The following is a 262,956-nucleotide window of genomic DNA, read 5'->3' on the forward strand; positions in this document are numbered from 1 at the left end:
GAAACATCTCTGTGGCTTGCAGCTTTTTCCGTCTATCAGCGCTGTCCATGGTCCTGAAAAAAACAGCTAAGCGTCGGCTCAATGCTATCAGTGATGTGTGGATCACAGTCATATGCGGTTAATCCATCTGTCCTTATATTAAAAGTATTGTATTCTGATTAATAGCATATGAGCTGTGACATAGGGTGACAGTCATGATCTAGATGTAGAAGTAAAAGGGAGAAGAAGATGGTGTCAGCAGCCACTTTATTCCTGATGTTAAACTGTATGAGGAAGCTTTGGAGGAATTTCCAAATCAAACTGGATGAACCTCCTGAGAATCTCTGAGAGATCCCAGTGACCTTAAAGATAATAATGACGAATGTCAGTTTCATTATGCATTTATAATTCATTTCATTTGTTCCGCTGTTTAACCCAGTATTGCTTCTACACATAACTATTAACAGTAATGAAACAGCACTGTAATTGAGCTTCCAGATCAGTGACGTCCTCTGCTTCTAGTTATTATGTGTAGCACAGATGTAAAACCTCACACAGGCACCACTTTGACACCAGTGTTTCATAAAGTTCAGTTTTTAGCCTTGAAATGCAAATACCATAAGCAATGCTGTTTCTGTACAATCTATAGTTTTTCCTTGCTGGAGTACTACCTAAAATTCGATTTAAAATATAGATGCAAATTCCTAAAATCAATAAATGGATTAAAAAAATATATATCTGCTGCTATCCAGTTGATACTGTACTTTATTTAATTAATTAGAGCAAACCCGTCGACACACAGATTGACTGGAGAATCGAGAGCCTCATCTTTGGGCTCAGCTCTCTCTTCAGCACAGCCGAGTGGCGCAGAGTCTGCATCCCAGCGGACCCTGCCCTGATCCGTCTGTTAATCTCCCGCTCCATTTTTTCCCCTCACTTGTGAACAAGACTATAACCGTTGTGGGACAGAATTAGAAAATAGCACAAATTGGAAATACTCCAATATAGTATATATAGAAACATAGTACAAGTAGGCTACCAGTCCAGTGTGTACGATGTAGTGGGAGCTTGGGGTGTGGTTGCAGATGGCAACACCCCTCACCTGACCCCTTCCTGAGGGGACTAAGAACCCCCCCCCCAGAAACATGAGCAGTCCTCTCTAGACCCAGTGTTTGATTTGTCCACTCTTGGCTACTGTAGAAACATTGCAGACTGTGGAAGAAGACCCTCTTCCTCTGTAAATATATAAATGCTCATTCTAAGATAATTTTCAGATGACTATTAAAAACATAGAGTGTACATAAGCGCTAATGAAATTATGAATAATATGTTAATATGTATATGGTCTTCTTTAGTCTTCTGCATACTGTCAGAAGGTCCTGAATGATTATTTCCTTCCGGGATGCTCCTAGCGGCTTCCAGTTGATTAAACAGTCTTTCATCATACATCCCAGGAGCTGTTGGAATAGACTCACTCTTTCTCTGTCCTCCTCCTCACTGACAAGATGTTTCACTCTGTGTAGGAGGCTCCTCACCGCTCCTCCTTCATGTTCTGAGTGGTGGTTAGAGTGAAATTTTTTAATGCCGCCCCCACAGAAGTGACCAGTTGTTATCATGCTACACCTGAGCCAGCGGAGAGTACATGTGGAGCCAGCTTTATTCCTGCTTTAGGTCAAGGAATTTTCAGAAATATTATAAAGATTATTTTGTTGTACAGTGGAATGAGGAAATGTTTTAGGGCCCCACTGTGCTTTTCATTACAAAGCGGATGATCAACAGGTGGGTTCAGCTGCTGCTCTGAATCAAGTGACTGGACCAAAGCTCAAATAACAATTCATTCATTCATTTCAAACTAATATTGAGCACTAAATCAGCACTTTGAGGAGCACTATTTAACATTTTGATTGCATATGTTTGATGGCGCCACTTAAGCTAATTCAGAAGTGTGTACTTTTCATAATAATGAGGGGTATAATCTAGAGGGAAACAAACCATACTGTAAATTACAGGTTTTCTAACAGAGGAATGATATAAATATTATTTTAGGAACCTACGCCAACGACTACAAAAAAATGATGTTTGCAACAAACATTTATATATTGACATTTGTATTGATGTTTTCTGCCTGGAAAGACAATAAACATATATCAAACAAATAACATTCATTTTAAATGATTATTTTATTTCTCCATCTACATGTGAGTGTGAACATGACATATGAAATAGATCTCATTAATAATTGCCTGTTGTCAAAACAAAATTTTGGTGCATTGACAAAAAGATGTACTGACTTTTAATATTAGTTGTGTTCCTTTGGATATTATTACAGTATGTACTTTTTAATATATACTTATACAGAGACTGGTGAAGAGAGATTGGTTCAGATCATGCTTAGAATGATTAATAACTACATAGGAATTATATTTTCTCGACTGATTCACCTTTTTGTCATTTCCTTCTGCATGACACATCAGTGTTATTTCTAAAATATAAATTATGCTTTGATGATTTCATGAGGATATATATTTCAAAACTTGAACACATTAACTGATTTAGCAGTTGTCAAAGTAGTGTGATTCTTAGATAAAATAGCTTATTCCTGTTATGAAATATTTGTAGTCTTGATTGAACAAAAAAAAAACAAAAATATGACTGATAAGGTGGTCCATGACTGCATACAGGCTGTCGCTGCTGTTGTTTGGGTTATTAAGAGAACCCAGAACCCCTTACCCAATAAGAATGTGTTTTCTGATCTGGTGCTGCTATCAGCAAATCAACATCCAAGAAGCATATGGCCAAAAAGATTCACATTGATCTCTGATCAATCATCTCTGATTGATATGCAGAAAAGTATTTGGTTAAGGTTATAGAATCATCAAGGTCCAAGTTAAACTATGTGTCCTTCAAGAGTCCTGCATGGGCAAACACCAGGATATCAGAGCAAATTGTTGTAGCTGGCATGCTAAAACGCTAGCTAAATAATGCCAACACTTATCAGTCACGAAAGCCCTCCAAACTGGCTGTATGTCCAACTGTCAGTTAAGAGACAGCTGAAGGCTGATGTTCAGACAGCCCAAATGACTGAATACAATGCTGGTGCTGCATTTTCCCACAAACCATGAACAAGTTGCTTTTCTACATTTATTTCATATGTATAACATTAACATTTCTACAGTACATCTCATATTATGTTCATAGTGTTCACGACCAGTTCAATCACTCATCAAATGCAGTTATTTTAGTGATTTTTTTTTTTTTTTTTTTTTTTTTTTGTGGCACAAAAACAAAAACCGGTATTTCAAGGCAAACAACTATCTTTTCCTAATCCGAACCAAATGTTTTTAAACGCACTCTTGTCACAACATAAAATTGAAAACTGAAGGTTCAATAAATCAAACTTAGACTCAGGCTCGACAAATGGACCCAAAGTCAGGAAAGAAAAAAAAATCATCAATCAAAGTTCATTAACTCAGTTGACAAAGTAATATTATTTCTGTTAAGTTCACATCTTCTGTAGCAGAATTATGACCCTGACATGATATCTTTGAAAGATATTAATCTGTGCAGAAACTGGTTTTCAGTATGACATTTGATGTACTACATTCATTCAAAAAATGAAGATTGCATTCTTCTCAGCATTGTAACTAATTAAATACATATATAAGACTTTTTTATAACTTGGTTTCTGACTTAATATACTTTTAGGTTTGCAGAGTTTCCTCTTTAAGGCAGGGCTAGTCATCCCCAAAATTCATGTCCACATGCACTGCATTAAGTTTCCTCCTTGTACATATTCCACCCACTTTCCTTCCTCTTTGTTCGGTTGCTTCTCATTTTAATGGCCCTGGTTTCATGCCAATTGTGTTAATTTCCTCAATATGTAAATTTTGTTAATGTGAACCCCCCCCCCCCCCTTTGACTGGCAAAACTGTTGTGAGTTAATGAACCTTTTGTAATTACCATTGCTATAGCAACAGCGGTACCTGGGCCTGGATGATATTGCATGCAGTCTGTTTTCGCAGTCAGCAGACACAGGCTACCAAAGCCGATTAAAAACGTCTCATAATGCAGGGACATTGCCTTGGAGCGCAAATAGGTAGGAGCACAATGCATCGTTAGCCTCTGAAAAACGAAACACTAATGCCATTAAGCCCGCAGAATGCAGCATTACAACAGGCCTGGTATTTTCACTTTAGCTTTTCATTAGATCCTGTTGTCTGGAGCCGCTTGGCCTAATGAAATCAACAATGAGCCAAATCAAGACTTGACAATTTGATTCTGAATAATACAAGAATCGCATAACACCTCACAATTACTGAATTGAATGTGAGACATGAAAATGAGAAATGGAGAAATGATGGCCTGATTAACCCCATATTGAGAGATGAAATTAAATGAGGAAATCAGAGAAGTGAATGAGTGATGATGATTTTCACTGAGGTCGCAGTCTACACATTGTATTGACTATTACAAGTATGTATTATCTGTTTTGATAATGGTATACAAAGCCTTTCCAGTGTCGTAGTGTTAGTTTGAATCATAAATTTAAAAAAAAGGATCACAGCAGGCATGGATTTACCTTAAAACTCCAGAAAGCTTATTACAGTAGTGGAAACGAGAAGTGAACTTCACATCATAATTATAAACAATTATCCTCATGGTTTTAAAATTACGTTTTATCACGCAGAATGTCAAGAATCAATGATTAACCTCTACTGTGATGCCAACGTGCACAAGAAATCATTAAAGAGCTAATTAAAATGGAATGATATGAATGAATGCTTCAGAACAGCACTATGGTAACACTGTTTTCTCAACTGCAGTTATTATCATATAGGCATAACATAACCCTGAAATACGCAGCCTTATATCTATATAAGATAACATCCTAATAATCCTTTCGTGATGGGCTAAATGGGCTGGTTTTACACTGATGTGACTCTTCGGTAGTGCTCCATGTGCTACACCACACCTTCTTTTGACCAATCTAGTTAAACAGATTTTACAAATATATATCGTTTCTTACATCCTTCCCTAAACCAAAGCTTTTCAGCTGACAGTTAAACCGTTTTTTTTTTTTCCAGTCCTCGAAAACACGCATCATATTTCATTTGGAGGAAACAGGTCTCAGTGTGCCAGCTCTTCGATTTCTCTTTGTGAACCACAGAGGGAGGCACAGCGAAAGCCCAGCGGATGACAGCCCATCACAGAGTTAGATTCAGCGTCAGCCGGGCAACACTTTCCCACTGACATTAATTGCAGGTGACAGGGCTAAGTGCAAGGCTCCACACAATGACAATGATGACTCTGGAGGAAATTCTTCATGGTGTCCCCTTCGTCTGCTGTGACAGGAGTGATTATGCAGACTAGGAACTTGTCAAGACCACATTATCAGGCCTTGACTGACTCAGGAGACCTAATATTTGACAAAAGACAAAATGCAAACATAATCAGAAACCTCTCATTTTTTTCACTCTAGTGATTGAATTTAGAAATTCTGTTATTATTATTATTATTATTCAGTTGGACCAAAATTTCCATCTCTGTTTTTAGAGCAATTATATGGTAACTATTATGGTCTTTAAGATTAACCACTCAGTGTACTGAATCAAAGCCTCATATGGCCTCACATAGCTGCTTTCGTGTCTGTAGACTCGTTGTCTTGTTAAATAACAAACATTAGGCATCAGTCATACAAACCTTAGTTTGTCTGTAGTCTTGTACTGCTAGAGTAGACCATCATGAGGATTAATACGGGCCTGTAGGACTAACCCACTATGCATTTTAATCTTTGTTTCCGTCACTACAGGAGGATCACACATCGAGGTTAAGACGAGGTTTACTGATCACAGGGTTTTTGGGACAGAAATCTTTTTTTTAAAAAAAGCCATTAAAGCCATTTTGGACCTGCTAACAAGTAATTCAATAAATCTTTAAACATGTTGCTCATTGCATTCTCTGATCCACTCCACAAATACACCCTCCACACACCTCACTCCCAACCTCTAGTCTTTTCCCTCTGTGCTTTTTTCAGCACCTTAAGGTGCCATCTGCAAAGCTGTAATGGCTGTTTTAATGGTCCCGAGATAAGTGCTGTGAACTCGTTGAGTGTAATCACCTTAGAAATTTCCCTTGGAATCATTTCACATATTTGCAGCATTCCCATTACTCTATAATTTATGCCCTTAGTAAGTTCAGCACTTAGATTATGGGACACTAACACTGAAACTCAGGGTAATAACAATAAATTTGATGAAGTGATGAAAACTCACATAGAATTCAAAATTTTCATTAAAATAAATTCAGGTCAAGCCTTCCAGAAGGAAAACAGTTAAGTAATTAATTCTAAAAATAGCACCCGGTGCTGCTTGTAAATGAAAGGGCACAGATGCTGAGATCCGTAGGCCAAGATCAGAAATGTTTTCTTTCTATAGGTGTTGAAAAATTCACGTTTTGAAAAAAATGTTTGAAAAACAAAAAAAAGTAAATGGGCATGACCACCAGATGCAGAGCAGATCATAATACAGTATGTAGCACCAATCAGACTCCTTCTTTTCAGACTCATAACACAGTCAAATCTACAATCCCAGCCCTGGAAAACTTGGGACAGTACTGTGAAAAACATAAATAAATCAGGATGTGATCATTTACCAATCACTTTTGAAATATATTCTTTTAAAACAGCACAAAGACGACATATTCAATGTTTTATATCATCTGAGTCATTGATAAATGTATGCTTATTGTTAATTTGACACAAGCAACACAGTTTCAAACAGGTTGGAAAAGGAGCAACAGAAAACTGGCAAAGTTGCGTACCGCTCAGAAAACATGGAGCATTCCACAGGTTAACAGGTTCATTGGGAACAGCTAATAAATGCTTTCAAAACAGAAACTTTTTTTAACATAATGATTATTGATAACATTTCTGAGTAGTCCAATTTATTATTTTGAATTACCAAAGGTCCCCGGAGGGCTGCGAGGAACTCCAACCCTCCTAACCATCACCAGTTTAACTAAGCAAGAAATATGAGATCTCAGTTGTAAACAAATCTACAGATCATCCACATAATCCCTTTGTGTGAGGGTCAAACTTTCTGCACTTCATGGTAAGTCAGTCTGGAAATCATAACAGTGGTTAGTTATGTACTTTTTTTCTTTAAGTTTATTGTTCACGTGGGCTTTCTCATTCATAAAAGTAATTGGCTGTTTTATCATCCAACTCCACATGTTCTTTCCCAGGTACGTTTCTTTTTAGTGTCGGTCCTATGTTTCTTTGGTGAGTCAAGTGTTATTACAACAGGTAGGAGGATAGGAATCATGAGAAAAAGTAAGAAGAAAGCTGGGCATATCGCACAGTGGGCAGCAGCCTGGAGTCAGAGCTACAGTAAGTGTAAGCAAAGGATGGACGAGTGGTCTCAGTTGTGAGGTAGCTAAGTGCAAAGTCGTTCAGACTGTCATACAAGCAACAAATTTTACATGTTCAACTTCAGCCTGCTTAGTAACACATCAAGATTAGCCAAATGAAATACAGCAACCATTTTTCTAGAAGGCCACCAAATTATGGTTACTACTTACAATCAAAACAAAATATAGTCATAATTAAGGGATCAGGTACTGTGTTTTCTCAAACCCACAACTGGGTTTGCAAGTTGGTTTCATTCATAATTTTTGGAAGGTTTAAAGCATTTAATGTCTTAACTTGCTTAATATCTTATGTGATGTTTCAGTTTTCATGGTAAGTAGGCATCTAGATGCATCACTGTGCGCTTATTGAGCCTTAGATATGAAGTAATTGGGCTTTAACAACAATTGTTATGGATGCACCACACTGCAATTCTCTGCTTAATCATACAGAGGAACTGAAGAAGTGCTGATTCAAGACATCCTGTTTGTTAACTTTCATCAAATTTAGACTTGTGACCAAACAGGAGCCTGCATCTGATCTTTGCTGAACATCCTTATGATGTGATGAGCTTCTAGTTCAGACATTTGTGTCATTCATTTGCCTGGAGGAGATGACATTTTGGCTCATCAATCCCAACTACTCAGGTCAAGTCTGCAAACTTGAATATTATTGGATCATTACTCTCACCAACAAATTTGTTTTGTCATTTCATTTTATTCATTGTTTGTTCTTTTATTGTTCATTGAGCTTATACCAAAATTAGTCCCTCCCTGTTGTACGAAGCCACCATACAAGCAGGATGATATTTTAATTCCAGGGCCACAACTTCTCCTCCACTGACATTGATCAACATTCTTCCATCAAATAGGTCCATCAGTTACTTCAATAACTCCAGGGATTGGACAGGATTCAGTATGATCGGTAAGGCATTCCTTTCTTTGAATTGAGGAACATTTTGACCTTGTTGTTCTGCACAATGTAAACTGGTAAATGTTTACTATTTTCCTTCTTGTTCAGTTGAAGAGGAGAAAGAAACCATGTGTACAAATGTGTTTGCCCCTTGGATGAAGGTTCTCCAGTATCAGCCTTATTCCAGAAAGTAGGTTAATAAACAATCGAAGAACAAGCGTTAATCGTTTTATCAGCACTTTTTAGTAAGGAATTCAGGTGGGTTCATGCATTAAACTGTCTTGCATCTAGCCAGACCATTCATCCAGTGTCAGTCGAGTCCTGTGTGATCTGCACACTGTCCGAATGACTGACATCCTGTCAGTTCAGGTGCAGACATCTAACTGACATGGGGACTAATTAGATATCATCTGGTACACATAGCTGTATTATTTTACAGAAGCTGACACTGAACTTCATGCTGCGTTTCACAGCAGTGACATCACCAGTGTGTCCTGGTAAAGCATGACATTCACTCACACAGTAGAATTGCCACTACAGGCTGAGTGTCAAGTGACCAGAGTTATTTATTATCAAACCATTCTCTGTGAGATCCTATGCAAAATCTGGTGTGTGTATCAAAAAGTGAACAATTCAGCCATCCAATTTGCTCTTAGCTGCCCCACTGAAGCACATGCCTGGGAAATGAAGATGGGCCATCATCAATGGGGCAATGACAGTGATACAACTGACAGAACCAGTAAAAATTCACCAGAACATTACACATCCAGCAGTAAAACCAGCCGGTACTGTATTGCACATGTAAACCCTATTTCAAAGGGCTCTTTGACCATGAAAGGTCCCAGAAATGCAGCATAGTCTTCATGCAGTGAACAGGCCTACTGGTGCAAGAAAATAAACGGAAATATCGTTGATAAACATTCAATAGTACTCCTATTGAATCACGGAGAAATGGGAACAAATTCATAGTTAATCCTTTTGAGCAATGAGATCAAAACATTGTACAACTTAAAATACCACTTTCTAGCATGTCATGTCTAATGTCAGTGTTTGTATTTATATCATGTATGCCTCTTTATTCCAGCATTAATTCATCATACCACATAATATCATGTACTATTTTGCAAAAGTACTCAAAAGTAAGTTATTATATTTCTCAACATTATTATATTTGATGACTTCAGTACACGGCAGAGCACATGCAAAGACTGAATTAATCAGTAAAATTAATAAACAGAATATTGCAGTCACACATTTTTCTATTAGTGTACATGTCTACTGATGTATTATATTGTCTGTCTTCTGAAACTGTAGTACATATGACAATGAAGAACTCTCTACTACCATAGAGATAGTTTGGTAGGAACATCATAAGGTGCATAGCCCACTGCACAACATTGAATTGAATTAAAAATTGTAAAGTTCATTTTTTTAATTTTTATTTATTTGTTTATTTTTTTGTTTTGCTGTGACCCCGAAAAATATTCTACTATATTAACAACAGATAACACTGAGAGGGCAGAGAGGGTGATAAATAGTGTATCATCAAATGTGTTAGGACTCAGTCAAGGGTCTACTCTCTCATACTCATGTTCATTATCCTGTTCTTTGAATTTGTTTTATCATATGAACACCCGTACGAATGTCGTGTGTGTACAGTATTTGGGTATAAAAGCAGGACAGAACATTGGGCACAGTTCTGTCCGCTGAGCAGCCTAATAGTTTTGTTTTGAATGTTCAAGCATGATTGCCTTTTGAAATGATGAATAATGCGATGAAGCCAAAACATGCGGCCCATTGAAAAGATGGGTTTCTGCATGCAAACAGGCTGCTGTGCAGAGACAGGCTGGGGATTTCAGCGACACAATGTCAGGATGATGCTCAATTACATGCCATGATAATTTATTTTTTGTTTAATCATGAAGTCTCATTCAAATGTTTTGTTTTTTTTTGTTTGTTTTTGTTTTTTTTTTTAGTAACCAGACAACACCAATGACAAAGCACTGATGTTAATGGAAGAAAACAAACAATACATTAGTCCATGAGTCTAAAGGTTCAAGGACTAACATTAGTAAGCAGAATGTTAAACAGTTTATTTGTCGTGAGCTGCTGATGAAGACAGATGCACTGAAAACCTAAAAAAATAGTAGACTTTGAGTCCAAGTTTTAAAAATCTTCAGTGCTAAATTTAAAATAATATAAAAATAAAAACAGCAAAAATGAACAGATTAGAACGGAACAACAATAAAAGTTCATACTTCAACATCATGCTTTGAAGCTGGAAAAGCTTCCACTGTTCTCGGAAGAGGGACAGTCTGGGACAGTCAAGTTCTTCCACACCAAACTCATCCAACCATAGAGCTTTGGGACACAGTCATGCTGGAACAGAAGAGGGCCTTTCCCTGTTGCTACAAAGTTGGAAGCATAGCATTGTCCAAAATGTCTTGGTATGCCAAAGCACACACACACAAACAGAGAGAGTGAGACAGTCTCTGGTTTTTCCATTGCTTGGCCATCTTCATCCACCTTCGTCCATTTCATTTTCTTGCAACTGAAGATTAGTCAAGAGCAGCCTCAGGTCCCGGCTTGGCACACATGGCTCCCATCCTGGTTCTCTTTCCTCTCAAGGTTATACAGCTGGTCTGGTCTGGTCTGGTCTGCTGTGTTTTTTTCTATCACAGGTATAATAAAGTCAAAAATAAAATAACAGATTAACAAAAATGTAGCAAGTTTAGAGAGACAACCTGCTTCTGCGTTTGCATGTGCTGCCATTGCCGTGAACGACCTATTATTTATTTTGTTATTACCTATCTATTGCTTATACCCTGGTTGTTGTGCTTTAAAAGTTAATGATCAAAAATTCAAATCACTTCTGAAATATCAAGGAAGTCGATACAACATTGCTGTGGGACTGCTATCTTTTTTCATCCATCAAAAACATGGCGGTTGCATTCTGAATCAAGATCAGAAAAGTCCAACACATACTTGACTTTCTCCACAGAAACCTAGATACAGATTATTACCAAAAAACCCACAAAACATCATTGTATTAATTAATTGAATTAATATTTATGTTTGTGGTAAAGTGAATTAATTTTGCCCGTAGAACAGAAAGCACTTATGTCCTGACAGGGTGGAAAGCTAGCAAATTCTGAATTCTATATTCAGATATTTTTCATAAAACTAAAATAAAACTAACAGTTAAACTATTGTGATGGAAAAGAAACAGACTAACTGACATTTGCATTTATAGGGTTTGCTCAACACCTGCCTCTAATAAGCCACTTATTCACTCTTTCTTTTGTTTTTGTTTGCGTATGATGGAAAAATTAGTTCCTGTCCGTCAAATCCCACACAGCTGTCACAACCAATGAAGGAGTCCATTTGTTTCTAGACATTACCACACTGTGCATTTACACCAATAACAGGACACAGGGCAAGGTAGGCCAAAAATCAATGAAGATTGGATACAGTCCAGTTCCTGCCTCAATTCCCCTATTATTTGGAAATTCATGCTGGTAGGAGGAAGGGCCTCACCTCCATAACTCAGTAATGTCTGAGTTCCAAATATGGTTCAATTTACAGGTGTTCAAACTTGTTATCAAAGGAAACAAAAAGAAAAATGAGTGAATATGCATTTTTTACTCAAGTATGTGCAGTCTGCATGTCACAGCATCACAGTACTGTAGAGTGGGACTTCCCAAATGAAAAAAAATAAAAAAATACACATTTAATGTATATATATATATTAAATGTGTATATATATATTAATAGCGAACTAAATGTGTATTTAGTTTATATTTAAATACACATTTAGTTTTGACCTTCCAGTAAGTGCACAAATGCTCTACCTCCTGAACCGCTGCTGTAACTTCACCTTAAACTTTTACTTAAATTGTGGAGTAAAAAGTACAGCTACATTTCCCTATGAAAGTGCTCTTAAGAGTTCTATTCCCTAAGTACCTTAAAATTACTTATAGAAGTCAAGTAAGTGTTAGTAAATGTAGAGGGGATTGCTGTGTAATGTAAGTATGAGTGCATAGGTGCCTTAGTGGTTAAGACATTTCCATTTTTTGTTTTCCCATTGCATATGTTTTTATTTCATTTTTTTTTTAAAATTTGTAATCCTTGCAAATTGACACATGTGTTGTGTACATATGATAACAGTTTTTAATTGGTTGGTAACTGTAATGAAGGTCTTCGTCATTACTAATGTTCCCAGTATTTCTTCTCATTTTGTGGTATTGGTAGTTTGGACTGAATGTGGAAGAAATGAGACAGGAAATAAAAGCTTAAAATGTTATATTGTGATTGTGGTAGGTATTAAGGGATGTGGCAGGTGCTTCTCAGCTGGCTAAAAGAGTCCCTGGAAAAAATGAACACCAATTTAAGGTTCTGGGAGATACCACATGGTTAACGGTGGGGGGGGGTGACAGTGTAGTCTATGTTTTTTTTTATAGGTTTCTGTCACTTTATTGCACTGTATAATACAAACCGAGAGCTGGATGTGGGTGACAAATATAGGGGATATGTATTTTAATCTGTTTGGATATTATTGTGATGTTTGATGTTGATGGGGAGGGGTACGTTTCCCTGGATTTGGTAGTGGCTCAGGGCCGAATCAGTGGCAGACTATAAAAGGCTGCCAGTTTTTAGTAAGTTTAGTTTAGTTTGTGTGGTCCACAGTGTTTGTTTGTTGTTCTGCTGGTGTGTCTTCTTTGTGGGTGAAATAAACACCTGGTTGGTCTGCACTGTTTTTAAGTCCATCCACTACATGGCCATCCTAATAGTAACAACAAACTTTTTTAAAATTTTAATATTTTGCTGGCCCATCACCTTTCTGACCAGCACCTCAGAAACAGCTCCACGGTGAATAAATTGCTTGTTATGCATATGTAACTGTATTCATAGATACATTCAGAATTGTATTTTCAAGTGTAGAGTTAAAGTTGAAAAGGTAGGCTGGAAAAGCTGATAGTATTCCACACTTGATAGGACTTTATTGACTGTGGAAATGACCAGGGCTGACTGGTTTGTATTTAGCTGCTGCACAGTATTGATAGCAAAATGTAAATGAAAGATGCAACCCTCGATGACGTTGTGATACTTGTAAAGCCTTTGTAAAGAAATGTTGACGTGAAATTTTGATTTACAAGTGAAGATGCAGACTCCTGGAGAATGATGCAATTGTGTTTAAGGGTGTTTCATTGGAACTGGCTAAGCGTGAGAGAGAAAAGACAGGGAGGGAATGAAATGTGCACACACACACAACACAAACATTCACCTCAAACCAAAAAAAAAGAAGACAGTCCTGTTGGATGTCAGCTCTGGAGAAAGGTAACTTTTGTATTTGATGTGTACAAAAAGAGAACAACAAAAATAATTCTTGGGCTGGTTACATGGGTCTGGAAATCCACATTGTTGGTGCAGGACTAAGGACTTGTCCATATGTTTGAGATGTCACAGATCTAAATTTAATCCGAATCTAGAACCACCTGAGCTGTCCTGGTGCCCTTATGCTGTAAGAAAAACATAACCTTGTATTTAACTATCTGTCTTGAACTGATTTTAATAAAGGACATCTTTCTGTCTTGAATCAGTCTTTTTTAAAAGTTGTTTAAATTTGCAGGTCCTGATCCAAGTTCAAAAACATTATCTAAAAAAATATTTCCAAAAATGGCAGGGCAAGAACTATCCCCACAGTTTGGTGCACATAGGGCTAAATAAGTACTGGGACTGAATTTGGCTGTGACTGGTGGAAGAATGCAGATTGAGAAAGAGCTCAGTAGAAGTTCAATCGAGTAAAGATTTGCTAAAATTTGTCATTTGTTTTCTAATCTGTCATTATTCTGTCACCAGAAAACTCATCGAATTCATTAATTAGTTGGATTTCTGTTATGTAACAAGCTATTAGACATTTTCAGAGTTCTATTCCAAAATGCATTTTGTAACTGGATTTTTCTTGGAGACCCAAAACTCAACATATACATGATATAATCCAATAAAATACTGATTACTGGTTATTCTAGAAAAAAAGGAATGCAATACATCTATATTTAAAGCTAAAGGAAAAAAAATGATTAAATGATAAAAGAAGTTTCTACTTGTCATGTTATACCATGCACTATATTTTCTGTTTTTTAACTTGCTATGGTTATGTTGCATCCACATAAGATCAAATTTGTGCTGACCTTGACAGTTTTTAGTTTGCAGTGTGTTATTTAATAATATGACATATGATGTGTATTCTTATGAATCGTATTTGATGTGGGTGAAGGTTTGGAAATACCCCTTATTCTCCGAGAACCTCATCTGTCTGTGTTGACCCTGCAGAGTCACCTTGGACATAACAAATGATTCAGACAGCTCACAGTGACGGCACAGACGCAGCTGATGCCATGTGAAGCCTGTCACAGGTCACTTCTTGAAAGATCTTTCTCAGATTTTCTGTATGAGGCAAACATGGATCTGTGGCTTTGGACCAGTGGAAGAAATCAAATGAAGCAGAAAATTCATGGCTCAGATCTCTGCAGTGGCTTTACAAACATGAGTGATGATGCATTGATCATGATAGCTTTGCATGCTTGAGAATAATATGTTAATGTCAATTAATGATGTTAGCACTAACATTCTTAAAATCAAAATGTTAATATTCTCATATTTAGCAGGTAACATTTAACATACTGTGTTCACCATTTTGGTTTAGTCTGTCAGTATACTAAGATCAGCTAATTATCACAAAACACAAGGAATGCGATAGCTGGTTCAGAGCGGTATTTAATAATGCAGTATGTGTGTTTAGATTAGCCCTATCTGATGGGTGTCCTGCTGTTTTATTAAACTTTTAACAGTACCAGGGAGTATGGTCTTACAGTTACACTTCCTGGAAGCAGGTGTGCAAAGGCGTTTTCAAAATCATGTAACACTTCCTGTAGAAAGGTATTTTTCTACTGAGTGCAAAGCTACACCACCATCATCACAGCATCACATCATCAAATTTGCTGATGACACAACTGTGTTACTGTCTCATCAGCAAAAACGACGAGTCAGCTTCCAGAATGGAGGTGCAACGTCTAACAGGGCAAAGTCAAAAACCTGTCCCTGAACAGCAGCAAAAACAAAGAGGTGGTTGTGGACTTCAGAAGAGCACAGAATGACCACTCTGCACTGAACATCGACGGCTCCACGGCAGAGACTGTTGGGAGCACTAAATTCCTTAGTGTCCACCTGGCGGAGAACCTCACCTAGAACCTCAACATGTTTAATCTTATACACTATGTACACTACACTTGTACACTATATAGTCTTAATGCGCTGTGTATAGTCCTTGTGAGTCATGCATAGTCTGGGTTGTTGGCACTATGTACAGTTATGTACAGGTTGTATTTAATCTCTTTTGTAGTGTTAGTGTAGCACCTGGTCCCTGGAGGAACTTTCGTTTCACTGTTCAGTGCACTACTGTAAACAGCTGAAGTGACAATAAAGAACCACTTGACTTGGCTTAATTCATTTGATGTCTGCAACATTTCTCAAAGCGTCACAGAATTTATACAAAAAAAGATCAATAAGAAAAAAATCAAGCAAACAGAAACAAGAACTCTAAGAGGCAGACAGTCAGAGGACTCAGATGAATCTTTGGATGTTGAAGGAGAGAAGATATACTGTGAGACAGGAGGTAGACCACAGTGGTAGCAGTCACACAACTCACCTTAAGACTCAAAATACTATGTGAGAACACTTCCTAACCCACAGTCAGAAGTCATCTAATTGCTAATCTATAATCCTTTTAATACGGTTTTGCCTTTTTCTGATTGATCCTTTTCCAACCGGAACAGCATCACCGGGGGCTACATTAATCCTGTTACTGAAAGCCTAGAGTGTAGCTCTAGAAATCCAAATAGCTCTTTTACCCTTGTCACCCGTACTCCCCACCCATTGGATCCCTTGTTATTGTCTGTAATTGATAACCCCATCAAGATGAGACAAAAGGAACAAATCTTTCCTTTTTATGGAGCAATATGTACTGTAGTCTCATTTCACTGCATGTGAGGCTAAATGTGATAAGGGCATACCAAAAATTATTTGGCTGCCAGTATTTCAAAAGGATATAACAATATACACCTGTAATAGGTAATTTGGGAAAAGCATTAATTATGTAAGATGAGATACCCTTATTTCATTCCATTACGTTTGAGAAAAGGTGTTGATGTTTCCAGAACAAGGCAACTCACACAGAAAACATCTTGATGGATAAACAGAACTGCAGCTAAGAGGAAAATTATGTATTTTTGATTTTGGGGTGAACCTTCCTTGTACTATAAAGACACAGCCACAATCAGTAAGGGTCTGACAATCCATTAATCCGGATCAACGTGATCAGTGTAGTGAAAATGAAAACACTGATCAATGTCATCATCTTTAAGATATGTCTTTATTTCAAAATGAATTCCTTGGTGAAAGTCAGTGAACCCTGACCTTCGCACCTCTACATAATTTCTTGTTTTGTTAATTATACGTCACAATGTGCAGTTGTTCTGATTGTCTCAGATGGGAAGATTTGTCTGCACTAGAGGTACTTTAAAGTCTGGTGTGTCTCATCTTAAGGGGTACCTTCTATGTTTGGATTTGGAGTCACACAGGGACATGACAAGAGACCAGACTTGCTTGTGGAAAACCAACACAGTATTAACTCTCTGGTTCTATACTGGAAGTGTTGTCTCTTTCACCTATGCAAAAGCCCAGCTACCAGCTGACTGACTGTGATAAAGACATAGAAACAAAATTGCACTCCCAACACTCCCTATCTGCCTAATAATTTTCATCAACGTCAGTTCAATCAAGAGTTCAATCAATATGGATGATAGAGTTAAACAGTTCAAATCTGTCTACAATAAATAACAATAACCTTTAACACAGGAAATAGTCTCTGTCCCATCTGTCACCAGATAGTCTGTGTCTGTCACCTTTAATACTTCTGCAATCAGTGCAGCCACAAAGGTAAAGGCATGTTTTATGTCAACATCAATAAATCAATAGCAAATTGGGTTTTGGAACATGACTGTCATTAACAAATTAGACCATCAGATCATTTGCAGTTTTCACAGGCTGCTATATTACAGTTTATGGCACAGCACCTTCAAAAAAAATTATGAAGTGGCACAAATTTTGAGTGCAAGCACAGCTTTAAGGACAATTTAAGTGAAAAAGGGCAAGTGAGAGGGGATACAGATTCTGCCACCTTTCTTGTCTATTTCACTAATCACATAAAAGCACTGCAGCATTTGGTCTGTCAGTCAGATTTTAAATAGTACATTGTCATCTTCGATGCAAGCTCCTACAAATAATCAGCAAAATTCTCCAATGTCCTGCCATCTTCTCAATTAAGGGATTCCAGTCTGACTCTGAAATACATTTATATTACATTTAACAGCAACATTCATATGTGGCGTATAATGTGTAGGATGTAGAAGATGAGAAGAGCAGCGTGGAGGATGAGCATGTGATGTGATATGTTTCATTTTGATGCGGAACGAGATGAGTAAGTGTTCAACCCATAGTATACAGAATGAGAAAGTGGACCTACAAGTAGAGGATCGAGGACCACCTTGACCCAGCTCCAGCCACCAACAGCCAAGCACTCATCATCCAGGCTGCTGATGTGAAACATGCACTCTATAAAATCAACACACGGTAAGCAACTGGCCCAGATGTTGTCCCAGGGCGGGTCCTCAGAGACTGTTCCGCAGAGTTAGGTGACACGTTTACAAGCTTCTTTAACCTTTCTCTGTCGCAGTGCACTGTCCCCACCTGCCTGAAGACGTCCACAGTAGTGCCAGTCCCTAAGCAGACTGCCATAACATCTCTCAATGACTACAGGCTCGTGGCGCTCACACCTGTAATCGTGAAGTGCCTGGAGAGACTGGTTTTGCAACACATCAAGGCTGCTCTGCCTCCCACCCTGGACCCCCCCCCCCATATGCATGGCTGCTGTTTGTGGATTACAGCTCTGCATTTAACACCATCTTACCCAGCAGACTGTTCTCCAAGATGTACGACCTGGGTGTACAGCACAACATCTGCCTGTAGATAAAGGATTTCCTGACAAACCGGTCACAGTCAAGGGTGGGCCTGCACCTCTCCTAGATTTCAGAAAGAAACAAGAGGTCCATGCACCACTGCATATTAACAGGAAATAGTGTAGAGGGTGCCCAGCTTCAAATTCCTCGGCACACACATTTCAGAGGACCTCTCACGGACGACAAACATCACAGCACTGTGCACAAAAGGCACAAAAGCTGCCGTACTTTCTGAGAACATTCAGGAAGGTAAACCTATCGCAACAATTTTTAGTATTGATGCTCTATTGGGAGTGTCCTCACACACTGCATCCTGGTGTGGTATGGTAGCTGCTCTGCAGCTGACAAAAAACATCCCTGCAGAGAATCATAAAGACTGCACAGAACATCATAAACCAATAGCTACCCGCTCTGGATGACATATTCACCTCCCATTGTCTGCAAAAGACACACATCCTGAAAGACGCATCCCACCCTGCCCATAACCTGTTCCAGCTGTTACCCTTCAGAAAACACTACAGATCTATCCAAACATGCACCACGAGATTTATGAACATCACCATGCTAAACTCCGAGCTGAAAGTACAGCTAGTTAATGTGCAATCATTTAATGTATGAATAATTTCTATGAGCACTGTTTATCATTATGGACAATTTAGTTTTTGGTGTTATGTTGGCAATGGGTGTATGGTTAAAATGTTTGGATGTAGAATGTGTGTTTGTATGAATAAAATGAGGGCATCTATTTAGTTGTTAATTTATTTTATAGCATTTTTTAATTTATTGAGCTTGAGTGCATCTTCTTATCCTATCTTATCTTAAGAGGTGCAGAGGTTAAGTACTAAATCACACACAATCTTCCCTTGGGTGACTGGGGTTTGTTGGGGTTTGGGGGGGGGTTATGTCCTGTGTGAAGCTAAATGTCTCCTGACCAAATAGTTTTTGTGCCTTCCATTGTCTTCGTAGTTATTGTATATGTTCCCCCAACTGCTAATGTTAAAGTGGTACTTTGTAAACTCTATGGGGCTATGAGCAAACTCTGGAATGCTCACCCTGATGGACTGTTTAATGTCGCCGGAATTTTCAGTCATGCAAATCTCAAATGAGTGCTCCCTAAATTTCATCAGCATGTGGGCTTTGCAACGAGAGGGGTGAACCATGTTTACACAAACATCCTTGGCGTGTATCGTGCGGTTATGTTATGATATGCTAATTGCAACATGCACACTAGACGTGCCCAACTGGTTCTGAAGTAGATGAAAACCTGACCTGCAGGAGCCGTCTCTTCAGGACTGTTTTGAGCACACTGACTGGCACATGTTCAGGGAGGCTGCAACCAATGATGACTCCACTGACTTGAAGGATTCAGTGACCAACTACATCAGCAAATGCACTGATAACGTGACTGTCTCCAAGACCATCACCACATTCCCTAACCGGAAGCTGTGGATGACTGTGAAGACCAGAGACTCAGTCATCAAAGACAGGGACAGGACAGCCCTAAGAACAGCAAGTGCCAAACTGTCCATCACAGAGGCAAAACTGACATATGCCCAAAGAATCCACAGCCACTTCCAGGACAGTGGCAACACTCAGCACATGTGGCACAGCAACCAGGCCATCACTGACTACAGGACGACTCTACCTGCCAGTGACTGTGATGCCTCCCTTCTGCATGTGCTGAACCACTCCTGTGCACAGTTTTTAGGCACAGAACAACATGGCAGCAAGGTAGACCACCCATCCTCCCTGTGCCCAGGTGTCCGGTCTTTCACCAGCTGATGTGAGGAAAGTTCTCTGCAGAGTTAATTCCTGAAAGGCTGCTGGGCCAGACAACATTCATGGTAGAGTGCTCAGGACATGTGCGGACCAGCTAGCAGTCTTCACTGACATCTTCAACATCTCCCTGAGCAGCGCGATGTTTCCCACATTCTGCAACTACCATCATCCCTGTTCCAAAGAAGCCTCCAGTGTCCTGCCTCAGTGACTACCATCTCATTGCACTCACACCCACCATCATGAAATGCTTTGAGAGGCTTGTCATGACCCTGCTGCAGTTCATGTATCATCCCAGCTGCTCCACAGACGATGCCATCGCCACCACCAATCTGACCTCAGGCATTCTGGATCCGGGGCTGCTGCTATTTATATGTGTGCATTTGAGCCGAGAATCTTTACAAAATTTCGTTATGCTCACATAATGACAGTAAAGACTCTTGAATCTTGAATCTCGAATCTTGAATCTCCACATCACATCACATCATCACGTTTGCTGATGACACAGCTGTAGTGGGTCTCAGCAATAACGATGAGTCAGCTTATAGAATGGAGGCGAAACTGCTAATAGCCTGGTGCAGAGCCAACAACCTGTCTCTTAATGTACACAAAACCAAACAATCAGTTGTTGACTTCATAAGAGATACTGGTGACCATGCTCTGCTGGCCACTGACAGATCCTTTGTGGAGACCATCAAGAGCACCAAGTCCCTTGGTGTTTACCTGGTGAAGAACGTTACCTGGTCCTTCAACACCAGCTCCATCACCCGAAAAGTCCATCAGTGTCTCTACTTTCTGAGAAGGATGAAGGAAGCTTATCTTCCCATTCTGACCACTTTTTACAGAGGGACTGTCAAGAGTGTCCTGAGAGCTGCATCACTGCCTGGTTTGGGAATTGCACTGTCCTGTACCGCAACTCCCTGGAGCAGATGGTGAGGACAGCTAAGAGGATCATCAGAGTCTCTCTTTCGTCCATCACAGACATTTACCCCACACACTGCATCCACAACGCCAAAAGTATTGTAGATGACACCACACACCCCTCACCCTCCTGCCATATTGCATACATATCCTGTATTTATTGTCTAGATTCTATTGCGCTGTAGTCCTTTTCATTCCACCGTCATATTTAACTTTATGTATTTTTAATTATTGTTATATTCACTATGTGTACTCTATTCATGAAGCAGCATGTAGCACACTCGAGGAACATTGTTCGATTGCTGTATGCACTACAGGAATGTCAAAGTCAAATACACGGAGGGCCAAAAAATCAAATTTCCTACAAGCCGAGGGCCGGACTAATTCAATGTTTATTAAAACATATTAAAATGATTGCAACAGGCACACAGACAAAAACGAACTTCCTTCAAAGAACTGTACACAATATTTTCGTATCGCACTTTTCAAGGGAAAAATGTTTTCAACAGGCAAATTGCAAAAAAGTAAATGTCCTTCAAAAACAGAATATCAAGATAAATGCATAAATGAAATTGCATGCATTAAAAAACTGAACATGCATTATTGTGCTGCTCTATGATCCTACCAATCAAATGAATAAATAAATTAAATAAAATAAAATACAAAAATATGGCAAACAGACAAAACAATACTCGTCTTGTGAAAAAAAATGTAAAATTATAACTGAATTAAAAACTGAAAATACGTTAATGCTCTGTGATGCTCACTCTGTAAATGGCCGCGCTGATTTTGCGACTTCTTCAGCCACAATAAAACTGGCCTTGACAGCAGCCTTGCAGTGTGGTTTGGCTTTTGTGAACAGAGCGTGCCGGGGCTTAAGACCTCATTTTAATTCTTCCACCCTCTGTAGCCTTTGTTCCGTGTCCATATTCTTGTCTTTGTCTGTGTGTTTATTGGAGGCTTCATGGTGCCTTCTGAGATTATACTCCTTCATTACAGCCACACTTTCTCCACACAGAAGCCATTTTTGTCAGGGCGGGGGTGGGAGGGGGGGGTATCTGAAAGTTGACATCTGCTGACTCTCTGACTGACTTCTAATAAATAATAATGAAGTCGACTCCCGCTTGCTGAGCGGCAGTGAGCTCACGGGCTACCTTTGCATTGTGGGAAATGTAGTGTAGGTGCGTGCAAAACAGCAGGGCCAGTTCTAATAGTAATTAAATATCATCCCGGGGGCCGTAGATAATTCATTCACGGGCTGGATCCGGGCCCCGGGCCTTGACTTTGACACGTGTGCACTACACTTGTAATGACAAAACTCCTTGACCTTGACGTTGCTAGAGTAAGTACGGTTTCCATACTATATTCATACCACAGTATTACTATCTTTACATAAGGGTAACAGTCTTAAAAATTTATAATGATCCACCGATGCTTATAACTGATCCATGTGTAATATTTAAATAACTCAAGTCAAGCATTTCCATTTCAAGTTAGTGCTGTATTTTTTTATTTAAATGTCACTTCTGCTGCTGATATGGCTGCAGGCAGAGTACTTTATAGTGAGCGAAGAGTGCAGCATCATTTATCTTTTTATGGGCTTAGCAGATAATGAACTTAGTTTTAACTTAATAGTATTTCACTACAAGTGTGGGGGAAAAAAAAACAAAAACGCCTTCTTTCTTAAGTATCTCTGTGACACATGTGTTTAATCCCCTATTACAAGACACTTAAGCCTGACCCCTGAGGTCATACTGATGTGTGGAGAAAGTGACCTGCCCTGAATTCGACTCTATTAACCCCCAGTCAATACAGCCTGGAATTTCTGCCAGTACTGAGTATATCAGCCAGAAAGTTTCTAAAGAGGAGCAGTTTACAGTAGGTATGACAGAAACTGTGCTTAAATAAAGGAGAGGAGGAGGAGAAATGGAAAAGGTCAAAAAGATAAGACCTGGAAGGGATATGGCAAAGAGGGGTGTGTACTTCAGCAGGTAATTAGTTCTCCTAGATTAAAATGCTACATATTTCATCAGACATTTACCTAGGCCCTAAGGCAGTGCTCTTTTAGACACAATCAGTATTAATTAAATTGTTTTCCATAGTGTTATTGAACTTTTAATAAGTATAACAAACACCCATTGAGAGGCCCTTATAGCTGTCTTGAAAGCTTTTGAGTCCCCTGGGAAATCTGTATCATTAAATATGAGGGTAACCTTTATCTCTGTGTCATTTCAGACTCACTGATGTAGGTCTAATGGAATTTGGGAATGAGAGTGGGAGGGGGTTATAAGTTTGATAAAGTTTGCCAAGATGCATTAATTCAGGTGATCCACACTGATGTGAACCTATTATATGGTCATCATATGTTAAATAATGATTATGTCAAAACATAATAGGTACTTAAAGGTGTTCAGCAGTAGGGATGTCAGTGATCATCCTCATGTTTTATCAGGCAAAAGCCATAAAAAAAGGATTCCACTGTACAAATTGATGTTCAAGAATGATGTTCAGAACCTTGGATTCCTTGGAACCCAAAGATCCCAGAATGTCTGAGCCTGAGCTTTGGACAATGTATAAAAACATTAGACAAAAGTAGACCGTGTAATGTTGAGTTTGTACGATCAGATACAGACAGTTAAAAGACACTTTTAAAATACTTCCTAATAAGGTTTAAGAATAAATATTTTCCGATCCCTTCAGTTCTACAGAGATTTTTTATTTTTTATTTATTTTGCCTCTTCTAGCTCATTGTTTTGGTTTCTAATACTCAAACTTCACTCTCATCACTGTTGTTTCTAGCAACTTTCAGCTAAAAACTTTGATAAATACACTATACACTACCTGTGTTGTGGTTCTGCACACAAACATGTGGACTCTGCTCAGAGCCAAAGTCGTTGAAAGCAATCAGTCGTTTACTTGGCATGAATTTCAAGGTTCAGAGTTAGGCAACAGAGGATCAGTCAGTGAGAGCAAACAAAGCAGGCAAAGGGCAAGCAGGCAGAACTGGGAACAAGGAGGCATGAGACAGGACCGAAGGCTGGAACAGGAAGAATGGGTCATACAGTAGTCACATGTGGTGGTGAGTGAAGGCATCAGGTGACTGGGAATGATGGGAACATATTGAGGGCAACTACAGGGCATGTGAGGCAGGCAACTGAAATGATAAGAGGTTAATGACTTGAAAAAACAAAACAAAGAACAAAAAAAATAGCGCAAAAATGATTATACAGAGGGAGGTGTGACAACCTGCTCTGCAGAAAACAGCAAACAGACACAGTTAGAGACTAGACGGTAAACAGAGACGAGTATTTAGCAGCTAAAAAGACAGATGTTTTTCTCTGATGTTGACAAAGACCAAAACAGATCTACAACGTGGTGTCTGTGGTCAACAACCTGGTTTCACCAAGTGATGTATGAATAACTCACCAATTTTTTTCAGCATTGTATCACAATTCATATTTTTGCTTTTTGCATATTATTTAATTCCATTTGCATCAAACTTGTTTTTGGTGAGAATGTCATAGACAATGTCGTGAAGTCTGAGAAGACTGGTATTCATGTCTCATGTGAAACCTAAAGTCAACGATGACCTTGTTATACTCACTTCCATAATTTAACTTAACATTGTTAACTTACGTCATGTGCATAACATAAGTTACATCACCTTTGTAATGTAAGTAAACTTATTTTAACCCAAAATATGATCTTTTGTCCAACCAAATAGTGTTGATGAATAAACCAAACCAAACTGCTACCACATGTTTTTGGTTACCATGATGATGAAGAAGGTCATGTGACTATGATAATAAAAGTCACATGAACATGTGAAATGTTCTTAAAAGTAACGTGGTATTTGTCTGTCATACCAGAAATCAGGTCAGTTGTCAAGATCAAGTAAGTTGACTGTGTGAAATCCAGCAGTGGTTGAGCCAGAGACACATTAGGGCTCTGTCTAAAGTTGCATTAATGGCCTTTAAGTTAATGAATGAAGCCATTAGTTACTTATAACTAATGTACAGAGTGAGTTATTAGAATTTTTTTTAGTATTTGCAATGTAAATATTTGCCATAATTATTTGTGTCTCCCAGAGACACCAAGGCAAGAACATCAACAATTTTCTTTTACAACTAAAAACGGTTACTTTAATCATATATTCAATGAAATTTCCTCGCACTGATTTGTGATAATTCTGACATGACCGATGAATAAATATTGAGTACAATGACCATGGTTGTAGTTGTAGGATCTTATTTAAAAAAGGTGATGACATACACATACTTCATTTCCCAAAACAATTCATAAATATTAATAATGGCTGACCTTGCACATCCATGAACCAGTAGGGGATTCTAGGGGAAAGTATCATGAGATAACATTTGATAACATTTGATTTTCTTAGTTTCTAGTGAAACTAAGAAAATCATGCTGGAATTTTCACAGGCATGGCCAGGGAGCAGCAAGATTTGAAAATTATGAATATGCTAAGTTATGCCTGTGACTCTTGATTCTACACCAGTGTTTTTCTATATAGTCTTTAAAAATCTGTGAAGCTGAGACAGACTCGGTCATGCTGACAAATTATCTATCACTGCCATTTAAAAACATCTCCATGGAATGTTACCTGCAGCGTCCAATTATTTGATGGTACAAAATATCCCTTTCATACAATTCACAAAATGCCAGAAAGTAGAAATAAAAAGTTTAGTTCGGTTTACTTTTGCCCTTTATAAATGTCATGCAAATCCTTGTGTCATATTGTTGCTCATTCACAGTTTGCTAAAATTCAGTGAGTAACACATTCTGCCAAAGAAAGAAGATGGACAAGCTCCTGCTGAGGACAAATATGACAGATGCAGAGGGAAACACAGATAACTACAGATAATTTGTCTATATTAGACCTGAAAGCTGCCAGAATTTTAAAGGCAACTGGATTACTAATCCAGTGTTACTTTTTCACGGAGGGAAGAGACCTTCAGGGACCTCTATGAAACTACTTCTAAGAACCTTTTCACCTTTTCCAACAATGTCAGTCAGGAATGGAAATTAGAAAAAAGAAAATTTGAGTTATTGTGTTAATATTTCCTGTAATCATATTTGGTATTTGTGGCTTAGTCTAGCGCTGCTGATCCAGTTTTCTGGAATCATTGTTACCTTTCTGGTATTTCTGTTAGTGGAGTTTCTCGAAAAACAATAAAGGAAGCCTGGAGAGCAAACATTTTAATGAAGTAAACATCTTGTAAGACCTAAGATGAACCTTTCCTTGCCACTTAGAATTCCATGTGGATTATCCAAAACTTTGCAGGAAGCGACATGCAACAGTTTGGAGAGAAGTTGTAATGGCCAGTGTCTTAATTGTGCAGATTTAGAAGTGATTAATGAAAACTAATATTTCATGGCAATTAAAATGATTAAAGCTGGAGGGCTTTTGCTGTTAGTTTGAATTGCTGAAGGAATGAGGTGGCAACAAAGCTCAGAAGTAAATTGCATTAGTAAGTTGCGGAGAACTGTATTAAAATGCAAATGTACAGCTGTTAATAGTTCTTCAAAAACCAATAATCCCCCACAGTCAGTCATGTGTCAAAATGGTTAATGGAAAAATATCCCAGAGGCACGGAGGGTCCTTTTTCCATTCCACTTTTGATTAAAGCAGAAATTCTGTTTGGGGAAAAGTGTGGTTTAGGTCAGGACGGGATTGGCAAAGATGGCTTAATGTGGGCAGGATCCCAAACTCATTGTTCTGATGGCCTGATTTCACAGATATGTCTTCTCATGGGAAGAACCCTTATCATGAACAAGAGGATGCCAGGCTGCATATCAGATCTGCAGTTATTACAGGCATTCATCATACTGCTGAGTGGGACACAACCTATGCAGGGAAATATTGACATGCTGCTGAAAGGAGAAGGGGGTTGGAATGTTCCATTGCTAAATACATGCTGTTTCTCTTAAGTATAGTTGGTGATCTTAAATTCACATGAATGAAATGTCCTAAACCAGCACAGATTAGGATTACTAAAAAGGTCAATAACATAATCACTATAGAGTGGGTCAGACTTACTTCATAGCAGATGACATGCAAATATGAAGTAAGTATATGCAAGTATATGACCTGCAAAATGAATGGCATAGCCTTTAGCTTCAGTACTTTGTGCTTGGTGTTAGCATGCTAAACTGGCAAATAAAGCTTATTTGCTAAAAATCATCATGAAATAAGATTGTGAACATGCTAGCATGTTGCCATGAGCCTTTTGCTGGTGTACAGCATTGCAGAGCTGCTAACATGGCTGTACACTCAGAGCATTGTTACCATGCTGGATTGGTGGAATATAGGATTACTGAAGGGTTGGTGCAAAAGAGGGGTCATGTACTCATTAATTTGTCATCACTTGTCTCTGAATGTTATGTAATAATCTGATCTTATAATTTATATGTTTTTCCAGTTTGTTTATACAGATTCATGGGTTTTATTGTGTTATTGTATTATTCTGTTCTGTAAAGCAGTGTTCCTCTGCACGTGGGCTCAGTTTCAAAAATCTTTTTTTAAAGTAATTATGAACTATTAGCGTATGATAAACAGAATATAGGCATATAGCCTCATGGTAATGCTAACATGACGTTTAATCGTGCCACAAGCCTACCATGTTAGTAGTATACAGATTCCTCTAACAAAATATATTTACTTAAGAAAGAAGTGCACTTCTGAGGAAATGCACAAAAGAAAAACAGAGCCTGACTCACTGGAAGTCTGCCTTACAGCAGCAGCACCACTACCCAGTACATCAAAGAGAGAGGTACTGGCCAGAGCCAACAGGTAGTCAACTTCTAGTATTGTGTTTTGTCTCCCATTGCCAAGTGAAACTGAGTCATTATGCAGCACATGTGCTTTTAGCAAACATAGACTGAAACTGAGTAAGAGAACATTTATTCATTAGTCCTGGTGAGTCCTGTAATAACTACCACTTGAACCTCATGAGGCTTGTTGCATATGGGATTTTATAAGACCCATGTCCTGAAATATTACTATATTTCTTAACATCTTGTCACCATCACAAGTTGAACATTAAAGCTCATGCAATCACAATTTGTAAGAAAGCTGTTGATGTGATGCGTGCTGATGATGTGCAGCTTGTTGTAATCAAAGCTTGGATGATACCTTCAGTGTCATATTTGATTTTTTTCCACAAGACCTTTATCAGTTATAGCAATTTAGGCTTGTGCTCCAAAATGTAATAAACACTGTACTGGGCTAAAGTGTGGGTGTCTTGATGGCTGTGATTGTAAATGGGGTTCAGAGAGACCATTCTAGTGCCTTTTGACAATACAGATTTTTCAGGGGGAGTAACCATGAATTGTGTTTATTTGCATAATCAGCTAAGTCCATGTTACTTACCACCTTAAAGGAGGATTTCACTGCATTTTATTTGGATTTTCAACCAGTGCTGATGGCAAATGTATTGAACTGAAGAAACAGATTTCACAGTGCAAAAAAAACCAACAAAAAAACAAAAAAAACCCACACACACACAAAACTGACATTTTCTGAATTTTCTGGCTTGCACAGCTGTTACTGCAGCACCTACATTTACTAGGATACACTGTGAACAAGCTCCTGATATTCAATCCCCATGTACAAAGTGGAGGTGGAGGTTTCACATGTGGTTCATTGTACAAGAAGGTGTTTGAAATGATTGACCTCATTGCCAGTAAGAAGAATAAGAACAGAAGAAGAGGACAGAGAAGACATTATTTCATCGTTTCATATTGGACAAAAATAACATAAATTAAATAACAAGCATTCCATCAACAAGAAATTATTATGCATTATGATGCAAATCATGCATTATTGTATGGTCCCTGAATGCGACAACTACAAACTAACTATAAAGGAGGGAATAAACCAGATACCAACAGATATTAAAAGGTGCAATGAAATGTCTCAGATCTTATAATTCAAAACAAATGTTGTCTCATGACACTTTCCAATTAGAGCAGGTTTGGCCTATGCTCTTTAATTAAATTTTGTAGTACAGAGAACCCAACATTTCCCCGTGAACATGCACTTGGCAACAGTGGAGAGGAAAAACTGCCTTTTAGAAGGCAGCAACCTCGGCGCAGACCCCGGCTCAAGATGGGCGGCCACAGAGATGCGTAACAACAGCAATAATACCAGAAGTATTGGAACTGTGGATAATGATAATGACGAAGTATACAGAAGGTACTGTGGTGAATATGATAACAATAGTAGTAACAATAACAATGGTAGAAGCTGTACAAGGTAGAAATTATAGAGTAAAATAAATTACTGAACATTAGTAATTGCAGTAGGTTTCAAGCAGAATTGCAGCAGGAGGTTCAACTATGATCCATGGGAACCTGCGAGATGAGAAAGCACAAGGACTCCAGGGAAGAAGCTGAGTTAGTGATATGCATTAATGGGACATGAATGTGTGCAGAAGGAGAGAGAGGGTGGAAGAGAGAGCTCAGTGGGAGGACCCCCGGCAGTGTAAGTCTATGATAGCATAACTAGGGGCCAGCCTCGGCCAGCCCTAACTATAAGCTTTATCAAAAAGGAAAGTTTTCAGTCTAGTCTTAAATGTACAGACGGTGTCTGCCTCCTGGACCGAAGCCGGAAGATGGTTAAATAGTAGAGAAAACATAAGGCTCTGGTGTGATTTTAGGGAACTATCAACTCTTTAAATATGATGGTGCCAGGCTGTTCATGACTTTATATGTGAAGAGAAGGATTTTAAACTCTATCCTAGATTGAACAGACAGCCAACAAAGAGAAGCCAGTACAGGAGAAACATGATCTCTAATGCTGGTTCTTGTGAGTAATCGTGAAGCAGCATTCTGGGTTAGCTGGAGAATCTTTAGAGACAACCTGATAGAAGGGAGTTACAATAATCCAGCCTGGAAGTCATGAATGGCAGCAGAACGTTCTCCACGGCGTCTCCAGACCCTGTCACGTCTGTCACGTGCTCAGTGTGAACCTGCTTTCATCTGTGAAGACCACAGGGTGCCAGGGGCGAATGTGTCAATCTTGGTGTTCTCTGGCACATGCCAAACGTCCTGCACGGTGTTGGGCTGTAAGCACAACCCTCATCTGTGGACATCGGGCCCTCATACCCCCTCATGGAGTCTGTTTCTGACCGTTTGAGCAGACACATGCACATTTGTGGCCTGCTGGAGGTCATTTTGCAGAGCTCTGGCAGTGCTCCTGTTCCTCTTTGCACAAAGGCGGAGGTAGCAGTCCTGCTGCTGGGTTGTTGCCCTCCTACGGCCTCCTCCACGTCTCCTGATGTACTGGCCTGTCTCCTGGTAGCGCCTCTATGCTCTGGACGCTACGCTGACAGACACAGCAAACCTTCTAGCCACAGCTCGCATTGATGTGCCATCCTGGATGAGCTGCACTACCTGAGCCACTTGTGTTGGTTGTAGACTCTGTCTCATGCTACCACTAGAGTGAAAGCACCGCCAGCATTCAAAAGTGACCAAAACATCAGCCAGAAAGCATGGCAACTGAGAAGTGGACGGTGGTCACCACCTGCAGAACCACTCCTTTATTGGGGGTGTCTTGCTAATTGCCTATAATTTCCACCTGTTGTCTATTCCATTTGCACAACAGCATGTGAAACTGATTGTCAATCAGTGTTGCTTCCTAAGTGGACAGTTTGATTTCACAGAAGTGTGATTGACTTGGAGTTACATTGTGTTGTTTAAGTGTTACCTTTAGGTTTTTTTTGTAGTTTGGATGAGCGGAGAAAGCTGTGCAGCCATACTGGAGGCCACGCAAATAGTCCATTCTGGACTGACACATTTTGAAAGGGAACTATCAATCAATCCATCCATCCATCCAACAACAAGTGTAGTAGCATAACTTTTTGTGAAACCTTAAACTTTCATATGGTAATACAAATCTCAGATACAAATTTATTTTTTATGTTGAATGCATCTGTGGGATCACATCTACTTTTAAATGCTTTATTAATTAGATGGTAAAGTATTTTTACTATCACAGTATTTTTCATCTATAACAACAACTCTGCTAGCAAAACCACACATTATATCCTTCATTTTTTTGCACTCTATTCTGTTCTTGTGAGCTGCCATGACAAGTGAATTTCCCCTCTGTGAGGTCAATAGAGTTCATCTTATCTTACCATTTCATTCATAGTTTCATTCATAGTGGCTTGTGAGCGGAGGGTTGCCGATTCGATTCCTGGCAGGAAACATTTGGGTGCGGTGGAGTGATTGCTCAATGCTCCCCTGCTCTATTAGTCATCTGATGTGCCCTTGAGCAAGGCACTCAACCCCCCTGATTGCATGGCAGCCCACTGCTCCTGTGTGTTTCACTGCATGTTGCATGTGTGTGTTTCAATCAGTGATGGGTTAAATACAGAGAAAGAATTTCGGTATGTAAAAAATACACTGACAAAATAAAGCCTCAAGTTTTTTTAATATATAGGTCTGCACAGGAATCCAGTAAGAGCATTTCCTCACCTCATTATCGTAAGGTTAAATATATTTTCATGTTTGTGTTCATATAGAATTAGTTTTTTTAACATGTTTTTCCTCTACACTGATGGTATTTAGCTATGTACAAAATCCCTACTGGCTTGTTAAAAATGAGCATTGAGGGCAAACTTTTGGAGGCAGCTCCTTAATGAGGAGAGCTATAAAAGGACTCTGCGGACCGTCAATGAACACACAAACCTGGCATCCACTTTAATTACTGATAAGTTGTGAGCCAGCTAAAGGCAGCGGATTTCCCTCCCCCAGAGGCCCTAATCTGTTTAAATCCGACTGCTGATCCTAACTGCCGAGTCAGAGGATTCAATGGCAGGTGCCACTGTGAAGTCCCAGAACAGACGCTATCAATCTCGCATCCCAATCTCCACATCTCCTAGGGACTGAAATACAAGTTCACCTCCATGTGTTCAACTTTCTGGCATGCTCGATTATTGGTAGATCTGCTCCATCACACATGGTGCAAAATCAGAAGAAGATCCAAGAAGTAATTATAGCCAGGAATGGAGCTTATGTGTTCCATGTCCCTTGTAATGTGAAGGCAATGTGATGCTTTTCACGGACTGTTTACATAGACTTTGTTTGAAGCAAATGAGAAATATGAAGGCTGTGTAATTTGTCATAACACATACTAAGTATTAAATCAGTTATTTTCTCAACCTCACTAAATAACAGAATTTTATATCATGGTGAAATAAATCAAACCAATGAAGATAACAAGTTCACTGCACAGCTGAAATAGTTTTAAAAAGCAATGTCATATAATTCATCACCAAGCCACACCAATATCATTCATAACCACAGTGATTGCAGAAAGAGTGCTATGCATAGCAGGCTCACAGCAGAGTTTATAGTAAGAAATATCTCAAGTTGACAATCAATGATTGACTCTAGAATTTTGCCTGTTTGGTATTGCCTGTATTGATCTTTGTTGTTTGGATCACCATCTTCTTCCCAATGCAACAGCACCACATGAGTAATTTTTAAATCAAAAAATTAAAGGAAAAGGGAAGAGGGATTCTAATGGTCTTCACTCACAAAACTCTTCAAATCCATGGTTTGAAGAGCCTCAGAAACTAAGCCAGGAGAGACAGCATCTAGAATAAACAGAAAGACATGGTATCAAGTAGAAATGAAGTCAAGATTCTTAGAAATTGTCAGCGTTAGAAGTGAAGGGTTCTCAAAATGTGGCCAGCTTCTGCAAAATGACTGTGAAAAGCAGAACAGATTTATTAATCATAAACAGATCTACAGATCTAATTATCACAAGTTAAATGATCATCAATCTGGACATAGGTTTAAAGACGTTTCAAAACATGAGTAAGGTTGATAATTGAGGGGAAAGCAAAGGATTAGATTCATTTTTCACTCTACGCATTTTTAAATTCTTCTCATCTTAACAAACGTTTGTGATGAAGTCATTTTTACGCATGTGTCCCTTATACATGCAGTATTGCAGTGATCACTATGAATTAGTGAAAACTTAAATCAAAGCCCCACTTGTAGTGATTTTGTCAGTAAACCAAGCAAGGACTTTCCCAAAACTATTATTTAAGAGTTAGCATTCTGAGAGAGTAATTCAGCCAAAGAATAGGTCCAGCATCTTCTAAAGGAGGCCTATAAATTCCATTTATAACAAAGGGACTGTCGGACCCACAGCTTATCTTAAGTAGTATGTGTTGGTGTAGGCAAGTCCTTCTCCAGAGGGCTGATAAGAAACCTTCTTCAATCATAGCCATAAAGTACACTAGAATATGCTTCTGAGATGGCAAACATTTCAATCAGGCTATAAATAGATCTAAATATAAATAAGTTATGTGGTGACAAAATCTTTATTCTTATTTGATCACCAATGCCTAGTTTTGCACTTCTATCTGTGTTTCGTGAACAGTGTGCGTTCATTCCAAGTGAGCAAATGTTTTAGTCTGTGATGGTGGTGCTAGTGTGATATCTGGAGGCACTGAAGGTTATATATTTAACCATGAAAGGAAAACTGTGGCTTATTACAATTTGAGTTTTATTTCATGGCTCTGGCTATCAGTAGTTTTGGTCATAACCAAAAGAAATTATGGATAAAGTTATGAAAATAATACCAAAGCTGATATCATAGTTTTTCCTTAAGTGTATAAAGAGAAAATGTTTCCAACCTCCTGGTTATAGCTGTAAGTTTCTTTTGTCTGTCAGTTTTAGGGGCACTTGTTGGTTTCAGGTACAAATTAAACTGAACAAGGATGACAGCATCCATGTACAGCATCATACACCTTGCTCAGGGTTCATCTTCATCTCGTAAAGACAAAAACGGTGAACTCCAGGTAATCACTTATGGATTAAGTCATCTCAGCTGTGGTGTCTTGACACTTTCACCTACAGCATCATCTCAGCAGAGTTTTAGATAATGGATGGATCATCTCAGCTCAGCTGTTTGACACGGGGATAGTGTATTAGGGACAGTATAGATTTTCTGACACTATGTGCTGACATCCAACCCTGTATTCCAAAAGTAACAATTACATTCATATTGGATGTGTCAATAGTGCACAATTTACATTCAGTGCCAATGTATTTAATAAATATTGCAAAAGAGTGTTAAAAACCTTTGCCAAGCACCCAGTATTAATGTTCTTGTCTGCCAGGTGCAGTGTTCAAAGCATGGGGATCTCAGACCCCACCAAGGACATTACAAATCAAACTGATTGGTGCTACATCTGCTGTTGTGGATACCAGTGCCAGCTGTAATTCTACAAGTCATACAGTTCATATAGGCAAAATAATACATTACGAATTCTGAAAACAAAAAAAGAAATCTCGTGAAAAAACTGAGGAATGAAACAGGAATGACAAGATTAATCAATCAGTCTTCTTAACCCTACCCAAATGTTTTTTGTGCCTAAACCTAACTAGACCTTGAGCAAAGTGTTGTCTCAACATAAAGCTGAAAACTAAAATGTAAAGAAATGTGATGTTTAAACATGTCATTGTTTTACAGGAATGTACGAGGCCAACATTTAATCTGGCATTTTGGTTGTGTAACCATCTACAACCTAGTACAGTTACTCTGTTATAATTCAGCGTATTGAGACTGCCTTCTGACATGTATAGTCATATGTAAACTGACTTCAACAAATCATCGCTGACTCATTATTAGAGCAAGACTCACAGAAAGAACGCACAAAAACCAACATTCAATTGATAAAATTTACTGTATTCTTTAATTCATATGTACATCTCCAACCCCTGGCTTCCCCCCAATAAAGAAACTTTCAATTAATACTTTAATATATTTAGTCAGTTTTACAGCTTCTGTACAGGATTGCTGTTTTCATGAAATTCACATCTAGGGCAGCAACATTGTTTTCTTTTTTAGAGGAACCAACAACAAGCATAAATGGAGTGAACAAAAGGATTTTTTGGGAGTAGGGTCAAAACACACAGCTCATGGGGGGAATGTACAGAAGCAGCGCAGTTTGGATAAACTATGTACAATACAAACCATTCATACAAATTAGGCTCTAAGATATAGAATTCAATACATTACATTTGATATATTAAGTGACAATGAGCAAGCCCCATTCCCCACGAACAACCCACTGATCAGTCAGTCAGGTGACCAGTCATTCAATCAGAATCAGAATGAACCGATCACCCCACAAACTCAACATCTAGCTGCACTAGCAGGAACACTTTGACTCCAGCTGAAGATAGACAGTGTCACGGTACCTGACTGTGTCAACACACTTTCTCCCCTAACTGAAAATCACCTGAAGGAGAAGCCTATTCATTTCCAGCCTACCCCTACATAGATAGGTACCAACCTTAGACTTCTAAAAGCATCAAACCCACATTTGAATGTTCACTGTCCTCTTCAGCTGCCTTTTAAGTTTTGTAAAAACATCTGAGGATTTTATTGTTTTATTCTTTTAAATGAGGAGTTAATTTTGTTTTTCAGTTATGCAGGACAAACTGCAGAGCATAAATAGCACAGCAGGGGCAAACAGTCCATATTCTAGTCCAGAGAGTTAAAGCATTGACTATGAGATATGCTAAAAGAGGAAAACAAAATTAACACCTATTTTGAAAAGTGTGAACTAAACATTATGCAAACAACAAAGGGTAGAGTTTAATAGTGACAACAATCCCAAAAGGACAAATAAGCCCCTGCTATCTCCACAATTTTGAGCAGGGACAAAACATAACTCAGGAACAAAATTCTACATGATAAAATCTTAGTAATCACAGAGTTTTTCATGTCATTTTTAAGCATATCACTATCCTATACACCAACTTTTTAACAGTTAAAAGAAACTGCTCTCTCTGCAATATTCAGAACATCAAATTGGACAAAAAGTTGAAATGGCTGACACTCTGGAATGGACATGTTTAGGGACAGTACGTTTAACATACACTTTTCTCTGGTATGGGTAGAAGCCCCAGTCTGTGCTCCACTCGTCCAATTTTCCATATGTGAGTGTAGGGAACATCAGCCAGAAGGGAAATAGGGAGTGTCACTGTGGTAGTTGTAGTCTGGGCACACCTTCTGCACCAGTTTGTAGTCGGTGCTGTAGAAGGAAATGAAGATGCAGATGACTTTGAAAGGTTTGGAGCAGAGCCAGGAGACATGGCTCTGGGTCTGCTCCTGGTAGCAGGTCTTGGATGGGTCGAAGTTGCAAAGCGTGTTCTTGGCACCCTTCTCCACCTTCTCATACTCTATGCGGCAGTTGAAGGATTTTGAGTCCTTGGCATCAATGACAGACTGCTGTGCTGCCACATCGAACTCTACTATCTTGGTTGGAGGGACCAAACTCACGGACACGTTCCCCTGGCCTGTGGAGTTGTGGCGGAAGTAGACACTGAAGGTGCCATTGCCGTGATCCACAATCTTACCGGTGATCAGCAGGTTGAGCTTGACTGTCTTGATGTTAGAGTGGAAGTCTCCCCAGCCAAACATCTTCTTGAACTTTCCTGTCTTGACCATTGGCCGCCGTTTAGCCCGCGGCCGCGAGTCCTGCAAGTCTGTGGAGTTCCTCAGCCAGTCCCACAGATCCTGCTCAGAGTATGGCTCTGGAGTGTCATAGCGAAGGTCCAAGGCTGTGCTATTCTCTTTACCATGTAGAGTCTGTGACAGCAGCCTACTGATGGACATATCTTTACTGCTTTCTGTCCATATATGCTTTAGTGTGGATTTGGGGCTTCCAGACTTGACAACGTCTGACTTTGAGGCATGGACATTCATAACCTGTTGAAGAAAAGAAAATAAAACATCTGTCAGCTGATGTGTTTAATGTCCTTGGCCCATATTGTCATCATCTAAACATTTATGGGTTATTTATAAATTGTTTGCATTGTTAACCTGTTAGGCCTCATTTACACAAATCAGACATTGTGGTGAAAACGGCAGTCTTTGCAATCCTTTTTTAGAGGTAAAGCATTTAGGCAGTAGGCAGGCAGAAAAATTGAAACGAACTCAACTTTTGGAGACCAACTTTATGGAAGAACGATTAATCAGTCACATAACCTAGTGAGCAGACAGACCAATTTGCTTGAGTTCCTATTATGTTGTTGTGTGAGGTACCAAACAACATCAAACTTCCTGAAAACTGCACAGGAAGGGGAGCAGGATACCCAGTTGCAGTGAGGCCTTAGTCTGCAGTAAGTTTAGTTTCTGGACAAAAGTAAAATCGTTTTAAGGATTTTTTCCCATCAAAACTCAATGTACATCCATGAGCCCATACAAATGTTTTGAATTAATCAAATGTTGTAAAAATAATATGGGATATGGATATGGAAAACAAAGTTAACCAAAATATGTAATAATGAATAAATATTTTCTTCAGAGCAACCTGGAATGATCCAGGTTTAGCCATTCAGAACATATGAAACTTGTTAACAACTGCTTGTAATGATAGGCTTAAAAATGTGAACAGAACACTGAGAAATGTCTATCATATTGTTGTTGTATGTAGTTCAGAACTGATGTTGCACTACCAGTTTTAACATTTCTACTGGAAGTGTGAAGTTTGGTTTTTTAGGAGTGAAGGTTCATTGAGATTAAAAACTTCAAGAGAGTCCTGACCAAGAGAGGCAGCAGCACTGGTGAGGGAAATATAACAAAATATGCATCTTTAAAAGACTTCATGGTAGTTTTCTGTTTTCCTGTTCATAAATTTATGTTCCCATTGCCACTAGTTTCACTGTACTTTTATTAAAGAATTGAGGAATTTCAAGGATGGGAGTGTAGCAAATGTCTCAGTTTAAGGCTCTTAAAAACCTGAGCTGTCCCCACCAGTGCAAGAACATACTTCTGTACTGGATGAAATCATGCGTCATGAGATATTACTTATCTATATAATTCAGGAAATATTGACTTTTAAAGTGAAGCATGCAGTTTTCTACAAAATTGACCAATCAAATGTATTCTGTTGGGGGTTAGAGATAATCAATCTTTGCTGCAAGCCTCAATTTCAAATCATGATAGCAGGCAGCTCCAAATTGGGAATTATAGAGCAGCAAGCCGAACAAGAAAGGGAACAGAGAAACATATTGTTGCAGTCTCCTCCTTCCGTCAAAAAAAGGAGTATACGCCGGCTCACACAGATAAATGCAGTGGACGTTCAGCGGCTAAAGACCAGACTATTAACTAAAGAGTGGTCCTTGAATTGATGATTGATGAACCCAAGGGTTTTCACTAGTTAGCGCCGATGAGTGGAATTACACTCTTACAGGCTCCCAGTGGAGGTATGTGACATTGATTGCCTGATTTCTACTGTAAGATGTGACAGCAGATCCATCTTGCTGAGGTTTTTGCATTTTGTAGGTTGCCCCAAGGATCAATACTTGGAAAATAAGGTTTCGCTACCAATCAGTTGGTCCTTCGAATTGAATTGCCTCACGGCATATATTTCAACACCACAGGGACATACAGACAGCTTTACACATACTGTTACTTTATAGACAATACCTGTACTGTAACATGTGTCACAAACTGGATAGCAGAATAAAAATGAAGATATGATTCTGAGGGGACTCTGAGTTTGCAGTAAAACTTGAAAAGAAGATTGGATAACAGTGATTGTACTCTTGGCCAAAATCCTAATTCTGTTTTACAAAAGATAGAAGGAAGGATGGAGGTTTGCTTTATCAAAAGAAAAGTCCATTATTTGTTGTATTTTTGAGATTTTTCTATTATTCTGTAGCTTCCCAGATCCTAATTTATTCAAATCCCAACTTTGAGCCCCATCTCATTTCTAGGGCATCACATATTGCCATTTTACCATGTCCCTCATCTCATCCAGACCCATTTACCCTTAAACATCTATCATCCACACACAGTGGGCAGAATAAACTTGTGAATAACATTGTGCTTTAGTAGAATCTCACAAAGCCATTGGAAAGGGTGTGGAATTATTCTTATAATACGTATCTTGTCTGTCTATGATACTTACATCACACACACGCATGTTAGCAAACACTTGTGAGTCTCATTAGCAACACTGGTAACTTTGTCAATATGAACTATGACGAGTTCATTTACATCAATTAAAAAAGTAACAAGAAGTAAACAAATGAAAATGTCACTCAGTGCTTTTCAGTACTGATATGCCAGTAATTAGTCATTTCAATTTAACAACAGCTCTTAAAACACGCACACACACACAGACACACACACACACAAGAACCACAGTGAGTGACTGCCAGAGTTTACACATGACTACTGGATCTACAGAGAGAGTCAGTCTGCTGCATTACAGTCTGGTATATGTACAAGTAAACAGTGCCTTCGCGGCTAAGCTCTTGACAGACAAGTGCAACACCTGAAGCCATGATGACTGTACACATCAAAGATGAGAAAAGCAGTAACATCAAACTGCTTTTAAGACAGAACAATTCACAATACACTATAGAACGTCTTTAGTTTATAATGATGAAAACTAACAATTTTCACTTAAATGTGACTAAAACTGATATTCATAGTCAAATGCCAAAATTTTACTAGCAAAAACGTATCGCTGCTGACCACCAAACATTTGATTTCACAGGTAAATGAAAAAAAATAACTTCATAGCAAGTACGGAATGTCAAATAATAAACTGACCAACTCTGGGGGAATGTGTTCTACAGTTGAAACTATTTACATACACTTAAGAAAAAAACACAAAAACTTTTTTTCTTTAGTGTCATACATTAAATCAGACTAAACTTTTTCTGTTGTAGATCAATAACTATTAACATATTTTTTGCATTTGTTAAATGTCAGAATCGATCAAGGGAGAATTTTTATGTATATATTTATCACTTTCATCAGAAGTCAGTCAGAAGTATACATAAACTAAGTTTATTGTGTCTTTAAACAAAACCCCAGATGATTTCATTCTGAGCTTCTGATAGGTTAATTGATTCCATTTGAGTTAACTGGTGCACACTTGTGGATGCATATAAAGGCACACCTCAAACACAGAGCCTCTTTCTTTGACATCATGGGAAAATCAAGAGAAATCAACCAAGAAATCAGGAAAAGAATTGTCGACCTCCACAAGTGTGGCTCATTCTTAGGTGCAATTTCCAAATGCCTGAAGATCCCACGATCATCCATTCAGAAATTAATACGCCAGTATAAAAAACATGGGAATGTACAACCATCATACCTCTCAGGAAGGAGACGGATTCTGAGTCCCAGAAAGGAATGTTTTTTGGTGCGAAAGGTGTGAATCAACCCCAGGACAACAGCAAAAGACCTTGTGAAGATGCTGGCTAAAGCTGGTAAGACAGTGTCATTATCCACAGTGAAACGAGTCCTGTACCACCATGAACTGAAAGGTTACTCAGGGAGGAGAAAGCCATTACTTTAAAACCAGCATAAAATAACAGACTACAGTTTGCAACTGCACATAGGGACAAAAATCTTAATTTTTGGAGACATGCCCTGTGGTCTGACGAAGCAAAAATTGAACTGTTCGGCCATAATGATAAACGGTATATTTGGAGGAAAAAGGGCGAAGCTTTGAAGTATGGGGGTGGTAATATAATTTTGTGGGGCTGCTTTGCTGCAGAAGGGACTGGTGCACTTCACAAAACAGATGGCATCATGAGAAAAGAAAATTATGTGGTTATACTGAAGCAACATCTGAAGACATCAGCCAGGAAGTTAAAGCTTGGGCGCAAATGGGTCTTCCAAAGGATCAATGACCCAAAACATACCTCCAAATTAGTTACAAAGTGGCTTAAGGACAGCAATGTCAAGGTATTGGAGTGGCCATCACAAAGCCCTGATCTCAATCCCATAGAAAATTTGTGGGCGGCACTGAAAAGGCATGTGTGAGCAAGAAGGCCCACAAACCTGACCCAGTTCCACCAATTCTGTCAGGAGGAATGGGCCAAAATTCCAGCAAACTATTGTGAGAAGCTTGTGGAAGGATACCTGAAACATTTGGACCAAGTGAAACAGTTTTGGGGCAATTCTACCAAATACTAAGGAAGTGTATGTAAATTTTTGACTGATGAAAGTAATTTAAAAAAATAAAACTCTCCCTCGCTCGATTCTGCGATTCTGACATTTAACAAATGCAAAAAATATGTTAATATTTATTGATCTAAAACAGAAAAAGTTTACTCTGATTTAATGTTTGACAGTAAAGAAAAAAAAGTTTTTGTTTTTTTTCTTAAGTATATGTAAATATCTGGTTTCAACTGTATATTATACATAAAGAAAATCAGAAGGGAAGAAACAAACAAAACTGACTGAACTTAGCAGCTCACTCGGTGGAGCTGAAGAGGGTCTCAGGAGATCTATCTTTAGCCTGAAGGGTTAAACACAGAGAGCACTTGGATGTGTGAGGCAGACACACTCAGCAATCATTTCCTATTCAAACAGGTGAGGTGGCCTTCTTACACTGAAGTATGCCCTAGGTTGGTGGAGGTTGGTGAGGATTACATTGGAATGGATTTATGATAATGCGCCTGCTTATGGAAAGGATCTGGAAAATTTCCTTTTCCCACAGTGGCATTAAAAAAGTGAACTAAAAACAAGACATGGCTCTTGAGATGCAGTCACTGTAAGAGACTTCTTTTTTTCTTCTAATCCTCATGGAAATTCAGTCCTTGCACTTATAGTCAGCTACCGAATTAAAATCTATGATACAGTCCAGTAACACAGCAGCATCAGACCTTCATTTATGTCATCTTAACCAGCAATGGAAGACAATTTCAAATAACTACTAAAGTAAATGTAGCAATGTGGCACTATAACAATAATCCACTGCAAGTACATCTTCATTCAAAATTTTACCAGTGTTACATTACTGGGCATTGATATTATTACTGATGGATTTTTATATTGAAGCCAGTGGAGAGAGAGTTAATTTTAACAAATTTATATACTGTGTAATTTATTTTACTTTATGGGAAGAGCGTGGTCGACACCTGCTCTCTTTGGAAAGTGTAATAAATGTTTTGCTGTTTGGAAAGAAATAACTTATATAATATATAAATATATGTGTGTGTAGAGGAATAAAAGGTACAATGTTTGCTTCTAAAATGAAATGAAATTGAAGTTTAGCATGAAATAAAAATACTCTGAAAAACAAGTAGTTAGGTACAGCAGGGCCATATTACCTGGGCATTTATTTAACAAAATAAATTCTGTCTCTGTCGTTTAGGAAAAATACAGACCTGGACTGCGCAGTATACTTACCCCTTTCTGGTTTTTATTTGGATTCAATGGTGCATATTGCCAAACAAAATTTGTATTGAAGCAGATTACCACAAAGAAATGGCCTCAAAGACAACCAAGGGTCCTTGCGGCTGCGTATTTTTAAAACAGATGGACACAGTCATTTCAGCAAATATTACACAAACCGTGACTAATGGTGCATTTGTTGGAGGATATTTTAAGTGGCATGTTAATTCGCAATTTGGTGATCTGGTGAGAATTTACAGCGTCAGGACAGTATTTATTAGCCTGATAATCAATGCCATTTTATTTTGCCACATTCATTCATTCTGACATTGTTATTGTTATGTCTATGCCCATTTGTCCGATTCATGGATTTAGCTAGTTGGCTATGTAGGTAGTTGTTATTCTCATTCTTGCTATCATAATCACCATAGTACCTTCTGTATACTTCATTGTCATTATCATTATCTGCAGTTCCAATATTTCTGGTATTATTGCTGCTGCTATGCATCTCTGCTTGTGTGTTCCTTCTCTCACGCCCCACCCCCTCACCCTCGCTCTCTTTGTCTATCTCTCTCTCTCTCTCTCTCTCTCTCTCTCAACCCAACCGGTCAAGGCAGATGGCCGCCCATCTTGAGCCGGGGTCTGCTCCGAGGTTTCTGCCTTCTAAAAGGCAGTTTTTCCTCTCCACTGTCGCCAAGTGCTTGCTCAAGGGGGAATGTTGGGTTCTCTGTATTACAGTTTAATTAAAGAGTTTGGTCTAGACCTGCTCTAATTGGAAAGTGTCATGAGATAACTTTTGTTGTGAATTGGTGCTATATAAATAAACTGCATTGAACTGAATTGAATTGAATTCTTGAATTTCAAGAATTTCCCTTCAGGGATAAATAAAGGAATTCTGATTCTGATTCTGATTCTGAATTCTTAATACTGCTCGCAAAGCTCTCATTGGTTCATTTTTTTTGTATAACAACCAGAAATAGCATGAATAAGCATGACAACAGATCTTGAATAAACTGAAGAGTTTGTGATGGTAGTAGAATACATTCTTTATTGTTTGTACATGTGACAGAGGCAGGGATCAGAAATATAGCATACTGCATGGCTTACCTAATGTTTCATTCAGTTTTAATAAGCTTTTCATGGTCCACTCAGGCAGATAAAACATTCTCTAAATTACTTGTTTGTAGAATATCTATTCTTGTTTTGTCCGTCATAGTCTAAATAAATTGGGTCAAGGATGTTCCCTTGGGAATTTACATCCATCCCTCTCCGAAGATACTGATATTGATATGCTAATGCTTAAAAATGTTACACCACTGAAGAGCTAGACCGTCTTCATCACATAACTGTAGTAATGTCATATGATTGCCACTGAGCATAAATGTGCAGTTTATGGCTGTTCATTTTTGGTCATTGTTTGTCTTTACCTGTAGGTGGGCTATGCGGTGCATACAGACATGTTTATCTGTGCAGTTTTCAGGTTCAGGCATCATCCAGCATGTTTTGGGCTGAGGGCCAGTGCATTTGCTGGATCCTGAAGCTGCCAGCTGTAGTACGTTCACCTGAGGGAACGGTGCATCTGGTAAACATGGCTGGTACCATGGCCAGCACAGGTCTCACAGTTACCTGACTACCAGCCAGACAGCCATTTGGTTGCCCCCAGGCAAGGAAGACTGCTGGGCAAGACAAGCAGCGCAATCTCTGTCTGTACTATTCAGTCCAAATCTGAACTCTTTACTAAAGTGTCAGCACATGCTGCAGCGCACTGTGGAATTGTAAATTGCTTGACTACTCTCAAAAGTTTTATTGGGGTCTGTGTCGCTCATGTTTTTACCTTCAAGCAACAGAAATATACCAGTTTTCATTAAAATAAATAAACCTTTTTGATATGACATATCATTTCCCAAACTTTCACAAACATTTCAGCCTTTGCTGTGTGTGTGACTTCATTACATACCTCTACTTTCCTCTGTCACACCCTCTTTTCTTTCCATATTACTGACCTTCTGACCTCAGCTTTAGTATGAAACAGTTTCAAGCTGTCGTTTCCAGTCACAGGCCATTTGCTTCAGTGTGTGTGCATATGTGTGTCAGAGCATGATGTAAGCTGTCTGATGACTGTCTGGGATTTATACTCATCATAATGGTAAAGTCAGGCTAGATTTCATCAGGCAATATAAGTAAGTATAGCATGGGTTAAGAACATCATTCCACAAGTTTCCAGTTATACAGCTCCTTAACCCTAGAACACTAACGTTAAAATTAGTAACACCATCACTAACGTTGGGTATATTTTACCCGATATAATATCTCGGATAAAATACAGTTTATCACACCAGCGTTCATCATGCCATATAGGACACACAGTGGCCACCTCTTGGTTTTTCTTTCACAGCTGTACTGAGCACACATTTGGTCGAAAGTATCAACACATCCCTTCATTTGGTTGTAAAATTCGATCACTTCAAAATTGTGTGGGTGAAAATCACCCGACGTTAGTGTTCTAGGGTTAATATAGGTCCTTATCATTTTAGTGTCATTAACATTCACCAGTGTCCTAGCACTCACTGCAGCCTTTTGACATCCCTCTTTTCCTGTTGCTTGTATTATTCTGTTATGTAATAAAACTAGTATATAATCAATCAATCAATCAATATTTCCTGAATGAGATGTCAATCCATCATTTAAAGGAGTAGTCCACAGGATTAGCTTTGAACTTCTATAACATTGTCAGGCTCATGCCAGAATGCTTAAAAATTATTTGAAATAAGTGTGAGAAAAGAGTGAAGTTTTGGCTTGATCATTTAGAGTAGTTTGGAATTCAGTGCCTTGAGGATAGGGTAAGTACAATTTTAAGGTTGAGATTACTTGAGACTACACAACTACATTTTAAAAGTCAATATTGTATTGTTCCTTGAGATTATGTTAATTAGCACTTACCTCTACTGGTACATTTGCAGTCATTAACTGCTTCTTTTTGACTAACATATGCTTATACATCTGTATTACTTCGGACGTATACTATCCTTTTCAAAACCAAGAAATCAACATTAGTTCCAGAGATGTAGTGTAGTTATGGGGATATGTCAGCTTTCCCTTAACAATGATATATCTGAATATGTAAAGCTTATAGAGAGTGAAAGAGAGACTGGTGAATGCAAATTCTATACTAAATTTTATTTCTTTACATCAGAATACACTGAGCAGCCGTAACATTATGAAGACCTGCCTAATATCAAGTAAGTCTCCCTTTTACCACCAAATAGCCTTGACCCGTCAAGGCATGGACCCCACTAGACTTCTGAAGGTATGCTGTGGTATCTGGCACAAAGCAGTCAGTAGCAGATCCTTTACGTCCTGTAAGTTGTGAGGTGAGCCTCCATGGATTGGACTTATTTTATCAGCACATCCCACAGATGCTTGGCTAGATTGAGATCAACACCTCAAAACTCGTTGTTGTGTTCCTCAAACCATTTTCAACCATTGTGCATTATCCTGCTGAAAGAGGCCACTGCTATAAGGGAATACCTTGGTGTACTTGGTCAGCAACAATGTTTAACTAAGTGGTACATGTCAAAGTAACATCCACATTAATGCCAGTACCCAAGGTTTCCCAACAGAACACTGACCAAAGCATCGCACTGCCTCTGCCTTCTTGCCTTCTTCCCATAGTGAATCCTGATGTCAGGTCTTCCCCAGGGAAGTGACATGCATGCACCTGGTCATCCAGAAAGAAAACATGATTGATCAGACCAGGACACCTTCTTCCATTGCTCTGAGGTCTACTTCTGATGGTTTCATGCCTATTGTAAGCACTGTTGGGGTTGGACGAGGGTGAGCATGGACACCCTGACCAGTCAGGGGCTACACAGCTGCATACGCAACAAACTGCAATGTGCAGTGTGTTCTGACACCTGTCTTTAAGAAAAAGCATTAACCTCTTCAGCAGTTTGAGGTACAGCAGTTCTTCTGTTGGATCGAAAAACACCGGCCAGCATTCACTCTCCACCTGCATCAGTGAACCCATGAATACTGTTGCCGCTTCATCGGTTTTCCTTCCTCTGACCACTTTTGGGAGGTCCTGACCACAGCAAACTGGGAACATCTCCAAGAGTTGCAGTTTTGGAGATGTTTTGACCCAGCTGACTGGCCATCACAATTTTGTCAAGTCGCTCAAATCATTCTGCTTGCCCATTTTTTTCTGCCTCCAACCCATCAACTTCAAGTACAAAATGTTCACTTGTTGCCTAATATATCCGACCTAGTGCCAGGTGCCATTGTAACAATATAATCAATGTTATTCGCTTCACATGTTAGTTTTCATAATGTTATGGTTGATCAGTGTATAAGTATGTTATTAAGTAATATTGTATAATATAATATTTGTTTTGAAAGGACTTACTGACTGAAAACAAAAAAATGAAACAGTACAAAACAATATCGATTGAACTGTGGAAATAAACACCAATCAAAGGTTACAGTTCAAGACTTCAGCCAAAATATGAGCTTAAGTTCCAGCCCCAGAGCAGAAAACACCAACAAATATAGTGATACAGTATTTGTCAGCTTTCTTGCAAGTCCAGTTTCCCCATAGACCCCCATTATAAAAAAAATAACTGTGACATTGTAAACTGTCACGTTACTCTCTTCTTTATGAATGTTTAAATGGCTGTATTTTCAGACTATATTTGCTTTCCAAGATGTGTGACGTCATCTCATGTAAATCAATGTAAATTTTCTAGGACAAGGGGCTTGGCTCAGAAAAACAACAAGGGCAAATGCAAGGGGCCACCTAAGGACACGATCCCCCTCTGGCTTCCCAGCTGCCAAAAACAGGCTGTTTTCTGATACATGTTGGAACCACGGACAACTAGAAAATGCTGTTAAATCCAAGTTCCATCTCCAAGAACTCCTTATGCCTCATTTGGATCCTTATAACAAAATTCATTTACACAGATTTTCTCTGTGGTGCTCTAAACTGTGCTCTTCTGAGAAGAATTTCTAGGAGTACTTTCATTTGTTCTTGTAATTAACTTGTCACTTTTTACTGAACATGCAGGTATTATTGATGTGTCTGTGTTATTGCCATCAGCTGAAGACTGGGGAAATAAATCAAATCACAACACTTGCACTGCAATCCATGTTGTATTGTGAGTTCTATGGTAATTTTCACCTCAGTGATTGAAGAGGCAAATGGCCTGAGAGGGCAGATTGTATTAATTCATTCTGTACTGTAGTTGTTACCAATAACAGAAACTTGAGGAACATATGACCACAATATGCAACTATGGTTGTTAATTCTAGCTATATGACAAGCAAAAAACAAAGTCAAACAGGATCAAAACCCAGGAAGAGAATGAGTGGGCTAACTTCAATTGTCAAATAAGACCGAAGACAAAAGATCTGAGATGAGATGAGCCACAGAATGTCTCTCCCTTTCGAAAATTTCCAATCATCATACTCATGCTGAGGGAGCTGCAAAGCAGGGCTGGAATAAAATGCTGGTCTGAGCACAATGTGGTGTGTGAAAGAAGACTCATGAAAGCTCCAGAGAATGAAAACAGAAAGGATGGAAGAGAAAGAGGAAAATTTGAGGGTGCTAGCTTAACAATATAGGAAGAGGAGTACTAAGAAGGAGTGACCCTGAACACACGGACAATTAACCTTCAGTTCAGCACAACGTAAGAGAAAACTGAGCCCTCACAGGCTGTACACTGATAAGTGAACATTGTATAAAAGCCCGTATGGATGTTCATTTTACAGGGTGAGCCATCCCCATGTACTCACATACACTGTCCCACTTTGGGAGTTGTACAATAATCATTGATTGTACAGCTACTTTTTTTGTTTCAGCTGGTGGCAAGTAAAATGTTAAATTCAACAACCTTTTTAACTTGATAACTAACATGCACAAATCAGAGCAAATCGAGCAAACGTGTTTTATCTTGAAGATAAATGAAGTTGATTTCTTACAAAGAGTATTTGGTTTGGCATGATGTTATCAGACCGCATAGTTTTTACAGTACACATACACAGCAATTTGATTATTGCAAGTCTGTAAGTTAAAAATGCCACAAAACAGCATAAACCATAGAAGAAAAATACTGTAATTTTAATTCAAGCTTTAACACTGCGGTTTGTAGTTGGTTGGACGTGTGGACATGTGGACCTTGTGATAACCATACGAACACTTGTGTACATTGTGGATTTCACAATGATACATAACAAGATGAAATGGTGTCCAAACAGTTGTGTTTGTGGTTGTTTATCAAATATTAACAAACAACTATCCATAAGGTAATACTAACACATTAAAGAATGGTACAGAAGAGTTAGCATCTTCACAAGTTCTAACTCCAGTCCCTCCCTCACCCATACAAGCATTCAGCATTTGAACTGATTAGAGATCAGATAAATGCTTCAACAGTTTGATGAATCTTTTATTTGAGCATATGTGTAAAAAATGTTCAAGCATTTTTTTTCCCTTGTTGCTTTAATGTGTAGTGTAATCTTAGCCGAATTTTAGCTGCAGTTATTAAAAGAACAGAAGCATCTATCCATCCATTTTCTATACCACTTATCTCTGCAGGATTGAAGGGGGGTTGGGGCGAGCGGTGGTGTACACCGTGGACTGGTTGTCAGTTAACTGCAGGGATAACATACAAAACCGACAATCACACACCACACACACACACCTAAGGAGTACCCCCAGAAAATCCCTTGCAGGAACAGGGAGAACATGCAAACTCTACACAGAAGGGCCCCAACCCAGACTTGAACCTGGAGTTCTCTTGCTGTGAGGCGACAGTGCTAACCACTGTACCAACATGCCACCTAGAACTGAAGAAACATAGTAATGATACATAAAGAAAATCAGACACTGAGCAACTATTTCCAAAGCCTGCATATAAGCTGCTGACATCAGATCTGATCTGTTTTTTTTCTTTACTACTCACTACTTACTGTATCTGTTTGAAATGATCCCCTATTCTGTCCAAACGAAATCTAACCACACCATCTTCTCTCACCAATTCAACCACCTGCACAGTCTTATATAGGGGGGTCTAACCCCTTTTCTGTTGTTTGTCTCAAGCTCTCACAACCTCCCCCCAACCCTCTTTTCTTCTTTGTTCTCCTCTCTTGTAAGGTTCACCAGCAGTCAGCTTCACCTCTATAGAGTAGTTCTCGTTCCCCGCCAGCCACCCCACACAGATCCTGCACATCTTCCCTTGCATGGGTTCCACCTGGTGCTCCAGTTTCTTCCACCATCGAAGAATTTACACTTGTACACACTTCTGTATATTCTGCTATAGAAGCCCGCGGGGATGATGAGCAGATATGCTCATCGAGACATTCTCCCATCCTGAGTCTCAATCCCTGGGTTCCTTAGCACAGCTCCACCCTCAGGCTCCCAATCACTCCCATGACTCTCATCTCCCCCTTTCATCCCTTCCCCTTGACCCTATTCATATCTTTGAACACAATCTTCATCCTTCCATCCCAAATCTTTGGTTATTCTTTCAGACTGCAATACTGCGTCGTCTTTGTTACCGAATTAAAGGCCAAATCAATGTAAAATGATAAGGCTGGCAGTGGAAACAGTGACACTGTCTGTATGGACACATACGATCTGCCAGCTCAGTTTTACTCCTGTCACGTCATGTGAGCTTTGACAGCTGATGCTGATGCAAACTGATGCTAGAGGGGTAAATAAAGAATATTAGTTTGGAGCTTTTATGGGCAATGACCAAGTTAGGAGTGAAAACATTGAAGCCACAGCAGTTCAGGGAGGTAGTCACAACATACAGCCCATGGGGGGCGGTGTGCCTCAAGTGTGAGCAATGTGGAGTACTAGACAACATTATATATTTTTCAACTCTTTTGTCTAAAGGGAAGCACTGCATGACTTTAAGTGGGACAGAGCAAATAAGTACTGCTATAATGGAGAATACAGACTGTGAGCAGAATCAGCTGATATTATAATCAAGGAGTGTACTCACTCAAAAAAAAAAAAAGTTTCTTTTAAGGGTTTTTCATTTTATTTTATAATACTGTTGCATGTAACAGCCTTAAGTACAGTAAGCATGTTGACAGAACTTTGTCAGCAGGAGAAAGCAGACATACACTGACAGACACACACATATAAGCTACAGGCAATAAGCACAGACACAGAAAGAAAAAAAAGTTCATTGGAATTGTTTTTTTGTTGTTGTTGTTGTTGTTGTTTGTTTGTTTGTTTCAAATTTGGTTCAGATCTGTGGTTGCATGTCAGTATAGTCCTCCGACTGTTGACACTCCAGTGCTTATCTAAAGCTTACACCCTTAGCCTGTTGTGTATGGTTTTGCACAACAATTGGAGTGTGTTAACACCGCTAAATATAGAAGTACTATTGCACATTATAAAGTGTACTGCATACAAGTGGCCCTGCATCATTTCCAGGTTTTGAGAGTATGATTATGTAGTGTGTTTGCATTTGGAAGATGTGTTTGCAAAGTGCACTAAGAAGCCATAAAGCAGAACTTAAAAAAAAAACATATGAAATATGAAAAAATACTTTATGGCGGGCTGCCCAATATTCTACATGTGTTGCAGACTCTGTGGTTAACACAGCTATCCTTTGATGTGTTTTCTGCTCAGCTACATTGAGCTGTACATTCAGACATGACTAATGCATTCAGAGGCTGCTCTCAGTCCCTGTGTTCACATCCCATAAAGTGTTTCTCAGACAGAATAAGCCATGAAACACAGCCACTAACAGCTATCAACACCCACACCACACCATGAATTAAACTACTGGTGCTTGGCGTCGCATTGCTGCTAAGTGCTGCTGGAATATCACACTTTGCCCTTCTATTGAGCTGCCTAAACAGACTGTTAGGCACATCATTAGAGCAGACTTTCTTGCTCTGCGTGTGTGCAAATGTGTAGACTGTGCATATGTGTGTGATCTATTTGCACATCAGTCGCATCCAAACTCAGTAGGTGATTTGTTAATTGTTACCAGCAGGGATCCTGTTAAAGAACATTTCCTCAAGCAAGGGTCAGGAACATCATCATATCTAACTTGGGTCCTGATTCAGTGTGAGTTAAAGTATTTGATTTTCTGTACCCTCAGTTCAGATTTGATTGGGTGTGTCTCTTCAAAAGATGCTCTGTGCTTTGTCTAGTAGTGGTGCTTTACATTGCTGATTTTAATAATGGCCACTTCTCAGATATGAGACAAACTAGTTTTGAACCAGAATATAAGTCTGGCCATTCTTGATTAAAAGCAGTGTTTATCTTTTTTAGAGCCCACCATGCGAAATGACCTTTCTCTGACTCACTTACTGCTGCCTCTCATCTCATCTCTCCCTGTACATGTATCTTGTATCTCACTGAATCTCGTCATAATGCTTATCGGAATACACACATTTAATTGGCTTCGATTAGCATCACTTGAAATGGTGTTCAATGCATGCAACTCGTCTGTGAGTTTCCTGGGCAGCTAGAGCCATAAAAGCGAGAAATGCTGTGCCAGTTGAAACAGAAACACTGTGTAGTGTAGAATGTTTAAATTCTCAATAGTTTGTCGGTTATTGGTCTGGGTGGGACAGTATTTGGGTCCGGACTCAGGATTAGGGTGAGGCTGACATATTTAGGGTTTTAGCAATGAGGCCTTACATCTGAAAATACTATCACTCCTATGTGTTCAGTTAATTTAATGGACTTCTCCTGATAAGATTATGAGATACCTTGTTATATATATGAAAAGGTGTATTATAGAAACATCTGTAGAGATTTGTTCAAGATGGCACAAGATCTCTGAACGTGTTCGATAAATTTCATCTTGATCTGTGCATTAGATTTAAAATCACATGTTCAGCTGGACATTGATGAACTGTAGGTGAATTGCAGAAATTATGCAGAAGTTTAACCTAATGCTATTTATAACCTTGGATTTTATGAAGCAGCTTGTAGTATGCCAGACAGCGGAAAGAATAGCACAATTTTTAGCATTTTATTTTGTTTTATCTTTGAGTATGAAATAGATCCAATGTATAGTGTCTGGAAAAATTCCCAAAATGTTACAAAAAGTTAGTGTTCAAGGCTTATATATGCTTGTTTTGCTAGCAATCCCTCAATGCAGTGTATCACATTCGAATATTTTGCTACACCTTGATTCGGGGTAGAAGAATACTTTTTCATGAGACAGGTTCGTAGAAGGATGAGGACAAGTTGCAAACAAACTCTTACACCTTGAGTCAAAATTATTTTGCCAAAAAGCTATTAGCATGGTCAACAGTCGACTCTCTCTGCATGACGCTCTGACAACACCGGGCAGCTCCTTCAGAGGCAGGCTGCTTCACCCCAAGTGTGTGAAGGAGAGTTACCGCGGGTGCTTCCTCCCTGCTGCTGTAAGACTGTACAACTCTGGCAGGCCGCCCTTTTTTTTCTTTAAAAAAGGGCGTAAATTTCCATGTTTATTTTTTTCTTTATATATCTTTTTCTACTTGACCTACCTGCACATTTATTTTTGCTATCCTCGTGCTGCTGTAACAATGTGAATTTCCCCAGAGCGGGAAAGCCTATTTTATCTTATGTGCACACGCATGATTACAGGTATAATTTTAATTTTAGAACTTTTTAATAATATAACAATCAAATGTAATTTCTCTCAGTAATTACTTATTGGCCTCTAATAGTGTGCAATGGTGTCAGTATGTGCAGAGAACCTGACCTCTTACTTCCTTATTCAGGCTGTTTGTGGGCCTTTGTGCAGCACTGGGTAGCCCCCTGCCAGTATCAGTGTAAGGTTGGGACTGTATAAATGTAGCAACCAGGATAGAGCTGTCTCAGTTTTTCCATGGCCTCTCTTCTCTGCTCTCTCTGTCACAAAACGTGACAGACAGAGAAAACAGGGAGTAAATTCCATTTCTAAAACAAACTGTGTTGTATACTCTTGGTTCGCATCTGATGTGTGCATTCCAATAAAACCTAAAAAAAAAAAAATTAAAAATTGTTCTCTCACTCTCATTGTCTTTGAGTTTACAAGTGGAGTTGAGATTCTTGCAGGAAAATTCCAAAGCTAATATGTCTCGAGGTACCATAAATCAAAGCCGGCTTTATTTTGTCAGCACGCAGATGGCCCAAATGCACAACTCACCTCAATTAAGACCTGAGGACGGGAGCTAAAAGGGAAAAGTGTTTGGAGAGGAAAGAGGGCACCTGTTCGCCTGTCATATCCACAGCTCTTCTGATCAGCGGCTCGGAGCTTCCCCCTGAGCTGCTTCAATGCTGAATTAATGATGGCAAACAAAGCCAAAGCCTCCTCACAGCCCCTTTGTGAGTTCATTCTCTTTCCACTTTGGTCCCTCTCAACTAATCTTCAGTGTCACACTTAATGAGATTTTCAGTTTGTAAAGTAAGTGGAGCAATAACTCCCCCAGCACATGCCTCCATTGCCATTCCCGTCATCGCCTCGACTGCTTTTAAGCAAACCACTTCTGCACCTTCTGTCTATTCCTCCTCTCAGTAAAGGATGCATTGTGAAGGATTATTACTTAGACAAATCTCATTGAATTATTCACACTGCAAACACGCTGCTTAAAGTACAGTATGCATGAAATGTGCGCTGTTATTTGCTTCATTATTCATAATGAGCTGTTTCTGCAGCTTCTCTAGTCATGAAGAATAACAAACATCATGAAAATAAGATAAATATGCATATCAACATTAGCTGAATTAAATAGAAATTAACTGTTAATTCTGTTGCCATCTGCAAAGGCTGCTTTATTTTATGTAATTAGTGTTTTGATTAGCGTGGTGTTGAATATAATCTCTCAGGATACTGAGCGGATCTAATAGAGAGCAAGTCATTAACATTTTGACTTCTGTGCATAGAGATGTTAACCTTGACTAGATCCTGTGGTTCCCCACTAGCTGTTTTGAAATTGTATTTTCTATCTGATCGTTAGTGTCTGAGGACAGGAGTACCAGGTCTCCGCTTTGTGCATGGTCTTGAGATAATTGTTCCATTGTCTTCGATTTGTGTCTTGTCAAAAGTAGGACACCAAAACAAAGATGGTTCACCAGAGAGAGACATAAAACTTAGAAGTGCGCAAATGTGCTCACCAACAACTTCAAAACCCTTCCCTTAGTGAGCTACTTGTTGTTGTTTGTGTTTTTTGAGTCTCAAAACAACACATGTTGGATGCCGAACCTGAAGATCATTTTCAACAAAGCAGGAAGCGAATAGAGCAGAGCACAGTTTAAGCTAATATTTGTTACTTCTGAGCTTCTCAATAAGCTAGTATTAGACCGTTTTTGGGGAATTCCCCTCACATAAGAGTTTGTTTTGGTTCCCGAGTTAGTCTGCTGCTGTACACACACACACACACACACACATACAGAGCATGTTGTTCAAACACTTTGCTGATGGATTAGCATAATTATTTTGATTTCAAATTTAGCATTAGTGTAACTTGGAAGTCGCCTCCTCACTCAACACATGCTCTTCACTAAATAAGACATATGAAGCTGGGCATCGTTAAGCTGATTGACAGCGGGCGGTCCAAACCACACCCCCTACGTTTATTCAAATAAACATACAAATCTCTGCAGCCTCCATTGCATGGACTCATTCAAAGGTTTAAAAAGCAGTGTGACTCATACATGTATATGGTGAAAGGAGCAAGTACAAGTTCACAAAATTCATGTCAATGGAGCTGAGCGAAAGTCTTCTTTTGCACGTCTTTGTTTTTTCCTTCTTTCTCTTTTCGATCCTCGGTCTTCCCCATCTCACTTTCTGCATCTTCCAATCACAATGTGCCACGTTACTCCTTCAGCCAATCACTTGCCAACTGTCAAAATTTAAAAGTAAGTTCTCTGTCTCTGATGTCATTCAGCTGTCATTTCAGCTTCCTGTTGTGCGCCAACACACCTCGACCCCTTCGCCACCTTTTCCATGGATGCCCGGCTTCGATCAAATCCTCCTACCGCTACAAGGTCTTTCTCATGAGTCATCGTTGCTCCTCACCATCACCACCACCAGTGTCAGAGCTCTGGGGGGGTGTGGGTTGTGGAGTCTCCTTCATCTGGAAGCACTTCGCTCATCAGATGTTTTTCTGTGGTGTTCTACTTCCTGCTGGGGTCTAAGTGCCAAAGATCAGTTCTCATTTTCAATAAATTCATTATATTCACTTATCTCTTTCTCCTTTCCTCATTATTAGTCTCTCCTGATTGAATTCTGTACAATTTCTATACCGCAAATTTAGATTTTATCCATAGAAGCATAATATTCAATAAATCTGCAGAGAGGGGCGTGGTGCAGTGGCTGCCAAGCAAGAGAACACAGACCACTTTAATCAAACGGCCATCAAACTGGTTCATTTAGGCGTCTGAGACAAAACTAGGTATTTTAAGTCAAAACATAATCTTTTCCAAACCAAGTAGCAAGTGTTTGTAGAGCCTAAGAATATTAGGACCGTAAGTACAGCAGTTGTCACAACATAAAATTGAAAACTGAAGCTTAAAAAGGTTTCACTATATCAAATGTAAAGTAAACATTAAAATAAATGTCATTTTTATTACATATACTTGAGCATATTATAGATAGACAGATAGATAGTTTACAGGGATGATGTTTTATAGGGGTGTGCCTCCTCCACATCCTCTGCGTCAAACCCCAGACTGTTCAGTCCCTGGGACATGCAAAATACATATTCAGCAATATGATGGAGACCAGTCTGGTGCTTTATTTGATTTTCTCTTATACACATAATGAAGTTTGTTCTTCTCACAAGAGTAGAGCTGAACTGAGGGTTTGCTGGAGCTGACCTGGGGTCTGTGTGAGGCTGGGGAGTAACAGCACTCAGGTGAAGAGAGAGAGCCACCGGAGTGCAGACACCTCTTATTACTATGCAGAGCTGTTCCCTGAAATCAAATTACACCTATAATCCAATGAACCACCATTTTTACTTCCACTGACACCAGAGGAGACCATCTCAAAGCTATGACAAGATGTAATCAATATGATATAAGAGCTGAGGGCATAAATAACTCAGCTGAGACAAAAAGATGTAGTTACAGCCTCACTCTAGCTCTTTCTATTGGCTGCCTGTAATTGCATTTTAGCAATGATTTTCAGTTCGCTACTGTCTGTCACTGATTTTCAGGTCATGGGGTGACATTAAAGAGGAAGTGGGGGTAGTATGCATGTTTAAATGTACAATCACTGAATCAGAACATGAACAGAGAACAGTGGTTCTCATGAAAAGTGGTTAATAGTCATATTAACTTGAAATGAATGCATATGTCCCTCTGTGTCTGTTGGATGTATAAGTAGGCAACTGTTTGCTCACGGGTTTACTGCAAAATTTTATAATGTGTCAGTTTTGTATTAAAGCTTGTTAAATTGACCCCAAGTGGCCAAAGTATCACTTAATGCAGCTGAAGCAACTGCTTTTCTCCATTCATTTTTTACCCATTGAAAGGAAAAGCTTGCAGAAAATAAGCTACTTTTTAATTTTTCTGTTATTTTTGATAAAAGACCAGATCCAAAAATGCCTCACATAGGGATACACTATATGTACTGTGTGTACTGTGTGTACTATGTGTATTTTTTTTCAGCTGAAACCATAATTACCAGTTCCTCATGGCCGATAGAGATGCATTAGACTATCAGAGTGTGAAGATGCTGAGCTTATTAAGTCAAGGAAAGTAATTTGGCTTCATATTATTGGCTCTATCTATCAGCTATTCATTATTGGCTGATATGCGAAAAAATATAAATTTCCCATTATCACGCTGATCATTTATCTGTTCAATATATATCTGCATCCCTCATTTCAGAATTTCAAAAATCAATCAAAATCAAATGTGCTCTCTTCCAAAGAAAAGGTCTCAGACTTTAAGTTCTTTAACCTCAGCTGCCTCAGAATTACGCTCTGTTTAAAAGAGTGCCTCTGCACAAAAGAAAGCTACAAGGTTGTGGTAAAGTGACTGTGCTGGAAATGGGATACCACAAACAAATCAAGAAACGCTAGCAGCAGAAATCATTAAAACTCTGTTTGGAGGATTCCCACAGAGCAATATGTAGCACTGGGACGCCATTCACCTGAACAAGCTAGCAAAAGTCAAAAACAGATGATGAACAGTTACATTGCTTTCCAAAAGAGATTTAAGGGAACTGTTTTTTTATATACCCCTCACCATGAATTAATCAGTGCATTTAATTCAGTTCAATGCAGTTTATTTATAAAGCGCAAATTCACAACAAAAGTTATCTCATGACACTTTCCAGTTAGAGCAGGTCTAGACCAAACTCTTTAATTAAACTGTAATACAGAGAACCCAACATTCCCCCTTGAGCAAGCACTTGGCGACAGTGGTGAGGAAAAACTGCCTTTTAGAAGGCAGAAACCTCGGAGCAGACCCCGGCTCAAGATGGGCGGCCATCTGCCTTGACTGGTTGGGTTGAGAGAAAGAGATAGACAGAACAAGGAGAGAGAGAGGGATGGGGGGGCGTGCGAGAAGGAGCACACAAGCAGAGATGCATAGCAGCAGTAATAACACCAGAAATATTGGAACTGTAGATAATGATAATGACAATGAAGTATACAGAAGGTACTATGGTGATTATGATAGCAATAATGGTAACAACAATAATGGTAGCAGCTCATTTAAGTCCATATACTCGTGTTATGCAGGAAGAGTGCCAGAAATCACAACAAGTCTGATTCAGCATGGACACAAGGCTGAGACATTTAAAAACTAAAAAGTGGCCTGGGGGGGGGGGCAGAAAGGAAAAATTCCTAATTAAAAATGCAGTGTGACTGCTATCAGCATCCACCATAACTACAAGTCGGTAGGGATGAGCCACAGTTAAACCTGAAGACAAAAAAAAAAAAAGAAAGAAAGAAAGCACTCTTATCATCACAGAAGCATAATTTTTGCAAAAGGCAAACAAGAAGAAATGGCTTTTGAAGATACAACTTAACTGCAAAAGCAAATGAATCTGATGACTTTATCTTGATAACATTATATAAGGCATTACTTCATATTGGCCTTGTACTTTTTAGGAAATACTCAGGTAACTTTGAAATAAGAAATGGTGTTTAGCTACACTAGTGTAGGTATTTTATTTGGCTGTGATTTTGGTCAGTTGCTTGCTTGATTGATCATCCACCACTTCTGCCCAGACTATGGTGATCTTCTGACCTCGGATGCCAAAGTCAGGTGCCGCCATGAGGCTTGCACCTGTGCTTCTGGGTGTCATATACAAACAAATATTGGCTTGACTGACATTAAGTTTGCTGCAGATATTCATGTTCCCCTCACAATCTGTTCAAAAACATTCCCATCAGCCTTAGCTGTACTTTGTGTTTAGTACTAATTAGCAAATGTTAGCATGCTGTGCCTCAGTACATCTCAAAGAGCTGCTGCTGACGCTGTAGTCTCAACACAAAACACAGCAGTAACTGCTCCGTTCAGACCATTTAAATTCCAAAAAACACAATAAGTGGTTTTAGTTGTAGTGCTGATATTATTCATATTTGCTCATGAATGATCCTAATTAGAATATTTATGCAATCATAAATATTCCAATAAAAATAATGACCAAATGAATGAGTACCATGTTTTTTTGCTGCTGTCATCACATGCAAAGTAGACATTATTAAAAGAAGACTGGTATAAATACAAGAAATAAAGTGAAAATCTAATAATTATGAAACCATCTCAAGATAAACACTCTGAAATCACTTCAAAGAAGTCAGAAATGTTATAGGGTTTTTTTTGTTTTTTTAATAACAGAATCAAAGTGACAGCCAATCAATGGCTTTTAGCTAGCCTTATCATTCTATTCCAATTAAATTCACACCAGCTGCTTCCTATTCAAAGCATGTTGCCCAGCTGCACCTCTTAAACACACTACTGTGGAGGGGGTTCATTCTTATTCCAATGAAGCAAACTATAAGTGCTCACCTGCATTTCAGTACTACAGCCTGTGAGAGGCCAGGATGAGTGGATATGAGGTCTGCCTCATGACATTAATGTGGATTCTGGATAAGCTCAGCTGTAAATGAACAGCAGCTAGGCTGAGATTAACCCTTATCAGGCTGACAGAAGTCCCTGTGTGTGTGTGTGTGTGTGTGTGTGTGTGTTGGGGGGGTAACATTGCTCATTTTTGAACATTATAAGCTAGGTAGGTTTAGGCAGTGGTTCCTCTATTCTGGCTGCTAATGGGAAAAATCAAAGGCCTGTGTCGTGTCTGAAGCCAGAGGGTGGAGGCTGCTAAGTGAACACCACTCTCTGGATTTCATGCCATGTACGTCTTTCTCTCTGTGCCTCATCAAAGCAGAGCAGCAGAGGAACGTGAGCTCTTACCCGTTACCTGAGGACTAATTGGCCCTTTAATTCCATATCAGATCTGTGCTCACTTCAGTGACTCTGATCTGACTGAGTGGCCATGCAATGTCATTGCATCAAAGCAGTCTGTCGAGGTATGGCATATAGCAGACCTATTAAAATTTACCCATCCTTTTCAGCAGGGTTTTAGGTGCCCAGCAGGTATGTCTGGGATCAGTGGGGGATGTAGTGGTCATATAACTGTAGGCAGGCTGTCACTGTAACACGACACTACAGAAAAAGCACCAAAAATTATATATAAATGAGACCAAGCACAGGCATAAGAGAGGAAAGAAATTTGAAACCAAATACATATTCAACTGACCATTGAGGTGTTAAATGAATATGCGCTGCCATGACAAGTGAGTTTCCCCTCTGCTGGGATCAATAAAGTTCATCTTATCTTATCACCACAAATTAAAACTATTTATGCAACAACCCTCACTGATAAAACAGTAGATTGATTACCTTAGTTTCAAGTGATGTGCTTGTTGGACAGTCCTATACTGTCTGTAATCAATATTCTGACTGTGAAATCCAAGGGATATATAGATATCAAATTATAGTTAGACTATATATATATGAGGTGACGTCGTCACCAGGACGGAGACAATGCCAACATTTATTCGGGTTGGTCAATCACACCCACTTTACATGCAAGGCACATGTAAGTGTAAGAGTAGGGATGATCCGAATTTTTCTCACCAGAGGAGTGTTTGTACAATTTGTTGTATTGAGACTGCATTAACACACACAAAAGTAATTATTATAGAAAGCCAGTATGATGCCAGGATGACGGCTGGCTTTTCATCCTGTTTTCAAATGTGGGCCCCTTGGAAAAGAAGTCTGGTCATGTGTGCTCTGTTTTACTACACAAATTCCATGGTAAGCTACTCATCAGATTTATATATTTATTTAATACAAGTCAAAATTTTTATGCAAGCAGAGTTCAAGAGTTCTTCAAGCTCCAGGGATTTATCCTCTGCGGACCACGAAAATTCACACAATATGCTGTCTAATGCATTGGTTGTATTTTAGATACCTTATCATGGACCAAAGGAAAAGGGAAATGTCAGAATCAGAATCAGAATCAGAATTCCTTTATTAATCCCTGGAGGGAAATTCTTGTTTCTACAGACAATTGCACATGCAGTATCCCCGACCAAGAAAGGAGAAAAGTGCAGAGTATATAAATAGGATAAACAAAAACTAAAATCTCAAGTACAGTAGTATTTACAAAAACTGTATTCAAAAAATTTTTTAAGAAAATTTAAAAATACAGGTATGTACAATGTGTAAAAGTAGCCAATATGTACATTGTATAAACAGTGAGTGTGTCCGTCACAGTGCTGAGTTTAACAGTTTGATGGCGACAGGCAGGAATGATTTCCTGTGTCGCTCTGTGGTGCATCGTGGCAGTATGAGTCTGTTGCTGAACGAGCTCCTGTAGCCGATCAGCACATTGTGGAGAGGATGAGAGGGAAAGTCCAGTATAGTTCTTATTTTGGACAACATCCTCCTCTCAGACACCACTGTCAGAGAGTCCAGTTCCTCTCCCACAACATGGCTGGCTCTCGGTGTTTTCCCTGGAGCGGTGGCCGGCTTCAGGTCCATCAGCTGATCCCGAGTGTAAACAATGCGGGCAGCGAGGAGTTGCATCGCCGCTCCGAAGAGTGTAGTTCAGCGACGAACAAAAACACCAAAAAGACCCACAACTTCCTGGTGTGTGGTAGATAGTAGACATTGTAGTCCAGAGAGTAAAAAAGAAAGTAAAGGAGTCACGAATAATAATAAAATAGTAAAAAACAGTGAGAAAGATCGGGAGCGTCTGTAACAGGCTGCACACGTATCGACGCATGCGCACTGATGATGTTGACCTTTTAGTGGTGGTGAGGGGGTCCAAAAAAGATTAGGACCAATGAATCATCCAATAAACCAAAAATCTTGCATGTAGGGCACTAAGGTATCGCTCTTTGGACACTCTCAGTACCTGACTGTACTGACTGACATTATCATCTTTATTCTCTACTGCCAGCAGAGCAACAAAGTGTATGTAGATTGCTCTAATATGTGCTACATCTCTGCTGCATCTGTAACCTGATACATTTGAAACTCAGATCTTAGAAAGTCACTCACTCACGAGGTCACCATTACTCAACCTTGCATTACAGAGGATCAGAATAAAACCCATTTGCAATATCAACAGTGTTTCTGAACTCTCCATTTGTAAAACCCTTGTTTCAAAAACAAGCACTGATATTCGAACAAAAGATGCACAGGTCAACTTTGATTGTGTCAAGACCTTGCCTATTGTCCCCCCAGCACGATGGGGCTTTTGTGGAAATAATGTCCGTTTAAAATGGTGATTGTCCTCACAGCGTGCCTTTCAGCCTGACGCTGTGTACCATTAATCACAGACGAGAGCAGTGGCTGACATCCTCAGACTGATGGGGAATTCAAAGTCTAATTGTACAGGCCAGAGAGGTAGAGAGTGGACTGTGTATATGCATGGTAAGAAGTGTGTGATAGAGCGAAGGCCTCATATATATTCTTTCTCTGTGCCATGGAGCTCTATTAATGTCCAAAAACGTACCAAAAACGCATCAGCAAGTAGCAGGTTCCTTCTTTACTATTATAGTTTATAGGTGTGCAAATCACAAGTTTTATCACAATACAATATACCAGTGTTTTGGACAACAACGTGATATTTGCTGATATCTAACAATTTTGATTTGATTAGATTCAGGGCCCTGTAACCAATATGACAAGATAACATATGGCCATTCAACTGCCCCACTGTGTTTCTTATATTAATTAATGTCAGTTTTCATGTTGCAAAGCTAATCTGGATGCAGAGCTCAGCACTGATGTATGCAAAGTGAACAAGCGGCTAATATTTATATAAACCATCTATTTTGACAGACCATGGACACGCATGATTGGAGGACGTATTGAACATCATGGCTGCCTGAACCATTTCATGATCTAAAAAAACAAAAAAACATGATCAACAAACACATGCATTTTGTATAAGACCTTCAATTCTCCGTTTCAACAAACCTCCGTTTCACCTTCAACCTGGAGCCACCAGTGCCACCCCAGACCATAATTTATGTGTAAGTAAAGGATTCATGTAATGTAACACAAGTGTGGATCTACTCTCTGCTGTGGCTGAGATATTCAGAGAGGCTTATACCTTCAGTGTGTGATACACAACTTTTGAGAGGAAGGCAGATTAGCTGGAAATGACTCACACTCTTGGCCAGGCTCACAAATGAAAGTGGATTTAAAATGCTAGATTTAACCTTAAATGGCATTTGCTACACTTTGTTATCACTTGACACAACTGCTGATGGGGGGGTCAGAGCCGAGATTTTCTGGTGAGAAAAGCATTTTTCTCTGCAAATATTTGATCTGAATTAATACTGGATATTGGTGAGATTCTCCACTGTGTCCTCTGGCGCTGATTCATACATGTTGGTGCTGTAAAATCCTGCTGTGTGTGTCCAGTGTCTCTGTTCATCCCTGTCCCACATTTCCTTTTGTATCTCCCTGGTTACTTTACATCTCATCACATCTTGTTTTAGACTAAAATTACAATACTCCTGTAGCATCTGAGGCAGCTCATCAAGAGGTCTAGATGTGTCTACTTGAACTGGTTGACCCAAAGTGACAGCCAGAATTTTTACTGCCTAAAATATGTATATTGTCATGGCTAGATACCACTAGAGATAAGTATGGTTATTTGGTCAAAGTGGGGTCACATTACTGATGGGTGAGGTTGTGTGAGCTAAGATGTGATTTGTCGCACCTGTAACTACAGCCAACAGTGACGTCATGGTGCTCATCAACAGCAAACTAAAACAGGACCAGATCAGAAAACATGTCTCACTAAAATATGACATACTTTTAAGATCAGGAAAATAATATAATAAAATTAGGTCAAACAGAGACCGGGTTATCTCTGCATTTGAGTAAAATGTCTAGTACTAAATTATTGTATATGTGGCACTTACTGCTTATTGCACTTCTGGTTAGATGCGTTTCGTTGCATTGTACTTGTACATGTGTAATGACAATAAAGTTGAATCTAATCTAATCTAAAAAGTCGTGTTTCATGTTTTGGCAGCAGAATCTGCTATGGAATGAGTCAGCTGTCTGCTAGAAAAATGAGCTTTACATATTCAGCGCATCACATGCTTGTTTCTGCAATACAAAGCTTTACTCTTGATCAATAAGTCAGTGATTTGGAGTGAGACACATTGCTAATCCATACAGACACAGCTGTCTTTATTTGGCAACATCTGTGATTTCCCCGGGATGAGCTAAGCCGCGTCACGACACATCGCCTGCTTGATCCACAACTCATCCTGCTTGATGACGCGCACCCACACGCACACATACAATGCACGTACACGCCGTGCGTACAGGCAGGATGTCGCTTCTCTATTTGAATATGGCACTAAATTGTCTGGTGTGATGCTGCAGAGTTAAACTGCTGGATTTTGCACAGTATTTCACAGTCATTTGAAGCTGCGGTATTAACCGTGCAGGGTGTTTCTCCTGGTGACTGAGAGCTGCTCATGGCCACTGAGGATTCAGTCCAACTTTTTAAAAAGGGGGGGATTAGGGAACCAATTCCATCCTTGCATTCCCCACTACGGGCCAGTGCTGGGGCTCAGCTGGTGCGTGTGTGTGTGTGTGTGTTCAACCTGCTTGTTATTGGTTGTAACAAGCTAAATAAATACTAAGAAGGGAAAATGTGCATGTTAGTGCAATAAAAGAGCAGCAGCTGAATTTCAATGTATGAGTCATTAGACACAATCCTCAGGCTAATGATTAAAAACATTTCCTCGTGTAAAACATTCAACCAAATACATAAATGTTCCTCCGGGGTGACAAATACATTAGTAAGTGAACCACTAATGTCTTACTAATGATAGGCCGTGATTTATGATTGACAGGTGCTTTTTATGTTGGTGAGTAACAGCAGACAGGCGAGCATGAGGAGCTTGTAAGAAGTGATGGCAAACATGGGAAGGAAGATCCTGTTTTCTCCTGACATGGCAGCAAGTCGCTGGAGATGCTTCTGATGTGTCAGTCACGGTGAGGTGACACAGTGAGCTCGGTATCTCAGGAGCAGGCACGCTATTAGTATAGTATTTCCTGTCCGGTCCTCTCCTCCTGCTCTGTTGCAGCCTAAATTCTCCATTTATGCTGACTGTAAGAAATCTGCAATAGCGAACACATTCAATTAACTCCAGTGGATTTTTTTTTTCTTTCTTCCTTTAGTGCCTGAGCCATTAACTCGAGACTTAGAGCCAAATAGTTTTTAAATTTTAGCTGAGTCGAAGATATAAACAGGGGTTTTATTGGGCAATGTGCGACTACAGAAGCCATTCTGCAACAGCAATACTGCACCCAGCTTGATTCAGTGTTGAGCTCATTACTCAGAAAGTAATTTTTTCCACTTATTACCATCTAGGAGTAGTAACTCATGACACGTCAATACGCCTTTACTGTTACGCCTCTGCTGGAACAATGCTGAACACATGCGTTTTGACTTAAAGTGGTCTGCCATCCTGTTAACCCAACCCAAAACATGATCTTTTTTTTTTCTAAACCTAACTAAATTGTAAGTGTGTGTCATGTGTGAAGTGAAGATAACAAAGTCAACTCGCCTCATCCTTTTCTGCACGCCAAAAGCTCATAAAAATCAGAGAGCATCAAATGACACTAAAAACCTAAACAGTGTGAAATGACATACAAAATGTGACATGCTGTTCATGCGCCACCCCATCATGCTGCCTCCTGTAAACACTGAAATACAAAAAGCAAATGCACAACAACTTTGAGTGAAAGAAGGAAAAATGAAAAACGGAATGAAATTAGACAACGACTGAAGCACACGAGGCAAAATATGCGTTAAAAAGTTGTGAACTGGTGTTTAAATACAGTATGTGACGTCTTCTGTGCTTCCTTCAGATCTTTTGGGAGGTGCTTCTAACAGTTGTGAGAGATTAGCCTCACCAGAAGGTTCCCTCTGCACAGACAGTTAAAATGTCCACAGGGGACATAAGGGCCCCTCCTGTTTCATACATATTCTCAGTGCATGGTAGCTACTCAGAGAAACATGGTACATCAGACTATTCACTCACTGTTCACCCTCGAACACACAGTGGTCTCCCAGAAATCTCTTGTACATCGTCATGGTGGAGCTGCTCTCCGCGTCCCGAGCAGCTAATGTTTTAAGTAATGGCTTTTGAGGCCTGACAGATCGGCCGCGCTCTCCCCGAGCTGCAGGCCCCACGCTCGGAGAGCGAATCCATCATAGCGACAAGATGAATTAGTGCCGAGACACCTCACTACCTGTTAGGAGGAACTCCCATCAGCAGTAATTGATTTGATAAATGCTTGAGCATACACAGAATGAGAGACAGGGAGAGAGACGGAGAGCCTCACAAAGTGACAGAGAGAAAGTCCCAGACTCAGAAAGGTTTAATAAAAACAAACACTTCATTCCTGTGGCAACTAGAAACTTTTGATTCACCTTTGTCATTTATTCTGAAGTCAAACTGGAATTCAGCTTGCGAACAGAAAACCGTTCGGCGATGTGATGGTTGGCACTTTCGCCTCACAGCACGAGAGCTCCAGGTTCAAATCCCGGTCTGGGCCCGTGTGTGCGGAGTTTCTCCCTGTTTCTCCCTCTCTCCGGGTACTCCGGAGTCATAAACATGCACATTATGTTCATTGACTGCTCTACGTTTTCCCTTGGTGTGAGTGCATGAGTGTGTGGTTGTCTGTCTTTGTGTGTCAGCCCCTGCGATTGACCGGCGGCCGGTCCAGGGTGTACCCCGCCTCTCGCCCGTAGCCAGCTGGGACACCGCTTTAATCGAGACCCTACATGGATAAAGCAGTGTGGCAAATGGATGAATGGATGGAATTTGCTGTCTCAATACACAACGCGGGAGAAAACGTCTTCCTTGAATGGAGCTGATATCAGAGAGTTAAAAATGATAGGAAACTGCAACTGTCAAGGTGGACTAGTCATGACTTCAGTATCTCTTCTGGGAATTTGACTTTTAAGAAACTTGTGGATGTTATTATATTGTGAAACATGTTACTTTTTAATGCTATTTCCATCATTTTTACATAATAATAATTTAAATAGTAGTGCTTTATTGTAACAGGCTATTGTTTCCTTTTAATTTCACAGAATGTTTTCCGTAAGGAACTAGAGACTAGTTAAGTGTACAAGCAAATGCTGATTTCTGGGAGAATTTTCTTGAAAGGACTGCTGCATTGAAATAAAACTCGTGGAACACCATAATACAGTTAATGTGTTAGAAAATGCAAACCACAGTTCACGGGGTTTGCTGTTTTTGACTCCACTTCATTTTAGACCTGGACCACAAGGTTTCACATTGCAGAAGAAAATATTTCGTTACCACAAACAGTGCCTACCTAACCTAATGTGACAACTTTAATCAGAATCAAGAAAAAAAAGACTACTCTAAGTAAGATATGAAGATTATATATAACACACTAATAACACACTAATTAGAGGAACATGAGATGACCTCTATATTTCTAAATTCCCAGGAAATTTATAGTTTGATATTGCTTTGGCCCTGTTCCAAAGCAATATCAAACTATATACCAACACTACAAGGTACACATGATCCACTAATTAACACTGTGCACTATTTTGACCACGCAAATTCTTATACAATGTATTCCCAACTTCCTTTGAATGACAGATTCTTTTCATCCACTTTAAAGCCCTTAATGGTATCTGCTATATATGGTATCTGACAGGTGACATGTTCCCTTCACTCACTTTTCTTTACTGTGCCATATATTGTGGAATTTGTATGAATTATTTTTCTCTCAGTTGTTAGTGCGCTACATTTCATACATTACATAACATTTCCTGACCGTCCTTTTCAAAGCACTCGAAAAGTAACTGGGCCTTGAGTGAATATTATTTTGTTAATCTCACTGTAAATGTTCTAATCTTTGTTCAAATTAGTTATCTGCTATCAACAACTAAATAAATAAAAAGCAAAAATGCAACCACTGAAAGCAAATCAATACAAAAATCGCTCTTGACTCCTGAACTGTGATGTGATGGAGTGATGATGCACACGCCAGCAGCAGGCTTGATGGAATTTCATCTGCACATGAGCTGGGTTTTGTAGCATTAGCTGCTACACTGACACAACACCGATAAATACATCAAACAGGCTTGATGTCAGCAGGCAAACAGACACATGGCAGCAGTATGTGCTGTTTTAAAGGTGCTGTTGGCTGAACATGAGCTGACTAAGGAAAAGTAACGTCTCCCTGTCTGCTGGCACACAGCTTTAGTCATTCCTCCCCTACAGATGTGAATTCAGGCTGTTTTAACACAGAGGGCTGACGGTGAACAGGGATATGCATGTGAGCATGTTTACACTGTATATTTGAACAACACATGGAATTCATTTTCTCTGCCTGCGGTAGGAAAACATGAATTGATGGCGTTGGAATGATAAGGGGTAAATAAATCTCCAAAATGGCAAACAATAAGGTGGAGGACATGTGATTTCCAGGAAGTTGAGGGTCAGCTTGATAACAAGAGTTATTCACGTGAGTCTGAGGAGAGAGTGTGGAGAATAAAAAGTGAGAGGGAGAGTGATAACCAGACAAGGAGACAGAGAGGAGCAGTAAATGAGTGAGAGAGATAAGACAGGAATGGAACTCCTGTTCTTCCTCCTTGCCTTTTGCCGCTGCGACACCTCATGACTCTCATCCCACTGACACGTGATTGACAGCTGTCAGCCACATACACACTCCTCCTGGCTGTTTCCTCTGCCCTCTGCTGTGACTGGAAACCATCCACAGGCCAAAAAAAAAAATAAAAACAGAATTGTATTTCTCAAAATCAATATGACCACAATCTCCAGGGCTGCTGTAAGTGATGAGGACCTGTCATTTGCAGCATTTGGGAGCCGATAAAGACTGTGATCGGACCATCATGGAGCTTCCAGACAGAAAAAGAACACAAAGGTTCGTTCTCTAATGTATTGATTAATTAGCCAGGACACATTTAAGTGTGTTTGTCATGAAATGTATTTAGTTAGTTAATATTAAAGTCACTTTCCATAATTTTTTTTTATAGTACCCAACAGCGTGCCTCAATGGGTGTGTCCTGAGAAGAAATAAAAAAGAAAATCTCATACCAGCAATTTAAAACAGCTGCAGTCTAATTAACCCAGTAGGGTGTAGCTGATTGACACCTAGCATCTTATGTCTAACCAATGATAGCAATTATTCATTCGCTTTCAGACCAAAATGTAATTTTATAAGAAGTGGAATGACTAGTTTTGACTATTCAGCCACTCTACCCTCTGGAGTGCTTTTCTGCTACTAAAAAAAGGAGAAAAGTCATATAAGGCATAAACTCACCAATTTACTTCACTAGATGACATCGAAGCAATAATAAAAATGATCCACTTATGCTGCTGGAAACCAATTTCAAGCCTGGGGGAGAATATTACTGCCTTCTAACCTTGTTCCAGTAATTTTATGTTTGAATTTCTCCATGTTTTAATTATTTATTTTGGAGTAGAAGATATTGTAACCTTTACAAACCCCAGATTTGTGAAACCTTTTAAAAACAAAAGACATAATTATAAAAAGTTATAGAGGTAAGGCCAAAAAAGGCTCAGTCTGTTATGGAAAACAAATTTGTGGTGATACTAGTCATTAGACATTTAAAGCTAGACTAATCAATATTATAAATGACCATGCATGATATGAAAAATGATTAACCCAAAGTAAATTATAACCAAAATCTGCAGATAACCTCAGCTCTGCAGAGCCTTTAGCCTCTTTAAGCTGACTGTTTTGGTTTTCAGGTCTGCAAACTTAATTCTCATCAACGTTTCCTGCAGCAGAAGGCAGCTGTTTTCAGCAAACAAGCTCCCACTGAGCACTACCTGTCAAACACCCATCACCAGACAAACATTAAACAGTAAGTGCTAAACATAATGGTGCATTTATAAAGTAAAGAACAGAGTATTTAGCTCAGGAGTTGGTGGAGACCAAAAGCAGAGCTAAAAGGAGAGTGAATATTGGAATGAGGTGGACACGAACACCATGCCAAAGGAATGCTGATGTTGCTGTGTCTGCTGGATGTCAAGACAGGCATCAGAGTACTGAGGGTTTACCAGACACTAAGAAACAAAAGCCCTTAATTCATATAATTTATATCATAAGCAATATGTTCAATATCAAATTATCACTTTTCGTGCTGTTCATCTAAGTAAGTAAGTTAAGTATCATAAAAAGGACATCGTTAGATGTTGTTATTATGAAAACTTTGTATGCTGTAGCTTTACCACCAACATTTGGTCTAATTTTACTGTCTACAATGTGAGTAATGTGGTTCAAAGAGCTGTCTGCAAACAAAGGGTATTCTTAGGTAATATTTTAATACCTGAGAGAAACAATTACTCCTAAACTAAATCATTAAATAGGTTATTTGTTACTGTTTTCCCAAAGAAAACTAAGAATCATTTTGCTATGTAAATGATTCATGGTCAGGTTCGTGTCCCTGAGGTTTTGTGGATATGCACGTGAGTATTGCCAATTGGTCTGCTTCTATCTTCGATAACGTAAGGTCTAAGATACCATCTTCAAATACCAGCCACTCTAAGGGAAGATTTTTGAACATGAGACTGACCCAATTAAAACTCATGACTTTTTGCACATTTCCTACATAGCATGTCACTCATGAATATATTTTTCTCAAGTATCTCATAGGTTGACAGCTGCTGATGTTCGCTGTTCTCTACCTTTCCTATCATCTACAAACAGGGAGGGAGAGAGGACTAACACTGAGGTTGTCAGATTGTTGTTAAACCCAACTGACTTTATCATTTGTTCCCCTTCAAAAAGCCATCTGTGTTGACAATTTTCAGTCTGCTTCTCCTTGGCTGCATTATATATCAGCTTGTTTGCTCAGAATGACAGCAACAGCACAAACAGCCAGGCCTGACAGACATGTGGGTGTTGACAACAAGCTGAAGTACTGTATTTGGAAAGCATGAAAGCTGCTCACGCTCACCTCGATCCTCTTTCCTTTTCCTGTTGTAATCCACATCTCATATTTCTTTTACTTCATGTGGCTCTATAAAGTCAGAAAGTGAACTACAGGTGTTGGAGAGAGCTGGTTCTTGGAGGATTTAATGCCAGCATTTTTCTGTGCGTTGATCTGAAGATTGGAGGAAGAAGAACTGATACAGCACATGGATAATTGTAGTATTTAAGAAAAAGCCCATTTTAGAGTAACTAGCTACACCACCTTGCAGATCTAGTTTTATTGGTAACAGCAGTCCAAAGTGAATGACTATCCAGAACGAACTCTGAATAATTATGGTGAAGTGTGTTACATTTTATGCAGTATGCTGCAAGAAGGGTGGTGCAGTGGTTAGCACTGTTGCCTCATAGCAAGAGGGTTCTGGGTTCAAATCCCGGTCTGGGCCCTTCTGTGTGAAGTTTGCATGTTCTTCCTGTGCCTCTGTGGGTGTGGGATTTCTCTGGCTTCCTCCCATGATTCCAAAGACATGCACATTAGATTAATTGGCTACTCTATATTGCCCCTAGGTGTGAGTGTGTGTGTCAGTCCTGCAATTGACTGGCGACCAGTCCAGGATGTACCCCACCTCTCGCCCGTAGTCAGCTGGGATAGGCTCCAGCTCTCCTCACGACCCTGACGGATAAGCGGTATAGAAAATGTATGAATGAATGTTGCAAGAAATTGTAATTTAGAAAAATATGTGCACAAGGTTTAGCTCAGTTGCATTTTGTTAGGTCAGTGGTTGACTAGCATTACCATTTGGTAGACCTGGAAGATACCTAGCCAGAAAATGAAATGTTCCACAGCCTGTTTTGCCCTGAATGTGGTCACACAGATGGGGTGCAAAAGTTGTTTAAGATGAGGAAAAAGTGAGAATGGACAAATATTTTGTCAAATGTAATTGATAATGATTGTGTTAGGTAATACTGACAAGGAACAAGATGAGACGGAAACAACAGCATCCGCCATTTCAGCAAGTGCCCCAAAATGACATCTGTTTGTGTTCAAGTGACAGTGCCCTCTAAGGTCCATAGGAATTAGGAGAAGAAAAGGAGAAAGTCAAGTGACGTTGACAGATGTCGCGTCTGGGTGGATGGATAGGTAAACAAAACATCTGATCTTAACAAAGGAGACCCCTGCTCATTTCTCATTTCAAACCAACAGTAATTTTTTTTAAAGCAAATGAAGCGCTCAACACTCACCAGTAAGTGTGTATCACTTTTAACACTGCACAGGAGTAAAAGGAAGTTGTTGAATATCAGGCTTTCCTCAGCATTACTGAAACATTTTTGGGTATAATTCTAAATTCAGTTTCAATTCTGTTTATTTAAATAGTGCCAATTCACAACAAAAGTTATCTCATGACACTTTCCAATTAGAGCAGGTCCAGACCATACTTTTTAATTAAATTTATTGCCCAGTTAGCCGGGAATCCGTCATTGATCAACCTCCAGCTGATACAAATAACATCCTCAAGAACAAATAGAAGTACGCAAACTATTAACATGAAAATTCAGCTTAGAAAAAGAAATATATCCTCCTCTTCCTTCAACTGCCACAATGAGTGGCAAAATAATGTACATGCCAACAATAAACAAATGCATGTATGTACATGTACAAACTTCATATGCAGAACCTCCTCTAAAAAAACAAATATAAATATCTCAAATGAAATACCATCATCAAAATTCAAATATTAATAAGAAAAAAAGCCATTAAAAAAAAATGAGTTAGAAGAGATACTCTGCTTTCTGTTCTTGCAACAGCCAGACAAGTGACCAACTGATTTTCACGCCAACCACCGCTAAACATAGGTATGTACATCTGTAAACTGGTCCTGACTGCAGCCTCCATAGAAAATATAAATACATATGCATCAGTAAGAAACATCTATATTCATAAAATACAAGACAACAACAATTCCTCATTTAAGCCTCCAGGATACTCAGTTTACAAGTGGTGTATGCAAGAGGCCTTACTATCTTCTCCCTTTCACAGTGGCCTGATAACCTCAGTGCCCGTGAACCACAGCATGCAAACACCACGGCCCACAGAAATGAAGTATCTGGCTACAAGCACATCTCAAAAGATTACGTTTAAAAGGTTACGTGTGATTCTGCACCGCTTTCATTTATTTACCTGTGTGTGGATCTAAGAAATAGTCCTCTTTGATTTAGGTACATTTCACACAAACTCAAACGTCACTCACTCAGTAGCAAATATGGGAGGGTTAGAAAATTCTCGGCCAACAGCAGTCACTAGAGAGAAAAGGGCAAAGTTTTCTGACAACACTTTTCATCGACTGAGAAACAAGAAAAAGTCAAGACAACAATTTGTTGTTTAAGACGAGGAGGATTAGGTGTCAAATGATTATTCCTGTCTTTTTCATGAGCTTTACACAAACATATAAAATTCTTTGGTCATAATTGTTTTCTCGGAATCAGACTCACAGGTCATCGGCCTGGCTTCTTTCTCAGAGCTACATTCATCCATTTTCTGTACCACTTATCAGTCAGGGTCGCGGGGGAGCTGGAGCCTATCCCAGCTGACTACGGGCGAGAGGCGGGGTTCACCCTGGACTGGTCGCCAGTCAATCACAAGGCCAACACACAAAGACAAACAACCACACACTCTCACACTCACACCTAGGGGCAATTTAGAGTAGCCAATTAACCTAATGTGCATGTTTTTGGTATTGTGGGAGGAAGCCGGAGTACCTGGAGAAAACCCACGCAGGCACAGGGAGAACATGCAAACTCCACATAGAAGGGCCCAGACCGGGATTCGAACCTGGAACCCTCTTGCTATGAGGCGACAGTGCTAACCACTGCACCACCGTGCCGCCCTCTTAGGGCTACAAATTTTTGTTGTTCAGTTGCTTCAGCAGTTGACCATAGGGCAAGCTTCTTTTCAGACAATGTGGATGGTAACTTACGAGTCATGTAAATAGTTGTTTCTGTCTGTATTTTTTTAAAGTAATGTGGTCTGTAATAACTCACATTTGTTTACTCTCACATCCAAAAAAGATACTGATTTACTCTATGCCTCTACTGTAAATGTAATATTAGGCAGTTTAGAGTTAAGATAAATGCTTCTACTGTAGTTCCTCAGCTGTACCACTGAATATTAAAAGAAAAGTCATCAATATACAGTATCTATATACCAGCCCTTAGAATTAGCATTGCATGGTTTGTATGCCTCCCTGCACCAGTGAAGATGTATCCATGTCTCTCCAGACTCATGTAATATGTGTAGTATATATGTAGATTAGTGTCACCAGTTCAATACAGCATCTGATCAAATGTGAGTCTCTCCTTCTGTTCCTGAGTTTGGACTGAGTAATGGACAGACAACATCACAATGTCACAGTGTAGTTGACCTTTGACGTTTTGGATATTAAATGTCATCTTCGACATTTAAAAGTATTAGGCATTTGTGTGAAACTTGGTTATTATTAGTCCATGAATTTTTGAGTTTTGGCTAAAAACATCTTTTGTGACATCAAAGTGACCGTTGAAATCGCACCAGCTCATCTTTCAGTCCAAGTGGATATCTGTGCCTCCAGACTTTCCTAAGATACTGCATTCACAAGAACAGGACAGATGGATGGACAACCTGAAAACGGGGTGTTATTGTAAACATGATCTTCTTCAAATGTTCTCATGACTAAGTTGGCATAGCTAGGACTGAGATTACTGACCACTGAGACTCCATGTCTTTGCAGTAAAATTACTTTCTCAAAAAATCATTTCTAGTCAAAATAATTTCTGACAATTTCACAAATAACTCTGCATTCTTCGCAAGTACTTGAACACATGAAATACTGTAAAGCCTCAAAGCCCCAAGTTTTGTACAGCATGACAATCCAAATCTTAACCACATGTTTGGACTGTTTATTTGCTATATTAACATTAACCCAGCACTGATGGAATTTAAAGGTAATACGATGTGCTTAACCAAGAGGAATAATAAGAAAGGCTTTCTCTGAATTTAATAAATTATTAATGATAGTAAATTAGCAAAAGCAATTCTTGTTGATTTGCTTGATAGAATTGAAGTCCTGACACACTTATTGGACATTATACTACAAAAACTTCTCCATGATGGTTTGGTCTGTGCATTAGTTTTAATGGCAAGAGAGCTAAAGTTTTAACTGGATATATATTTGTGAAACCAATTAAAAACATTAACATTAACATTAACATTAAAACCTAATCCTGCTTTGTAAAACAGTACTTGTAACAGGAGCTCTGAAGTGGACAGTTGGTCCACTGGTGGACAACTGGTTAAATTTGAAAGATACCATTTGACCTGAAGATGCGTTCGTAGGACAGTAATGGCAGTTACATTTGTACAGATTTTTCAATTCAATTTCAATTCAATTTATTTATATAGCACCTTATACAATCAAAATTGTCTCTAGATGCTTCACAGAGACCCAGAGCCTGAACCCCCGAGCAAGCAGACAGTGGCAAGGAAAAACTCCCTTTTAACAGGAAGAAACCTTGAGCAGGACCCAGCTTACAAGGGAGAACCATCCTGCCGATAGTCGGCCGGGTTTTTTGTGAACTTGAATGAAAATTCCTGGATAGATCAGGAGAGGTTCATAAACATGCTTTGTTTCTTTAATCAGTATTCACTGCAGTTGATTGCTCAGACTCTTGATCAGTTTTAGGGTGAAGAACCTACTGAAATCCAATTCAGTTTAATTTAATTCAATTTATTTATATAGCACCAAATCACAGCAAAAGTTGGCTCAAGACACTTTCTAATTAGAACAGGTCTAGACCAAATCCAGACAATAAAATTCTTTAACAGCTCTTCAGACAGGGTGAAGCTGGGTTCACTGCAGGTTTTACGCTGTTCAGTAAAATTCTTCCACATTCCACTGCAACAAATAGCTACAGAAACAGTGCAATGCTTGTGAACTGATATACAGGACTAAACCTCAGTTTGAAGTACACGCTTAGGAGTCTTCACCACTCATTGATTTTTTTTTTATATATGTCATCCATACATGTCTCAAGAGTGGAACAACAGCGTCTGCATGGCCAGTCACTGTAACCTAACAGGATGGAAAGATCTAAAGTAGAAGATAACGGACATGGCTGGTAATTCCCATCAGCGGGCGCCGTGACTGTCGGACTGTGCAGCAGACGTGAGCTTCGATGACAGATCCATCACTGCAAACGCACTGGAGGGAGGCATTGCTGCCCTCCCCTCTACATTTCTACCATTTCCATCTCTTCCTCTTCCCACAAGGAGTAAAGCATCTCAGCCTGCTCTGTTTCATTGGTCAGTCATGCCCATCATCAGGTTAGAAAGCAAGGCAATCCATCATTATACAGCTCCAAATCCAGCGCCTGCATTGTATCCAGTCTGCACCAGGACATATAGACACTGTTATTATTATTCATACAGCATCTTTTCTCTATAGTTAAGTCTGTCTGAGAAACTGGCACCTGACTCCTCAATATATGGATATTATGAGACAGCCATAAAAAAACTGAAGGTGTTAATGTCAATTTCAAGTTTCAAGTTTCCTTATTTTTGTCGTTTTAAGCACAATTTTATTTTAAAAATCATACAAAAGGGATATTTTTCATTGTCCATGAGTCTATGAAGAGTATTCACCGAAAAATTTCATTCATTTCAAGGCTTTCAGTCAATGTGTTGACTGTATTTCACAGTGATTTTACATTGGCATAATCATCTTTGTATGATGATGTCACCTAACCGGTGTTGGTGTTCTTTTATCTACTTGTAAATAAGGTTAAATATACAGCATATTTTCTTACAGTCACAGAGATAATAGATACTAAAAAATGTCAGTCAGATCCCCTTTTCATCTGTCGTAATTGCATTAAATGTTTGTATTCTTTATAAAAAGTGAGGGCATATAATAAATTGCACAGCTTAAAAACTGCAATCATATTCAAATAAAGTGACCAGTTATATTAAAGGATGGAATATAAAATTTTCAATTTTAAATGGGGCATTTTAGGAAAAATGCAGCAAACTCTTTTTGTCAAAAAAAAACAAAAAAACAAAACAAAACAAAAAAACGATAAATTAAATAAAAATTTACTTGGTAACAGCACAACAGGTACACATATTTTCCATTGAAAGAAGGTCAAGTATCTAGATAAATTACAAAGACAGGATAGAAATTGTAAAACAAAAGCTGCCAGAATGTCGCAGTTGGACGAGTGTGAGAAAAGCACTGGAGCAGATTTTATGGAGCATCATTGGAAAGGAACCACTGAGGGGTAGCCAGACTCTGATCAGACCAAATGTGCCAAATGAACCCAGCCGTCAGTGAAGCCATCGCCATTACACACTCTCACGCACACATGCTGGCTAATAATACTGATCTTTCGAACAGTCAGAAAGTCTTAAAACAAGTTAAAGTAACCTGTGCAGGAAGTTACCTGCACAAGTTTGCGTTGTGAGCACAGTGAGGGAAAAATTGGGATTCGGTGGTGTTGTTTAAAATCTATAAAACTCTGTTTCATATTAATCTCATAAGCATGCAAATTTAAAGTGGCACAAATTAATTTTTGGCCATGTAGTGGCAGCAGGACAAGCTGAAAACACAACACTGACAAATTACCAATTAAAGCTGTCGACTAACATGTTAGCAAACAGTCGCCTATTTACATATACAGCACACAAAGCAACATTAGCATTCGTTTGGACACCAGATGAAAGTGTAGCATTCATTCTTTTTTCACTGTGTTTGGTCAAGTCCAGCTTTCCAAAAACTTTAGTACGTTCACTGGCTGTAGTTACTAACTTGTCTGTCTGCTCTTTGATGCTGGGCAGCTGGGATACAGTAGGTTTACCAGAGCTTTTTTGCTTTTCAGTGTCGTGGTTGCAAATGAAGTTCTGAGACTGAATCAACACAGTGAATATGTGGACTATAAAACCAAAACAGTGGGGGAAACCAAAATAATGAGCTGAAAGATGTCAAAAGGGTCTTTGTCAACCCACGATGACGCCTTCTAAACCCTTTAGTTTTTTGGTGATTGCCCTCTTTATTTTATTTCATTTTATTTTACCTATATTTATTTATTTATGTGGCAGAATTTGGTGACAGAAACCTTATTTGGATGAGAGAGTAGAGCTGGGAGGATAGCCATTGCTACTCATCTATGTTGACTGACATTGACTGAAACTTTTATTGTCTATTTTACTCTAAATGGGACCATAATTTACAAAATGAACATCATGCTGTATTGAAGAATACTTGAAACTAGTGACTGAAGGCATAAACTCGTTAGGAAACTGTTTACTGTGGTAATGAATCCAGTGAGACATTGAGACATTGTGTCATTTTCTCATAACAAATACAATCAGACTTGTTTTTGGAACAAGTGGAGGCACCATTAGAAAATATGCAGGTTTAATGCACTTCCTCACTGACTTTAAATTTCAGACCTGGAATCTTCATCTATTATTTATACTGTCTATGACTGATCACCAAAAGCAACCCTGCTCATATTAAACATTTAAATATATTAATATAATAACATTGGTAAATGCAACCTTAAACAATTATGTGAAAACAGTGCAAATTGCAACTCTTTTTTGGATGTGCATCCACTGTTTTTCTTGCTTTTAAATGGTAAATGTTTATAAAACAGGATAAGTCGTGAAAAGGGACTGTGGAGGCAGGGACCTGAAAATCTGACTGAGTGCCATCAAAGACTGTTGAATCATCTCATGTGAATGCAGATATCAGCGTGAGTGCTGGAGAGGCCTGCTCTATCACTTCAGCTGTGACGAGCCGAGCGCACGGCAGACTCATAGGAGTCATAGGAGTACCTGGAGATGTAAAGCAGGTTGGATGAGGTTATCTAATCGCTTCCTGCCTTCAGAGACACTTCTCTCCCAGGACTGCTTCAAAGTGCCGCTATCAAGGTACCACACGCTTCGCCATAAACCGATTGCTCTATGCGGAGAGGGAAGCAAGGCGGGGGGGGGGGGGACCTCAGGATCAAACCTGGGTCGGGAGCTGGTCTGGATTTTCTGTGCACGACGCCCTTCGACGATCAGCTCCAGCTTTGACCCTCTGAACTGTGAACGCAATTGAAAATGTGGAGCAGCGCATGGAGGAGAGAATAGAGGCTGTAGTCATTAATCACAGATGCCGACCACCTCAAACATACAGTCCACACACGCACACACACATACACACACACACAAATACATTCGACATTCAGCCTGCAAAGTCAGACTGGGTGGTTGTTCTGGGAATATTTGAAGGGATTTCCTCCCCAAATCAACCCCATCGAACATCCAAGGCAGAATTTTCTCACCCCCCCCACCCCCGGATCTAAATAGTCATGGCCACAGTGATGCATGCAGCGAAGAAAAATAACCAAAGCACCGATTCCAGACGCCGCAGTAGGTGCTATTATCATTGACTTTATGGCCAAACACCAAGGTCAAGTGTTGTTTTGGCTGTTTGTGGGAACATGCAAGCGCCTGGGGAGGCTGAGATCAGATCAGACAGCCCAGGACTCACCGGCAGGATCACAGAGGTTACAGTTCACACCATATAAAGCATGACAACAGGACCGAGTCACCTTGACGTGTCTATTGCAAAGTTGTGCACCATCAATCTTTCCGCCTAGATGCACAACAGCACTCTGACTGGAGGTCAGAGGTTAGGTTTGTGCTTGAAACCTCAGTTTGAATTAAACTTAGGTTTTTGACATGATTTCATGTTTTTATTTTAAGGCTTGTTTTTGATGACTTCATTAAATTAAATTCTAATTGATTTTTTTTATTTTCCTCATTCCGAATTCTGGTTTTATAAGCCATATAAATTTACCCCAACGTAATTTTTTCTCACTCTTTTTTTTTTTATTTGTAACTTTTGTGTGACGCATAAGGCAATAGGAACACAAGATTCCCAAACTGAGAGAAGTTAAAGATTAGCAAATAAATGAAAAGCAACAGAAAACTCTTTTTCCAGCTGTTTTCCAAACAAATATGACAATATGAACATATGATTTTAACTTGGTTCCACCTTCTCAAATGTGATTATTTGCTGCTTCTTATTTTGTTGCATCATTTTAAACTGAATGTCGTTGGGTTTTGAAATATGGATCAGGAGAAAAAAAAACATTTAAGACATCATGTTCACAGTTGGTTAATTGTGCTGATTGTTCTTCACAATTTTCTGTTTTATAGGCTAGACAAAATTATGATTACTTGCAACCCTAACTCAGACAATATTACGACCTGACTGATACCGAATGTTACTTCATGTGATACAACATCAACACATTAAAGTTAAACAAAATCCAGTAATGGTATTTCAGTTGATAGTTTGAAATAAAGAAAAATGTATGTGTGTGTTAAAAATGTCAAGTTTTACTATTAAGTTCCATCTCCAAAAAGTAACTACAGCAATGTATATAAATACCATTTCATGTAAAGCTCATGATATTAGCCAAACTACTGGGGTTCAACTCCCAGCACCGGTTTCTGGGTTGCTTGTACATTCCAAAAAACACAACTGACAGTGTTCGCAGGTGGGAAGCCGGCGAGGGATCGTGTCATTTTCACTGCACAATAGAGACTCCAACTGGTTTTCAGGCTGGCTGCATGGAGGAAGGAGGGATTGGTGTAAACCTTCCAGTAAAGTTCCTCTGTATCGGGTTAATAAAAGTGTTCACTTTGTTTCAAAGAGCTTACATATATTTATTTTCTATTTTTATTGATTCAGTAATTACTTTGATTTAATTTGTATGTCTACAATTTTTATACACACACACACACACACACACACACACATTCTTAGAGCTCACCTACGTCATCTTCAGAACCTGTAAAAACAACCAACTGACTTATGAAATTCTATCAAGAACTCTTAAACCCCCATCAAGGGCCATATGAATGAAGACCACTGGACTCTCTTCACTAACACCTGGAACCTCCTCAAGTACAAGACAAACCTCTTCAAGCACCACTGGAACCTTGTCACGGTTGACATACATGAAAGCACTCGCCGCAGCTGGCGACCACTTGGTAACTGGGCTGAGCTGAGGCCACTGAGACAGTGGAGATGGCAGCAGGGGAATTTCAAGTGTTGTTCTCCAAGACTGAACTCTCAGCCCTTTTGTACTCACTCTCTCCAGTGGCCGGGCTTGAATAGCTCCAAAGTGACGCCTCCATGCTGCTTTAAAAGCTAAGTAGCACAAAGGTTGAACAAGGAACTGAGAGAAATGTTCACTTAGTTGACATCTGGGCTGAACATACGTAACCCACTCTCACTTGACGGTCACACAATGCACTTGTCCGAGTGCGTGTAGTTTGTGCGAGTGTGTTCAGTCACGCAGTATGTGGGCATTTGTGCAAATGCCTTTGCAGTGTAATTGAATTAATAGTGGCCCGCTACCGGTTTCAACTTCAAACATGTCTGTGAAAACTTTGCTTTTTTTTTTTTTTTTTTTTTTTTAATCATTATCAGCTAATTTAGAGGTCTGTGTGTGGACTGGAGAGACGGTATTGTTAGACATGGTTTGCTGGGTGGAGGTGAGTGGGTGGGGTTCACACTGTGTGAGCTGTGCTGTAGTGATCTCAGCAGGATGTTCTTTCCTCCCCATTGTGCAGACTGCTTGACACTGTAGGCCCCATTTGCACTGTTTGATAATAACACTTTAATGTGACTGCTGTGACTAGGACCGCAGCATCTGTTATTCCCAGAGGAGAGACAAGTGGGGGTGGGTCGAAGGTAGGAGTGGTGGTGTGGGCCAGCAACCACAGAAGCCTCACCACCTGACTTCACGTAACAATGGGGCGCCAAGGCCCGGATGAGAACCACATTTGACTATTTGTCGGCGTGGCTGCAGTCCTTAAATATTTGCTGTGTTCTGAGTTCATACCTGCGACTGTAAGAAGAATCCGAACTGATGAGATCCGTCTACAGTTTTAGTCAGTACAGCAGCAAATAATTATACAACAAGCGATATGACTAATGTTAGTCCAAATGAGGGACAGTGGAACAGCTCTGGTGTATTAGACACAACTATGTGGAAAAGGCATCAATACCAACTCAATTAGAGACTGACAATTGTGACAGTATTATTTCAGCAAAAAGGACAAATTAAAGCGATATATATCTATCTATCTAACTGTATATATATATATATATATATGCAGTTAAAATTCTGCTGGCTTTAAAACGATTTTCTTATCATGAATTACAACATTATGAAGTGCGTGTCTGAAACAATAAGCCGAATTGAAGACAACGCCTTTGACCTTTTATCCATGTAAAATACTCTGACTGAAATGTATAGAAGTGCAATTAGAATAAATTACGAACAAAAATCGTGATAATCCCAGATGGAATCCTGCTGTTCAGGAATAATAGTCGACGTGTTCATTAAATAGTGGAGCCATAGGTGCCCGCCCCGCTCTGTGGTATTTGCTGTCTACCTGTGCTGTGCTGTTATCGGGGGGTCAAAGCGCGGCTCGCAGACAAGAGGCTTAAGCAGAGACAAGAGCCTTTAACACGAAATAAAACCATCAAAGTTCAGCTCTAATCCCCACTGCCGTGGATAAGGCTGACTGTTAACGGGCTGCACAATAAGATCGGTTTACTCTAGGCGGGATGGCTTTGTGTGCCTTTTCCCAGCTACACAATTCAACTCAGGCAACACGGCGGGCAGAATTTATTGGAGAAGCAGACGGGATTTTCATCGGTCGCTCGCTGTATTTAAACAAACCAAAAAAAAACAACAAAAAACAAAACAAAAAAAACACAGCTTTCCCACACGCAATAAATTAAAACTCGTGTCCGGTGTCTTTAAATGACGCCAGTCCTCAGAATTAAATTCAGAAAGAAAGCGGGGACTTTCCGGAGAATTATTCTAAGGAGAAGGAGGTTGGCCAAAAAATCTGATCTCGGCAGGCAAAAAAAAATAAAAATAAAAATGTGACAACCAGATGATGGTGTCAAAAACAAGTCAGACAACGTAACTTCGGGTTTAAACGTTACTGTTCTATGTTGTAAAAGCTTTTAACTGCTATCGTTGTTTTTTAACTGACAACAGTAGGCCACTTGTTTTCCTTATTGCTCCTTAAAACGCACTGTTTTTGTGTGTGTGTGTGTGTGTGTACTGAAAGGAAAAAAAGTGTGTTGAATCCCTTCAGCACCTTGGAGAGCTCCACATCCACCAGCTGTGTGTTTTACTTTAAATACTGTGTGTTTCAGAGAAATGAAGAAGCCACACACATTTACACACGAGACATACTGTGGATACAAAGATACAATACTGCTACGAAAAGCTCTGCACACACACACACACACACACACACACACACACACACACAAAGCGGGACTACAGGGAAAGTTATTGAAATGTCAGTATAATAACTGCATCTGATACAATTCACACTGGCGTTCATTTTCTTACGTAAAATAATTGGGATTGGGTTTTTTTTCAAGTAATTACACCTGTTGTCAGTGGGCTGAAAAGCATCTGAGCAGACGAGTTATTGAATGGAAATAGAATATTATATGCTATCATATGTGGATCAAAAATAAATAAAATTAACCTGAGCAAATGTGACTTTTGAGTAGGAGCGGGATTGAGACTTCCTCTGTCTCCAGGCCTGTTATTCCACATGATGTGACGATCTAACAAGTAACATGGCAAATTATAAGGAACAATCTGTAAACTCTCGTTTTCTTTTTTTTTTTTCTTTTTTTTCTTTTTTGCTTGTACTGGAAAGAGAGATCTTAAAGTAATTTTGTCTTTTTTATTGAGTCAAAATAGCATCGGCGGTAAAACAATGCCCAGTAAAGCCTCATTAGGATTGTCTGATTAAAACTACAGTGAAACCAAACCTAAACTAAATTTTGTGTTATCATATATTCTCATGTTAACGATTAACAATAAATGAGGTTCACCCTGGAATTAAGCTTTTAATAACCCCGGGTCGTTGCTGTGATTTTCTGGGTGTTACATTTCAGACACTGAGGGGAGCTAAACTACAAGGAAAAGACATATTTACCATAACCAGTGTGTTCTTTCACACTTGCTTCGGAAAATGAGAACAGGCTCAAACTGGAGTCTGTCACTAAGTCCCAGTCCAGCCTGGCTGCATGTACTCTGCCATGCAGACAGTCGACATGGACTTTTGGTTTGCTATGGCGCCCCCGTGAGACGATTCCACCACCTCTGCAGCTTTGTTGTCGCCTTTTTAACAACTAGATTAACAACAGCAGAGGCTTATAAACAGCCTGAAAAGCGCTCATCTAAATCACAAGAGGTATTTTTTGACATTCTTCCGTTTTGCGAAAGTAAGTGCTTTTTTACGCACGGCGTTATTTCACACTGCAAAAAAGGCACACCTGGTTTCAAGTTTCGCTGTCAGACATTTTTAAAACATGAAAAAGAAGAAGAAGAAGAAGAAAAACTGCGTACACAAAGTTTGAATCCGTCCTTTACACAGTTGACATTTTGTGCGCTGTGCCACACAGTGAGATAACCGAACAGCCGCAGTGAAAATGTGTTTGGAAATGCGCATGGCTGGACTGGATAAAGTGCTCTCATAGTGACAAAATATCAGCAATTACGGCTTTTAGACTTTCTGTCAGAACAGAGTGAAAGTAAATAAAGTTGAGCAAGAAGTACAGGCTGAGCTGGAATATCTAACTCACCAGACAAAGTACAGGCGTCAGGAGGAACACGGCGCACCAACACGTCACCTGCATCCTCCCGGAGCTCAAAGTTCCACTAATTTCCCTCGGCTGGTAGTTGCGGCTTTGCGGACCATAAATCCACCCTGTATCCGCCTCACAGCACGGTCAAGCCCCTCAGCAGCCCAGGAAAAAAGGACACAACGCACCCCATGACCGCAGAACAAAGCTGAGAGTTGGAGGCTTTGGGCGCAGGACAGAGGAGCCGGTGAAGAAGCTGCTGCTGCTGCTGCTGCTGCTGCTGCTGCGCGGGCTGATGGTGTTAGAGGGAGTGGGGGCGGCAAAGAGCGGTTACTTGAGAGTTAATCCAGATAGAGAGAGCAGGAGGGTCATAGCTGTGGGCAGGTTCAGGTCCTGATTGTCTGATAGCTGGTGCGCGCAGCGGTCGGAGCGCTCCGATCTGAAGGAAACGGCGGGGCTTTCCGCTTTATAACACGCGCGTACAACACAACCAGGGAGACTCTTGCTCTAGGGGGGGAGGGACGAGATGAGAGGGGAGGCAGGAAAAGACGAATAAAACGAGAGATTGGTCCAAGACGCCGCCAGGATGAACAAAGCTAAGTTTCTCTCTCTCTCTTTCTTTCTTAAACAGACGCGCGTGAGGAAAAGCGTTTCACCTTGGCTGCTGGTTTGTGTGCTTGATGTAGATGAATGAGCTGACATTCAGAACTATGCTGCCAATAACTCCAGGCAGCACCCCCCTCCTCCAGCCGGACCCAAACAAGAAGAGCTTCAAACCTGAACATATACAGCACAACAGCTGTTGTTCATGATCTAATTCCAGCGCATTAATAGGCTACTCATCATCACTGTCAGAACCTATTGTATTATTGCTAATAGCAAGGCTAATAATAACATCCCCAACATCTGCGAATATCCAACAATGTGTTACGCATTTTCATGCAAATTCACACATGTTATTTGGGAAAAATCCTCATCTTATCAAGTCATTTCATGTAATATGCGGACAAAAGCCAACTTTTCTTAAATTAAGTAAAACAAATGTGTAATCTGAGCAATGACAAGGCCTATTCTTATGACTTGTGTGTATTTTTCTGTGTGCTTTTCCTGTCTTTTGAAATGTAGGCTATGTATATAACCATCACACAATCGCACAATTAATCTGATTTTAGCTGAGGACTTATTTTGCATGGAGCCTTATATCTAAATGTTAGCCAGGTAGCTAGCTAAGATTTGTTTATGTGCTAGCATGTGCGATATAAGGCAATATCGTCCAACTTCGCTGCCACTGGTTACACCATTTGTGGTTAATCATGCACAGACAAAGGATGCACCTGACATCCCGGAATTATCGCCCAACTGTGCCCCGTGGAGGCATTCCTATCCAAATAGTTTAGCAAGTTTAAATTAAATGACCATTTAACCATTTTTTTTGTATTTCTGCAGTCGCAACAGTCAAAGTAAAACAATAATTTTTTTCCCCGTCAGTGTTCATCCAACATTAGCCAATCGCCAGTGAATAAGAGTTGCGACAGTCTTTGATCTCGCGACACGCGGTCACGTGGTTCACGTAGCTCTCAGTCGTACCAAGTCCGCGCTGTCCACCTGTTCGAATTGTTCTAAGAGGAACAGAGAGCAGCGACTACCCTAAAGAGCATATATTAACGTAAAATATGCATTGATTCCTCTCTTCACTTATTGTCAGTATTTACTGTAGCATTTTATTCTGGGCAGTGGTGAACAGATAGCATCAATCAACTTCTGTCTGTTTTCATTTCAGAGGGAGGGGTAGCTGTCGCCAAATCGTCCAGCATATTACAGAAATAAAGAAATAAAAACTAAGTTAACTCTACTGTTACTTGAGCTTCTTGTGCTTTACTTCTGCCCCTGTCTGTTTCTACTCCACCGTATTTCAGAGGCAGATAATGTACTACACTACTACTATGTTTTTAAACTTACTTTACAGATTCAGATTAATGACACAAAATATAATTAAATCAATCAGTGTCATATTTTTAATTAGGATAAGATGATCCCCAGTGTGAAATTCACAAGCTAACCAGCAGTATATAGTGGATACAGCTTCACTGTTACCACCTGCAGCATTAAAGAAATGTACATTGTTATAATGATATCTCAGCAATACAATAAATTATTCTGAAATGGCCCATTCATTTGAGCAGTTTTAATTTTTTGTACTATAAGTATATTTTCATTTCAGTATTCGGGAATTTTACATGCAACGGTATTTCTGTCCTGTGGGCTTGTTACTGTTACTTAAGGAAACATTTGAGTACTTCTTCCATCACTCATTTGCAGTATGCATGCTTTAATATTTCTCTAGGGTTCAAGGGTTTTATCCACATCTGAATTTTATCACGTGCTGAGATATTCACATAAACATATACAACAAGTAAATATAATTGACAGCCAGAAACTGAAAAATCTCAATTTAAGCCAAGAAAGAAATTTGGTCAACAGTGTAATGTTCAGGGAAAGGGTAGATTTTTACATGAATGTGTCCTTTTACAAAAGGAAGGAAGCAGGAAAGACATACAGGTGTTGAACATGGCTGTTATATTCTTCCACAACAACAGTAGGAAGAGAAAAGGAGATCTAAACATCTGGCTGTGAGCTCTCAATAAACTTCACTGGACGATCACCGTTCAAAACATCTTCACACATACATATTAGTCAAATTTTTATCCATATACACACACACTCACAAATAAAATCCAATCTGGGATGGTAAAACATGTGCTCTAGTGAACTATATGAAAAAGTCTGAATACACTTTCTAAATGTGCTGATATTATCAGTCTAATTTTTTGAATTACTAAAGGAGTCCTCTTAATTGTATTTTGTTTATTTGTATTCACTCTTCTTTTTGTTCAGTTATATACCCATATCATGATATGCTTGTGTGTCTTAGTGTATTCGAAAAAATAGAAGAATGGAAAGAAAACAAAAGTACTCTAATTTAAAAAGACAGTAATTAAAAAAGACTTAGACTATCAGAGACAATGGTGTTTTTGCACTTCTCTATCAACTCCTAAAAGAGACAGAATAAAGTGTTATCTTGACAAAGTGTAAAATGTTCACTGTCACATGGAGTCATATACATAAGGAGTTCTGTCACTGTATTCTATCTAACAACTATCAAATATCTGACCTCAATTTTGTGGTTATGCACAAGTAGCTGACTATTTGGAGGGCAAGGGCGAGTGAATATATTCCACGTGCCTTGGTTGTCTTCAGTAATACATCTTCTGTTGTTCCCTGTAGCTCCCATTAACTCCATTAACCATGTACACCATTTAAATATTTTTTAAAATATGGAAGGGTGATTGTCTGGGATATGGTATTTGCCCTATGCTATACAATTCAGTTCAATTCAGTTTATTTATATAGTGCCAATTCATAACAAAAGTTATCTCATGACACTTTCCAATTAGAGCAGGTCTAGACCAAACTCTTTAATTAAACTGTAATACAGAGAGCCCAACATTCCCCCTTGAGAAAGCACTTGGCAACAGTGGCAAGGAAAAACTGCCTTTTAGGAGGCAGAAACCTCGTAGCAGACCCCGGCTCAAGATGGGCGGCCATCTGCCTTGACTGCAATTTTGGCTAGTCTCTAATCACATGTCACTGATGGACTGTCTCACAAACAATGTGACTGAATTCACCTTGCTAAATACAAGCTAGCCATGTTATTTAGTTGAGCTAGCTATCATTTATTATGATCATGTGCACTAATACAGTTGCAACTAACTATTACCAATAATTGTGTTTAATTTAAGGTAAATGTAGTAAAATTAGCGTCTGGTTACGCTAGTGAAGGTTTGCTCATGTTAGCTAACTGGAATTATAATCTTGCTATCCACTATTTTGAAATAAACATTAACTAAAGGTCACTATATAAAATACCATATTGATTAGATTTATGAGAGGTCAGCTAATGGGATAAAATGTAAATAAAAAACAACTGTAATTTCATCAGTTCACCTGCAAGCATGTTTGGGGAACACTGAAAATGAATGGGGGTCAGTTCAGAACTATTCAGTGTTCAACGGTGCTTAATAAAGACTTTTCAGTTCAATTCAGTTCAATTCAATTCAATTTATTTACATAGCGCCGATTTAAAACAAAAGTTATCTCATGACACTTTCCAATTAGAGCAGGTCTAGACCAAACTCTGTTGTTTTGAACATACCTCTGATGATTGTACTATTAAGATGTTCTTAGCTTTACCACCAGCAACCACAGGTCTCGCATGGTCAACAAAACTGAAATTGCAAGGGTACGTTAAAATTAGCAGATTCCTTCATTTATTTTAAGAGAACAAAACTTAATGGAATGAAATTAGAGACAAAAAAAAACTTTAGGTTAACTTTAACCAACCAGTATGTCACACTGGATTACTGCCCTGCCCAAGGTTTGCTGTATGTTTGTGATATTCTAACAACACATATACTCAAAAAGGCACTTAGAGACCCTTATCATTTTAGCTTTTAATTGTGGACCTCTGAGAGTTTGGGGCTGCCTGCCTTTGGGGCTGCCTGCCTCAAGATCCATGCCTTGGACAAGAAGGACACTGAAATGTAATATGTATTGCTTATATGATGACATCTGAGCCAGTTCCATTCACTGATGAAGATCAAGAGATGTAGTTTAAATTCACAAAAATGGTAGTGAGTGGACCTTTGAGTTGAGGCTATTTTGTCACTCATGAAAGGGTGCTGCATTGAGTAAAATTGCACATACACATTTGTACAAAATATATGGGCCACAAACAATTGTGAATGTGTGTTTATATATGTGAGTCAAAGTCAAAGTGTGTGTGTGTGTGTGTGTGTGTGTGGGTATGCACTCTATATGCTAGACAGGACAAGGTGACTGAATCCTGTGTTTCTGAGATAGATAGATAGAATCCTTTTTGTCAAGAAACAGAAGGGGTGGGGAGGTGAAGAGAAAAGAAAAGACAGGAGGGGCTGTGCTCTAATAAATCCCCAGTCGTCTCATTGCTACAACATTACAGTGGTCAAGCATTGTCACCATAACTCAGCCAGCAGGGCTGATGGGATCCTTCTCTGAATGGCCCAGATAGCCTTCACAGGCCCAGCATGCCATGCAGTGGTAGAGCAGGTGGAGATAAATCACCAGAGTCTGGCTGACTTCCACTGGGTCTATAATAAAGCACAGTCTGCTCTCTGGTAAACTAAAGGGCCAATAATTCAGGATTAACTCAACATCCCCTCATTGCTGATAAAAAAACAAGAAACAAAACAAAACAAAACAAAAAACATTAATTAATTATGGATATTGTCTTACTTTTTTCAGATTCCAGTAAAGCCAGTTTGCCAAATTTGAAGTAATACTACTACAAATGCCTTTATACTGAATAATAAATTCACCTAATTTATAATCAGTGCCAATGTTCAGTCCAAATGCAGGAGGAAGCCCTTTAGAAGTGCCCTTTATTTAGAGAGGCAGAAATGAGTGGTGTGAAAGTTAGACTGTTGAATGAGCATGTAGCTTTGACAAAAATTCTTGTAGAAGACAAGAATTTTTTAAAAAGTTGGCATAAAATGTTAAAGCACATTGTCAGTTAATGTAATCGTCTATGCCGAATCGTCCCCATTTTTATTTGATGTCAGGGCTGCCATATTAGACCTTTAATCCTTCTTGAATTTCCCTCGGGATCAATAAAGTATCTATCTATCTATCTATCTTTCTATCTATCTATCTAATCCAAACATAACCAAGTATATAACCTTAAAGCAGCAATATGTTACTTTTCAGTTGATTCTGGTGAAAGATAATTTATTGTTGAGTTTTCTGACACTTTGAGTTGATGGCATCTCTATTGTGTGTGTGTGTGTGTGTGTCTAATTATATAATTATTATTACCATTATGAAATGTTTTCTCAGCATGTTTTATGTTGAAAGTCTAATCAATGCAAGGCGCTGTGTATTTATCATTGCTAATGTTACGGGTCCCGGGCTCGGTGACCACGGTCCTCTTTGTCCTCTTTTTTTTTGCAGAGGACAACATAAAAACGCAAAATATAGTTTCTCCTAATTATTAGTGTTCCCTGCACTGTTGAAGTGACAACAAAATAAGGTTGGCTTATTGTGTAGAATACCAAATATGGTTCCCGTATTTGAGTGTACCACACTAACTTAACTGCAGAGCATTGTAGTTTGAAGCTTAGGGCCAAGCGACTATATTTGATAAATTAGGAGTGAGACTGTGTTTGTGTCCAGGAAGTCTGCAAGAAGTTAGTGGTATGTTGTTAATGCTCAAATTCATAACTGACATTCCCTTAATGAACAACACTGACTTTTGCAGACATTTAGTATGGAGACATCTCTCATCTGAGGTCGGTTTGGCCTTGTAGTGTCAAAATGTATGTGATAAAAGTGTGAATAAAAGTGGAGAAGCTATTTAGTGTTTTGATTGATGCTTTGGAATGTGCTTCCATAACTAACATAGGCAGTCTTTGGGAAGTATGAGTCTCGTTGTATTTCAAGGGCACCATAGAGCACCAGTGAAGCACAGAGAGTTAGAACTGAGCCACTGAGTTGTGTTAGTGTCACAGAATAAAAAACATTCACAAGAGTGATGAGAACACAGCCGAGGCCTGCTGACCATTACATAAAGGGGAGAAAGAGAATATTTCTTACTTCTCAATCCAACACCTGCTCTCATTCCTCTTTTCAGCACCACATCATCTCTCATTGATAGAGTATAATCAGGAAGTCAAGTTGCTAATTTTCTAAGCACACCTTTTGGTGCCCATTCAGTGTTGGGGGAGAAAATTACAGAATAGCTCCTTCCTAATAGCTTACCATTGGGCTGCAAAGAGGAGGGGTAAGAGATAAAAACAAGAGAGAGGAAGAGGATGATTGCCCAGCTGAGTGACGCTGGCGTCCGGTGGCGTGAATATGTTCGGCTGGCTCAGCTCCATCGCCAATTGTGAGGGCAGATGTTGCTGTGGGCCTTCAGGCGAGGCCACGAGAGCCATGGCTGCTGCCCAACCAGCTGCCATTCGAGTGTCACTCCACATCCACTGTGAGGGATAGGAGTCAAACTGGGCTTGACCAGAAGGGCCCAGGGTGTGCTTCACACCATGTGTTGCGACAAAAGGCCGGGTGGTCTGCCATCACGGTCGAGGCTGCCAGTGTATTTCAGGAGGATGTAGAGGGTGGGCGGGCTGAGGGGGTGCTGACAGAGACAAATGGCTGAGCAGAGTGTCGGTCACAGGATGCAGCTGCTGCACATCAATCGCTTCCTCATCACAATTAGAATGGCTGCTGGCTTCAGCATCAAGTAGCAGGGACGGAAACTCAAGCTTCCGTTTGGCTTATTGAAGGTTGTGAATACAAGTCTTCGAGTGAAAGACATAAAGGTTTGAGAATTCTTTCTGACAAAAACTTTCAGAACTTAACTTGGGTAGAGTCAAATGCCTTGTTTCTTTAGGCTTCTGAAAACTATGAGAGAAAAGAATTTTTGGACAATTCTTGTAAAAGGATAACACAGGCTTAAGGCCTAAGGTCTAATTTTGTTGTTGATTTGGCCATTGGTTCCATTTTTCATGATGGCACTGTACTCATCAAGTTTATCGCTAAGACTTGGGAGTGTGGTGACATTGCTGCCAAATATCCCAAAGAAATACATTCGTATTAGATGATTCTGCACCTGGTTTCCTGTGCCAGATCAGTAGTTGAACGAGGATATTGGTCAGTTATGGATGTTAAAATAGACAGGTTGAGAACTATTTAACTGTTTGACATATTCTGAGTTGTGCTCCTCTGGCTGTATTTCTCGCCCTGTCAGACTAATTTTTCAAGATCCCAGCAATTTACTTGTTGAATACAATCTTACTTTAATTGCACAATCAAAACACCGTAACAAACCAGAATTATGTTTTAAAGGTGATAGAATTGAATTGGTGAGCAATAATAAACCAAATTAAAGCTATTTTTTTTCCAGCTGCAGGAAGAAAAGTTGTGGGAGCATAAACATATAATATGTAACATATGCACAGCAATACATGTCCGATAACAGCAAGACTTTTAAGTATTTTGTTGAGTTCTGTACTTACACTATCCCAATGTTTCCAAAAATGTTCAAACCCAGAGAAATCAATAATTCGGTGCATTTCATTTGATCGTCTGTCACTATAACTTCTGAGGGGGAGATAGAAGGAGCAAGGATGGAATTCATTGAACATGGCTTAACCTACCTTGTCTCCCAAAATTACTATTATAGGCATCCAATTTCAAGAGCAAATACTGTTTATAAGGGAAACATAATTGCTGCCTGAATTATATGTGTGTGCGTGTGTGTGAAACACTACATTTATGCATGGCACTGGAGTCAGTGGGAGGTCTGGTTGGATGGTGGCTATACAAAGTGTAGGACTCTGACACCAGAAACCACAGGTTTACAGGATACAGGATTTAGGCAACAAAAGCACTTTGATGCATTTCATTTCAAGAACATAAATGAAATTTAATCAGAGACAGACATATTTTCAGTTTTTTCCTTTCTCACACACCATCGTGCTGTGGCCTTTTCTGAGTCTTTCTTCTTTTTTTTCCTTTTTTTTTTTACGAGAGACGTCCACTTTTCTTGATTTAGTCAGTGCTTTATTTTATCAGGAGGAGATTATCAGTTAAAGGAGACATCTTTTATCTTTGGGCTCGAGGGAACAGAACTTAAAAAACACAGTGCTGCGTAGATGATCTTTAGTGTTTGACCTCGTATCCTTAATCAAATTTTTTTTTGCCAGATCTTGATGTCTCTGAGGTCAGAGCAAAGTCACCCGCTTGAAGTGAATTTCACAACATGACTTAATTGATTAGGGCAGTCTGTAGGACTTCCTTTTCTTGGAAGAGGGAATTTAATTGGATGAGCAAGACATGATTATGTGAAGTGCTGATTAAATGAGAAGACCGAAACCATGTAGCCTGTCTGTTTTACTTCCCGACATTCGATCATAATCAGGGGCTTTGATGATAAAGGCGGTTACATTACTTCAACAAGCAGAGGATTATAATTTAACCAATGGAGGAACAGAATAATTAGCACCAGTTTCTTCAGGGTCTTTAGACAAAACCACAAAAAGCCAACTACAGAATGACTGACCTCAGTATGCGTCTCCAGTTTTTTTTTTGTTTTGTTTTTTTTTTTAGTTTTTCCAGCCACATTTGGGTATCTATTCCTCATGACAGAGGTTAATTTACACTGACCTATCCCTTTCCAGCTAAGGACTCCTCTGTGAGCTCAGTTCTTGAACAGTGCAGTGGTGTAGTAGTGAAAATACTGTCCCACCTCTGTGAGAGCTGTCAGCCCTCGCAGGACATAACAAATAAAAAAAAAAAAAGAAATAAAATAACCTGGATGCTGCTTTTTTAGGGTTTTACATTGCATGTGTTCAGGCATCGCAGCATTATCAAACCAAAAATCATGCCTACATTAAGCTCAGGAGACTGCACACCTTCAGCTGTCTTTTACTGACATCTGGTGGTGATTTTAAAACAAATGTAAACTTGGGTATGTTTCAGTTTCCTGCTTTAAGCAGCCGACATTTAAGATTTTATGGACCTGTATCAGTACGGATGTACTGTTCATTCAGCTTCACCCTCAAATTAGTTAAAATACTGAATGGAGGCTGTCCTGTTGGTCCATTCAGCTCCAAAGGTCCATGCTAAAATTTGAATGAACAAAATGTTGATTTCCATGCTACCACTGGAGAATATAATGTTCCAGGCCGGCTCAGTAGTGCAGTGGTTAGCACTGTCACCACAAAGCAAGAAGGTTCTGGGTCCAAACTCTGTTCCCTCTGCAACTGTGTGGAGTCTGCATGTTCTCATAATGCAGGTACTCCGTATGCAAGCTGGGTTAGTTGGTAACCTCTACCTGCAGGTGTGAATGAATGTCACAAAAAATCAGTTCATCACAGCCCTGCAACTTTGAAGTATTACCTGGTTCCAGGTTCGCATGTCCAGGGGGCCCCACTCCTGTCATCTTCATTTCATTTTTTTTCTTGTGGCTGCAAGCTATGTAAATCCCATTTCACTCTACTTTTGTAAGCCTATAATGATGTTATGCTACAACAGAGACTGAATGAAGCACTAAAGTCTTGTGCTTGCTCTCACTGGCAAGACAGTGAGCCTACTTACCACTTTGAATTAAATTTGTTGTTTTAGCACAATAATCAGAGCACTCACATAAAGAACATAAACAATAAGAATTTTTTTTCGGATTAATAAAGTTCCATCTTATCTTATCTTATCTTATCTTATCTTATCTAACACTACCAGAGTGTTAAATATGTTTGGAATTTATGAATGATTATTTGTCAGCGTCAGTCAGCGGGGCGGGCACGTATAAACAGCTGTTTGCTAGCTCACTCTAGAGCTGTCCTGGGTTCTGAAACAAGTGATAAGCAAGTTCCAACTTCATTTGGAAGAAAACACAAACAAGTTTGCCCAAACACGTTCTCCATACATGTCCCTGTTGTCCATTTGTGTAAACCCTCATTTGGACCCTTTGTCCCCGTCCTTTGTCCCCGTCTGTGTTCTCCAAGCTGGGCTGCTGCCGCTGTCCCTCTGGCCAGGCCATCTCCCAGTCCTGGTGAAAAAACACTTGCATTTGAAATCAGAAGTTAGAGCGAAAGCAAAAACAAAAATAATGGCTAAAATTTATATACAGTGAAACAAAACTGAAAAATAAAAGACTGCATTAAATAAGTTGACGGGTTGACGGGTTACTCATTCAATTCAGTCCCTCTGTAAAAGTATGCAAGTATATCACAAATAACAATTAGACAGGCGTAAGAGTAGCACAAGGTAAAGTTAAAGTTAAAGTTAAAGTGACATATTTTGTCATTGGAGGGAACTCACTCCAACGAAATTTGTTCTCTGCATTTAACCCACCCAAGTGACGTGCACACACACACAGCAAACCCGGGGCAGTGGGCGACCGCGTGCAGCGCCCGGGGAGCAGTGGGGGTTAGGTACCTTGCTCAAGGGTACCTCAGCCATGGACACCGGGACGGGGAATCGAACCAGCGATCCACCGGTTACGGGTCCGACACCCTAACCGCTGATCCACGACTGGTCAATATACACATATTTAACAGATGTCACAGACGTTTCAGTTGACCACAACGAACTGCAAATCTCTGGAGCCTGTTAGCAATGATCTATCATTAAATTTACATGCAGATAAAGCCAGAATAAATGACTTTTAAATTTGCCAGCTTAACCAAGGGAAAGAAAACATCACAGCACATCTTACCAGCACAGGAGCTGTCCAGTTTTGCTGGGAATTTGAAGAAAGCAGTTAACATGTCCATTCACAAATTTTCATGAATTAGGCTATCCAATAATTCATTAATATATCAATCTTCCAGTCTGTTTTCTAGTAACTCATCAATATATACTATATGGTCCTCGAATCATAGTTATTCAGGAATCACTCATTAAAGATTCATTAAATATCAGGTCGATCCTGTTATATTCCTGACATGTTCCTTAACTGTAACTACACACATTTTTTTTTCTTGTTATTGTAAAGTCTTAATAATCACCATTAACTTTTAAATATATAGTGTTACAGCAGGCCATTGTCACTGCCAAAATGCAATACTGGGAGGTATTACTTCGGATGCTCATAGAGTAGCTTACTGTATATGTCAATGTATGGCTGTCAAAGCCAAAATATTAGATAAAAGTATATATAGTATATATATATATAAGTCTATAAGTCTAGTATATATATGCAATATGTGTACATAAGGTACATATCACTTATCACATAACATTTTTTAATGCATGCAGTATAATGTTCTTTATATTAATTGTCTATCCAGTACGGCAAGCTGCTGGACTCAAGCTTGAGACAGGTGAGTGCTAATCACTCAATGAGCAGGTTAGACAAATGCATTATATATTCTATTCTATTCTATTCTATTCTATTCTATTTGTGTTTGAGGATTGCATCTGACTCCAAATATTGAATAAAAATGTTGTTGTAACAAAACAAGTTTAATTACTTTGGTTTTTACCAAAATACTGCAGCTTCCAAACAGTCTTTTGCCTCTTTGTAGTTTGAATGCTAAATCAAGCTATCAAGTGTAATGCTAAAGTGTTTGCATAAAGCACTGAGCAAAGACTAAACTTAAATTAAGGTTACATAACCTCCTGTCAACACCTAAAATTTTATTGTTTTGTAACATTTCACATCAGACTGAGGAAGCTAACAACAAAAAATACAACACTTTGAAATACTTCCCTTGTTTATTATCAGCCATTAGTCAAATACATATAAACAAACAGTAGGAAAAGGACAGAATCAGCGACTTTTTTCACAAGGTTATCAATATCGCTTTTAGCACACCCCATTCACACCTGCAGTTTTTTCTTTCTTGTTTTTTTTTTCTTTTTTCTTTTTGCGCAACATCTTGTGTAGTAAAAAAAGCAAACACGTTATGGTACATGAACAATAAATTAAAAAAGAAATATTTAGCACTTTATTTACAACTCATATTCCAAGAAATATAAAATAAACATTCCATTAACTTACTAGTAACAAACTCCACAGAATATTAAACTGCTGCTCTCTGGCAATGATATCATGTCTTCATTATTCATACATATTCATAATACACTGTTCACATTAGGTGACTGGATTTCTAGCTTAAATCGATCAGAATTGGATGGTTTCAAATACTCTGGTAAAATGATTCTTTCTGAACATTTTTTTTTTATTAGTAGAAAAGCTTCTGGAAAGGACTTTGCACCATTCTGGGACACTAAAAAGTCAGCTGTAGAGTGATGCAGCTGTTTGAGGGCTGAAAGCTGTTCAGAACAGGGAGATCACAACAGTCACTCTCTGGATAAGGTCTCTCTGAGGTGCATGGCTGAAGAGTTCACTTGGGTGAATGTCATTAAACACCAGAATGAGTAAATAACGACTGGTTTTTCTGTAGCTTTGAAAAGGGGGAATTCTAAATCTGGAATGTCTAAAGAACATTGTTTGTTTCCGGGTGTACAGCATACAACAACAGACTAGATTTTGGGTCAGTTTAAGTTGACAGAGACAGGATAGCTCATGAAGACCTGCTGGGAAAATAATAACAGATTAATAATTTAAATCTACAACTGTAGACTTGTTGTAAAACAAATAATAATAATAATTCATATTAATCATAATATCATGGATAAGGATAAAGTTTCTTTTGAGCATTAGTAAAGTACCAATATAGTAAAGCCATTAAAAATATGACAGCCTTTATACAAGGTGCCACATAAGAAAGTGGAAGGAATAAGAATTCTGGCTGCACCCCAATTCTGTGCCCTGATCCTTTGAAGGTGAGTTCTTTGGAGAACCTGAGAGACAGGCTGGATCTGTCCAAATGAAATAGTCTAGCCTTCCTCCAGTGTTAGGGAGAAGGACGGAAGGATGTCCAAGAGATCAAAACTGATGGTTCATTTGTGTAACCTGGCCTCACCCTGAAAGATGTAAAAAAATAAATAAATAAATACCACTGATACAATTGGGATCTGTGATACTCAAGTTGAAAGTGGAACATTTCAATAAAGAAATGATGGCCAACAAATAAGTGAAGCACCAGTGGGAGATGTGTTATCTGTACCTGTGATGAACAGTGTGTCCATCTTTTCTGTCCACCAGATTTAGGAAAAAGAAAGCTAAATTTTTAGAGGAGCCTTTGGATCAGAAGTCTCAGCCAAGTCCATCAGACTTTCCAAACGGCAGGTTATACTAGAAAAGAACTAGTCCATAAGATGTGTAGTCTCACAACGTCAAAAATCAAAAGTCTGTATAACAGCTTTAAAACAGCCACACTCGAAGGCGAATGAAAAGCTGAGCACTGTGGATAGGAGGAAGCTGAGAATTCTAGGGACAACAGCACACATTTTCAAAGTCTCTCGTGGAAGACATTCATAGTGTGCTTTATTGTACAACTGAAAAATGACAGCTATGGTTATGTAAAGAAGGAAGAAACTTTTTATTCCTTCCTTTTAAAGACAGGAGAGAAGCTTAAACCTTTTCTCCTTTCTCAGCTTCACATAACTGAACAATGACTGTGTAAAGTCTACATCATTGTCTTAAAGGTTGTTTTGGAAATTTACTGAACTGGACAGGAAATGTGCCTCACTCAGTCCAGCATCGGAAACATGAAGGTGTTAGGTCACGTGATCAGCAGTTCTGACATGCGCCTTGAAGGCCTTAGTATGCTTCAGGCTTAGTGCTTGTCAGATTGGGTCTGAAAATCTCTTTGTGATGTCTGAATCGGGGAGGCTATGGCCCACTGTTTCTGGAATTTTCTGAAAGTCACAAGCTCTCCCACTTTATCCAGCCACTGGCCCAGTGTGTGGATGTTCGAACTGCTTTCTTAGCTCTTTTTTTTGTTCTTCATACAACTCCTTCTGTCACTTGTTGAGTTTGCGACCAATCCCTATTCATCGTCTACAAAGACACACAAAAGACCAAATGACTACGACACCAGTCTCTTCACACTTTTCATATTTGGATATTTCTCTCATACTCTGAACTCCTTATTTTAAATAGCCTCAAAGATTAATCTGCAGACTCAAATGTCACAGAATTTTTGTACATTTAAACCCAAGATTAAATTATCATCCATCTTCTGGTTTTGTTTCCCTTTTCTTCTTATCAAACTTAAAGGGGTTTCATATAAGAAGGGGTTTCTTTCTCGTACAGTCTGAGTAGATGATGGTAATGCATATCATTAATTTGCAAAAGAAATAAATCACAGTCAAAAAATTGTAAATGAACATGTTTGGAACATGTAGCTGTACATACTAGAAAGGTAAAGTTGAGATCACAGAAAAAAAAATCCTATTTACATTACGTCCCATCATATCATAAGATGTAACATAACATAAGAGGTAATAGAAGAAAAAATATTAACAAACATTGGTGAGTTCTGTTTGCAAAAAAAGTCTACTTTTTTTTACATTTCTAGCACAAGACTGTACACCATCTTGTATTGAGAGGCAGTTTCCTATGGCAAAAGCTAGACATAAGTACATATCATGCTGCACTAATATAGTGCAAAATTATGCCTGAAAAATAGAAGGGAGAGGCAGGCAAAAGTGATGGTGGCACTGGGAATTGACCCTTTGCTCTCTGGTTTTATCTTTTCTCGTAGGATGGACATAGGCCACAATAACACAGAAAAAATTTGAATGTTCTTGATGTCCTAAAGAGATGATCCCAGCCGGCCATGACAAAATTATCAAAAAGATCTATGAAGATTTGTGCTTTCAGAGCAAAATCTTTGTTTTGGGATAATCCACTTCAATGACCGCTTCATCATTTGGATGTTATCGGCAGTAGTAGATGGCAAAGAAGCAAAGGCAGACTTCCAGCAGAAGATGAAGAATTCATGAAGGCTTTTGTGAAACAAAGTATCGAAACAGAAATTAAACAAACAACGGGAACATCAAGGCTGCTAATGACATGGATTCAGTGTCTTGATCCTTGAGGTTTCTCTTTCTGTCAGAATCATCTTCCCAGGGTGTCCACCTGTAGGTTGAACAATGCCCAGCGGCAGCCCTGACATCAAGGGGTTTCAACGGAAACCCGACGTGTCCTGCAGTAGGACAAATGTCTGTAGGTCAGTGTGGTCGGCAGGAAGTTTCTACATGTCAGCATCTCCGTCGTAGGCCAAAGTCAGCGGCTTCAGTCTGTTGTTCATCTGCCGTCGCTGCGGCCTCTTTGGCTTTTTGCTATAGGGCAAACAAACAGTAGGAGAAAAATGTTACAACTGTTCAACCACTGTTTTCCTTTAACCCTTTCCCAACAAGAGTAAGATGTGAGAGTCGCAGTGCTGCAGAAGATCAGTCACAATGTTTCCATGGTCCTGGCTTGTCTCTGGTCAGCTTACCTCATTAATGGGCCATGCCACTGTCTTTTCTGTCTTTTCAGAAAATTTACATTCCATTGACACATTTTCTATGAATATGTTTATTATTTGTTTTGGAGCTAGTCCTACAAATTTAACATTAAAACATCTTATTTACCTACCAAACTCATTTTGTGGTCTGCTAACGCTGTGTATTCACTGTTGTTAAGGGAACGATTGTTTTCATGGCTAAAGCAAAGGCAATTTTGTGCTGCACCTTCCTTGTTTATGAAAGAAAATAACCTCATTAGGTAATTGTAAATATAAACATGACACGATTTTGACCAATTGATGAATAACACAACAGCACATTGACACTGTGCTGGGTGCCACAATAAAGATGAAGAAGGAGCTCAGGGGGTCGCCATTTGGACAATGATGATGATGTTATCATTGCTGTGCACCACTTTGTGGAGGTCCAACATGATGGCTTGTACAAGGAAGGGATCTGTATACTGCATAACTGCTGGACTAAGTGTGTAAATGTGGGAGGGGCAAAATAAATGTGCTAGGTTTTCTAAAATTGAATCCTTGAGTTTATCAGTCACCCATCACGCCCATCATACCAGCATGTAGGGCCAGCGTTAAAGCCACATGTTTTAAGACTGTGGGGGACGAGGAAGACGGAGCCAAACCTACACCCTTTGCTGGGAGGAGGCTAATCACTGCACCCCTGTGCCACATCACACAGATTCTGTCTGCACCACCAAAACTCCGAAAATAGGCTCCGAAAATATACTTTGTCACTGTTAAAATGAGACCTGTGGACGAGATTTTAAACAATATTTTGCATAAATGGCTTTATCCACTTAAAAGGGCACAGAAATGGATGAGAATGGCAGCGTCAACATGAAATGAGTATGGATGGACACAAGATGGCAGCAGAGGAAAGAAATTAACATTATGACAGGCATATCCAGGGACCCTGAATCCTGATTTTTTAATAAAGAATCAGTAGTAAGGACACTAAAGTCATGGCCGCTATATTTTTTGTAATATATTAACTGTTCACTCTGTGAGTATTTAATTTGCTCTTTGCAACAGCAACAATCTAAATAGTACAGAATTCATTATTTTTCAAAGAGAATTCGATTAGATAACAAACTCAGAGCAGACAGTGGGAAATTTCACATTTCCCAATTAGTGGTAGTAGTATTAGCAGTAGTAGGTGCAGCAGTAGTGACAGCTGTAGTTCTGCTAGTGTATTAGACACAGCAGCAGTAGTAGTAGTAGTAGTAACAGTGTTTTCAATTGAGAGTTAATCTGCATGCTGCTTTAAAACTGCAGGCAGCCAGACAAGGATTTACTTAATTTCTAATACAACTGACAAACTTTTAACTATTTACTAATATGACTAAATATCAGACATTGTTGGCTTCAGCCTTATTAATCCTCAAAAGAATAGATGGGAAGTTAGATTATTTGTTAAAGGGCAAAGCAGTGATGTGCAGTCTGCAGTTTGTATTGACAGAAAAAGCCTGCAGCTCTGTGGTGGGCTTGACAGAAGCTGAACTGCTCACCTACAGAAAGTGATCCACTGAAAGTGAGTGAACAGGCACTGGAGGTGTTGGGCACAAATGAATGTCAGGTGCAGTGAGTTACAAGAGGGTGAGGTGACACCCTGACTAAGAGATGAAAGTTTCAATGTGAGGCGGTGGGGGAGGTAGTGGCTGCTGGTGATGCTGTGGTTGTGGTTGCGATCCTGCAGGCTGTTGGAGCAGTGCCTCATATTCCTGCTGCTCTTGTTGCTGTTGCTCTTGTTGTTGTTGTTGGAGCTGGCTGTGCCGCTGTAACTCGTCTTGTTCTAGTTTCTGGCAGGCGGGACAGGTGTAAGGCACAGTGTAGCTGTTTGGGTCCATCCAGTAAACCCCGTCTGAGGGGGACTTGGATCTCGGCTTGCAGCAAAGGCAACAACCACAGTAACTGAGCAGGGAGTATGAGGGTGAAGGTGGAGACAGAAAAACAAGAAATGAAGGTGACAAATGATAAGAGAACTCAAAGGAAAAATAAAACATGAAATGAACTGAATAAATGAATCAACATAAGTCGTGATATAATGGAGCTTACAATAAAAATTCTAGATCATAGTATCAGATTGATGTTCTACTCCAGACTGGGGTTAATAAAGCCCAGGACTCACAAAAATTAAATGATTAAAGCAGAGCTGATAAAAGGTAAACTGAAAGGGTTCTTGATTAGATAAAGCTCACTCTAAATAAATATCTTCATGATACTTGAATGTACACCTTTGACCCCTCAGTGAGCTGCTCCACTCTCCTCCAGAAGGTGCATTTGAAATGTGACCCTGCTGCCTCCTAAACAACCCCCATGAGTGTTTTTCCTGACCACACTGTTCACCTCGGATGCTGGTTTTAAAAATGGTAATAAAACTCATCAGAACAACAGTCAGTTTCATCTCTATAGCCATTGATTTTAATAAACTCTGAACTCTGGCTTGACTAATCCTGAGATCTGAAACTCAATTTCAGAGCAGCCTATTAGAGTTTTATCGGTAAATTATGAGTATGTCTGGGTTAAGCTCGTGCATGAGAAATGAAAAAGAGACATCATAAGTGGAGCTCCGATAGGACGATTCACCGTGGCAACAGGTACAGAGCCAGAGCAGAGCCAGGTGAATTAATATGAATGCGTACCAATGCAGACTGTGACATTTATCTTTAAAAAACATAGCAGAAGCAGTGAAAGGAGCCCGAACTGGAGTGGGGAAAGGACCCAATAAGTTAATGTTAAGTTAAAGTTCATCCATCATTTACCATGCTTAAAGGATGATGAAGTGCTGGAATCTTAGTTTGTGACAATCATGTTACTGATATGCACTTAGAAAGGTGTCGGGGTTAAAAGTAAGAGTGAATTTTTACACATTTAAAATTCTGTCAAATCACATTAAGTCTAAGGATATGCTTCCTACATTCATAAACTGGCTTTGAAACTACACTTAATCAAGTTTTAGATTCTTAACACTAGAACTACCGAGGCAGTCATTTTGACTGCTTTCAAAATTTGCAACGTCATAACTTGGTTTAAAAAAAACCTATGTACCAATAGGACCCTGACTTTTCCTAAATATGTGAATATTTTATTCTAACATTGTTTTATCATTAAAATTTCAAAACACAAAAGAGATCTGAGTATTACTACCTCGAATGACCATAGCAGTCAAATTGACTGCATGCTTTCTACAGGGGGTGTCATATTTCACTATTTGCTACATTTGCCTCCAAGTAATTTACAAAACAGCATGATTTTCTGATAGACAGTTTTTTGGTCTATCAAGTGTGCCATAAATTGGAAAAGGCCTGGTAAGATGAATATTCCATGAAATAAAACTAATTAGGCTATAATGTTTTGGTGACAGTGGAACATCCTGAAACTTCAGCGGTACCTACTGTGTCAACCACAAGAGCACTCAGCCTGCCATTGGATGACGAAGCTGTCCCACAACCTTCAGCACAGAGGCATGAAACAGCGAAAGATGGCACAGTGTGGACTGTAATACAGTCAGGTGAAAACAGTGGAAGGCGTCAGAGTCATAATGTTTTTACAGAAGCTTCAGGCCCCACAGCACATGCCAAACGCAACATTGAGGATGCCCTCACCTCTTTTCTGTGTTTGGTTGATGATGCCATGCTGAAACACATCAGGGCCTGCACTGTTGCTGAGGCACACAGAGTCAGAGAGGAAAGTTCATGGGATATGACTGTCGATGAGCTAAAGGCCTTCATTTCTCTAATCTACATTCTTGGTGCACAAGGTGGAAAAGGCCTGGACTTGGCGAGCTTTTGGTCAGCTGACTGGGGCTGTGCATTTTTCAAGGATACCATGTCCCGAAACAGATTCCAGGAAATCTTACGATTCCTGCGTTTTGACAAAAAGGAGACGAGACGCACACGTCTGCAGGAGAACAAGTTTTCCCTGGTATCTGAAGTTTGGGAGAGATTTGTCCAGAACTGCATCACTTGCTACAAACCAGGTGCTGATATAACTGTTGATGAGCAGCTCTTCCCAACAAAAGCAAGGTGCAGCTTCATCCAGTATATAGCTAGCAAACCTGATAAATTTGGTATCAAGTTCTGGCTTGCTGCTGATGTTGATACCAAATACATGCCAAATGCTGCACCATATCTGGTCAAAGATGAGACACGGAGGCCAGGACAGCGACTGGGAGACAGTGTGGTGTTGAAACTGGCTGAGCCTTTCCTGGGGAAGGGGAGAAACATCACCACTGATAATTTCTTTACTTCCCTTGAACTTGCCAAGGCACTAAAGGCCCAGAAAACCAGCCTGGTTGGTACAGTAAATAAGAGCAGACGAGAGCTTCCTCCATCTGTAAAGGAGCAAAGGGCCCTGCACACCACAGAGGTGCTGAAATGTGACAGTGCAACCCTAACAGTGTATCAATGCAAACCAAGGAAAAATGTCTCCATTCTAAGCACTGTCCACACAACTGTCAACATCACAAGTGGCCGTAAGGCTAAACTGTTACATACGAGACTGTTACATACTACAACAGAACCAAGGTTGGAGTAGATGTGCTTGATCAAATGGCGAGGAAATACTCAGTGAAAGCACCTACACGAAGATGGCCACCAGCGGTGTAATTGCAGAGAAGTTGTGTTATGTGTCAATTAAATAAATAAAACACTCAATCATTATAATTTTCATGTGTGTTTTTACCTATTTCACCAATTTATTCTTGTTGTTTTTAATGTTTTTAATGATAATCCAAATTATATACAAATAATGTCCAAGCAGTCAAAATGACTGCCACGGTCGTTCTAGTAGTTGCAGAATTCTGGTAGACCGAGTGTTAAAGGTGTTTCAGCTGCACCACAATTCATCCTCACTCAGAAATATTCTCATGATAACCAACATGATGCGCTAACTATGACAGGAGTGTTCCAACCAGTCACAGCATGACAACTGATTGTTTATTATTTGGTGTCTTCTGCATCTAAAGCACCATACAAATGTGTTCAATTCAAGCAGTGAGTACAACAGTAATGTGAGGAAAATGTTTTAGTGTGGAGCAGTTGCCTTAATGTCCACATAGTCACAGTCTTATAAAGGACATGTAGGTTAGAGATTTTATGCTGAACAATAAATCTATAATGCTGACAAATCACTGTCTCAGTCTTTACATTATTGACAGACTCATCATAAAAGCTGACATGTAAAAGATAATCCTTTTGTGTAACCAGGATTTTGTTTCTAAAGATGCAAACATCTGCAAATGAATGCATTTCAACATGTGCTTTGGCACCAGCCAATACTGAATGAGGAAATGAAACAGTGTGTCTGACAGCTGCTTCAGGCTCAGCAGGAGGGAAGGAGTGAGCGAGAAAGTCAGAGCTTGGTGAGGACGAAGAGCCACGGAGCACAGTGACTGGCCCAGAGTTTAAAGGAACTGCTCACTCCAAGAAGAAGATTCAGTAATCATCTACTCAACCACAGTCGGGTGAATTTTCCCAAGTCACAAAACATTCCTGGAGCTTCACAGTAAAACAGCATTGCAGGATTCTCCTAAACAACTGAAAAAGCTGGTGACTTGTTTTAAAACATTAAAGGTTCCAAATAATGTCTTCAATTTTTTGGGAATTTTTTTTATTTTTTAATGTAAGACTTTATCTTATTTCTCAGACTTGCAAAAGCTCTCCAGAACACAAAAATTATTAATTCTGTTTTTCTGGGTCATATACCCCACAATGTGTCAAACTAACCGCCATGTGTACAATTGGTGACAATGTCCATTAAATTCTAAATAACACCTGCCTTAACTGATGGGCTGGCTAATCAAACAAAATCTGTTATTGCACCTTGGCAAAATTGTGATGAAGTTCATAAATACTTTCATCAGCTGTGCTTTGGTCTTTCAAGTTTTGAGAGTTCTCCATTTACCCACAGACCGTCCCTATCAGAGGAACAGTACTGAATGCTATGCTAGGAAAGCTTTGTTGACCCTCAGCCATGTTTTCTCTAAACAGATGGGTCTTTTCTTTGTCATGAGCTCCATTATTTCACTGAATTTGGGTGAATGATGGCATGAATGGTAACTAGTGTGATGACAGAAGGAAAACACAGGGCAGGGACACACAGTAATAACATGTAAGCGCCGGTACGTTACCATGCTAAGTATGTCATGGAGATTATAAAGACGAGCAGAACAAATGCTCCTGCTGCTACTCCATATACCCAGGTCTTCAGCTTCCCATCTGCACAGAGAATCACACACAAACACATCGTGAGGCTTCATTTCCTTGTGGAAGCTGAAGGGGGCGGTAGAGTTGTACACATAACACAGAATGGAATTCAGCAACATTTTTCTGCCACACTTCACCGCGGAAATAATCGTTGGTAACTAAGTCATCAATGTAAGACAAAGGTGCACAGATCTGCAATACAGAGCCTTTAACACCAGCGTACAGGAGAGAATGGCAGTACAGATGTTGAGTGTAAAACGGGTTGTACACGTCAATCTAAAAATATGCTGTGATGATGAAGTGAGTATTAATGAGAAGAGATAAAAAAATATATATACATGTATCTATATATAGAAATATATACACCGACACATGTATGTTCTCTCTACATATGGAGCCTCCTTCTGGAAGCTTCTCATCCTAAAAGCAGCTGGTTGTGCAATATTTGATCAGAAACCATTAAAATAAGCGTATGAGTATTAGTATATTACATAAATATATCATATTATAAACTAAATTACATTATAGGCCATCATTACATTTTCTATACATATATTTGGACATTTCTTGCTGTCCATTGTTCTTCTCCTTTCCTTTCCTGCATTTTTCCATCCGTTCCTCATCTTTATTGAGCCATTCATTTACCCCTTTAATTCTTTCCTTTTTAACCCTTTTCTTGTTTTCCTCCTTTATCCCTGTACCTTCTTTCTTCCTCTTTTCCTCGTTGCTGTTTTCTCATCTTTGGTTCTTTCTTCACTTTTTTCTTCCATTCCTTCTTCTTCACCTCATTCCCTATTTTCTTCCCTTCATCCTTCCCCCTTCATTCTGGTCTTTTGCACATTTTTCCCCTATTGTTGTTTGCCCCTTATCCCTTTATTACTCTGCTTTCTGTTCACTGTTGCTGTTACTACTGTGACTTACAATCAGTCCATTCAACTATAAGGATACAACCTAAATACAACTAAAATTACAAGAACAATATAAATACATCAACTTTATTAATTAAATATGCTGAGTGCTACATTTTGAAATAATAGACAACAGTTTACTTGCAATTTGAAATTCGTCTGTCCTTCTATCATTCATCTTATTATCCCTTTGTCTTCTTTTCTCTTCTTTCCTTCCTTTCTGTTATAGGATCTTAACACTTTCTTCTGCACACAATTAGTATCTGCCATTTACTCTTCTCATTCATATTGTACTTTAATGCATTGTTTTAAAGTTTAGTTTAAAAACCCAATCAACATGTCATTCAACATTCAGGTGTCACAGACTGCACTGAGGGGTGTTACCTGGTCCGAAGGGCTGCAGGAACCAGGTGCGTCCTGCCCTGCCTGGCGTGCTGGCTTCAGGCTGGATTGGGTTGAAGGCTCGGATGGTCTTGACATCCGCCTTGTTGTCACCTGCAGTGGGGATCTCCAGCACTGGTATGACTGTACACTGGTCCAGCAGGCCGTCTGATGTCATCACTTCAGTGTAGCCCTCCTCACAGCCACACACTCCCGCCTGACACAGAATGGAGGAACACAAGGGTTTAACATGATGACATGAACAAATCAGCCTCATGCTTCTTTCCTTTTTTAGTCATAAGAAACTTTAAAGTTCTCCTTTGATGGTGAAAAACAGCACCTGTCTTCGAATTTGTGAAATAGCACTACAGAGCGACAAATCTGGATCATGTTTCCAAAAGATGACAATGAGATCCCAAAATTAAATGATTTAATTGAAGAAATCAATAATTTTGGAGGGATTAAACTTAATATGTTTTTGGAGTAAGGCTCTTCTGCAGCTTGAGCGAATCATCACATTATTCAGAAGAACTCATGGTGGACTGAAGAACTGACCAACATTAATATCCTTAGACTCACGACTAAGGGACCTGGTAAAAGCAAATCAAGAAAATAAGCCCACATAGTCTAAATAAACAAGAACAGATAAATAGAACCCACAGGGGGGAAGAAAAGACGATAAAAAACATCTTAAGGAACTTGTTGTCGCTCTCCCAAACCCTCTGCTGTTTAACATCTGTCAGTGTGCCTTCCTACTCCTTGAAAGCCTTTTTACTTTATTTTCCCTGGTATGTCTGTTGTCAACAAGCTGGGTCTGGTTGATACTAATTTAAAGCTTATCCTCTTTTCTAGATTTTTTACTAGAAAAGAGGATAAGCTTTAAACTTTACCCAGATAAGCTTTTTTTTAAACCCAGTTCCCATAACAACTTGAGTAACTGTCACTTTGATCTAAAGCATTATGAAATACTTTTAAATTGCGTTTAGTACTTCCTGTATCTAACATATACCATTACTTACAAAAAATTACATTTGCTATGTCACTTTAAATCAATTTATCAATCATTTCAGCAAGGATTTTTACTATCTTTTAAAGTCTAGAGACTAAAAAATTTCAAAATTCTTTTAGTCTCTGCTAAAAGAATTTTGAATTGCTGTATTGTTGCTACCGAACTGATCCTATAGGAGGTGTAATGGTAATTCCACTAGGTAAGATCTGCAACTTGAACAAATAATTAGAAACGCATCTTGCTAAAGGCGATGCTGACAATAAACACCAAAATGAAAACTGACATAGCATCTGTGGCAGCGCAATAGCTCATTAAAAACTAGACCTTGCCCTGTTGATGGTTCTTCATTTGGCCTGTCAATATCAGTAACGAAGACCCGATCTGGAACCCAAGTGTAAGTCTGATTGGGTATTGCCATGGGTCTTAGGTCTCTGTGGTGCAGGAAAAATGATATAGGACTTGAGTACAAAGTTGCCAGTGTAGTATCTGGAGATTTGTATGATTGATGTCTTCCTGGATTTTGCAGACTAGTACTAATGATGTTTTCCTGGGGCCCCTCAGTAAATATGACTCCAGCTCCAAAGGTATATGGGTAAGAGGAAGATGGACTTTCTCCCACCTCTCTCACCATCTCTCTCTCTGTTTTGGAAAGGTCACTGGTCAATTTCTAGATCGAGACTTTTCTATTCATGTAAACAATTAACCTATATAAGCAAGGGATTGGAGATGTTTCAGCAGCGTGATCCTCATTTGGCCTGGATCCACTCACATGCATGTACTTGATGCTGAGCTTCTTGTAATAAATTTCTTATGCAAACAAGACGGTGTCATCTTCATATCATCGCTATCCATTATACAATACCAGTGTTGATGCTCTTCTTCTGTTTAGGTCTGTTTCAGAGTTTGGCTTCTGAGACTAAATCCAACATTCAGTTCATTTTGTTGTGCAAGGCTTCAAGGTCAATAGGCCTCAGATTTGATTATTTTCAAATGTAATTCAGAAATTTCTCAGGCTTTCGTTCTTGTTTTTGTTAAAAGGCTTCACTGTTGTAGCATTTGATCTTGAAGGTGGGGGTCTAGGCCAGGTCAAATACTGTTTGGCCTATGCAGATGTCTCTTTGGGTCATCTGCATTTTGGCCACGACTGACTGTCCTCAGCTCCCTGTCTAAATGGATTTCTTTTTCTCGAATTTTGGATTAAGTCAAAAGCTTTCAGACTCCTTGAATTTGATTGACGTGGGAATACATCCTATGACAGGTCTGTTGTCACAGATCTCAAGAGTGTGTGGGCCAGGAAAATCATGGCAAAAGTCATGCAGTCTGCATTAGGCTTTCTCAACTGTAAGGGTGTTAAGAATCACACTCGTATCCTCTAAGATTGATTAGTATTTGGAAAAGGGCCCCTGATCTGATGGCAAACAATGTACAAAGCGACGTATAAGGCTGGTTGTGCTAATGTCAAAACGACACACACACAGAATCTTTAACAAACCACAGAGCACCTTTGATAAAGCTGTGATGTAGCTGTACAATCTCATTATAAAATCAGCTCAGTGCTACAGTCTGATGCTGCTGTCTGTTTTGTCAAACAGGGTGTGCGTTTGATTGTGTAGGGCGGTGTGTGTATGTATGTGTGCAGGGAAGCAACCCCTCCCCCACAGCTTTATTTTTCATTCCTGACTCCATTCATCACCCTGCAGGGGGTCCCCAGCTCATTGACAATCTCTGGAGGATAATCGGCCCCAGAAATCCCTACAAACAGTAGCTGCGTACGTCCAACAGCAGCCAGAGCTTGAAATGATGAAATAATCATTTATACGTCCTCAGTAGCAAACAAAGGAATAAAATGTGGTTCAGCTCTGTGTTATCATTATATATATACGCTCAGTCTCTTGAGGTGCTTCCTATCATGTGCATATATACACAGTATAAACTTACCCACACTACTCTAATCCTCCAGACATCTTTAGCTTCCTTCCAGCAACCACTGCTCCATATCATACAAAAACATGCTGAAACAAACAATTAATCTTCTGTTCTGCGGTGTACAGTGCCTTCTGGTGTATATCTGTGTGGCTAGGAATCATTTAAAATATTATAGTGTAAAAGTCACTGTGATACCTCAGTTTTTTGTTGAAAACCATATCAGTACTTTATTCAGTACTTGAGTTTGTTTTTGGGAAATGGTGGATTGTGTCCTTGAGGTTGGGAGCCAGTTACGGCCCCAAACAAAGGAGTTCAAGTATCATGAGGTCACTAGTGAGTGGTCTCAATTTCAATTTCAATTTCAATTTATTTATATAGCACCTTATACAATCAAAATTGTCTCTAGATGCTTTACAGAGACCCAGAGCCTGAACCTCCAAGCAAGCAGACAGTGGCAAGGAAAAACTCCCTTTTAACAGGAAGAAACCTTGAGCAGGACCCGGCTCACAAGGGAGAACTATCCTGCTGATAGTCGGCTGGGTGAAGGAGAAGAAGAGGTAGACAGGACAGAGAGGATGAAAGAGAGAGAGAGAGAGAAACATACATGCAATAAACATCATAAATTACAAAGGACAAACATGACAGGTTGTTATAATTGGAATTCTGAAGACTATGTATTGTATGTATTTGTTTTTTAGCTGATATGTTGTTTAAGTTAAGCTAAGCCTCAGCATTAATGTGGGTGTTGCATTGGACTGACTGAAGTATTCGATTTACCAGTAGACCCACTTTCAAACCCCAACCTAAAGTCATGAACAAAAAATGCTAAAATGAGTTTCCTCATCAGGATGGCTGGACCCTCGAAACAGAGTACGGAGCTCAGACGACTAGAGGGAGCTCTGAGTAGAACCACGGCTCCTTCACTGAGAACAGAGACAGTTGAGGTGGTTCAGGCCTCAGTGCTCAAGTCATCAATCAACTGATCAAAGATTAGGGACCAAGGTACAGATCAAGCATTTTTTGATAGTTTTTGAAACTTGGCACTTCACAGTACTTGATGATACAGACATAATTCACCACCAAAAGCATTTAGGTTTGAGTTCACAGAGTTCAAAACATAAACAGAGGATAATTCTTGCAACACCCTCAGGTTTGACTAAAATAATATCAGTTTGTAAAAGTATTTGGTCAGCTCTCTTTCTAATGGTGACAAGTGGTGATGTTTATCCATTGGTCTGTCCTGATCTAACATCAAGGTGTAAACAAAAAAAATCATAAAATGTGGTATGGGTATCTATAGAATTTAATTCTGTTGCTTACAATGAAATTAAGACGTGTCCCCCGTCATATCAAAATGTCCTTATACACAGAATCTCAATACATTGCCATTCAGGTTCCATGGAGTCTGAACCATTCAGATAAAATACAATCTTAAATTTTGAATTTTATTATAGTATTAATTAGGCACTTCACTGATTCACTATTGCACAACTACAAAGTTGGCAGACACACAAGAAAAACCTTCAAAAACAAGAAGCACCAGAGGCCAAGCTATCCTGATTTTTACTCCCTAATATAGGCCACCTCCAAAAACACCACAACAACCCAACCCAGTAGCATCCTTTCATTACCCGCCTCCCTGTCAGGCTCCTGCAGAGCCAGAAGAGATTATGTAACTTTCTTAATAGACTTAGACACATAGACAATTGTAATGTATTCCTGACCCTATTGTATCCAAATGCTTGAAATTGACTAAATGATGTCCCAAATAAATTTGGTAAATAATAAAGTCAATGTTAGAATTTCCAATTTGGTCAAATGGCAAATATCTGTGTATCAGTCCAGTTGATCAACATTTGGCAGTTTCAGCCATGTTTTCACCTTGTGCATGACAGCAATTTTACTAAACACACTTAACACAAACTCAAGTAAAACAGCCATGTTAGCATTGCCATATTATTCATGTCACTGTAATCCCCAAAAGATTCTTTAGCACAGACTAAAGAGCAAAGAGTGCTCGTAGATTCCAGTTCAGCCCAACTTTTTATCAAAACACTATTGATTATCCTTCAGATTTTGTGTCTTATGGTCTGGCATCAAAAACTTGTGTAACATCAATCATGTATCAATTTCTGCTTGAGAGTGCATGAATAATTAATAGATATATTGTAGAAACATAGCTTACTGGGGAAATATTCAGTTCAACTGCTTTTTGGTTTTATAAAGTTCATTAAATTTAATGAAAACCAGAGAATAAACTTAAATCATTCACTTTCAAAAATAAAATGAGCTAAAGCATGTTACATAAAAATAGAAATCCATGGTGATCTCAAGTAGTCATATTTCTTTTCACACAGATTGCGACTTTCAAACTTTCTGTTAAATTCTGTGATCAAAAAAAGTGCCACAAAAATGCCATTGTATTGAATTAATCCCTATAACAGCAACCAATTCTCAATTTAAGAATACTCCTGGAAAAAAAAGCTGGAATTTTACTTGAGATGTTCCAAACGACTAATGCCCCTGACGTCAGACTAGTTGACTAGTCTAGATGTAAGAAACCACTCAGAAAACAGAGCACAGTTTAATCTAAAAGGTTAAACAGTGTCCAAATAAATAAATGTTGTGTGTAAGAGCCATTTGAAAGACAATCCATATGCTAACAGTTAACCGGCATTATCTATGTTAGTAACAGATGCTTGTTTTATAAAGCAACATTTGACTATGAAGACATGCCATTTCAGAGCAAATTATGCCAATATGGAATTTAAATGTATAAGGTATCAACCATCTTAAGAGTCTACAGCCATGCTAGTAGCTCTGTTAAGCTGAACTTAGGCACAGTAGTGGTTTGAACCAATTGCCAACTTCATGATCTTAAGATGCTCTCAGAGTGACCATCTTAGTTTAAGGTTAGCATGCTAATATTAGCTAGTACTAGCTATTAGTAATAATTAGCTGACCAACAATACCATTACAAGCGCCATAAGAGCAGTGGAAATTCTAAAAGTCAGTGTACAAGTTGAAGGATTTCCTTTCTGTCTAGTAAGCACACACATTTTGTCACCTATCAGTGCCTCTAGTTTGAAACACAGGTCTTCTGTTAAAACTCCTTACCTTAAAATCTTTTAAAACCCTGATGGCATCTCAGACAGAAGCTATTATATAACTGTGTCACAGACTGATGCTGGTGGATAAACTTAAGGAAAAGTCACTGCAGAAGTGAAGGTGAAGCTCAACATAATAAAATTTAAAAAATAAATAAATAAAATGGAAAACCGACAGCTATGTAATTGTAAAGACTGAGATATTTTTGACATGCATGCATGATGGACAGTGGGATTAAATTCCACATCTATGATCTGCTTCTGTCTGGAGACTGTAACCATCTGTGAGACACATTCCGTTTGTTCCACCAGCATGTCACTATGGCCACTCAGGATGATGAAAACACTCCATAGAGTGTACACAAACAGACATGGGGCACACAGAGCTACCACCCACCCTCACCTCAGCTCTTCAGATCACATGTCCATCATGCTGGCCCCTGCATACAGCCCTGTTAAAAAAGCATCACCTGCTGAAGCTGTCCCTATGCTTCAGGACTGCTTAGAAACCACAGACTTGCAGATGTTCAGGGACACAGCAACACAAGGGGGTAGGGTGGACCTCGAGGAATATACGTCAGAAACCCTAGCTTCATGCAGAAGAGTCTTCCCTCCTGAGAGTGTGGGACATTGTGTTCAGGGTGGGAGAAGCAGCTGCACTCCGACAGAGCCTGGCGGTGGGCATAAAGAGGGAAAAATCCACCTATGCTCTAAAATACAGGGCTACATTCTTTTCGTTTTCCCATGGTGAGAATGACAATAAAGTATCCTTGATCCTTGATCATTGATTGGTGACCATTCCATGGTGCTCATGTCAGTATAAGATTCCAGATAACTAAGTATACCTGATGGATGAAATTTTCATTTCAGTGTATTCTGAGCTGTCCAGTTTGCAGGCTTAAAAGCAGACTTTTCTTAATGCCTGTTTTTCTTTCATGTTTCTGAAAAACAGCAACAGCTGTTCTTTGACATCAGTGCTTTAGTCCAGGTGTGTTAAGAGAGGGTAATAGAAGAAACTGAACAACAGGTGCCAACACCAAACAAGTCAGATAATTATGCTTTCATCTCTATAATTTTTCTTCTCTTTTCTACTCTCCTTTTTTCTGTTTCCTTAACTATCCAAATGCACAGCGTTCATCCCAACAGGGGGTCTGGGGCCCAACCTGACCTAAAGCATAACCTCTCTAAGCTGCACCAAAGGTTGTATTTTTGATTAGCTGCCCATGGCTGCTACTTATAAGTTATCATTGATTGTTTTGCTAAATCCCCCTGAAAGCTACTGATCTAACAACCAACCCAAATTCCCTTTGCACATATGAACTGTCCTGATGCATGAGCTTATGGAGTCACATTAAGATAAGATTGGGAAAGAAATCTACCTTTCAAGATTATGATAGGTTTTATTGTTAGGTACAGTATGTTGAGTCACACACAAGAGGTGGTTAGGCTTTGGGCTGTAATGACGTGCAACCACTAACACAATATACAGGGGGAGACACCAGCTGAGATGTCAAAAGACACTAAGAAACACCAGAAGACGTTAAATGACACTGAGAGCCAAGAGATGTGAATAGACGTACACACTTACCCCTAGAGACAATGTAGAGTAGCCAATTAACCTAATGTGCATGTTTTTGGTATTGTGGGAGGAAGTCAGAGCACCTGGAGAAAACCCACACAGGCACAGGGAGAACATGCAAACTCCACACAGAAGGGCCCAGACCGGGATTCGAACCTGGAAACCTCATGCTGTGAGGCAACAGTGCTAACCACTGCACCACCATGCTACTCTGGAAACCTTGACCAATGTTGAAATTGGTTTGCATCACGAACTTAAATAAATATTATAATACTATTCTTCATTGAGAGCTGCAGGTGAGATTTTAGGTTTCCAACAGTAGCACACTAGCTAACATTAGTCTCAAGGGATAGAATGGTTACTGCTGCTTGGCTTCACTGTCAGCTGAGATGTTGTGATGTCACTCTCATTGGCTAGAGTGGTCCTGCTTGGAACATACAGATGTAATCATTCACATTAAAAAAACAACAACATAATATCAAACATTTTTGATATTATAGGATGAGTCACACAATGCTTAAAAAGCCAGTGGCAATGAAGAAATAAAAATTCTGCCAGGCAAAACTGTTTAATATGATTTTATGATGTTCTTCGTTTGCTTTCTTTTATTGAAATACAAGTCCTACTCGTTCAGGTCTCTTCAAAGTAATCAACAGACAAAATCTGAGAAGAGAAAAATACTCTGAAGTGCACGGTATATATTAGATATACAGTATACATTCAGACTCCTATCAAACAGCTTCACTGACAATAACCATCCAAGAAAGCAAAGATGCAGCACCGTCGAGTTTGGATTCCACCAAAAATGTATGTAATATTTGTCAACACTCCTTCTGACACTCACCTCCGTGCACAGGGAGCGTGGCTTGGTGCAGGGCGGGTCACAAGATCGGTCAGCAATCGGCTTGGCTGTCACTGGGCATCCGCCTGTGAAGCAAAGGTCAAACTAAAGCGACACAAGTTGACAATAACAATCCATGAGAAGGAACAAATGTGGCCTACTTTGCTGAGATGTCAGTTTGCTGAGCTGGAGGCAGAGAGTGTTACATCCAGCTGCAGCCATTTTGTCTGTATGCAAACAGCATTCACTTGACCTCCTTATGATCACGCTTACCACGGGTAGTGATGCTGGAGCAATTTGATAATTATCGCAGTTTGAATAGCATTGTTGGGTCTCTCTAAAAATCTAATTAAAGAGTTTAGTCTAGTCTCTGCTCTAATTGGAAAGTGTCATGAGACAACTGTTGTGATTTGGTACTATATAAATAAATTGAACTGAAATTGAGTTTAAATCGTATTAATCTAATATCCTTTGGGAGGATTATATTGTCCAACCACTGCTCTGGAATATAGTACCTGGAGGAAAAGGTAAGAGCTTTCATTTCCACCAATCTGGGAGGATACTGCTTACACTTTTTTGGGGTTTTACAATCTACATTTTTTAAAAATTATTTCACTCCTGACTAGAAATTCATAATTTCTCAGCAGCAGTACAATGATTTGGTTACTTGGTAATCAGGTTCATCTGGGGTTTTGCTGAGTTGCAAACTATGTAGGGAAAGGAGTGCGTGTTCCCAGTGTGGATAAAATAAGCTGGATAATGTAGACAGACAGTACAAGTGACACTGATCCAACCAGCAGGCATTCAACGAAAACATGTCTGCAAAAACACGGTAATCCATCAGCGCTTCTTGAATATTTATTAGACGGCATGCTCAGAGAGAGAGCTCAGGATGAATATTCATGAGGGGAATGCCATTGCTTGTGAGGAAACATCTACAAGAAGGGAAAAGATGCTGTGTGCCAATCAGAGCGGCCGCACACAGGCACACCATCTGGAGTAGCTGGTGCACTGACACTCCCCATTCACTTTAACTCGGAGCTGACTGCCGCACACTCACCTAGACCTGAAATATGGCTCCATGCCTATATGAAGCAGGAGCTGTAAAAACTTATTCTTCCAGACAGCCCTTCTTCAAATGGCACACCAGATGAGAAATTATGCTCTGTGGAACTGAGTAACACCTCTGAGCTTAACCCTGACATGTGATGGACAATGGGATTAATCTATGACTGTGACACTGCGACAGATTAGAGCCTCATCTGCTTACTGTTTCCCGGAACTTTTAAGTAACCTTATCACCATTATCACCATGTCACGCACAGCGTTAAGATCTTGTGTGTCAGAGTAGTGCAGTGGAAGTTTGGCTAGTACCTAAATTAGTACATACAGTACTGCTCACCACAAGGCCTGTTAACCTTGTGTAACCAGGTATTTATGTTTTTTGGGTGAATTGAGCACCATGAGGGAAGTGCCATCTTTTTCCATTACATTAAATTATACACAAAAACGATAACCTGGCTACTTGGCAAAAATTTTAAAAGGTTGGAGGGATTTGATTTCTTTTAGCTGAGTGGAGAGCAATCTCTTTTTTTTCTTTTCTTGTTTGTTGGATTCATGTATTTTTTGATTTATGTATTTTTAAGCACTCTTTTTAAAATGTAAGGTCATTAAGCCCTGCAGCAGCCAGAGATGTGGCAGCTGAGCCCCATCATTTACTGATGCAGTGTTAATTCATTTAAAATTCAATTAAAATTCATTTAAAAAACAAAACAAAAATCAGTGTTTCATTGTTCAGTAAAGGCGATGCATTATTCTGTTATATATGCCTGAAATTTGGAGATGATTTTTAATCTGTGATTTGGTGGCTGAGCAAAATATTAGTGTATATATATTTTTATATTTATTTTAATGAAATGAAAATTAATTTTACAAAGCTAAAGATATAATAAAGATAGAATATGTAACATTCCCAATGTTACATATGGAGGTCAAGCTGTTTGATCCTTATTAAGATAAAATACTGCTCTTTGACCGAGAACTTTAGTAAGTATGATGGCTAACATTTATTTGCTAGAGTTATGTTATGCTTACCTGTGGTATTTAGTCCATCTGAGCGCTGACACCAGACTTGGCGAGATGAACCCTTCCATGTTCCAGTCCTCCACTTGTATTCAAAACACCGGCCCTCTGCAGGAAGAGCAAAGTTGGTGCTGTAAATATACCAACTGGACTTGTATGACTGTTCATCACTTTAGATGCATTTTGAATCACAGTGGGACTGACCTGTACATGGCCGAGCCTCCAGCTCCTGTTCTGGACACTGCAACAGGTTCTCTGGATCCTGGGCCACCACGGCCCGGGATCGGACCTGGACTGAGCCGAAACCCAAGTCATCCCCGCTCACACAGCTTAGCTGGCATGGACTCCAAACAGTCCAATCTGTCAGGTAGCACTCGCCTGCAGAACGGACAAGCAGGCACAATTCAGCAACCCAAACTAAAAATTACCTGAAGAAAGTGTTTCTTACTAAAGCGAAAGCAATTACATTGTGAAACACCACCTTTTTTGTGAATTTGAACAAGAGCTGACGGTTTAGCTGACATATATCATGAAATTCTCAAATCCAAAGAAGCATTCAAGTAACAACTGTGTTGCTAGTCGCAACACAGTTGTTACTTGAATGCAAGTAAAGGTTAGCAGGTAAACAAACAAACAAACAGTAAAAAGACATCAGGGTAAGATGGAGGAAGTTTGCATTATTGACAAATTGAAAAAGAGGGAGATCAGAAAAAAAGGGAGGCTTCAGTAGCAAAAAATACTTATAAAAATGACTGCAAACTGTATTTTTACCCATTTTAAAACTGACACTAAACAAGAAAATTGAACAAACTACATCTTTAAAACTCCTCTGATCTTTCGGAGTTGTTGTCAGAAGACATGAGATATTTCATTCAGTATGCAGGCAAATCAAAACACCTGCTCTCACTTGTCTTCTGACCAAAATCCTGATCCATTTTTCATTACGATCATTCATTACGATCTCACCGGAAAGAAGAATAAATAAGTCACACTTCTCTTGCACACTTCTACGCATTCAGTTAATCACGAAAACCCCCTTCCTGAGAACACACACAACACTAAAATCACATAATTAAGAATACGTGGTTCAAGTCAATGAGTTGACTTTCAGATGTCAGAATGAATACAAATAGGAATCAGATTTGAAAGACCTCTTTGACCTTTTGCTTCCCATTAAGCCAATTGACTTGATTATGGGCTGATTGTACCTACACAATCACACTCCAAGCTGGGGTAGTTAGTCTAAGTATAAACATGTATAAACATGCTTGAACAAAAACTATACACAGTTGCTGTAACCAAAGCCACAGATTTCTTTTTCCATCAACTTGGTAGCTGCTCATGGGTTTTCATTGTTGTACAATAGCCCCTGACTATTGCATCTGTAAAAGCTTCTTGCATTGTCCTCAGCCTCCCTCCTCCTCCTGTTAACATTACTGTTGCACTGTGTGGCAGAGTCTGGAGCTCTTGAAGCTCCTTCAATCAGCAGTAACTGCTTCAACTGTCAGGACTTGGCTGTTATTTTGAAAACCTGGACAAAACACAATTACTGATGCTGGTGATCAACATGACTACCGTCATATTTTTATATCCATTTGAATGTCTAACCAGTTGACAACATTAAGTGGTAAAATTTGGAACTTTTAATTGGTTATTCTCGAATAGTTTTAGAATTGGGCCCAGACTAGCTGTCGTTGGGGTGAAGTTTGAGGAAAGCCTGACTGTCTGAATGCTCAAAAATCACATGATCACATTCATTTCATTTTAATCATTTCAGTCAGAAATTTTGGTCCCACAGTTTGAGCAGTTCCATTATTATATTTGGGGGCAGCCGTGGCCTAGAGGTTGGACAAGCGGCTTGTGACCAGAGGGTCACTGGTTTGAATCCTCCCCCAGACTGGCAGGAAAACATATGGATGTGGTGGAGTGATTAGCACTTAACCTCCAATTTCCTCCCCGGGTGCCTGACAGTGGCCACTGCTCCTGTGTGTTTCACTGCATGTTGCATGTGTGTGTGTTTGAGACTGGGAATCGAACCTGGAATCCTCTTGCTGAAAGGTGACAATGTTAAACCTAATTACCAAAACTAGCAATTTCACTACTCTGGGACCCCTCGTTGGAATCTGTATTGTATGTATTCTTACCAGGACAAGGTACAGTACAGGGTTCCTGCAGAATGATGTGTGTATCTCCGTCCACTGAGGGCTCCAGATCTCCACATAGCTCATCATCCACCAGGCTGCTGTCCTGCTGACCTGAACCGTCCGACACAAAGCATGACACATTCCTGAAGCGCAGGCCTTCTCCACATCTCGCCCCCTTATTGAACAGAAAGCAAATACACACATGGGTCAACACACACCTTTTTATTTCGGGTATATTTAACTCTTGCAGCAAATTCTATTGTGAAGAGCAAGTTGGCTACATCGAGAAAATCCCTCAAAGAATTTTCGGTTTCCCTTCAACTCTTTGTTACTTATTTATGGGCCGATGCTAAGCTGCTGTACATGGTGAAATCAGAAATAAAGAAAAATCTTTTCTCAAAGTCTTGCAAAACGTCAAAGTACTAAAATGCTTCAGGCGGGAAAAGCTGAGCGATGTTGAATGTGGGGTAGTACAAAAAGAAAAACAAATAAGAGAACAGTGAGAGAAAAGAACAGAAGTGTCACTGATTTTAAAATGATGAGAAGAAACAAAAAAGAAAAGGGATGAAGGATGTTGCCCTCTACATTGAATTTCACATTTTAATAACCCCTTCCCAAGTTCTTTAATAATTCTGACACCAATACAGGGAGCAAATATAATAGTCTCACTATAGCAATGAAGCTGACAGTTTTGGTCAAAAGTGATGCAGTGTTCCGACAGACCGTAGGATAGATGAGACTGACCTCAGACTTGCACTCAGACCAGGTGCTGTATCTCCAGCTATAGCAAGGCTTCACTAGGCAGGGCTTCCACTGCTCCATTTGGGACGGACAAGGCCTCCCGTCACCCTGGGGAGCCTGGATCACTGTCCGTCTCCTCCACAGCTTGCCTGCAGAAAAGCAGATAAAAGGAAGAAAATAATCAATTATTTATTCATGAGGACACTGACTGGAATGCTGAAATTTGACCTGCTCATCTTCCGAGCCTTGTTAGGATTAGGGCGACAGCTGGAATTTTTTAAAAGACTGAATACAATATTGTCTGTCAAGGTGACCTCTGGGTTTTTCCACCATGGGAGCTACAGAAGATTCTTAGATGAAAGCTGCTGTTCAACTGATGGCCAAATAAATGAAGGACAGTCGCTGATAAAGAGCAGGTTAAAAATAAAATTACACTGAGGAGGGTGAAATCACTCTTGTTCACATAGTCAATTCAGCATAATGAAAATTCAGATTCAGAGAATTTTATTGATCCCAAGAAGTACAACTGTAACATGTAAAACCCAGAACTCACAGGTTATATGTCAACAACATATGTCAGCAACATTTACACACATGTTACACACTGCCAAATCCTCCTGATTTGATACCATTTCTACTAGTTGGGTGAATTTCTTAAGTAACTTTATTTTCCAAAGAATAAAGTCTAAAGTCCCCTTTCCATGTCTTCAGGCTGAGTGTAATAATTTAAAACGTTCTCTATTTCAGCTGACTTAATCTATAGTGGAGTTTTGGGACTTCATCATACTCCCTGTAGCTTTTATGAATATTCAGTTTTCTTTGTTGTGTTAAATTTTAACAAGTGTCTGTCTGGTGCTGGAGGATATGAGTGGGGAGAAGGGTAGGAGGGCCCCTTTACCAAATTCACTCTGCATTTTAACAAAGAGCCCCAGGTGAGAGATGTGAGAAAACTCTCAGTTATCTGCTGTCTCAAAGGAAATGTGTGTGCTTTCTGGCCACCGTGCCACCTAAAACAAGTAATTCAATAATTCAGTAATAATACTTCACAAATGACACAAAATAAAATAAAGCATGTCTCTAAAATGACTCAACTTTGTACATTTAAAAAAATATTTTGTGAAATATTTCAGCATTAATTCTGATGCACAAGGTGTCTTTCATAGTATGCTTTTGAATGGAGACAGTGATTGTAAAATTCAATTCAATGTGACTCAAAAAAGTCATTTTAAAAGTTTTGGGAGAACAGATTTGATCTAAAGTGGCACACAAGAATAATTTAACTTGAATTGACAATAAGTAATTGTATCGTTTTCTGAACAAACAAAATAAACCAGTAACTCAGGCCTGTCGTCCTGGTCCCAGAGGGACGCAGCTAGCCTGGCTCTGTCCATCTACTATGTTCACCATGTTTGGTGCTGGGTAGGTAGCACGTTTTGGTTCAAACATCTCCCTGCTAGATCTGGAAATGAAGTTCATGCAAGCAGTGAAAGTGAGCCACAGGGTGAACATGTTGTAAAACCAAAACAATAAGCTAAAAGAAGCACGTTACACACTGCCATTTGATCCAGTGGTTACTAATTATTTGTAATTATTAATTAATTATTTTAGATAAGACAAGACAATTTTATTTGTATATCCCGTAATAATAATAATTTAAATTATTTTTAACTGGGGCGTTGGGGGGGCGCCTTGTTGTCTCCTCCTTGTGGCAGCGAGCATAATTACACAAAAACGGTCGATGTGCTTATGAGCTATTGGCTCTTTCATACTCCTTTTCCCCCCTATTTACCTTTAAATTAAAAAAAAAAGTAAATGCCAGGCAAAATCCCTCTCCAACTTCAGATTAAAAAACAGAAAAACCCATCATTCTCCTGCACAAACCTCAAGGGAATCTGAGCCCCAGATTTTTAATAAAGCTCACCAGGTCCAACAAAATGTCTGGGTGCTGTTTTATTTACTGGTTGCTTTGCGGATGATTCTAGCACTTTATCCCCACGGAAACCAGCCATCACCCCCTCATTACAACTCTAATGCTTCGGTGGTCTCCCTGCAGGGGGCCATGGCAGTGTTTGGGGTTGAACAGAGGGTGGCGATGGGGGCTGCTGAGGAAAAAGAAGGTCTGTGCCAGCTGTCACTATCAGTGTTTGGCTAGAGAACACACAATGCCACAATTATCTATGCACACAGGTTGGACACATCCAGGAAAATAGCTGTGTTTTTACACCGCCTGATTGATAACAGCACCTTGCTGCTTCCAGGTATGTTCATTTGCTTGAAATAACAAATCCAGCTCATTGCTATTCCTGGCCCAGGAACAGAAATTAGCTCCTCCAGGGAAGTATGTACTCGCAGCCAGCCTGAGGATAAAAGGAAACAGAGGAAGGAAAGCAAGGAGGCCTTCTCTTCCTGTGGCTTACCTGCTGTTTCTCCATACAAGGAAAGAAATCCTTGCCGCCTAGGGACAGATTAAGGTTACCACAATGACGAAAGCCTGTATTGGTTTCATATCTACTATTTGCTCTTGTTGCCTCTGGGTGCTGCACTTCTCAAGGACTCGCAGAGAGGATAGTGCTCCCAGAGCCCCAGAGCACACACTCATAATGGACCGCCAATCAATGGCCTGATCCGATGGAATTACATGCAAGGACATTATTATCGCTCTCTCAGTTGGTTTAGAGGTTTAGAGGTAGAACACCATTGTTTCTCACATCATAAAGCGTTTCTGGTTTCCACCATTAACGCAGGAGAGGCTGACTGAGAGCTGAGCACCGCTGACCTACATCAATGATGGATCACCCACAGCTATGAAAGGATTAAAGCTGTGTGAAAGGGATGCCATGCTGGAATTTCACTGAAATACAATCAAGTAATGCTGATGGCCACTTTGAACCACATTCAAAATTATTCATAACCTGATTTGTCAAGTAGTTTGCATTTGGATAGACATACAGCATGACCCAGGCTTAGGCTTTTGCTCTTTTCCTCTTCCTGCCTTACTGCCATATTAAACAACTTACTACAGTGTGTAAAATCTCATGCTACGAAGCTAAAAAGATTGATGAATTCAGAGAAAGGATTACAACTTAAATAGGAAGGATAAAAATATTTACTAATAATCCTTTGCGGTGTTATTTTGATAACGCCCAGGCTCTCTTCCTCTTTCTGTTTTTCTTTATTCACTCAGCAGTGAGAAGTTCTCGGCTAAATTTAAAGACAAACTGCTCCAAAAGTTATTTATTGTTGAATAGCAGCAAAACAACAAGAACAGCTTAACAATAAATAAGTTGATGCGCTAACGGCAGCAGTGATAAGAGACGGGTCTGGCGTTGGTCTTATCCGTGCCTACGTGAAATCACTTCGATTCAAACCAAGGATGCAGACACAGTAACATTTTCTGGGACACGGCAACATGACCAAGCCCTTGATAGAATGACGTACCTGCCAGCCCACAGGTGTGGGTGCACTCAGACCACGGTGACCAATCAGACAGCTGGCAGTTGACAGGACATTCCACAACACAGGACGCATTCATCTGCCACTTCCTCTCTAGGCCCAGCTGCAATAGAAAACAGGGTTTGATTGCCACACTGTTGAGATAAAATAAAAACAGCATTGGCTTTAACAGGAAATGCTTCCCAACTCACCTCTTTGCAGAACTTAAGGTCAACAGATTTTCCATCGCTACGCACACAGTCCAGCATGCGGGTTTTGATACCGTTTCCACACACTGCTCTTTCGCTGAGCTGACAGGTGCTCCAATCTGCAAGGAGACATTTCACAATGCATTTCATGACTAGATGTTTTGGTATAAATTGCGCTGCCTCTGATAATTGCATGTTTGAGTCTCACCAGTGATGTTGTAGGAGTAGTGGAAGCAGTTGCTGTTGAGTTTGCAGGGCTCTGTCTCTTTAGTCGGAGGACACGCCTTCTCCTGTCCGGGCTGGCGGAGTGGGTAAGCGCCCCTCTCCCGAGTGCTGTTCCCACTGCATGGCTGAGGAGCAGAAGAAAGGATGGTGATATCTTCCTCTGTACTGTTACACTGTTCTCACACATGACAAGGAAACAGTCTTTGTTACTCTTATCTCTTTCAACATATTTACAGGTTATGTGTTTCTGTGTTCTGGGGTTTGAGACATTTCATTTTATGGAACTGTTTTTGCACACTTTTTGCACTCTTTTTCTGTTCTTGTGAGCTGCCACGACAAGTGAATTTCCCCACTGCGGGATCAATAAAGTTCATCCTATCTTATCTTATCTTATGGCCTTTTTTCAGTGAGTTCACATGAGTCTCAACATTTTGAGTGCAGTTTCCTCACACAACAGTGCACAATCAAGGTTTTCAAGGCTTAGATGTCGTCAAATGTGACTGAATGAGACAGAAACCATGGTTTTACCTCTGTTTCTCTCATATTCCAGCTGATGAAAGAGCAAGTACTTTATGGTCTGTTTTCATTGAGTAAACTGGAGTCCCAGCATGTTAAGTACAGTTTCTTCAAAGAACTGTCCACAATGAACTTTTGGCTTAGATAGTGAGATCTGATTCATGTCTGCAGAACAACTGTTTCATTCTCTTAGTGCATATTCCTCACAGGGGTCAGCTACACCGAGACACTCAGACTGAGTGGCATCAGTGAAATAGATGAGAGTACCACAGCGTAGAACAAGAGGTACTGAGGAGAGAATACTGAGGAACTGCAGTGTCCCAGTGGGAGAAAGCTTGTCTACTTGGATCCTTATATGCTAAGACCCAGATATTGCACAACTTTCTATTGAAGAATCCATATGTTGGTCAGATTCATATGAAAGTGTTTTGAAAATGGAAGGTAAAATAAAATCAGGACAACAAAATTACAATTCAATAAAGTGCATCCAGTCTCTCAATTCAACCTCTACTTTTAGTGTAAAGAATTTCAGGGCTGTTTAATCACCAGATCGGCTTCACAAACAAAAGGCGTAGACCTTAAGTTAAGGACAGTGACATTTTGTGAGATGCCATTCCCCCTCTCAGTGTTCTTCCTGCCCACTATCCATATTCTGTGTAAGTTCTACACAGACATATCAATGGTCATATCGATGGCAAAATTACCCAAAAGATTCTGACAGTTTAAAAACACATCTTATCTGTGAATATAAAAGGCTGTCCACAGAAGCAGCAGGGTGACAGAGAAGGTATTCTTACCAGTTGACATGGGCTCCAGGCTCCCCAGTCTGACAGCACACAGTCCTCAGGGCAGGGCAGCTGGCTGTTTCGGGCCCCCAGAGGCATCTCCTCTGGATCACACAGGTAGTCCTCCACCTGCTCAGAGGGTCCGTCTATGGTGTTCAGCATGCATCTGGACACAAAAGAGTTCAAATACGTCAGTATATTCTCAAAAAAATTCAATAGCCGATCAACGCTTTGAGACTATTTTTCATTTTTGCCAGTTTTGTCAGATCAGATCAGAATTCCTTTATTTATCCCTGGAGGGAAATTCTTGAATGGATGAATTCTTGTGGATGAATGAATCTTGAAAAATGCTTTATATTCAGCAAGTCAGCTATCACGAATCAAACCAGAGTCACAAATTAAGGTTCATTCAGTGCTTGTATACTAATGCAATGGACAATGGAATTCTCTCCTTAAAAAAGTTAAATCGTTGAATTGATATGAAGTGGATTCATTGTTAGAAGAGGTGGCAAGCACCTGAATCCATCACTGATATAACCCGAGAGAGAACAGGAAACACTCCGTTAACATTTTTAATTTTCCTGACAAAAAGTCATCACTTTACAAGATAGATGAGGCCAGGAATGTTACTCATTCGATGTCTGCATTTGTCTTTCACAAAGAACGATAATGGCACCACATGAAAGAAACAATTTCTCGCCTGAAATAATCTCAAACTCTCAAAGTTTACTTTGGTGACACAGTGACAGTTTGAGCTCAGCTGTCATTGCTGCTGTTTGATACTCTAACCAAAGTTCACACAAGTCAGTTTATCCTTGATGAATTCTGAACAACTGAAGCTTGAATGGGCAGTTCAATCCAAAATCCAAAATATATATTCATGAAGTGAACTCAACAAACTTTCTTTCTGTATGACCACACAGAAGGAAGACTTATTAATGACAGGTTAGCTAACTAATTAAAGTACGCGAGCTAACATTACAGGCAGATGCAACTAATGTTTCCATCCCGCCTCTCACAAGCAAGAACCTCTCTTCCTTGAGTAGACACATTTCCTTCTGCGCAGTGATATGGTATAGTTCGGTAGAAAGAAAATAGTCCCTACGTGAAACTACTGACAACAGGGTGTGTGGATTATCGTGAGTAACTGCGAAATGAAAAATGTATTTTTAGCATTTTTTAGCACCAACGCTCTGCAACTCACACAAAAACTATCTAGATGGAAAAAAAAAATACGTATTCTTGATTTTCTCTTCTGTTTTTTTTCCTCCCATCTTGAATTGGATAAATGCAGACTGGAACTTGTGTGTGCGACAACACTGGAAAATCCCGTGTAGTCACAAATACAGACCAGAATGCAGACTGAGGAAGGCCTAAGCTCTGGCTGGGTCCACATGCTTTGTCTCATCTTACCTGACTTTCCTGGTCTGAACACCTTCACCACAGTTATCCTTCAGGTCCACATTGCTGACCTTCCACACACTCCAGGGCTCTGCCATCCAGATATACTGCCCACAGTCACTCAGGCAAGGCACCACCTCATACACCTGACACATATAAACACCACCATTACACCTTGTACAGAAAATTCAGCAAAACAGTGACTGAATTTTGGCCCTCAGCTCTGATTTGATTTGCAGGTCACAGCAAGAATATTTATATCATATTATAAAATATATAATAGAACATTGTATAACATTTACATCCAATCTAATTTAGACTTTTATATATTTGACTTTTGTTCTAACAATTTGGCTAGACGCAAGAAAAACGTCAAGAAGAAAGACAAAAGTCAAGACCAAGTTCCAAAATGTTTGCTACAAAAAGCTGTAAAAAACATAAAGCAGTGTTCTTACCTGAGCCTGTGGATGGAATTGAAAAAGAGAAGAAATAGGAAAGGGTCATTCAGATTATTGTACTCAGCAATTATAAATTACTAAATATACATTTAAAGTAAAAGTAATCTTCACAACTTGCACTGTAAAAAAATGACACACCTCTGCATTTTTGACCTTATCCTCTGCATAAAGGCAAGTACGTAACTGCAATCTTTTGCTGAAGCATTAACAACACTGTTAAAATTAAAATAATTAATTAAGTTTAATAATTAATTAAGTTTAAAATGAGATCTCTCTCACCTGGTTGACATGGTCCAGTTTGGGACATGGTCTCCCACCATTGTAGGGCTTTTCTCTTAGCCACTTAGAGCGAACCTTGACCCCACTACCACAGGACTTGCTGCAGCGTGACCAGTTGGACCACTCACTCAGTTTGCAGTCAGACGGACAGGGGATAATGCAAGCCTCCTCAATGTACCCTGTAACCGATCACATAACAACAGACAAGCTTCAGTACACATCCATGATCATCTACAGGCAAAAAGAGATCAAAATTGTCCAAGACATGTTACTAGAGCAGTAAATAGAAATATTTTGACAATATGGTAAGCTTACACATCTTTGCTTGCCACACTTGTTGGCACAGAGTGCTGACTGTGGTTTGCTTCTTGGTCTTCTTCCCGCTCTTTAACTTTATTTTATCTTGTGTTTTGTCAGAGTGATTGATATCGGGTGATTTGGTTGTAAATTCTAACTCTTGCCATTCGGCACATGGAGAGTTGCCGTTTCCCCTGTTCTGATCCTCACTGAATGGCACGATTTAAAGTTTGAATTTACATGGGTTGTCAGCAGTAATGTAACATTAGATCATTATTTATATTTAATACCCCATCAACTTAATTCATCACAAGGACATTACACCACACAGCAATCTAACATGTAGCTAATATCTTTAGGTGTTTGGTGTTGGAAGCAAATGTTCTATAGTACTATGCTTTGCTCCAATCTTTGGTTGGAACTGAAACACCGTTTGTTGTGTGTTTTACAGTGATGGGATATTGCTTGCACCCTCAATTGTGCAGGCTCAGACTTGCATGATACAAGAGAACTTTGGAGTTGGGTTCCACCCGTGGGTTCTTGGTGGTTCTGACTCAAGTGACTTGGCCGTACATGGAATTGCATTTGCCATGACCAGTATTAGAATTTGCTATATACCTAGTGCAGTCTCTCTTGAAAGTAAGACAAGTCAGGATCACTGTTAGTGCCTTATTTCTGCATGGAAAACTCACCATGGCTGTTACAGCGAGAGGTCTCCACTATGCGGTTGTCCTGGTCATAGCACACCATGGCCTGGTAACGATATCCTTGGCCACATTCCTTGATGTCACCTTGGACCTTCATGCCCAGTTGACCCTCCATGCGGCCACCCTCAGGTAGGACACAGTCCGACCAATTTCCCACAGGTTGGGCATTGTATTTGTTACATGGGCAGTACTGGGTCTCGCTCAAAGGATACATCTGGTGGTTTTTACACTGATCCCGCTTTTTGCTCTTCCCTGCAAAAAAACATATTAACTCTAATTAGTTATATTTTTGAATTTCAACCTTACTGTTCTTTAAGCAAGACATGGGGACCCCAGCTGTTATAATGAGGCTGCTCAGGAGCTGTTAGTAGAAGCCTACCTGGACTACCGGGCAAGTTGTGAAAAGAGCAGGGAGGCTTTGAGCCTTCTAAGTAAACTTAAAGTTATAATTCATAATCAGTTTTTCACACCAACTGATCTTACTCTATAGGTTGATGTGGTCTGGAAATCAGCTACAAATTAATCTGTCACTTACCAACGAGCATCCTTTTGCGGGTCCTGACGCCCACACAATCGGCTGTACATGGAGAGAACTTGGACCAGCTGCTGAGTTGACAGTCTTCCTGGCAGGGCAGCTGGCAAGGCTGCGTGAGAGGCGGCATAGAGCTGGCAAACTTAAGACAAGCTTCAACGTCTGCTTGTCCACCATCCTGTTTCCGGCATGAAACAGCTACAGGGAAAAGAAGCAAGTACAGTTTGGAGGATGGAGACTTCTTATTTGGTGGGTTGTGGACAACTTTTAAATAAGGAGATAAATAACATTAGAGTCATTCATGTGTCAATAGTAAATTGTTGAATCTGATACTCCATTCTAACACTCCAACATACTGTACATTATCCTTTAGACAGTAAACCCCTAACGATATCAAAACACTGCTCTAATAATTAAAAGGTTGTATGTGGTAAATATGGGTTGTAAACATGTTTTTTTCTCACTTTTAAGATGATTTTGTTTGCTATAATTCAACACAGGATTTTGCAAACTAGTAAGTGGGTGTCAGCATTGAGTGATGGAGTCAATCACTGACTGGAGACTGTTTTCATCACTAACTGTCCTGCTTGTACTGCCATCTGGAGCTGCATGCTCTGTTCACAACCTGTACACTGTAACACTTCATACTGAATTATGGCAGAGGTGGAACAAGTTTCAGATCTTTTACTGTGAAATACTGAATATTATTAAAGTGAAATACGTAATTATTACTCTGACTATTCTCAAAAACAATCATATAAAACAATCTATGTACAAATGTTTTACAATAAACAAAAAGTTAAAATCAAAGTCAAACTTAACTAAAGTTTTATGTATTTGCTACTTCTGTTATCAATATAGAACATTTGGAGACTTATACATGAATATTTCAACACTAATCAAGTAAATCTTTATTTTTTCCATTTATTAAATTTTCTCAGAAGTTTACATTGGAGTTACAACTTCCATCCATCCATTTTCTATAGCGCTTATCCGTCAGGGTCGCGGGGGAGCTGGAGCCTATCCCTGCTATGAGGCGACAGTGCTAACCACCACCGTGCCGCCCTTGGAGTTACAACTTCACAGTTTTATTTAAAAATGTTCAAAAAAGAATGTAATAATATTTAACTGACTATAATCAAAAGAGTTTATTGCTTTTAACTCAGTATCAGTTAGTTAATAAACAAACCATGGACATTGGTTGGATACATATGGAAGTTCACTTGCATAACCACTGAGTAGATTTTCATTCAAGTTACCCAAGTAAACCGAAAACTAGGCGACAGTCTACAGGGTATTTATATACCAGGAAAAGTTATATCTCAGGTTCAAGTTCAACTAAATTATTCAGAGAATGTGTAGATATGTTCATTAATTGTCACATACATAGATATATATATAATCTGTTAAACACCTGCAGACAAAGTGAATGGTTGAATCTCAACTTAAAAGCTTTTGAAATGATAAAAATATGCTAGAACTTAGTTTTAATAGAGTAAATGTATAAGGCAACACATAATGGAAACAACCAACCAAGTACCTGACGTGTGCAATAAGGTACAGTACATGAATATACTACATGTACTTAGTTTTATTCCACCATTACAGTAACACCCAACCAAACCCAGTTGTGTAATCACCAAGTCCAACAGACTTTTCAACCCACAGAGGTCAGTGTAGCTACGCACATTCAACATTTAAAGGGGAGTTGTGGCTCTGATGGTTTAAATATTCAGCTTGTGTTGTACTGGGGCATATGCCTGTTCACATTGGCTTGCTTGAGTCTTTTCAGAGTGGCAAAGACACTGCTAGCTGGTTACATGACTATAAACAGGCACAAGTCAAACTCTATCATCGTTAAGAAAACTTTGCAGGCTAACAATGAAAACACAAGAACTGAAACAGTTATTATTTTAGGGTGTCCACACTCTTGATCTCTTAACCCACAGCATTTACTGCACACCCATACACACACACACACACACATCGGCTATGGCAATGGCCTTTTGCATGCTGTATTGAATGAGTGGAGAATAGTAAGAGGCTTGTATTGAACTGTGTCTCTCCAGCTCAGAGTATACTATTACAGGTAATGGTACATAATGACAAGAGCCTCCCAAGATGGAAGAACAGGATGCTCATCATTGGAATCAGATAATGGCCCCTGTCTCTGAGACTTCAATAGGGCTCTGAGTGTGTGCACTGATAACAAGTCGACTGCTTGAACTCTCTCTCACATCACAGCCATTATTGCTACTAGCAGCAAGTCCACTTAAGGAAGAGTATATGGTTTATCCTGAGATTTTCCTTCTGGACTTAAGTCAGTACTAAAACCATCGTAATAAATCATTGTTAGCACCTTTTGTAACACATTCCATATATACAATTCAAAACATACAGCAGATGTACAATTACGTTTCAGTTCTTTTTATATTTATATTTTTGTTGACAATTTTCGAATGCATCCAAAAAAATTATTAAAATCTTGGATGTAGTTATTTTGGATGACGTTTCACGCTTCCAGTGGTCAGTGTTACATTATTATTTCATTGTAATGGCGTTTAAATGCAAAATTATTTGTAAAATCAGTGGATCAACAGTAGAACTTTAACAAAGTTAACAAATTTCTGAAAACATGATGTTCACTGTGATGAATTATGCAAGAGTTCAAGATTCTGCTCATTGATTTTTATAGTGTGCCACAAAACTTTTTCACTGAAAAAAAGAGCCAGTGGTTCCCAACCTTTTTGGCTTGTGACTTTTTCCAAAAATAAATAAATACATGAATGCAGGTTTCAACTGTCAATTAGTTGTTTTAGCCGTTGCACCAAAGAGACATTTCTCCTTCAGATTCCTTGTGACCCTTTGCATGCTGTTTTTAAAGAAACTCAATTAATTATAATCTATCCACTGAATAACCGATTATCCTAGAGTTCAGGCCTATACTTCAGTCAGTCAGATATGCTTTGTCTCCTGCTCTGTTTAACCAATGTGTTCATATATAGAAAAAGAATGAAATGTGACTGTTTGTGTAGTCTGTATGTGTGTAGATTTCCTCACCCCGAACCTGCATGCCTGGCCCACAAGTCTCCTGAGCTCCAGGACTGTCCTGACGAATTGACCACGGAACCAGCTGGCAACGGCGCCACTTGTGGGTTTTCCATCTAAAAATATAAGTATAAGAATCACAGGTGTCTTGAACTTTGATGGGGGTTGGAGGTGAACGGTTGCTTGTTCGAATCCCAGAACCAAACAGAAAACAGAAATGAAAGTTAGATGCCCATCAAATACCCTATCAAAAGTGTAGATGTAGCCAAACAATGTGTAGGTAATCTTGCTTTTCTTACAGCATTGCTGCTACAATTCCAACAATGTAAAGTTTAATCAGTTTAAGTTTATAATTCTATGTATGTACAGAGGTGATGATCTGTGATGTTGTTACTTCCTACAAGGTAACATGCTAAGAATTGCAAGCAGTGGGGAGTGGCAATAATACAGGTCTCCAACAGAAACAGATTCACTGCTTACAGGTGAAAGCTGGGGTGGCAGCAGGGCTTATGAACTATCATATGAACATCAGCATTACCAGTTGCAGCAAATAACAGGATAGCTTTCAGATGAGGCATCGTCTTTTAAAGTACGTCATCTGAGTGTAGTGGTGAACCCCAGTTGGCTATCTCAAATGCTGGAATTCTTTTAGGCTTCAGTATGGCACTACAAAACATTATGAAATTTAAAAGTTCTCCCTGAGTAACCTTGATTTTAAAATTCACCAGTTAGTTTAGATAAAAAGCAATAGGACCAAGGATCAAGGGTCCATTCTCTAGGGATCATATTATTAGCGGAAAGATTAGGAAACTACCTTCCTTTTATGACTTTACAAATTGTCCCAAGGCAGACAGCCTATAGCCATTGAACATAACTCCTACTTGTAATTTCACTCAGGAGGTAATTTGTGCAGGTGTGCTTGTTGACTGGGAGCAGTTACCTGTAGCCTTGACAGACAGATGGAGCCTCACACTCTCTCTCCTGGGTCAGCACTTCAGGACAGTCTTGTCCCCCATTGGCTGGTGATTGGATGACAATGCGTTTCCTGTACTGCTTCTTTTTGGTGTTACCACCTAAGCAAAGATGCAAGAAAACACATGTAGCTATTCACAGCTAATAAACTGGCGACTGAATAAACACTAAATGCATCTCTGGTTCCAGCAGGTATTTTATTAAATCTATCAACACAGACTGAATGTAAAGAGATTCAGCTGGTGTTCATTTTTTCTGCAGTGTACACTGTACTCTTGCACTGTACTCTTGTGCTCTGTTGAAAGTAACCAGTTCAAGGGGAGGCTAATGCAATCAAGCTGAATATTGAATACCATCTCCATCATCTGCTCTGCGGTATCAAATCTGACTCCATGGGCGGCAGAGGTTATTGACTTTACAGGAAGTCCACGTCTTTATCAGGACTATCAGACTGCAGTTCTTCACAATGCCAAAGTCCTGGTGATTCCTGATCTTTTATTAATATAGGACAGCTTTATCGCAGCTTCATTGCTACATACCATATTGTAGCTACCAATCTTGAACAGAATATTGTTTATCCTGTTCAAGGTCATGGGGTCTCACCACCCAGTCCAGCATTCATTAGGCAAGGGACAGTGTACCTTCAAAATTATCTGAATTTTTGCCAGTTGGACTAACCACATTTTTTGCCTGTATTTCCTAAGACAGATCTACCCACATAAAGCCACGCTGTACAGTATTAGCTCCTGGTTTGCACTGCAACCATGTATATAGAGACAACAAAACTGGATCATGTTTGAAGAAAATATCAAAACATGATATTCATAAGGAATCATCAACAGCTATAAGAAGGTCTTTTTCATGATTTCTGTGGCAGTTTATTGTTGCTGAATAATGGATATTTCACTAAAGCAGTGCACTGACTGCAGAAATACGTGCTTGGTGTCCATGCTTTTCTGTACTATAAAGGTAAGAAGAAGAAGGTGCACCATTTTTTCACGCAAAATACATCATATGCATATCATCTGTATATGCATACCATCGGTCGCCCACTGCCCCGGGTTTGCTGTGTGTGTGTGTGCACGTCACTTGGGTGGGTTAAATGCAGAGCACGAATTTTGTTGGAGTGAGCTCCCTCCAATGACAAAATATGTCACTTTCATCATCTTTCATCTTTCATCATCATGTAAAAAAAAGCAAGCATATCACAAGCACAAAGGACACTTCATCAAAATAGAAGAAGCTGCAATGGAACCACCAACAACACAAATGTTCACAAATGATCTCTCACTCTCTTATCAGACAGACCCTATACTGAATATAGATACAAGGTAATGGGGCGATTAAAGGATTTCTTCAGCAGATGCATCTAGAGACAAACTATAGGAGCACATAAAGCAAAACTCAAGTTAATGACAGCCACATATATGTCAAACACTGATCTTGACACTTGTTTGGACCTCTCTTACTTTGCATGTCTTATTTGCCTGGCTAATGGATTCCAAATTAGCCAACACTATCAGGATTTCCACCAGCTGTTTATTGTGGAGGTGACTCATCCCCACTGATCTGGCAATCGCCTCTACTTATATCTAAAGAATTGTACAAATCTTGAGAAAAAAAATAAAACACCTACAACCACCTCTAAGCAGGAAAGCTTGCAGGAAATTTAAGATAATACAGAACTTTATTAATCCCAAAGGCAATTCTTGTGCTAGAGGTTGCTTAAAAGAGCACATTACAGTACACATTAAAGACAAATTAAATTGTGAAACAAACTACAAAGACACCAGTGTATTTCCCGGGCTGGGGCCATGCACTGATTCCAGTTATTACGGAAAATAATTGTAAAAATAATAAGATAGGTATAGGTATTTAGTTCCTTGCTCAATTAATTGAAAAACACAGTCATACCAAAGCTTTTATGAATACCTTCTCCTAACACTACTGGATTTGGGATGCATGGCACTCTGCAAGGCCTCAGTGTGTCAACTGAAGTCACCGTAAAGCCGAAAATACCTGCTTGACATGTTGATTTACAGGGGCTCCAGTCGCTGTATGGGCTGACAATACAGTCTCTCTTGCATGGCAGTAAGCAGGGCCTGACGGTGTCTGGGCGCAGACTCTCCGGACACCTGCGAATACATTATTGACACGTAGAGTACCCTTGAAACTCTAGAATCAGAATCAGAATCAGAATTGTCTTTATTGCCATGTAAGTGAAGAGGTTTCACATTACTGGGAATTCGTCTTGGTGATTGGTGCAAACATAGAATGTAAGAAAGAGTAACATATAATAATAGAATTAAATAAAGTAGAATACGGTAAAACAAAATAAAATAATATAAGTAAAATAAATATGGTTCTGAAGGTAGTACGAAAGTGAGGTACTACAGAGTGGAAGTACTGCAAGTAGATGAGATAAACAGTGCAAATGGTCAGCAGGTGGATCATGACAACATAACAGAGCTCATTAGATGTGAAATGAAACATGGACTATAAGGTCATAGGCAATACTGTTAACAACACTTAAAGTATCAGTCATTTGTCACAAGACCTATCTCCAAATAAGGTTCTTTGTTTGTTTCTTTTTTAAAACTAGTTTAAAAATGAAGAATGAAGAAATGGAAAAAGGAAAGAAAGGAAGCATGGAGGTACAGAGAAATGGAGTGAAAAAAGGAAGAAAGAATAGAAAAATGGATGGAAAGATAGTGGGAGGAGAGAAGAGCTAAAGAAGACAAGAAGAAGGAATATAAGAAAGAAGGGGAAAAAATGTAGGAGAAAAGGGAAGAAGGAAAGACAAAGGGGAAGAAAGTAGGGAAGAAAGACAATGCTAGAAAAGGAATATAAAGGAAGCAATAAAGAATAAAGATTGGAGTAGCGTAATCATGTAACAATAAAAAAAAAAACATCTGCCATTTCCCATCAACATGTAAAGATACTCTGCCATGAATAATATTATGCTTAATATGGCTTTTCCACATTAAAAGTTATAGTTATACTCTTTCTTTCTCATTGAGGAGTTTTGGATTTATGAATCACAGGGCTTGTGCCCTACCCATCACTGTTGCTTGCACACTGAAAGAGCAGCACATCAGAGGATCAGTATAATAATCAAAACGATTCAGTCACAGCGTCACATGTTTCAGCCTCAGTCAGAGGTTGTGTTGTGGACCAAAACTGGTAAGTAAGACTGGTAAGTGTAATTAGTAGGGTTGGGACAAGGTTAACATGTTAACGCGTTAGGGCTGGGCGATAACAGCGTGTTAACGCAATAATTAATTAATGATAAATAATAAAAAAAATAAAAAATAAATAAATTAATTTTTTGGTGAGCAAGTGAGCAACAGTTAGATAGCTAGTGAGCAAGGGACTTTAAAAATAATCATTATAATAATCAGAATCAGAATCAGAATCAGAATTCCTTTATTAATTCTGAAAACAACTGCGCGATAAAATAATTGTCGGTGTTTTAATTATTGTGTTAACGCATAAACGACAATAATGCATTAACGTTGTAGTAGTAATTACAGTAAGTAAGTAGTAATTACAATGTGTTCACATCTTAATAGCCAAGTTTGCGGCTCATTGGCAGTACTATAAACTGTAGTATTTACAAATTGGACAGTGTTACCAAATGTACCTTGTCCAGTGCACATGTGAATCCCCCCACCCCCCACCCACCCACACACACACACACACACACACACACACACTTCAGTACTTACCTGGTGACAAACTTTGCACAAATGCAAATCTATATCACTATATCACAATGCATGCACTGGTGACATCATTTGGAGCCAGAGTCTTTGGGCTCGAGTTCCCGCACGTACACCCATCTGTCCCACTTGCCAGCCCTCAATCATGATGTTTCAACCCCTTTTTATGGCATCAAATTACTCCTTAAAACCAAACCTATCAGCAAAACTTGAGCAAACCTCAGCACGGTAGGGAACTATGTACCTGACATGACTTTTTTGTCTGGCTTCATTTTTAGGGAACTTTCATGTCATCCATCTTTATATACAGTCAATGATCTATATAGTTAAAGAAGCAGCCATATCAATAATTTTTGCAACAGTGCAAAAAACAGTAACAGTTTTAGATGCAATATGGTCCAGAGCATAAACTGTGTAAAGCACGAATTTATGTATCACAGTGAACATTGTATTTTGTCACTTAACTTGGAGGACCTGTTAAAGGTACAGTGAAATGACTTTATCCTATGTGTGTGTATGTGACACATTTCCTAGTAAAACAGAATATGCCAGCGGGGTTAAATTTGCTCTAAAACTGCTTTGCTAATTAATCAAAATATGGATATTAACACCTTCAAATTAAAGCCGAACGCCCCCCACTTCAACCACATGGTTCTTGTTTCAAATAAAGTTGACATCTGTTTGCATCCAGTGAAATTCATTCTTGTCATGTATTCTTGAAAAGCCACATTCCCTTTGGTTTGGAAATTTGGATGCACACAATTTTAGATACAGCATGTAGAGAAAATGGAACTGTCAGTGTCAACCCTCACTGATAATGTTCCTAAGGGATATCTTAGATAGATAAGTATCTGCCTTTGCTTTTCCATTTTGCTACCATGAGCCCAAACTGTCTTATTTCAGAATTGTTTTGGAAGGGATGATCATTCTGAAAACTCTTTCCTTAATAGGCCAAAGTCTGCATTTCCTTCATCAACGGAGATTTGCATAGCTCCACTGTAACCTAACTCTCTCCTAAAACACGATGTCCCTTTGCCATAGAAAAGAAGGGAAACCATATTTTTCTGAAGCCAGTCTGGAAATAGCTCTGCTCAGAATTCCCATGGCAGATCACCAGTGAACATTCTGCAAGAATAGAAGCTCTGTGTCAAACAAAGACATGATATATTCACACCTAATTAATCTTCCAATATATCTTTATTTTTGCCATCATGTTAATGCTTCAGAATGCTACAATTCCAATTTGTGTTTACTAGTGGCAGTCCTCTCACATCCTGGCCACAGCTGGTGCTATTGGTGAAAGCGGGTGCCCCTCACTCCATTGATGTGAAAGGGTGTCCCAAGGCAGTAGGCTCATTGCTCAGCATGTAACAGTAGGTTTGGGAGTAAGCACAGGAATAAAAAGCGATATTAATTTCCATACTCAGCATGGGGGCTGAAGGGGTTTGCCTGTGTAGTGCCATTGTGCTGCCAGAATAATGTTCCTGTTCAGTTGAATAAATAAATAGATAATTCATGTTCCCAGCAGATGCCTTCTGGGAGGAAAACAGAGCCTAATGCTTAAAACAGTTGGCCAGGAGCTCATCGGCTCATCAGCTAACACCTCTGACAGACACCAGCAACAAGAGACTAAATGGTACAACATGCTAAGTGCAAACAAAGTCTGCAACCAAAAACAAAGGCTCCCTTTCACTTCTACAAATCAAAGCATTAGTAGTGCAATCCTGAGCAGCTATTGCTGATGTAAATTTAGTTAAAAAATATTATAGTGTACAGTCTGTAACAAGGATGAGATGACGTTCATGTACACTCTTTAATCATACCAGAAATTTAAAATGAATCATGTGGAGTCTTACTTTTTTGGAGGAACCTGGCCCACATTGACCCGGACACAGATAACCTTGCGGGTTTGCATCCCCACTGAGCAAGAGGCATCATCACCACGTGTTCGGCCCACAGATGTGTTGGTGGCCGGGATGGAAGAGTCCTCTATGCATTGCCCCCAAGAGCCCGTCTGCCAGTGGTACACAGTGCAGGGGTGGTCATTGCAGTTCCTCACCTCTTGCAGGGCGCTGATGTTGGGACACTGGATTCCACCTGAGAAACGATTTAACACAAACTAGTGTCAGTGTTTCAGCTGTACTACAGACAAAAACCAAAAATCACGTCAGTACTGATGCAAGATGATAAAAAAAAAAAACTTGTTGGAAGCTGAAGCTTTTGGATAAAGGAGGGCTGTGTATTAGCAAGAATCTAGTGAAACATTAAGTGTCACAAGTGTTTACGATTCAGTATATTGCAATACTGCAAGCAAGTATATTATTACATATATTGTGTATCATATATAGTAGGCCAGTGTTCTTTATGTTTACACTTGGGATATGTGGTTACTTCCTCTTGCTTCAGTTGACACTGTTAAGCTGATGAGGAAGAGTCACATAAATGCACGAAATAAACCACCGCAACCAATTTTTGCATGTAGACTATTAACTAAAAATGATATTGAGTTTTTGGTCTTCGGATTCTCTCATGTGCTAGAATCAACTTCAAATGAAATCACTACTGAGAGTAGCAGAGGCTCAGGTTGCCACCACTTTGGTTATGTAGTGGCAGAACAAGCAGGGTGAACTCTTAGCTTTCAGGTTTTATTTTTTCAATAGACACAAGAACACAGCACACTTTGTGGACTGGCATATCTGCCAATTATAAAGTTGGCACTATTTTGACTACTTGTATATAAAGCTCTTATTTGAGTACAACCTTATAGTACAGATTCTCTATCATTCTATCATATAGATACATAGATAGTTTTTTCCCCCCATGAAACTGGAAAACAAACAAGGCTGAGGCAGAATGAGAGATAAAACAGAGGGTCAAGGGTCAAGAAACAACACAGATGAGGTGGCCTACGGGGCAGAATGTCTATACAGAGTGAGAAGCTTGGATATGGACCCAGGTGGGGTGTGCACACCACGTGACCCTTTTCACCACGAAACCTTGTCATTAGCAACCACCATCTCCTGGGGAAAAGAGACCCCCCGAGAAGAAGGTCAGCCATTAGCGCCTCAGAAAGCACTGAGTGACATCTTTTAGTCAGAGATGGAGTGTCTGAACTGCAACATGAGAAAGGGTCTGGGATAGAAGATAAGCCTGATCTCTGTGTAACAGCACAGGGGTCAGGTCCCTCACAGGGTCATTTAAAAAAGATAATATTGGATTTCATCAGGCCACCCATTTATCAGGTTTGGAACTCATTAGCATGTGGAAGGACACACCAGTATTGCTGCACTATTTCATGAAACAGTTAATTGATAAATATTTAAGTGCGACTAATTAAATCATGTATTTGAAAAATGTACAGCTCCAATGGCTGCAGATTAGCTATCACTTTTTTGCCTTATCAACAGTCTGTATCAACACTTATTTACTGTGTGGATAATGAAGTTATTTACTCAACACTGCCTTGTCAGATGATAATCTCCCCTGTCATTCCCAATGTTTGTCTTGAGCTGAATAATTAGCTCACACCAACACCAGTACATGCTGCCTTGGTGCTTACCGTTCGGTGTGAATGTGTCACTGTGATTACACAGCAACTTTGATACAAGTTTGCTGAAAATGCCTCAAAAATTACTGCAGCCTATTATTTTTCCACTTTAACAACCTAGTCCTCTCCATAGATAAGATAAGACAAATAATTATGTTATTATTATATGTTTAACTTGTGAGTCATGCTGAATACTTTCCAATCTGTCTCATTTTGCAATAGCTGATGGCCAGATTAAGTCTCGGTGACACACCACATCAACTTGTCTGGTTCCATGATCTCTCAGTCACCCAACTAATACTGCAGCAGTGTCTGCCTCTTAAATGCTAGGCAAGCTTATAAATAAATCTCAGCATGCATCATGTTCGGGACATCCCCTTGAAGCCCAGCACACATCATGGAGCAGGAGTATCCATTCACAAGGAAATGCATTATATATGAGGTGCCTCTTTTCTTTTTCCAGCGTGGATGCTGCATTGTTGTGAATATGCCAGAGACAGCATGTCACGCAATGTGGTCCAGAAGTCAGACAGCAAGAGCTGTTAAATGATAACCGGCATGTAATAGATATAATTCTGATCTGCTGCCAAGCCAAACGCGAACCATCTGTGCAGCTTCCAGTTTTTTCTCATAACAAGGTTTGGTGAGAATGAATCAGTTCTCTCAGTGTGATTGGCAGCTTGGAGCTTTGGGTTTTAACCCAGAGTCACTTATTTCAGTACCATTACAGCACTATTAAAAACACATTTCTCAAGTCGGGGTGTGAAACAACTAATGCTAAGGAATACTCAAAGCTACAACTAGTGTGTAAGAGATTTTTTTCTTTCTGAAAAGCACAGAGAAGAGATCACATCAAAATAGTCACATTTCTATTTGTCTCTAGTTACACATACGCAGACTACATGCTACATCAACAAAAATTGCTTGATGTCAGCCAGAACATCAAATTTGAATGTACCAAAGATTGGACGAACCGACGACAGCAGAGAAGGACCTTGAACAGAAATAAAGGCAAAATCCTTGTGAATTTTTAAAAGGCATGAACATATTGGACCATAACGTTTGACAATGTGAGTATTAACACTGTGCTTTAGTCTTCTAACAGTTCTACAGGCTTGTTATCCCTCTTTTCTCTTCTTACCCTGCATCACAGTGACCCATGCCACAACCTTTGCAGTCGCTGTAGAGGAATACAGAGTAATTCATTTCAATTTGACATTTCACTTGTGATGTATAAAAAGAAGAGGCAAATAAAATATTTTGCACTACTACCACACCAATATAGATTTGTGAAGGTAAATACTGATCTTTGTGGATGGCTTGGTCTGGATTAGAATGTGCTTGTGGTTACCTGGTGCCTTTGTTAAGATCAGATCATCAGATCATGGTCAAGGCAGATGGCCGCCCATCTTGAGCCGGGGTCTGCTCTGAGGTTTCTGCCTTCTAAAAGGCAGTTTTTCCTCGCCACTGTCGCCAAGTTCTTGCTCAAGGGGGAATGTTGGGTTCTATATATTACAATTTAATTAAAGACTTTGGTCTAGACCTGCTCAAATTGGAAAGTGTCATGAGATTTCATTTTTGTTTTTGTGAATTGGGGCTATATAAATAAACTGAATTCAATTGACATTCAATCAGATGACACAGACAGATTACTAACTGACTGAGTGATCTCCATGAGTCTCATATATGGACAAAATTTTACATCATGAGTTCATCAGTGTGCCTGAGCCTACTCTGTTCTCCTAGTGCAGGACTTAATAGTTCTTACCTTCCCCTGCATTATAAGCAAGGATGGAGCGCGCTCTGGTCTGCTTGCCCTCTGTGTTTTTTCCAGAGCACGTGTGGGAGCACAGAGACCAGGGGGTCCAGGGACTCAGGGCACAGTCCTTCGGGCAAGGCACCTCACAGATGGCAGGCATGGGCAGGATGGCATCACGGCAGAGCTGCCTCTCCACATATTCACCTGGATAGACAAAAGCATATTTATGATTTTAAAAATGTGTCAAAAGTTCAAAAAAATTTGCCACAAGACACAATTTTTGTGTTCAAGTATATAATATAAGAGACCAGCATCAAGAAGAACATACATTTTAATTAAGGTAATCAAATCTTTTTTAACATTTGAAAGATTTTTAAATCTACTTAAAGTTAAGGCTTTGAATTTGCTAGGTTAGTTAAAGTGATAATGAATCAAATTTACAGTGGTAAAAATGTGTTAAAATGGAAGTTTTTCACCTGAAACAATTCCATTTTTTATGGAAATTAGAAAGACAATAGCATTAAATGCCCTTTTTCCCAATTTTCCTAGGATGACAACCAAAATGGTCATTTGAAGACCCAGGGGTTAACAGAGTTGTACAAAATTATATATTTTACATATTTCAGTGAAACTCAACAGAACGGCATACAATTCTCACAATAGTTCAGACAGTATTTGTCTGTATGTAAAAGGGCTTAAAATGAGATTTTATACAACACTTATAAAAGCAAATATGATTGTACAGTCTGGACTGTACAAACTACAAAACAAAAACAAATGATTAATGTGCTTACAAATGAATGAATGGTTTAAAAGAGTGAAAAGAGCATATGTGTACAGATTACAACTGGCAACAAGGACTGCAACACTAAGCAGAAACAACATGTTCATTTCAAAATGAGTGTGTCTGAGCAGAGCACGTTGGGTAATTTATCTTCTGTGGAGACAACAGTCACTAAAACAAAACAAAGGTATGTATGACATAGCAACATGGCAGTTTGTGAAAGAGTCAAAATTTAGAGGATTTATGTACATTGACTCTCAGCATAGCTGTCTTTTTTGTGTACAGTTGCCTACATGTCTTTGACTTGCTGAAACACTATATTTACAAACCATGCTGGAGACACGGGGAGATGAGGTTAAGGGTGGGTGTACAAAGTACAGGACCATCACACTAGAATCCAGGGTTCAAATCGGACAAGGTAGTTTTACACAATATACATGGATCTTTGAAAAGGCAAATATTTGAAAAGCTAAAAAAAAAAAAAAAAAGAAAAAAAAAAGAATTGTCATGTTGGAAAGACATTTTTCCTTATAGCAGAGTGAGGGTGAGATGTTAACGTGACCAGTGTTGAGATAGATCTGCAGGCTGCACTCATCCCATTCCACTCCAGTCCATCCTGCCTCTGAAGGACCATGTCTGTGAAAATATCACTGTGAAAGGCTAGAAGAATGGCAACCAGTGAGTTGAGTGATATGTCTGGGACCCTGGGGAAAAAACAAATCTATTTTCATCAGAGGGAGACAAAAAGAGATCAATAAGAGGCCATTCAAGAGAAACTCTGAGGGATCCAACATAGCTGTGGGGGTGGGGATAGGATGGTGACATGGGATATACGGAGTGTTGACAGGGTTAATAAGAGACTACCATGTGATAAATGCTGGAGGAAATCACTGAAGTGTCCTGGTAGGGTCTCCCAAGGCAAATTGGTCCTAGCCGAAAAAGCCAGGACAAGTTTATCCGATTCCTGATTGCTGAAACTGGCTGCTGGGACATGGATTGTCATCTCTCTGGTGAGGAGGGAGCCTGAGATTGTGCGTGAGGTTGCAAGATACTGGCTTGATATAGTTGGACTCACCTCTTGGCACAGCAATGGGTCTGAGAGGGTTTCCTCCCAGTGCCTTCAGGTCAGAGATGGGTCCTGACTGGCATTTGTGCTTATGCACCAAACAGCAGTTCAGAGTAGCCACCCTCTTAGCAGTCCTTGGAATTTGTGCTGTAAGATGCCCCTTCTGGGGATGCACAGTTCGGACAGTCACTGAAGCGAAAAATTTGGATGTGGGAGGAGTTCGGTTGGCCCCAAAGAAAGTCTGAGGGTGTGTTCCAACTACAGAGGGATTAAACTCTGTAGTTGGTCCATTAGAAGGTCTACTCCAGGTTGCCAGAAAAGAGAGAACACCAGTTAGCTGAACATCATATTCAAGAGGAGCAATGTGGTTTTCGCCTTGGCTGTGGAACACTGAACCAGCTCTATAGTCTTGTGAGGGTGCTGGAGGGTGTGTTGCAGTTTGCCCAACCAGTCTGCAGTGTTTTGTGGATTTGGAAAAGGCTTACGACATATTCTCCGGGATTACGGGGTGGATGGCCTGGAAGCCATTCATTCTTTGCATTGCAGGAATGAGAGCTTGGTTCGCATTGCTGGCAGTAGGGCCAGCAATGCAAGGGCTGCCCTTTGTAACCGAAAGTAGCCAGTTGAGGTGGTTTGGGCATCTGGTCAGGATGCCTCCCAGATGGCCCCTTGAGGGGATGTTTTGGGCATGTCTGTCTGGGAGCATGGACAGATTTTTTCTTTTTCTGCCCCAGGCACACCCAGGACACAAAGAAGTCTGGGTCTACTACATCTCTCATCTGGCCTGGGAAGGCCTTGGTATTCCCCCAGACAAGCTGGTGGAAGTGGCTGGGGCAAGGAGGTTCTGGGCTTCCTTTCTGAGACTGCTGTGTCTGTGACCCGGACCCGGATAAGCAGATGAAGACAAAGAAAAAGGCCTTATAGTCTGCACTAGTTTACAAAAAACAGCAAAGCTCCTATCAGCATAGGTCTGTTTCCTTTGAGAAATCGTGCTGTTTTTTGTGGCAAGCAATGAGAAATGAAATGATGGAAATTATTTTGGAGGTTTTTGTTTCCAATATGCTACCACATCAGCAGCAGTGTTACATAAGCAAATAAGACACGTTATTGTAACAAGCTGAATTACCACAAACAGAGAGCCATAAAATGTATCACATTTTGGGAGGTGACTGATGTTCAGTGTGAATGAAAGTCAAAACAAAAGTGGCCTTGTAGCATAGCAGGAAAGAAAAAGAAGAGTATCAGAAAAAAACATTTTAGAGAACTCACAAATCTGAGACGCTGAAGTGATATCAGGTCACCCTGACCTCAGCGAGCAATTGAGGCAATAAAAGGAAAATTTTTCTTTTTTTTAACATTACACACATAAGACAAGTCAAACCGCTGTCTGAGCCTCTGTTGATGGAAATGTACCAGACGGAGGCTGACATCTCCTCTATTCAATTCTGCCACATCCAGGGAAGATTGCCTCTCAAGCAGTCAGAGGTAATGGGGAAGAAAGGCAGAGTAAATCCAAGCTGACTGTGTGGAGCAGCCTGTGTTAATCTAATTTACCAATAAGTGTGATTCAACAGCGTGCCATAAAAGGAAACCCATACCTCTTTAGTTGAGAGGCTTTCAGAAGATGGAAGGAGAGAAAGAGAGAAAGATGAAAAGATGAGGTCACCTTGAAGAGTTTAACTTTAATGGCTGAGACTGAAACTACTTACCTAGATGTATTCATTTAAATGTAGACATTTAACTGGTTTCAAAACATGAAGAATGCCCCAAGGAATAGCAGGATAGATGGGAATAGCTAAAAGATGGACTGATGAATATGTGACAGTTGGTTAAATAATAAGTGATATGGGGTGGTTTTTCTGTCCACAAGTTAAAGTTTCCTTGGGCAAGACACTGAACTCGGTGAAGTCTCGGTGAAGGTATTGCTAATTACCTGTCCTGAGTCCAAATAAATGAAGGGTTTCATCAGTAACGGCATCTGAGATAAAAGGCCCATGCCAAATCAAATATGCAGATCATAGAAATCAGATATCCATACCTGGTTAAGCTAAAATGGACACAGATAAATATTACAAAATGGTATAGAGTGTACTTCTTCCTGTCAAACACACTGCAGCATTTCCAACTGAGCAGATTATTGTATACATTATTTTATACGCCATTTCTGGTGAAAACCACACAAGCCATGTTAGGTGCCATGACTACCTTGGCCTCTAGAGGCCACTACTGTGTCTTTTGATCTAGCTTGTCTTTGTTTTGGACAGCCATGAACTTTTGTCGTTTTTGACCAGGCAGCTAGCTACAGCTAGTGCTTACTTATTGCTAAGAAACAAAAAGAATAAGACTTCAACCTCTTTAACATTGCCTAAAAAAGCAATTTGTTATTCATTATTTTATTTATTTTATTTATTTTATTTATTTTATTTATTTTATTTATTTTATTTATTTATTTATTTATTTATTTATTTATTCTAAGTCTTATGAATGAAAACAGCACCAAACCTTCAGGTATACTACTTATATTTTAGGAAGAATTCTGCTGACGATGAAGCTATAATTAACTTAATTCGAAAGGGAAAAAAAAGAATTTGGCTTTGCTGAAGTAAACCCACATTCTGGACTTAGCAGTGTCATGAATATTTCACTTTGATCATGTGACATGAAAATGTGGGTCCACTTATATTAAATTTTTTCATTTCCTTTTTCTCCTCATGATTGAGCCCAGCTACAATATTAGCTGAGCTCAATTCTTTTACAGCCTGCAGCTTGAACATCCACCAGTTGCTTCTTTTATTCCTAGCTGATAAGAACAGCAGAAGATAAACTCCAGCAAACAGCATGTTCAACATGTCTCCCATGCTTCTGTAAGGGAATGTCAGAATCATAATACAGTTGTCAGTAATGTTGATATGTCCCATTGCTTCATAATAAATTATCTTTCAAGGACAGGCTTCTTTAAATTTTTCAGGGGAAAGAGAGTAAAGATAATTAGTTGTAGATAACAAGACAGTTTGGTGTGAGGAAGAAGGTAATTGCTGCCTCTGCAATAACATGGAGCATTGCAGCCTGTGAATGGGGACCTTGATTATGAGTGTAATATGGAAACTGATGAACAACCCCCATCTCTCTTTTTCACTCTTTTTCTCTCGTTTTCCCCAGAGCCCTCATTAGCAGCCACTGTGTTATGGTTCAGGAATCTACCCATAACTGCCTTACCCCAGACAACACACACACACACACACACATACTCATGAACGCGAACAGACACACCAAACTGTGTTTGTTGCGTGTGTGTGTGTGTGTGTATGAAATTGGATGAAACTGGATGAAATTATAATATCCAGGTCATAACTGTTCATTAATAAAAAGTGAGTTCCTACATATTTCAGATCTCTGTCTCACAGAATGAGCTGAAAACAAAGCTATACATGTGTTGTATTGTACCACTGACTTTTCAGACCATTCTGTCTCTTTCTTTTCCTTGTTTTTTTATTTAGTGGGCATTTTCAGTGGACAGGCTACATAATCCAAATCTTAGATCATACCCCGTAAGAAAATAAATCCAAATAAAAATGTATCACACCAATTCTCCTTAGATGTTCTTGCTCACGCAGTTTACCATAACAAATGCTTGCCTTTCCTCCGACTGCCCCAGAGAATTTGTGAGTCATCCTTTAACATCTTTTTGATTTAAGAGAATTTGATTCTGACTAACAGAAATGAACATAGCTCCTGTTTCCTGTCCCCATCTTTCCCTGTAGATAAGAAGCATGTGCTTTTTTTAAATAAAGTGTAATTCCTTCCGCTGCTGTAAGCAAAAGCTCTGAAAGTCTGAGTTCCATTCATGTTACAAGTCCAAAATTCCAGCAGATTCAGTTGGACCCAGTGGCTCTTTAAGTACCATGAAGCGTAAAGGCTGCTTACTGCATTTTATGGGAAGTCCATTGTCTAAAACCTGCAAATGATTATTGATTATTATAACATATGATTATTGCAAAAATGACGGACATAATCATTATGAATACAATGTTTCCTTGTCATTTGACATGTGACATCTGAAGCCAGATGTACTATCTTGAACTACTTTTTCTCAGTAACTTTAGTTAAAACAACACTGAATTTCTCTTAGGGGAAGCTTTGCTGTTGTTTAATTTTAAGAAGCTGGAAGCTTTTGAGACTTTCAAAATAGCTTCACCAACACTATGAGTAGGTGTGCATGGTTTGGAAAGACAAGCAAAGGAATGCTTCAGAATGCTTTTTACGCCATAGAGACAAAGAGTGTGAACATGTAGGTATGAACAAGAGAACAGGTGTGTAGTCTTTATGGCAGAGCTAGTGTGAGTATGTGTGAGAGTGAACCCCCCCAACAACCTTAGGCAGTGCCAACACTATTCTCACTCCCTCATATTCTCTTCCAGCCGTGTTTTGGCCATTCGCCTGTGCTGGACCCCAGGAGAAAGAAGCCATACACATACATGCACGGAGGAACACAATAAAATTGCTTAGAATAGCACAAACAATAGAAGAACATCTCCTTATAACAGCAATTACAGTGCTGGGCAGTAAGCCAAGGCTATAGGGCTCACATTGTGGTGGTTCAAAGAGAGGCCAAGCAACTCTGCAACAATCAGAGCTGAGTAAACTGACAACACATGGAATGCAACCTCCTCTACCACAACCTTATCTAATAATTAGCCAACAGGGTTCAACAGAGTTCAACAGGGTTCGGCAGGGCCGCTTAATCAACTCTGATGAATTTACTGTTCCAAACACCTGGGTCTGACAGCCTAAAACTAAAAAGCTATCTCTCAAAACTTTCTTTATCTAATATCTGTATTTGAAGATGTTAGCATAAATATATACAGAGCCTTCTTTCCAGCACCATGGCATAAGCTCTCCCAGAGAGGCTGATAACTGGAGAAATTCCTCCAGTCCCCCTATTAACCTTTGAAGACCGCACTGGTCTGGCGCAATGGTGCAGTGGTTAGCACTGTTGACTCATAGCAGGTATAGACCAAACTCTTTAATTAAATTTTGTAATACAGAGAACCCAACATTCCCCCTTGAGCAATCACTTGGTGACAGTGGTGAAGAAAAACTGCCTTTTAGGAGGCAGAAACCTCGGAGCAGACCCCGGCTCAAGATGGGCGGCCATCTGCCTTGACCAGTTGGCAATACTTCACAAACAAACAAAAAACAGCCATGTTCATTGCTGTGCAACATTGCCACAATGGTCTATCATATAAATGCACAGATAATTGGTATCATTGTTTAATATACCAAGGGAAAAGAGAACCCAGAGAGATAAAGGCTACAACAACAGTCACAGCACTACCCACACTGTTAGAGGAATCACACACCATCAACGTATGACGTGCTTCGCCCACCCACACCTGTTGTTTTCTATGTCAGCTTGCACACCAGCTTTTACTGGATAAATTCATGCACATCAACACATTAGGATATCAGATTAAACAGCAGCTCATTATGCAATCATTTCCTTGACTGCGCTTGGTGCTGAACCACTCTACAAGCGAAGAAGACATCATAAACGCCATTCACAAGTTTGATTTCAATGAGATCATTAAGCTGACTACAAGCTAATATATCTATTTATTAACACATTAATAAACAATAAACATGTTGATGACAAACAAAAAAGAGACAATGTATAAGACTCACTGGGGCGCAGAATGTTGTACTCTGTCCTAGCTTAGAACCAAAAGTGCGCTAAGTACCAGTTCAGAATGTTGTACTCTGTCCTAGCTTAGAACCAAAAGTGCGCTAAGTACCAGTTCAGAATGTTGTACTCTGTCCTAGCTTAGAACCAAAAGTGCGCTAAGTACCAGTTACCGGTACTCCCAGACCTAAAGAGCTCATTTATGGTAAAATGTATCTACTGTGTCTACTCACCATCACTGTTGACACACTGTACTTGTGGGATCTGGGTTCCTGGTCCACACTCCTTCTCATTATCAGGGATGCACTCCTCCAGTTTAACCACCAGCCAGTTGTAGCAGCTGGGGTCTTCACATGGTATTGCCTCAACCAGGTGGGGGCAGTTCCCTGTCCCACCAGTTGGTTCATTGACGATCTTCCTCTTCCTCAGCTTGAAACCTGTTGAGAAAAAATAGGATTTTAACAAAGTTAATGAACATAAAACAGCCCCACGTTAATCAACCACAGTGCTACCCATCTGTGGGCAGCACCCGATTTTCTGTAGTTTAATAAAATCTAATGTGCATTTGTAAACACGTTAACCTGAACGTTCTGTGGTCACAATGGGCCTTTGGCGTTAACTGTAATATTACCTTCAGCGTGACAGCCCATGAAGCTTGAAGTTGACACAAATTCCAAAAAGGACTTCACATAATGACTGTTTCTGTTCGCTAATACAGTAGCTTTATCCAAAGTGAGTAACACAAGCTTTATCCTGTGTGTTGTTTCCTCTGCTCAAGGGCGTGGAGTTCTGCCACCCAGGTCTTAGGAAGAGGAGATGTGAACTCCATCCCAGTCAAGGTCACCTGCCCCCAAACCCACACTCCTGCTCCAGTCCGATAAGGCAGCAGAGCCCTGCAGTGACTGCGGGACTCAGGTGGAGATGCCAGAATCTTGTCTTTTCCATTTCATTTTTGTCTCTCTTCTCCTCTTTTACCCTCAAAGCCTTTATTTAATCAGGAAGGTCAGCAGAACATGTATCACCATGTGTCTAGACCCAGTGATGGAGGTTTTATCTGATGGAGGGAGGGGGGGTGTTGTAGGAGGGAAGATGAGACTTGAGGTGGGGGTAATTCAATTCTACCAGGCATCACTCCCTTGCTGTCTGCAGGGTGTATTATGAATGACATGTCTGCAAGATAGCAGTGTAGCACAGGCTGTTGTCAGAGGAAGAGGCTTCATTTTGACGGAAGACACACATACATGTAAACAATCATATGTGATATTAGCTTTTAATTAAGAATGGACTACTACTAAATATTTGAGCTGGTATAATTTTCTAGCTGTATGAAGTGAAAGAATTCTTCATCAACTGCTAACAGAAAATTGCACTGTTTTTTCACATACACTGATGCACACTTAACATATGGCACGTTGTTGGGGGCTTTGCATTGAATTGTACTAGTCAATTAAGTGGTTTAAGAACCACCAGACTGTATCATTATGGTGTGTTCAAAGAAATACTAGATTGCTTGTTTAAAAAGACCAACACAGTGGTGTTCTTTCTCTCAACAACAAAGAGTTTAATGATTTTCATTATTTCATCTCATGAGCAGCTTCTTAGGCAAGAGAGGTTTTGTTTTCCATGCCGAATTTAACTTTCAGTGCCAAAAACAACATTCATTCTTCTAACCCCATTAAACATATATCAAAGCTTCAGTCATCAAAACTGAAATATAAAAATAAATAAATATAAATATATGAATAAGATACAACTTTAAATATGATATCGCTTTAAATGATAACATTAACATTAAATCTTATTATTTATTATCTATTGAGTAATGCCAAATACACAATGTGAAAATCTGTTTTTCTATTATCCTGAAATGACTACAACAACAAGCAAGGATGTCAGACTCCTTTTATGTAAAAACAGGATAAGCTGAGTTTGTATTGCGTTCATGTAAGGGACGTGCATTAACATGCAGTATGCATGTTAATACTTGATAGAAGACTTAATTATTTTAACACTGTGTACATCATAGTGGTCTACAGTTAAAATGATAAGAAATTAATGTAATGTGAATCTAAAGGGCTACATTGATCAGAGAAAATGCTATTTGTAATTGTTCAACCCTAACTGATGCACATAACTGTGTATATAGAAAATCAGAAAGTACAATTAACATTCAGTAAACTAACGTGTTGTAATCACAGCCAAATGATTCCCATGTTCTATGTCAGGAGCATAAAAAAGATTTGCAGCCACGAGATTTCTGGGTAATGAGAGCAAGGGTACACACAATCGAGAGTGTGTGTGTGGGTGCATGTTCACTTTTCATTATGTACAGTAGACGACAGCAAGAGCAAAAGCAGTGAGCGTAGTGAGCAAACGGGTGAGCGTGAGCAGATCCATCATTAAGATGCATGGAGAAGAATTTCCAACTGTCCCTTGCATTTGAGACGCTTCATTAAGACAGAGTCAACAGGCATTAGTCATGGCAGACACCACTGTTCCAGGGATAATTAAGGGCTGAAGCAGTGGCTGTGTCAACCTTGCTGATGGACTAGCACAACCTGCCCCAGCAACCACCATTAAGCAGAGGAGATAATGATGCTTTGGCACTCTCTCTCCAAACTTATGCCCTCCTCCAGTGCTGTCACAAAACCCGAATTTTGACTTTGATATCAATAATATATAATGATTAATACTAATATGATACCACAGAATAATCCAGTAAATACATCCTGAGATATTGCACAGTAACAGTGTCACATACTATAATTAGGCTGTACATGTAAATAGCTGACCTGACCTGTACTCATTTGGGCAATGTAAAGGGTTGGGGCATATAATCGTATTAGAGGGTATAGTTTGTTCAGCATTTGAGAGTCTACTCTGGTTGTATTAACTAAACCAGTGCTTATTTTGTAAACCAGGAGCTTCCACAACACAGAGAGGGTGCTGTTTTGGTGGATCAGGAAGGGAGAGAAAAAACATCCACAGTGCCAGAAGCACACTGAACAATACTCCCCCCTACTAAACTCATATCACAACCCAAGCATTATTTATCTACTAGCTGAGGGGTCAAACTGGGACAAAAGTTGTATTTACAACCACAAAAAGCAACTGAACTGAACTGAGCCATAGCACACAGCACAGCACAGCACAGCACAGCACAGCACAGCACAGCACAGCACAGCACAGCACAGCACAGCACAAACACCCACATGCTAAGTGGGGGGCTTATATGTCACAATATTTAGACAACAAAAAAGCAAGGACATACCAGTTCAGATTGCAGTAACATTAACTCACATGACATGCACAAAATATATGCGTAAGATGTCACTGCATCTGCACTGCAGAAATTAAACCCTGAGCTAAACATAGCACATGCTGCTTTGTGGTACCAAAAGTCATAGAGGAAAGTGGAGCCATCCCTCTGAGAAATCTTCAAGCATCAACAAAAGAACCTCAATCGTGATGTAATTTCGGTATGTGTCATTGTCATCACCGGTTATCAAACCTGTCTTTATGCATTTGTATTTGCATTGTTAGTCCTAAGATAGGCAAAGCAGGTCCTTAATCAAGACAGAGATAAGAGTGATCAATGTTAACAAAGGAAGAGGCTAAAGTAAAAAGGTCCATTGCAGTTTTGAGGAGAGAAGTAGTGCATTTCTTGTTGTTTATGCTGGATCAAAGTGAACCTCTAAGAAAGGTGGAATGATGAAGCCAAGGTTGTGTTCATGCAGAAGGAAATTTCAGTATCCATTTGGTATGAAATCACACTTACTTTTATGATTGTGCCCAGATTCAGGAAAGCATTCCTCTAAGTTTGATGTGCCTGGAGCATTCTGTGACCTACTACTATACTTCTTACAACGAAGTCCTACCTTTTTTGGCTGACTGGTCCTGGCAGTTTTCATAGGTGCAGGGTCCCCAGGCGCTCCATGACGACACCTCACATTCAACAGGACAGCTGATATGGCAGAGCTGGGTGGTGTTTGGAGGGATACCAAGACACAGATCACTGTCCACTGGCCTCAGTGCTGCGGAGACACAGGCAAGATCAATGGCACGCTGTAAAAACGATGTCATGTAATGAACAATCATAAGAGCCAAATGTAAACATAAACATATAAAAAAATGCACATTTGATTTGAAGAACATGTTCCACAGTTCGTGTCATTAACAGCCATGCAAATACTGTTTGATAGAGGAATCACACTTTGGAACAAAACCAGGTTGCTCATTTGCGTCTCTCCAATCATTGGGGTAAAAAAAAGTTGAAGATAAAAAATGATTACATTGAGCAGTTAAAGGATTTTGATTTGAGTGGTTGGACAGATGACAGCTGTTTTGTTAAAAAACCAAAAATTCTTCAAAGTGTTACACTACTGCAAAGATTTTGATGTTTGAATATTCTTCAACTGTTAAAAAAAATGGATATATACATACATATGTACAATGTATTTAAAAAATGTAATCATGCTCTTATCATTATCATATCATCTTATATTATGGTTGTAATGAGAACATTTAATGTTGTTTACGTTTTAGGTAAAACAAACGGTACATGAATTCTTGAATGAAATCCAAGAAAATAAGTAATCAAGTTCTACTTATTGTGGATCCATTAATGTTAGATGTTAGTTATTGCTTTTAAAAAGTTGCAGGTATATAAGAAGGAATACATTTCAATTAGATTCTAACTTTTTGTAGAATGTGCCATATACTGTATGTTGTGCAGAGACAGTACTTCAGCTCCATTCTTCAAACTTTTGTGAATTCTGTATAGTTAAACAGAGCAATCTACAGACATGAAAATATTAAAAAAAAAAAAAAAAAAACAAAGAAAAAGAAAAAAGACAGACGTTGGTCTCTGAGCTCTCCAAAAACCCGTCTTCAGAATCTCATATCCACAGAAACAAATCTTTTCAGCTAAAAATCAAAGCCAAAGAAATGCAAGCCCTCTACTCTTTCATTCACAGCACCCCAAACAAACCCCTCATAATGTTCCAAAACCAAGAAACAACAAAGCTTGTTTTATTTTCCCAGCACAGCGGGCCAGTCTTCCATTTGGCCTGATTCTCGGTGGACCTCGGCTCCAAACAGCTGTAGGTGACTCTCTGCAAGGTCGTCAGGCTGATGAATCATTCTTGCTATGCTACAGCAGGAGTGAGCCTCATTCACATGCAAATTGCCTCCGCTCGGCCAAAGGTGCGTCCTTTAATAGCGTCGCTTAAGTGTGTGTATATGTTGGCTTGCCCTTGAGTGCCCGTGTAACACAGAAACAGGGAATAATGTCGAATGATGTGAGGTGATTAGCTGCTATTGCATCTACATCAATATCAAATGTAGTTTGATATGGTTTTTTTCTTTCTTCACACTTGCTAAACACATGTATCTGTGTAGTAAACAACAAAAACCTGAATTAACTGAATTAATGGAACTGATGGATCGGGACATCTGCTTAAGAAACTGGTAGCACCCGGGTACAGGAGTGTGGCAGGGCATGATTCACACTTAATGTTACCATCGTATTGCCAACTAATGGTCAATTTCACAAAATACAACACTATTCATTAATCAAATTTATGACACATGATATAAATCAACTTATTTTCACAAATAAGAGCCAACTACAGCATTATTAGCATTACAGCCATTTTTTGATATTAAAAACGATTAACTATTGCATTTAGACTTTTGGAGTTTTGCATAGGAACTAACTGAAATTGGTTTGGGACTAAAAGTAAAGAGACTGTGGTGTAAAGAACTTTTGAAGCAGTCTGCAAAAATATACAAAATCCTCAAGAAATTAATCTGAAAGCCATCTACCTCTGGCTGCAAACCTGTAGTGTCACATGTTCTCATGCTGCCATTATGAACCTTCAGAAGAACATTATTATTTTTCCACTTTCCGCATGCCGCCTTCCATTTCATGAACCATTTCTGTCATGCCCCACTGTGACTGGCAGGGCTGTGTAGAAGCTATAAGGACTGTAATGTAACTGCCTGAGAAGACAGTGATTAATTACCACACTCCTCTGAATATTCCACTTCCAATATCCCTACCCTTCTGTGCTTCTACACGTGCAGTGTGTTTCACCAAAGTCATTAATGTACATTTAATACCCCAGGCACTAGGAACATCTGCACAAAATTTCCTCCAATAGTTTTAAAGATAATTCAGTCTGGACTGACCAACCAGCAAAGCATCCCTACAACCACACAACTAACATGGCTTAAATTTTGGACAGGGTAATCAAATCCACCTAGGGATGCCAGTCACATAAGGATTTATGGGAATGAATTCCCAAATTGTCGGTACCAGCTGTGAAAAAGCCATATCATTCTAGCAAGTTAAAGCTTTCAGTTGGGAGGCACTGAACAGATGATTAGCAAATATTCCACTGTGCTAACAGGTGCTGAATTATCATCCAAATGACCTGTTGATGACTTCCACTCCAAAATATCCATGTTTTGTCACACTAATGGAGCAGTCAGACATCCCTTTTCATTCACATGGTTCATTATGAGCTTTTGGAAGACAGGTCTTGTCCAGTCTGAGCAGCTCTGCATAACCATAACCAAGGCTGATTAATGGACATCTCCACACAGACTGACCTTGCTCAGGTACCTCTGTGCCAGATGGTCTAGTCTTCTTTGTGCTGCGCTTCACGCCACCAAATTAGGAACCTCAGAGGCCAAAGCTCTGTGCTGCTACGTGCCAACTGCCATCAATAACCTGACTCCCGGTTCATTTCCTGCTGAGGATTCATGGCTTCACAGTGGCACAGCTGTTATACAGCATGTCACATGTTTACTCCCTAACGGGGTTTCGTATTCACCGGATCAAGTGAAGGAAAAACAGCTGATACAACTTATAGCAAGAGCATCTTTAATTCTCATGTTGTCTTAAGGAAAATATGATCAACTGGCTGTGAAATATGTGCCACCAGAATTAAAGGCTGCTTATGATAATCCAAAAACACTCCATTTGAGTATGCAGTATGTAGTGAACAGTGATGTTGTCAGCAGTAATCTTTGCAAGGGTGTAGCAGAATTTCAGGATTGAGCAAACCCTTCACTTTCCAACTGTGAGTATGTCAAATCAAGAGCAGGCAGTGATCTGGGATGGCAGTAGCTCACAGTAATCGGACTGGCAATGATGTGTGTTCGTAGATATTACTGCCGGACTAGCCTGTCTGAGTCACTCGGGGATTGGCCGATCATCCTTGGAAGCAAATGATAAGATTACATCAGCTTAATTGGGCTACATATTTCCTCCACACAACTGCTTGGCTCATCACAATGAAATCATCCACTCCATGGTGTGACACAAGAAGCAGGAAATGAACCAGTTACTGTGGTCCTGATAAGAGCAGTCACATATGAAAAATGCATTCATAAACAGAGTGTCGAAATCAGCGTTGAAGGTAACTTAAGATATCTGCTGACTCTGAAGACACTGTCTAATGACTCTGCCGAAGTGATTGGCAAAACCATCCAACTATTCTTGTGAAAAGCTTCATACTTCTTCATAGGGTAGACTTCATAGGGTAAATTTCTCAACATACTCAGTCTCTTGGTTACCAGTATTTTTATTATCATTAATTTACATGTTTTGTTTTGTTTTTTCTTGCTACTCTTTCATTATTCTAATTGGCTTCCAACTGACAGACACAGCCAGTTAAGTTACATGGAGCACCTTGTTTTAGATAACTAAAAGGTATGTAGCTTGGAGAGGTCAAGGTAATCAGGTTGAGGTATTGTTGTTTTTGTGGAACATTTCATCAAATAAAAACACAAGTAGACTTTACTGGAACAGAAATTAGTATCAGCTTGTAAAATGAAATTCAAAGGTAGCTTCAAAATATAGGGGGCAACATTTCACTACTGTATGCTGTATTTGTCTTTGGCTGTAACTATAGCTACCTTTAGCTCAGTTAGCAGAGGAGCTAGTGGCCTGTGAGGGACCAGAGTGGTCTCCCCGAATAACGGGATCTCGGCAAGACCGGATTCAGGTGGAAGAGGTTGAAAACAGGAGGCAGCAAAGCGTCAGGTGCCAGGAAAAATCCTTTTAATCTCCCAGAACACAAGGTTTTCACAGGCAGACAAAATGCAGGAACTGAACACCGATAACCAACTCTCACAACAGCACATACTAGTTCTCCCAAGGAACCACAAGTGCAAAATGAGGCTCCTTTAAATAGGGCTGCTTGTAGAGCCCAAATGGTCCAAACCATTATTGAGGGGATTACCAATAAACATAATGGTCCATACAATACTATAATCATAATAAATGGATACAAACAAATAAATAATGCACAAGTTAATTTACCCACACACCAAATATGTACACACCACACAATAATTTTATACAAACACCACATAGCCAATACCATAGAAAAATAAAAACCCCCTGAGTGCAATGGGCCGTGCCCCCTTGCCCTGGGCCCAATAAAGTCCGCCCCTGCAGCGGCGCGCGCTTCCGCAGAGGAGCAGTGGAGTCGGACCGGGAGTGCATGTGACTGTGTGAATGTTATGGCAAACCAGAGTCTTTACAAACTGAACTGAAGAGGTGGACGAGTAGTGGGTACCTCACCACACGCCTGGATGCTAAACCGGGGAGAAAACTGACACGGGTGAGTTGTGGTTGTGGAAGGTGAGCGACGCAGCGGGCTGAACTTTCAGCGCCGAAGCGTCCATGGCGTACGCCACGCCAAACATGTCACCAAGCATTTGCATATACATAAACTGACGATAGAGTCCATTTCTCCGTGTGCTTGGGAGTGTGTGTGTGTGTGTGTGCGTGTGCGCACACACGCGTCAGCGCGTATATGCGCTACAAAGTCCGAAACGTCTTTTTAATTTTAAGTGTTCGACGCTGCCTCACAGGCCATCAAAACGCGTCCCTCGTGGGAGACCGTGAGAAGGAGGGTGCTCACCTTCTCACATTTCCCTACCCCTCTGGAGTCTCGCCAACTGGGTGGCGAGACAAGAAGTCTGCCACGGTATTCTCCTTTCCCGCCCGGTACCGCACCGTAAAACGATACGGCTGCAATGCCAAGAACCAGCGGGTGATACGAGCATTGGAGTCCTTCATGCGGCCCAACCACTGCAAGGCGCGGTGGTCAGTCTCCAAAGAAAAGTCTCTACCTAGGAGGTAATATTTTAAAGTGTCCAGAGCCCACTTCACAGCCAAACACTCAAGCTCAACGGTTGCATACCTGGTCTCGCGAGGAAACAGTTTGCGACTGATGTATGCCACAGGCTTCTTTTTGTCACCCTCTCCTTGGAGCAGCACTGCCCCAAGACCAACACCGGAGGCATCAGTCTGGACAGTGAAATGTTGTCCAAAATCAGGACTCTGGAGCACTGGGTCCCTGCAGAGCGCCTCTTTCAGGTCCAGGAACGCCTGCTCTTGCTTCTCCCCCCACTGGACCTTGGAGGATCCCGACTTCCGGGTCAAGTCCGACAATGCTGCCGCTCGCCGTGCAAAGTCCGGTACAAACCGGCGGTACCACCCCACTAGGCCCAGGAATGACCGGACATCCTTCTTGGTCTGGGGCCGTGGGCAGTCCAGTACCGCCTGAACCTTCTCTTCCTGCGGCCGAATCACCCCTCGGCCCAGAACATGGCCGAGGTACCGCACCTCCTCCTTCGCCAGGGCACACTTCTGCGGGTTGATGGTCAAGCCCGCCTTCTGGATGCGCTGAAACACCTCACCTAGATGACAGAGGTGGTCCTCCCAGGTTGCACTGTACACCACAATGTCATCTAGGTAGGCTGCGGCAAAAGAGTCGGTACCAGCCAACACAATGTCCATCAGTCTCTGAAAAGTGGCCGGTGCCCCCTGCAGACCAAAGGGCATTACCTGGAACTGAAACAGCCCCTGAGGGGTACGAAAGGCTGTGTAGGGCCTGGCCTCCTTAGTCAGGGGTACTTGCCAGTACCCTTTGCACAAGTCCAAGGTGGTGATAAATGATGCTTTGCCCAGGCGCTCAATCAAGTCTTCTAGCCTTGGCATAGGGTATGCATCAAAGTGGGACTGTGCGTTCACTCGACGAAAGTCAATACAAAAGCGCATGGTGCCATCCTTCTTAGGCACCAGCACCACTGGGTTGCTCCACTCACTAGACGATTTCTCAATCACCCCCAAGGCCAGCATCTCCTCCACCTCCGCCTTGAGGCATGGCAGGAGACGCTCAGGGACCCGGTACATCCGCTGCCGCACCGGAGTTGTTTCCTTCAGAGGGATGGAATGCTCGACCACTGTCGTGAAGCCTGGTCTCTCCTGGAAGAGACCTGCAGGGATGACCGCTTCCATCCCTCTCTGCTGCTGAGGAGTCAGGTGCGACAGGTCTAGGGTGGTTGACTGCTGGCTGATGGGGAAGAACTGCTCAGGACTCTCCTCCCCCTCTGCCACTGCCAGCATACTGAGTTGCACCTCCGGTTGCCTCTCATGCCACTCCTTCAGGAGATTGATATGAAAGGTTTGCCTGGGTTTTCTCTTCCCAGGAAGGTCAATCTCATAGGTGGCTGGACCCATCTTCCGCACCACCTTGTACGGCCCCTGCCACCTGGCAAGCAGCTTGTTCTCAGTGGTGGGCAGAAGAAGCAGAACCTTCTGCCCTGGTTGGAGACTCCTCTGCCTGGCTGCCTTGTCGTACCAGGACTTCTGGTGAGTCTGGGCCTGCCCCAGGTTCGCTCGTACCAGCTCTGCCATCTCCTCCATCTTGTCTCTCATCTTCAGCACATGAGCCAAGATGCTGTGAGTCTTGGGAGACCTGGGTCCCTCCCAGGCTTCTCTCAGAATGTCCAAGGGACCACGAACCTGTCGGCCATAAAGCAGCTCAAAGGGTGAAAAACCCGTGGAGGCCTGAGGGACCTCACGGTAGGCAAAAAGTAAGAAGGGCAGCCAGTGGTCCCAGTCTTTCCCATTGGCTGCCACAAACTTCCTCAACATGCTTTTAAGCGTCTGGTTGTAACGCTCTACCAGGCCATCGGACTGAGGGTGGTATGGAGTGGTTCTTATGCCCTTAATACCCAGCAAACTATAAACCTGTTTCATTGTTTTTGAAAGGAAAGCTGTGCCCTGGTCAGTAAGGACTTCCTGTGGGATGCCCACCCTGGAAAAGAGTTGCAACAATGCCTGTGCTATGGGGCGAGCTGTTACCTTGCGCAGAGGGAAGGCCTCTGGGTAACGTGTAGCATAGTCACAGACTACCAGAATGTACCGGTAGCCTGTCTGTGTTCTCTCCAGGGGACCTACAATGTCCATAGCAATACGGGTAAACGGCACCTCGATGACAGGAAGTGGTTGAAGGGGATAAGGGCTAGTCTTTCTACGACTGGTCAGCTGGCATTCCGGACAGGTCTTACAATAATTTAAGACGTCACTGTAGAGCCCTGGCCAATAGAACCTGGCTGCAATTCTCTCATGGCTCTTGGTGTTGCTCAGATGACCTGCCCACGGGATTTTGTGACCCATAGCCAGCACCTGTTCCCGGAGCTGTTTGGGCACCACTAGCTGCTCAGTCCTGCCTTCCCCTGGCTGGTGATATAATCTTCCGTCTTTCAAAATATATCTCTCCCCAGACAAAGCAGAAGGGACTTCTGTCTGGACATCATCGATGTGGGTGACCTTCTCGAAAGCTTTCTGCAGAGTGGGATCCTCTCTCTGCAGCTGCTCAAAATTATCTTCTACCTTCACCCACTCATCATCTGGCTGGTTAACCGGTAGCTCCTCAGATCTCTGCAATGTCCCCACTAACCTATCCTGTCTGCGCTGCCTGCGGGTCTTCCTGCATTTCACTCTGGCAGGAGGAGTGATGTCCTCCTCGGCAAATGGCAGCTCTGACAGGCTAGTGGACTCAGGCTCATCAGCAGGCTCTTCAGGACCATGTGCCCGGCTCCGGGCCCTCGTCACTACCATGCTGATGGGTCGGCTTGTTTGCACTAGCTCAAGCAGGACAGGGAGGTCTTGGCCGATGACCACAGAATGGCTCAGTCTCTCAACCACCCCCACCGTCATTTGGTAAGTCTGGCCTCTGACCTCCAGGTAGATTTCAGCTACCGGGTACTCATGCTCATCCCCATTTACACAAGAGACTCTCAGTTTTCCCTCCGGCAAATAGTCTCTCTTTTCCACTACGCGGGGCTGCACTAATGTCTGAGTGCTTGCAGTGTCCAACAGGGCAATAGCCCTCTTCCCATTAACTACAACTGGTTCAGTCTGAAGCCTCCCCACCAACCCTGTGTCACCCTCTTCCCGTCTCGGGACACAGCAATGGCTGGAGTGCTTGGGCTTCCTGTTCGGACATTCAGGCTTAATGTGGCCCTCTTGATGGCAGTGATAGCAAACTACCGTTGCAGTAGGTTTTTGTTCACGGGCATCTCTGGACCTAACTGTGGGCAACGAACTTCGAACAGGCGGTCTACTGGGCTCACTAATCTTTGAACCACTCCCATGACCAAACCCCTCAGACCTACCTCGAGCTGCTGGTCTTGGTGGTGGCTCCATCCGGAAGGTCTTGTGGCCCCGCCGAGCTGCCATGAAGTTCTCCACCAGCTCTGCTGCCCCCTGACCATCCGGCGGATTGTGCTCCTTCACCCATACTCTGATGTCGGGGTTCAGGGTTCGCAGGAACTGCTCCAAGACAAGGGTTTCCATCACCTCGTCAATCGTCTTCGTTGTCGGCCGAATCCACTTGTTGATGAGATCCTTGAGGCGGGTGTACAGCTCCCGAGGCGTTTCTCCCGGCCTGACGTCTGGTTCACGGAACCTCCTCCGGTACACCTCCTCGTTGATCTCATATTTGTTTAGGATGGCCTCCTTCACACGATCATAGTTCATAGCATGGTTTATGTCCATTGCCACATACGCACTACGTGCCTTGCCAGAGAGGTAGGGCACCAGGATCACCGCCCAGTCCTCTCTTGGCCAGCGGTAAGCCATAGCTAGCCGCTCAAATGTGGTCAGGTATTGTTCGATGTCATCCCCCTCCTCAAATCTGGGGATCGCCGCACTGGACCAGGCCCTTGGTGCAGGAGCTGGTCCTGCTGCTGCTGGAGATACTGGTGCTGCTGGAGCTACTGCTGGTACGTCACCCAGTGGGGAATGGAGACCCCCTGGCTGATGCATAGGTGGTGCTGGAGGTGGACGTCTACGGTCAGCATCAACATCTTCCCTGAGTTGATTCAGCTGGAGCTGGACACCCCTCCATCTCTGTTCCTGCTTCGATGCCTCCCTCTCCTGGGCTCGAAGGTTCCTGACCAGGAGCTGATGCAGGGTGGCTAGGTCACACTCACTGGGCTGTTCTCCGCCCGACGCCTGGGCCCCGACCTCACCGTCTGTCTGCACCTCTTCTTCCTCCTCTGTGTCCACTGGGGTCTGGATGGGGAAATCCATGCTCACCCCAGTTCGGCTGTCTTGCGCCCCACGGCCTCGCTTCCCTGCTCGACCTCTCATTCCAACTCTTTTTTCCAGCTTCTCCGATGGCCACAGATCCCACCGCTGCCACCAAATGTGAGGGACCAGAGTGGTCTCCCCGAATAACGGGATCTCGGCAAGACCGGATTCAGGTGGAAGAGGTTGAAAACAGGAGGCAGCAAAGCGTCAGATGCCAGGAAAAATCCTTTTAATCTCCCAGAACACAAGGTTTTCACAGGCAGACAAAATGCAGGAACTGAACACCGATAACCAACTCTCACAACAGCACATACTAGTTCTCCCAAGGAACCACAAGTGCAAAATGAGGCTCCTTTAAATAGGGCTGCTTGTAGAGCCCAAATGGTCCAAACCATTATTGAGGGGATTACCAATAAACATAATGGTCCATACAATACTATAATCATAATAAATGGATACAAACAAATAAATAATGCACAAGTTAATTTACCCACACACCAAATATGTACACACCACACAATAATTTTATACAAACACCACATAGCCAATACCATAGAAAAATAAAAACCCCCTGAGTGCAATGGGCCGTGCCCCCTTGCCCTGGGCCCAATAAAGTCCGCCCCTGCAGCGGCGCGCGCTTCCGCAGAGGAGCAGTGGAGTCGGACCGGGAGTGCAGGTGACTGTGTGAATGTTATGGCAAACCAGAGTCTTTACAAACTGAACTGAAGAGGTGGACGAGTAGTGGGTACCTCACCACACGCCTGGATGCTAAACCGGGGAGAAAACTGACACGGGTGAGTTGTGGTTGTGGAAGGTGAGCGACGCAGCGGGCTGAACTTTCAGCGCCGAAGCGTCCATGGCGTACGCCACGCCAAACATGTCACCAAGCATTTGCATATACATAAACTGACGATAGAGTCCATTTCTCCGTGTGCTTGGGAGTGTGTGTGTGTGTGTGTGCGTGTGCGCACACACGCGTCAGCGCGTATATGCGCTACAAAGTCCGAAACGTCTTTTTAATTTTAAGTGTTCGACGCTGCCTCACAGGCCATCAAAACGCGTCCCTCGTGGGAGACCGTGAGAAGGAGGGTGCTCACCTTCTCACATGGCCCCAGAACTGACTGACTGATTAGACAAAATGCTAAGAGAGTTTGTGAAACTCACCACTCCCAGCTGAAACTAAGGGAGGCTATCACAACATAATATTATGAGACAGGACACTTCAGGATATATCTCTGCAACACAATACATAGAGATCTTTCACATAATGTCAACACTGTTGTATCTTCATGGCCCTGCGATTGACTGGCGACCAGTCCAGGGTGAACCCCGCCTCTCGCCCGTAGTCAGCTGGGATAGGCTCCAGCTCCCCCGCGACCCTGACGGATAAGCAGTATAGAAAATGGATGGATGTTGTATCTTCATATTTTGTTGACAATGTTCATTAAAATTCTGGCCATATTTCACAAATTGGTGGATGATAAAGCACTGTTATTAAACTTAAAAGCATCGTTCCGTTCCAAGAGTTAGCACTGAATATAATTTTGAATTGCATTATGATGGTTGAGGCATTGGAGGCTTTTTCATTAGAGTTTTTTTTTTTCATTGACACAGATTGATGTAAAAATATGAAGAGGATCTAAATTTCACATTTTAGCCCTCAACTGACAAAACTTGAACTGAACTTTCTTCTTCTCTTTAAAGACTCATTGATGCAAAGTCCAAGTTTAACTGCTGACTGATATGCTACTATGAAAAGTTTACGAGACAGTGACTGCTGACCAGATCCTTCATCAGCTGACATTATGCAAACACAAACCCAGGTGATTTGGAAATCCCCATTTCCAAATCAACCTCCACTGTAAGACTGCTGTGAATGAAATCAAATGAAGCCAGCACAGATACAGCTATACATATTAAAACAGTCATGAGAAAGTCTGTACGACTAAGATAAATGCTTTCATTTACATCATGGTGTGTTAGGGTTAGGGCTAAAATTATAGACATTCCGGCACAAAACCTGATTGAGCACAAGGACAGGTGCAGGGTGAAAAAAAGAAGAAGAATACAGACTGCAGCTGAGTTGGCAGAGCTTCTCCTCGTTTATCACATCCATTCCACTCTTCTCTCTTTTCACTTTTCTCTTTCTTCCACCATCTTTTGTTAGTGATGCCTTGAAGAAAAATCTTGTCACTTTTCACCTGTTATAATACCTCCATTAATGTCTGCCTGCTTCCACCCAAAAACACTTTCCATAACAATTACTGTGTTTAACATGCACGGTTGGTTGGCTGCAGGTGCAGCTACTATTTCCTATCTCATCCGGATAATACACGGAAAGGGAAACTGTGGAAAGTGTGAGACTCCCCCCCGTTAACAAAATGTGGAATCCTGTGGCTGGCTGTGAGCATCTGATCTGAATAATTTCTAGCAGCAGATGCCAGTTCAGTCTCCCCAGCCAGATGGACTGAGACTTATTGTGTCAGTGCTGGATAAGCATGGGCATGCTACCAGGCCACTTCCAGCCTCTGTGTGCTCAGTAATGCCACCAGTTCACGTGAAAGCTCACATTTCATCTGCTATCCTTTCTTTGTGGCTTTTGCACACACATTAACATATTCATATAGCTTCATCTCAGATTCGATGGGAGGGCAGAAGCACTTTAATTCCCCTCTCTGGTTTACACATGGCTGGTAAAGCACAGGAGGATATCAGTGACTCTGCACAGAGCTGGAACAGATGTCGTGACTTTGGTGTGTGTGTAAAATGCAAGCCTGAGCAGATGATTCAAAAATCCATAAACAACTTTTTTTCTTTTTTTTTGCCACTCGGCTCTCACATGTGTGTTTTGAACCTGTTTGTGAATCTGCCTGTGTCAAAAGATGAGCTATTAAAAGTGCCATCATCTTCTCTGCAAACCCTCTTTGCTCTCTGTCACCAAGACATCTACTCTTAACTCTAAACTGTAACGTATAATCACATTTGTCTGATTGTTTGATCCTAACCTTGATCCACTCCTTGAACATGGGCATCTGTTAAGGTATACTTTAAAAAGAAGTTATCACTAATTGCTTCATTAAAGGTTATGAATCATATACTAACACTTTATACATCTGTGATAAGCCATTTGTCGGAACTACTTTTTTGAAAAAAGTCCCACTGGATTTTTGAGACTTAGTAAATCATTAATGGTCACAAGTTTCTCACCTCTAATAACTGCAAATAATGCAATAACACAAGTGTAACGTTAAAAGGTAGTTAATACATTTTTCACAACATTGCAAAGCACAGTTTACGGCAGTTTCTTCTTTGCTAACAAACTATAATGCATTTATTAATATAATTTATTAACATTTAGAAAGCCATTAGTTACAACTGATAAACCCCTTACACAGGTTAGCTTATTAAAAATTGATACCAAGGAAACTGATGGGGTAATCATACAACATCCCACAGCCAATCAGCCAATTCAGAAGGTCAGCCTGGGGTGGCACTGGCCATCCCTGAAATTTAGTCATTCCGAGTGCCACCCTAATATCCATAACTATGACTGCCATCTGCCCAGGAAGAAGCTGGGCTGTTGATGAGTATTTTCGGACATACGGTACATTGTTTTATTTTGAGGGATGCCCTTTTTGAGATGAACTTTTTTTTTTCTCAGGACTTACAGAATAAAGTACAGAAACTTTATATGTATTTTTAGACCTCACTTTTTTGTGTTGTGATTGGTAGGACTTTTACAATATATGCATTTATTCTGTTTTTTTTTTTAAATGCATCTGTTGTAAGTCACTTTGTATTGTATAAGTGTAAGAAAATGAGACACTAAAGAAATAGTAAATTAATATTCTGACTTATGAGAGCATTTGGACCATCCTAGTGGAAAAAAAAAAAGAAAAAAAAAGTCTAGAAACGCCACTGGCCACAGTTCCCTTTATTATGTTCTTGTATTCCCATAAGAACTAATAGTGTGCCTGTGTGTTTGCTAATGTACAGCATAGTGACCGGAATATCTTCAGACACAGCAGTGTTTGTGTGGTAGTCAATCCTTGTGGCCTAGTGACCTAGGAAAATACACCCAGATGGCGATGATTCAGATCCAAAGCCACACCATTTGGGGATTTTTTTTTTTACTGGCAAAATACATGTAGAACAGAAGTTCCATAGTGTTACATTAATGTGCTATGTAGATATTTCTGCAGTCTGAAGGATGGATGAAGTTTTCATGAAGTCACCAAACTGGGAAGAGCAAATTAAATTGTATTGGATAACTCTGGGTTTAATCAAATGAGCAAAAGGCATGGAGTGACTTAATTTTAGTCATACCCTGCAAGAGGTATATTGTAACACTCCAATAAATGATGAATAAGGTAAAACATAGCAACAGAACAGTAGAGATGTTAGAAGAAAAGTATGCTGGGAGAGTTACCTTCTTTACTTCTGAGTGAGCCCAGGTTGGGTGGTGTATCACTGCTGGTCTGGACACAGTAGACCTCTCGGGTCTGAATCCCGCCCCCACACAACCCTGTCTGGTTTCCACGCCGACGGTCCTGTTGGCTCAGCAGCACATCCACCCTGCACTCTGTCCACTCTGTAGTCTTCCAGCTATAACTAAAGACAGAGATGGACATAAGAACAATTAGTCTGATACACTCTGTCTTTTCTTAAGCAAAATAATTATATTTTCTTGAGTGAAATAACTGTAAACGTATAACAGAGTTAATCAATACAAGAAATTATCTTTCAGATGTCGTGGATCACTTTCAGCTTTCAAGAAAAATAGATGCAGTAGAAGGAGACCTATTGCTCTGTGTCGCTGAGTTTCAGCCAAGCTGCTGCTCCGGTCATTTGGTCTGGTCCAAATACAAGTATGAAAGTTGCTGGATATTAAATTCACATTTTCTGTGACAGTTAAGTTTAGCAGTGGTTACATCTGAAAAATTAAGCACATGTCTGGAGACAAACTACGTGCTTGTGTATGCATTTGAATAGCATGTGTATTTGGATTTGCCACCACAAAAAATTAATTTTAGATTTTTTCTCAGCTTATTAGGGTTTTCAACTTATTAGAATCACATCACAATCACAGTAAACCTTTCTGACAATATAATCAGCCATTCAAAAACAACTGAATTTATTGTTGTGTTCACTGATAAACTGTTGTTCATACTGATGGATGAATTAAACTAGAAACATAACAAATGTGTATATTATGTACCCTACCTGTTTTCTATATTGACTATTGATTATAAAGTACTATATCTGTGTAATATTTTATTGCAGTCATAACCAATGTAACTATGAAACAGACTGGAAAAGCAGATGGCAACATATTTTTATCATTGTTGTTGTTTCTGTCTTACCTTACATTGTACATGACTTTTGTACTGGTACCTGAGTGATGCCAGCTTGGCAGGCATCTCTTTGCATTTTTAGAAAGATGTTTCATGTTATTGACTTTAAATCTCTGTTTACAATACACCTCAGGGTCTGCAATTTAACCACTGAGAGCTCTCTAAGACTCGATTTCTTAAACCGAAAGGAGGTTGTTAATTGTAGCCACCATTCATAGATGGGATTGTGTGGTTGGTGAATTGTGGTTCGTAAACCCTTCCTCCATCTCTGCTGATAATGGAACTCATTTGAGGTCGCCAATGAAAGACTCCATATTCATGAGGAGGGTCCCTCTGTCTCTTTCTCAGTTGCCTCTGCAATGCTTTGGGACAATGAGACCCCTGGGAAAACACTGCATCTTGGGGTTTTAAGTTGTCCAGATGGGGACACTCAAACAGAACAGTTCTTTAGTACAATGGACAGAGCTGCTGCTGCTGTCTGTCCAGCAGGAAGCAGGACTCGATGGACACTGATTTACTGTTTCCCATTATGACTGATTCTGCTCTGTTCATAAAATAGACCAATAAAATGAGCAGATGGATTCATGAATTAAATATATGGCTTATAGGAAGATTAAGTGAATCACTTAGCATTAACTAAAAGTCCAGTATTTACGCATACACGATATAGACAAAGGGACAACTGACCATTGCACTAACTAGGACTTTAATGACATTGCGTACTAAATACATAGTTTTGCAGCTGTAACAGCTTCCACTCTTCTGGGAAGGCTTTCCACAGGAATCTGTGGGGATGTTTGCCCATTTACGCAGAAGAGCATTTCTGGGGTCAGGCACTGATGTTGGACAAAAAGGCCTGACTCGCAATCTCTGTTCCACTTCATCCCATGGACTTTATGGACCCTTCACCCAGCCGACTATCAGCAGGATGGTTCTCCCTTGTGAGCCGAGTTCTGCTCAAGGTTTCTTCCTGTTAAAAGGGAGTTTTTCCTTGCCACTGCCTGCTTGCTCGGGGGTTCAGGCTCTGGGTTTCTGAATTGAATTGAATTGAATTTGCTTTGTGCACTAAGGCACAGTCATACTGGAATAGAAAAGGGCCTTCCCCAAACTGTTGCCACAACATTGGAAGCATAACATGAGTGAAAATGTCTGAAGCATTAACATTTACCTTCACTGGAAGTAAGGGGCTTAGCCCAACACCTGAAAAACAGCCCTTTACCACACCTGAATTCAATAATATAAAGATGTGTCCAAAGGTTTCCTACTTTTGTCTATATAGTGTATGTACATATGTGTGAATACTGGACTTTTAATACTGGACTATATATATATGTCCTGTAGCTAACTTCAGTTGACAGGGATGGTAATTTTTATTTTAGTTGTTTATTTAATTTTCATTAGCCTTTTTTATTAATCTTTAATTTTTATTTGATCAAACTCTCACTGGTTAACCATCAGCAGTTTGACACTCACTGTCTGTATCTGGCAGCTGTGAAAATATCCACACCTGTTATTTTAGTAAGGCCAGGTTAAGGTTGGATGCAACAAGCTGTTGGTAATATTATTTCCGCTGCTTAAAAAAATAAATGGAGCAACATCAAGCCTAATAAAATCCCTAGTTGAGGGATGACATTAAGCTAGTGATATTAAATATGCTCGCCGAAATTATAATATTGGGCAAAGCAAAGCTAACAGCGACACCCTTGATTATTTAAGGGTTGTTTTACTAAACTGTTTGATTTTTGATAGGTAGACATGTGATATTAGCATGATGATTATTGGATCAACCCCAGTGTAGCCAATTTCCTGCTGGTTTTCTAGCATCACAGATGAATTATTTGTTTATTTTGCCCACTCAAACTAGCAGGTGATGCCTTCCATCTTTTTCTAGTACTTACACAATGCAAGGTGGCACTCTGTCTCCCTGGGGACTGCAGGGCTCTTTCTCCTCCAGCTCTGGACAATCTGCTCCTCCACCAATTGGAAACTGGCTCACTTTTCTGGTGCGGGTGCGCTGTCCCTTGGGCCCATTGGGGTCATAACACTCCTTGGAACAAGCTGACCATTCAGACCATTCAGTCACGTCGCAGTCTTTGGTCATGACGCAGGCCTGGAATGTCACTGGTAACAACTCCTGAGAGCACAGGCTGGGGATGAGAAGAGACCATTAGACAAAGTAAAATACTGTTGTGCTGACTAAAATGTCTCCACGTAAATGTAACTAAGATACATGTTCCCATTTTATTATTACCTCACCCAGATGGTCTTTCTCAGGTAAAAGTCAAGAATTTAACACACCTATATTTATTATTCCAAATTATCCAAAATGAGACATCTGATAATGAGGCATTTTCTAAAATTTCTGCTAAATCAAATGATGATTGTCACATAAGATACTTACTTTGATGACACTGCCAAGCTGCAGAAAAACCAACAGTTTATGGCTGACTACATACAGCAGCAGGCGGAGAGCACTTTAACCAGAAAACGGGCCAGTTTAATGTTTCAGGTTACTCATGTTACATTAACATTACTTAGCGAAGGTTGATTTGACTTGATGACTGTGATGTTTGTCCTATTAACAGTGCCAGATGAACACCAGAAGCTCGTACCTGAATGTTTTGTGCACTTGTCTTGGCTAAACAAAGAGCAACATGTTTTATTATAGACCAGATAGAAAGACTTTGTGTAGAGATTCCACAGAGTACACGGTACAAGCCTGCTGTACACCCTACAGCTTACCTTTGTCTGAGTCAGCCACTGTGATAAATGGGCTTTGAAAGTTGTTCATTACAAACCCAAACAATTTGTTATCCGTATTTTCAGTGGCAGCTTCACAGCACCATGGCTTTGTTTGATGATGGGATTGCTGTGGAGCTGAAAGACAGTTTTTTTTTTCCCGCTTTATCTCTGTGTTTTGCAGAGGCATTAGGGATAATGACACACTGCTTCTCTTTTCTGCTTCTCTTCCCTCTTAGTCTCAACAGTTCAATTTTTCTTTAACTGCCCTAACTTCTGGCAGTCTTCTGAAGCTTTGAGTACAAACAAACTCTGTCTCTGACTTTTTTTTCCTAGCGGTTCTCCTGTGGCCACTGAGGTTCTATCATAAAGCCAGAGCAGCTCTGTGTACACACAACATACAGAGCAAATGCTCTGTTTGATGTAATAACAGTTTGTTGACTTTGATGTCATTTTATGTAGTTTTTATTTTTGCTACATTCACTTGAATGAACAAGCTATTTTATGACTGAGGTATGAAAAGTGGCATCTGAAAATGAAGCTTATCCTGCGAGAACCTTTGGAGGATAGAAACCTGCATATTTGATTGTCAATTTTTTAATGTGAAAAATCGGACATTCTGTCCTGAATGTAACATTCCAGAAAATCCCAAGAGTTAAATGATACCTTGTAACCTTAGTTCTGTTGCAAATACATTAAAAATATTTGCAACAATTACAACATCGGATTTCTTTTAAAATGCTTGATAAAGGCAAAGTGCAGATTCATCCTGATTTTAAAGCCTAGCTCTGTGAGCATAGTTAGTAGTTTTAATCAAAGCATAAAATTACTAATTCCCATACTAATGGCTCCAATTGTAAATATATTTGACCCTGAGCTCTCAAGGTTATTTTTCTGGATATGTGGGTCTCTTTAAGATATGCATCCCAAAAGTAGATTTCAGTAGTATGTGTAATGCAAATATAATATTCTACTCGATTATGACTGGTTTAAGACGAGTGGCATTTGCTTGAAGTTCAAATGATTTATGAATACTGACCTTTGCCCACACATTAAAAGCAAATGGATCACAAGAGCCTTGATTTTTTTTCTCAGGATGTAATGGATGCTGCTCAGTGGCCTCTATTAGAGCCGAGCAAGCACAGTGAGACAGAATGAGGCCATTCAACCCCTGACAAAGAGCATGGCTCTCAGACATTACACTGGACACTGACCCCACTGGAGAAAAACATGTACAGAGACTACACATCTTAGGAAGGGTCTCACAGCAGAGCTTTGATGAACGTGTCCAATGTGAAGCTGTATGTACACTGGACAAGTGGAACAGACAAAGTGATATTGAAACAATAACTGAAACTGATAACAATTATTGTCATTATTATTAAAGCCAAGCATTGTGGCAATTTAAATTACATGTAGGTCTATGTAATATTAAGACAGTAAACGAACAACACAATCTACAAATTAAACTCAAGTCTTCAAATTCTGATAAATCTCAGTTAGACAGAGAAGCAGAGATAAATCTGAAGGCTCCCAGGGTTTCACAACACATACAGTATGACTGAGTGTTATGAGCCCTGACAACTGAAGCTACCGAGTGCTGCAGACAGTGCATTTAGCTGGAACATGGAGCACTCTGACAGTGCAAACAAGCCACATCCTTCTATGGGAAAATATGTCAATAAACTTAATAGCACGGCTCCTCAACAGGCAGTGAAATGCACCAAAAAATGATTGTTTTCATATTAAATAATCTCCCAAAAAGAAAAAATAGAAAAGAAAAGAATAACAGTAATTTGGCATATTTATAAATGTCTCTTGCTGTACAGTCATTTAATGACTGTTAAGCGTAGGTAATGTGGCAGATCATAACAATAACAATAATAATAATAATAATAATATCCACAATAGTTGCAGTCCTTTTTGTTTCTCAATTTTGAATTGCCCTGTAGACAATAACCTCGTTTAGTCAGCACAGACATCTAGCTGGCTTCTTCACTCTATTGGTATTTCCATGGAGCAGACCTACCAGTCAGTGAGAAGGTCTGAAAACAAAGCATGATTTCTATGATTTGCCTAAAAAGTAGTTTCTGTACACTTTTTGGGCAAGGCTGTAGCCATGAAATATCAACATTGGCAGGACCAAACTTGCCTCTGGGTCTGCTTTGTTGTTCTGTTTGTTTCTTTGTAAGACAACTGTGCATGGCAACTACAGTTACATTTAAAAAGAAAGACAAACACTGTATGACAGAAGCTAATCCCAGTATCCTGCATTTAATCAATGAGCAACAAGAACAACCAACATACTTTCACTTTTTGACTCATAAAGTACATAAAAGGTCACACTACTTCACTCACTGGTAGTGAACAATGGCACTGGAACTAAATCTTAATGTATGGAATCATCCAATATGACCACAATTCCTGTAGACACTGGGCTGTAATTCTGGTTTAAAGGCAAGTCTTAAGTCCTAATTATATAAGATATAAGTCGCACATTGTACATTCTATGTTGTTTGACCACACCTGAAGGTGGTTTGTTGATTCATTCATCATTGCAATTATACCAATCCCTATTCCCTCAAGACAACCCAACTGTGTTCAGTGGGTAAACACTTTATTAATCCCAAAAGCATGACAGCTTTGCAAATGTTATGATAGGAAGCTCAATGGACACAAACATCAGGGGGACCAATATTTCATTGTGTATTTTATTGTCTCAGTGATATTATATGAAACGCAGTAGAATTTAATGTTGTAACTTGTACCTTGTCAGCATGTGTATTTTACCAGACTTCTGATTTGTGCATCACTGCTAAAATAACACAACACTGACAGACTCGTGCAAGGACAACAGCCGGAAAAGGACCTAACGTCATTTATTTCAGACCATTCCACAGGAGTGGGCAGGATTCTGGGATATCACAGTAAGCAGATCATTGTGTTCCCTCCAGTAGGGGCAGACCCTGACTTAAAACTATCCTCTGTCACTTTTTTCCTGTCTTAGCCTCAGATGAAACCATGGACATGAATCAAGACTATGAGGGTAAGCATGAGCAAACTCACTTGAGTCATTCTTACCTGAGAGCCTCGATATTCCCATTCTTATGTACACAGGTCACTTCTCTGGTTTGGTAGCCGACCTGCAGATCCCAGAACTTTCCTCCCAGACGGTTCTGACGGTTTCTGTTTCTCTTCTTCTTGATAAGTTCTCTGGTCTCAGGATCCTTCACTTTACCCCTCTCTCTTAACCTCTCTCGAACTTTCTCTCTCATTTTCTCTCTTTTCTCTTTGTTTTTGGCCTTTTTCTGTCGCTTGGGCCCATCTGCCTGTCGGGATGGCCTGTCTGGTTTCCTGTGTGCCCTGCTCAATTTTCTGTTAGATCTGGGTGGTTTATCAGCCCCTTTGGACCTTTTGTCTCCTTCTTTGTGCTGTTTGTCACCCTCTCTGGTCTGTTTGTCCCCTCCTTTTGACTGTTTGTCGCCCTCACCGGACTGTTTGAGACCCTCTGTGGTTGGTTTGTCACTCCCTTTGGATGTCTTGTCAACCTCTCTGCGCTGTTTGTCACCCTCTTTTGAAAATTTATCACTTTCCTTGGAGGGTTTGTCACTCTCTCTGGTAGGTTTTTCAGCTTGCCTGGCTTGCCTGGGCATTGGGATAAAGCAGGGCCCCCAGGGTCCCACCCTGAGACTGTAGAGGCTCTCTTCTCCCTCACATAGCCTTAGCTGGCATGTCTGAAACTCAGTCAGGTTTGGGCAGGCCGCCCCACCAAACAGTGGAGGAGCCAGAACGAACCGGATACGGTTCTGTAAACCCAACCCACAAGTTTTAGAACAGGGAGTCCACATACTGAACTCAGACACCACACAGTCTCGTGGACAGGGGATAAGACAGGCCTGCTCGAGACGTGGTTTAGGCTCAAAGTATTCACAGATTGCATCTTCTGCTGGCTCGCCATTTGCTTTCTGGACACAGCCCACTTCACGGGTCTGGATGCCCTCCTCGCCCCTGGTACAAATGGCAGGACGCTGCATTCCAGCACTGCGCATTGAAATGGGGACACATTGATTCCAGGCACCTAGCTGCCAGTCGTACAGATCTTTGTGCCAATCGCACACTCTGAAGCAGCTCTGCTGGTTGTCCGGCCGTTCCGTCTGATTGCAGTTGGTGTGCAAAGTTGTCCAGCCTTCAGAATGGGCACACCATACAGCCCTGCTCTGGCTGCCACCAGGTCCACACTCACTCCCCATACAGCGACCCCATGGACCTGTAAAAGAGTAAGACAACAGAGAGGTCAGAGAAAGGTGAGACTGACAATACAATTATGGTTTCTGTTCAGGGAAGCAACAGAATAAAACCATATACTCACAGAATGAATAACTCAGGTATGAGAACTCAGACAAATCGCAAAGTTAACCATAAATATTCAGAAGTGAACATGTAGGTAAACTGTAAATTAAACATAACATTGTAAATATGGATATTCTCATTTATCTAGGTCATAGCTATATCTCAAGAAGATAAGTTTCATAGTTTGGATTATCTTGGATATTTGTTTACAACCCATCTAATGCCCTGATAGCTGGTGTTCTTTGACCTATTGGCCTAGGTTGTAAACATGTCCTCATTTTCACAGGTGTCAGCAAATAATGCGGCACTGTAATGTTAACTCTGGATTATTACCATTATTGCAACAACTGCTACTGACAGCTTTGATCAGGCTGCTCTGATAGGACTACGCAATGTAAAGAACTGTTTGAAATATATGAAAAGGAAGAACATGGCCATATTATTTTTTTTAAAATGCATATTTTCTCTCTGTCTCTCTGTTTTATCAATCCATAAAAAAGGCTGTGAAGAGTGGATGAACGTGAAAACATAAAGGATGCTGATGTTTCATGATCAGCGTTTCACAAACGATTCCAAATGGATACCACTTAATCCCTGTCAAGCTCATCAAAACAATATTTAGTTTTTCACAATAAAGGGACAATATTAACTCTTAAGTGCTTCCAAAGACAACATTATTGTCTTTCCACATTGTGTATCTGAAACCCAAGGGCTTCAGCTTAATTATGTCCTGACAAACCACACTTACTGCTGAATTGCTCTTCCACTGGATTTATGAGGAGGCAATTCCAATCAAAGTCGCTTCTATGATTGTTCTTATTTCATTTTCTCATTTTATTTCCTTAAATAGGTTAAATTAAAAACTGGTGATGGAGATGTTTACATTTGCATACCCAATACCCAGTATCTGCTAGTTCTATCAAAAGAAAAATCTTCCACACTAACAGTAAAATTATGTATTCTAAGTATTTCTCTTTAGAGTATTATTTAAAATTGTAAGGTGAATAGACAACTGATCTAAGTTTATTTTGAATTATATTGGAATTGTGTTGTTTTCAGTACTTTGCATCATTATGATAACAGAATAAATATATTGTGTTCATGAACAGACTTCACTTGCCTGACCACAAAAATAACGATTTCCAAGGACAAAATGCCAAAATGTTGGTATTTGAGAGTAGCACAAGCTGTGAGAGTCAATTCGACCAAAAATCCACCTGTAACTGTGTATCACTGGACAATGCAATAATTTGTTGTGGTTAGAGTCAAAGGCTGAATTAAATTGTGCTTTATGGTTTCACTCAATAAAGTTGGGGTACAGCAATGAAAATGTCAGCAGAAGAAGCAGCAGACTGAATTAGCTTACAGCTGCAAGCACAGGGTCTGAATCAATACCAATCAATAAGAGGGTGCAAGAAACTGCACTGGACACGAGACACAGCTGCAGTTACAGATCTCACTGACGGCCATTATCCTCTTTGGCTGGAAATGAGGAAATACACCACAGGAATAATAGGATTTCTGAAGCCCACCACTCGTTTAATGTAGCATATACTATGTCAGTGATGAGATGGAGAGGTCAGTGATGAAAAAAAGCAGAAAGTGATGTTGGAATTAAGAATATAGACAAAAGGCTACATGCTGCAAGGCTAAGTAGCCATCTGGAATGGGATTTTCACTCATAGCCAACTCTCTAAGGAGTCAAGTGTGTTTATAGCCATAAAATATTATCTCCCTAGAAGGCAGTGTTGTCTCAGCTCCAAGCAGGTGTTCATCGTAATTTATGAACATGCTGCTGAAGGACACGGTTATATTCAGGCTGATGGGAAGCAGTCATGGGTAAATTATTAGTAAGTCACATTTACTTGAGTATATTTATTGAGTAAATTTTGCTTTTTATTCACTATTTTATGCATTCATGCACATTTTGTTAAGAGACAGGTGGTTAGCTTGTGCTATTATAAATAGTGACATAAGGTAAATATCATTTGTTTTTGTATAGTTTCTTTAAAAAAGTAAAAATATCTCCATATTTTTTACTTTGTACATTGCATGATGCTGTTCAAGGCATCTAAACCAAGGTGAGCTGACAGAGAGCATGTGTGTATTGTGTCAACACTAATAAGTATGATAATATACTGTACACACAGCTTCAAAACTACTCCTTTGTGTCCTAATGTAAATATTCAAACTAACAGTGTGCGAGTGCCACACAGCATGCATTTAAAAAGAGCTGGAAAGTTTCATCTCATCTCATATTGTCTCATCTTCTTCCACTTATCCGGGTCAGGGTCGCAGGGCAGCAGTTTCAGCAGGGAAGCCCAGACTGGCCTCTCCCCTGTCTGAGGTTGAAGTAATTCCAGTCATATTCCCATTGCTTAAAAGACCAGTTTTTATTTCATAACTTCATAAACACTCAGTAAATACTTGTGTACTCTAACTTAAGCAGTTATAGCAGTTGAGCACTTATTTTTCCAAGGTAACAGTACTCTTACTCAAGTAGAGTTTTTGGCTACTCCGTCCATCGCAGACAGTGAACTTGGAAGCTAAAGAAGAGCGGTTGGACTCAAAGTGGCTTACATCACATGTCACCCACTGAGAGTAGCCAGGAAGCATGTAGGGCACTGTGCCAACAAGGCTGAAACTCCAGGAAGGATGTCACACATCTAATCATACCCCATGCTAGATGAGAGACAAAGAAATTTTGTTTGTGTGTGTGCGTGTGTGTGTGTGTGTGTGTGTGTTCTCTAACACCAGGGCCACATAAGCTGACACTAGAGGAGTACTTACAGCATTAGATTTAGAAGCTTAAGGTCACTGACCAGGCTGCTGTATGAGATGCAATTGGAGTAAATAAACTAACCAAGACAAATACCTTGGTTAGTTTATCTATCTCACAACGACCTTTAAAAAGAGATAACACTTTAAAGTCACCATATTTCTCTTACTGACAGACTTACTGGTGTATTTCAGCCGTACATATCACACAGACATTACCTCTCCATTATCCTGCAACTGCATGAATAGCTAACCCAAGGAAGTTAATTCATCTGAATTCAAATAAATTATGGCTGGGGCTTCAAAAATTCAATTTTCTTCTTTCTAGACTTTATTTCAGTTACTTGTCCAGCTGATGAATACAAATCAATAGAGCAAAAAAGGTTGATATTTGAAAGAGCTAAATGATGTCTTTACAGCTGCACCACACGACTCTAATATCCATTATTCAGAGATAAGTCTACTTAACAGCTGTCAGGACACATGGGATGACAAAAAGATTTTTTTTTTGTTGTTGTTTCTCAACAGGCTTATCTCCTCTGTTGCTTGCCAGCACAAGAAAATTGAGATCTGTGTGAAATGATTTCCTCCCCTATAATGGGATGGCTCTTCTTGGATGCACCCTACCCTGCAACCCCCAGACTTCCCACCTGATCTTCCTCCCGCTTTTCCCATGGTGCCAAGCTGAAGATTGGCATTGGCATTTACAGGGATAATGGAAACCAGTGTGAGATGTGCATCCCACCAGTGGCTTTTGGATAGAAAGTCGAGAGAAATGAGAGCAGCAGCAGGCAGTCAATCTGTATTCAAATGCTGAATACATGTCTATGATAAAGAGACTGCGAAAAGGTCAGGCATTCACCATTAACTACTGGATACCCTCATACACAGCCAATATTCCCATAACACAGTAAAATAAAGAAATCATATTCCAGCTGGAAATCCAATAACAGGCCTACTACAAAGATAAACACCTAACAACTAATGGAATTCTTTCATGTATATTTTACATTTTGTCTTATTCTACTGAAAGTTGGTTTCATTAACCATCCTTTCACATCTTAATATTTTCAGTTAAGATTTGAGAAAAGTAAGCATTTTAAGGTACACTATATAGTATACCTTAAAATGGTCAGGACAGAAAGAGAATGAGAGCAGGCGGTGGCAATGAATAACAAAGCAATGAATCAGAGAAATGACATGTTGTTTCACAGCGATTACATTCGAGAAGAAAAATAAACAAGGTGCATGCTTCATTCTGTCTCCTGGTTGCCTCTGTGCTCCCATGTCAACAAATCCACCACTCCATTCACTGATGAAGACCATGCCTGCTTCGGAAAAAGCTAGTCAGATGACATACAAAATTAAATTGAAATATTTCTCCCTATATATTTATGAATTTTTCTTAATCCACTATTGTGCAATACATGTCAGATAAATGCCAACCTCCACTTGTCCTATGTCTTTAAAGGTTAAGCCAAGGCAGAAAGAAATTGACTTTATCTGTGTTTTGTATGATGATAAAGTTAGGTTACATTTTGTGTGCAAGTCAAACATAGATTTCTCCATTCAGACCACTGGCACAGTACATAGTCACTAGGGATGGAGCACATTAATGGGTTTGTACAAATATTTATTTAGTACAAAACTTTAAAAATGACTTGTTTCACATAGCTGGTTTTTCTCATACATTGCCTGCTTATTCTGACGTGATAGAAAGACAGCAGTGGAGTGGAGGGCAAAGAGAAAAAAGGAGCAGACTGAACTTTTTGACTAGGAGGAGGCAAGGTTGTTAGCAGTGCAGAAGTTCGTCTACATGTTTGTCACTTTAAGACATAATTTGTTCCATGGATCGACCTTCAAACTGCCTGACTCACAGGCTGGATTTTGCCTGGACCTGACAGGACTACAGGAGTTAACTGTGGAGTTGTCAGGGAATCACTAATATTTTTATTTTTTAGTAATATAAATATTTTTGTTTTCTTCCTGAGATCCATCCATCCATCCATTTTCTATACCACTTATCTGTCAGGGTCGCGGGGGAGCTGGAGCCTATCCCAGCTGACTACGGTCGAGAGGCGGGGTACATCCTGGACTGGTCACCAGTCAATCATAGAGCCAACGCACAAAGACAGACACATTCTCACCTAGGGGCAATGTAGAGTAGCCGATTGTTTTTGGTATTGTGGGAGGAAGCCGGAGTACCCGGAGAAAACCCACGCAGGCACAGGGAGAACATGCAAACTCCACATAGAAGGGCCCAGACCGGGATTCGAACCTGGAACCCTCTTGCTATGAGGCGACAGTGCTAACCACTGCACCACGTGCTGCCCTTCCTGAGATCCTAAGGTAGAATTTTTTGTACAGAGAAGACTCATTCATGAGTTCAGCCGGTTTTGGATTGAGCACTATCTGCTTCCTTAATGAAGATCTGAGAGAATTTTCTAGCCAAGTATATACTTATCATTATAAATTTCCCAACAACAATAGGCTAAACGGGACTAAACAAATGTATTTATCATTTTATTTTTTTATTTGAAAGATGAACTCCCACACTGTGTGCGTCAGAAAGTCTGGCCCTTGGCAACAAATGTAGCTGATGACCCCTGGCCACAAACTCAAGGGAAAGCAATCTGTTACTAATATCACTGCAGCTTACAAGCTAACTCACATTTCTGTCTCTGGCCATTCTGTCTCTGTGTTATCCTTATACCATTCTCTTGTGAATTCAGTATGACAGGGCTGGGAACATACCCCTTTCTTGCACTCTCATTTTGTTGATTTCATCACTACTGTTTCTTTGTTGTTTTTTGCCCATCGCTGCATCGTGCACAATGTCTTTGGCGCTGCTTTGCTGATCGGATTTTGATCAAACAAAGAGACATTGTGCATCTCGGGGTTTGTCAGGGTTCGACTCGCCATCAGTTATTCAGCTGTCCATTACCTGATCACATGTGCACAAAATCTGGAGGGTTGATGGCTCTCATCAGGTTATGAAGCTGTACCATTCTCTTGTCTCGGTACACTTGTGCATTAGCATAGTTTAGTATAGAAAGTCATGACAGTAATGCATAATTTTGCTGTTCATAAACAATAACTGTAGCAGCACATTCAAGTTATAGTTATAAATTAAACAAAACCTTCTTCTACTCTTTCAGTTTATTAACATTACTGTACATATCACCTCACTTGAGAGCAACAGTATACATCATCATTATCTATCTGCTCCAATCCTCAGCACCTTCCCTGTTGGCTTCAGAGCAAACTGCTTTCAGCTTAGTTATATTTCAACTTGTCTTTGATCTGCACACAGTACGATCAAAAGAAGAGCTGGTGTAGGATGACAAGACAGCGGTCTTTGTTTGTCCCAGGGTCACCAAAGACCCCATACTGGCTTGATGCAAGCTATAGCATGAAAACAGATCTGTTTCTACATGATTACATGGAATCAGCCTTTCAAACACAGGTGCACAAAATGACTAGATTTGGTCAATTTACAAGAGCCATACCTCACATGGTGAGGGCTTTAAGAAGCATTACATTGTATCCACAATAGCAGTGAACATTAATCTGACGACAATACACAGTGTTAAAACAATATTTATTTTGTAACCTAAGAGCATGGTGAGAATAATAACACAGCTGCAATTTGCTTGGTTTATTAGATAAAGGTATGTAGAAGCACCGGAGGCTCAAACAAACCAGTGTTCATGCATCTTTCATAAGGCTCATCAGAATAGCAAAGCCATCCCTTTCAGGAAGGGACATTACACGGCTCATTTGGGGTGTCGTGCTGCTACATGGAAAACAGCTTCAGAACAGCAACACTGAGCAGACTGTGCTGCTAAATGCAGCTTTTGGTTCTGGATATTGTAAACCAGACCTGAAGCAAAACATGAACAGATGGCACTGACTTGTATTCTGTTTTTTTTTCCCCTTGTTGGGGTCAAAATTTAAATAAGGGCATTTTCATGGCCAGCATCCAGCTCTTTTTGTGTTTTTGAAATTCTTTTGTCTACTTCACACACCCATGTGGACTGAATCCATTTTGGACTAATGATAGTAGGCATGTTGTTCATTCTTGTGCAAAATTTAGGCATTCAGTGTTTCAATTTAATGTCAATATGGAAAAACTTCCATCATGTAGTCATGTAGGCAAATCCAATTCAAATTCAATATAAATAATAATCTAATGTAACATTACTGCTGACAACCTATGTAAATTCAAACTTTAAATTGTACCATTCATTGTCCTTAAAACCTACTCCATTTGTTGTAAGTAGTTGCTAGCAAGAAACTGTTGCAACAAATAGCATAAATTACATGGACAAGCAGTGGTTGCCACCTTCTCCGTCATCAGGGGACTCATTGAGCCAATGTAGTAGGGTTAGAAAAACTTTCTGCACGGCCGGAAACGTAGCCAATCCAGCTCAGTTGGATCAGCCTTCAGCCAACTGAGCTGAATGTGTGTGTGTGGGACTCACAGCACAGCTTGTGTTAGCAACGTTTTGCGGAAAAGAGCTAGTAATACCGCTTGTAAGCTACATTAAAATAAGGTCATACATTATTAACACTACTGAATCATCAATCAATCAATAAGATCATCAAAAAGTGCTAGTCTGTGTTTTACTCGTCAGGGTTGTTCATAAGATTTTAGAGAGCAACTTGTGTGCTGTATAATAACATTGACACAAAGAATTGTTAAAATCATTGTCTTTTGCACAGTCGTGGCATGTCTTTCTCTACACTTTTTGTGGAACAGATTCAGAAAAATTCACAAATACTAAATTCTTCCTCTAAAAATGTCACCCATTTTCCAATTTCATCCATTTTGAAAGGATGTATAAGTCATATGAGCACTTATCCCAACCCTTAGCGAGAGTGTATGTTCATTTTCACATTTCCTTGCTAAGATTATAATCTTTCTTTGGCTTACTCTGACCTTTAAAAATGTCATTGGAAAAAAGAGTATTAAAGAAGAAAAAAGGAGAGAGTGAAGTTCAGTTGCAGGAGTTATTACATTTCCAAGTACTTTAAAGTAGGAAGCAGTTGTATGAAAACATGCAGAGACATGCTATATCGACTTGAAATTTACTGAGTATTAACTACAACACAAGACACAAAAAACACCCACATGAAAATTATTTCAAGAAAGCTAAAAATCTCATTACTCATGCAATCAAAAAAGGAAGAAAAGCAGTCTTGGCATGGACCTTGGAGTAATTAGCTGAGTCTGCTGCTGCTATAGGGCTCCATGGGATTGGAACAACACTTTAATTGGAAAGACGTAACTTGGGTCCCAGCAGTGTTGAACATAAGATTTCCAGGAGGATTCTGTAAATGTTAGTAAGGGCAAATAACTATGCTAATGCTAACAAATACATACAAGCAGCTACAGAAATAGTGCTGCAGTGTCACACTCAATGCTGAAAGAATTTGCTTTGTTAAAAAAAATACATAATTTATATGTATTTATTTTCCAGTGCTGTCATTTTAAATGAACGGATCAGAATGAAAACACTACCATTAAAGGCACTGTCTTATTTGTTTAAAATTCTGATATTTTCTGAAAGTGTAAGTTTAAGTAAAATTACGACTTCCTTTTTTAGTCATCCTATTTTGGATGGATTACATTTCTCTAAATCATATAGACACAACCAAGTATCATTCCTGATTAGAATAAACTTTGTAGACTTACTGGTCTTTTTTAAAATGGACACACCTTTTTAGGGGGGATGCTGTTAAATTTCTAAAAACTATCCACCCAAATCTGTGGGAAAATATCTTTGACTTTGGCCTGCCTTGTCCTTATAACATGAGAAGAAATCAGGTTACATACACTTTTCAGATATTATTATAAACCCAACATATGATTTTGTGTGAACAACCTATGTCTACAGTTTATATGCTTGTGAAATAACAGGGCAGACATATGACATCTGGTATGGCTAAAAAAAAACCCTCAGAAATCTGCAAGGATTTGACTGTATGTGTGAAATATCTGAAAGCTATTTGTGCAAAGCACCACGATAACAAGACAGAACACAGACATGTCTGATAGATATTAGTGCCACACAAATGTGTCATTGTACCTTAACAAGTAGTAATGTTGAGATGAATCTGAGAGTTTTGAATGAATGGAAAAAAAGAAACACTGGGCTGAAGAAAAGAAAGAAAAAAAAAACAAGACAATGTCACTTGGTATTGTATGATTGTGACATACAACGTGTTAAAAAAGAATAGTCTTTTCAGTTTCTCACATGGACATCAAGGTGACACAGAAAGCTGTGTGGCTCCTGTTTCCATATAGAGGTGACACAGACCAGAAGAGCAACTAATACTTTTCAGCTTAGACCTGGACTAACTATCCACTCGTCCGACTATCAGCAGGATGGTTCTTCCTTGCAAGTCGGGTCCTGCTCAAGGTTTCTTCCTGTTAGAAGGGAGTTTTTCCTTGCCACTGTCTGCTTGCTCGGGGGTTCAGGCTCTGGGTCTCTGTAAAGCATCTAGAGACAATTTTGATTGTATAAGGTGCTATAGAAATAAATTGAATAGAATTGAGTGAAGACTGCTTGGCAGATAAAGACAAAGTATATTAATATTTATGCATCTCAATATTTATGTGCTGATCTTCAAGACAAATAACAAAGCTTCTTTAGATGAGCTTTTGCAGCAGTCTCAGTCAGGGGTTCCTGTTGATTGTTGTAGTGCCTCAACAGACATTGATTTTTAGGACTGAAGTTTCGTTTCAAATGACTGATTGATCCTGCTTTTGTAAGTCCTAGCTGACCACAGAAAAAAAAAGCAGAGGGGCACAACGAAGTACATCGATCAGCCACAACATTGAACCCCTGGCAGGTGAAGTGAATAAGCATAATCATATCTTTACAATGCAGCGTTGTGCGGGGAAACCGTAGGTTCTGGCAATGTTGTGGATTTCCTCATGTTCAAATGATTGCCAGAAGGTTTCCCTGTGCAACATTATATTGTAAAGATCAGATTCATTTTATTCACTTAGCTTGTCAATGGTTTTTAATGTTGTGCCTGATCGGTGTATGTTTCATGCTAATGCACCACTCAAGCAGAAAGCAGATTCTAGTTATCTAACTAAATATGGATGGATAAAAAAACATTTATCTCAAGTGCTTTCAAAAGGATTAATTACACAATGCCACCCACTCACAGCGCCCTCATCCACACGGGGAAGATTACTAATTGATATTCTTGGAACAAGCAACCAAATGTACTACTATATGATGGACGACAATGTTAAAGAGCAGGTTTTGCACAAGTGGTGAGGCCTGCAGAAGGAAGGTCTCTATTTGCCATGTTAACCTGGGAGCAGCTGCTGCTATATTATCATTCATAAAACACAATCAAACTGGAAACAGGCACAAAATACTTGTTCTATATATTTCAACCAGTACTGATGTACAGCAGATATTTTTGAATCAGTTCTGCTGCAAGTCAGTATTAACACATAATATACACATGAAGCAGCAAAAAGGAGCACTGCAGCTGCACATGGAAGGTCAGCATGATAACAACTGCACTTCATATACATATACTAAAATATCACTACTTGTTGTGCAAGTATGGCAATGGCACTCACTCAGATGGTTCACAAGATGATACATTGAAAGCCACTTTGTAGATTTTTGGTGGATTTCATGTTCCGCAGAAGATGTGCTTTCCTTGACTTCCCCTGTCAAATTTTCACTATTATGCAAGAAATATCTGATGGGCAAACTACCATGAAATTTACTGAGTACATCCATGCTCCCCAAAAGGTTAAGCCTTTCCTCTGGCATCACCACTAGGACAACCTTTGCACGGTAAAACCGGAATCTCATCCACCACCTTTACCTCAGTTAGTCACAGAGCTTGTGGCCCTGTAGCTGACTGGACTTGACTTGTGCCTGGACCACAACGCTGAGTTACAGGAGAAGTTACCACGGGCAATGGGGCTCAGCTCGACTGGGCTGGATACAATACAGACATGATTTACAGCAGCTCCATTAGGGCTATGACTCCAGGATCAAAAGGACACAGCAGGTGGGGACAGAAGGAGGAGAAGTGAAACAAGTGAGGCATCACCAGTGGACTAAAACGCTGTATACAGCTGCAGTATTTTCACATTTTACCTAATGAACTGATTTTGAGCAAACCAAAGGTGAGGCGTGGAAAGATGAACAAACCAAGATGATTATGGTGAGTTTTATTTTGTTTATGTCTCGATTTAATGACATGCATGAAGCTCAACTTATTTCAGTAAAAGAGAGAAACTTGAATTCAAAAGGCATATGGTTGTATTTTTCTGTTTAGTAAGAAAAATATGCGTAGGAATGTTTAATGTTTTCACCTATTGTGTGTGTGTGTGGGGCGGGGGGTGGGGGGTTGTACTTCCATCCATCCATTTTCTATACCGCTTATACCGCTGGAGCCTATCCCAGCTGACTACGGGCGAGAGGTGGGGTACATCCTGGACTGGTCGCCAGTCAATCACAGGGCCAACACACAAAGACAGACAACCACACACTCTCACACTCTCACCTAGGGGCAATTTAGAGTAGCCAATTAACCTAATGTGCATGTTTTTGGTATTGTGGGAGGAAGCCGGAGAACCTGGAGAAAACCCACGCAGGCACAGGGAGAACATGCAAACTCCACATAGAAGGGCCCAGACCGGGATTCGAACCTGGAACCCTCTTGCTATGAGGCGACAGTGCTAACCACTGCACCACTGTGCCGTCCTTCCTGAGATTCTAAGGTAGAATTTTTTGCACTTATTAGATGAAACTCAAGACAGCATGTAACACCCGCCGTCTGCATACAGTACATCCTCCACCTGAAACTACAGTGGGCTATCAGAGTATCGGCTCTAGTATTAGCAGTACTACATAGGATGGGTGGAGGATAGCTGGTTAGCATGCTAACGTCAGAAGATATGTCTGCATCACAACACATTGACGTCTTTGACATAATGTGATAATGTTAGTCCATTTTTTGAAAGCTTTAAAGTAGCGACCATATAGTGGCCATATCTTTCAACACAACAAAAGCTAGTAAGGACAGTATAGCTGAATTGTCCATATGTTGATTTTTCCATCCAACGGTTTTGTATTATGAGGTGTAAAATACACCTTTTTTCTTCACATTTTTTTTGTATATCCTATTTGAATGATGACATCTGGAAGTTTGCATTAACACCTGGTTGTAGACCCCTGTTCATCCACACATCCCTGTTCTGTTCAGATTGAAAATGGATAGGACTAGGCAGACATTACATGACTCTCCCACTTCCCATAGCCAGTAAAAAAAGGTGTAACTTCTCTGCAGCCAGCATGAGCATCTCTGTTAGAGATCATGGAGATGTCAATCAAGTTAAGTCTGTGCACACCCCTGCAGTCCTCAGATGCAGCTGAATTGGGCACAATAAGTGAAAACACATTTGTAGCAAAGGTATGCAGGGTCTATTTCATTGTGAATCCATCTCAATATGCGAACAGGCAGAGCTTATTGTGTGTGACAACTGTTACAGTGTTCAAGGTGAGGGTCGTGTGACATACAGAAACAGCCAAAAACATTACTAGGCTAATTACCAATAGCCTTGCTGTGTAACTAATGCTTCATATTCTGTAAGAAGGTAATCAGGGCTCCTGGGGCAGTTTGCTGGAGCTGGTTACAATCACTGACTATTTCTTAAGAAGCTGACTACCAGTTGATTAGTAGTACATCATAGCCATTATGGCTGACACTCATCTTCAGTATTCTTCTCATGTTCTAACAACAGAATACTTACTGCTGCTCAGATTGTTTCAGAGTTCATGGAGCAGGGTTTAGCTATATAACTATAAATCGGTTACAGGTTACAACAACATGATCTCATGGGATGGTGTAAGACGCTGCATGCCACTTTTAAGGAAGTTTTGCATCATTTCACACACACACTTTCATCATACATTCTTCGTTGTCTTACTCACATGACCTACAGTTGTAGTTTGGTTAGATTTAGGCATTAAAACTGCTTGATTAATTTGGGGGAAAGAAGCTAAAATAACTTCGTAGAGGGAAGTTACTTGACATTATGTACATAACATGAGTTAAACACGTTACATAAGTTAAGTCACAAGCTTAAATATGTTTAAACAGTTAAAATAGGTCACAATATTTAACCTTTCATTTTTAGTTTCATGCACGACTTGAAAACTGGTGTCCTGGGTGAAAATCATGTGTTTGTTTAACATATGCACTACCCCAACATCCTCCATCTCCAAATTGTCTTGCTTTTTATACTACATCAACTTTTTTTTTATGACATTTGCTCCTAAAAAGACACAAGAAAAGCTTAATGCACATGGTGTTAAACATGGCACACAAAACGCAAAAAACATGATATGGTGAAACCAGGCTGGTTATAGAGGGTTGGTGTACCAACATGCTGCTGTTATACCTCCACAAGATAAAATGTTAAGGGGTTCAACTTAAACCAGCAATACAGCCACAAACACTGCTAAACAGTGATAAGTGCATGTAATAACATCAAGCTATACCCACTCTTCAGGCCTGCTCACCATGCACCAACTGGCCATGCCTGCTGTGATAACTTGAGCTCTGCTGAAAACAATCACTCCCTGTTTGTCTCCCCCCCCACCCTCCACCCCATTATGGACCTCGATCACCTCTCCCCACAACCCCATCCCCAAAAACCACCAGTCCCCAGATGTTAAGGATATTTCCTTTGTTCTTCAGTGTGTGTCGACTGTGGAGCTGAGGCATGCAGGGACTTTAGTTTGTCCTCATCGCAATGTTAACAGAAAACACTATTTCCTATTTGGAAATAAAGTTATTATTATTATATTCTGGATTAAATAAATGATGAACTGTGAACTATCATTATGTCTGTCTCCTGTAGGAATGTGAAAAATAGCTGAAGAAGGTGTTGCAGTGCTGATGGATGATCCCCATACATCAAGGCAATATGAAGAAGCATTGTGTTTTGAGTGGACGCCGACCTTATCAAGATGCCTGAGGGCATGACTGTGCGAGGTTCATCTGAAAAAAAAAAAAAAAATAGCAGCCCCGAGGGAAGAAGAAGAGGAGGAGGAGGTGAACACATAGCGAGTGAGTGTAGAGGGAGAGGACGGATGGCGTCAGAGAGGAGATAGCAGGGTGACTCTTTCGCGAAATCTGCCCTTTAGATGAAAAGGCATTAGTCAGGACCAGGGAGTGAAGAGGCTAACATGATTGGATGTGGCTTGGAAACATGGCGAAGTCCAGTCCCTGAGGATGAAGGAGAATGGATGGGGTGTGGTGAAAGAAAAACGATGGACAGAAAGAGAGAGTTTGAGCCAAGGGGCGTTTATGTGGGAGAAGCTTGGTGGCTGAGGCTGTTGTCACCAGCTTTGCAGTCAAGACTGGCACTAATCCACTTGTCGTGATCTGATTATGAGATACTGTTTGGCAACATGGGAAATGCCAACAGTGGCTTCAGTCCATGCTCTGCTTTACCTGCTCTTTACCCACTTGCCAATCTGATCACACAAAGTGCGTGCAGGAAGCTCTTCCCACACAATGCAATTTCATAGTGTAGCTTAATAGAAAAGAGGTCAAACAGGATGTAATTAAAACTTTAAAATTAAAAATGGGAAAACTGCCCTAAATTTCTAAAATAAGATCTAAATTGTGATACACTGAAATTAAGATGTTATAGTTCTGGATGCACTGTCTTATGTTTCAGGCAATGCAAACAAATAAAGAAAATGATCCTCCACATGACCCCTCAACACGTGTTGTTTTAGTATACAAAATCTATGAAACGGGTTTGAGAAATATGAAATCCAACAACAAGTTTGATAAAGGTTGTGAGTTGCAAATGTACAGACCATCAACACTAGCACATCATAGTGCATGCCTGTTTTCACGCATTTAAAGTTTCACATAACAAATAGCTTCAAGGCCAATAAAATTTGCAGTTTAAGCATTTTTTAATCACTATGTACTTGCTATGTATGCCATCAGCCTGCTTAACTAAGTAACTTAGCTGAGTTTCCTGCTGAGAGCAATAAAAAAAAATCCAGGGCTAAAGCATGTAGTGAGGGAAGGCTAAATCAAAGATCAGTGTATGGATATGGGAGAATTTATTTTCTCTCTATATATTTTTTTATTTATTTAATTTTTTTTTAGCCATCCTCATATGATGATCATAAGAAGTCAGCAGCAGGGGCCAGGTTATTGAAATATTAATATCAGGGTTCACTGAAAGGAGGATGATGCCACTTTCTTTCTTAATAAAAGCTTATGGCTCATATTGATAATATAATTTGGCATATTATGAATAGATGAGTAGATGATGAAATTTTTAATGTTGACGCAGGTGAAATAATGAAGGTGGAATTTAAAGCTGTAGGAGAGAGATTGCAGGCTAAAGTCAAACATGTGCAATGTAAAAAGAGACCCAGTGCAGACTGGTGGGGAACAAAGGGCGGTAGGAATGATGGCGGCAAGGGGGATTGGGAGGGGTGGAAGGGGTGGGCAGGTTGCTTAAATGTCACTGAGAGTGAGGTGAGATGAGACAAAGGATAGAAGGAGGGGGGGGGTTGGTGGGTGGATGAGCATGTCTGCTTCCTAAGAGACACATAGCAATAGGTATCTCAGGAAAACTTCATGTCATCCTCTCAGATATTCTTTTCACAAAATGCACATATTTAACTATTTCACCCCTTCTGAGCCATTGTGGTCAAGGTTGCAGCAAAAAAAAGCTACAATAATCATGTCTTCATGGAAATTACAATATAAGTATCTTGTTTGGTGGCTAATCTAACCAAAATCACTACTTTAAAATATTAGAATTGCTGCCAAAAAAATCTACTAATGCTTGCTTGGTCCTTTCAACTTGTGGGCATTTGTCAGTTGCTCAATGAGAGAAAGTGACAGAGAGACAGAGAGAGAGAGAGGGAGAGAGAGGGGAGGGGGAGAGAGAATAAGCAGCTGTTACACCTACCAAACACCTCTCAACACAGTGATTACTGTCATAAGGACATAATGTCATAGTGTCATAGTAACAGTTTAAAGATTTTAGTTCGGTGCTGCAGTTATTTCATGAGTAACAGCCTTTATAATTCTTTTTGTCACAGTGACATTGTCAGGTTTGTTTCCTTTCCAGAGACCAAAAGCAAAACCTCTTCAGTCTAATTCATGTTCATCAGTTTTACAGGCTCTCTCACAGGGTACATTAGCCAGGAAATATCAACTCCTCCCTCTCAGGATACAAGAAGGTGCCACATGGATGCATTTACACTAACAGCCAGCGGCAAGTATAATAAAGTGTTGACTCTAGGGATAGTATAGACTCTATCTGGGAAAATCCCTGTGAGTACACAAGCCATGGATGATCAGATCTACAAAGACATCTTAATACATCAGTGTAAATCAGACCTGGGTGTTCACTAATCTGCCAATGGCATTTAGCTGACCTTACCACGGTGGGATAAAAATGTCTCATTTAGGCTTTGTTTACAACCCAAGGACAAGTTGATACAAAAGAAAAAAAAATGCAGATTCATAGCAATGGCAAGGCTGATGTTAGGACACGCGGATCGGCAGCAGCAGATTAAGCATAAGTGTCTTTACATCGGATGTGAATTAGGATTAAACTCTAAGATGCAGATTAAGTCAACAAGATGAAGCTTCATGTGAAGAGGGCATGTGGTGCCTTCATGACCAAAGGTATTACAGTGTCTTCTATCTCTTGTTAGAAGGCAAGAGATGGAAACATTCATTTGAAAATGGAGTAAAATGAAAATAACATTCAGTTTGAATAAAGAAAGGAGTGATGAGTAAGCCTTTACGGATTTGTTTGACAAGATAACTGACGATGAGGCAGACAGAACCGACCATCCTCTGTGCTTTGAATACTAATGATCAGCAACTGCACGACAAGGTCACAAAAAAATGAGCAAGCTGTGCTGTAGTTGCTCTGAACCAACATTAAGCCCCTCCTAAAAAACCTCTGAATATTCATCAAAGCAACCTTATCTGCCTGCAAGGTAGAGGTAAGGGCTGTTCGGCTCAGCGATCACAGCAGGGTGGAGACAATGATACGAGGGGGTTCCCCGCGTGGGTGGAGACACCAGCAGCACCTATACAGCACCCAGGGGCTTGGATGTGACACACAATGGCCTTTTCTTCAGTGTGAGGTGTCTATAAATGGAAAGCTGCTTTGAAATGATTGAAATTCAATGACTTTCCAGGTATAAATCAGACTTCTTTAATGAGCCAGAAATGAGACAGGACTTGTAAAGCTCTATAGTTGGGACTGAAGCATTTAACTTTCTTTGAACTGCATTGATTAGTTAGAGTGTGAAAAAGGTGAATGCTGAGATGGCCTGAAGGATGAATATTTCATAGTTTATGTTTGACAAGCTTTGGGTTATTGCCTAGCAAGCGGGGCGGAGGTAAATTATGTTTGTTTCACTATGTTTAAGTGGATTGGTCCCTCGAGCTGGTTGTGAATAATTTGATTGCAACAATGATTTTTTTTTTTCCTCCCTCCTTTGAATTGCAGAGGCTGAGGCAGTATATGAACTGGCATCTCTCCTGGTCACAGCTGATTGCACAGTCAATCACCTGGTGTACAGTGTTAACCAGACACTGATACTGGATCAGTACATAATTATTCTTCCAGCAACAACTATGAAGTATATCAGCCCCGTTTGTTTTATGTGGGTTTTACTCCCTCAAACTGGCAATAGACACATTTTTTTGTTCTAATATATTTATATGAAGTTTATTGCGCAATGAATTGGCTATAGAATAATGACATCATGACTCTATAGATTGGTTCCCCAGAAGCTTGCAGTATGTAATTCTGTCTTCCATTGGTCAGGAAATCTCTAGGGAAAATCTTGTAAGGACAGGAAAACTTCCATTGCGCAACAAATTTATGTGTATGCTGTATTTTAATTGCTTTCAGTCACCTTAACTACCAGCTCTACATTCGTTGAATAGCTGAATTTTTACACGAACAAGTACACCCATCTACTTCACTTTTGCAGCTAACATTAGTGTTACCCATGCAACTGCACGCTGACCACAGTCTTTCGCTATCCTTAACAATACAATACTTATCACACTCAGTAGGGATACAGAAACACACCATCATATACATCAGTGTGTTTATCTACGGGCAGCCATGGCCGAGAGGTTGGAGAAGCGGGTGTTGATTGGAAGCTTGCAGGTTCGATTCCCCCAGCGAACGGGCAGGAAAAACTTGAGTGTGGTGGAGTGATTAATGTGACAAATGCCCCACACCCCTCCGTTAGCCGGCTGATGTGCCCTTGAGCAAGGCACTTAACCTCTAATTAGTTCCCCAGGTGCTTGATGCAGCCCACTGCTCCTGTGTGTTTCACTACATGTATATATACTGCCAATAAAGCCATTCTTCTTCTGTTTACAACAATAACAGAATGGATAGGGTTTAAGTTGTTGATTGTACTGACAAGAAGCACATTTTGTGTACCAGATACCCTTAAGCTCACATATTGCACAAAATAAGAATTTTAAGATTTCCAGTTTTCATATCCTTGTTTGGTAACAGGTGTGAAGTTTATAAAAACTGTAACACGTAACAGCAGTAGCATTAATATTACAAGCAGTATTAATGTCCAGGGTTTAAGCGGGGAGTTACTGTGTCATCTGGTTCAATTGTTTTTCAGAAGCTTTTCCACTCTGGCTGGAATGAAATTAGCACAGTGCGCACACACACACACACACACACACACACACACACACACACACAGCTTTGCCTCGTAGCATTAGCTCTGCGTATCAGGGCTACTGTGTCAGTGAGCACACACAAACGCACTCGCCATGTAAATCAGTCAATCTACCAGTGAGAGCCACGGTGTCATGCTTTTCATAATCACCAACACAAATTATACAGTTGTAGAAAAGATCATCATTTTGAATTTAGAACCTTGAGGAAGATTTGCAAACACAAAAAGGGGCTGGAATTCAAAGTCACGGATTATCTCTCTCTCTCTCTCTTCTGTGTGTTACTGTAGGAGAGCAGCCACCTTGAAGGTGCCTTAAAGTATAATGTGACAGAAATAAAATCTCATTGGCATTTCTACCCAGCCACTGCCCCCCCCACTCTAAAATTGTCTCCTGCTCCACTCAGTGTCTGGCAGTATACTCTAACTGATGAATTATTCAAAGCAGGGATCAGGCTGTGTTGTTCCTGGATGGTGGAAAACACAAATGAAATGTAACATGACACTTTGTGTTTAAGCTATCAGTTAAAAGAGTCTGGGAATCATTTAACCACACTGTGTGTTGTGTGGAAATGGAAGTGGGATTATGTGTGGCCTGTTTAAGGCACGCAGCACACATATGCATATGCATGGTAAGAAATGAATGCAAAGAAATGCAAGCTTAGGCTGCTACGCTGACGTTTCTAAGTGATGACCCTCTCCCCCCTGATGCATGGTACTGTTTGGCCCTGGGGAGAGGAGTTCCTGAATTTTTATTAATAAATACATTCAAATCTTCAACTCTACAAAACTGCAGAAGCTGCACTTAACTCATAACAATGCATCTTCTCTGTATATCTATTTCTCTGTGAATATGAGCAACAAAAATATGCACTCCAATGCAGTCTAATCCAACAGCCCTGCAATAAATCCCACATTCATGAGAGCTATAATGTTAGGTTTTTATTGAAACTGTGCTAAATTGTAATCAATGCTGCTGAATTACATTGAGTTATTCCAATATTTAGTCTAAATGGGAAACATATCTGAAACTAATTTATGTAGATGGTGAAAAGTGGCTAATGGCATGTCGCTCTTGACTCTTCTGTCAGTTCTGAGTGTTGTCACTTTTGGGTTTTGGTATAAAGATACCATTTCACTAGCTTGTGACACTTTAAAGGCCAATTCTTATTTGCCATTACTTATCATAATATGTTAATGCCTTGTGTGACGTAAACCACTTAAATCACTCCGATTTCGTACATACTGGACACCAGTCTACCAGATTTTTACTCTTGTTTTAATTTAATTTAATTTTTTGTTTTTTCTTGTTTTCATATCGTATTGTCAATTCTTAGTGGTTTGTCACTTTTGCTTGCAGAGTGTCACTGACATATCATCAGCAGCTTCCATTATGCAGTAATTTTTTGGGGGGGTGATATTCTGTTAAAGTCACATGCAACATTTAAATCTCTCTGATTATTATGCCTCAGTGCCTCTGAAAGCATACATTGAAACCAGGAGAGCTTTAAAGTATTGCGTGTCAATGAGTGATAAAGAAGTGCTCCTAGTAAGTTATTAATAGTTTCATTGCATGAAATTGTCCACCTTTAACTTTCACTTTTCCTCTCTCGATGTTTGTAGTTTTTTTTTTTTATTATGAAGGGTTACTTGTTTTTGCTGACTATTCGACACTATTTGAAGTGCATTGTTTGGAACAGTTTGTCTGTTTATTCAGCCTGGATATTCTCATGACTATGGACAGGGAAGAAAGACAAAAGAGAAAGAAGAGCTGTGCTGCATGAACACCTTGGACAGCATTGTGCCACTTACCTTTGCTGGAAACTCCTGTCACTACCAACTCAATGTGCCCACGTCTCCATAAAAACAAGGCTTAGACCCAGTGCTGTTAGCAGGGTTCTTTTCCCTATAATTTCATAGAGGTAGTGAATTAATGTTTGACCTTGACACTTGACCTGAACAGGATCTCCTGACAATATGAGCTAATCTAGGCAAAGATTAGCTCAATGTAGTGAGATTGAGGGCAGCCATTAGGAGCATTTAGATTGATATTTTAACTGTTGCGTGTTGATGCATGTACTGTGTATATGCAGTATACTGTACATATACTATATAGTATATGACCAAAAATCAAAACAAACATTATCAGTCACAATGTGTCACCATCTTTACAAAGAGCTGCCATCTCCTGCCTGTGTCTGCCAGCCAGCCTGTGGGGCATGTTCTTCAAAAGAAGCTCCATACTGACATGTGGGGGATGGGATTCCACGCAGGCATACACACATACACACACACCCACATGTGCAGCACCATTCAGCAGTGTAGATAATGCCTTCTGTAAGCTGTAAACAACAGCAGACTGTTAAAGCCACTTGAGCAGTCAGGGCTGGCGATTTGCAGAATTAGTTTGAGTCCCCGTAAGTTTAAAACCATTTTTAAAGCTGCATCAAACAACATGTATGGTTGCAACACTAAGTCAAATCGCTACTGTAGGTGGTAGTATGTCATCATTTAGAGAATACATCCAGAAATCAATAAGTAGTGTGAGCAAAAGCAAAAAAGCTCCATAGCAACTCAGAGAACCTTTAAACATATATAATCCCCTGACAAAAAAGCATTTCCATGCGTTGGCCAGCAGCTCAGAAGAATCTGAATGCAGATGAGGAATTAATAACCATATCAAAAGAGATTTATCCTCTGCATTGGTAGGTTGTGTGTTTTTGTGTTAACAAGGTGACTAGTATGACTGACAGGAAATGGAAGAAGGTTACTCCAGCAGCACGTCAAGAACAAAGATTTCTTAGTGAGCAAAAGCGACGTGAACCTTTGAGAATCTGTATGACATTTCCACAACACTAATTCCATCAGTTCACAGACAGTCATGTTCCAATCACACCTGCTCTCTCTCCTTTTTTTTTTGTTTTGTTTTTTTCTTTTTTTGTTTATTTATTCAATAAGTCAGTAAAGAACTTGACACTCAAGTCTAATGTTTCATATTAAGTCATTCGGATCTGCTGAAATTAAGGGCATAATCCTAATCATAATCATAATCTTTTTAGGAAACCTCTATTCATTACAAGGACATGTTATTTTTCATAACTGCATGTACGTTGCACCTTGAATAATTCTACCACAGGTCTTCGAAAACAAAAAAATTCATCCAGCTACAATTGAAACAATTCAGCTTTTTTGAATTTCTAAATTGATTTAGAATAGTACTACATGAGAATGTACAGTGAACTATGCCTCGTTTCCATCCAACTATTAACCTAAGCTGAATACAAAGAACTCAGGGCAGCCTGTGAACTACTTTACATATACATGAATATCACATTTAGAATTCATGTGCATGCATAGATTGATGTTGGGGAGGTATATAAAAGAGAATATGAAAGACAATAAGAAAGAGAATGAGAAAGGCACTCTGGGAAAATAAGCGAGTGACCCCCTGCTTCTGCACCATCTCCTCCCGCTCAGGCTAATTGCAGTAAACAGACCAGATGGGGTACAGTGGCACCTAAGGGAGGGCTTTATGGAGGTGAGGGTGGGAGGATAGAGAGGTGGAGGGGTGGGGTGGGTTGATGGATGGATGGATGTGAGAGGTGTTGATTAGCCCACCATAGACTTGCTGAGATCTCGGCTGCGATGCATTGCCAGTGATATATTTAGCTTCATCAGTCCCAGTCAGGAGCGTTTCTCACATATAGAAACAGGATGGTGTGTGTGTGTGTGTGTGTGTGTATGTGGTGGGGGGTGTGGATGATGATTTCTAGCCTCAGTAGGTTTAATACATGCACTTGGCATAAACCTTCTGCCACGCACTTGGGCAATCCACAGATTTGATGCTTAATCCATTTTTCTCCCTTTTTAAGAAATGTAGTAATACATGGAATGTACTCGCTTCCCCCTGTGTTCTTCACGCGATCACTTACTTCGCACAAAAGCTTTCAGTGAGTCCCATCTTCACTGCTGTCACTGAGAACAGGGATTTCAATTAAATCTTACAGTCCTGAACACTTCAGGTGCTGTGTATTATTAGATGAAAGCATCATTATGAATTAGTTTGAATGGGATCTGAAGATAAGATAATGTTCTTCTTCAAACTGGAGATGTGAGATATATCTCTACAGAAGTGGGGGTGTTGATGTGCAGATGGCTTCTGTGCAGTACAATCAAATACATTCCCTAACTGATTTTACACTCTAATATCCATTCATCCATCTCCCGTATGGCTTGTGATCGCCTTCAAATAAGCCACGCTGACCATTGCATATTAATATATTTAAATTAGCATATGGCCTCATTCAAATATTGATGTGCACAGTTGTGTGTGGCCTAATGAAGATAGAATATTAGCAGAGATAGGTGCAGCAATGCAGGCGGATGTGCTGAGCAGGAAGTGGATGTGCTAACAGACACACAGCAGTGAGGCTCCCAGAACTTCATGGTAATCATATGGGCTGCTTTCCACAGCAAAGAACATGTGTGTGTGATAGGGATATAAACAAATACAATTACACATGTTGTTGTCTTGTAGTCTTGCAAGTATTAAGGCCTATGTGTTTTGTTTTGTTTTTTATTTGTTTGGGGGGATTTTTGTGTGTGTGTCTGCAGTTTTCTTATTTTTGGATATTTTATGTAATATAATTGCACTGAGGTTGCTGTTTGTTCAAAACTCATGTTAAGTAAGCTAAATCTGCTGTTTTGTTGGAGAAAATAACATAAGCCTTGGTAAAAATTGTAGCAAGTTAACATAAAATTATGTCAGTATGATTGTAAAATGTGACTCTCAGTGGCTACTGTTGCCCAGAAATAAACAAAGTTCCATCTCCCTGATCATGGTGCATTTATATCTCTCTGAAATACCCAGAATTCAAATTTCCAAGTAAGTTGTTATAGACTGTTATAGAGAAAATTATCCTGGATATTTTAAAGACACTTTGCTCTTACATTCACAAAGTTTCAGTTTTTCTGACTTTATCACAATATGGTTCTTGTATATTCCCTGTATTCCTGTTACTTGAAACCACTTTTTACTAACCACTACCAGTTTAGACTTACTTTTTTGTTGGATGATTTACAAATAAAAATTATATGTTAGTGTACGGCACGGTGGTGCAGTGGTTAGCACTGTCACCTCATAGCAAGAGGGTTCCAGGTTCGAATCCCGGTCTGGGCCCTTCTATGTGGAGTTTGCATGTTCTCCCTGTGCCTGCGTGGGTTTTCTCTGGGTTCTCCGGCTTCCTCCCACAATACCAAAAACATGCACATTAGGTTAATTGGCTACTCTAAATTGCCCCTAGGTGTGAGTGTGAGAGTGTGTGGTTGTCTGTCTTTGTGTGTCAGCCCTGCGACAGACCAGTAACCAGTGCAGAGTGAGGAAGATCATTCTTGAACAGAATCATTTCTAGTAATTCTGATCCACAGAATAAGGGCGTCCATTATCACTCTTATCATTCCTAATGGCAATAGAGTTGCTAATGTCAGCAGTTCCAGGAGTGACAAAGCTTACTTTACATACATGCATACATATTTTTTCCTTGGAAGTTTCCCACACACATCAATGGCACTATATTATGGAAATTGTTAATTGTATCTAATAGCAGTACAAAGTACTGATATAAGTAAGATTCAAATAACTAACAGAGATTGCAGAAATTATTAGGAATTTTCATAATAGGCTAGAATTCAAGTGCAAGCAACAAAGTATACTGTCTGCCACTTGCATCCTGATGTTTCCTAATCTGTTATCTGGAAGCTGAAGCTGAATCTTGAAGGTTGTGTATCACCTGAGATAAACAATAGACTCCTTAACACACGTGTCCCTTTAAGGCTTTGCAAACACACTGTGGTATTTTGCAGAGCCAGTCCTGACTGACAGTTGAGGCTTCCTCATGGACAGTGCTGAGCACAAGGATGAACTGCTGATTGACCCTGCTGCAGTTTGCCTTCAGGCAGTGGGATGATGAGCACCACTCCACAAGAGCAAACGTACAAGATATTATATCCCTCCCCCCACAGACACGAAATCATCAGCACATCACCAAACTCACACACAGTTAAAGAAGACTCTTAAGCAGAGACGTATGGCAGCTCTGCTCTGGTAAAAAAAAAAGTTATCTGGCTTACAACTGCTTACGCTGACAAGACTTTCGCTTCAGTGCTCAAATACAGCAGAGTAAACAGGACACTGCACTGAAACACAACACAGTCTCCTTAGGAATTATGTCCACATTGGATGTTTCCGTATCGTGCAATTTATATGCAGTGCTTACATCCATGTGAAAAGTAGTGTGGCCTTTATGGAGCTCAGCAATAAGGTGTGGAGGTCAGGGTGGTGGGCACAAAGCATGTCTGACTCTCATGACTTTCTTTCTATCTACCGAAGTTCTCATCCTGCTACAGACGTGCAACTAATGCCACCATTTTGTTGAACTGTAAGCAAATACCATACTATTATTGGCCATATAACGTAGATACTGTCGAAAGACAACTTTAAAAAGCTTGAGCTTTGAATACTACAGGTGATGTTACTGCATATAACATTAACATAAAGATGGAAGATGGTGTGAATAGACGTGAATTTACCGTGAGTGGCATGAGTTAAGATGAAGAGCAATGTGCACAGTTTAAAAATGTTCCAACTTAAACAAAAAATCCCATTATTCCAAGTATGATTCCCTGAGTTGGTGTGTTTGTTGCTAAATACTCATGGCTAACATTTGAACAGGCGGTGCATTGTGGTGAGTGCATGCAGTCTGTGCAAACAGTCCTGTGCTCATGTTTCCACAAACAACATGAAGCAGCAAAAAAAGCTGCTTTGCGTCTGAGTCTGAGCACACCGTAAAGGTCTGCAAATCCCAAACTAAACCTGGACCAATGTCAAAATGATTTGAAACAGAATTTAAAACCGGATGCACTCATTTCCTTTAATACCAGAGGAAGAGACAAAAAATGACCCTGGGCAAGTCTGAACCAGACTGCCAGGCAGGTCAGACCATGGACAGCTCCTGGTGTGGAAATCAAGTCTCACAAGCCAGTCAAATTCCACTCGGTCATCCAAAGAATAACAAAACATCCACATCTATGTTATTTATAATGACACGTAAAGATCACAGCAGATTGTGGTGTGACAAGTTGACTAGTATAGACAAGAGTTTTTTGATCAATCAAGTATTTGTTTGGCGTATCAAATGTTACAATAAAGTGAAAAACACTTTATTCTAAAACTGGTTGTGATTCATTGGATGTGATTCATTGTACTCCCTCAAATAATTATTTTTTGCCCTAAGATATAAATTTAGTGTGTTGTAAGAGAGAAAGGCGCCAAATCCTTCATGAGTTGAAACGGGAAAATGTTTGGCATCGTTGCTTAAACAAACAGCTCTTCATAACTAATTAACTTACTATTTGTTTGATTACTTGATTAATGGGCTGTCAGAGATGATTGTAAATGAGCCAGGTTCTCATGCAGGTCTGCACCTCTATAATTCCAGAATGTTAAAAATAATTGGATATTTGCCTGGTCCTGCCCTGAACACACACCTGTGTCGGCACTCTGCTGACACCTCAAATATAAAATGACAAATCTGTGCTCCTTGAGTACATCAGTCTTATGCAGGGCACCGCTGTCAGACAATAACTGGTATTAATATTTAATGTTAAGGTATCATTTCATGCGCAGGCTGTGGAATGATTGCCTTGCCCCGCAGTGATATTCACCTGGATGGACATAATGGAAAGCTGAAGACTCCCACAGGAGGCGTGTAAAGTTCAAGAATGAAAAAGTGGACTGCCGAGGGTCCCCCTATGACGCACTGAGCTCTTTCTTCCTCTCCCTCTCCTTCTGTGCACATTCATGTCCCATTAATGCATATCACAAACCCAACTTCTTCCCTGGAGTCCTTGTGCTTTCTCGTCTCACAGGTTCCCATGGATCGTGGTTGGACCTCCTGCTGCGGTTCTGCTCGAAACTCACTGCAATTACTACTGTTTAGTCATAATCTATTTTAATTCTGTTACTACTCTGTACAGCTACTTCCATTATTACTGTTACTAATACTGCTATCATAATCACCGTAGTACCTCCTGTATGCTTCATTATCATTATCTACAGTTCCAATATTTCTATTATTATTTCTGCTGTTATGCATTGTGTGCTCCTTCTCTCACGCCCCACCCCCTCTGCCTCTCTCTCCTTGTCTGTCTCTCTCTCTCTCTCTCAACCCAACCGGTCAAGGCAGATGGCCGCCCATCTTGAGCCGGGGTCTGCTCCGAGGTTTCTGCCTTCTACAAGGCAGTTTTTCCTCGCCACTGTCGCCAAGTGCTTGCTCAAGGGGGAATGTTGGGTTCTCTGTATTTACAATTTAATTAAAGAGTTTGGTCTAGACCTGCTCTGATTGGAAAGTGTCATGAGATAACTTTTGTTGTGAATTGGCGCTATATAAATAAACTGAATTGAATTGAATTGAATGTCTTAATCCAAAATACACACAACATACTAATGGTTGGTTAACACAAAGACATGAAGAAGAAACAAGACAACACATATCTACAGAATTACACATAAACCCATGGCATAAATCAGTGACTGAGTCAGCCACAATCACACCGACGCCCCACTAAGCTAATCACTTTTCACAGCAAGACTGTCGCTCTGTTTTGCTGCCCTTGATTTTTTTGTGAGATCTATAACACCATAACAACCCTTTTTTCTTCAGCAGAAAGCAAAATGTCTCATTCAAATGGTGTGTTTATTGTATCACTCGTTTCAGCCGTTTGACTGAACTGTTTCATCCGCTCAGCATGAGAGCAGCCAATTAAAACATTCATAGCATTATCTGCATATATATATATATATATATATATATATATATATATATATATATATATATGCAGCATGCAAAATAAGTAGTCATCGTTTCTGCTGTCAAAAATCATTTCAAAGTAATTTCCAAATGTGTTAGTTAATATTTATTACAGAGGAAAAAGATGGTATTTGAAGATACATCACAAATATTGTTCAAGTCTTCAAACTTCTGGATGTTTTTAAGTTCTAATCGTGATGTGTCATTATGCTATTTCTTGGTATAAGAAAAGTATGTCATATTTTAATGTTCATGTATCAAACTCTCAAATTCAAACTTTGCATAGAAAAACATTCATACATGTGAAACTTACTTAAACTTAAGAGTAACCTTATGGCTTGTGGTAGTGAGTCTTAATAATCCCATAACAATGTTTATGTTTTCTGTCGTATAGTATAGTATAGTAAGTATAACAGAAAATTTACACACACCAAGGACTGTGGTGAGGTGTGGTCTGAAGACTGAAAAGACCTATCACACACTCTGGCTCTACATGCATTTTTCTTTATTCTGATGGTGTTTCAGCCCTCGGGCCATGAAGTTTATAGAGCCAGGATGAGCAACACTTATTCTCTATCTCTTTATTTTTCAAACCATCGAGTCATGCTTAATTCATTAATCTTTTAAAATGCAGTTTGTGGTGAAAGATTTGGGTACAGGAATCTTTGCTGTAACAATGAGCTAATGCTTCTCCCTTTCTTTTATGCACTCATTTTTCACTGCCATGCCATGTATAACTTTTGTGGCTTAATGTTTTGGGAGAACTTAAGTAACAAGTGTTAAAACACTCATCGGGCAGTTTGTGGTTGTTCTTCAGTGACAGTGATTTCAATACAATAAGAACCTGAACTCCATCTGTGTGTTGGCACAAAAATTATGAATAAATGCATATGTTGATTCTATGTTGTTTAAAATATTCTTGGGGGGACAGGGGTCAAAACACGGCATTGACATGTGACCTCACTATTTATAAATTCAGACTACAGCCCTGCTTACACAGCAGTATATATATATATATGTATAAACTAGGGCAACCTATAGAGGTCCTCCATTTTGGAAAAAGCAATAAGGAACAATAGTTAATTGGCCAATAATGATGTTCATGCCTGAGTAGTAAAGATATTAACTTGACTGGAGGAAAAAGTCCATTTAGCTGCTGTAGTCACACAGCAGGCTCTTCCCATGGTTAGTATTCCACACATTTATTTTGCAACCACAACCAGTTCTCTGTTTTCATCACTGAATTTAATTATGTTGGTGGCATGAAATTGCCCACAATGCCCATAAGTGCTCCTGGGAGAGCTGCACGGTGGAGTTTGGGGTGGAAGCACAAAGAGGGAGATGGAGGCTGACAGCATCCATCTGAACAGGGAAGCAGAAAATCTACATCCAGGAACCAAAAAGCCTTTGTTGTTCACACCGTGACACAATAAATGCAGTGTTCAGAGGGTGGACAAATGCTGCACAACATCAGCGTTTGCAATAGTGATTTCATATTTTGTCCACCCGCTCATTCTTATGTGTGAACTTGTGTACGTCAATACAACTTTATTACATGACCATCATCATCATCATTTTTGAAGTAAATCATTTCAAAAATGCACGTTAGATGCACTTGTTTGTGGTGTAGAAAAGTCGCGAGTGTAAAAAGCGGAGTCATAGTTAAATGCCAAGTATCGGTTTCGGCATGTCTGAAAAGAAATCTGTTTTCATCAATTTTTCACAGCATGCATGTGTATGACTTCAAGGAAGTGAGACAGAGCTGCAGGAGAGCAGACAGCAGGAGTTTCAGCCTGTGGCAAATGCGGTGATACACTGGAAAAGGCATTAACTGGCCCAAGTAGAAAAACCATCAGTATGTATTGTCAAGGTGTCTTTAACTGATGAATTGTTGCCCAGACTTTACAATCTACATTGCTGATTTGGCCCCTGTTTAAACAAGCGCAGATGTAAGATTACTATTTGATTAACGTGACTGAAAGTGAGACAAACTACACTAATACCAGACAATTTGCAGTATCAAGTGGACAGAAATGATAGGGAACTGTAGTAACTTTTTAATTAGCTTGAGAAGGCTGAGGGAGGAAGATGAATGCTTTGGAGAAAGCCGGTTAAATGAACTTTAAGTTTAGAATATTTCGTCACAGTTGGTAGTCCATTATGAAACTAAATCCTGCATGCTGCTTTTGTCGAATGACAAGAAGACACACTTACTGCTGTGGCTCAGCAAAGTGAAGTGAAACGATGAAAAGATATGGCGCAGCAGTGAAGGAAAAAACCCCTGTGACCTCTCTAATGCAGAGTTCTTCAGGTAATATCATTACTTATATATGGCCATTGCAGACTAATGAATGCATTTCTGCAGTATCTGTGCACATCAGCAGTTTTATTCTCTTTTGGCTGTGTAGTTTAAACACATTATACCTACCATTAAAACAAGCCATCATACTTTCCAAAGAATCAAATCTCCCAGTGCCTCTGTTGCCTGCGAATCGCCTTGTTCTGATGGAATATTCATTGAACCCCTGGGCGAAACACAGTCTGTCTGGAAAACAACTGATTAAAGCTGCTCATAAATGTTATTTACACAAGCTCCAGTTTACAATATATGCATCCTGCATACTATCATACATAGACATAGAGTTCGAAGGGACTTTTCAGCGTGTTTATTAGTTTTGAAATATACTAGGAGTTGCTGCTACAATTGTAATGGTAAACCATGTCTGTTGCTTTAGTGGGTTTAATTGTGTGATGCAGGCGATGAAGTAGCTTTTGGGTGCTGGGTGAGTTGTGTACAGGGGATTGACTCTTTCTCAAGAGATGAAAGAGCTGCCTTGTGATGTTGAAAATGAAACTGACAGTGCACGTGGTCATTCCATCCATTGTTTCTCTAAAAAAAATGAGTGCAACTTTAACCATGGTGTATTTGCCATAGCCATCTGTCCCTTTACCAGACCACAGTTCTCATGAAGATCTTGCAGTTGTTTTAAAAATGATCACTTAGTAAACATGCAAAAAGAAGAGCTGTGCAGTTCACAAACAGATTATAATTTTTACTAGGAAGTGTGGTACAGTTTTACAATCAGTACCACCATTGCTTTACGCATGGACAAAGCAGCTGAAGTCAGTAGACAATATGAACTTAGCATAACCTTTCCCTGTGCTGCTGGTTTCAGGCCTGTATCTCCTGAGTGCTCTCTCTGCCTCCATGCAGCCCTGGAGCTACTGACCCTTCCAGCTCCTTTCTAAAATAAGTAACAATTTTCCAAATAATAACCTAAAACCATATACTGAGGTCAGTCCAGAGAGATGAGAGTCAAAAGGTGTGGTCTTGGTGGTGGGTGGCTCCTTCAAACCCACATGAAGGCTATATCAAATGGCAAATGAAATCTCTATAAAGACCTGAAGCTGTACAGAGCAGATCTGTGCTGATGTGGTGTAAAGAGCCTGAGGCCAGGCAGAGCAATGAAAGCAAGCCGGGGTTAAGGTGCTTCCACTTGCCCACGTGAGCGAGAACTACATAATACAGGCTGTATGGGAGTCAGAAGCCTGCATCAGAGGGTTAGAAATGTTTGACTGGTATTACTCATGTTTGTTGCTATCTTCATTTTACGAGTGGTTGTATCTTTACAGTAACCAGGCACTTGTGACCGACATCATCCGATATTATAATATAATATCAGCTGGTAGGTGGTTAGTACAGCTGATATCAGCGTGCATATTGGCAGGTATGCAAGAAGAAATTGCACTAACTGCTTTATTTGTAACATTTTATGTGTATTTAATGCCTTTCCCACGTCAAGTCTGATATAGTTTTGTGGGTTTTTTTTACTCATTTATTGTTATTACTTAAAAATGTCGATAATGCTATGAAGTTTGAAGACTTCTGTTGTATGATTATTATTATCATTAGTATTATTATTATTATTATTGTTGTTTTGGAAAGGATGCTCACTTAGCAAAATATCAGGCTACTTCTTTTGACCGTGTCAGTTTGCATTTTTAAGATGAGTGAGATATGCTCTTGAGACCCACTGAAGTGTGAGTGCTAGTGGTTCAGTAAAAAAGAGTACTTTGGGCAGTCAGCTTCCCCTTCTGTGAAACCAGTTCTGCTTTAACTGCCGGTCAATCAGTAGGATTCTACATTTAAAGTCTGGTCTTTATCAGCGGGGTAAAGATCAAAAGTAGCCACCAATCCACCCAAGCCCCCTCCCCCCTTCACTCTTTATCTCTCTCTCTCTCTCTCTGTCTCTCTCTCTCCCTGCAGTCAGTGTGGATTTAGAATAAAACACCTCTTCTTCCACCAGGCTAGAGGAAGCAGAATATTCAGGGATGTGAGCATCCCGGGGAGGCTGGCCCCAACTGCTTCCAACCACAGGCTTTTTGCTGATGATCAGTTTTTATTAATGAGACAAAGCCAGTCTCCAAACCGGTGGGGAGGGGCCATGTTGAGAAAGGAATGAAGAGACCCTGTCTAAGCTAATGGCACATCGCAGCAAACTAATTACAATGAGGCCATTTGCGCCTCATTTGCTGTAATCACATTGTGTTGTGATGTCTGTTCCAGTCTAACTCCTCTGATCCTCTGGAAAAACAGCTGAGAGCAGTCGAACTATATACCAATCAATACGCTGTTGTTATTTTGAATGAATAATGCAAAAAGTGGGGGGATATGTTTATTTTCTGTCTAGAGAGCAAAACGAGAAGATGGTCGTCCAAGCAATCCATGGCAGATTGTGCACAGGAGGATATCTGTTCATTTGGCTATTACAGTCAATTCAATTCAAGATGCCACAAGCATTTGAATTACGTAAAATTTATTTTGTTTCTTTTTACGTCTTTGTCATACATTCCCCTTATTTTGAAACTAAATGTCACAACTATAATATCTTGTATGTAAATCGGACTCTACAGCAGAGGTGTGTCTTTTTGTAGCACTTTTTCTAATGTTTGAATTAGAGCTGGGACAAAGTTAACGCATCAGGGCTGGGCAAGTCGACACGTTAATATCGCGTTAACGTGCTGTTATTGCGTTAATAATTAACACTGACAATTATTATTTTTTATTTTATCGCACATGAATGCAGACTTTAAAAATAATTATTATAATAAAAACAACTGCGAGATAAAATAATTGTTGGTGTTAATTAACTATCACGTTTACGATAATAACACGTTAACGTTGTCCCAGCCCTAGTTTGAACTGAATTCCATGGAAAGACCTCACGAGTACCGTTTAAGTTCAGTCTGATGAAAGAACTGGCTAACATGCCACTGTGGAGGTCCCAGTCCTGGTCAGCACATGGCAACCTGAGCCCACCTGCAGCCATAAACTGAGACTATAGTGCACTGAACAGTTTCCTGAAACACTTGAGTGGTCCTCAGGATGTGTTGTCTGAGTGTGAGCAGCAAGATCATGAGCAGGCAGGGTTTGGGAGTTTTTGTCTGCTTGACAGTGGAAGGTCTGTGACTTAATTGGCTGTACCAGAGAGTCTGGAGCAGACAATGGAGCTGGCCTGTGGTGACATACAGTAGGTATGTCTTTTCAAAGCTGGGTCCCGCACACCACGTTGCCTGGCAAAGGAGAACATTTCCTGTGTTGCAGACAGAGTCCTGTGACCCAAAGTAGCACAGAGACACGATGGTGAGTCAGAATGAATCTCTTGTCAATTTCGAATGTGTACAGCATTTTATAGTGTCCTCTGATGTGCTTTTCATTATTTTTTTTCTTTGTCCTTTTGCTGTACTACAGTTTTTACAAGTTATGATTACTGCAGACATCCAGTACTGCGTTGTTTGTAGTACTAACAGTCTAAGATAAGATAGTCCTTTAATGATCCCCAACGGGGAAAATTCGAGACAACATGTCTAAAATATGCTCATCGTAAGCTCTGAACATGTGTTGTGACTGATCGTACACCGACTGACTGTGTGTTTGATCTTAAAGCATTGTTAGATTGTGAAAATGGTTTTAAGGTCATTTTTGCCAATGAAGAGTTTGTGAATGCAGTTTGAAGACTGGGTTTTTTGTTTACAGTTTAGAAATGTTCAAGAAATGTGTCTTAACAGCTGAGAAATGCTAATGCTTTTACTGTTTTACTGTTCCTGTTATAGCCACAGCTGACATCCTTAATTGAAAATACCGCACTTGTAAGAAAAGGTGGCTGTGCCTTTTCACCGTTGCGTTCTCACCCGTCGTCACTGTGAAAGTGATGTGACAACAGCAGCATTTTTCAAAAGTGAAGCGTAGGGGAGAGGAGAGGAAGAGAGGACGAGATGTGATTTCATCGCACTGCAATAAGACATCTTGACATCTCATCACTCCTTTTCTTGACTGACAACCTAAAACACACCAATTCTCTCTCTCTCTCTCTCTCTCTCTCTCTCTCACACACACACACACACACACACACACTCACCACTGATATTGCCCTCCTCATTGCACCTCCTCATAAATCCATTCTGCTTCTTACACTCCATTCTCTTTCACTGCCATGTCTGCCAAACACTTCAATTTCTTTCCTTTTCTAATATGTAAAATATGTACATGAAAACTTAATAGCTGATTCATTCAATCCATTTATTAAAAAAAAAAATAATAAATTAAACTCAATTCAAGAGTTTTGTGTAGACCTGCTCTATTTGAAAAAAATGTTAGGAGGAAACTTATTGTGATTTGGACCTATATAAATACATTGAATTGAATTCATATTGAATTTATTTAAAATATGTGAGATTTTAAATCATCAGATAAAGCAGTTTTGGTATTATGAGTTGGTTTTGTGAAGGTTAAAAAATACATGGATAAAACAACCTTACATAGAAGGTAGAAAATGTTTTTTATATACTTTATGTGCACTTGTTTCATTCTAGCTCAGAGTGATAATCTTTGCTGCCATCGATTGTCCTTTATGGTCACACTAGTTTAGCAAGAGGGGAGACCAGAAGAGAAGGAACAGGTGAAATGAAGATAACTAACTAGGAGGCTAATCCTGCTGAGAACAGGTGGATGGCTGTCTCAACAAGAAACTGTAAAAAAAAAAAACATCTGTAACATAGCTGTACTGGGAGTCTTACAGGGGGAGGTAGACACCCCAGATGTCCTGGTGGATTATACTCATTGCATCTTCTGGGCACCATGACTGTCCTACAAATTTCTGAATTACATCAGTCATTAGAAAACTGAGCATACAAAGAAAAAAAACTGAACAGACACACACACACACAAAAAGGAAGAAGAAAACTTTTTTAGTATTTCTGTCGCTGCAAACACTTTAGATTCTCCTTACTGTGTCAGACTCTGACCAAAAGAAATGTGATAGTTCCTTAAGTTGATATTTGGGTCCATGTGGGTGTTACAAAGGGAGAGATGAATATGAGAGGGCTTGTTCTCTCTCTCTCTCTCTCTCTCTCTCTCTCTCTCGCTCTCTCTCCCCCTCCCTCGAATCATTTGGCCCACAGAACAGGGGCTGTATGGACAGACATACAGTGACCCTGTGGTGACAACACCTGAAGGTTAATGTCCAGCTGTCCTGTGTTGTGTCACTGTAAGCTGATTATTTACTCTTTGGTCTCAATACTAAGTAGCAAGTGGTCACTACAAGCATCATACAGACAAGTACTGTAGGCAGGATGTGTCAGTCAGAGGAGCTGATGGCTGACACATGCAGATGTCCAACAGCAATTATGTCAAAAAAGAAATACAATAACACCTGATTCACCTCCTGATTCATGTTTACAAATAACATGTCCGCCAAGTCACACAATGCTCTTATGGAATAGAATATCTGCTTGAAAAGTATCTTAAAAATACCTGATTGAAAAATGCAGCAGTACCTTGAAGAGAAGAGCGTCTTAACACTGGGGTCTTATAACCAGGCCAACCATCTTTCTCTAAACTCTAACAGGTAGATTTAGTTCCCAAGACTTAACTTAACCTTAAATGTAGAGGTGGCAAATCAGAAAACACTAACAGTGTGTGACTGGCCTGTCACTCCATAATGAAGGCTTCTATTAGAACTGATAGGTCAAGACTCACTGACACTGTACTGTGGTGCTTCTTTGACTGGCTTACCAAGTATGTAACCCTTCTGTTTATGGCCTGTTGATGGTGTAGACAGCAAGTTATGTAGTCAAAAAACCTAGCATGGCCAACTTCACTACAGGTCAGCAGAAACCTAACGAATCTAATCAAATGATCTAATGTGTGGGATTTTGTTAGCAGTGATGGCAATTAGCGGCCCTGTTTAAATCCTCTTGTTGCAGTGCTGCTTTGTGTGTATCTACAGTGTGAACTATGTGGAGAACGGCCAAATGACCGGACTAGACGCGCTACGGTTTTATAGCAGTCATTTCAAGCTGCAAACATAGCTATAAATACAGTTTATGCAGCAGAACAAAAACTCTCAACTGTGCCTTCTCCTCGTGTTCCTGTTGGAGCACTATCTGATGACTACATTCACACACACAAAAAAAAACCATTTCGGCCCGGCTTGTTGCCCTTTTGTTTAGCGCAAGTCAGAAACCAACACTTACCAATTCCAGCTGACATGCTTGCTTGCCATTAGCCCTTCAAGTGGCAAGCAAATTACAGCTGCTGAGGGGGTGGAGCGCTTGTCGGGTCTGTGACATTTTGTTCAACACACTGGCAGTAAATGATGTAGTGGAAAGAATCGTTTTTGGTGCTGGTGAGGTTATGAAGGGCCAGACTGAATCAAGCAGCCAACATAAATGGAGCCTTAATGATGCAAGTGCGTGTCTGTGTGTGCATATGTGTGTCATCCAGAGAGAGAAGAGAGAGACGAGCTCTCTCTCCCTCTTTGACGAGGTGTGTGTAAGGGGCGATGCATTTGTACTTGTGTGAGTGTGTGTGTGTGTCAATCTGTCAGTGCAGCATGTAGACCATTTTATTTTGCTGGCCAGTGGTGCAAAACAGACGCACCAGGGAATGTCACTCCAGACACACACACACCTCAGAGATTCAACACAGTGTGATGAAGTTAAACAGGAAGGAGGCTTGGCAGAGTGTGAAGACACAATGCTGGCAGTGCACAGAAACAGCCGTGTGGCCACATGAGGGCCATGAGGCTGGAATCAAATCTGGCTGAATCGAAGAGCGACAATTGAGGAGTTTGTGAGTAATCATTTGACATACGGCTGATGAAAATATTTGTTTTACCTAAGGCTTTGAAACCTCGTGCACCTTGTTTAACGCACACAACACGTGGGAGGTGTGTCTCTCAATTGGGAGAAAAAAAGTAAGGAAGAACCATTTGCTTTTATATCCTTTTGCCATGTTGCTAAAGTTAGGTTGCTAAAGTTAATTTTGCAGCTCATCTACACATCCATCCATTTTCTATACCGCTTATCGATCAGGGTCGCGGGGGAGCTGGAGCCTATCCCAGCTGACTACGGGCGAGAGGCGGGGTTCACCCTGGACTGGTCGCCAGTCAATCACAGGGCCAACACACAAAGACAGACAACCACACACTCTCACACTCACACCTAGGGACAATGTAGAGTAGCCAATTAACCTAATGTGCATGTTTTTGGTATTGTGGGAGGAAGCCGGAGTACCCGGAGAAAACCCACGCAGGCACAGGGAGAACATGCAAACTCCACATAGAAGGGCCCAGACCGGGATTCAAACCTGGAACCCTCTTGCTATGAGGCGACAGGGCTAACCACTGCACCACTGTGCCGCCCTCATCTACACATATTTATTTCAATTTAATTAGTGCCAAATTACAATAAAAGTTTTTTCATGACACTTCCAAATAGAGCAGGTCTAGACCATACTTTTTAATATAATCTTAAATAGACCAAACCTTCCCCCATAAGCAAGCACTGTGTTGTTAGCTTAAACTGGTATTTGGGCTTTCATTCTGAATTCTGCTGAATCACACCAGCAAAACTTCCCTGGTATCAGCTTTAATGATACCATCACAAAACCCCAGTCAACCACCAGATCTCCAAGAAGGTACGGCGACATGTTCTAATCAGGACAGCCAAACAGAGTCAACAAGAGCTCCGCATTGACTCTTAGGAGAAATAGCATACATTAAAAATGGTTTAAATGGGATAAAATGAGAGCCCTCCTAAAAATATCTTCTCTGGCAAGGATTGTGGACTATTTGTAAATAGGTTCTCAGTTTATGAGAGATTCAAAGGACTGCACACCTTTCATCAGAGCTCAAAAGCAGACCAGAAAAGCTTGTAAATAAGGTGCAGAAATGCATATTACTTAGTCCTCAAATCCTCTTAAAGTATTATAAAGTTTTTGTAAGCAACATTTAACAATCTGTAATCCACTCATGCATGTTTATATCAACAAAGTCATGGCAATAGATTAATAAACTGAGAATGTGACTTGGCACAGCGCTGCAGTGGTTAGCACTGTCGCCTCATAGCTAGAGGGTTCCAGGTTTGAATCCCGGTCTGGGTTTTCTCCGGGTACTTCCTCCCACAATACCAAAAACATGCACATTAGGTTAATGTAGTGTGAGTGTGTGGTTGTCTGTCTTTGTGTGTTGGCCCTGCGACTGACTGGCGACCAGTCCAGGGTGAACCCCGCCTCTCACCTGTAGTCAGCTGGATTAGTCCCCTGCGACCCTGACAGATAAGCTTTATAGAAAATGGATGGATGGACTATTATCCTTAATATTAACAATATTGTTATTGTTACTTGTTTTCCAAAATATGAAGTATACAGTATCTCCCCTCAAGAATTAATCCTAATGCTTTTTGTGACTTCCTGACCCTTTGTCTGACATCATCATCAAGTTGAATCTTTTAACTAAATAGTAGGTTGCCACAGAATTAACTGAGTCCTTGCAGGCCCCAGAAGATGGATGATTCCCACAAACTCTATAAGATGTTTCCTCTAACACCACTAGTATTTGCTCTTTAGAATAGACTAGAATGTCATTATTGTCATTGTACAAAATACAACCAGATTGAAATTTACACTTAACAGGTCCACACAAAGTCATCTCACAGTGAGATGGTGGAGGGCAGTAGGTGGGTTGTGGGTAATGGTGCATTGTGGGAAAGAAAGAGGAGGATGACTTGAAGGAGCATTCCTTCAGGGAGCTCAGTGACTGCCATAAGTATGATGAATCGACCGATGCTGTAACTCACTTAACTCCGGGCCCTGAAGACACCAGCACATGAAAAACGACACAAATAAAACCAACCTATTTATCCACAAAGTTTAGCTTTTTTTTCCCCCTCCACTTAAATATAATTCCATGAGCTCTACAGGAGCTTGTTCAGTCCCAGCGGATGTGATCAAGTGTAGCGGCACTGGAAGTAAAGAATGGACATAGAAGCAGCATAGCGGAAACACTAGCAGCTGAATAGGTCAGTTTTCTCATTCACACTGAAGAGATATAGTGCTGTTTTCAGGCAGCCATTTCTAGGTCATGAACTTATTTGGGTCAGGGAGAAAGAGTGTACAAAGAGAAGAAGTAAAGACCCTGATGTTAACACTCCACATATGCCATGGCTGCATGTTACAAAGTGTAGTCCACAGACATCATCAGAATGCCAAATGAATAAAAATCTTTGGAAAGGATCCTATTAATCCCTCTAGCAGAGCTTCACAGACTTGTGGAATCTGTATCTGACATGAGCAGGCAGGGCTCTGAAGATGCTTTGGAGGCTCGTGGAACACTTTATGAAGGATTGGGACAAACATTACAATCGATTTAATCTAGTCTCATTCCCAGGCAGTGAACATTATAATGTGATAATATGACGTCTTATTATCGTGTGATCATATGTTATGTTTGTACTGCAGCATCCAAGTTGACAAAAAAAAAAAGAATGAATGGCGCTTTCAGGTTTGTTCCCTGCTTAAGACACTTGCTGTGTCCTCGTTGTTCCTTCTCTCTCGCTCCTGCATCCTCGATATACGCTGAACATTGTGTTCAGCCGATAAAAGAAAATGAACATTTGTGCCCGAGGAAGACATGAGGTGCCTGAAAGTTGCTGTAATCTCACTTCTAACACAAGACTGAGAAATAAAGAAAAAAAAAGCTTAATTTCCAAGCAGGTTTGTCACACTGTTTGTTCACGCTTGACTTTTTTTTTTATTTCAATCTTGTTAATTGTCCCTTTTATAGGTTTTGTTAGCTTTCTTTTCTCACTCGGAATACATTGACATACATGTATGTTCAATCAGGAGCCTTTATTAGGGATTGATTATTATTAGGGAGGAATTTGCATACTTACTGGTGTAGCTAATGACTACTAGACCGATCTCTCAGCTATCACACCACTATGGTCAGGAAATGGCTCAGTGTGCAAATCATGTTCACAGGCACAGTTTGCTATGCTTGATCTACAGTGCATTGAAGCTCTCTGCAGAGCACACTAACCACTCCTGATCAACCTGTGTTTATTTCATATATTTGGAATATGAGACGTGAGCCAGTTATCAGAGAACACGTCATGACCCTCATCACACTCTTCTTGATTAGATATATCCATTTAAAGAGCAATTAAAACATAAAAAGATTTCCGAGCTGTTAGTGATTTCACATATAAAGAAATCTAATAGCATACTGCAGATAAGAACTATAACAGGGTGCACACTGGACGTGTAGTATAGGTGGGCTGAAATAACAAAAGACGTAACAAAGCTCTACATTTTTAGGAAACATAACATTATTATTTTGCACAGCGTGCACCTGTGTACTAGTTTTTCATCATTTTGGTTTGTCCACTGGTTACTCATAAGCCTCACTGGTCATTTCTGTGCAGAATCTAAGGATTAAAAAAACACTGTGCAGTAGTTCGGATTCAAGAATTCTAAATCTAAAATTGACTTAGAGCTGCAAAAGTGAAATGATTCAGACTGCTTAATGTAATCATCTCTAAGCTCAACTTCTAAGTTGAGCCTAACTTTAGGAAACAGAAACGGAAACGGAATGTTGTTTTCCTCCAAATGCATGAAGGGACTGTTGAGTTTTTTCAGGAAACAAGCGAGAGCCAGATACTCTTTGATTGTACTGATAATTCAGCCAAGAGAATTTAATGCATTCAAGCAATAGCATCCGACTTAAGAAAGCAATATAAAGAAGCAACGTGTAGTTAATCCATTACTGACAGTCAGGTTGCATTTAAACCTCTAAGCCAAATCATCTGAGGCAGATATGGATCCAGTACATTCTGGTCTTACATGTTTAAATCTTTCATTTCTGCTGGAGGCAGAATGTTTTTGAAGTGTACTCACATTTAATCCACATCCACCCTGCAGCGCTCCAAGGACCAAAACTGCAGATTGTTCACATATGATCTACTGTTTTTCTTAAATGTCTTTGTCACATTCACTGTCAGACTCATATGGGACTTGCCAAATTCTTTAACAGACACAGAACTATTAAATAAGCTCTGCTGCCATTAATGCCATCGTCTTCTGCTTAACAGATCCCAGCCATTTAACAAAACTAAAGAAAAGGCTACATTTTCTGAAGAAACATAGCAAATCTTTAAAGTTTTGTCCTAAAAACCTCAAATTTAAGATGGTGGAAAGTGGAAGGAAATGATGTTTACCTTAAGCTGAGACATTGAAAGAAGCTGGCGTTTAGAAAAAAGTGTTGAGATGTAAAAACGGAAACACTGGAAGCGATTGAAGTTTTGGTTTAAGTGTAACTGTGGAATGAAGCTGAGGTTTCAGTTGTAGGCCCCAAGTGAAGTTCATGTACAAGAAGACAGATGACAGATGGTGGAGATTTAGCTGAAGGTCAAACATTAAAAGGGGGTTGAATTGCAAATACTGACACTGATACTGATAATGACTGACTGTTTCAGTTGTAATAGATGGGTCAGTAGGAGTTCACATCAGTTCAAGTGTACAACCAAACAGTTTTATCCAAGACCCTTAACAATAAAAACTATTCTATATATATTACAGTATGTGCACAAGCTGAGAAAGATACAAGGAGTGCTTGTCCACCAGGGAATGGTGCTTACATTTGTTTCTGCTTATACTTGTTACAACTTTTTCACAAAAAAAAAAAAAAAAAAAATACAGCAGATGTTCTTCAAGTGACTAAATGAAAAGCTTTAAAACAAATTATGAGTTTTAAAATCCTTCATCGTAACAAGAATTACCATAAATGTGGCCTTGGTTCTACTCAGATTCTCACTTATCTCATCCACTTCAATTCAGAAAAGCTGTCTGCTTCCCTTTTTTCAGGAAACTACATCCTCTCATCTTAATTAGCTAATTTGATGGGCTATCAGTGAATAGTGAGACTAAGCAAGAAAGAAAGTACTGCTGCGACACAGAGCCAGCCAATATTTTATACATAGACTTGCGACCTGAATTTAACCTCACATTAAGAAGAGAGTGTGTGTCTCTTCCTTTAGCTTTACTAGTTGAGGATCATTTATTTAAGGGTTAGTGTGTCTCTTTCAACCATGAAACAGAAAGCTCACTTGCTTGGCTCTGGTTATGTTTTGACTTCAGTGTCTTCCTCAGGGCCTCATTAGGCCGAGGATGACTAGTGTAACTGTGTTTGTGTCCTCTGAGGAGCAGCTGCCTCCAAGACCTGATGAATAATATAGTAATGACTCCAGTTAAAGTGCTGTTATTTAAGAGAGTTTCTACTGTGTTTGCTGGTATAAGAGGAAATATTTCACATCTCATATCTTTCTGTCTGTCTCTGTGTCTCACACTCAACTGAATTAGATTGAATTCAGTTCAGTTCAAAACAAGACTACAAGTCTAAACCTAGACTGGAAGTCAAATCCCCTTGGGATTATGAACACGCTCAGCAGATTAAATCATGTTAATCACATGTTGATATTTCTTGAGTACGGGCAAAATTCTTGTCTTATTGGTGGTTGTTACAGGAACAGTAAGGTGATGGAAATGGTGATGGATTAGGACACCATGACTATCCACAACACATTTCATGGAAATCATTTGAATAGTCAATAGTGTTAAATTTACACCTAATTGTGCTGCCAGACTCAAGGACAGGTTTTCATGAAAAATCATTACAAAAACATCCCCTGGCAACCATGCATGTTCATTCCAAATTTTATGTAAATCCAGTCGATGACAAAGTTTCTGTCGAGGTGAAGTTCCCATCTAAAGGCAGTACTGTGCTCAAGGTCTGGAATCATCCTCTGGGGAGCACCAATAAGCTTCACAGATGTCATGACCGTGCATGTCCATACCTGTCCATCTACCACACCACAATAAGATATCTTGGTCTGGCATATGACAACTAAGATGGCCAACCTTTATCACTGCTTAAAACCGTGCAATGTCTTTGTTGGCACTATAAGATTTTCCATGCCAGTCCTGTCTTCTTGAAATTATATTTATACTGTATATGACTAATATACATTTATACACAACTGATGCTATGGCCATTTTTTATTAACATGATGCGGAAGGTTTGTTTGATGTACCTGGAAAACAACAGGCACATGATGTTAAATCTAGCATCGCCATGTTGTCGCCACAGTGGAATTATGAAAGCACTTCAGTAAGATAAAAATGTAATTTCTGGGAGACAGGTTTTTAATTAAAAACTACTATGAACATACTGGCTCCCTCTGTGTCTGAGTACTATATACTGTATCTGGGCACTATAAAGCATATATTTCTACAAAATAAGTGCATTTTAGAATTCCTACCCGTGAAACTGGAATCTTTTGTTCACTACTGTGTGCATCCAAATCATTATGCTTGTTTTATTCCTCTTCACACAAGTTCTGTGTGTGTGGGTGTGTGTTCCATCTTATTTGTCTAAGCTACACAGTTTTGACTCCCAGAGGTGAATCTCTACTTGTGTCAGCGCCTTGACTATTTTTAACACATCACACAGAACTAAAATAGTGCTATCCACCATATCAGTGTGTGTTTCTGTGTGCCATTGAGGTTCTGCCAGCACAGCCTCATAGTGCAGAGACAGCACTCAGAGTAACATCAGCTTATCTTTGAAAACAGACATAAAGGTAAAGATCCCCATCACATGTAGTAATACAGACATAATAAGTCTATGTCTGACTTTTTTTTAAGGAAATAAGTATAATTACCACATTAAATTCCTTAAAATAGCACCTACTCCCTCTTAATTAATTCAATTTATTTATATAGCACCTTATACAATCAAAATTGTCTCTAGATGCTTTACAGAGACCCAGAGCCTGAACACCCGAGCAAGCAGACAGTGGCAAGGAAAAACTCCCTTTTAACAGGAAGAAACCTTGAGCAGGACCCGGCTTGCAAGGGAGAACTATCCTGCTGATAGTCGGCCAGGTAAAGGGGGGGTGGGGGGGGGGTAGACACAGAGGATCAAAGAGAGAGAGAGAGAGAGAAACATACATGCAGTAAACATCATAGATTACAAAGGACAAACATGACAGTTTGTCTTCCTCATTCAAAACCCAAACCCAGCCCAATTTTAACTGTCACAAGATGTCTCCTACTCCACTGTAAAGCCCATTCTCAGTGATTATGCACTGGAGCCTTCAAGTTTCCACATCACTGGTAAATACTGAATATTGGACCAGGACTGGTTATAGTCTTCACTAAGAAAAAACACACACAGCTAATAGAAGGTCACCAGAAAATCCCAAGTTTATACATGTCTTTGTCAGGCTGTTTACTGACTGAAGTTAAGAATTAAAATTTCCCAACAGTGAGCTACATGGCTGGCTATTTAGATCATGTCTAAGGCAAGGGGTTAGATGCAGGTGAGTGCTAATAGAGGATGGCATGGAGAGGAAGAAGCAGGTTGATGAAAAGCTCTTTATGCCGCTTAGGCCAATCCTTCGTCACGTTTCCCAGGGCTAATTAAGCAGCACAGAGAGCATGAGTTAGCCAGAAGGAAACAAGGGTTTATCTCAGAGCAGAAGACATTGCTAATCACTATAATGGGGTTAGTTGGACTGGCATTGTTCTGGACGACTGGCTGTAGCCACACACAAACAGTTGCATTCAGCAGTGCTTCCTCTTGGTCATCAACATTTGCTCCAAATACCTCCATTCTTATTTCCCTGTCCACCCAGGATTAGTTGGTTGTCAGCCATGAGTTTTCTTAATAGGTGATACATGACATCTATAAATAATATTACTTGTATTGGGAAATTCAAACCATAGTTAATTCCAAATTCAAAAGGCTGAAATTCATTTTGTACGTGTGGCCATGAAAACTGGTACCATGGTTCCTCACAGAAGTATCCTAATGACTGAGGTGATCCTCTGATGCTCAACCAGCCCCACCAGCAAATTAACATTTATTGTTTGGAATTAAATGTCTCAACAACTAAATGTTGTATCAAAGTATCAAATGACAAAATGTGACAATGTGAAAGGGGTCACTCAGAGTGATAAACCTACATAGAATATAGCTCCCCTTAACTTTACAGAGCTTTACAGTGAGTTTCAGCTCATTATTTAGTTTACAACTTTACTGTTTTTGGCCAAAACAGGCAGCAGTTTTTAGTAATAAATCAATGAGCTGGTAAATATTGGAGGATCTAGAAGCTAAGAAACCAGCTATTTTTGTCAGGACTTGGTGGAGTTCAAACCAAAACTAAAAAAAATACATTTTTCTTATATTGATCAAGAGGACACAAACTCAACTCACAACATGACAAATGAATGCTAATGCTAATGCTCTGTACTGAATGTACCAATAAACAACTGTGTGCAAACAAGCTTGCCATATTAGCTTAATAGGTGATCATATACCAATACATCTTGTTTATGGGGCCTCAAAATGACCAAAAAGTTTAAAAATTATATGACATTCATTGTTACTAGATATAACACCAGAGTGCCAGTATCTCAGACCAAAATAAAGGCAGGCTTCATTTACCCTATAAGGTTTTGGCCAACAAAGAAAGTAGCATCTGAAGAAAACTGCTCACAACACAGTCAAACTAGGCAACGCAATATGTTTCTCTATGTAAAATTCTGTTATTGCACTGCCTATTTCTCATCTCAAATGTCGTCAGAAGCATGTTTTCAGACAGCCTGCCCAAACAAAGAACAATGACACGCAGAGGTGTGCCATTACTCTGCTATATCATTACATAGCAAAGATGTTGCTACCATATTAATCATTCCCATTGCTGTACTTTAAGTTTCCCAAAGAGAATGCACACATTTTGCAAGTACCTAATTGCAAGTTGCTTATTGCATCGTTAAAGAACATCTTAAGATGCCTCAAGCGGCCAACAACTGATTTCTGCTCTGCTGTGGTAACGATTTCTATGATTCCCATGTCGTAACACGTCGTGTCATGTCATTGTTGCAAATATCTGTGGTTCCCAGAACATTTCAATATTTTCGATGACTTTCTGCTATTCCTTTAATTCTGGTAATGAGGCTAAAACGGTTCAATTCAAAACACAATTCAGCAAAAATATCTAAAACCAGCCAGTAGATTTTCTAGAAACTTGCTGAGCACATTCATGCTTCATGAGGAGGAACCTTTCCCTTTATAGGGCCACCCTCATGACCACATTTACAATCTCCACAGCTGCAAAAGCTTCAGGAATAGATATGATTTAGCAGTGAGTTTGATGCTGTTCCTCCCTATCACTGTCATATTGTGGATGCAATGAACATGCTCTTTAAACATGTACGTTAATAAGTGGTCAGTGTTAGCACCATTGATCTGCAGACTCATTTATCAGTCAAACCTAAGCGTGTGTTTTGTCTTCGCTGGCCTCATGTCAGCTAACAGACAAGGTGGTGGCCATGCAGTCGAGTCACACCCGGATCGAACAAACCCACTCTCATGTAATTACTCAGCCTCCCCATGTCCACTGCCTGTAGGTGGGATACTGACAGTAACACTCCTCCCCCACCCTCAACCCTCTCACTGGGAGTAATGAGGCACGGCACACACACATTCAGCACAAAGCCCATCTGTGTATGTATGTGTGTGTGTGTGTGTGTGAGAGAGAGTGAATGGGTGTTGCTGTAGCTGTTTGTGCGAGTGAGAAATAAAAGAAATAGCATAAAATAGCAAGGAGGAGGGTGCGAGACAAATTGCACTGTCACTCCGCTTTTGTGAGGGTGTTGAGATTCTAAACTATCTGATTATAAATTCTTTTTTTACTTGTCAACTAAGAAAAAGGAGGAATAACAGTGTGTTAATGTTAATGGGGATTACAGGGACCATTAGAGACAGCAGACGGCTGAGAGAGAGACAAAGACACAGCACTGAGTTCTGTGGAGTGGTGGTGTGTACTTGCACCTGTGTGTGTGAGTGTTTATACACACACACACACATCCCTCCTCCACCTGGGGCGGCCTGCCAGGCAGAATTGAACAGCTGGATGCAGCTCCTTCAAACCCACACAGAATAATGGCAGCAATTTGGCACTTGATGAATCCCAGGGAAAACTAAAATAATTTCACCCGCCTCCATTATGCCTTGATCACACTCCTCCAGCTCCGTCTGCACAGGCCAATCTGATGCTCAAGTGTCTGTTCAGAACAACAAATGCCTTTTAATCACTTGTGAATGTCCATATGTTTTCATTGAAAGAGGTGCTTGACATCAGCGGCGCTCAAAAAACGGAGAAAACAGGTTCTCATCCCCCCCGAGCTGCACATGCTGCCACACAAACGAGAGTTCCATCAATACAGTCAGACATTTTGGGAAACAAGCGTATTTGCTATCACAGTGAAACGAGTGGGTCGATCAGTTTTATCATTGTGAGTCACGTTAAGAGGGAAGTCTGAGTGGGTTCGGGATGGCTTTTCAGTTCATTTATTTATTTATTTATTTTATTTATTTTTACAGACTATACAACATTATCTGAAATGGTTAAGAAGAAGAAGAATCAGCTTTATTGACAGTGTATATATTTTTACATACACACACTGAATTCATCTTCTGCATTTGACCCATCCTTAGTTGAACACACACATGCAACACCCGGCAAATTACATGCAGTGAAACACACACAGGAGCAGACAAGCTGCCAGGGAGCATATTGGGGGGTTAAGTGCCTTGCTCAAGGGCACATCAGCCAGCTAATGGAGGGGGGGAGCATTTTTTGCATTAATCACTCCACCACACCCAAATTTTTCCTGCCCGTCCGGTGGGGAAATCGAACTGGTGACCCTCCGATTGCAAGGCGCTTCTCCAACCTCTAGGTCACGGCTGCAAGACTCAGCGTCAAAGTATACCCAACCATGCAGCTTAGCAATAACAACAGTGACATTAATACTACTTTAGCCTTTTCTTCTGGGAGATAACAGTCATCATTTTAAAGGGGTACTTTAACAAGTAAGCATTGTACTGTGGTAAAATTGGGTTATTTATAAATGAGACTTTAAAGGGATAGCTAAAAAAGGATTTTTCCTTTGGTCTTTTCGCTTTAAAAAAATCAATTAACAATAACTATAGCATAAAACTCATGCTGATTGGTACTGCTACAGTACCTACTGTGTGCAAATGTAAATGCAGTATGATGAAAAGCAAGAATGTAGCAGAAGACAATTAGAAAGTCTCTCAAAATGGAATATTCAAGTAAAAGTCAGAACCTCATTATGGTACTTAGGTGCGCTTTCAAAAAATCTACGTACATTGAGAAATATTTTGCCTTTTGCTGTTTTCATGTTAGTTCACAGCTTCCCTTATTTTCTGAATGCTAAGCTATGCTATTCCTACTCATCTTGGACCAAGCTATGTACTGGGTCAGTGATAAAAGTGATCAGTTCTTTCATGTGACTTTGGCTAAAACAGACCCTTTCCTTGCTTTTACATGACACATTGTAAATATTGATCAGCTTTAAAATGAAAACTGCTGGCATCTTGAATCAAAAAACCCAAGTACTGGTACCACTGTATCATCTTTAAAACACTAAATCACTCGTCACACAGAGTTTATTAAATTTACTGCTGTAAATGGCTGAATTAAGCACTTGACACTCGATCTGGAGAAGCTGCTGTATTTCACCCTCCACCCCCGCCTCCTTTTCACTGTTGATACCCTCACGAGACCCCTCTCAGCTCTGAGGTTATAGGTCACCTTGAGAGAGGGAGAGGAGCGACGGTTGTAGCAGTGTGTGTGTGTGTGTGTGTTGTGTGGGGAGGAGGGTATATTCTATGGGGACATCGCAGGAAGAACAAAGGACGGGCCATGTGACTCGAGGTGAAGCCACTTCTTTCTTTGGTGCGCCACTTGGACACGAGCATCTGCAGCACAAGGCCTGAACAGAGCCGCATGCTGCATGAGGACAATGCAAAGACACTGTGTTGTTTTCAGCGTGTCTGGTTTATACAGGCCTAAAAAGGCTTCATTCATTGGGTCTGGAAAGGCGAGCTGCCCCGCTAATTATCATCAGTCACTGCACTGGATTGTTTGGCTCAGCAGAGATCTGTGTTGTCCTCTCATTGTATTAGGAAGCGTCCTGCCCTTTGGTGTATGCTGGGTGGTTTGCTGCGAAAGATAAGTGCACCTTTTAAGTATACCACATCCAAAAATGTTTTACAGGGCCGTTAGAAACCTGAACATCCACTGTGATTTATCAGATTTATTATGCAAGCATGCCATTCATCCAAAACCTTAAGAAATCTTGACGACATACAGTGCAGCAAGACAGGACTGGTCTATCTCGGTGAGCTGACATCTCTGTTTTTTGAAGAACATGAAAGACAAGACGTTCAATTTTGCTTTTGTCAAATCAGTGTTTGTTCAATGTTCGACTCTGAAACTGTACCGAAACTCTGTTCTCTCAGAAGTGGTTTTCACTTGTTTTAGGAAGGATATAACAGGAGTTTTACCTCCTGCACATGCTTATAGGGTGAAATCAGCAAAGTTGTACACAAAAGATCAGATGCTGCCTTTGGAGATTCAGTCCTTAAGCTGTTGAAAATGCATTCAGTCATAACAATAGTTAATACAGTTCATAATACTACAGTTTGTCTTTGTTTTGTTGTTCAGATAAGTTTGTCTAAGATGAGCTTTGTTTGTAATGTCACTGGCATCGGGACTGTGTAGTCTGAATTTATTTTTATTATTATTATTCTAGACCAGACAATTTGTGAATGCATTTTGTGATGTTTGTTTTCACATTCATCTGCTTAAGTCAGAAACTTTCTGTGATCACTTCAAACCTCTGCAGATGACCAGAGCGATGGGGAAACATTAAGTTTTCAGTGCACACACACAAGAATGTCATTTTTAACTTTGTGTGTCCCAATGTGTTCGCATATCTGTAGATTCTTGAGAACACCAAGAAAACATCTTGCAAACCTCCATGCAGAGGAACAGGAATCTAATCCTCAATCCTCAAAAAAAAACAAAAAAAACATGGCACACTCCTGCTCCAAACACTGATACAATACAAACAAATCATCTGCCAAAAGACCGTATACACATGCCAGAGTACACACTGCAACAAAATTCCATACATATGCAGGTAGTGTAGGGGAGTAATGTGACACACACAATACGTGCGCCTTTCATTTAGCAGCTTTGGCCTGGATACACATTTGCCTTGGTAGTAGTCCACAGGGGATGATCAGATGGATTAAATACTAATATTTCCACAGTGCATTTAGTGAAATCATAATCTTGGCACTTCCGCACATGTTACTGGAAACAGCAGTCGCCTGAGAGCCCACCCCCCCGTGTTACTCCTGTGGCTAATTTCAGATTTCGATCTGCACCAGAGGTGTGGATTTCAACAATTTGCCTCTGCAAAAGTAGATATTTCACTCCCTCTTCTTCAAGATGTCAACGACCACTGTCTACGGCCTATCCCCTCCCAGATGGTGCATCCTGCATTGTTGTGTCAAGCATGGGGAGTGTGTGTGTGTATATGTGTGTGTGTGTGGGGGGGGGGGGGACCAACATGCAAAACTACCTCACAGTTCACTGCCATTCATCTCAGTATTGGTGCCACGGCCCTGTCAGTGAGCCAAACTGACTTCAGGACGCCAAGTGCCGCCGCACTTAAGCTAACAGGAGACACATAAACATGCCCATACCGTATCTAGGTTAACTTTGTCTGGCCAGTGTGCTCTGGTTTCTCTATCCTTAATCTGCTCCCTGCCTTAACACGGTGGGAGGTACACATAATACCACACGATTCCCATTCCTTTGCATAGGGTGTGAACGATGAAGCTGGTAAACAACACTAAATGTAAGGAGAAGGAAAAAATATCCTAATTTACAGTACGACAAAAGAAAAGTATATGCATGTTACTACATGTTTAAATAATAATAATAATAATGAAAATCACTTAACCATTGCTGAACAATTAGACATAAACATAATCTTTGAAAATACAATTTCATGCCAAATTTAAGAGACAATTTTTATTAGCTGCACTCATGGTGGAACCTCCTGAAATTAAAATGACTGATATATGACCATTTCTAAACAGATAACAACCTATTGTGTAGTGTGAGCTCATCTGGATTCAGCTTATGCAAATTTCAATCCTCTCAGAGGGTGTTTTCCATTGCAGTGGTCGTGTACCATCAACTTCCATTCCAGACATTACAGTATACATTACAGCTTCCAAAAGTTCAGCTTCCAAAATCTAACTAGTTTTAATTCCTGTCTATGGTAATTTAGGCGTTCAAAATACAACTCTGAACTTGTCAGCAGTACCAAAACGCAAGTCCCCTGGACACCACCAATGTAAGGGATGCTACCAATGCAGAGAAATAAATATAATCTAAATTCCTTCTTTCTGGTAATTACAACTTTGATCAAATAAGTATACAGCTCAAAACACCATCAATAAATATGTCGAGATGTTAGCAAACATTAATTTTAATATCATTTGGACTATAAAAGCATTAATTTACATCCTGAATATCCTCCATATTAGAAACACAGATTATTAACAAGTATAGATTACATTTTAGACTCCACCCAAAGCTGGCATTGATCCTTTACAGGCTGAGCTGCATTGCCAGGACTATACTGATTGATCAGCTCCTACTGGTAAAGGGGGGGGGGGTTGAGGGATCCCAGTGAAACCAGTACATTGATCCAGCACTACAGAGAGAGATTAGACAGCAGTGAAAAAGAACATTGATCTCCAGCTGCATCCAAAGGGCACTCTTGTCCCAATGGGTCGGGGGGAGATCCATCCTCGTACTCCTGCTCCCATCACTCCTCCTTACCCTCCTCCCCTTCTTCACTCTGCTTGTTGGACCATGCATCAGTATTGTGTCCTTCTGACCATGTGCTGCTCTCTCACAGAGAATGAGTCTCGACCGGTGAGAGGCACCACCCAAAACAGCAGCAAAGGGAAGCCTTGCATTGTACTGCATCGCTGCCCACACTACTATACTCACAACACACTGGTTTAAGTCTTCAACATTAACCACTGGGTTCCTTTTTAACAATACCTGCCTCAACACTAAAATCTTTTGCAAGGAGCCTTTTTATTCCCTTCAGAAAAGTGCCATGTACAGTGTGCACGCCATTTCATCAATTGCAAACATGTCAAACTGTGATAAATGAGTCCAATAGCAGTGAGGGGCAGCTGAGGAGTCCCAGCTGTCTCACCCCAGAATGAGAAAAAGTGTAGCCAAAGACAGTCAGCACAGCCCACTCCTCTAACCTCCAGTCTAGGAGCAAAGAGACATTCACCTCAGGGACTGCAGTGAATATGTTACTACACTATACAGTAGCAAAATGGCTCCAATGCATCAACCTCTGCCACATGCATGTCTGCAAGGAGAGGCTAAGTGAACAAACTTTTGCTTTAACTGGAGGTTCTGTTCATTTGCAGGAAGAATTTATTAAAAATTAACAATGTAATAAATGCAAATAAATGTATCAAAAACAAATAGGAAGAACTCTTTGAGCAACTTCACAAGCTTTCCACACCCTGCTGTGTGCACAAACATTTACATATTAACATTTCATCAAGACTGCAAGAGTAGTAGTGGATGGGACATCCATCCAGCCACTCAGCATCTTCCCTCCCATTCCCCCACTGATATAGAGAGTATAGAGGATGGACCATACCTGTTTGCCAGATGTACAAAGGTTTAGTTTCCAATGCGGTTTGTGCATCCAGCTCCCAGACGGAAGGAAAGAGCAGCGCTATGCTCCACAGAGAGAGTAGCTGTGCCCCTCTTGAGACCCTCAGCGTCCCCATGGCTCTATGAGCCAGCCCCATGGCCACCACACGGCAAGTACTGTAGTTCCCAGTGCAATGAAGAGGGGAAAAAAGCAAGCCGGGCCACGAGGTAGAAAGCTGGACTGAAGTATATGTGTTTTCTGTTTCTGCTTTGTCCACACCAGTCCGTCCAACAAGAAGTAATCCCAGGCGAGGGGGCTGAGGTCTCCTCTTGCTTTCCTCGTCTTCTCTGTTTCTCTTTCTCTCTTGGATCCTTAATGAGAGAGAACAAGGTTTGGCAGTAATAAAACAGGGAACAATAGATCCCTAAGCCCAGCCTGCTGCTGCTGCTGCTGCTGTATGCCGGGTTGATGCAGCGCCTCTCTCTCTCTCTCTCTCCCTCCCTCTGTCTTACACACACACACAGACACATGCACACAAGCCCACCCCCTCTAACCCTCCCACCCTCTCACTCGACTCTCATCCTCTTTTCAAAGCGCTCAGTTCTGCAGTCCAATCGAAGTAGGCAGCTCAAACGGGCAGGTGGAGGTATGTGTGTTGGTAAAATAAAAAAAAGTGGCTTCAAATAGACAAAAACTGCTAACAAAAACTTAAATCCTCAATTGTTAATTGTTGTTAATTGTTAAATATTAAAAGTTACATCATGAAGGCGGTTTATCTGCATCCTTAAAAGGCATTTATTTTATTTTACGGTATCTATACACCTTTGAGGCTACATTTGACACTTGTTTTTTCATTCAGTTTGGTGGTACCCTTCTGTCTTACAGTCAACAATTTATGCATAAACTAGCTACCTAATAATTTGTTTAAAACTGGGTTTAGCCTAATAATTGTGGCGATTCTGAAGAATTCTGTGAGACCGAGGAAACATGGACAACAAATGTAAATTGGGGCTAGCACCAAACACTTGCACCTACTTTTATAGGAGTAAAACAGGGATTTTACTTGTTTCTGTCCTTGGGCCATTGCTCTTCTGTTTAAATTATATATGGTATTTACCTGAATCACATTTATCTGTCATGTAGACAATTCTGCCTTAAATCTATCAGTTTCCAGTAAGTTAGATTTTCCTTATATATTTAACTTTAAGATACAGATAAAATTGATGATCAAGGTATTAATAAGACTCATCTATTTTTTTTTTTTTTTGGTGAACAAAGGAAAACTATTGGTGTGTCACAGTTTGACCTTGAATGACATTTAAGCCCAAGATTCACTGCTCATTTAGAAGAGGTACTTATTATTCATGAGAACCGGCCGCCGCACTCAATGAAAGCACATAATAAATTTCATCAGCGGCAGGATAGTCAGTAAAACAAATGGACAGTGTAAGTCATCATGCTTCCCAAACCAACCATGGGACTGGTATGGTATTTTTATTTGATTTGCGTTACAGTAGCTATACACTAATAGTTCATTGTTGTCCTTTCACTTTACTGTTTACTGAGAGGTTCACCTTTCCGCTCAACTCTTCAGCACAAAAGACTGGTACAGCGTCCACATCACAGCAGACGCTGCTACCATCTGCCTGTCAAGAGATACTTAAACTCGTTTGCTTGGGGCAGCAACTCACCTTCCGACCCAGAGTGGGCAATCTAACCTTTTCTGGCTGAGAACCATGACCTCGGATTTAGAGGTGTTGATCTTCATCTCAGCTGCTGCTTTACACTCAGCAGAAAGTCCCAGTGCAAACTGGAGTTCACTGCTTGATGACGGCAATAGGACCACATCATCCGCAAAAAGCAGATATGGAATCCAGCAGCCACCATATCTGATACCCTTCGCCACTTGGCTGTGCCTAGAAATTCTGTCTGTAAATATTATGAACAGAACTGGTGACAAAGGGGTTGTCATACAGTCCCACTCTGACTGGAAACAAATTGGACTTGTTGACAGCAATGCAAACCAAGCTCTCACTGCAATACAGAGACTAGATAACATAACAATGGACCAACCACCCCATATTCCCGGAAAACCCCCGACAGGATGCCCTGAGGGACTCGGTTGTAAGCCTTTTCCAAGTCCACAAAACATATGCGGACTGGTTGGGCAAACTCCCATGACCACTGTAGCCCCCTACATGGGTCATAACACCCCCCAAGGCTATACTGCTGGTCCAGTATTCCACAACTGGGACGAAGACCACATCGTCCCTCTTGGATCTGAGTTTCAACTAACGGACGAACTCTCCTTTCCAGCATCCTGAAATAGACTTTCCCAGTCTGAGGAGGGTGATCCTTCCATAGTTTTAACATACCCTCCGGTTCCCCCTTCTTGAAAAGGGGAACCACCACCCCAGGTCACCACTCCAAGGGCACTGTTCCCCAGTGTTGCAGAGCCATGACAGCCTCACAACATTCAGAATCTTGAGGCAGTAGGTTTCCAGCAGGATCGCAGCAGGAGGCCCAACCATGATCCACGGGAACCTGCGAGACGAAAAAGCACAAGGACTTCAGGGAAGAAATTGAGTTAGTAACGTGTTAATGGAACATAAATGTGCACAGAAGGAGAGGGAGAAGAAGAGAGAGCTCAGTGATTCATGGGAGATCCCGTAACTAGAGGACTGCCTCAGCCAGCCCTAAACATTATCAAAAAGGAAAGTTTTAGCGCACGTCTGCCCGTCCTGGGCGAGAGATCCCTCCTCTGATGCCCACCCTGATGTTTCTCTCATTTTTTCCCTGTTAAAGGTTTTTTCTGGGAGTTTTCCTTAGTTGATGTGAGGGTCTAAGGGCAGAGGATGCCCTCTGAAAAGCCCTTTGGTGCTTGTCTTTTATTACTTTTTATTTTATTTCAGAAAAGCACAACCGCACTCCATGAAGGTCTTAACATTATACACTGTAGAACCGTCCTTGGACAAGTTACTCCAATTCATCGGCATGTGAGTGTTTGTGTGACTGGTTACCCCTTCCAGATTAGCAGGTGGAACCTTGCATGCTAGCCTCTGCCATCAATATATGAATGTGTGCGTGAATGGGTGAATTCTACCTTGCTGTTAGTTGTTGTATGTTAACTTGTTGGTGAAGTCAACAAGAGCAGTGCTAAATAAAAGCCATAATTGCATAGTCTAAAATCACACGATAACATAATACCTAAGATTAGATAAAATTAGTTTATTTTTACATGAAAATGCTTGTTGAATCATCATGACATGACTTGTTCTTTGTTGAAACCTAGAATATGAATTCCATGCTCATACTTTCCAAATGATGAGACCAGATTGAAATCCTTAGTATAATGATTCTCTATTCTCCTGCATGACTGTGTGGGGCATCTTCTAACGGACAACATCTTCCCACAGTCCCATCTTCCAGTCAGGACCAGGTACACAATTGGTGCATCTCAAGGAGGAAGAAGACGGAATAGGGACAAAGCAAGTTGGAGAGCGCAAGGCTGAGTTAGGGCTTATCAGGATTCTAAAGGGTTTGAATCTGACCCTGATTAGTGGGAATCTGCCGGGTGGGATTACAGTGTGTGCTGCATTTAAGACGACAACAAGATACTGGTAATGAGAAAGAGAGAGAGAGAGCAGATACCACTGAAGAAGCTGCACAGTAGCAAGTCAGAGACAACTCTGTGTAATGACATAAAGATTATAATGTTTGATAATAATATATTATATGTTATTAATGGACATGTAGAAACTAAAATGAACCATTTGAGTAATATTTGACAGTATAATTCAAGGATTCAAGGAACTTTTATTGTCATACCAGCTCACATTTACATGTTTACGAAATGTACGAAAATAGGACTCAGGTCCTATTAGTATAGTTCAGTATATTCATATGGAAAGAAAGAATTTGTTCGAAATCTTCTACACTGCTTAATTTTCTGCCTGCTTTGGGCAATGTTCTACTGCATGTATGTTCTACTGGGAAAACCTTGCCAGGGCATTCATGTGAATACTTTGGCATGTACCACATACCTAAACATTTTTGCTGTCCAAGTACACTGCTTCATAGAAAAGGTATTCCATTATGTGGCCTCTTTCAGTGGGATAATGCACCTGGACAGGCTGCAAAAATGGTTCTAGAATGGTTTTGAGAAACACAGTTTGAGATGTTGACAAGGTGTCCAAATTCTCCAGATATCAGTAAAATCGACCACCTGTGGGATGTGCTGGAAAAACAAGTGTAATCCATGAAGGTCCCACTCTTAAAGGATCTGATACTGACTGCTTGGTGCCAGATACCACAGCATACCATCAGAAGTCTAGTGGAGTTCATGCCATAACGGGTTAGGGCTGTTTTGGTGGAGCTACTCAATATCAGACAGGTCTTCATAATGTTATGGCTGATCAGTGTAAATAAACAATACTATACCACGGTGTATTATTGTTACATTGAGAGCTTTACAATTGATTAAAGAAACTGTAACAAAACATAAAACATGTCCTTTACCTTTGTGTACCCATTTTAAAAGCTAGTATCTTTCTGACAGAGCAATGATTTTCTAAATAATCCCAGAGGCACACGTGAAATAACTGTGAGCATAAAAGAGTGCTATGTCCTATTTCTCAAATATTTTATTATTCTCTTTTTAAACCAAGAGAGTTGATACCAAAGTCACTGAATGAGTATACTGGGTATTTAAGGCACACCACTGAAGGATCCACAGAAGCCATAAGAACATCATGGCATTGTAAAGTACTGCCATCTCTATGTTTAAGTGTGTGTGTGTAAGAAAGAGGTCTTCATAGAGACATATCAGGTCAGATGAGTTAGAGAGAGAGGAGGAGAGAAAAAGAGAGAGAGATGTGGAGGCCGTCCAGTGCAGAGGTGTATGTGTTGAAAAGCTAGGGAGGGGAGCTGTGCTTATCAATAATAGTGCTGTATAAGTAGTGTAGATCGAAGCAGAGGCAGGATTAGGAAGACACTAGTACATGTTCACACACACCAAGAATCTCTTGTCTGATGATTTCTGATCAACAGACACAGGTATGGATATCACAGCTAATGCAAATCTAGCAGTCATCGCAGTGAGCAATGTAATAAAACCCCCAAGGCACTCAAAAGCTGATGGTTGCACATAAAAGAATTATTACTGTCTCCATTAGAAGAGCATCATCATAACTCAGAACTGCTGCCATAACACGAGGCTACAAGTGATAAGGTGACTTCTTTCTCTCTCTCTCTCTATCTCTCTCTGTTTGTCTCTCTCGCCAGTTAGGGAGCCCAGATTAGATGAGAAACAAATAAAACCTTAAGCATGTGACACTGTTAAGGCACACTTCTTAGGGGTATAGTTACCCTACCTTATAATAGCTGAATGGGACCTGATGATACTATTACCAGATTAGTGACTTATTTTAAGGTAATGAGCTGTTGGTTCAATAGTATGTAGTTAGTAAAGCAAAATAATTTTGGTACTTAACTTGAAAAATTATTTACATTTAAATTACTATAAAACATCTTACCACACTCTAAACCCTTAAGCTTTTGGGCTCCCTAAGAATGGTAAGAGGTTGGTAGTTCTGCCTTGCAGGACAAATTTTTGTGTGCAAATAACTGGTGTTATTTAAACAGAATCATCTATTTTGGACTATATCTAATAAGATAAAAAAATAATAATAATAAAATAATTGGAGATGTCAACAAGAAGCCAAGATGATTGTTGCTGAACTGACCTCTTCTGAACTTCATGTTTCAAGGAAGACTGTTGTGATGGCTCTTCATCATGGTGGGCTTCAAGGTTATCGTCCAAAAAAAACTACTCACACAGCAGCACATCAAAGCCAGACTGAAGTTTGCCTGTGAAAATTTGAAACATGGGGATGAGTTTTGGAAGTCTGTCCTTTTGTCTGGTGAGACTAACTTGAGTTTTTTTTGGCAAATGAATGTTGCTTTTGTTTGGCGAAGGAAGGGAGAGGCCCTCAACCCTAAAAACACAGTTCCCAGGGTTAAACATGGCGGTGGGAGCATAATGCTGTGGGACTGTTTTGCTGCTTCAGGTACAGGAAACCTTGTTGAGGTGCATGGGACCATGAAGGAGCAAGATTATGTTGAAATTTTAAAGGATAATGATAAGAAATGTGATGCCAGTGTAGCTATAGGTCGCTGCTGGGTCTTCCAGCAAGACAATGACCCAAAACAAACATCCAAGTTGGTTCAAAACGTAAATCAAGGTCCTGGAGTGGCCCTCTCAGAGCCCAGGTCTCAGTCCTGTTGAGAATCTATGGCGAACACTCAAAGTTGATGTCCATGCTCAAAAACCATGCAATCTGGATGAGCTGGAACAATATGGCGTGGAAGAATAGGCCAAGAGCCCAGAGGTTGTTGTAAATCAGGAAAGTTATACTATGGATTATTAATTGTCAGAGAGCTAATAATTTTGGTCTCGTCATTTTTCAGCACAACAATAAAATATTGTAATCAAGGGCAGTGGAGATGTTGTCTTTGTTGTTTTGGAGGCAGAAAAACACTTTTGGCTATGGTCATTTCCATGGAAAAGTTAAGGGTTTTGTTTGATTTTATAAAGACGGCGGATCTGATATTCTTATCCTAACCCTAATCAATCTCTCTCATCATGCCAGTGTCACCCAACGAAGGCAAGAACAAGAACCAATCAGAGGCACTGTAGGGTGGGTCTTGACTTTGTCACCCTGGGGGGAGGGGGGAAAAAGGCATGCCATACATCAAAGCATCGAGAAGCCACTGGACTTTTCGTTCTTTTGTAAGTTGAATGTAATTTATTGGTGTGGGAGCAGTATTATTTTGTCAGTCCATGGCGCTTTCAAATATAATTTGAGTGTTTCTTCAGTTGGGATAGGGGGGGTGGTGTGGTGGTGGTGATGCTGGAGAGTGGATGTGCAAGGCCAAGCCAAGCACATCCAATTTAAATATGCAAATGGTATCACAAGGAGCAGGATGGAGAAACAAGTTGGCAATGAGGGAGAACAGAGAACAAAATAGGTCGTAATGTAATTAAATGTTTACTATTGTTGGCTTGCACAATCGAGAAATCAATTGTCGCATTCAGAAGTCGAGGGAAATGGGAACACTGTCTCTGTCAAGTCTCCAGGGAGAAAAAGATCAGAGATTACGTTTAGGATAAAATGTAAACTGACACGTGTTATAAAAAAAATTGTTCATGCCAAATAAAAAAAGCACACAAACAACAAGCTTCATGTGATGCAGCTTGTTTCATTTGTCTTGAAACGAGTTTGTCTTGAGAAGAAATGTGCATTCGCCACAGGGATATTTCTGTTTCAGTTAAAGGAAGCAGATCTATCTCTGCTACTCTTCTGAAGTCAAGCAGGTCCATGAAATAGTGTGCAGAGCACAGATATGAGCAACAGCAATGGTGTTAAAATTTAAATCTGTCAGAGGGCACGTTACGTTAAACTGCTAAGCTCTCAGTAGCTTGTTGTGACCTCTTCCACAATCAGGAACAAAGAGACTCAACAGTAATCCAAGCAGCTCATATCAGTCAAAGCAAATCATCCCTGAAATGAGTTCAGCCAGGCGGAGGCCACAACTGCAACCGGCCTTTAGCCTCATCCCCAGTTATCTATTGTCTTCCGCTTCATTGGCCCAGAGCTGGTAACCAGATTGGGAGAACAAAGCAGGGGGCATCCTGCTTTTCTGCTTTTAGTCTCAAAAAAGTCCCACTTCAGGCTGTCTGCTGGTACACCCCAAGAAGGGGATTTAAGTGGGTTACCATCAGCAACATAAGAGCAACCTCTAGGGAATCACGCAAACAAACACAAGGCCATTGTGTAATAGCTGGGCCTAACTATCTGTCAACCTGTTTTCCTGCCATTACTCACCCAGCCCCCACTGACTGCACATAAGGATTTCCCCTTGGCCTTATGACACAGTGATGGAGGGATTTGATTTATTTATACATTGTTATTTAAGCCATAAACTAAAATTGTCCTCAGAATTCTGACTTGTCATTGGTAAAGAACATCAGATGGTGCTAAAATTCAAAATACACATGAAATGAATAAAATGGTAAATCGGGATGTGACCAGGCCTTTAGATATACTGAGGTCACAAATAAACCCTCTACATGCATAATTTTTAAAAAATTATTTAGATTCTCCATATTTTAATCCTTCAATTAACCAATCAGTTGATTTTTTTTATTTTATTTTTCAACAGGAATGTTTAAGTTTTGCCTTGACAGTTACTGGATTTCTGTGTATATTAAGGTCCCTTAATTTTTTTATATTTAGTGTTTACAATATTTCACAATGTAAAAATAATCATACAGTGATGTCTGCAATAAACTTAAATCAACCAAAGGCTTGGTTCAAAGCCTTCTCACTGAGAAATTTTCAAGCCTATATTTCCTATTTTCTTTATTTTATTTTCTTCAAATCGCTAAATTTAAATATGCTACAAATAAATATACTGGAATCTATCAATAAAATGCATGTTATAGGCAAGTTTTTAAATGTTTCAAAATGGATATTCTGTCCAGGCTGAACAAACACACACACACATTCAAACATCCATCCATAAATAAATAATTAACGCAAATGTCCTCATTGCCAAGAAACACCCTTTTATAACCTACCAATAAATGTAGGGCTAGAAGATTTTTAATGCGAAACACATTCAGAAAGTACCAAGAGGAAAAAAAAAGGGACTGGAGCACAGATTTGCAGCCTTTGTTGCTTGTGCAAAGAGACTCCTGTAACTTTTGTTACAGTTTTGTGAAGTGAACCCAAAATCCATAAGACAAACACAGGAGGATGTTGTTTTATTTAGATGCTAGAAAACTAGAACTAGAATTAAGAACAGAACTAGTCTTAAGTATAACTACCACTGTGTTAGAGCAACAATCCAGCAGCAAGTTGAATAGTAGTTGAGTTTAAAATAATGTTGCATTGATGAGTGGATTGAAGGCAGGTGAGCAAGCTGGGAAGGCGAGCTGAATAAGCTACGATCAAAAGGGGGCCAGAAAGTGCCAGCAAAGTGCAAGGAAGCCAGGACCACACTACATAGACAGAAGATGTGTCTCAAAGTCAAGGAAGGATCCTCAAAAGACTGAATTTCAAGAAGGCTGTCCATCGTTGAATGCCACTGAATGACGCTGCCCTTTAGATTCTACAAAGGACTTTACAGAGAGATTTTTCAGGGATGCCTGTGTGTATCCTCAGCATCCTGAAAGTACCCAAAGTCCTATGTGCATGTATTTTCTTCTCCTTTTTTCTTGTCACAGCAGCGTGAGTGAAGAGGGCTTTCATCATGATTGTTGCCTATGCTTTGTCAATAATTTTAAATGGTGAAAATGGTGAATGACAGTGAAGGAACAGCTCAGATGGCACAATACGTATTTGAGGTGGAACCTTTTCAATGATGCAGTGACGCACACTTGCTAGCCCGGTCCACAATATGTGTTCTCTGCATGATAGAAAGGTTTTTTTATAGTATCTGAAGGACCCAACTTGGAGAGAAGCATTCTTGACTTTGAGAAGCAGTTGCTGAGAAAAAGGCAGGGGAAAACAGGAGACACAGGAAGAGTGAAATACAGAGAAAGACAATGAAAATAACAGGAGCTATAGCCATAGCGCTGACAACTTCATCGGAATGAAATGATGTAGCATCTGATTCAGCTGCATACTTCTGGAAAATGTACAGACAAGCCAGTTTCAACTTGCACAACGTGCTCAGTTTCATTCATGGCATTCGACTGTAAGCTTAAAGTGATTAATGAATGAAAACAGTTCCTGTCAAAGCAGTGTGGTGAGTATGACATGACTGGGTATGAGGGAAAATAGAAATAAGCCTTACAGTAAATCAGTTTCAAATTCCTGTTTTGCTCTGCAGATTGTTTTTGCGAGTTTATTGAATTTGTCTTGCTCTCATATGTCCATTAGGATGTCATGTAATTGGAAAGCCAGCATGTAAATTTAAATTGCTGTGTAATTAGCTGATGTAGTTTCAAATGTAGGCTTAACTTAAATGAGAGAATGAAAGCCTGTTGAATTTCCATTGGTTTAAGAATTTGCCCATTGAAGGGGTGTAACTGTCCCCTTTGTTTGTGCCTTTCTGGAAAAATACAAGACTTCATATTTCAACAATCTCAGTTCTGCAATAAATCTCCCATATTATAATACCTAAAATTTAAAATAATTTATTGTTTCTGAAGAAATACAGGGCAGTATCTCTGTGGGAAAAAGGGTCTCTCTTTAAAAACAATACACTGGACTAGACAAATATTTCGTCCACCGATTCAATGCAACCAGATCAATAATGATCTGACCTTACCATGGACATTCTTGAATATTCATTCTAACATGGTTATCTTCTATGTGCCAGATGCCTTCAAATTCAATTTGCAGTTGGAATGACATTAACATGCAAATAGGAGCTGATGCGACTCACTGACCATGTGAGATGTGGGGTACCTTTAACTTTAACTTGTTACTAATTTGTAACTGTCTGAAATGGCTTCAACAAAACTCACTGAATTTAGTAACAAACTGAAATTAAAAGGTCAGACATTGTTTTCCAAGAAAAGTTATTCTTCTGAGTTGGCTTAAAGATGTTGTTGATGTTTTGAACATGTTTACTTTGTTGACAGGTGCCCTACCACATGCTATTGTGGTTGCTGTGTGACAGTCCTTTATCAGATTATTTTTAACTTCAATCTTGCCTTATCTAATGTGGCTTGCAAACTCACATTATAGATAAGTAATCCTTTATAAATTCAAGCAACCCACATGGGGAAAAGACAGTTTTAGGTTTCTGTTGTTTTTGAACATAAGATTTGAAAGTGGGGGAATTATTTACAGCTAAAGAGAAGCTGAATTTTTGTATTTTTTGTATTTTAGCATTTTCATGCTGAAATTGCTATGCCTTAAACTTTCCTCTTGCACTACTGTCAGGTGAAAATGTCAACTTTGCTTACTTACTTATTACATATCTGCATTAGCCTCTGTTGACCTCCAAAGGTGTGCCTAGATCATGCACTATATAAATAAGTGGATGTATCACTTATTTGTCACCCATTTGTTTGTGGATTACCATTTTGAGGCTACGTATTTGGCATTATGGCAGTCGCCATCTTGGTTTTGGTGAAGCCTGAGGTGACCTCAAGAGGGTGGAATTGCTATACATTGCTACACATTTAAGTATTGCATCTGACTTTGAACTTAGATCGTTGTGACAGAATTTTGTCAATCACAAGGTAGCCACATCTAAAACCACAACCTAAGTTATATGATCTGTCTGTGGATATTCTCATTTATCCAGGTCATAGCTAAATGGAACCATAATTTACAAAATAAGCATCATGCTGTATTGAAGAATACTTGAAGCTAGTGACTGATAAACTCAGTCTGATGAGCATAAATTCATTAGGAAATGTTTTACTGAGGTAAATCAAGTGAAAAGTAAGGTCATTTTCTCCAAATACTCAGTCCTGTCTTAATTATTTTTGCAATCAGTGCAACTAGAGCTGCCTTCTGGCTATTAGAAAAAATGCAGGCTTAAGGCACTTACACATTGGCTTTATATTTCAGACCTGGAAGCTATGTCCACAAAGATCTGCAAACATCAAAGTGCCAACATTTATGTTTTATCACTTACTATCACATAGCTGCTATATATAAACTTTGATTTAGTTAGATAATTTTCTGATATTTTTATGAACATTTATATTTGCATGTGAGACAATGTATGCTTTTGTGTGTGTCCCTGTGTGTGCTTGTGTGCCTGGTGTAGCTCCAGCTGTGCTGTCATCTTCTCTGCTGTGACTGGACCCTGAACATCTGCTCAGTCTATCCAACAATGCTCCCACTGTGCACGTTTCCTTCACCTGCTTGTGATTTCAGGGCTAAATTCACAGAGGAGTCTTTAGCTGTTGAATAATCCACACTGAACATATATGGTGATTGAGCTGACTTTGCCCTGTAGACAAGGTGAAATGCGCAGGTAAGCCTTGTCCCTGTCAACTCCTGACAGATGTGTCATGTCTGGCTGCATATGATAGGATCCTGCTGTGGGCTGCAGCACACAGGGCCTGGTGACATAGACAATAACATGCCCTATGGCAGAGTGAAAGAGGTCTATCAGCTACAAGACCTCAGCAACAAGGAGCAAAAGGAGAAGGTGTTCTTCATCTAGAAAGAGCTACTGGAGAGGGAATACAGAAACACAAACTGCTGTCAACTCTCATTCATTCAAGAGCTGTTGCTCACTTAATGGCCTGTTCTTTCACAATGTGTAGGGCTATAAGGTTATGAAAGAATTCATGCTTGACCCAAGTAAATTTTTCCTCATCTCAGGGGCACCTGAGACTGCACACTGTCTCTTTATCTTTTATTAATAATACATCCATCCATCCATCCATTTTCTATACCACTTATCCGTCAGGGTCGCGGGGGAGCTGGAGCCTATCCCAGCTGACTATGGGCGAGAGGCGGGGTTCACCCTGGACTGGTCGCCAGTCAATCGCAGGGCCAACACACAAAGACAGACAACCACACACTCTCACACTCACACCTAGGGTCAATGTAGAGTAGCCAATTAACCTAATGTGCATGTTTTTGGTATTGTGGGAGGAAGCCGGAGTACCCGGAGAAAACCCACGCAGGCACAGGGAGAACATGCAAACTCCACATAGAAGGGCCCAGACCGGGATTCGAACCTGGAACCCTTTTGCTATGAGTACTATTATTAATAACACATGTTGCAATAATCTTTTTCCAACATTGGGACAGGACTTGATTCATAATCTCGATGTATACTTTTCTACCCTCATTAGGATAAGGGCAAAGTTTATAGGGTTAGGGGGTTAGTTCATAGGGTTTATAGCATTAGTTTGCTGTCAGAAATCAGCGCTGCTGTATCTTGCACTTTAGCAATTAATTCGCTGCAAATCAAATTAGTGCTGAACACATAAAATAATAATTAATTGCCAAAATTAATTTATTTGCCAAAAAAACATCTAATATCGAATTGACCATTCCATGGTCACTGAAAGCACATGAGCCGGATCACATTAACTCTTTCCCTTATCTCATCTTCCACATGCTGTGGTTGATTGATTGATTTGTAATTGCACGAACTGTGCTGTCACAGCAGCATGGGTGAAGGGGCCTTTCATCATGGTGTGCTGTATGTTGCCTGGACTGCAGCCTCTGCTGGCATACTAATTCAATTCTTTTCAAGCAAATTAATATCATTAGCAGCATGGTTTGTAACTAAACACGTAGCACCAGTGTAGGGTTTCATATCCCCAGTGGAATTTAGAGAGATGTTGATGTTGTATAAGCAAAGCTGGACATGTCTGTGACTCACCAGCTGTCAGCTCTCCACAGGACAGGATCTGACTGTATTTATATTTGATACATTACGCCAAGGGATGGGAAAGGGAGATGAATTTGACAACAGTTCACTTCATGAAGTCATTTAATTAAAAGTCTTCTCAAATTATTTTTCTGTAACTAATTTGGCTCTTAGTGCTCCTGAGCCCCTAGTACAAGTATAGAACTGCAGTTGCACTAGCTTCAGCTGTTGTGCCTTGCCATTATAACTGCATTCCCAAAGGGTTTAACTTTACTAAACAGTAGCACAGCTTTCTACTTAATATGGCTTTCTACACACGTTGCACATTAAATCACATTTCAGCCGGGAAGTACTATGGGATGGGTCTGGGCCGGCATGGGTTGATGTAGGCTACATGGAAGATTGGCTGTGTATCTGATGAGCAACTATTCAAAGTTCCCAGATTTTAAGTGTGTTCCTATACCTAGTAGCCAGCTGAACATAAAATGGCCAGAAAAAATTTCAGAAAGTTCTCTTTTTTACACTTGAGAAATTTGTGATGTGACATTGATGTGACGTCATAATTCATGGGACAACTTTATCGGTAAATAAGTTACCCTGTAGCAGACCAGCTAAGTGAGTTATAATTGACTGCTAGCTCTCAACAGCATTGATCTGTTAGCTAAACTGATAAGTTATAACCAGCAAACATTGTTTTAGATAGCTACACTAATTTAGAATTCAAAGATAACATTTAGTAATATAAGCTTATCACAAAGTTATCCTAAACTCTAAGACCACCGAGCAGAATTTTACAGTCAGTCTTGAATTTCCCTTGGGAAGTATCTATCTATCTATCTATCTATCTATCTATCTATCTATCTATCGATCGGTCAATCAATCTATCAATCTATCTATCTATCTATCATAAATTAACATCACTTACTGAACATCACTGTTCACTTAGATTATCTCATGATCTTCCCTCTCAGTAAAGTAGAGTAGAGTAGAGTTCAGTAAAGCTAATAAAAAAAATAATCCATGTCTTGATCATGTAAAGTAATCCAGTCACAGAAAGGAAATGTGCACTTAAGTTAAGGTCAAGCTTGGAATTTTGCAAAATTACTGCAATTCCTCCACATTATAACTCAAAATGTTAGGCTCGTTCTCATTGCGATGAGAGAGGAGGACAATTGCAGCAGGTCCAGCAGGAGTACTGTTGAAGGTTGGTTGACCTGACAGAAAGAGAGGGGGGGGGGGGGAGAGAGAGAGAGAGAGAGAGATGTTGCCTTGTGTACAGTGCAGAAAATTACTGCATTAATGTATTGTAACAGGTGTATTTTTGTCTTGCGTTTCCTGTCAACACAGGCCATAATACTGAATCTATTTAAGATTTCTGCATAAAAGATATTAAGCAATGTAGTACATAAGCAATTCAAAATGCCAAAGGCAGTGCTTATATACTAAGGCAAAACTGAGGAAATCAGATAATTTCCTGTATTATAAATACAAAATCATGAAATTATCTTTGTTCCTGAAAAAATATATGTACTCTAAGAGATATATAAAACACAATTAGACCAGAATCCTTTTTGTTGTATTTTTGTTGTTGTCATTTTTTGTTTTTGGGTTGTTGTTTTTTTTGTTTTTGTTTTTGTTGGTGTATTGACTGTAAAATATGACAGTAATAAAGACAACATCAGTCTCTTTCACCATAGGTTCCAGTCACAGAAAGTAAACTGCCATATGGTTCTATCCTGAAGTGGCAGTCTCAGTGACATGTCACATACAAATATATAGTGTTCTATTGCCATGTTTTTTGTTTGTTTGTTCGGTTGGTGAGTTGGTTGCTTATTGTTTATTTTTACCAATTAAAGACCAATTAAATGAAATGGCACATTTATAGCAGAGTTCATATTGAATGTTTTAGCAAGGTTAGATAAATAACATTTTGATCTCAGTGTTTTGAATGGTATATCTGTGTTACTGTATATTATTTATTATTATTTATTTATATATTATTATTTAGGTTAATCTGTGTTGCTCAAGGACTTTTCTACATGACGAGAATACAATTCTGTGGAAACACTTTTCAGCAAAGTTTAAAATGTATTAATATTGAACATTTGTCAAGAATATCAACTATTCTTCAAAAATCCAAGGATTAACAGTTTGAAACAGTGAGTATGCATTAACTTGTTCATTTTCAGCAGTGATACTGAGAAATGAAGCTGTAGCCATACATGTTTTTCCGGCTGTGGAGATATTTATGAAATGCTGAGATGGGGATTTAATGTACTTTGCAGTGGTGCAATGATGAGACAGAGGCTGTGCAGACTACAGTGACAGAACTTTAAAGAAATACTACGAAGTGGCAGCGTTAATCACAGCTGAAGGAATATTAGCCGTAACAAGGCTGGAGGAACCACGCGTGCTTGTTTTTCATCTTTCCCCCATGCTTTCCCTACCCCTTCTTTCTCCCATCCCCCAACACCCGTACCCCCCACTGCACTCCCCACGACCCCCCAGGATTTTCAGGGCTCTGCCAATGAGAGCTCTACGGCGGTATTCCTTCCCAGAGACAAGAACCTCGAGGTCTGGTGCAATCCTTCCCTCTTCCTGTCATGCTGCTCAACACCAATCAGATGCTCAGTACCAAATGATTCCACATCACAGAGTTACAGAATTGGCAAAGTGCACAATATGTGTTATATATGGGTTTTTATGGTTACTACCCGTGGGCATGACATCTGACTGCCTGGTGAAGCCATGCACACAGAAAGAAAACATTTACCATGTTTATTTCTCATTCTGCAGGGTTGAAAAATAAATCCTGAGTCTTCAGACATGTGATTCCAAGTCAAACCAAGGACACATGTGGTCAACACTGACTTGTATCGCATTTCCAGCCCTCACTTTTGGGACTCTTCTTGTGCATCATAATGAGGCTGGGGTGGATATGCAGAGCTACATGCTTTAGATTAAACGAAATCAGCTCAGCATAATGTCAATATCAGTGTCACAATATGTCAGCTTGGGGAGCTGAGATTACATTATATTTATAGCCTCATTCAATCCAATTTCTCCAAATGATGTTTGTGCAAACCCAGAGCAAATCTGCTGATGAAAAAAAAATCCAGTCGCTTGCTTGAAATTCATTTTCATGTCTCCTTTTCAAAATATCCATAGTGGTGGATATTTAAGTTGGAAATACAGCTGTTCTTCCATTGTATTTCACAACCTGAAAAATAATATATGGACTAAATAAATGGGTCAACAGATTCTGTGGACTTTTATATGGGCTCTTAATACCCATTGGACTTTACAGTAAGATGAAAAATCCAGGTCATGAAAAGTAAGAAGTGGCTCAAGTTGTGTGAATTGCACCATACCAGAGGCTGCAGAGGGATGTGGGGTGAATGAAAGCCAACTCCAAAATAAGGGCAACCAAACTGTCTTCTTCAACCAAGTTTGAGGGGTAAAAAGGTTCACTTGTTTTGATGTAGGGGATAGAAGGATTCAGTTAAATGAGTGTTGAAAAATTATTTTTGTAAATTACTGACATGGCAAGATTCATAAAAAATCAAAATTATCAATGCTTTCCTTAAAGAAATCACAAATGTCAACCTTTTTGCAATTGAAATCAATGTCAATGTGACTTCCAAATGTATTGTTAATTTTTGTGTGTGTGTGTGTGATTGAAAAGAAAAGAAAAAGACTTTTGACAGATAAAAAAAAACCATTGCTATGCTATTTTATTCTCCTTTGGGGGCAGCCGTGGCCTAGAGCTTGGAGAAGCGGCTTGCGATTGGAAGATCACTGGTTCGATTCCACCACCAAAAAATTTGAGTGTGGTGGAGTGATAATGTCCCACCCCCCACCCCATTAGCTGGCTGATGTGCCCTTGAGCAGGGCAAGAGAAGTAATTTCCCAGTTTGGGATTAATAAAGTAACTTAAAAAAAAAAAAAGCTATGAATGGACTGGCCAGACCATGATAACAACTTCATTTCCAATGTAGGAACTTGAGGACCTATAAGCTGGAGCTTTCCATAACCTGACCTTTAAAGAACCTGTGAAATGGTTCTTCCAGCTGCATTTTTCTACTCACGACATCCCATGTAAGGCAACAGCAGAACAGACTGTCTGCTGTTTGGTAGCCTAGTTTTGCTTTCTTTAACAGAAAAAACTGATAATCTGTAGCATCACACTATGCCACTTACACATAGTTTTAGATAGAAATATCACATTTAAAAACAGCTATGCTATCCAAATGCGACGTTATTAATGCAATGTTGGCTCTGGTGACTGCTCTTTCATTTGTAACCCATATATAAGTTATAACAAACATTAAAAAGTTACAAGTACTGTCAGTATTTAGCATCACCACCTGAGCAGTATCAAAATTTAGAACGCATTACATTACAGATTGTGTTAAGTCTCTGCAGTGGAAACAGGGCTACTGCATACAAACTTAACATGTCTTAGCTGCATCTTACAAGTCAGGGACAGACAGCATGTTTCCTAGCAGTAGCTCTTGAGAATAAGGACCACACCATTTAGCATCTACACTGACAGATGTTAACATTGTTACAGAGCACTAGCTAATCAACTATGTAGCCGACCGTCTGATGTGAAAACAGTGCATTTTTTTTCATTGGATGTTTGTTCAGTAACTCAAGACAAAGGACTGGATTTGTGTTTATGTTTGTAGCTAGATGGAAACATTATCAAATGTGGTATTTAGTTTTAAGTCTGTGGCTCTCTTCATATCTGTCTCAGGTTACTGTTTGGCAGTGATTCTGTATTTCTAAGCCTAACACTGCGATGATGATAATAAAATTCATTTTGAAATGGATGTTGAATTTAGCAATGTGCAACATAAAATGAGTCCAGGATTTAGCTCATTTAGATAAAACTATAAAAAGAGGAAATTCAAATTCATTACACACATCTGTAAACATCAACCAGGAGGGGTTGAAGGTTATTGACAAGGCTGTACTGTTTCCTAGAAATGACTTTTATATAAAATAGCGACAGCAACATTAAACACAGACACATTTAAAATGTACCCTAGTCTATTGAGACCATTCTCTGTAGAGTATTTACTGTCTTCGTAAACTCAGATCTTTTGGAGCCAGATTATTTTTCGCTTTTTTAAAATCTGTGACTCAGACTGTCAGACTGCACTGCAGTACTGCCTGTCTGTGAAACCTCCAACTAATCTGCATAAGCAACTCCAAATTTGTACCAATATAATTGGTCAACCTATCTTACACCCCTTTTAAGCAATTCAAAGCAAGAGCATGCACAGACTTCCATCTTTTATGACTCTTTGCAAGTTCTCAATGAAGAATACCAAAATCTACTCTCCAGTGGATGTTTTAGAATAGCCCCAGTTTAAACACAACAGACTGAATATTTCTTTCATAGGTCAGTCTGTCCTGTTGCTCAGCCAAAATCAGGGTCCTTCTGACAGAGATCTGAATCCAGAGGCCACGTTGTGATATGTTTAATGGTTGTGATCATCTGATTGTTAATGTATGTGTAAGAATAGTGTTATCTATGTGTTGGCAAGTTATGCATATAAATTAGAAAAATTCTACTAGATATGTATATTCATTCATTCATGTTCTATACCGCTTATCCCTCAGGGCTGCAGGGGATACGTATGTTAGGATGTGCTTTTCCTTTAGGTCTCATCATACTTCTTATTTCTCTTGGATACAAGGCAGATGATGAGGTGAATGGGAGGGATGTTTTGCTGAAAGACAAAACGAATCAGCTATTTCCTGAGTGTATGACTCCTGTCAGGTACGCAGCTTTAGTGAGCAAGTACCACTGAGTCTCACCAATGATGCGGGGAAACTGGTGAGCACAGTGGGGTTAATAGGAGTGACTTGTTTCTACGTGCTGTAAGCAAAGGCAATTGATGTCCCCGGTTTGTCTGGCTGTTGTATTGGAAATGTCATGCTCTTAACTAGCACTCAGCTCACCATGACACCCTATAGGGTCTGCTGAGGCAGAGCAGCAGGATTCAACAGTGACGCAGAGGACAGGTGGCAGGGGAGCACCGGCGTTAAGAGACAGAGCATAAGGTGTTAAAGAGGAAATGTAAAATAAAAAGAGCTGATATGAATTTCATTTTCATCTTTGATCTGCCCCAGTAGCTCTGCAAAGCAACTCTATTTCCTATAGGAAGACTTGTGATGTAGGTCTGTATAGGATGCACACAGTGTCCCGTGTGTTTGTGATAAAGTATCTATTATTCAGGTTCTGTACTGAAGGGTGATATTCCTAGAATGTGGGTCAGCCATGTTTTTCTTCTGCAACTGATGCAGTGGGGCTGCAGACCACTCCCATTTCTACAGACCTTACAGAGGCTGAGAGGAGACAGGCAGCAACCACACTGCAACACATGCAGCAGTAAGATAAGTGTCAAAAACTTAAAGATGTGAAGATGTGAAGTGTTCGTTTCACAGTGCAAAACTTATAATGTTGCTGTACTCAGAGCAAGGGGGCAGGGGTTTGTACAGAGATTTCAAGATTTGGGCGATTTTGAAGAACAGCAAAGTTAATACATAAAGTGACTTGAAGATTACCATTTACAGTATCACAGTCATAAAAAGTCCTTAGGAGGGGCCTGCAGAGAGTCATTCTTTCATTGTTGTAACTCTCTTTTATCAGATTGCCCCACGCTGCTGCACAATTACTCACCAGAAGCACAAGCTTCACAAGCATTAGAGATCATATTTCTCCTGTTCTGGCTTCTCTACATTGGCTGCCTGTAAAATCCAGGATAGAGCTTGAAATTCTCCTCCTCACATATAAAGCCCTGAACGGCCAGACACCATCATATCTTAAAGAGTTGATAGTACACTATTATCCCGCCAGAGCTTTGTGTTCCCAAAATGCAGGGCTACTTGTGGTTCCTAGAGTCCTCAAAAGTAGATTGGGAGCCAGAGCCTTTAGTTATCAAGCTCCTCTACTATGGAACCATCTTCTGGTTACGGTCCGGGAGGTGGACACCCTCTCTACGTTTAAGAGTAGACTTAAAACACATCTCTGTTTGTTAGAATTTATTAGTATAACTCTCGCTCTCTTTCTCTCTCTCTCTTTCTCAACCCAACCGGTCAAGGCAGATGGCCGCCCACCTACAGCCAGGATCTGCTCCAAAGTTTCTGCCTTCTAAAAGGCAATTTTTCCTCACCACTGTCTGCTTGCTCATGGGGAAATGTTGGGTTCTCTGTATAACAAAATTTAATCAAAAATATGGCCTAGACCTGCTGTAATTGGAAAGTCTCATTAGTTTTTGTCATCGCAATGAATCAGTTTCTGTCTGAGGGTGCTGACGGGTTTGAAGTGTACTGGAATGTCCTGGCTGGAGAAAATCCTCTGAAGTCTTTCAGACGCTCCAGCCACATATGGGACGGTGATGTTTTTGCACTTCTTATTTGTGTCAAGATTTAAGATTGAAGATTCAAGACCTTTATGGTCATTGAACAGTTGCCTGTACAACGAAATTAGACAGCAAGGCCACAAAGGTGCAAGATGGAAGTGTCAAGTGAAGAAGCATTGCAAGAGTAAAGGAAATGAGGGGAGTATATACAGTACTACATACTTTTTTCACTAGGGCAGATGTGTTAGCTTCCTAAGACAGATCCTCAGAGATGTGGGTCCCGAGGAACTTGGTGGGCACCCTGTCTGTCCTCATTGATGGTAGTGAACCTGTTATTTTTCTGGCCTTGTGAAGATTTGATAAAGGCCCAATTGGGGTACCCACAGGTCCTAAGCACTGTCTCGATGTGTGTGCTCTTTCTGTCTTCTTTGTAGGAACATGGTCCGCCTGGAGGTGGAGAGTTCCGATGACTCCTCGTTTGTGTTCTAGTGGATGGAGAGAGTCAAAGAGCAGGCACTGGTCTGTGTGTGTGTTGGTTTCATCAACACCCTCAGACAGAAACTGGTTCATCCCAAGGACAAAACTCCTAAAGTGGTGTGGTCTTGAGCAACATAATACACTTCTTGACCCATAACCTACACGGGTCAGATTACAGGAAAATATTGTGGGTTGGGATGGGCAGGTCAGAAAGTGACAAAGCAGTGTGTGTGAGAGAGTGAAAGAAAAAGAATGAGACAGAGTTCATGTCTTTGATGAACTGTTACTTGTTTTTCCTGCAATTAAGAAAATGGTTTGGAATAATTCATGTTTATTTAGCCATGGTCTTCCCAATACTGTGGGTGGGGAAGTGAAAGAGAAAAAAGAAAGACTTTCATTACAGTTCAGGCAGATTCATGTTTAATAACAAATTGGACCCATGCATCGCTGGGCAATGTGCATCAAAATAAATGGGAAGGGGAAGAAAATGAGTGCTTTGTAATCAGAACAGCCATACTCTCCCAGGGTTTTAGAGCAGATTGAGCCTTCAGTTTACAGTATGTCAGCTGATGCATTATGTGGCCATTTCAAAACTGGAGAAACTGGATCACAATAAACGTCGCTCTACAGGCCTAAAGACTTAAATATTAACATGCTCATGAGGTAGTCCAGAATGAAGGGGGGCCTATGGAGCTGTAGCCCCAAAATGTAACTTTTATGGGGTGAAAAATATGTTGCCTATTTTCATTATCTTTTCAGTATGACCGATAGAGACAGTAGATATAGTTCCATTAGATTTTCATGGCTTTTTTGTAGTGAAATACTTCTGTAAGTATTGTGTAAGTGGTGTCAGGCTGCAGTTTACAGCATTCGCCATTTTGGTTTCATGCATCAATCAAGCATCTGATAATCACATTGAACCACGACACAGCTGGAACCAACTGCTGGAACATATGGCATCTGATACAGCACATATAAGTTTTTGTTTTGTTTTAGCCAAGCTTCTAGCGTCCACTGTAGCTACTGTGAGGAAAATACATAAAGACTATAATATACACTAAAAACTAAACCATATTGTTGTGGTTATGTTCAGGTAATGATAATTGAAGTTAGCCCACTGCAAAGTAACCTCGCTAGCTGTAAATCTTTAACCGACCAATCAGCATATATTAGCAGAATGCTGGTGCTTTATGGGCAACAAGCTTCTAAAATAAAATATTTCACAAAGTTCAGATGAATTTGTTTTTGTGAACAGTCTTTACAAAGGAAAGATTACTGTGTTTCAGATTATCTTTTATTATTGTGTTTAATAGAGTGTTAGACTGAAGGTGTTAAGTTTTCAAAAAAGAAACTCCAAAAAAAGCAGATCACTCGAGACAGAGAAAAAGTTAAAACAAACAAATGTACTGAAGTATTTGGGAAAGTCAATACAAAAGTCAGGAAGCTGACTAACAGCAGTTCTAACTAAGGTCTCCGCATGGAAGCTGAGCTAAGAGGCAGGTGCTCATGGTCTTAGTAGTAAACACTGATGAATCCAATCCACAGATCAAGTTGCAAAAACAGGATACACTTGGTACTGGACTGTGTGTTTGGCAGGTAGGAACAGGTGAACCACTGGAAGAAGTAGGGACAATCTGGCTGAAGGGCTGATTGCCACCAGGTGTGCAGTGGTCCACAAGCAGGAACACCCAGCCCAGCTTTGATAAAGTGTCTCTGTTTTCCGACAGGGCCAGAACGCCTGAGGAAAGAACACAGACATTGATGATAAAGTTTACGCCTTAGAAGTAGCAGGAACAATGTTTAACGTTGCATTTCATGTTTGCCAAGCAGTAATGGAGTCTCTACCTCATCTGATAGATGGTAATTACATACAGCACAACTGAGGTGAAACTAACAATATTACAGCAGGTGAGAGTAATTGTCTTTTAACTGTGTCTAATGATTAAATAATGGTTAAAAAAAAGGCTTTCAAAGTGAATATGGGCCAACCTTTTACAGCATGAAAAAAATCACTCATTACATATAGATCATAATGTCAGCAATAGATATGAAGAGATAACCACTACTGGCTATTGAGTACAATCTACATCATCCTAAGCAATTGGACTGCATTAAAGATGGAAATGAATGACCAGCAAAGGGCCACAGGAAGCAAAGGGCATTAATAATTGAGCCAACAGTGCCAGCAGTATTCTAGCACTATGGGTCCACTGGGATGCATGTTGCTTCCCACAATTCCCATGTGGAATGATGTCAGAGCAGCAAAGGAAAAAAAATCATTACTGTCCCCCAGTGTGTGTGTGTGTGTGTGTAACTCTGCTAATGTAGCTGTTAATATGGCCTATCAAAAAGCACTCAGGCTGTTCAAACATCATTTAAATCAAATTAACATGGCAGACACCTCACACCTCTGTTGAAATTACATCATTTCATATTTCATTTATTTGTCACTGTTTGAACACAACGTAATTAGCACAATTTTGTTTGCTACACTCTATGTAACATTAGATTGGATGTAAGGATATCCAATATTATATTTAAAGCTTCTGTCCATATCCTCTGAGCTGTACGAGTCTTGACACAGACATTCTTATAAGCCACAGACAGCAATCTGTTATATTGCCGGATGTTCTTTAAAAACTGTCTGGACTGCTGAGAGTTTCTGGCAAGGAAGGGGATCTTTGAATGGCTTGTACTTGTTTCTTCCATAGCTGCAATAGTAACTGAAAGATTTGTGATTGCTATGATCACCACATCTTTTGACGTGTCCCAATGCAGACTGCATCTGTATGAAACTGAGCTGTATTTGGGACTTCTTGTGGAGCTGTCCAGGAGATTCTCAGCTTTCTATCCTTTCTTCTGGTTTTCTCTGATCTTACACTGCCAATTAGCTGTACGGTGTTGACCTAAAAATGTTTGTTTAGAATGTCTGAAATGAGATCACCAGTGGTAACATGTTGATAAGATAGGATGAGACTTTATTGATCCCAGAGAGGAAGTTTGGTTGAAGGCAGTTACTTTTAATTGGTGTTATTAATGTTGAACTAAGATGTCTGATAATCAGTGAGGACTTTGTGTTTTTTTATTGTGGAAAGGTGTGTGCCTTTGCAAATCATGCCCAATCAACTGAATTAAGCACAAGTGGACTCAGTTCAAGTTGTAGAAAACTCTGAAGGATGGTCAATGGAATCAGGATGCACCTGAGCTCAAAGGGTGTGAATACTTTTGTACATGTTACATTTATTGTTTTTCATTTTTAATAAATTTGCAAAAAATTCAAGCAAACTTGTTTCACTTTGTCATTATGAGGTATTTTGTGTAGAATTCTGTGGGAGAAATGTAATTTAATCCATTTTGGAATGAGACTGTAACATAACAAAATGTGGAAAAAGCGAAGCGGTGTGAATACTTTCCGGATGCACTGTACCTGCTACAAGACAGGCTAAAGTAAATCAGAGGTCTCCCAGCCATGGATCTGAAATGCGCATTAACAGTAATTAGGACTTTGATTATGTCTAGGCACAAAAACTGTTATAGTTAGGGAAACATCATGGCTTGTAAGCCAATGACAATAGTATAAAGAGCAACACTTCTGAGTAAGGGCAAGGGTGGGGTGGATGGATGGGCCAAACTCAGCTCTTTTGCGCTGTAGACCAGGGTTAGATTCCTGTTTGAAACCAAATAATTTTAACCCAAACCACAACTTCTTTTTCTTACATAATATACCACAATTGTCACAATTGTGTCCAACATATCATGTTTCATTCTTTTGAATACTAATTAGGCAGAATTTGCATGTACTTGAAACATGGCCACAGCAACTATTTTCTTAGCAGTGGTTATACTAAATGCACAGACTGCAGGTGATGTTGTGAAAGAGCAGTTAAACTCATTTTTCCTCTAACTGGACCAGCAAATCATTGAGGTAAAATTTCTAATCCTGAGGAATTCCTGAGCAAACTGACCACTCTGCCAAATGTTCTTTGGGCAATAGGAAAATTTGGTCTCCTTTCTACTCATTAGAGAATATGGCATAGAGGTATTTTTTTTACTCAACCTGTTGATTTACAACACCTCAGAAGTTATGTCCAGTGTGGCTACAGAATGTAAACATTCTTCCTGGCCTGCATGTCATCTATCATTACGTACATTGTAAGTCCCATAATATTTTTTAACAAATCATACACACGGGGCGGCACAGTGGTGCAGTGGTTAGCACTGTCTGCCTCATACCAAGAGGGTTTCAGGTTTGAATCCCGGTCTGGGCCCTTCTATGTGGAGTTTGCATGTTCTCCCTGTGCCTGCATGGGTTTTCTCCGGGTACTCCAGCTTCTGCCCCTAGGTGTGTGTGTGAATGTGATGGTTGTTTGTCTTTGTGTGTTGGCCCTGCGATTGACTGGTGACCAGTCCAGGGTGTACCCCGCCTCCCGCCCGTAGTCAGCTGGGATAGGCTCCAGCTCCCCCGCGACCCTGATGGATAAGCAGTATAGAAAATGGATGGATATGAGAACCTTTGACAACATACTAAATACAAATTGTCCTTGTATTGTCCATTCAGTAATATGTTATAAGGATGACATTTTATCCAAAATATGTGGTGCCTTATTCCTGCTGTTTTCAGCATGTTTTTAAAAATGTCATCAGTTACAGAGTCTGTTCTTTTTCCTCTGGACCTCATTAGTCAGGACAGTGAGTTCCTCTTTTCTCCTTCTTTCTGCCTTTGTCCTGCCTGCTGGGTTCTTGGTGCAAGGCCACCATTTATACTTTGCCACATGGATAATTGCAATCAGGCACAAAACAAGGGCAAATTGTATTCAGCTGCAAAAATTTATGGGCATGTGTAATGTCATTATTATCATTATGTTTTCTTAATCAGATCTTGAGATGGGGCAGATAGTGATCACAAGTGATCCACAATTTATGCTGCTATCTGCTTCCGTAATCCATTCTTTGTGAATTCAGACCAGAGCCTTATTCTCTGAGCTGTGGTGAAGGAGGGCATCATGTCCCTTACTGAAGGTGAAGAAATTTGTGCTGTCGCAGCACTTCCTGTCCCACTCGGCATGCAGACGGTCAGACAACACTTGGAGAGCTGCTGATGTACTCAGACCCTCCCTCTGACGCAGTCACTGCCTACTTGTGTGGACAATGGAAATGACAAGGACTGCAGTTTTAGCATTGGAACCAATCAGAAGCTAATCACAGCAAGTGCTGATTTCAACTGCACATTGGAGCTCATCAGAGGCACTCAAAATAAACAGTCACTCAATCAACAGTGAGGAGGTCAAACAGAACAAGTAGGTCTGTGAATACACACACAATTATATATCATTGAAAACTGAATATTTTTTTGATGTTTGTTGGGCAAACAAAAAGACATATGAAGACTTAATTTATGACTTTATAAATGTGGTGGATATTTTCCAATGAATAAACAAATGATTTACTAATTTGAAATATAATCAGAAATTAATCATTATCAAGGTATTGCCTATTCATTGTGTCTTACGATACAGAAGAGTCAGTCATGCCACTTTCTGCACAGTTGAAGGCATGTAATTTTGGTAAAGAAAGTGAGTTGATAATATTCATTTATTTTCGTATTTATTGGTGGGACTTTGGCATTTATTGTAAATACAAGTTTAGGCATGGATATGGTTCTTTTGGCAGAATCATATGCTTACTACAAACAACTGCATCTTTAGTGATATTCTAACAGGGGTCCTGCTTATACCAGATCTAAATGAGGCCTTTTTTTCTGGTTGTTAGGTTTCTGTGGGAGGTAGCATTCTTTTTCAGGGTTGGATGCCTTGTCCTTCCTCTCCCTGCCAGATGGCTAAGATCACTAGCAGCACTGCCAAGATGGATCAGCAACAGAGTAGCTACTGTAGCCTTTTTCAAATTCACTTGATGATGACTTCATGCATTTTTGCAGCACTGCAATCATATCAAAGCAAAAATGAATAACATTTTACTGAAGTAAAGTTATAAGACTCAAGTCTTTGCACTCAAGTCCCAAGTCAAGATAGGTAAATCCCAAGTCAAGTCACAAGTCCTAAACTTTGAGTTTGAATCCTAAATCATAATGTGCTCTTCATCAAATATGAACAACATACCGTTATTTGTTCAAATTCAAACGTGGAACCAAATTGGAAGTTGGTGCATCACTGTTATTTTCAACCTGTACCTTTTGCATACTGAGGAAGTTTGTTCACGAGGGAAACCTGTTGGTGCCCACGATCTTGGCCTTATAAAGCCATGTAGATTTCACTGTTTACAAGGTGTACTTGAATGCACCTGTCCCTGTGTATGAAACTTCCACATAGACAGACAGCAGAAGACAGAGGAAGTGCATCCATATATGACACCAAAATTCAGTAAAAGCTCTCTACTTTTTCTTTTTGTTGTTGTTGTTGTTATGTGACTATTTTAGCCCATATCTACCAGCCAGTGTGGTGGATACCTATCGGAAATTTACTCACCAAATTCAAATTTACCTGCAAAATTTGACATCGCAGCCAAATAAAGCAAAGTAGACGGGGTTTATTGCATCAGTATTTAGTTAAATAGTAACTTGCTGAGGTATGGTGGGGCTACTGTAATTTTTGGTGGGTGTTGCTATTATTCCTATTATCGCATACAATGATGTGCAAGAGCTTTGTTTGTTTAGACTGATGTCCAGTTCTAGCCATTAAGAACAATATGTGGACAAGAGAGTCTCAGCTTAAATGTCCACTTATTAAAGGCATTACGTTTGTAAAACCACAAGCCATGGCTTGCTGCTTGCAGTTTAATAGTTGATGTATACTCTTGTCTTAAGATTAAAATCCTCTCATTTCCCAAAACAATAATGACAGCATGACCTTGGACTCATGAATGGTGACTAAAATCCTGGATGCTATATTACTGTAGATTTATGATGCCTTCCAGAAAAGGACTTAGACAATATAGCTTTACCTTTATCCTACAATTTGTGCTGCAATCCAAAGTGACTATAACATTTTAATTTGAGATTTGAAAAATTACAAAAAATCAAAATAAAATCAACGTCTCTGTCTCCTAGGCTAGACTTCACAATGAATAAATGACTGTTGTCAAACATTGCTACAAAATGATTGTGTCCAGTCAGAGAAGCTTCCTAGGCACAGTGAACCAGAACTACAGGCCCCTGGTGAACTGAGGTACAATACAGCAACAGCAGCACAGCTATTAATCTTAGTCACACAGCACATAGCAATCGAGCAGAGAAGAGTGCCTGAAAAGACTACACAACAAAAACAGTGCTTTGATTGGATTGACTGCTGAATAGTGACAGTGACTCTTACAGGCGACAGCTGCTCTTCAGCTGCTGACAAGTGTGCACATGAAAGGTTGCAACCTCTGGCTTGATTTGATAAGGGTTGAGTGTCCTGTCGCATACACCAGGATGAAATATGACAGCTTTTTACTGCAGAGAATAAAAGCCATAATACTTCACCATGGACACTCACTGGACAGACACTGGAAACCAGTAAGTGTAGAAAACAAGGATTGTGTTCTCATCCAAGGCAAGATTAGAGAGACCACACATAAATACATTTTAAACCTGAGCCTAAATTTATTTGTTTACCAATAGATATTAGTAGCAAGAATTGATTTCCAAAGTCAATGCTGAGTTAGCTGATTTCAATAATCCAAATGAGCCAACAGCTGCAACAACTCATCTACAATATTTCAGAGTGAGACTTCTCCTTGAGCGAGACTTGGTTTTAAAATTTATTTATAGTTGCGCCAAATACCAAAGGCAGTTGAAAGTAGTACAATATACTGCCAACAGCAGCAGAACTGCTTAAGTGCAGTGAATATGTATCAAAAGATTTAGTTAACATACGGCAAAAAATAATTATGAGGTCTTCATTCAAGTGAACAGGTTGATTTTTTTATTTAGAATGGAACCAAACATCATCAATCCCTTTAATGTCTTGTTAATGTGGGTCATAATAAATAGATGAACCATGGTGTTCATGCTGCAAAGGAATGGTCAACAAACCAACTTGTTTCCCCACTTAAGTAGCTTTGAAGGTGCCCCAGTCAATATTTTATATTAGCAGTGGATGAACTCAGTTCTGCTCAGCTCTATGGAGCTTTTAGCATCTTTAAGCTCACTGTTTTCATTTTATGTTACTGTTATTATTCAGTCTGACTTTTGTCAGTCTTGTTTCCAGTAAAAAAAAGGTTAGATAAACACACTGTACGCTATATGCCAAGCAACAAACAGCAGAGTCAGCAACAAACTGGTGAACATCATGGAGCCTTTAGCACTTAAAGAGAGTTGGTGGAGAACAAACTGGTGTTAAAAGAAGAATGAATATTTGATTTGAACTTTACCCGATTATCACAAACACAACTGCAAATAAATGCTGATGTTATTCTGTGTCTGTTGGATGACTAAATAGAATAACGGGTTCACCATGTCAACTTTATAAAGTGATAGCATGGTATGTTACATGGTATGTTACATGGTATGTTACATGGTGTGTTTACATCTTGTTATGCTGCCACCAAGTGGCCACAAAAAGATTTCTGCCTGCTTCCTGCTGGGTCTCTCTCTGTATTAAAGACTATATTAAACAGTGTGGTCTATATCTGCTCTATTCAGAAAGTGTCATGAGATAACTTATTATTTGGAACAACAGAAACTTAACTGAACTGAAACACAACTTGAAACAGTTAAGTAACAGGTTTTTCAGAATCAGAATCAGAATTCCTTTATTTATCCCTGGAGGGAAATTCTTGTTTTTACAGACATTGCACATGCAGTATTCCCGACCAAGAAAGGAGAAAAGTGCGGAGTATAAAAAATAGGATAAACAATAAAGATAGGATAAACAAAAACTAAAATCTCAAAGTAAGGAGCATCTGTAACAGGCTGCACACGTATCGACGCATGCGCACTGAACTATTTTATTATATATTATTACATTGTTTATTTGTTAATCTATTATTTCAAAATCTCTGTTCACTAATTTTGTTGGTTATAATAACACTGTATACCATCACTCTGCAGTGTTATTGCCAAATTTAATTGGAGCAAATATGCACGTGTTTGCCTCCTGATCAGATTAAACAACATTCCTATGAAGTTCTTTTCAGCATAACCCATCCATTAGTGAGCTCAATATGCACTTAAAGCATAGTACATAACAGAATTAAATACAATTTCTTTTATTGTGTGCAATGTAGTCATATCTGTCATTCAAATGGCACAAACTTTTTTTATGAGATTTATGTACAAGTAGTGTACTGAAGTACAAGTAAAATAACTTGTACACTTTGATAAAAGTACATAAAAAGCAGGCAAATTTGAACAGTAGTCTGTTACAAGCAAAACAAGGTGGAGTTAGGGGAAAGAAAAAAAATGTATGATGGCAGTGTTTGATGATATCCTTCTTAAAGAACATCCATCCATCCATTTTCTATACCGCTTATCCGTCAGGGTCGCGGGGGAGCTGGAGCCTATCCCAGCTGACTACGGGCGAGAGGCGGGGTTCACCCTGGACTGGTCGCCAGTCAATCACAGGGCCAACACACAAAGACAGACAACCACACACTCTCACACTCACACCTAGGGGCAATTTAGAGTAGCCAATTAACCTAATGTGCATGTTTTTGGTATTGTGGGAGGAAGCCGGAGTACTCGGAGAAAACCCACGCAGGCACAGGTGTGTTGAATTAAGTGGGGAATAAACTAGTTATTGAAATTCTGAAAATTCAAAAATAACCATAGAAAATTAGTGTTTTTGTTTTTTTTCATATATTTTTGAAGTATATCCCGTCACTAGTTGGTTTCATGCATTCAGTTCAGTTCATTTAATTTAATTTTATTTATATAGCACCAAATCACAACAAAAATTTTCTCATGGCACTTTCCAAATGCAGCAGATTAAATCATCTTTTTTATTCAGCCATTGATATAGAGAGACCTGACATTAACCAATGCACTTGACAACTGTGGTGAGGAAAAACTACCTTTTAGCAGAACCCAGATCAGAACCCAAAATTTTTGTTTAAATCTGAGGTAACTATCATACAAATGCAACCACAACAACAAAAAAAAGACAATACAATTAATATCAGAGTTTTAACAACCAAGTGTTCCTCAACAATAAAGACTTAAGTACAAAAAACACTTACCTGAGACACCTAACTGATTTCACAGGGGTGTGTTTAACACATCTATATAGGAAAGGACAGAGTTTTAGTAGGTATTACACTATAAGTCTGATGCTAACTACTTCTATCCACTATAGAGAGGGTGTGATACATCACAGATGATCTGCCCTTCTCTTCCTGCCACCTGGGTCTCACTAAACAGTGGCAAACCATGTTGTTTTTGACCCACAATGTTGCTAGGCAATGTTAACAATTTTACTGAGTTTATGCTTGTTGCAGAGAGTGAGGAATACCAAGTAATACAGCAGAAGATTAAAATACTCTTGTCGAATCAATAATAACAGTTGAAGCTCCCGCATAAAGTTTAATCATTGAAATCCTTTCCTGTAAATAATACCTGTGTTTTATCCCATGGCTTTTTCATCTAAATCAATACTGCTCCTAGATACTTATATTTATTTCCAACTTCAGTACAGTCGCCATTAATTGTACACTGCAGCATTTACTCTGACACGCTGTTTATGTATCTATTCAAAAAGGACTCCATCTATTTGTTATTCTGCTTTTCATTTCCAACTGTAACAGCATTTTCATTAAAATATGCAATTTTAAAGTGTAGCATGTAGTTGAAAAATCCATAAACATAACGCAAACATATTTTGGTTGATTAAGGTGATGATGAATTGCGTGCAATACAATTTGCTCTCCTTTGTATATCCAAATTGCAGATGTAAAATTGACACTTAATCATAATAGATATTAATACTACAGGTGGTAATTATTGAAGGCCTGTGATTTTCATGTTTTTGGGACAGGCAGTACAAGAAAAGGTTTTAAGATGAGATTTGAAACAAGTGACTGTAACAAGTCTAAGCTCTTCTCAACACTCCTTCAGTATCCTACCACTTAATCTATCAGGAGTAGCTGCCATCTTTTTATGTTAATCCTTCTCAAAGTTTGACACACTTCTTCCTGTGTTATGATATGCTACTAGCCAGGGTCAAGTTGTTTCCTCAAATCCCCCACATTATTGCAATCTGATTTTTCAAACCTGCTAAATATTTAAGTCATTTGCAAAAATAAGCCATTTCTGCTAGCAATTTCTCCCTTTTCTTCTGTCTTAAACATTTCAGACTTCATTTTCAGTATATTTTTTTACATACTCCAAAATTCTTCTCTGCATTTAACCCATCACTGGTTGAACACACATGCAACATACAGTGAAACACACACAGGAGCAGTGGGCTGCCATGTCAGGTGTCCGGGGAAGCAGTTAGAGGGGTTAGGTGCCTTGCTCAAGGGCACGTCAGCCGTTACTAATGGAGGGGGAGAACGTTGATTAATCACCCCACTCACTCAAGTCCAAATTAAGGCACATGTCAATGGTATTTAAGTTCAAATTAAGTCTTTTATGATTTTGTCAAGTCAAGTCAAAAATCATCAAATCTGTGACTCAAGCACGCAGCTGTTGGTCACAACATTTTGGGTGTGTTTGATTTGGGTCACCAGGAGGTACATTAAACCAGTATTTTATCAATGTAGATGCCACCTTTTTTTTAACTTCTACCAACTCATTTTTTACTACAGCTTCTTAATTATATTCCATTGCTGTCCTGTTTACAGACTGCTCCATCCAAATTTCCTGATGCTTGGCCAGTTTAAAGATTAGACTGAGAATCTGTATTTTTTTCCATCTGTCTGCAGGTTCCTTCACGATGATGTGCTGTGTTGTTGGTGTCTCCTGCAGAGCTGACAGCAACTGACAGGACTTGTACCACAGTTTGGGTTTTCAGAGCATTTCATCTCTTCTTTTAGTGATGATGGCGGGTAAGCGTGTATTGTGCTGAGTTGTTGTCTTTATCTCACTGATGTAACTGTGGAGTCTGGCTGTGCAAAAGAGAAGAAGCGTGCAGGACTGAGCAGCAGGGATGTCTTTATTGTGAAGGACTTTGTTGTCAATATATAGTCAGATAGTTACCTCTAACTTTTAATGCACAACAAAAATAATCTCAGTGACATGTCCCCATACTTTGTAAGATTTTAGTTTAGCCTTCTTCTACTAGCACCTGTCATGAAGCATATAGGCCTAGATGTATATTTGATTGAGAGTGACTAGAGTTCACTCTTTAGACAACATTTTTCACAACAAGTTATTTAAATTTCATTTCAGTTCAACTTATTTATATAGCGCTCAAGTTTTGTCATGACAATTTCCAAATAGTGCAGGTCCAGAGCAAATTCTATTTAGTCTTGTAGCACAGCTTACTTTTTTTATATGAAACAAAAATAATGACATAATTCAATCTGTTGCCACCTCATTTTGTTTTATTAAAAAGTGTCTTGAAAGATGATAGAACGAGACATATAATCTTCTCAAATTTTTGCATATTCTGTGGTGCGCTGTAAGCTTGTTTGCACAGAGAAACATATTAATGATTTACGGAGTAAACTACGAATCAGGCTGCTGGTACAATATGACTTGCCTTCAAAGTTTGACAGTTATCGCGTGAATATTGTCTAATGTCAAGGTGTCAGTGCTGCTGGCCTCATGCATA

At 39.9% G+C, this 262,956-nt stretch overlaps 2 protein-coding genes across 2 annotated transcripts; both read right to left on the minus strand.

The window, feature by feature from the left end:
• Positions 1 to 34,717: 34,717 nt before the first annotated feature.
• Positions 34,718 to 85,094, minus strand: nxph1 (neurexophilin 1). The gene is made up of 2 exons (XM_046418323.1): positions 84,461 to 85,094; positions 34,718 to 36,829 (listed from the first exon to the last, which is right to left on the minus strand). Exons 1-2 carry the CDS (start codon positions 84,512 to 84,514, stop codon positions 36,074 to 36,076), a joined length of 810 nt encoding a protein of 269 aa, XP_046274279.1. The 5' UTR covers positions 84,515 to 85,094; the 3' UTR covers positions 34,718 to 36,073.
• A 12,932-nt stretch (positions 85,095 to 98,026) lies between these two features.
• Positions 98,027 to 180,084, minus strand: LOC124074932 (thrombospondin type-1 domain-containing protein 7A-like). Its single transcript, XM_046418281.1, has 28 exons — positions 180,037 to 180,084; positions 175,363 to 176,591; positions 171,441 to 171,689; positions 168,618 to 168,799; positions 154,662 to 154,817; positions 151,017 to 151,220; positions 143,263 to 143,457; positions 139,804 to 140,044; positions 136,245 to 136,360; positions 134,194 to 134,326; positions 133,266 to 133,369; positions 130,209 to 130,403; positions 129,659 to 129,925; positions 128,670 to 128,848; positions 128,388 to 128,393; positions 127,945 to 128,078; positions 126,544 to 126,697; positions 125,214 to 125,355; positions 125,009 to 125,124; positions 124,803 to 124,920; positions 121,368 to 121,513; positions 120,624 to 120,798; positions 118,684 to 118,857; positions 118,492 to 118,587; positions 116,401 to 116,483; positions 107,939 to 108,152; positions 106,571 to 106,658; positions 98,027 to 100,252 (listed from the first exon to the last, which is right to left on the minus strand). The coding sequence occupies exons 1-28, from the start codon at positions 180,082 to 180,084 to the stop codon at positions 100,165 to 100,167; spliced, it is 5,232 nt and encodes a 1,743-aa protein (XP_046274237.1). The 3' UTR covers positions 98,027 to 100,164.
• Between the last annotated feature and the right edge of the window lie 82,872 nt (positions 180,085 to 262,956).

The sequence above is a fragment of the Scatophagus argus genome, chromosome 17, assembly GCF_020382885.2.
Source record: "Scatophagus argus isolate fScaArg1 chromosome 17, fScaArg1.pri, whole genome shotgun sequence".
NCBI lineage: Eukaryota > Metazoa > Chordata > Actinopteri > Scatophagidae > Scatophagus > Scatophagus argus.

Coding starts and splice junctions, on each gene's coding strand:
- nxph1 (XM_046418323.1), bottom strand. CDS start 84,514: ATGCAGGTGACGTGTTGGTGCGCCGTGTTCCTCCTGACGCCTGTACTT. Junction 36,830..84,460: donor TGACGCCTGTACTTTGTCTG/GTGAGTTAGATA, acceptor TTTCTTCAACAG/GTTATGAATGTCCATGCCTC.
- LOC124074932 (XM_046418281.1), bottom strand. CDS start 180,084: ATGGGAAAAGCGGGAGGAAGATCAGGTGGGAAGTCTGGGGGTTGCAGG. Junction 168,800..171,440: donor AGAGTGCCACCTTGCATTGT/GTAAGTACTAGA, acceptor CTCTGTCTTTAG/TTATAGCTGGAAGACTACAG. Junction 121,514..124,802: donor CCACACCTGTGGGCTGGCAG/GTACGTCATTCT, acceptor GCTTTTCTGCAG/GCAAGCTGTGGAGGAGACGG.